Genomic DNA, 279,947 nt, shown 5'->3' on the forward strand with positions numbered 1-279,947 from the left:
ACATAATTTCATGTGCAATTAGTCTGAGCAAACCGAATTGAGTCTCTTTATTATGAGACACAAGACACTTTATTTCTTTATCAACTCCACGCCAGCCACTGGGGAAGACAATACTTCACATAGCTGCTGGTCCATTTGTCATGATAGTGTAATGTTAATGTTGATTTTTACAAGCCGCCTCTCAGTGCAGTGTGTTCGGAACAATTAACCTGTCCAACTTAGAGCCAGCATGTTGGCTAATTTATTAGCAGTCGTTTACTGGTGGAGTGGAACAGGACCAAAGACACTGAGACGGGTTCCGGTTGCAGCCAAGCCGTCACTGTCTGTCATGATGTGCCCATCTAAAGGCCTTGTTCCGCTGAGGGAGGCCACCCCTCTTTACCTGTCACTGTGTTACTCAAGTAGAAACAGGTGTCTTATTTGATGCTCTCCAGCTCTCCGCCAACCTACTTCTTTATTTATTTCAATCCCCCTGATGGTCCCCGTTTTCAAATTGAGTTGTTCCTACCACTGCTGGTTTATGGGAAGTGTTTGACAGCTCTTGAGGGGTCATTGGGATGCCTTGATGGGCATTAGACAAGGTTTCACATGCCCAGAGGATTGGAACACATGTAAGGACATCTGCTGGGTAGGTCTACTGTCTCTGCGTTAGTTATTGTAGTACGTTTTAAAGGGGTAGTGGGATAGTTACATTTTAAAGAGATTTGTTTTTGTATTACCTACAGCATTTCAAGTGTTACATTTTTTTCTTGTCAACATTTCCTTGACATTCCTGTCAGATCTGAGTCCATAGTCGATCTGTCATCCATCTTCCCTGGATTGATTTACAATCCAGCCAGCATCTGTCACTACACTCACTTCCTGTAATGGAGCCTTTCAGACCTTTCCCGTTTAGCCATTTTTTCTTTTGTTCCATTTTGCTGCTTTTCCCTTTGAGGACAAATCCCCCTGAAGAATCTTAGAATACAACAGTTTTATTATGGATGTTGACCTTTAATTACAAAACTTTCATGACCTGGACCCTTCCTTTTTACTTAAGTTGACATTTATAAATACCGAATGTCCCTTTGAATAGCTTTTTGTTGAAGTCACTGTATTGCAGGGCCAGATAGCATCAGTTCATTTGTTCCAGACTGTAAGTATAGGTTCGGTGGGAAGGCAGGGCGTGAGAGGTGGACAATGCTATCGGTCCATGTATGTAGAGGACAAAATAGTTAGCCCAGGGCTCCTCCGCAAACCTATCCGTCACAATAGCGATGGAAAGCGGAGATAAAGATGGTACTCTCCCCTGCTCCTCTGCTGGTGTACCCAGGACAAGAAATCGATACTGCCGGCTTCAGAGACTATTTTACAGTCAGGGCACCTCTCATCTTAAATGTTTGTCTGTTTTAGTCAATGACACTTCTCTGCAAACTATTACCCACAGGGAATGGAGAACAACTGTGAAACAAATAAACTAGACACCGACTCACCTTGGCATTGTTTGCGCTTACAGATGGAATCCTGATAGTGTGGAAATTGTCTTTGCACAGCGTCAAAGAAAAATCTATCACGGCCAAGATCCAAAGCCATTATATTACAGCCTCAGAGGAAATATTACTTCTCTCGCAGGCTTGTTTTATCCCTGATCTTTCTGTCCACCCATCATCAGAGGGATATGGAGAGGCGCTGGAGAACAGCACCTTCCTCTGCCCTCGTGATAAAGGAGGATTTCCGGCTGATATGCAATAAAGGTTATCTGGATCTTAGTGATGCCTCTTGTATGACATGCAAAGCCAGCCAAAACAGTTCTGCCCAAAAAACTCATTTCTGTTTTTGCTAGCTCGCCAGTAAAAAAACCCCAGTACTGATGTGATCATTATTCTTTCTCTCCACAGTGAATACTACTGTAGTGTTTGTTCCCCGTGCTTATATGGCTCTTACTGTGCTAGATCTCGTTCTGCCCTTTTAGATAAAAAAGGAACAGCAAATATTCAGTCAAATTTGAGGGATCAACCAGAAGTCAATATGCAATTTGAACACTATTTTTGTGTCATAAAATTACATCTCCGAGTACTCTTTGTATTGCCTCTCTATGTTTGACATTGGAAAATATGCTAATATTTGGGTTTCTTCAGGGATGCTTCAGAACTTTAGTGACACTTAGACTAGCTTCACAGACATTATCCAGTGAAAGTGACTATCGTAGCTGCAGAACAAGAAAAAATATCATTTTTAAGTATTTCTAATTTATTCCACCATACATTTCAAGACACTCATGTTCACTGGCTTTTAAGCACAGGATTTTCCGAAAGATTATTCAGTTGAACTTCAAAATGACCTGTTTCTGACAAAGGGCCCTATTTGACAGGTATTACTGTTACTGGGAAGAAAAGGAGAATGGAGACTGATGTTTCGTAGAGCAGACAAGCCATCCACAGCCTCGTATCGCTCACCTGGATCCAGGCAGGATGGAAATAGCACTAAAAGCACCCACTCTCACTTTGTAAATGTTCCTCTGTCTCTTGCATTACTGCTATGGCTGTAAACCCCATGTCTTAGCTTATCTCTCATGGGATTTCTCCACATCACTGCCTGGTGGTTCCCCCACCTAGACATTTTAACCCCTGAGATTCTGGTACAATGCCCCTATAGACCAAGGACTGTCACTTTGACTTCATGCAGAAATGGATGCTTTTTGGTGGTATAGCAACAAGATTCATGTCGCCTGCCACATAGCTTGTCAAATAGCAGAGGTAAAAATTTATATAGGCATGGTAATATAACTATGTACAGTAGGCTTTTCGAGTGGTTGAGCTTTTGTGGCTTTCTTAACCATCCTTATTGTTCAATCAAGCGGGGTTTCTACCATTCTCACTAAATATTCCCACTAAATAAAGAGTAACTCTCCTTGGTACTGTCATGTATTTTAAGGGTGAATATTATGGCTTCGAGAGTGTGATGTCTGTACTGCACTGCAATGACTCGTCCTGACAAGGATGGGGGCCCTCCCTCTAGCTGCTGGAGCCTGATTGATTGGGCAGTCACGACCATTGGAATGTCCTTCACAACGGCCAGGGAAGGACAGCAAGAAGACTTTGTCTGTAGTTACTTGCTCTGAACAAACACTGTTTGCAAAGGCTGTGCATGATACAAGACACGTATGGGCTGCAGCTACTCAGTGTACACAATAGGGATTTTACTTGGACAATAGTGTTGTTGGGCCGAAGTCAAGTTAGTATTAAAGATTGAAATATGTAATTCCATATTTTTTCCAGAACCTTTATGTAGAAATTGTCTTATACTGTAATTGATTATTGACAATATAGCAACCTCTCAGGTATATTCATAATTGTTTTATTTTTGGTGGCAAGGATTATACTTAAAATATATCAGGTTTTTTTTCATACCTCTCTTGCCTGTTGTTTTCCCTGGTTCTCTAGCAATAGTGACAGATTCTCTTTGGCCCAATCTATACCTCAGGGCTATCAAAAGTCAATTTCCTCAGAGTAATGTGGTCCAGGGAGCCTACATGGCGCTGTCAAGACTCTCCTCAGCTCCACAATATATCATGTTCTAGCATAGTAGAACTGTTTGATTACACCTAGTTAATGTAAACATCTAATTATGTCATAGGGATGGGCACAGTTATTTGAATATCCGAACGGACGTTAGTATTGGATTACTTGGCTGAGTATTCATTTTTGAGTAAAAAAACGATAGGCCAATATTTTTTTTAAGGCTTTGTCTCTAATGATCCTTGTGACATTGCTTCATAGTCTAAAAGGATAGACCATTAAATTCACATTTTTTATAAAACAACAGTTTTGTGACAGCTTTTGAGGGCGCCCCATTAAAAAGACGCACCGTAGCCTACACATAGCTTGTGTCATACATGTAGCTTGTGTCACACCCTGATCTGTTTCACCTGTCCTCGTTATTGTCTCCACCCCCTCCAGGTGTTGCTTGTTTTCCCCAGTGTATTTATCCCTGTGTTTCTGGTCTCTCTGTGCCAATTTGTCTTGTATGTCCAAGCCTACCAGTGGTTTTTCCCGGTTTCATGCTTTGCTGTTTCGCCTTTTTCGAGTCCTCCTGGTTTTGACCCTTGCCTGTTCTGGACTCATTACCTGCCTGCCCTGATCTCGAGCTCTCCTGCCATTACCTCCTGGACTCTGATCTGGTTAGGACCTTTTGCCTGTCCATGACCATTCTCTTGCCTATTCCCTTTGGATTTATTAAACATTTTAAACTCCAAACGTCTGCCTCCTGTGTCTGCATTAGGGTCTTGCCTAGTGTCATGATGGCTTGTCGTTGTCAGTGAATCTAAGCCGTGCTACAGTCAGAGGCTAGATGTGTAGCAAGTGAGGTGGGAGATTTCTAATCAATGCCAAAGGGAATTGTTGGCTAAATGAAAAGGAGTAGGCTACAATGATCAAACAAGAGGTAGGTTGTTTCATATGTTTGGAGATGTAGCCAACTAGCTTGTCTAACTTAGCTTGCTTAATTACAAAGATTTGATGCAGTGAAGAAGACTAGCACTACCAGATGGTATTATAACCTATGGCAGCAACAAGTTTGTCTAACTAGCGCAAGTCTTTTTAGCTATTTTCTCTCCCTCTGTGCCACACACACAGTGTCACACAGTTTCTTTAAAACACATGTATATCAACTAAAAATATCATGATTATTCAAATTTCCATCCTATTATCAAATCAAATCAAATGTATTTATATAGCCCTTCTTACATCAGCTGATATCTCAAAGTGCTGTACAGAAACCCAGCCTAAAACCCCAAACAGCAAGTAATGTAGAAGCACATTATGTCATAGGAAATTCCTCTCCTGCACGATAATGAAAACAGTTGTCATTAATTTATATTCCGGAAACAGGCTATGGTATAATCTACACCGAACAAAAATATAAACGCAACGTGCAACAATATCAAAGATTTTACTGAGTTACAGTTCATATAAGGAAATCAGTCAATTTAAATAAATTAATTTGCCCCTAATCTATGGATTTCACATGACCAGGAATACAGATATGCATCTGTTGGTCACAGATACCTTTAAAAAGAGGTAGGGGCGTGGATCAGAATAGCAGTTAGTATCTAATGTGACCACCATTTGCCTCAAGCAGCGCGACACATCTCCTTCGCAAAGAGTTGATCAGGCTGTTGATTGTGGCCTGTGGAATGTTGTCCCACTCCCCTTCAATGGCTATGCAAAGTTTCTGGATATTGGCAGGAACTGGAACACGCTGTCGTACACGTCGATCCAGAGCATACCAAACCTGCTCAATGGGCAACATGTCTGAGTATGCAGGCCATGGAAGAACTGGGACATTTTCAGCTTTTAGGAATTGTGTACAGATCCTTGCGACCTGGAGCCGTGCATTATCATGCTGAAACGTGATGGTGGTGCATGAATGACACGACAATGAGCCTCAGGATCTCGTCACGGTTTCTCTGGGCATTCAAACTGCCATCGATTACATGCAATTGTGTTAGTTGTACATGGCTTATGCCTGCCCATACCATAACCCCACCGCCCCCTGGGGCACTCTGTTAACAATTTGACATCAGAAAACCGCTCGCCCACAAGACGCCATACACACTGTCTGCCATCTGCCTGGTACAGTTGAAACCAGGATTCATCCGTGAAGAGCACACTTCTCCAGCGTGCCAGTGGCCATCGAAGATGAGCATTTGACCACTGATTTCGATTATGACGCCGAACTGCAGTCAGGTCAAGACCCTGGTTGTGAAAACCCACAGTTTCATCAACTGTCCGGGTGGCTGGTCTCAGACGATCCCCCAGATGAAGAAACTGGATGTTGAGTTCCTGGGTTGGCATGGTTACTTGTGGTATGTGGTTGTGAGGTCGCTTGGACGTACTGCTAAATTCTTTAAAATGACGTAGGTGGCTTATGGTAGAGAAATTAAGATTAAATTCTCTGGCAACAGCTCAAGTGGACATTCCTGCAGTCAGCATGCCAATTGCACACTCCCTCAACTTGAGACATCTGTGGCATTGTATTGTGTGGCAAAACTGCACATTGTAGAGTGGCCTTTTGTCCCCAGCACAAAGGTGCACCTGTGTAATGATCATTCCATTTAATCAGCTTCTTGATATACCACACCTGTCAGGTGGATGGATTCTTGGCAAAGGAGAAACGCTCACTAACAGGAATGTAAACAAATTTGTGCATAAAATTTGAGAGTTTTTGTGCGCATGGAACATTTCTGTGATCTTTTATTTCAGCTCATGAAACATGGGACCAACACTTTACATGTTGAGGTTATATTTTTGTTGTATAAAAATGAAATGACTCCCTTGCCTCCTTTCCCTTATAAATGCAGCTTTCATATGACAAGATGGGCATCCATTAGCTACTAACAAGCACAATACACAGTTTGGAATATAGACAGGCTGTTTCCTCACTCGTAGACATGAGATGTCAGTCTACCCCTTTACCTTCATCCATTTTAGTCAGGACCTTGTTAAACATTTCCAGAGTGCCAAGGCACACAGGAGCCATAGCATCATCCCCATTACGAATGAGCCGGGCCCCTCTTTTAAATGTTAATTGCCTCCCTCATGCTTTCTCATTACACCCATTCTAAATGATGTGCTCTAAGCTCCAGTGAAAGTGTTCTCATTCATTCTTCAGAAAGACATTAAAGATCACGTAGTTACGGTATATTCAAATCACAAATTTTGCAATAACTGAAAAGGAATCGCTCGCCACATTATGGTGTGTGCATTCACCACTGTTAGTGATCAGGGTTGGTTGACTAAATTGTTCAGCCAAGTTTGCATGAATTGAACAGAATGCACCAATGTCCAGAATGACCACATGCATTATGGAATGTAGTGTATGCTCTCATTAGGTTGGTGCAGAGATGCTGTCTATGCGCTGTATCTGCTCTGACCCACTCAGCTACTGCATAATGCATGGGACTAGCTACAGATCAGCATGCCATATAGAGCCAAATGAGTGTTAATGGTTTCAGAAATGGGCATTTTGGGGATATTTTCTTTTTGGTTTTAGAATGAGTAGACGTCTTGTTACCAGACCTACAGTACAATTGTTTGCCTTTTATGGGAAGTATGCAACATTTAGTGATTCATTTGGTACCGAAGTGATTCTCCATGATAGTATTTTAGATTTTTATACAATTAGTGTAGCTGAAAAGTACCCTATTGCATTTGTAACTACTCTTAATACAATGGCTATATCAATTATGAACAGTAATGTATCTATTCTCTCCCAGCATTGCCTTTCCTAAACCAAATCCCAAAATATATTGTCTTGTGGTACACAACAGTAATTACTTTAGTTTGATAATATTCAGCATGTTGCTCGAATTAAAAATGTCCCTCTAGTTTGTCATTGTGTTGTTCTTTTGTAAATCGCAACACATAGGCCTAAATTTAAACGATTTTGAAATTCCTTTTCAGACATTTCCCTCCAGCCCGTTCTTCGGGGATTGAAAGGGACCTCTGCAGTGCTCTTTATTACATAAGCATGTTTCTCTGCAGATCCATCGGGGGTGCTGGGTGTCAAACTCATTGCAGAGAGGAAGATGAGTATGCCAATAGTCAGGGCCTAGGGCTTTGCACCTCACGTCGTCAACATGGCTCCTGTCCTTTCCTACTGTAATGCCATCTGGCAGAAAAAAAAGGCTGATCCCGGCGCAAGACTTTGGGGTAAAAAGAAAAAAGAATTTCAGGGTTTACGTAATCCCCAAACTCTGGGATGTATTGAGTGTTCCAGACAATCTAGGCATCAAAGTGAGACAGGGAAGGTACACTATAAAAATACAAGTATGTGGACACCCCTTCAAAGTAGTGGATTCGGCTATTTCAGCAACACCCATTGCTTACAGGTGTATAAAATCCAGCACACAGCCATGCAATCTCCATAGCTCAACATTGGCAGTAGAATGGCTCGTACTGAAGAGCTCAGTGACTGCACACACTTGGCATTCTCTCAACCAGCTTCACCTGGAATGCTTTTCCAACAATCTTGAAAGAGTTCTCACATATGCTGAGCACTTGTTGGCTGCTTTTCCTTCGCTCTGTGGTCTAATTCATCCCAAACCATCTCAATTGGGTTGAGGTCAGGTGATTGTGGAGACTAGGTCATCTGATGCAGCATTCCATCATTATCCTTCTTGGTCAAATAGCCCTTACACAGCCAGGAGGTGTGTTGGGTCATTGTCCTGTTAAAAACAAATGATAGTCCCACTAAGCTCAAACCAGATGGATTGGCGTATCGCTGCAGAATGCTGTGGTAGCCATGCTAGTTAAGTGTGCCTTGAATTCTAAATAAATCACTGACAGTGTCACCAGTAAAGCACCATCACACCTCCTCCATGTTTCACTGTGGGAACCACACATGCGGAGATCATCTGTTCACCTACTCTGCGTTTCACAAAGACACAGCAGTTGGAAGCAAAAATCTCCAATTTGGACTCACCAGACCAAAGGACAGATTTCCACCAGTCTAATGTCTATTGCTTGTGTTTCTTGGCCCAAGCAAGTCTCTTCTTCTTATTGGTGTCCTTTAGTAGTGGTTTCTTTGCAGCAATTCGACCATGAAGGCCTGATTCATGCAGTCTCCTCTGAACAGTTGATGTTGAGATGTGTCTGTTACTTGAACTCTGTGAAGCATTTATTTGGGCTGCAATCTGAGGTGCAGTTAATTGTCGATTTCTGAGGCTGGTAACTCTAATGAACTTACCCTCTGCAGCAGAGGTAACTCTGGGTCTTCCTTTCCTGTGGCGGTCCTCATGAAAGGCAGTTTCATCATAGCGCTTGATGGTTTTTGCGACTGCACTTGAAGAAACTTTCAAAATTCTTGAAATGTTTCGTATTGACCGACATTCATGTCTTAGAGTAATGATGGACTGTCATTTCTCTTTGCTTATTTGAACTGTTCTTGCCATAATATGGACTTGGTCTTTTACCAAATAGAGCTATCTTCTGTATACCACCCCTACCAGTATCACATCTGGCCGTGATTGGGAGTCCCATAGGGCGGCGCACAATTGGCCTAGCATCGTCCGGGTTTTGCCGGGGTAGGCCGTCATTGTAAATAAGAATTTGTTCTTAACTGACTTGCCTAGTTAAATAAAGGTTAAATAAAAAAAATATATAATACTAATACCTTGTCACAGCACATCTGATTGGCTCAAACTCATTAAGAAGGAAATAAATTCCACAAATGAACTTTTAACAAGGCACACCTGTTAATTGAAATGCATTCCTGGTGACTACTGTACCTCATGAAGCTGGTTGAGAGAATGCCAAGAGTGTGCAAAGCTGTCATCAAGGCAAAGGGTGGCTACTTTGAAGAATCTCAAATATAAAATATATTTTGATTTGTTTTACAATTTCTTGCTTTCTATGTGATTCCATATGTGTTATTTCATAGTTTTGATGTCTTCACTATTATTCTACAGTGTAGAAACTAGTAAGAATTTAAAAAAACTTGGAATGAGTAGGTGTGTCCAAACTGTTGACTGGTACTGTATATCTGACATGGTACAGGTGTTTTATTTTTTAACCATATGTGTGAGGTGTATACTTTTGTTTCAAAGTAGATTTGTGTAAGACTACCACGATTCACTCTGTGTAGCGCCGATTTAGCCCACTGCATTACAATGTTTTAAAGCATTCATGTTAACGCCTTTGGTGCATAAATGTGCCCTGTATCAACTCTCCATATGCCCTCCCCCTCTCATAGCCCTGGCTGTGATGCAGATTAACCGATGTGTCTGGAAGAATGGACTTTCCCCCCCATTACAATAAAATGGAACGGATGCACCTTATATTTCTGGGAATTCCTTAGTGAAACTCAACTTGTGATAATTACGGGGACAGATTAAGTGTACAGGAAGGTGTTTGCTTGTCTGTCACTCTGTTCATCCGGTTTGCATCATCCCTCATTTCCACATGAGCTACTAGTTAGTCGAATCAAATGTTTAGAGCATGAATATGTATAAGTTGAACTCTTTTCTCACATTGTATCAAGATTCGGAGCACATAGCAAGGGAAGAATAATGAGCTTCATTATACGAATCCACCCATTTGTCACAACACGTCTTTACCATTATCGCGTCAGCTTTTTATCTCTATGTAATTAACCTGGCTGAAGAGATTCTAGTGGAATTATCCAAGATGGATAAAGCTGCAGCGTCTTGCGTGATGCCGGTTGCCTTGGAAACCTTGGATTTGAAGCACCAAGCGTTGGGCAAAGTTGGATGTTCAAAGGAGCATCAGCACAGGGCGAAAAAAAAAGTTAATTGGTTTTGGAGAATCAACCATAACTGTCCCAAGAGTTGGGGAAAATAAAACATCTAGAAAGTTTTATAATCTGAGGCCTCACTGAAAAAAAGAAGGATTCCATTTCTGACATGTACAGGAATATGCTGCTCTAGTCTAGGGACGGGGAATCAGGATTGGTCTCTGACACAATGCGGCTATACAAAAGATGGATCTGAAAGATGGATCTGCAATGGAATGCACAGAAGTAACAGAAATCCCCACTCCAAAGGGAAGGGGTGAAAGGGCAGTTATTTAACCAAATGCCCCACTCAGCAAAGAGGGGATTAAAATGTTGCTTATCTGACCTTCACTTTCAAATCACAGGTTCCCCTTAAAACGTGGTGCCAAGGTCAGCCTTTTATAGTGCTCCTTTGTGTGCAAATGAGAATGTGGAGGGATTAGGTGTTCTTTAGGTGTTCTTTCTTCAAGGTTTGTGTCTATAAAAGAAAGAAAAACGAGGGTAATGACACATGCATTCTGGCAGGGGAAGGTGGATACTCCCTAATGTGTCAGCATGTTCGAGTTGGACTGAGAGCAGATCTTTGGCAATTGTATCCAAAGGCATAGGAATTTGGCAAAGGTGTAATGTGAGATTAAGTGGGCATAGCCGCCTTGGTTTTGGGACTGGAGTACTGTATGCCCATGAAGGACAAGAGGTCTACCAACACACACAGTCACCGTGTTTTCTTTGATGCACTAGGCTACGTTTTCATTTTATTCCACTTCAAAATAGCAGGTCCAGTGAAGGCACAGCACAGTATTTCCTTGTAATGCTAGTGACCTGTGAAGCAAGAAGCAAATTACAGTACGTCTTCCCAAGGCACCCTAGTAGAGCTTCTGAATGATGAGAGGATCCTTTGGGTGAAGGGAAAATAACTTTCTACTCTACTGGATTATAGCATAAAGAAAATGCTGTTGATTGTAAGGTGCTACATTTTGAAGGTAGACAGGATTTACTGGTGTAATCAATTGGCATTATCACATCATTGTGAAACTACCTGCAATTTAGGAATGAAAGAACTGCCAAAACCTTAGTCAGCAATGTTGCACTGGTTGAAGTAGATGAGTCAAAATGTTAATATTACTGTATTTTGATGAAGATATGAGTCTTTTCTTTTCAAGAGATGAATATGCAAATGTCCTATAAAAAAATGTTTAATTCTGATCATAACTTCCTCTAGATTGTTCACTCAGGAGTGAGTGACCATAGACCATATATCAGTGTTGTTCTATGAGTGATGGTGTTGAACAATAAGCAAATCCATATAATTTTAGACTGCCAGAAAGACACACTTTGCACCATCTGTCAAAAATACAAAATAGTACTTTGCGCAGTGTCAGTTTTGTATTTTACCACCTGTTTATGTCCATTTAGGGAAGGGAGAAAATGTCAGCATATTTTTCTTAGCTCTAGAGCACACTTCAAAGCCATTAGGCCTTCTTGGTAGGATGAATATTCCCTTCACATGAACAATTGGCTGTGAACTTTGGAGGTTGAATTATGGGAGAGGTTTATGAGAACAAATGCATCTTCAATTTTACCTCAATACCGTGGCACAACAGTAAAGACAACTTAACATATAACAGCCCCAGTCAATACCATCAAGGCCACAACATGTAACAGGATAAAATGGCAAAACACTAATATCTCAAGGGAAATCAATTTCAGTTTGTGCTATCTATTTTACTGTGGCTTAATACATTCTCACAGTGAATAGAAGTTGACATTACAGTCACATGTATGATCTCTTTATCTACTTGTAACCCAAATGTCTTTACTTTATTTCTTGATTCATTTCTTGTCAATCCTTCTCCACAACCATTGAACTGAATGTGAAAAACATCTGCCTTTTATAGATGAGTCTCAGGTTATTATCAGCGAAGCAGTCAAATAATTGTATTTGATTTTTCAATGATTTGTTCAACGACAATATTTTGTTCATATTTGAATAACACAATTACATTTTCACTGAAAATACATTTAAGTCATAATGGTTTACATGAACATTTGCATAATACAAATAACATAGAATTTCCAATGGTCATTGGCAGCAGCCTTCCTGTATTAGTACTGTGTGGCCCCCATGTAAGGGGGATGTTGTGTTAAGAGGAAATTCACTCAGTGTGTTTTACAGTAAATGCCAGCTCAGCCCCAACCACTTAAACCCTGGACAGCAATTAATGTGGAGTTAATTTGGGAGTATTGAAACAAGGTAACCTCTGACCCCTCTTTCAGTCCCTATCAAGTTCCTTTACTCACAGGAATCACCATGAAGTGGGATTCTGCCCAAAGGTCAGCTTGGCTTGCAATTTATCAGAGAAAGCAGATAACGGAAGACCGCGCTAAAGGGAGCACCCACTGTAATCACGGCAGTTCTTATCGGTGTATGTTAACATATAATAAAGTGATGATGGTCAAATGGAAAACCCCCAGCTTGTTTAGTTCTTGACAACACAGTACTTGGGTGCTTTTGTTGTTGTGGTGGTGGTTGCACTACTGTCAAAGACGTCAGACATGTGTTTCATATTACTTAAAGTGTTTGTCCTTTGAGAGTTATCATACGCAGACTGCTGTCAATTCCATCACCTTAGGCCTGGGGGGATATGTCATTTATTCATAAGTATGTTGATATAACTTGCAGTCTGTGGTTAGTTATACTTCTCAGTGTTGAATGCCCTTAGGTTACTGAGGTGGATTTGCCTCCTCACCTTGCGAAGGTCTTTGAAAACATTGTCTGGGTAATTGTCTGGATATGACATCGTTCACTGACATCAATCTTGAGTTTTTTCAGTTGTTTTAAATTTTTTATCAATAGCAGAGTTTGGTCTACAACAGTATTCTCTCTCCATCTGGTCTGTAGATTAACCTATATGTAGATGAACCCTATACTGTAAATGTACTGTCCAGAACTAGGCTTGGTATATGATATAACTGGTATATTTTGAAATACCGATGGTGTGATTTTCAATACCGTAAAAAAATATATATACAGTTGAAGTCAGAATTTTACATACACTTAAGTTGGAGTCATTAAAACTCGTTTTTCAACCACTCCACAAATTTCTTGTTAACAAATTGTAGTTTTAGCAAGTCAGTTAAGACATCTACTTTGTGCATGACACAAGTCATTTTTCCAACAATTGTTTACAGACAGATTATATCACTTATAATTCACTGTATCACAATTCCAGTGGGTCAGAAGTTTACATACACTAAGATGACTGTGCCTTTAAACAGCTTGGAAAATTCCAGAAAATGATGTCACGGCTTTAGAAGCTTCTGATAGGCTAATTGACATAATTTGAGTCAATTGGAGGTGTACCTGTGGATGTATTTCAAGGCCTACCTTCAAACTCAGTGCCTCTTTGCTTGACATCATGGGAAAATTAAAAGAAATCAGCCAAGACCTCAGAAAAAAAGTTGTAGACCTCCACAAATCTGGTTAATCCTTGGGAGCAATTTCCAAATGCCTGAAGGTACCACATTCATCTGTGCAAACAATAGTACGCAAGTATAAACAACATGGGACCATGCAGCCGTCATACCGCTCAGGAAGGAGACGCGTTCTGTCTCCTAGAGATGAACGTACTTTGGTGCGAAAAGTGATAATCAATCTCAGAACAACAGCAAAGAACCTTGTGAAGATGCTGGAGGAAATAGGTACAAAAGTATCTATATCCACATTAAAAGGAGTCCTATATAGACATAACCTGAAAGGCCGCTCAGCAAGGAAGAAGCCACTGCTCCAAAACCGCCATAAAAAAGTCAGACTACGGTTTGCAACTGCACATGGGGACAAAGATCATACTTTTTGGAGAAATGTCCTCTGGTCTGATGAAACATAAATAGAACTGTTTGGCCATAATGACCATTGTTATGTTTGGAGGAAAAAGGGGGATGCTTGCAAGCTGAAGAACACCATCCCAACCGTGAAGCTCGGGGGTGGCAGCATCATGTTGTGGGGGTGCTTTGCTAAAGGAGGGACTGCTGCACTTCACAAAATAGATGGCATCATGAGGAGGAAAATTATGTGGATATATTGAAGCAACATCTCAAGACATCAGTCAGGAAGTTAAAGCTTGGTCGCAAATGGGTCTTCCAAATTGACAACGACCCCAAGCATACTTCCAAAGTTGTGGCAAATGGCTTAAGGACAACAAAGTCAAGGTATTAGAGTGGCCATCACAAAACCCTGACCTCAATCCTATAGGAAATGTGTGGGCAGAACTGAAAAAGCATGTGCGAGCAAGGAGGCCTATAAACCTGACTCAGTTACACCAGCTCTGTCAGGAGGAATGGGCCAAAATTCACCCAACGTATTGTGGGAAGCTTGTAGAAGGCTACCCGAAACGTTTGACCCAAGTTAAACAATTTAAAGGCAATGCTACCAAATAGTAATTGAGTGCATGTAAACTTCTGACCCACTGGGAATGTGATGAAAGAAATAAAAGCTGAAATAAATCTTTATCTCTACTATTATTCTGACAATTCACATTCTTAAAATAAAGTGGTGATCCTAACTGACCTAAGACAGGGAATTTTTACTAGGTTTAAATGTCAGGAATTGTGAAAAACTGAGTTTAAATGTATTTGGCTAAGGTGTATGTAAACTGTATATATTATTGTTATTATTTTATGGTGTGGTGGGGGTGAGTGCAACGCAAACTGATTATAACTTTAAGTTAAGTATAACTATAGGAAATCTAAGATGTCAAATAAATGATATCCAGCTCAGGGGTCCAGCTATGCATTTGGTTTGCTAACATGCTAGCAAAGTGGCTAGATGTCAAGATCAAGCTTCTTGGTTACAGCAGAGACATTCAATCCCCTCCTGGATCAAGATTCCTGTTGCCTACATTGTTTTGTTCTTAACATTTAAAAAAAATAAATAAATGTAAGCGAAAATGTCATCTACGTAATCCCCAAAATGAATTATTTATCGAGAGGGCCATAAATAATAACTAGCAATTCTGCATACTCAAAGAAAGGTTAAACGCTCTCCTTTCTGGTAAAAATAGTAATAAATTGCTGAGATGTAGTCACTTTTGAGAACACAAGCTCAAGTACACAGTACAAATAGGATAAAAATATGTATAAAAATAAAACTGTATGAATAAGGCTTGAAATGAGTTACAGTATATACTTTCTAAATATAGCATAATCAAATTATAAAATGACTATCTTTAAGATTTCAACTGCTTATTACTGTAAAATTCATATTTGTATGTTTAGTGTTTGAGAAAATGTGCATATTTTCGGAAGGTCTCTCTTGATCGAAATGTCTGCCCCCATTGCGGTAAATGGCTCACAGAGCTCTAGCTTGGCTTCCTGAACTTGTTAGGAATTCGCCTTTCATCTCATATTAATATTGTCCATCAACGACAGTGTTTTTTGTTTAAAATCAATTCATTATTTTAGATTAATGGCTATAAATCAATCTCTGAATGGGCTACCTTGATGAAACCACTCTCTCCTGCTGCACTATGATGTAACAATTGCAGGCATGTGTCAGTGGCTGTGATGTAGGGTTCAGCCAGGAGTTGATGGAGAGTCGGAAGAGCGAATGAAATGGTAGCAGGAACATCCCAGCTTGAAGTGGTTTCAGATTTCACATTCTATGTCACACAGGCTCAGAAATTATACTACTGTATCCATGGGTACCAGGGCTATCACTCAATACAAGCCATTTTGATTTACGGTGGCCACAGATCAATGTATAATTGAACCACGCAGATGTAAGGTCCCCTAAACAGGGAACCTTACATCTAAGAGGTTTTTAATAGTGCCCCTTGTGCGCCCTTCTCGTAATACCGTATACCCCGTTATGGTACAGAAACGGTATGACGGTATGAAAATCTGGATACAGCCCAACTCTATCCAGTACAAGAAAATACTTCTACAATGTCTCTCATGAGCGTACACAGCATATTCGACAGCAGTGGGTCTTATATGACCTAAGAGAAAATGGCCTATTTGTCTATCACATTCTGCCTCTTCTACCATTACCTGAGCAGAACCATTACAAGGAACTACCTTACCCAATACCCCAATAACTACATTACATTTACATTTTAGTAATTTAGCAGACGCTCTTTTCCAGAGCGACTTACAGTAGTGAATGCATACATTTCATACATTTCTTTTCATTTCATACATTTTTTTTTCCTGTGCTGGCCCCCCGTGGGAACTACTGATCAGCCATTACTTTGATGTTGCCATCCATTAAAATACATAAAAACAGTTAAGTATAGTTCTGATGGATGGGGGTAAAAATATATCCCATCTGGCTGGGGAATCTTTGTTTGTTACTACCAGAAAGTTTACTGAACAAAAATATAAACACAACATGGAACAATTTCAAACATTTTACTGAGTTGCAGTTCATATAAGGAAATCAGTCAATTAAAATGAATTCATTATGCCCTAATCTATGGAATCAATGAGTAGGAATACTGATACAGTGCATTCGGAAAGAATTCAGATCCCTTCCCTTTTTCCACATTTTGTTACGTTACAGCCTTATTCTAAAATGGATTACATAAAAACGTTCCTCATCAATCTACACCCAATACCCCATAATATCAAAGCGAAAACAGGTTTTTAGACATTTTTGCAAATGTATTAAATATAAAAAAACTGAAATACCTTATTTGTGTTTCACCAAAGTACTTAGGAAAGGGTCTAAAAACCAGTTTTTGCTTTGTCATTCGGGGGTATTGTGTGTAGATTGATGAGGGAAAAAAACTATGTAATCAATTTTAACATTAGGCTGTAACGTAACAAAATGTGGAAAAAGTCAAAGGGTCTGAATACTTTCCAAATGCTCTGTATGCATCTGTTGGTCACAGATACCAACAACAACAAAAAGTATCGGCATGGATCAGAAAACCAGTCAGTATCTGGTGTGACCACAATTTGCCTCATGTAGCGTGACACATCTCCTTAGCGTAGAGTTGATTAGGCTGTTGATTGTGGCCTGTGGAATGTTGTCCCACTCCTCTTCAATGTGCGAAGTTGCTGGATATTGGCGGGAACTGGAACACGCTGTTGTACACATCAATCCAGAACATCCCAAACATGCTCAATGGGTGACATATCTGGTGAATTTGCAGGCCATGGAAGACCTGGGACATTTTCAGCCTCCAGGATCCTTGCGACATGCATTATCATGCTGGAACCTGAGGTGATTGCGGCAGATGAATGGCACGACAGTGATCTCTTCACGGTATCTCTTCACGGTATCTCTGTGTGTTCAAATTGCCATAGATAAAATGCAATTGTGTTCATTGTCCATAGCTTATGCCTGCCCATACCATAACCCCACTGCCACCATGGGGCACTCTGTTCACAACGTTGACCGCTCAGCAAACCGCTCGCCCACACAGTGCCATACACGTGGTCTGCTGTTCTGAGGCCGGTTGGACGTACTGCCAAATTCTCTAAAATGACTTTGGCGGCAGTTTATGGCATTGAAATTAAGATTAAATTCTCTGGAAACCACTCTGATGGACATTCCTGCAGTCATAATGCCAATTGCAAGCTCCTTCAAAACTTGAGACATCTGTGGCATTGTGTTGTGTAACAAAACTGCACATTTTCGAGGGGCCTTTTATTGTCCCCAGCACAAGGTGCACCTGTGTAATGATCATGCTGTTTAATCAGCTTCTTGATATGCCACACCTGTCAGGTGGATGGATTATCTTGGCAAAGGAGAAATGCTCACTAACAGGGATGTAAACTAATTTGTGCACAAATGTGAGAAATAAGCTTTATGTATGCATGGAACATTTCTGGGATCTTTTATTTCAGCTCATGAAACATGTTTATATTTTTGTTCAATGTAGATCTGTCAAAGGGTTTACTTTTCCAAATAACTCACGATGCGTCCCACATGGCACCCTATTCTTTATATAGTGCAGTACTTTTAAACCGAGTATTCAAAAGTTAGTGCACTAGGGCAGTGGTTCCCAATCAGGGGTACTAGGACCCACCTGGAGGTACTTGAAGACTCATGAGACCATAGGTCTACTGGTAAGATGCACATGAGGGGGTACTTCAGGGGTACTCCGGGCAAAATTCAGTTGGTGGTACGGTAACTGAAAAACCACTGCACTAGGGAATAGGTTTCCAATTGAGACTCAGACTTGTAATTAAATGTCAAGGTTTACTCTACTCCACCACTTGAGAATAGGAAGCCAAATGACATGTTTAAATCACAGAACTCACTCATTTTGAACTAGTCCCCAGAGGGGAGCTCAAGCAGAAAGGATTTATGCTATCCAACCATTGTACCTGCAGTAAATTATAGATTTGAAGAGAAAAGTGGCAACAAACAAAAAAATCACAGACATAAGACATGAAAAGTGAGCAGGCATAATTTTTTTTTTTTAAAACAAGCTCAGAGTAAATTGTATTTTCGAGAATACCTTGTCTTGCAAAACACGACCAGTCAAAAGGTGTTGGTGAAGCAGACACGCTTTCATTAGTTCAGTCATTTAGCACTATTGAACCATGAAGATTGGTGATATTATATGTGATATTATGTTAACCTCCTGTTTTTACATCTAGAGTGCAGATTACATTTAATTAGGGAGCTTTTGTAACATTCTGCACAGTCTCCGGGTAATTGACGACTGACTGAAGCCATTTAGTGAGTTGAGTGTCTGTACAATTGTTCTGATTCCACGTCGTGGCATATGCCATTTTACAGTGATTGATCGCAACCATAGACATCCTCTATGTCACTCCCTCCTTTTTGCTCTGAATGTGGGCCCATATTGTCTCAATGTTTGACGAGGGCAGTTTGACGAGGGCAGCATCTTTCAAGCTAAACTGACCAAGATGCACCTCCAACAACACATAACACCTCACATTATTCTGCCCCAAAACAATGATAACTTCTCTCACTCAGCCTACAGTACAAAAAGTAGTAGCCTACGTGGTTTTTCTGTAACCCTAGACTGGAGACCAAATGTATTACAATGTCATGAGGCAGACACTGTTTTAAATCATTAACTTATTAATGAGAAGAGAGAGTGCAGGCAAGCGGGCAGACATCAGTTTTGGAGCGGCTGCAGCATAATCAAACAGAGGTAGACAGCAAATGGTGCTGAAAGTCATTAATTTCAACAATTGTCTTCATTTTAATTAGACTTCACTAAACTCTTTGTTGAAGCCTATTTCTTCTTATAATAAAATACAAGAGGTAGGCCTACCTGTTTGACAGACGCAATTATGCTATCCATAGATTTGTCGGCCTAGCCAAATCCTTCAATACTTTCACCCTGCACTCCTTACATGCTACAAACAAGCTTTAAAATGGCCACAAAATACTTTACTCTGATGCATATGGAGACATATTGATTAATCTCTATGACATTCTGAAAGTGATTTGACTAAAACATAATAATTTCAAACCTTGCTTACATTTGTATGCGATCACATACAATATCTCTCTCTATTATGCGTGGGAATACTTTGGAACAGATTTCCAAACTTAAAATAACTTGGAGCTGATTTTCTGGTGTTTTTAGTCATTTGGCCAACAATTAAAAATTACAAATATGTATATAATATTTTGCTCAAAATTTGGGGGTCCAAATAAAGTAACCCGGGGGCCAAACCCTGGTGTATACCATATGTATCCTGTACATACAACTAACACAACTTGATACTTGAGGCAGGAGATGGTTGACAAATGTGCTCAAGTGCCTATATCATATTGAAGCATATTTACCTTTAAAAAGCTATGTTTTCACATGACATTATGTTGTCACCCATTCCTCTGAACTTTGTTACTCCCCTTTACAATCAGGCCAACATTTTCTACTGAGTGCAGCTTTCTCAACCAGTCATGATATCTTTATTTGAGGCCTACTTGGGGATAGAAGCACAGATCTGGGCACTGTAGTGTCTCTCCAAGTACTTGGACAGAGTTGGGGTAGTGCATGTATAGATATGGGTTTGGAACACAATTAATCAAAGTATTTTCACTTGTATGATATTTTGGGCAACATTTAATTTTACCTTTATTTAACTAGGCAAGTCAGTTAAGAACAAATTCTTATTTTCAATGACAGCCTATGGTTAACTGCCTTATTCAGGGGCGAAATGACAGATTTGTACCTTGTCAGCTCGGGGATTTGAACTTGCAACCTTTCAGTTACTAGTCCAACGCTCTTACCACTAGGCTACGCTGCCACATAAGGGAAGAAGGCATTTAGTTATGCTCATCATGGACAGAATGGAATGGCCAAACAATATGGCAATATGCTTCAAGCAATGTTAACTACCATATGCAGTATGTAATAGTAAGCATTTTAAATGTTCAATTAATTTACTGCCAAGATGCAGAAAATCTATAGATCGAGATAAAATGGCATAATCCCCTAAAACCACGGTAACAATTTTCCCTTCCCTGATCATCTCACAGGTAGTGCATACTGTACATGCATCAGAGTTGTTGGAAGTCTCAGCGTTTCTCAGTACAGAACATACGGTATTTCAATAGTTTTTGGCAAAGCTTTTCCACCCATGTTAGGGGATGAGTGGATTTGGGTCTAGAGATGCAAGCTCTGTTTTGGTGGCCTCTGGTACATTCTAATGCTTTGATTCCATTCGAAATACACATCTAAATTATTCAATACTTTAACACCTTTACCTCCCAAATTGGTAAAATTTGTTGATTAGAAATGTGACTTTACATTTAAAATTACTGAAAATGTATGAATTCAGTGTGTTGGTTGTTTTGGATATCGCCAAGGACTATTTTCTAAGAACCTTTTTTAACATGAAAACAGTATTCTTTTGAGATTTAGTCATATTTATAGTTTTACTGCAAGATATGAATTGCCACAATGATGTTTGTTCTTCAAATTATGTGTTTGTGAGTCAGAGTTGGTAGGGTTTTTGACCTGTCAATCAATCACTGCGGGTGGGACTTTGAGGGAAGGCAGTAGATTAGTAATCTAGTCAGAAATACTAGTCTAGTCTACTCTTTCAATTTCATTTATTGTGGCAAAAACGAAATAAAATCTACTCTTTCAATTTAGTTTGTGACAAAAACTTAAGAAAAAGTTGTGTTCTGTCAAGTAAACAGGGATTCCCCGTTGAGAAACAAAGTAGAATTGGAGGAAAATGGTTCTAAAAATGTCCAGGGAATGACCCAGAGACCCCTGCCAGATTGTGCACCTCCTCTTTTATACAAGGTCAAACGCCCATGAATAGACCTACAGGTGTGATTGAAGAATGAATCAGGTGTTAACATGGGCTTTGCAACACAGAAAGCAACCATTGACTACTCCATTGTTGACACTTTAAATCTATAGGCCTATATCAATATCTTTAATAATACCATATAATTACCATGCCATTAGCTTTTATAACCTTCAATCTGCTTTCTTTTATCATATTTTGGACCAGATGATGAATGTTTTCATAATTTATCTACCGATAATTGGCAAAAAGCAGTAGCCTACCAGTAGGGCTGCACGATTAATCAAATTTGTATTGAAATTGCGATATTGAGATGCACAATATCCATATCGCAACAGGCTGCAATATTTTCAAACAGCACTCTTTTGGATGGTTCTCTATCACGCACACACACTAAGACCCACCCACTGTCAATCAAGCAGGCAGTTCCTCGTGCTCGAGATTCACCCTGCATGCATTGACCAAACAGCATGCAGTCAACAGATTTTTCTAAACAAGAACAATGCACCTTCCTGCTTTACTACTTAATATAGATCCATATGTTTTTGTGTAACTTGATTTCTGCAAAACGCTAGTTAGTTGGACTTAGGTAGCTGCAAATGTGGCAAAAAAATTGTTAGCCCCTAATGCTAATCGCCAGCTGGCTAGCAAACTTTTGATCTAATATAGGCCGGTTACCAGTGGTAGAGTGTATCAGCATTGTTTGTGCAACAGCTTGTTCTTAATTGGAGAGGAAAAGGTAAAGAATATTCTATAATCTTCATCTGATTGTACCTATCCAAATTTAATAAGGGTCCCATGGGAAACACTGACCAAAACTTTGGTTCCTACTGTCACTTTAATTTATTGTCATGCCAAACAAAACTGCATTCCAAGTGCCCACTGTATTCCAACCATAAAATTAGAATGATCATTCTACTTCTATAATTCCAGCATTTAACCAAGCGTTTTGATCTATAATCGCAACTAAAATCACAATTGCCACATATGGTAAAAAAAAAAAAATCGGCTGTATGAAAATGATGGAGCTAAATGAACGGCTATCTCCGATGCGATTCGGTTCCGTTCAAAAAGTGCCGAACAACCCATCACTAGGCTACACTGACGAGTCACTATAGCGGTCACTGGCAAGTCTTGACATGGACTTCGAATCCTAGGAGAAATGTATTGCTTGTCCAGATGCGATGCCATGGACATAAACAGTGCTTTGAGGAAGTATTCTTACCCCTTGACTTATTCCACATTTTATTGTTACAGCCTGAATTCAAAATGGATTAAATAAAACATTTTCTCACCCATCTACACCCAATACCCCAAAATGACAGTGAAAACATGTTTTTACAAATGTTTGCATATTTATTGAAAATGAAATACAGAATTGTCTCATTTACCAAAGTCTCTAAGAGCTTTGCACACCTGAAATGTACAACATTTGCCCATTATTCTTTTAAAAGTTCTTCAAACTCTGTCAAATTGGTTGTTGAGCATTGCTAGACAAACATTTTCAAGTCTTGACATAGAATAGATTTAAGTCAAAACTGTAACTAGGCCACTCAGGAACATTCACTGTCTTCTTGGTAAGCACCTCCAGTGTAGATTTGGTCTTGTGTTTCAGGTTATTGTCATGCTGAAAGGTGAATTCATCTCCCAGTGTCTGGTGGAAAGCAGACTGAAGCAGTGTTAATGCTAAATTGTAATTATTTTGCCTCTATAGCCTCTTTACTCCACACACAGAGACGTGTTTAAAGCTCTCCCTCGCCCTCCATTTGGCAAATCTGACCATAACTCTATTCTCCTGATTCCTGCTTACAAGCTCGGTCTCTAAAAATGTGGTCAGATAAAGCAGATGCTAAACTACAGGACTGTTTTTCTAGCACAGACTGGAATATGTTCTGGGATTCTTCCGATGGCAGTGAGGAGTACACCACATCAGACAGACTTTATCAATAAGTGCATCGAGGACGTCGTCCCCACAGTGACTGTACGAACATACCCCAACCAGAAGCCATGGATTTACAGGCAACATTCGCACTGAGCTAAAGGGTAGAGCTGCCGCTTTAAAGTAGAGGGACTCTAACCCGAAAGCTTATAAGACCCCGCTATGCCCTCCGATGAACCATCAAACAGGCAAAGCGTCAATACAGGATTAAGAATGAATTGTACTGCACCGGCTCCGACGCTCGTCGGATGTGGCAGGGCTTGCAAACTATTACAGACTACAGCTGAGAGCTGCCCAGTGACACAAGCCTACCAGACAAGCTAAATAACTTCTATGCTCACTTCGAGGCAAGTAACACTGAAACATGCATGAGAGCTTCAGCTTTTCCAGATGACGGTGTGATCACGCTCTCTGCAGCCGATGTGAGTAAGACCTTTAAACAGGAAAACATTCACAAGGCCGCAGGGCCTGATGGATTACCAGGACATGTACTCTGAGCATGCGCTGACTACCTGGCAAGTGTCTTCACTGACATTGTCAACCTCTCCCTGTCTGAGTCTGTAATACCAACATGTTTCAAGCAGACCACCATAGTCCAGGTGCCGAAGAACACTAAGGTAACCTGCCTAAATGACTACCGACCCGTAGCACTCACGCCTGTAGCCATGAAATGCTTAGAAAGGCTGCTCATGGCTCACATCAACACCATTATCCCAGAAACACTAGACCGACTCCAATTTGCATACCGCACCAACAGATCCACAGATGATGCAATCTCTATTGCCCTCCACACTACCCTTTCACACCTGGATAAAAGGAACACCTATGTAAGAATGCTATTCATTGACTACAGCTCAGAGTTCAACACCATAGTGCCCTCAAAGCTCATCACTAAGCTAAGGACGCTGGGACTAAACACCTCCCTCTGCAACTGGATCCTGGACTTCCTGATGGGCGGCCCCCAGGTGGTAAGAGTAGGTAACAACACATCCGCCACGCTGATCCTCAACACGGGGACCCCTCAAGGGTGTGTGCTCAGTCTCCTCCTGTACTCTCTGTTCACTCAGGACTGCATGGCCAGGCACGACTCCAACACTATCATTAAGTTTGCTGATGACACATCAGTGGTAGGCCTGATCACCGACAACGATGAGACATCCTATAGGGAGGAGGTCAGAGACCTGGCCGTGTTGTGCCAGGACAACAACCTCTCCCTCAACAAGATCAAGACAAAGGAGATGATTGTGGACTACAGGAAAAGTAGGACTGAGCACACCCCCATTCTCATCGTTGGGGCTGTAGTGGAGTAGGTTGAGAGCTTCAAGTTCCTTGGCGTCCACATCACCAACAAACTGACATGGTCCAAGCACACCAAGACAGTCATGAAGAGGGCACAACAAAACCTATTCCCCCTCAGGAGATTGAAAAGATTTGGCTTGGGTCCTCAGATCCTCCAAAGGTTTTACAGCTGCACCATCGAGAACATCCTGACGGGTTGCATCACTGCCTGGTATGGCAAGTGCTCGGCCTCCGACCGCAAGGCACTACAGTGGGTAATGCGTACGGCCCAGTATATCACCAGGGCCAAGCTTCCTGCCATCCAGGAACTCTACACCAGGCAGTAAAAATTGTTAAAGACTCCAGCCACCCTAGTCATAGACTGTTCTCACTGCTACCGCACGGCAAGCGATACCGGAGCACCAAGTCTAGGTCCAAGAGGCTTCTAAACAGCTTCTACTCCCAAGCCATAAGACTCCTGAACAGCTAATCAAACGGCTACCCAGACAATTTGCATTGCCCCCCTCTACGCTGCTGCTACTCTCTGTTATTATCTATGCATAGTCACTTTAATAACTCTACCTACATGTATATATTACCTCAATTACCTCGACACCAGTGCCCCCGCACATTGACTCTGTACCGGTACCCCCTGTATATAGCCCCGCTATTGTTATTTACTGCTGCTCTGTAATTATTTGTTATTCTTATCTCTTACTTTTTTTTTGTATTTTCTTAAAACATTGTTGGTTAAGGGCTTGTAAGTCAGCATTTCCCTGTAAGGTCTACACCTGTTGTATTCGGAGCATGTGACAAATACAATGTGATTTGATTTGAATTCCACTCATCGTAACCACTTATGGGACATGTAAAGTTACACAGGAGAAGATGAGAAGCATCATGTTTTCCCTCCTCCAGGAAAAAAAATGAGACTGCAGCCAACCACAGTATACGAAAATAACACCGGTACCGAGAGGTTGGACAGACAGCAGACTGACAAACCAGCAGTTTCCCTGTCATTGCTCGCTTTGTGACTGACAGGCGCCTGTCCTATCAATAGATCACTCGAAGAGTCATATTGTTCATTCTAGTGGGAGAAGGCTACACTGACTATTCTGACTAGTGAATTGAAACTTTTAAATGAAAAGAAGCCTCGTTAATTTATGAAGTGGAAAAGTAGCCTGCTTACAATAAGTCTGTTATGGGCTGTTTAGCCGACAGCCGGCCCTTATAGAAAACACTGCAGATGGGTCCCTTATAGTTCCCTCTTCGCTGATGGCCTGACCTCTGAATATCCTGAAAACTTGATACCACCGAGGGCTCTGATTAAGACCAGTGCAGCCTGCACATCCCACTGGGCAAGTATGAGAAGAGGCAATAGAGTGGACATGATTGACTACGTTGCACACCCTGGCCGAGTGCTGCAGTTCAAACAGATCGGGTCCTCCCAGTTTTTTCTGCTGTTTGGCTAATTAAGCATTATTATCCAACACAGCAGGAAGTACCTGAGAGGTAATTGTCCACAGCTACAGCTAAATGTCCCAAAGTCAGGAGCACTAGGAAAGGTCAAACACCATTTTGTTCCACTGCTGATCTAATTATTGCTACCATCCGTCACAACGACTCCATTAATTTATATTCCAAAATATTTATTGGATTTTTATTTAATTTTTTACTCTGTTGACAACCTTTTTTGTTGAGGTAAAAAAAAAGGCAGTGAGTTGAGGAGCGTTAGTGTCGCCTGAAAGCAGCTCTGAGGCTACCATTTATTTTTGTTGGTCTCTTTTTGAAAATGTATCTTTATCTATCCCCAGCCCTTGTTTACATGCTCTGTATCTTAATGTCTGTACATAATAAACAGCACTTTATTGCTTTATTGTAGAGCGATGGTATTTTGTCGTAGTTCTTTGAAAACATCAATTACATTGCATTACAATAGCACCACCATGCTGACTTCATTCAGCTCTTTTGTCCGTGCCAATGTTCTAATTCTCTGTTATGATTAGATGGAAAAGGTCATCTCGGAGCCACAAAGGTTACAGAATGTTCACAGCTTGACTATATTTATGCTGAAGCCTGATTCACATTGGACTAGTTTCATTTGCAACCTTAGTCATTTCTTTCCGATGTCTGTCAATATTGCCAGCATTCTACAATCCAGCAAATTTGCCCATTTAAGGGATCAAATGACAGATCATTGCAGTACATTTCACAAAGCAATAGATTCCGCCCCAATGATGATAGAGAATACATTCTGGATCTGAGTGGCCGGAACTGGACTTTCCTTGGTGAGAATGAAGGTCACGTTCCTATGTGAATTACAATAATCAACAAGTAGCTAGCTGCTGCACATTGAACTGCTATTCCATATTACATTTTTCTTTTGAACTACTCAAAAAGCCATTGATATACTTTTAAGACAGGGTTATAACTTTCTTGATCTATTTTCATTAAGAAGAAAGACAAATCCACTCCAGTCCATAGTGACTGAACAATATGACGTATCGGCTCATGTAAGATCACACCAGCATGTTCTGAGTGGCTTAAATGTAGTGTCAATCCAATTTAATTTCTGAACACATTTCTGAACACAACTGGAATGGTGTCTTGTGCCGAAAAGTAATAAACATATACAGCTTCCAACTGCAGTACATCAACACATTAGTGCCAAACAGCTATTTGGTGCAAGTGCTTTCCAAATTGTGTAAAATGTATATATCTTTCACTGCCTTTTTGAAGGTCCCATTGGCCGTGACCCCACTCTCCGGGAATGTTTAAGGGGGATTTGGGATATGCTAAAAATATATTTCCAATTCACACGTATATAATACGCACTTGTACATCTGTGAAATAGGACAAATATAAGCACCTGTCATGCCTGCTCCCGCTCTTGCCCCCTTGGTACTCGAGGGCACCAGGTTGCCCTGCATAACGCACTCCTGCCACCATCATTTACCTGCCTTCCCTCGTCACGCGCTACAGCGATATTGGACTCACTCAATCACCTGTTTATTACCTCCCCTATATTTGTCAGTTCCCCAGCTCTGTTCCCCGGTGCTGCATTGTTTGTCATATGTCCATGTTACCCATGTGCTGATGCTGTTCCTGTCTTGTTCTATGTCTGTTCCCGAATAAATGTCTGACTCCCCGTACCTGCTTCTCCTGTCCGGCGTCAGCCCTTACAGAATGCAGCAGCCATCACACGAAGCATCGGGGAGTACTGGTGTTCCGGTTGGTGGTGACGTCGGCCCTGGGTCGCCGCCGATGGAACCGGGGGTGCCTAGCCAGCTCGTCGGGCTTCCACGCTCTAGCTGGCTCGAGAGGTTTCCTTGCCCCGGTTGGCTCAGAAGGCGACCATCCCACGTCGGGCCTCAGCCGGATCGTCAGGTCTTGTTCGCCCAGCCGGCCCATGAGTTTTCTTGTTTTGTTGGTGACGTTGGACTTGGATTCCTCCGCTGATGGAACCGGGGGTGCCTAAGCCAGCTTGTCGGGCTTCCACGTCCTAGCTGGCTCAAGAAGTTTCCTTGCCTTGGTTGGCCCGGCAGGTTCTCATCCCACATCATGCTCCGCCGGATCATCGGGCTTCCACGCCGCAGAGGGATCGATAGGCGTTCATGCCTCAGCCGGATCATCAGGCTCCTATGCCTCAGCCCGCTCGCCAGGCTCCCACGCCCCTGCTGGTTCGTGGTGAGTTTACCCCCAGCCAGCTTGCCCAGTACCCATGTCTTGGCCGGCTCGCACTGGTGGGACGGGGTACTGTCAAGCCTGCTCCCGCCTGCTCCCGCTCTTCCCCCCTGGCGCTTAGGGGCGCCAGGCTGCCCTGCATTACGCACTCCTGCCACCATCATTTACGCACACCTGCCTTCCCTCGTCCCACGCTTCAGCGATATTGGACTTACCTGGACTCACTCAATCACCTGTTTATTACCTCCCCTATATTTGTCAGTTCCCCAGCTCTGTTCCCCGGTGCTGCATTGTTTGACATATGTACGTGTTACCCGTGTGCTGACGCTGTTCCTGTCTTGTTCTATGTCTGTTCCCGAATAAATGTCTGACTCCCCGTACCTACTTCTCCTGTCCGACATCAGCCCTTACACACCCACCCAAATTATTATTATAATTATCAGCATCGGGTGACTGTTCTAGAATATTTATGCAGTTCATCCCTCTCTGCCCCCTGGCTAGCCTGTTCATGCTCCCCTTCAACCTCATCTAGCTAGCCAATCACTCCTCCAATGCTAATGAGCAGCTTAGGTGCCTGCTCTCCTGTCCCTCGGATATCATGACTGGAGAAGGTTGGAGAAGGTTGATCAGGCAAGCGATGATACTGCAACATAACATTATTTATTCTGCCTCTAATATCCTGCGTCAGGGCCTTTCCCTAGGGACGCTGTTCTTCAGGCATGCTGTTCTTTCATCATCGGGAGGATCAGAACCTCTTTACTAAATGCAACCTCAACTTTTCTCGCACGAAGTGGCTGTGACGCTCTTCACTTAGTGGGGAGCCTGACTGTTTGGATAAATTCTTACACAGTCTCAAAATGTATATTTAATGTGTTATTGCTCTAAGACTGTTTTTTCCTTCTCCTCTTCCCTTACACCGAACAGCCGTTTGACTTGCATTCCGTAGTCGCTATGTTAAGACAGTTTCATTGGGTCCCCCCCTCCTTTGAAAGGTAAGATGACACAAACAAACAATGATTCTACCTCTCAAAATAACCGGATTAGAGATAAGATCCAGCCAGTCAGACACTTTTCAACCCTCTCCCCACTACCACCACCACCCTCCCTCAAAACATTGTCACTGACTCACTGGTTGAAATCCTCTAAGGGCTGGAGTGAGTTTTCAGACTTCACCGCGTCTGGGCGGCATGGCGTGCGTAGTGGTGATGTACACTGCTGGCGGCAGAACATGCCCTCTTTTAGTGGGGGCTGGAGGGCAGGTGAGGCTCTGTCAAAGCAGGGGGAGGATTGCGAGTGTGATTCCCGTCGTGTTTGTGCTGCTGATGGGGAGGGGAAGAGGGTCAGCAGTCCCTCCCAGGCTTTCATCCGCGTGCGTCCCATCTGTCCTGCACTGACAGCCTACGAGCCCAATAACAAGTTAGCATCTGTCCTCTAATGAGGCATCCTGCTCTGCATCAAGACATCAAACAAACAGGTATATCATCAAGGCAGGAGGAGAGGTGCCCCATGTGAAATATAGCCTTCTCAGTCCACTTAATCACAATGTCTCCATCTACAAAGTAAGCAATAATCGTTTGGAGCGCCTCGCTATTAATTATTCAACACACACAACTTGTATTTATCAGTGCAAACTTTGCTTCGTAAACCGGAAAAACATTTTATATGTAAAAGTATTTTTTCCCCACCCATTTCTGTTGTCTGAACCCCACTACTGTCTTCTGTCATCCATTGTTTTGAACTGGACTGTTATTCTGTGTGTCAGATGCAAACAGATGAGGTTCAGTCAGTCAATGTTCTCCCCTGGCGTTACAGGCCTTTGCTATTTCGGCCGGCCACAGAAAAACTGACACTCCCATGAACTCGTGAAGAGGTAGAGGAATTTATATTAAGAAGCTCTTAAAAAGAAAGTGCATTTATTATTTACAAGACACTATGTGTTGTAGAAATTGCGCATGAATGATTTTTGGCAAAGGAGATTCAGCCTGTGACATTTAGCTTTTGTTCCTTTGCTTATGGGAGAGAGTACCTTTCTTTCTTTTACTAGGGGGTGGGGGTCCGCACACGGGTGAGGGGATGAGGACAGAAATAATATCATACTGTTGGGAAGTTTGCACTATTTGGGGTATGTCCTTTATACTGTTCTGTAGATAAAGAGCTCTGCCAATTGTGGTTGTCAATACTTGGATACCCTACCCATTGTCAACAACCTCTGTTTTTTAATTTGACATTTTATCGATTAATGTTGCATTTGTTAGCCTTGGTTTCTATTCTTCCTGTCACGTTAGTATGAATGATTCGGGAGACAGGCGCAGGAATGCGTAATAGGGTTTTTTATTCAGCCCAAATTACGACGTGCCGTGTAAAGGCATCTGAATTCCCATTCATCTGAACTGTAGCTTAGAGGAGCTGATTGGCAGCAATCAGTGGTGTAAAGTACTTAAGTAAAAATACTTTGAAGTACTACTTAAGTAGTTTTTTGGGGTATCTGTACTTAACTTTACTATATATCTAAAAAAAAATTGTTTACTTTACTTCACTACATTCCTAAAGAAAATAATGTACTTTTTACTCCTTACATTTTCCATGTCTCCCAAAAGTACTCGTTACATTTTGAATGCTTAGCAGGACAGGAAAATGGTCCAACTCACACACTTATCAAGAGAACGTCCCTGCTCATCCCTAATGCATCTGATTTGGCGGACTCACTAAACACAAATGCTTCATTTCTAATTATGTCAGTGTTGGAGTGTGTGCCTGACTATTCATAAATAAATAAAAAATAAGAAAATTGTGGTGTCTGGTTTGCCTAATATAAGGTGTTAGATAGGATTTATACGTGTACTTTTACTTTTGATACTTAAGTATATTTAAAAACAAATACTTTTAGACTTTTACTCAAGTAGTATTTTACTGGGTGACTCACTTTTACTTGAGTCATTTTCTGTTAAGGTATCTTGACTTTTACTCAAGTATGACAATTGGGTACTTTTTCCTCCACTGGCAGCAATACACTGAAGGTAATGTACTGTGCTCCTTAATGTTCTCACATATGTAGAGCACTACTAGGGAGGTCAAGGGATGTGCACTTTCCTTAACTTCTCCCAATATTATTCTCATACTGAAACATTGAAGATATACATGGGTAAGACGTTGCATTTTTTAATTAGGCAGTGTACTGCATGTGTTCCTTATATAAATGATCCTCAGAGTTGTAACAAAAATCTGTGAACCTTGAGCTATCTGCTCATGTTTGCAAAGCATGTCAACTCCTCAGTCCACTGCACTGGCTACACTTCCTGTTTCCCCCAGGTCAATGGATTACATTCATACGTCAAAATGAGATATGGTCCATCCATATGGTCCTTCAGTAGATAGTCTAACCTTAATAATGAGAGCTCTCATTAGGCCCTGGCACTTTGGACTTTCCTTTCATGTAGTATTAAACCATGGTAGCAGAATTAAGTGACTGATCCAATCTCCGCATAAACGGGGGAGGGGGGGTCTGCCGAGTGGCTTTCAATGCCATACCAGTTATTTCAGCATTTTCAGAGGAATAAAAAGTAAAAAAGACTTAATCTATAATGAAACGGCAACTGGATGTAAAGCAGAAATTATATTTCTAGAGTTAACAGTAAGGTAGGTTGGTCTCAGTTATATTCTCAAGGCAATAAGTTAATACATTCACTGCCATGTATTACCTCATGTAATCTCCAAAGTAAATGTCTTTAAGCCATCCCTCAAAAAGAAAATGTCTCATTTATCATAAAGTAGGTATAGCATTGCTAACAATCACCAATGTTCGCCAGTGTTAGAATTGCTAATTGAGTAGTGGTTTTGGCCATAACTGTTCTGCCTGCGGCTATGGAACCCTTACCTGTTCACCGGACGTGCTACCTTGTCCCGCTGTTTTCGACTGCTTGCTGTTTGGGGTTTTAAGCTGGGTTTCTGTATAAGCACTTTGTGACATCTGCTGATGTAAAAAAGGGCTTTATAAATACATTTGATTGAAAATGTTATTGAATGGTATTGTCTAAAACTACTTTGTGACAGTTCTCAGTGATCCTCCCAAACTGGGATCTCTGCTACATGGTGAAAATTGTATTTTACTGGAATAAAAGTAGCCTAAATTACATTCGACTTTATTTAGACAATTCAGCTACAACATCAGCAAAGGTTTTGGTACTTTTGCTTGAAACAATCAGTATATATAGTAATGTTTTTATACTGAACAAAAATATAAACACAACATGTAAAGTGTTGGTCCCATGTTTCATGAGCTGAAATAATAATCCCAGAATTGTTCCATAGGCACAAAATGCTTATTTCTCTCAAATTTGCTTATATCCCTCTTAGAGGGCATTTCTCCTTTGCCAAGATACTCTATCCACCTGACAGGTGTGGCATATCAAGAAGCCAATTAAACAGCATGATCATTACACAGGTGCAACTTGCGCTGGGGACAATAAAAGGCCACTTTAAAATCTGCAGTTTTGTCACACAACACAATGCCACAGATGTCTCAACTTTTGTAGGAGCGTGCTTTTGGCATTCTGACTGCAGAAATGTCCACCAGAGCTGTTGCCAGAGAATTTAATGTTAATTTCTCTACCATTGTTTAAGAGAATTTGTCAGCACGTCCAACCGACCTCACAAAAGCATACCACGTGTAGCCAGTCCAGGACCTCCACATCCCACTTCTTCACCTGCGGGATCATCTGAGGGGGAGTGGTGGGGGTGCCGAGGAGCATTTCTGTCAGTAATAAAGCCCTTTTGTGGGGAAAAACTAATTCTGATTGGCTGGGCCTTGCTCCCCAGTGGGTGTGCAGGGGTGCCCTCCCAGGCCCACACATGGATGCACCCCTGCCCAGTCATGTGAAATACATAGATTAGGGCCTAATGAATGTATTTAAATTGACTGATAATTGACCTTATATGAACTGTAACTCGGTAACATTTTGGAAATTGTTACATGTTGCGTTTATATTGTTGTAAAAAACATTGTAAATCAGTTAATCCTCCCATTTCCCACAGTCCCCTATTCTCAGAGGAGAAACCAGGAAACAAGAAATACAATATTTTGTAGCTGTTATGCAAATCTGACATTTCCCTGGCCTGTTCCAGACAGTTGGATTGTCTGTTTGGTGCAGATACCCGCCTGTGTTACTGCTGAGGTAGCAGTCACCTCACCTGCATTCAAGGAGCATCTTTTAACAACTGTCAAAATGAAAACCTCTAACAACAATTACATAGCCTCAAAGTCTGAGTTCATTTGCTTGTGTAGCAGGGTTAGGCTAGGCTAGGGTCTGGCAGAATCTCAAACTCCATATCTCATAGTTGCACTCTTGGGAATGAATAGAAATGCCTGTGTGGAAAACGTTTACCCCCAGGAAACGTTTATTCAACAGAGATTGAAGAAAATGTATTTTCCTCCAAGATAAATAAAAAATATAATGAACTGCAAAACAGAAGTGCAACATCCTGGATTTATTATGTAGCACAAAACTGAAGCGTGAAGAGAATTCTCCAGTTCTACTTAGTTTCTGTTGATTTTGGTTGTTGCATACAGTATCAAGTCATACCTTCCATCCCAATCATTTTTAATTGAAAAATTGTTGGTAATTATGTGATATTTGGTCTTACAGCAAGCATCTTCACCATATCCTTTAATATGATTTTTTGAAACAATTGCACATTGCACTGTGTTATTTGAGTAACTGAAATGGAATAATTAGGCCTACTCCCCTACTGTTCCTAAAGGTTTACCAAAAGTAAAGTCAATTTTGACTTTTGATTAAAATTAGTGTATAGTGTGCTCAAAAGGTGTTGCATAGCCTTAAGCCATTGAAGTGACATTTGAAAGGCTATTAAATGTAATATATAAGGTGTCCATCCACTCTGGGCAGGTTTGGTGATACAATTTCACTTCCTTATATTATAAAATACATTTTACCAATACAAATATGATTCTTTATGTTCTGAATTGTTCAGTGGGGTCTTTCTCTAACGTATCATTAACATTATATGAAGAATGTTGGATTTCGTGACCTAATACCGACGATAATAAGCGCCGAGCTATGTTGACAGAGCGGTGCCACTTATTGCCACAACTTTTGAGGATTTTTGTGGTGGTCTTCTGCAAAGTGGTTTCTGTTGTCGCAAAAAAAACAAAATTAACATGACACAAATTCAATGAAATGTAAAAGACTTTGAAAATAGACAGTGTGCGGAATGATCAGTGACATTTCACAGAGATACACTTGTTTTTCTGAGAAATCTTCTAAAAATGACATGAATTTTGCATTAATATCAAAAGTGTATACTAAAATATGAAAATACATGTCATCAATATCTCGAAAAATTGATATCTATCTTACCTCTATAGTCTTTCATGTCCTCCGGATTCTAGAAGATGACAGGTTCAATGGTGAGCCTGTCAGTTTGTCTTAATTCTCGCACAGAATTCAGCCTAGCTGACGCAATGCTATTTTCCAGATTTCTTTTACAAATGTTATTGATTTAGTCACACTAATCTTGGCCTTCCTACAAGGGTAAAACAGATTATGGTAGAGACATGAGCTTTACCCATTGGTCAAAATATGTTTTTGATTGGACACCCTGTAATAATGATATTTACCATAGTCGGTAGGGCTCACCGATACAATTCATCGGAGGTCTATTGAATCCTATTTGTATTTATTATGGATCCCCATTAACTGCTGCCAAGGCACCAGCTACTCTTACTGGGGTCCGGCAAAATGAAGGCAGTTGTACAATTTTAAAAACATTACAATACATTCATTACAGAATTCACAACATACTAAGTGTGTGCCCTCAGGCCCATACTCCACTACCACATATCTACAATGCAAAATCCATGTGTACGCGTGTGTATAGTGCGTATGTTATCATGCGTGTGAATGCATGTGTCCTGTGCTTATGTTTGTGTTACGTCACAATCCCCGCTGTTCCAAAAGGTGTATTTTTACCTGCTTTTTACATCTGATTCTACTGCTTGCACCTGATGTGGATTAGAGTTCCTTGTAGTCATGGCTCTATGTAGTACTGTGGCCTCCAATAGTCTGTTCTGGACTTGGGGACTGTGAAGAGACCTCTGGTGGCATGTCTTGTGGGGTTTGCATGGGTGTCCGAGCTGTGTGCTAGTATTTTAAACAGACAGCTCGATACCTTTAGCTTGTCAACACCTCTTACAAAAACAAGTAATGAGGAAGTCAATCTCTCTTCCACTTTGAGCCATGAGAGATTGACATGCATGTCATTAATGTTAGCTCTCCGTGTACTTTTAAGGGCCAGCTGTGCTGCCCTGTTCTGAGCCAACTGCAATTTTCCCAAGTCCCTCTTTGTGGCACCTGACCACACGACTGAACAGTAGTCCAGGTGCACGTAGGACCTGCCTTGTTGATAGTGTTGTTAAGAATGCAGAGCAGCGCTTTATTATGGACAGACTTCTCCCCATCTTAGCTACTGTTGTATCAATATGTTTTGACCATGACAGTTTACAATCCAGGGTTACTCCAAGCAGTTTCCACATTATTCATTACTATCGTCACTATACCAAATTCTTTGGATTGTTGTGATGTTTGTATGTGTTACAAATACACCAATCAGAAAATACTCTCTATTCCATATGTGATTTGTGCATGAACAATGGATGCTGAAAGGTTCGTAGTGTTCGCATCTCAACATAAAGAAGGATCTGACAAACAGCACAAAGATCCTTCACTGAGGTACGACACATGGCAGGGAATTACCAGGCCGCTGGGAGTGGCAGTTGGTTCCTTTTACAGTTCATCAGTAGCATGGTTTTCCTTTTCACTGGGCCCCATAAAGACCTATAGATACAACTACTAGAGCTACAGTACTGCTGGATGTACCCATTCCTCCTTATTGACATTTTAAGTGACAGCTCTCAAAATATTTCAATAATGTGATAAAAACATTGGACACTTACCCAGCCCTCACCCCCACGTACCCTTCCCCCTCATTTATCATCGCTACAGTTGTAAATGTGCATATATTATTATTTTTATTGTCTCATTCATACAGGCCGTCATTGTAAATAAGAATTTGTTCTTAACTGACTTGCCTAGTTAAATAAAGGTTAAATATATATATATATTTTTTAAATAACGTATCTTTTTTTGACCTGCACAGTACCCTGCGATATATTTTTTTACGTGTCTTGTCTAAAGGCAAATATAATGATCTCCAATATGTGAAATTATTCCATTTGCCATAATGTGTCGTCTATATTTTTTTGTAGGCCGGAATGAGGGCTGTACCCCTCCCCCAGGATGATGATCAGCCCAGTCCTCCGTGTGGTTGCTGTAAATAACCTCAGCATTCTCAGGGTATCTCTATATAAAAGACTTCATGTCCAGCAGACCTCACTGCCAGAAGCAAGGTTAAACCATGTTCCTTAGATATCTCAATGTATCTATAAGGAATTACGATCAAGGGTCCTTTGGTTGACAAAGTAAAACCACTTGTAGGAGTGACTACCATGACAATGATCAAAGGAGAAATATACAGTGAGGAGTCAAGGTTAGGGCTTCAATAGTTACTTGGGGGCACCTTGTCAGTTCTCACTGTGAATAGGAATTTCCTTGGCTTGCACAAACTAAGGATATATTGTTGTCTTTGCAATCAACATCTCAATCTGTGATCATTAATTATTTCTATAATTTAACAAGATTTCATGCTAATTAGTTATACTGCCAAAAATAACTTTCCTGCTATTTCACAGTATGACTTACTCCCCCAGTCTATGTAGTGAGTAACTAAGACAGCGGAGGGTGAGCAAAAAATACTTCTAAAAAGCTTGTCCCCATAGTTCCTTGTTCAACCTGTAATAATCCTGTTTCTCTACACTGTCACCATCTCCACTTGAGGGGACTTGGCACATGTGTTTAAAGGTAAAGGGGTTCAATTCACCTTTTAAATATGCCTTTTCTTTAAAGGTTCCAGCCGTGTGATGTGACCAGCATGAGTAATCCCATTTAAAGGGGAATAACATGCATTACGGAGCCCAACTTTGTGCCCCCTATTTACATAATTTAGTTTGGCAATCTGGAAAAGAGCTATTAACAGCATGGGGGGGGGGGGTAGATCGATACTTTATTTCAACATCTCCAGCATCATCTTGGTCCCAGATAAGAAGGCATCCACTAATTCAAATTCGTGCTGGAGCCTGTGACGCTACCATTAATTCCTGATAAGAAAGGACCGTTGTACTGCCTTACTTAATCTCTGACAGATGCTTCAGCCGGATCGATAGTCTTTCACTTTTTTTTGTTCCAAAGAGAAGATTGATTGCTAGGAGTTACCTGCTGCTCTTTTCTACTTATCTCATTCCTCATTATTTTTCAAATTCGGCATTCTCTGGGGACCCGAGGGGGGATGGCATTAAAAACCAGTGACCCACTGAAATTCACATCAAGCACCGGATGTTTGGTAGAACAACCTTTGACACCAACTTATTATGGTCAAGGAGTAAAACAGCGTTACAAACAAGTGGATTAAGCAGGAGCAGGCTATGGGAAGATCAGGGACGTATGACGGGGGAAGTTGCGGCTCGCGCCAGTGAAGAGGAAATAATCACAATGCTGCCTTCTCATGAATCATTAAGTAGCCCCATGACTCTTAGCTCGACTCAAAACACTGCATTTTTATCTATGGGTCTGAAAGGGTGTTTTTTGACAGCAGTATTACTGCTGATAAGCAAGACTCTGCCAGCTGATCAAGTACTGAGACAAGCATCCCGAGCAGCAGCTACACAGCAGCACTAGTCACTATGAGCAGTGGCAGTCAGTAGCAGCAGCACTAACAGCAGAAGCAGCAGCAACAGCAACTCTCTCGTGCCTTTTTTTCTTCTTTGTGTAGTTATAATCTGTTCTGAGATCAACGGCCAGGGAAGACGGGACAAGTGGATCAGGGCTGATAGCTGTCATCAAAACAACCCCAAACGCAGACCTGGCTGCCCACATGCCGATCGAATTTGTTTGCAAAATCAAATTTGCAGAGGAGGATGAGAAGCAGAAAGGCAAACAGGATGGGGACAAGGAGAGCCTGATTGAGGAGAGCTGCACACCTCCAGCTAAGGACCTGGTTGGCTTCGCCAACTCCAGCTCTCTCCACGGGATTAACCACATCTTTGTCTCGGGGCGCCTGGGCATTCGGCAGACCCTCTGGGCACTTGCCCTTTTGGCTTCTCTGGCACTCTTTTTGTACCAGGCAGCAAAGTGTGCCATCTCTTACCTGGAGCACCCTCACGTCACGGCTTTGAATGAGGAAGCAAGCCCTGAGATGGTCTTTCCTGCTGTGACCATCTGCAACATCAACCGCTTCCGCTTCTCCGCTCTCACCGACGCCGACATCTACCACCTGGCTAACCTCACAGGTCTACCTCCAAAAAACCGGGATGGCCACAAGCCCACTGATTTGGACTATCCTGCGCCCGACATGCAGGACATCTTCAACCGGACGGGACATCAGCTGGACGAGATGCTGAAGAGCTGCAACTTCAGTGGACAGAACTGCTCTGCTGAGGACTTCTCTGTGGTAAGTTGAAAAGTTTCCCAAATTAGCCGACTTGCTTGTGTCTTGTTCTGAGAAAGAATTTCATTTCATTCAGTGTTCATCTAAACTAAAACATTTCAAATACTGAAAACACACGGCATTAGAAAAATAAATATACATGTTCTTATGTATTCTGAATTTTGTAAAACACAATTCCGTGGGGGCATGGCACTTGTCGTGTTTTCCCAAAACACCTGGAGGCCTGAAAGAAAGGGTTGAAGTCAGCTAAATACTTTCAAGTGTAATTAGTGTCATTTCAATTCTCGGTTCTAGTGTTACTCGAAGAGCCCTGTGCTTTTTACTGGGACAAGCTTATAAAAATAGGATTCAGAGCTCTGTGTCAGTTAGCTTTCATCATGCACAGGGCAGCAACAGTTCTCTCATAATTTCCTAGTGTTTGAGAATGTAACGGCATGGAACAACTGCTCCGGCTCCCCTAAAGGGAAAAAACTGTTTACTTTTTAAATACACCCTGTGGTTTTGTGCTACCTCTGATGCCAGCAGCTGAGAGAGTTCATGGCAACAAGATCATATTTTAAAAGCGAACTTCTCTTTCCCTCACTCCCTCTCTCTTTCTCTCTCTGGCATTGCAGAACCGCTGCCTAGCTCTCTCAGCTCTTGAACCTTTCAGGAGGGGAGGAGTAATGTTCCGCCAACGTTGTATTTCAATCTCACTGCTGTTAAGATTAAATATTTAGAGACAGACATACATGATTTTTGCATTAGCCAGATTGACTAAAAGGAATAAAAAAGAAATTCCATAACCTTCTCTCACATCCGGACAGGAAGGTAAGGTCCTCTGTCTGTCTGTCTCTGTCTGTCTGTCTGTCTGTCTGTCTGTCTGTCTGTCTGTCTGTCTGTCTGTCTGTCTGTCTGTCTGTCTGTCTGTCTGTCTGTCTGTCTGTCTGTCTGTCTGTCTGTCTGTCTGTCTGTCTGTCTGTCTGTGTGTGTGTGTGTGTGTGTGTGTGTGTGTGTGTTGTGCACTATTTATTAAAGCCACAGTCCTGATAGCAGATGGATGTTTTCCCTCTATCCAGGAGGAACAGGAATATGCAATGGCTTTAGTGATGATAAAGTAGTGGTGTCAAGTCTTAATAGGGTGTGTTGAACATTGATATGCTCACTTTCCTGAGACCCAAGGATTCTCTCTTTTCATTGTGATTAAACAGTAATGCCCTTTGATCTGCCATGTTACAGACCAAGGAAATAATGACGTATCCTTCCTTATTTCTGTGACTGTTGCAATGTATTGGCAGCTTGTTTTATATGTAGTACTTCTGATCTTCAAAAGAATCACTCACATAGTGACATGTTATTGCCCCTGACATATAGTAAGATCCCCGTAGATTTCTCATTTTTTTCATCATGCTAAAATAATAATAAAATGACGGGTAAAGATGGCAAAATACTGGCAGCTCTGGAGATGCGATTCCAAAAGTTTGCAAAGTGCTTGGGTTCAAGCTATTGCTACACCAGTTGATGAGAATGTCCTATGACACTTTGACAGTCCCTTCTCTCTAAGTACATCAATTAGGGGAAGATTGTGACATCCAGGAACGGGGCTGTCCTGTGTCAGCTGTTGAAACCTCACTAGTTCCCCGGGATGGGAAGTGACTTCAGCACAGATTAAGATCCCGTAGAAAGTTCCTTAAGTTGCTGTTTTCTCTCTGTCACCTATGGGATCTGCATTTCGGGGGCTGTCAGTTAGATTTGTTACAGGCTTCCTACCGCCTCCACGCATGACAAGTCATTTACTCCACCCCCAAGGGCAGCACAACTGGGAGGGAGCGTCTGTGTGAGGAGCCAGCCTTCCTGGGTTGGGAGCTCTGGGTAAGAGCAGGCAGGGAAAGGATGGGATGGATGTGCGCTAGCTAGCTAACGGATGTTAAACCCATCCACAGTCTCTCACACTGCATTTACTCCTCATTTCATGTGTGCGTGCCTCTGAGGAACGTGGAGCAACAGAAGTGTGCGCCACAGTATGCAGCTAAGGCTGAATGTTAAACTAACTCACTAGAAGCATTGTTATTACAGGCAAGATGCAATTAAACACACACACACACACACTCTCCCTCTCTCTCTCTCTCTCTGTTTACCTTTTATTATTTTTCCTCAGTGATTTGCATATATCAAGAAGGCCTTATGCACAGGGTTGTGAGTTTCAATGGATCATTCAGAGGTTTCCAGATATTTTGTTTAGGTAATGACTGAGATGCTGCTCTGGGAAAAATTGCCTTATGAATAGTCTCATTCCAAGCCATTTGTCATTTCATTATTTGTCCCTAAAGAAACATTGTCTGTCTTTATTACCTTGCAACTGATATTTCATTTTTATATTTTTCAACTGGTCTCTCACAGAACACTTCAGTGTTCTCAAGTTAGACACATCATTTAATTGAAAAATTACATGGTGTGACACACTGTGAGTCTGAATCGTGTGCTTTGAAATGCAATAATTTGTAGGGAAAAAGGAATTCAAAACCATACATTTGCGCTTGAAGCACTCAAGACCCCACTGAGATAACGATACATAACAATTTATTGTACATTCTGGTCCCTAAGAATGAAATGATTTTCAAAGAAAAAGAAGCTTTGTCATCCAAACATGGTAGCTCTGTTGGAAGCCTATCGTCAGAAACACCTTGGATAGACGTGGACTAACAAAGACCTGTTGGAAGCCTATCATCAGAAACACCTTGGATAGACGTGGACTATCAAAGACCTGTTGTCCTTTTTCACTAGATTGATTGGTGTATTTTTTGCTGTTATTTTGTATTGAAAAGAAAATGCTAAGAAAAATGCAGCTACTAGCATTGTCATATTTGACGTTTTACAGATGTAACGCAACATTAGCCATTACCAGTCCCTATTCAATTCAACAATCTGTTTTCCTAGTAGGTCTTGATGTTTATATTGAATTCAAGAATGTGTTGACTGGTCAACAAATAGGAAAACAAAATAGCTGATCTATTTTAGAACGTGGTCGTACATAATTACATATCAGAAGGATTTGTTTCCCTTCATTAGGCTAATAACTTTGCAGTTTGTCAGCATTGTTTGACTAGCATTTTATACCATTTGGTATAATTAAAAATCATATTGACTCTGATTATTTTAGCACCAGATAGAGCTGACCCAACATGCTATGAATAAATGTTTATTCCCAGTTTTTCTTTTTTACCTCCAGGATAATTGTTATTTCATTGTGTTGTGCTATCGTGTAGATCTGTCTCCCCAGCATGTGCAGAGAGCCCTTTGGCATTTTAAAGAGGATATTTTGGATTTGTTTGCTCTCTCGGTCGGCTCTGTTTGCAGCTGCATTATCAGATTTAGCTCGCAGTAAGGACAGATCCCCTCTGCATATATTCATGTGGTTAACTAAGTGGTGTTGGTATGATGTGCAGCAATCTATGTAACCTGGGTTAACGCAGTCACAATTAAAGGTCCCCCTCTGCAATTTGTCTTTTCTGCGTGTTAAGTCCTTGTTGAGAGGCTGGTGTGTTTTAATAGATAATTGAATATTTAACAACTTGATCCTGAATGGTTAACTGTTCTTGATCTCCTCTACCTCATCTATTTCAATCAAATCAGAAGTGTTGGAACAAGGATAATGAAATCAATAGTATGCAGAATGGTTAGGCAAGCATGTATGGTGATGCTGTTGTTGATCCTTAGCAAGGCAGACAACTGCCTGACTAGATATCTGGGGCTTTGTTCATACAGTATACGGGTTTGAGCCAGGTTGTATTAACCTACAACTTGTTATTGCTAAGCTCTAGTGAATTTCCTATACGCAAAAACTCCCAAGTCAACTACAAAAGTAGGCACTCTTTATATCTGATTTCTTTGTGTCGTCCTGTGAAATGATTTCCCATGAACCGGTGATCTTTGTTGACTCTGTCAACAAGTGGGCTGGCACCCACTCTCTCCCGGGGTGGCATGTCTCCCTTGTCTTGGTGTGTGTGCCGCACATGAGCATGACATCAGGTCCCCCCCCCATCCGTCCAGCACCCTGACAGAGGACTGGGGACCGTGAAAGTGACCGCCTTTCTGGAGCTTCATCTGAAACAACCTGTCAATTAGCCGTCCAGTTCCACTGCTATGGGCCTCTCTCTCTGAAGCTTACCATGCTACTCCACATCTGATGTACAGACTCAATCTGAATTCAGAGCCGTCTTTAGTTAGGATATGAGCAGCTAGGGAGACCACAAATTTGCAGTTGCTAGCTGTGCCAATAGAGATCTTGGTTCGAATGCAGGCTCTGTCGCAGCCGGCCGCGACCGGGAGACCCATGGGGCGGCACACAATTGGCCCAGCGTCGTGCGGGTTAGGGGAGGATTTGGCCGGCAGGGATGTCCTTGTCCCATCGCGCTCTAGCGACTCCTGTGGCGGCCCGGACGCTTGCACGCTGACACGGTCACCAGGTGTACGGTGTTTCCTCTGACACATTGGTGTTGCTGGCTTAAGCAGGCATTATGCCAAGAAGCAGTGCGGCTTGGTTGGGTCGTGATTCGGAGGACGCATGGCTCTCGACCTTCACCTCTCCCAAGTCCATACAGGAGTTGCAGCGATGAGACAAGACTGTAACTACCAATTGGATACCACGAAATTCGGGAGAAAAAGGGGTAAAAGTAAAAAAAGATATATTTTTAACCTCTACGGGATCGGTGTCCCCCTGCGGGATGGTTGAGCTAACGTAGGCTAATGTGATTAGCATGAGGTTGTAAGTAACAAGAACATTTCCCAGGACATAGACAAATCTGATATGGGCAGAAAGTTTAAATTCTTGTTAATCTAACCTCACTGTCCAAGTTACAGTAGCTATTACAGTGAAAGAATACCATGCTATTGTTTGAGAAGAGTGCACAATTATGAACTAGAAAATGTATTTAATAAACCAATCAGGCACATTTGGGCAGTCTTGATACAACATTTTGAACAGATATGGAATGGTTCATTGGATCAGTTTTAAACTTTGCACATACACTGCTGCCATCTAGTGGCCAAAATCTAAATTGAACCTGGGCTGGAATAATACATCATGGCCTTTCTCTTGCATTTCAAAGATGATGGTATTATCTTTTACCAGATCTAATGTGTTATATTCTCTGACATTAATTTCACATTTCCACAAACTTCAAAGTGTTTCCTTTCAAATGTTATCAAGAACATGCCTATCCTTGCTTCAGGTCCTGAGCTACGGGCAGTTAGATTTGGGTATGTCATTTTAGGCGAAAATTGAAAAAAAGGGTTGGATCCTTACAAAGAAATACTTCAGTTTATCCCGTATCAAGCAGCTCTCTGATGGAGGATACGCAAAGAGTACTGTAGGTGTAACCTATTCCAGGCCCTGTCCAACAAACACTGTCCTCCTCCACGCTGGAGATGAATTAGTCAAATTGGTCACTGCTTTACTCGATATGCATCATCAACATCTAATCAGATAAATCCATCCTGTGACCAGCTACTGTATAATCCAAAACCAAACAGTTTATTTTCTTAAAGGATTTGGCTTTTTTATCATTCCTGAGCAGATTTAAAAGATCTTACCTCTGCAAGGTTTGGAGCACTAGGCTGTATATGAGGAGAAGCTAGAGCTTAGGGATGGCTTCTAACTCCACGATAAAGGTTTCTAATGCTCCGGTGAAGTTAACCCCCTTCTAACCCCTGGGTGTCATCTACTCATACATTTGTCTCATTTTGAGAAGTAGTACACCAAGCTGTAAATTGTGTTAATGTGTGTGCGTGCGTGCTTGTGTGTACACACACGTTTCATCACAGGCTGAAGGACTTGGTTCAACAAGATTGATAATAACCCCCAACTGTCCCTCCCCCTTCCATGGATCGATATATCCTTCAGTCAGATTGCTTCCCAGGCCTTAAGCCTAGTCTGACTAATTACCTGGTTGCTGTGTTTTGGTCCGGGTCTCTGCTGCATTTGTTGATGCTGCCAGAGCCAGGTTGGAGTTTGATTTTAGTCTAGAGCAACATTTCTATTTGTAGAAACAGAGTTGTTGGTCGAACTCAGTCAATATGGCTGACTTTTCCTAATTTACATGTAAAGTGTGCTCCAATGGTCTATTACTATTAAGTAATGAACCATGAGTAGCCATTTCCACACCTCACACAATATTGGGCTGAAAATACATTTGTCATTCTCTATACAGTGGGGTCAGAAATGATTTACATCGTTGATAAAATCCTTGAGTAATAATGAGTGTGTAAAATAAATAAATAAAACACAGAGCTATATTGTACGCTAAAAAGAACAGGGGAATACTATTATTTTATACTAATAGAATTCTAAAACACTTCTACATTAATGTGGATGCTACCATAATGACGGATAATCCTGAATGAATCGTGAATAATGATGTGAGAAAGATAGAGTGTAAAAGATTATACCCCCAAGTCATGCTAACTTCTCACCATTACCAATAACAGGGGATGTTAGCATGTCTTGGGGGTATGATCGTTGACCCTCGCTAACTTTCTCACTCATCATTATTCACAATTCATCCAGGATTATCCGTAATCATGATAGCATCCACATTAATGTAGACGTGTTTAGAAACATTCTATTCTTATTTGCAATAAAAGTGACTCCAAAATGACACAATACATTATTTACCATTAATTTCTATTGGGGCACAAAATAATCTGAAATCTAACCAAAACGAACTGCAAATGCATGCAAGTTTGTAGAGTCACAAGCTTGATGTTATTGCATGCTAGGAATATGGGACCAAATACTAAACATTTGACTATTTATTTCTATGAATGTTTATGGGTGTCTTATTTTGACCCCTACCTTTTTGAGAAAAAAAGTATCACAGTACATATTAAATAATCTATTTTTCAGGAAAAAAGTACTACTTGTTAAGTAAACTCTTTCTCTGAGCAATTGTATTGCTATTAAATAATATAATCTCCCCATTGTTTGTAGCGTACAATATAGCTCAGTATTAGAATTATTTATTTTATACTGTCATTATTGCTCATCTTAATCAAGGGTGTCAATAATTTTGGACCCTACTATATGTTTTGAAAAAAGGTTTTGCACTCCATCTGAATACAGTAGGGCTGCATCTCAAATGGCACCCTATTCCCTATGTGTGAGCAGTAATGAACTGTACTGAACAAAAATATAAATGCAACATAAAACAATTTCAATGATTTTACTGAGTTACAGTTCATATAAGGAAATCAGTCAATTGAAATAAATTCATTATGCACTAAACTATGGATTTCACATGACTGGTCAGGGGCGCAACCATGGGTTGGCCTGGGAGTGCATAGGTCCACCCACTTGGGAGCCAAGCCCACCCACTGGGGAGCCAGGCCCAGCCAATCAGAATTTGTTTTTTCCACACAAAAGGCCTTTATTACAGACAGAAATACTGCTCAGTTTCATCAGCTGTCCGGGTGGCTGGTCTCAGACGATCCCGCAGGTGAAGAAGCCGGATGTGTAGGTCCTGGGTTGGCTTGGTTACACGTGGTCTGCAGAGGCCGGTTGGATGTACTGCCAAGTTCTCTAAAACAACGTTGGAGGGGGTTGCACGCTCCCTAAAACTTGAGACATCTGTGGCTTTGTGTTGGGTTACAAAACTGCACATTTTAGAATGGCCCTTTATTGTCCCCAGCACAAGGTGCCCCTGTGTAATGATCATGCTGTTTAATCAGCTTCTTGATATGCCACTGTCAGGTGGATGGATTATCTTGGCAAAGGAGAAATGCTCACTAACAGGGATGTAAACAAATTTGAGATAAATAATGTTTTTGTGCATTTGGAACATTTCTGGGATCTTTTATTTCAGCTCATGAAACATGGGACCAACATGTTGTGTTTTATATTTTTGTTCAGTATATTTATAGGGAATAGTGCACTAAGTAATGCGCTATATAGGCAATGCCATTTGGGACACAACCTAGGTGATGATGATGAAAGCTACTGACCAAAGATGCACTGTACAGTAAGTATTCTTTTCTTTCTTCAGTGGAGACAGCCGTGAGAGCTGTTTTTGCTTGGGTTTTCGAATCACCGAATACATTAGTGGAAATGTATCAAGCCTGCTTTTAGACCACACAAGATAATACATGCATGCCGGGTGTTTCTTTAACCAGTATCGCTTATATACTTTGAAAGAGACCGTATGTTTAAATTTCAAAGATATTTAAAATGTAGAAACCATTGTGGCTGCGATTTGCATGGAAATAGCGGTGATCACTTGGGCTTCCATTTAGCAGCAGGAAATGACAAGGAGCACAAATGTCACGGTGCATATCTACCCCCAGTGCTATCTGCATCTGCATGATGCACTGTCTGTGCCTGGTACTGTATATCTGCTTTGCTGGACAATTGGCCCATGTTCTGAATTATGTCTAATGTCACACACTTGGCTCGGCCCATTGCTGATCTTTTGAGAGTGACCTGGCCCCACATTTGCATAAATTATCGAGCGGAATTTCAAACATTGTATTTCATTTTCTGTGCCCATTTTTCACCTTTTTGCATATTTGCCACTATTGCTAAAAAATGTATGCAATCCAGGTAGGACCTATATGGATACGGTGGCATTACTGTCAGGTGTGAAGTTCTGTCTTGATCATTCAGAACACAAGTGTCATGAAGAGGACCAGTACTAGAATCCCTTTTCCTGTGAGAGAAGTTTGTTAAAGCCTGTGGTATGGTTCCCTATATTGGTATATATAGAAAACATTAGGCCTGATTTACTAAGCATTTAAACTAGTACAAAGTTTGCAGTTTTGAGTTTTAGAAGGGCATGCACCATAGTGGGATGATTTATCTCTGTCCCCCCCCTGACTTAGAATACCAGATGCAAACGTTGCACTGGTGTAAATGGACATCTGTTATGTTGAGTGGGGAAAAAAGTGGAAAAAATTATGAAAATAACCTTTGACAGTACTTTAGTTAATAAAGGAATTAATATATTCAAATAAAGTAAATAAATAATTTCTAAAGGTAGACTAGTTACTTGAACAAGGTTTTACAGTACCTTGAATAAATCACAAGTTATGCCAAAATATTCATGATCATTGATATTTATATATTTCTGTACATGGCCTAATCTTTTCAGACAGAACATTTCCCTGTGTGTCAGACCAGCAGGTTGTGTGGAGACATGATGTTGACAAACCACTCAACCTTCAGGTGCAGAGAAATGTCATCTGATTTTGTCTCCCAGTGCTTGATTTGCCACCTCTCATTTTGTCATTCTGCTAGTACATTTCACTTAAATCAAATCAAATCAAAATGTATTGGTCACATACACATGGTTGGCAGATGTTTTTGCGAGTGTAGCGAAATGCTTGTGCTTCTAGTTCTGACAGTGCAGCAATATCTAACATGTAATCAAACAATTCCACAACAACTACCTTATACACACAAATCTAAGTAAAGGAATGGAATAAGAATATATACATATAAATATATGGATGAGCAATGACAGAGCGGCATAGGTAAGATGCAATAGATGGTATAAAATGCAGTATATACATATGGGATGAGTAATACAAGATATGTAAACATTATTAAAGTGGCTTTACTAAAGTGACTAGTGATCCATTATTAAAGTGGCCAATGATTTCAAGTCTATATGTAGGCAGCAGCCTCTCTGTGTTAGTGATAGCTGTATGATGGCCTTGAGATAGAAGCTGTTTTTCAGTCTCTCGGTCCCAGTTTTGATGCACCTGTACTGACATCGCCTTCTGGATGGTAGCGGGGTGAACAGGCAGTGGCTCGGGTGGTTGTTGTTCTTGATAATCTTTTTGGCCTTCCTGTGACATCGGGTGCTGTAAGTGTCCTGGGGGGCAGGTAGTTTGCCCCCTGGTGATGCATTGTGCAGACCGCACCACCCTTTGGAGAGCCTTGCGGTTGAGGGTGGTGCATTTGCCATACCAGGCAGTGATACAGCCCGACAGGATGTGCATTTGTAAAAGTTTGTGAGGGTTTTAGGTTACAAGTCACATTTATTCAGCCTCCTGAGGTTGAAGAGGCGCTGTTGCACCTTCTTCACCACACTGACTGTGTGGGTGGACCATTTCAGTTTGTCCGTGATGTGTACGCCGCGGAACTTAAAACTTTCCACCTTCTCCACTGCTGTCCCATCGATGTCAAAGGGGGATGTTCCCTTAGCTGTTTCCTGAAGTTCACAATCGTCTCCTTTGATTTGTTGACGTTGACTGAGAGGTTGATCATCTCCTTTGTTTTGTTGACGTTGACCGAGAGGTTGTGAGGGCACACTCTGAGCGCCCTCACCTCCTCCCTGTAGGCTGTCCCGTCGTTGATGGTAATCAAGCCTACTACTGTTGTGTCGTCTGCAAACTTGACGATTGAGTTGGATGGGTTCATGGCCATGCAGTCATGGGTGAACAGGGAGAACAGGAGGGGGCTGAGCACACACCCTTGTGGGGCCCCAGTGTTGAGGATCAGCGAAGTGGAGATGTTGTTTCCTACCTTCACCACCTGGCGGCGGCCCGTCAGGAAGTCCAGGACCCAATTGCACAGGACGGGGTTGAGACCCAGAGCCTCAAGCTTAGTGATGAGCGTGGAGGGTACTATGGTGTTGAATGCTGAGCTATAGTCAATGAACAGCATTCTTACATACAGTTGAAGTCGGAAGTCTACATACACTTAGGTTGGAGTCATTAAAACTTGTTTGTCAACCACTCCACAAATTTCTTGTTAACAAACTATAGTTTTGGCAAGTCGGTTAGGACATCTCCTCTGTGCATGACACAAGTAATTTTTACAACAATTGTTTACAGACAGATTATTTCACTTATAATTCACTGTTATCACAAATCCAGTGGGTCAGAGGTTTACATACACTAAGTTGACTGTGCCTTTAAACAGCTTGGAAAACTCCAGAAAATGATGTCATGGCTTTAGAAGCTTGTGATAGGCTAACTGACATCATTTGAGTCAATTGGAGGTGTACCTGTGGATATATTTTAAGGCCTACCTTCAAACTCAGTACCGCTCAGGAAGGAGACGCGTTCTGTCTCCTAGCGATGAACATACTGTCACGTCCTGACCAGCAGATGGAGCTGTTGTTGTAGTTTTGGGGTCAGGACGTGGCAGTCTTGTGTGTGTGATTGTTCTGTGTTGGTCTTGTGACTCCTGATCAGGAACAGCTGGGGATCGTTGTTCCTGATTGGGAGTCATATATGTAGGAGTATGTTTGTCACTTGGTTTTGTGGGTAGTTGTTTTTGCACTGCGTGTTGTGTGCCTGCAAAACTGTTCCTGTCTTATATATTGTTTGTATTGTTAAGTGGATGCTCTACTCCTTTATTTTTATTAAAGATGAGTATTCACATACCTGCTGCGCCTTGGTCCATTTTTACAGAAGACAGCCGTTACAGAACTACCCACCACCAAAGGACCAAGCAGCAGAAGAGGAGGAAGCCACAGGAGAGAAAAAGGGAACAATGGACATGGGAGGACGTCCTGGACGGCAAGGGAGCCTACACCTGGGAAGAGATCCTGGCCGGAAGGGATCGCCTCCCATGGGAACAGGTGGAGGCACTCAGGAGAGTGGAGGCAGCTGGACAGAGGAACCATCGGGAAAGTTACGCTGGAACACGGTTGGCTAGGAAACCCGAGAGGCAGCCCCAATATCTTTTTTGGGGGGGGCACACGGGTAGCTTGGCCAGGCCAGGGAAGAGCCGTAAGCCAGCTACCCGTGACTACAGGGAGGTGCGTACGAGGTGGAGGGCGCCATGTTACGCTGAGGTGCGCACCATCTCGCCTATACGGACGCACAGCCCAGTGCGCCCAGTACCAGCGCCCCGCAGGTGCCAGGGCAAGGGGAGCATCGAGCCGGAAGGGGTGATGCCAACCCTGCACTCAAGACCGCCAGTGCGCCCTTTCGGTCCGGTGTTTCCCGCTAGACACACTAGCATGGAGGTGCGTGTCTCCAGGCTGGTACGTCCAATACCTGCCCCACGCATCAGGAGTCAACAGTCGTCACCAGAGCTGCCCGCCAGTCAACAGTCACCAGAGTTGCCCGCCAGTCAACAGTCGTCGGAGCTGCCCGCCAGTCAACAGTCGTCGGAGCTGCCCGCCAGTCAACAGTCGTCGGAGCTGCCCGCCAGTCAACAGTCGTCGGAGCTGCCCGCCAGTCAACAGTCGTCGGAGCTGCCCGCCAGTCAACAGTCGTCGGAGCTGCCCGCCAGTCAACAGTCGTCGGAGCTGCCCGCCAGTCAACAGTCGTCGGAGCTGCCCGCCAGTCAACAGTCGTCAGAGCTGCCCACCAGTCAACAGTCGCCGGAGTGGCCGGACTGCGCTGAACTGCCGGAGTGGCCGGACTGCGCTGAACTGCCGGAGTGGCCGGACTGCGCTGAACTGCCGGAGTGGCCGGACTGCGCTGAACTGCCGGAGTGGCCGGACTGCGCTGAACTGCCGGAGTGGCCGGACTGCGCTGAACTGCCGGAGTGGCCGGACTGCGCTGAACTGCCGGAGTGGCCGGACTGCCGGAGTGGCCGGACTGCCCTGAACTGCCGGAGTGGCCGGACTGCCCTGAACTGCCGGAGTGGCCGGACTGCCCTGAACTGCCAGAGTGGCCGGACTGCCCTGAACTGCCGGAGTGGCCGGACTGCCCTGAACTGCCGGAGTGGCCGGACTGCCCTGAACTGCCGGAGTGGCCGGACTGCCCGGTTCTGCCAGAGGTGCCCGCCTGCCCTGATCTGCCAGGGTGCCCGGCCTGTCAGGATCAGCCCGAGTGGTCCTCCTGCCCTCCGGTCCAGCCCGAGTGGTCCTCCTGCCCTCCGGTCCAGCCCGAGTGGTCCTCCTGCCCTCCGGTCCAGCCCGAGTGGTCCTCCTGCCCTCCGGTCCAGCCCGAGTGGTCCTCCTGCCCTCCGGCCCAGCCCGAGTGGCCCGCATGCCCTCCGGCCCAGCCCGAGTGGCCCGCATGCCCTCCGGCCCAGCCCGAGTGGCCCGCATGCCTTCCGGCCCAGCCCGAGTGGCCCGCATGCCTTCCGGCCCAGCCCGAGGGGCCCGCATGCCTTCCGGCCCAGCCCGAGGGGCCCTCCTGCTCTCCGGCCCAGCCCGAGGGGCCCTCCTGCTCTCCGGCCCAGCCCGAGGGGCCCTCCTGCTCCCCGGCCCAGCCCGAGGGGCCCTCCTGCCCCCGGCCCAGCCCGAGGGGCCCTCCTGTCCCCCGGCCCAGCCCGAGGGGCCCTCCTGTCCCCCGGCCCAGCCCGAGGGGCCCTCCTGTCCTCCGGCCCGGCTCGAGGGGTCCGTCTGCCTGGCGCAGCTATCGGCTCCACCGAAGTGGGCGACGCCGAGGGTGGAGCAGGGTCCACGTCCTGCACCGGAGCCACCTCCAGGATAGGTGGGTTGGGGAGGGAGGGTGTAGCACAGTGCCGTCGTTGACGGCAGCCACCCTCCCTTCCCTCCCTTATTGTTTAGGGGTTATTGTTTATGGGTTTTGTTGGGGATTTTGTTTGTTGGTGTTTTTCGTTGTTAGGTGCATTCCGGGGTCTGCACCTTGAGGGGGGGGGTACTGTCACCTCCTGACCAGCAGATGGAGCTGTTGTTGTAGTTTTGGGGTCAGGACGTGGCAGTCTTGTGTGTGTGATTGTTCTATGTTGGTCTTGTGACTCCTGATCAGGAACAGCTGGGGATCGTTGTTCCTGATTGGGAGTCATATATGTAGGAGTATGTTTGTCACTTGGTTTTGTGGGTAGTTGTTTTTGCACTGCGTGTTGTGTGCCTGCAAAACTGTTCCTGTCTTATATATTGTTTGTATTGTTAAGTGGATGCTCTACTCCTTTATTTTTATTAAAGATGAGTATTCACATACCTGCTGCGCCTTGGTCCATTTTTACAGAAGACAGCCGTTACACATACTTTGGTGCGAAAAGTGCAAATCAATCCCAGAAAAACATCAAAGGACCTTGTGAAGATGCTGGAGGAAACAGGTACAAAAATATCTAAATCCACAGTAAAACAAGTCCTATATTGACATAACCTGAAAGGCCGCTCAGCAAGGAAGAAGCCACTGCTCCAAAACCGGCATTAAAAAGCCAGACTACGGTTTGCAACTGCACATGGGGACAAAGATCGTACTTTTTGGAGAAATATCTTCTGGTCTGATGGAACAAAAATAGAACTGTTTGGCCATAATGACCATCGTTATGTTTGGAGGCAAAAGGGGAGCTTTGCAAGCCGAGGAACACCATCCCAACTGTGAAGCACGGGGTGACAGCATCATGTTGTGGGGGTGCTTTGCTGCAGGAGGGACTGGTGCACTTCACAAAATAGATGGCATCATGAGGGAGGAAAATGATGTGGATATATTGAAGCAACATCTCAAGACATCAGTCAGGAAGTTAAAGGTCACAAATGGGTCTTCCAAATTGACAATGACCCCAAGCACACTTCCAAAGTTGTGGCAAATGGCTTATGGACCACAAAGTCAAGGTATTGGAGTGGCCATCACAAAGCCCTGACCTCAATCCTAAAGAAAATGTGTGGGCAGAACTGAAAAAGCGAGTGCAAGCAAGGAGGCCTACAAACCTGACTCAGTTACACCAGGTCTGTCAGGAGGAATGGGCCAAAATTCACCCAACTTATAGTGGGAAGCTTGTGGAAGGCTACCCTAAATGTTTGACCAAAGTTAAACAATTTAAAGGCAATTCTACCAAATACTAATCACTGTGAATGTGAATGAAATAAATAAAAGCTGAAATAAATCATTCTCTCTACTATTATTCTGACATTTCACATTCTTAAAATAAAGTGGTGATCCTAACTGACCTAAGACAGGGAATTCTTATTAGGATTAAATGTCAGGAATTGTGAAAAGCTGAGTTTAAATGTATTTGGCGGTGTATGTAAACTGGTGTAAACCGGTTTATGTAAACTTCCGACTTCAGCTGTAGGTATTCCTCATTCCAGATGGGACAGGACAGTGTGATGGTGATTGCATCGTCTGTGGACCTATTGGGGCAGTAAGTAAATTGAAGTGTGTCTAGGGTGACAGGTAAGGTGGAGGTGATGTGATCCTTGAATAGTCTCTCAAATCACATCATGATGACAAATATGAGTGCTACTGGGCGATAGTCATTTAGTTCAGTTACCTTTGCCTTCTTGGGTACTGTCACATGGCAGAAGATGTCTGTGTATGTTTGTTCTGGGTTGCATGTTTCTATGTTTGTCTGTGTGGCTCCCGATCAGGGACAGCTGGTTATCGTTGTTCCTGATTGGGAGTCATATATTAGGTGTGTGCTTTTCACTTGGGTTTGTGGGTTGTTGCGCTAGCACTGCTATTATTTTGTATGTATAGCCTGTTAGCCTGTCGTGAGTCGTTCTTGTTTATTGTTTTCCGTGTTTGTTATTCTTTATCATTAAAGATGACTATCCACATCCCGCTTGCATTTTGGTCATCCATTCCCAACGACAGCCGTTACAGGTACAGGAACAATGGTGGCCATCTTGAAGCATGTGGGGACAACAGACTGGGATAGTGAGGGATTGAATATGTCTGTAAACACACCAGCCAGCTGGTCTGCGCAAGCTCTGTGGACGCAGCTAGGAATGTCGTCTGGGTCGGCAGCCCTGCGAGGGTTAACACATTTAAATGTCTTACTCACGTCGGCCATGTAGGAGAGCCCACAGTCCTTGGTAGCGGGCCGCGTCGGTGGCACTGTATTATCCTCAAAGCGGGCAAAGAAGGTGATTAGTTTGTCTGGAAGCAAGACATCAGTGTCTGTGATGTGGCTGGTTTTTCTTCTGTAGTCCGTGATTGTCTGTAGACCCTGCCACATACGTCTCGTGTCTGAACCGTTGAATTGCGACTCCACTTTGTCTCTATACTAACTTTTCGCTTGTTTGATTGCCTTGCGGAGGGAATAACTACACAGTTTGTATTCGGCCATATTCCCAGTCACCTTTCCATGGTTAAATGCGGTGGTTCGCCATTTCAGTTCTGTCGGTGGACCAGACAGGGCTGGACTGTCTCTCTTGGCTGTGGTCTGATCTACTCTTCATGTCTTTTGTCTTCTTCCTGACCTACAGCTTTCCCCTGAGAGCTGTCCCAAATGGCACAATATTCCCTATATACAGTGCACTACTTTGGGCCAAAAGCCGTGGGCCCTGGTCAAAAGGGAATATTGTGCCATTTGGGACAGCCTTAAGACAATTAAGTCATGGGTTGTGTATGTGTTCCATTCAGAGGGTGAATGGCAAGACAAAATATTTAAGTGCTTTTGAACGGGCTGTGGTAGTAGGTACCAGGCGCACCAGTTTGAGTGTGTCAAGAACTCCAACACTGCTGTGTTTTTCACACTCATCAGTTTCCTGTGTGTATCAAGAATGGTCCACCACCCAAATGACATCCAGCCAACGGCAGGACAGTGGTCGAAAACGGATCATTGATGAAAGAGGACAAAGGAGGCTGACACGAATTGTGCAGGGCAGCAGACAGGCTACAGTTAGTATATTGACAGTCCAGTACAACATTGTTGCCCAAAGACCCATAAAATAATGCACAACTCGTCGTACCTTGACACGAATGGGGTATGACAGCTGACGACCTTAGAGTTCCACTTCTTTCAGCAAAAAACAAGAAACTGCGGTTGCAGTGGGCTAAGGAACGAAAACACTGGAGAATTGGAAAAACATTGCCTGGTCTGATGAATCCCGGTTCCTACTGTTTCACACTGATGGGAGGACTAGGGTATGGAGAAGAGCACATGCATCCATCATGCCTCATGTCAACATTTCCGGCTGGCAGTGGTGGTGTGATGTTGTGGGCTGTGTTTTCATTGCACACATTGGGCCCCTTGATAAAAGTAGAGCAATGTTTGAATGCCACAGGATATCTGAACATCATTGCCAATCAGGTGTATCCCTTCACGGCAGCAGTGTATCCATCTGACAATAGATTTTTTCAGCAGGATAATGCCTCATGCCACAAGACTAGGATTGTCCAGGAATGGTTCCACGAACATGACAGTGAACTTAGCTTAATGCAGTGGCTTGCCCAGTCACCAGATATCAAACTAATTGAGCATCTGTGGGATGAGATCGAACGAGCTATTCGGAGTAGAGATCCACTACCAGCCAACTTGACACAACTGTGGGAAGCATTGGAGTCAACATGGGCCAGCATCCCTGTGGAACGCTTTTGACACCTTGTTGAGTCCATGCCCGAAGAGTTGAGGCTATTCTAAAGTCAAAAGGGGGTGCAACTCAATATTAGGAAGGTGTTTCTGTTTTGTACAGTCAGTGTAACTGTGCCATCCTTTCCTGACAATGTTGTCAAGATTAATTATGTTTATCCTAATGTAGGCTAATGAGAAAGCTGTGCGTTTCTTTGTCAATAATTTGAAACTCGGCCCTGCTCCCTAAATGCCTGCTCCACTCAATAACCTATTAAAGTTGAATCACAGATAACTTGGTGCGCATTAGGAGAGAAATCTGAAATGTGTGCTGACATTGATCCAGCAGGGAGAGCACCTAGTGGCTTTCTAAAATAGCGCCGGAGGGGATGGCTGCCATTTTACGGGCTCCTAACCAACTGTGTTATTTTGTTATTTTTTTTTTTTTTACACATAATGACCGAAAATAACTTCTGGACATCAGAACTGCGATTACTCACCTCGAAATGGACGAAGATGTTTTATTTAACGAGTCCAATGCGAAGGATAGACTGTTCTTTCTGCCACCGCACGGCAAGCGGTACCGGAGTGCCAAGTCTAGGACCAAAAGGCTCCTTAACAGCTTCTACCCCCAAGCCATAATACTGCTGAACAATTAATCAAATGGCCACCCGGACTATTTACATTGTTATTTTATTGTGTTACTTTTTATAATTTTTTACTTTAGTTTATTTGGTAAATATTTTCTTAACTCTTTCTTGAACTGCATTGTTGGTTAAAGGCTTGTAAGTAAGCACTTCACGGTAAGGTCTACACCTGTTGTATTCGGCGCATGTAACAAATAAAGTTTGATTTTGAATTGATTTGATTTAGCACTGTTGTCCCAAGAGGGAAGTCCCTTTGGCCATTAATGGCAACACTGTCCTCATGTCTTTGGTTCCCCTCATGACCATAGAAACAGGTTTATTTATGAGGACCATAGGTTGAGGTGTATAAGAGGGTTAAAAGCTACTTGGATGTGGGAGAGTCTTGCCCATCATCAAACATTGTTGCATAAAACAAAGCACCTATATTTTAATAAGAGAATTCACTGCACTTTTGATGGAGCGCTTGAATGTAAATACCTTAATTAGAGCTTCTCTGTTTTAGATTTTCTCATTTTAAGATAAGTTAAGAATATAGGCTAGAAAGCTTTTGTGGCACATTCTAAACACAATAATGTGAATAATTTAACAACTTTATCTGTCAAACCTGTCTCATTTGGTTGTGTTTTCTACATCACTATGAACGTTTTAAGATATTATTGGGCATACTACAATTGTATATCTCATGCAGCTATGGTCATGCGAAATAGTTCCAATAAGACCCCATTGAGTTGCTTGCCCCCATATTGAGAAAAAATTAAGAACTGAAAAAGTTAGAGGGTCAAAGATCATGCCCCCAAAGCATGCTCACCTCCCGGGTTATTGGTAATGGTAAGAGGTTAGTGAGAGGTTAGCATGATTTGGGCATATGATCTTTGACCTTATGTAAATTTCTCCCCCATAATTATTCACAATTCATTCAGGATTATCCATAATCATGGCAATTATATCAGTATGAAAATATATAGTTCCCCATTATTTTGAGCATACAATATAACTCAGTATTTTACTTATATTATACAGTAATTTTACTCATCTTTATCAAGGGTGTCATTCATTTCAGACCCAACTTTATCTACAAATATTTTTCTAGCTGTGTGTGAAATGTGGTGCCTCTATCACTAAAGCTACAATCAAAAAACATAGTTAACCCACTACATAGAATTCTATGACAAAATGTCCAACATTCTAATGTCAATGGCAGAATATGGTCTATTTTTAAACAATCGTTTGTAGCTGGTGCTTTCAAAGTTGGTTAAGTAAGGGATAATCAACGGGGGGCTATGCGTTCTATGTAAAAGAATGAACAATGTGGAAGGTGTGTTCCACGACGCGCTAGCAGAGTGGAACTGACCTTCTAAAGGAGTTGCATTATTTTCCAGAGAACATATAGAGCCCCGAGGTGATTATCCCTTTTATACCATGGCTATAATTGTTTTATTTTTTTATATATATATATATATATATATATATTTTTTTTATCCGATTTTCTCCGCAATTTCGTGGTATCCAATTGGTAGTTACAGTCTTGTCTCATCGCTGGAACTCCCATACGGACTCGGGTCGAGAGCCGTGTGTCCTCCGAAACCAATGTGTTGGAAGGAAACGTCGTACACCGAGCAACCGTGTCAGCATGCACTGCGTCCGGCCCGCCACAGGAGTCGCTAGTGCGCGATGGGACAAGGACATCCCTGCCGGCCAAACCCTTCCCTTACCCGGACGATGCTGGGACAATTGTGCGCCGCCCCATTGGTCTCCCGGTCACGGCCAGTTGCGACAGAGCCTGGACTCGAACCCAGAATCTCTAGTGGCACAGCTAGCACTGCGATGCAGTGTCTTAGACCACTGCACTGCTCTATAAGTTAACACATTTGAAATGTGTTCATTTGCCAGTAGAAATGTGTTCCACATCCATTGAAAAAGTCATCAAGTTTTCTAGATACAGTTGAAGTCGGAAGTTTACATACACTTAGGTTGGTGTCATTAAAACTTGTTTTTCAACCAGCCCACATATTTCTTGTTAACAAACTGTAGTTTTGGCAAGTCGGTTAGGACATCTACTTGGTACATGACACAAGTAATTTTTACAACAATTGTTTACAGACAGATTATTTCACTTATAATTCACTGTATCACAATTCCAGTGGGTCAGAAGTTTACATACATTAAGTTGACTGTGCCTTTAAACAGCTTGGAAAATTCCAGAAAATGATGTCATGGCTTTAGAAGTTTCTGTTTGGCTAATAGACATCATTTGAGTTAATTGGAGGTGTACCTGTGGATGTATTTAAATGCCTACCATCAAACTCATTGCTTCTTTGCTTGACATCATGGGAAAATCAAAAGAAATCAGCCAAGACCTCAGAAAAAAATGGTGACCTCCACAAGTCTGGTTCATCCTTGGGAGCAATTTCCAAACACCTGAAGGTACCATGTTCATCTGTACAAACAATAGTACACAAGTATAAACACCATGGGACCATGCAGCCATCATACCGCTCAGGAAGGAGATGCGTTCTGTCTCCTAGAGATGAACGTACTTTGGTGCAAAAAGTGCAAATCAATCCCAGAACAAAAATAGAACTGTTTGGCCATAATGACCATTGTTATGTTTGGAGGACAAAGGGGGAGGCTTGCAAGCCGAAGAACACCATCCCAACCGTGAAGCATGGGGGAGGCAGCATCATGTTGTGGGGGTGCTTTTCTGCATGAGGGACTGGTGCACTTCACAAAATAGATGGCATCATGAGGAAGTAAAATTATGTGGACATATTGAAGCAACATCTCAAGACATCAGTCAGGAAGTTAAAGCTTGGTCGCAAATGGGTCTTCCAAATGGACATTGACCCCAAGCATACTTCCGAAGTTGTGTCAAAATGGCTTAAGGACAACAAAGTCAAGATATTGGAGTGGCCATCACAAAGCCCTGACCTCAACCCTGTAGACAATTTGTGGGCAGAACTGAAAAAGTGTGTGCGAGCAAGGAGGCCTACAAACCTGACTCAGTTACACCAGCTCTGTCAGGAGGAATGGGCCAACATTCACCCAACATATTGTGGGAAGCTTGTGGAAGGATACCCAAAACATTTGACCCAAGATAAACAATTTAAAGGAAATGCTACCAAATACTAATTGAGTGTATGTACATTTCTGACCCACTGAGAATGTGATGAAAGAAATAAAAGCTGAAATAAATCATTCTCTCTACTATTATTCTGACATTTCACATTCTTAAAATAAAGTGGTGATCCTAACTGACCTACAACAGGGATTGTTTACTAGGATTAAATGTCAGGAATTGTGAAAAACTGAGTTTAAACGTATTTGGCTAAGGTGTATGTAAACTTCCGACTTCAAATGTAGCTACAGTAGCCTTGGTCAGGGTTTCCCAAAGTCGGTCCTGCTTTCCAGTGATATGATTAAAGGGTATACGTGAGTAATAACTTGTTGTATACTGACAATGTTTGTCATAGGGTTAAATCCACATGGGAAAAATGTATGGGATGAAGGGATGAAAGAAAGTGATAACACACAGAAAGCTAACATTGCTGCACTGTTATTACACATTTTCCAACTCTAGGGACATCACTGAGACATCGTCGTCCCAAGTGAACCCGACGGCCCAAATTTGGGGGTTCGGCTTATGGACTATATAGAGTGCAATACTTTCGGACAAGGCCCATAGCCTTATGAAGGGAATATGGTGCCATTTGGGACGTATTTTCAGAGTAAAGGAAGGAAGGGGGAATAGCATGCTTCAGAACAGATCTCCAAAGTCCAGGGAATAAATAAATATCACAGTGCTTTACTCACAAATCACCACCCTTTTTTCATTCCTCTTTGACCTTCACCGTCGACTCTGTTCTAAGGGGATGTTTCATTAGTATGTTCTACCATAATGAAAGTGCTCCCCTGAGACCTCTTGAATATTTTTCCATAATGGCTATAATGCCCCTTAACTGACAACTAATTAGTAAGTTGAGGTAATAGGCTAATATATAAATAACCACCACAACATTGAGGAACATCAGGGATGATAAAGTGCTCAAAATTGAGCTCAGGTGCATCCCGTTTCCATTGATCATCCTTGAGATGTTTCTACAACTTGATTGGAGTCCACCTGTGGTAAATTAAATTGATTAGACATGATTTGGAGAGGCACACACCTGTCTATTGTAAGAACCGACGCTGGAGTAGAGAAGCAGGTACGGAGTCAACATTTAATTTTGCACAGACATGGAACAGGACAGGAACAGCGTCAGAACCAGGTAACCCAACGACATACGGAAATTAATGCTGAAGTGGGGAACAGAGCTGGGGAATAGACAGATATAGGGGAGGTAATAAAACAGGTGATTGAGTCCAGGTGAGTCCAATGAATCGCTGATGTGCGTGACGAGGTAACAGGTGTGCGTAACGATGGTGGCAGGAGTGTGTAGTGCTGGGCAGCCTGGCACCCTTGAGCGCCAGAGAGGGAGGGCGGGAGCAGGCTTGACAGCGAATATAAGGTCCCACAATTGACAGTGCATGTCAGAGGAAAAACCCAATCATGAGGTCGGAGGAATTGTCTGTAAAGCTCAGAGACAGGATTGTGTCGAGGCACAGATCTGGGGAAGGGTACCGGAAAATTTCTGCAGCATTGAAGGTCACCAAGAACACAGTGGCCTCCATCATTCTTAAATGGAAGAAGTTTGGAACCACCAAGACTCTTCCTACAGTGAGGGGAAAAAGTATTTGATCCCCTGCTGATTTTGTACGTTTGCCCACTGACAAAGAAATGATCAGTCTATAAATTTAATGGTAGGTTTATTTGAAAAGTGAGACACAGAATAACAAAAAAAAATCCAGAAAAACGCATGGCAAAAATGTTATAAATTGATTTGCATTTTAATGAGGGAAATAAGTATTTGACCCCTCTGCAAAACATGACTTTGTACTTGATGGCAAAACCCTTGTTGACAATCACAGAGGTCAGACGTTTCTTGTAGTTGGCCACCAGGTTTGCACACATCTCAGGAGGGATTTTGTCCCACTCTTCTCAAAATCATTAAGGTTTCGAGACTGACGTTTGGCAACTCGAACCTTCAGCTTCCTCCACAGATTTTCTATGGGATTAAGGTCTGGAGACTGGCTAGGCCACTCCAGGACCTTAATGTGCTTCTTCTTGAGCCACTCCTTTGTTGCCTTGGCCGTGTGTTTTGGGTCATTGTCATGCTGGAATACCCATCCACGACCCATTTTCAATGCCCTGGCTGAGGGAAGGAGGTTCTCACCCAAGATTTGACGGTACATGGCCCCATCCATCGTCCCTTTGATGCGGTGAAGTTGTCCTGTCCACTTAGCAGAAAAACACCACCAAAGCCTAATGTTTCCACCTCCATGTTTGACGGTGGGGATGGTGTTCTTGGGGTCATAGGCAGCATTCATCCTCCTCCAAACACGGCGAGTTGAGTTGATGCCAAAGATCTCCATTTTGGTCTCATCTGACCACAACACTTTCACCCGGTTGTCCTCTGAATCATTCAGATGTTCATTGGCAAACTTCAGACGGGCATGTATATGTGCTTTCTTGAGCAGGGGGACCTTGCGGGCGCTGCAGGATTTCAGTCCTTCACGGCGTAGTGTGTTACCAATTGTTTTCTTGGTGACTATGGTCCCAGCTGCCTTGAGATCATTGACAAGATCTTCCCGTGTAGTTCTGGGCTGATTCCTCACCGTTCTCATGATCATTGCAACTACACGAGGTGAGATCTTGTACGGAGCCCCAGGCCGAGGGAGATTGACAGGTCTTTTGTGTTTCTTCCATTTGCGAATAATTGCACCAACTGTTGTCACCTTCTCACCAAGCTGCTTGGTGATGGTATTGTAGCCCATTCCAGCCTTGTGTAGGTCTACAATCTTGTCCCTGACATCCTTGGAGAGCTCTTTGGTCTTGGCCATGGTGGAGAGTTTGGAATCTGATTGATTGATTGCTTCTGTGGACAGGGGTCTTTTATACAGGTAACAAACTAAGATTAGGAGCACTCCCTTTAAGAGTGTGCTCCTAATCTCAGCTTGTTACCTGTATAAAAGACACCTGTGAGCCAGAAATCTTTCTGATTGAGAGGGGGTTAAATACTTATTTCCCTCATTTTGTTGTTATTCTGTCTCTCACTGTTCAAATAAACCTGCCATTACAATTATAGACTGATAATTTTTTTGTCAGTGGGCAAACGTACAAAATCAGCAGGGGATCAAATACTTTTTCCCCTCACTGTATATCTGACCACCCAGCCAAACTGAGCAATCGGGGGAGAAGGGCCTTGGTCAGAGAGGTGACCAATAATTTGATTATCACTCTGACAGAGCTCCAGAGTTCCTCTGTGGAGATGGGAAAACCTTCCAGAAGTACAACCATCTCTGCAGCACTCCACCTATCAGACCTTTATGGTAGAGTAGCCAGACGGAAGCTACTCATCAGTAAAAGGCACATGACAGCCCACTTGGAGTTTGCCAAAAAGGCACCTAAAGACTCTCGTACCACAAGAAACAAGATTCTCTGGTCTGATGAAACCAAAATGAATATCTTTGGCCTGAATGCCAAGCATTACGTCTGGAGGAAACCTGGCACCATCCCTACAGTGAAACATGGTGGTGGCAGCATCATGCTGTGGGGATGTTTTTCACCGGCAGGGACTGGGAGACTAGTCAGGATCGAAGGAAAGATTAACGGGGCAAAGTACAGAGCGATCTTTGATGAAAACCTGCTCCAGAGTGCTCAGGACCTCAGACTGGGGCAGCCAAGACAACGCAGAAGTGGCTTCGGGACAAGTCTCTGAATGTCCTTGAGTGGCCCAGTCAGAGCCCGAACATGAACCTGATAGAACATCTCTGGGGAGACCTGAAAATATCTTTGCAGCAACGCTCCCCATCCAACCTGACAGAGCTTGAGAGGATCTGCAGAGAAGAATGGGAGAAACTCCCCAAATACAGGTGTGCCAAGTTTGTAGCGTCATACCCAGGAAGACTTGAGGCTGTAATTGCTGCCAAAGGTGCTTCAACAAAGTCCTGAGTAAAAGGTCTGACATTTCTGTTTAGTTTTTTTTAATAAATTAGCAAAAATGTATAAAAACCTGTTTTTGCTTTGTCAGTATGGGGTATTGTGTGTAGATTGACGAGGGAAAAAAACGATTTAATACATTTTAGAATAAGGCTGTAACTCAACAAAATGTGGAAAAAGTCAAGGGGTCTGAATGCTTTCTGAAGGCACTGTATATAGAACAACACTTGTTATAGATCAAATAGTCTGCTCTTTGTGCCAAAAGTGGGCTGACAATACAATTGTTGCACTCTTAAAATCATTTTATTCTTGAATATTGACAATATAATCGGTGTTGTCATACTTTCTGAAAAGAAGAGTATTTGGCAGCTCCTGAGGAAGCGAAACAGCTACGGATCAATAACAGCAGAGTACTATACATGATTATAAACTGGGTGATTTGAGCCCTGAATGCTGATTGACGGCACCAGTGGTATATCAGACTGTTCACCACGCGCATGACAAAACATTTATTTTTTCTGCTCTAATTATGTTGGTAACCAGTTTATAATAGCAATACGGCACCTCTGGGGTTTGTGGTATATGGCCAATATACCACGGCTAAGGGCTGATCCATGCACTTCGCGTTTCGTTGTCCCTAAGAACAGCCCTTAGCCGTCGTATATTGGCCATATAACACACCCCTTGGGCTGTATTGCTTAATTAGACTCAACAAAAATATAAATGCAACATGCAACTATTTTACTGAGTTACAGTTCATATAAGGAAATCAGTGAATTGAAATGAATGAATTAGGCCCTAATCTATGTATTTCACAAGACTGGGCAGGGTCGTAGCCATGGGTGGGCCTGGGAGGGCATGCTGTTTGTCCACCCACTTGGGAGCCAGGCCCAGCCAATCAGAATGAGTATTTGTCTACAAAAGGGCTTTATTACAGACAGAAATACTCTTCAATTTCATCAGATGTCCCGGTGGCTGATCTCAGATGATCCTGCAGGTGAAGAAGCCAGATGTGGACGTCCTGGGCTGGCGTGGTTACAAGTGGTCTGCAGTTGTGATGCCAGTTGGACGGACTGCCAAATTCTCTAAAACAACTTTGGAGGCGGCTTATGGTAGAGAAATGAACATTACATTCCCTGGCAACAGCTCTGGTGGACATTCCTGCAGTTAGCATGCCAATTGCACGCTCCCTCAAAACGTGAGACATCTGTAGCATTGTGTTGTGTGACAAAACTGCAAATTTTAGAGTGGCCTTTTATTGTCCCCAGCAAGGTGCACCTGTGTAATGATCATGCTGTTTAATCAGCTTTTTGATATGGCACACCTGTCAGGTGGATGTATTATTTTGGCAAAGGAGAAATGCTCACTAACAGGGATGTAACACATTTGTGCACAGAATTTGAGAGAAATAAGCTTTTTCTGTGTATGGAACACTTCTGGGATCTTTTATTTAAGCTAATAGGACCAACATGGGACCAACACTTTACATGTGTTTATATTTTTGTTCAGTATATATTTTGGTTGTACACTATAGTATTTGAATGGAAGCGCCAAACCACTTGGCACAGCTCTTTACTCCCAAACTGCTCCTGAATGAGCACAGGGGGAGACAGAGTGGTGAAATGGCGGCTGTCCACTTCTGTGCTGGACCAGCTGTTTCGGGAAATAAATTGGAGCCACCCCATGTGCTGACCTGCCATATGCTATTGGAGTGTTCCAAATTGGGGAGTTATCAGCCTCCTTTCCTTCCCCTCTGATTCAGCTTGTAATAAAGTCAAGCAGCTCTCCTACTCAGAGAGCGCATTGCCACAATGGATTCACCTTTTAGAGGGGAAATCACAAGCCACCCACAGAACTGGACTGCCATTGCCTTTCATATCTATGTTAAGGTGCATAGCGTCTTCTCATGGCAATCCGGCACATTTGTGGAATGTACTGTTTGTTCATAAACAAATAAAAAAAACAATACATTTGGGAGCATAATATGTGCTTTACAATTGATTGAAAATGAACAATGTATCACTAATGAATTTTTCAGCCGTACACATGATGAATACCTGCTTTCATATACTTTTGTTTGAATAATTAAACTTCCTGCCCGGTAAAAAGTAGTTAAGATGCAAAGGTAAATATGTATAAAACCAACATCGCACCAGACAGGTCCAGGTGTAGGATCTTAATTTGATCACCCTGTTGTTGCAGGTAATGCAAACTTGTAGTTTATTCTAGGTTTAAAAAGGCTTCTAAAGTTTGTAATTTCCACTATAAAATGTGACTTGATTTGCCCTAACTAAAAATGTATCACCTTTACAAAAATGTCCATTAATTATAATCCACACAATAATGTGCATATCCTGTTGCTGCAGGATTATTTTCCTGCTGTGAGAAACTGGTCAATTTAACATCCTGCATCTGTATATTGATGCTCAGAAGAGGTCACCTTTAACCATGAGCCCCTATCAAATCCAGCTAATGTAGGAAAAGGAACATGATACAGATAAATACTGAATAAATAAAAGCCTTCCTTCTCCGAAATACTGGAATAAATTGCAGAGGATTAGCATCTCATTACAAAGGAGGGCTGGGGATTGTGGACAAAGCGGTGTGAAACAGGGAGCAAAAGAGGGACTGGGAGAGTTCCCTCACCTGAATATGAAAGAGGTCGAGACGCTGTATCCCTCCCGGGAGCTCTGGATAAACATGCATTGACTATGGATTGAACCGCTGGTGTTTTGCGGGTACTATTGCGGGTACTAATGAAGATGCCAGTTGAGGACTTGTGAGGCGTATGTTTCTCAAACTAGATACTCTAATGTACTTGTTCTCTTACTCAGTTGTGCACCGGGACCTCCCACTCCTCTTTCTATTCTGGTTAGAGCCAGTTTGCGCTGTTCTATGAAAGGAGTAGTACACAGCGTTGTATGAGATCTTCAGTTTCTTTGCAATTTCTCACATGGAATAGCCTTAATTTCTCAGAACACGACTGACGAGTTTCAGAAGAAAGTCTTTGTTTCTGGCCATTTTGAGCCTGTAATCGAACCCACAAATGCTGTTGCTCCAGATACTCAACTATTTTTTAACAATTTTAATTTCACCTTTATTTAACCAGGTAAGCTAGTTGAGAACAAGTTCTCATTTACAACTGCGACCTGGCCAAGACAAAGCAAAGCAGTGCGACACAAACAACAACACAGAGTTACACATGGAATAAACAAGCGTACATTCAATAACACAATAGAAAAAAAGAAAGTCTATATACAGTGGGTGCAAATGGCGTGAGGAGGTAGGCAATAAATAGGCCATGGTAGCGAAGTAATTACAATTTAGCAGATTAACACTGGAGTGCTAAATGAGCAGATGATGATGTGCAAGTAGAGATACTGGTGTGCAAAAGAGCAGAAAGTAAATAAAAACAGTATGGGGATGAGGTAGGTAGATTGGGTGGGTTATTTACAGATGGACTATGTACAGCTGCAGCGATCAGTTAGCTGCTCAGATAGCTGATGTTTAAAGTTAGTGAGGGAAATATAAGTCTCCAGCTTCAGCGATTTTTGCAATTCATTCCAGTCACTGGCAGCAGAGAACTGGAAGGAAAGGCGGCCAAAGGAGGTGTTGGCTTTGGGGATGACCAGTGAGATATACCTGCTGGAGCGCGTGCTGTGGGTGGGTGTTGTTATCGTGACCAGTGAGCTGAGATAAGGCGGAGCTTTACCTAGCATAGACTTATAGATGACCTGGAGCCAGTGGGTCATCTTCTAAAGAAGGCCAGTTTTTTATTGCTTCTTTAATCAGAACAGGTTTCAGCTGTGCTAACATAATTGCAAAAGGTTTTTCTAATGATCAATTAGCCTTTTAAAATGATAAACTTGAATTAGCTAACACAACATGCCATTGGAAAACAGGAGTGATAGTTTGTGTATAATGGGCCTCTGTACGCCTATGTAGATATTTCATTAAAAAATCTACCGTTTCCAGCTACAATAGTCATTTACAATATTAACAATGTCTACATTGTATTTCTTATCAATTTGATGTTATTTTAAATCGACAAAAAAATTGCTTTTCTTTCAAAAACAAGTACATTTCTAAATGACCCCAATCTTTTGAACAGTAGTGTATATTTTCCCGGACTCTGACATTGCTTGTTATGAAATGTATATATTTCTAAATTCCTTTTTATTTTTGGGATTTGCGTGTATTGTTAGATATTACGGCACTGTTGGAGCTAGGAACATAAGCATTTCACTACACTTGCGATAACCTCTTCAAAATATGTGTACGCGACCGATAACATTGTATTTGATTTGACAAGCATCAGACTACACAATCACAAAGGTCAAGCATGTGAAAAGAGTAGAAATAGCCTACACAGAGTAGGATAATTATTAAGTAGAATAATCATGCAAGGTCCGATAGTCCTGAAATTAACATTCAGGCTTTGTTTTAGGCAAGGTGTAACGGCTGTTGAAAGGAGTAGACCAAGGCACAGCGTGGTGAGTGCTCATCATTAACTTTTAATAGAACACTTTCAACAAAACAAGAAAACAAACGACAGCTAAACAGTTCTGTCAGGAACATGAACTAAACAGAAAGTAACCACCCACAAAACGCAAAGGAAAACAGGCTGCCTAAGTATGGATTCCAATCAGAGACAACGATATACAGCTGTCCCTGATTGAGAACCATACCCGGCCAAAACAAAGAAATACAAAACATAGAAAAAAGGACATAGAATGCCCACCCTAGACACACCCTGGCCTAACCAAAATAGAGAATAAAACCCTCTCTATGGCCAGGGCGTGACACAAGGTAGTTCATGAAGAGGTCCTACATCTTTAACAAAATCTAAGAGACAGCTCATCTCTAGTTCCCAGTATACAAAACTTTGCACACAGCTGGGGAGAGCATTCAAAAGCGTTATCTACAGTATCTGTAGAATCTCTGACCAGAATTTGTATTGTGTTAGGACAATCCCAGAAACATTGAATAAGAGAACCCTCCGCACCGTGACACTTATTACAAAGACTAGACACATTTGTGTTCATTCTGTCTAGACACAGAAGTGTTATGCAGTCGATCTTAAATTGCATTTCCCAGGCTGAACTGCAAGCTAGAAAATGGGATGGTTGTACACATTTCTTTGCTTTTCTGCAAGCTCATTGGGGAGCCTATATCAGTCTCATAACGCCTTAGTTTTGTCTGCCTTATCTCTTCAAATTGCACAGTAAGTTCTAAAAGCCTTGAGTAATACGTTTGAGTTGTGTATTCTTCAAGAGGTGGGTCAGACTGTTTACCACAGAGATAAATTGGTAAAACTACAAATCCTCTGCTGCTGGCTAGTCTGCATTATCTGTGCCATGAACATGCAATTAATCTTGATTCCCCACTGATGTGTAGATGCTCAGTCAAGCAGAAAACTACGGTAGACAAGGGGCTCGTTGACAGTAGCTACGCCGCATCTGATTCTGAAGGACCCAAATACGCTCTCTCTAATTTGAATAAGGACTTTTTAAAATTGAGATGCTGTACTGTTTTCATAGTTGGTTGGATAAGGCAGCCTGATGGTGCAGTTTTGTCTTGTTTTCAGGTTGCTCATGGGATAACTTCCAGTCTGTCTTCCTCTCAACGGTTTAGCAGAGCTGAAACTTGGAAGTGGTCTGCTCATACTCTGCTCGTTCACTCCCCCACTAAGTGCAACACTATATCCTAGAATGGGACGATAAACCAAAAATGATCGATACCAACCATTTGTCGAGGACATTTTACTGATATCGATAATATCGATAAGTAGCCTTTACTAGAGGAATGTTAAGTTAGAAATTAGAAAAGCCTGTTAATATGAACTATTGGTAACGGGACAATTGAGACCCACCTCATTCAAAGTTGTAGAAGTAGTTACATTTTTATAACTGCACATTAATGTCATAAACATATCGTTCAATTTATCGTTATCATGCTAATTCAGTCAATTTATTGTGAGATGGATTTTTGTCCATATCGCCCAGCTCTACTATATCCTGGTTGACTTTGTAGACAAATGTCTCAGGGCAGTGTTTGGGAAAGGTAGGAGTAAAATGATAGATGGGCTCAGCGACAGTGTTCCATTGCACCACTTTAATGGAAACTAACATGAACTTCACAAAGTGTGTTTATATTGGAGTGTCACGTGAGGTTACAACTGCATCACTTGCAGCAAAAAAAATACAATGTTTACCATTGTATAGTGAGTGAGTTGTCATTCACACAACTCATATTTGTGTTGGCCACTACACAAGGGAACCAGGGGCCATCCATCACTGTAATCCAATCATTCTAACTGATGTATAAGAATGCACTAGAGTAAGGGTGCGTTTTCTTCTACAAAGCTGCATAACTGGAGAATATCTCAGTATGTCTGTCTCCTCCCTATGATGGCTTACCTTGCTGTACGTATCTGCTGTTGTATACAACCTCAATTTCCTCCCCATAACAACTCCTATTCTAGCAACATGTTTACCTGCAGGGGTGGATAATTCCTTAATCCTCCGACAATCCGCTTGCATTTACTGTGTAGGATTACAGAGGAAATACAGAATATTGCTGATGACCTTGGTAAACATTAGACAGGATACACTTTTTATTAATATTGCTAAAGTCGTTCAAAATTAGTTCTTTTTTAATGGATATGTGACATTTAGTTTACAATTGACCAACATGTATTATTTATTTATGTGCAGAGATATAGGTTTAGTCTAAACTAGATTTAAAATTTTGACAATGGGATTTGTGAGGAATATTCCTCCAGCATTCTCCCCACGCTCTCGACTTGAAGCTCTTTTGATCACCCACCTAGAAAGCATCCACATCCGTGATTTACCCTCTGTTTTTTATTGCTCCGATCATCTGTCTTGCGCTAGCATTTGGAGTCTGGATTCTGCCTGTATATTCTATCTTCCTGATTACAAATTGTTCAGGAGCTGTCTGTTTTGCTGCTTGCTTGCAGTCAGCAGAAAGCTTTCTGTGGGTGGTTGGTTGTGGAGGGTGATTGGGTGGGTGGGTGGGTGGGTGGGGGGGTGATGCTGGTGCTGCTGGTTGAGTTGAGGGGTGGATTAATCCCCACACTGTGAGAAATTAGGTATTGTGTTCGCCCTCTCGCTCTTGGCACTTTGATCAAGCCCTTATGTGATTAGAGGCTGACCTTGACATGAGAGGCCCCAAAAACTTGTAAAAGATGCTAGAAAAAAACGTATTCTGATCTGACGGGTAAACCAGGAAAAGAAAGGAGTCTGAATTATTCTGAAGGTGTCTTTCCACCTCTCACACACAGTCTTGAGGGTAATAAAGATTTCATGTATTCATTTTACTCTGGCAAAAATTGCAATCTATAATGACCTGACATTTATTTTTTAAAACTAGCTGGAGGCCTCATGATTTGAATGTTAACCGGAGTCCTGCTTGACTCCAGGTAGAAACTGGTGGGAGAGGCATGTTTTGAATTGTACAGCTCTTACACACCTGTGAATGCAGAGATGCATGCCTTGGATAAATCTGTATTATTCACTTGTTTATATTTTGCGAACATGTTTTCCATATTGGTTTATTCCAGACCAGATTAGGCAGAAAATATTTTTGGTATCCGATTTTTCCTGGAAATTCTCATGTAGAAACTTCATTGGGAGGATGTTTGACATTCTTTTTACATTTGTATCACAAACAATTCATGATGAAAGTGGTGGTGATGTGCATCTTTCCCTTTCAATTAGATCGATACGTATCTAGGAACGATACGTTTTAGTTTGAAACAATTTGGCGCGATTTATCTTTAAATATTAGCTATGACATTGCCAATGAATATATAGCACAATTTTGGATTAGGCCATTTGGAAGTTGACAGACGCGGAAGGAGCTTCTCTTCTACTCACGATTTGACAATGCAGTGCGGGTAGCAAAAGTGATTGACGTCCTCGTTATGAAATGATTAACTTTACATTATAGCCTGTTTCAATTGACTGATTTCCTTATACGAACTGTAACTCAGTAAAATCTTTTAAATTGTTGCATGTTTTTAAATTGTTGCATATATAAACGTAACATGCAACAATTTCAAAGATTTCACTGAGTTACAGTTCATATAAGGAAATCAGTCATTTGAAATAAATTCATTAGCCCCTAATCTATGGATTTCACATGACTATGCAGGGGTGCACTGGGTCTGGGAGGGCATAGGCCCACCCACTTGGGAATCAAGCCCACCCACTGGAGATCCAGGATCAGCCAATCAGAATGAGTTTTCCCTACAAAAGGAATATATTACAGACAGAAATACAACCCCCCAGACGATCCCGCAGGTGAAGAAGCTGGATGTGGAGGTCCTGGGCTGCGGTTGTGAGGCCGGTTGACAACCGCTCTGGTGGACATTCCTGCAGTCAGCATGCCATTTGCATGCTCCCTCAAAAGTTGAGACATCTGTGGCATTGTGTTGTGTGACAAAACTGCACATTTTAGAGTGGCCTTTTATTATGCCCAACACAAGGTGCCCCTGTGTAATGATCATGCCGTTTAATCAGCTTTTTCATATGCCACACATGTCAGGTGGATGGATTGTCTTAGCAAAGGAGAAATGCTCACTAACAGGGATGTAAACAAATTTGTGTACAAAATTTGAGAGAAATACGTTTTGTGTACATTTGGATCATTTCTGGGATTTTTTGTTTTAGCTCATGAAACATGGGAACAGCCCATGTTGCATTTATATCTTTGTTCAGTTTAACAAATGTACTATATATACAGTACCAAGAGTTTGCAAAGCTGTCATCAAGACAAAGGGTAGCTACTTTGAAGATTCTCAAATATAACGTATTTTGATTTGTTTAATACTTATTTTGTTTACTATTCCATATTTGTAATTTCATAGGTTTGATGTCTTCACTATTATTCTTCGATGTAGAAAATAGTAAAAATAAAGAAAAACCCTGGAACTAGTAGGTGTGTCCAAACTTTGACTGGTACTATACTGTATATACTGATTGTTTCAAGCAAAACTACCAAAACTATTGCTGATGGGGAACCTGAACAATAAAAAATAAAATCTTATTTAGGCCATGCCCCGAACAGCATATATAGCAAGATGAGAGTTGTGTCTCATGCGATAATTTAGGCTACTTTTATTCCAGTAAAACACAATTTTCACCAGCGCATTTGTGACTTACCTCCTGGATTCGGTCCTATGTAGCAAAATTTTGAAATTGTGTTTTTTTACATTGGATATAAGTAGAGACTCCGAGCTAGTAAATGGTATATCATACACTGCCATTGAGGAACAATGGGAAAGTAATTCTGCTTTGAAAGTTGATAAACTTGTAAACCCACTTTTGAGAAATTGCACCTACTGAAGAGCTCTTCTTTGTCGAAACCCCTTCAGCATCGTTCACACACTCTTAGGCCTTAGTCCCACCCATCTCTTTAAGGATTCACAGTGTAGTAAACAACCAAAGATTTCAAGACTAAATGTGGTGAAAGTACAGTAGTAGCAAAAAGTAGTAGTAAAAATCCACTTTTTATCTAGTCCTTGGCCTATATCCTAATCTGACTTTGGTGCAGGTCATATTGCTCTTCACATTACCGTCTCTGGCAAACACATACTATATCAAATCAAATCTAAGTGTATTTGTCACATGCACAGGATACAGAAGGTGTAAACAGTACAGTGAAATGGTTACTTGCATAGTGGAGTCTTTTGTTTAGACATGAACCATGATCCCAACTCTAAGTTTTGCTATGAAAGACTTATGATATGACCCTGAACTACTCAATTTAACTCATTAACAGCTCTCCTCTACATCACAATTATGTTGTTCATACTGGTCTATAAAGCACATAAGAAGGGTCTATATATGATTTCTATGCAGTCAAAGTAAAGTAAAATATTTTATAGCTAAGCACTTCATAGTAATTAATAGATTCATATTCAAAGCATTGAAATTAAATTCCCAATTTTAGGCTCATAGCTAGCAGTAACTATTTAAGTGAGTAAAACATACTAACACAGTGCACATTATAAGGAGTATAATGACATCAAGATGTTGTCTTGGCTCCCTAGTAGCGCAGTGGTCTAAGACACTGCATCTCTAGTGCTTGAGGCGTCACTACAAACACCCTGGTTCAAATCTGGGATGTATCACAACCGGCTGTGATTGGGAGTCCCATAGGGCAGTGCACAATTGGCCCAGCATTGTCCGGGTTTGGCCGATGTTGGCCGTCATTGTAAATAAGAATTTGTGCTTAAATGACTTGCCTGGTTAAATATATATATCTTTTTATTGTCTGTATCATGTGCGGTTCATACCGGAGGTATGTATAAATCCAAAAAGTTGCCTGGCTATCCATCCACATCGCTTCGGCCAACTGCCATTTCTTCTCCACGATGTGTCTGGATTTGCCTCCCTGCCTGACTATTTCTAGAATGCAAACACATTCTCATCGTTCTGATTGGTCCCAGAAAGCAATGGGTTGGGCCAGAGCCTAGCTGGGGCAGCAGGTAGGCTAGTGGGTAGAGTGTTGGACTAATAACCAGCAGGTTGCAAGATCAAATCCCTGAGCTAACAAGGTAAACATCTGTCGTTCTGCCCCTGAACAAGGCGGTTAACCCACTGTTCCTAGGCCGTCATTGAAAATAAGAATTTGTTCTTAACTGACTTGCCTAGTTAAAAAAAAGAAACCATTATCAACTTTGATGCTCTGATTGGTTACATTTGTTAGAGACCATCAAATTGCTGAATGACTTCTAGGATGGCAGTTTCAGACTGAATCTTTGTAGCGATCGATAGAGTGGCGGAAATGAATTTAGGGTAAGTTGTCAAGCAACTAAAAAGGGCCTAAAATGGCCATTTTCATCATTAACCTTTATGACTGGAATCACCCTATTGCATTTGTATAGTACAAGGTCAGATGAACATTTTTGCTTTCCTGATATTTGGTATTATAACTCGTATAACTTCTTACATTTTTATAAATAATTAACAAGGGCAGAAATGAAGAGTGAATAGACTGAAGGTAGCCTCTTGATAGTTGAATGGATATTTCTTCATCTGAATGTCAAACAGTTTGTAAAATAGCTACCTGATTGTGTTCCCCTATCTATAGTGAGTCCAATTCCTCCTGTCACCTTAATCATGTTCTTTGGGGTAAACTGCTGTGCCTGAACTTGAGTCTACATGCTGGCTCTGCCTGGGCCAGGTCTCAATGTATTAAGTTCAGTCTAAAGCCATTTATCAGTTTTGGCCTAGAAAGTCATGGAGATTAGAAAGAGGGTGGATAGTTGATTATTTAGCATTCTGTTTGGTTCTCCCCACCATGCCTGGAGTTGCTTAGAAGACTTTAAATGCCTGTCGGAATGTCTTTAATGTAGCGTTCTACTCCATCCTAGGGTACCTCCATTGCTTTTAACCACACAAGCCTGGCCACAGTCCCATAATCTCCATTGGTAATGCGATCTAGAATTCAGGGCAATGTTTTCTCCACTGAGAGCCTCTCTGCTGATAGGAATACTTCTTTCTACGGGCTATTGCTGCATTTTGAGGGGTGTGGAGATAAAATACTGGTAAAAAAAATACATGTACTATTAAGCTTCATGGGATTTACACAAATATGTAACAATGATTCATACAGTATAATTCATACTATGTCGGGTCGATAGTGACCAATGCAGAACATAGAAAGTATCCTAAATGAACAATCAATATGTATTTAATATTCTATCCAACAACATTACAATCAGTTTCAGTTTTTGTGATTCATTAATGTTCAAATCTCATAGCACAATAAATATTAAATTCTGTCCAGACAACATAAGATTTTCCACATGACAAGACGTGTGTTCAGGGACCTATCTGGAGATCCACACACATTTGGAATGCTTGATTCAACACTTCACAAGGGACATCGACAAGACAGAATTGGCCAAAAGATGGAAAAGATATTCAACCACAAGGGATCCCCAAACATTAGCACAGAATGAGAAACGAGAAGTGTAGAAATTGGTTGGTTTGCGGTCGGACTTCTGGACGTGCAACTAAAGGCACTTGTCTATTTCCTCTGAAGTACGTCCAGTGGAATGGAAAAATGTATAAATTCGATTTTTAAACATTCGATTTTTATGTCCTTGATTACAGTCGCGGTTCATATCTCATTATCGATGTATTGCGTTAAAATGAACAAACACTTGTCTCTTATCTGTATCATTTCATAAGAGCATTCAATGGCATTGATTGCGTGAGTCTACTTAAAGAGATGGATGTAATTGCATGCATTAAGTATCCCATGGAGTTGGCTATCTGTTAATCCCTTAGATGTGTCTTTATGTGACCAGCTGTAACATAAGCCTGAATGCTGCCTCCTTGGGTGCTAGGTCTTGATCCAGCCTGGCCTCAGAGCCATATTTGTGGTGGCCTAGGGAAACCCTTCACATCATCAAATCTCGATTTTTCTTATAGTTCTGAAAACTACAAACTCTCCCAAATCCAGATATTTTTTTAAACCACTGAGATATCTTTTTAAAGTTGTCTTTTAAAGTTGTCTTCAACTAAAAACAGCATTAAAACCTTTTTCTAATTCCATTTAGAGGCATGAGAGAAAAACAGCAACACAGCCTGATTATTTCAAAAAAGATTGCCTGTATATTTCTTATTTTTAAAACGGCAATTGCTGGTATTGTTTGCATTAAATATCATTACTAGAACAAATGACTATGCAGTACAATAATAGATGCATACATTTGAATTAGATTCAAAATAATGTGTATTTCAGTGTGATTATGAACCGTCAACAACAAATCCTTACAAAGAAAAACAAAGAATGGTCTGTTTGATTTGAATATATACACAACACTGGATGGTATGAAAGATGGCAAACATAATTATAATAATTGAGGTACTGGAACGAATTGTCGACATCTCCATGGCCAGGAGGAACAATCTCATCTGCTGAGAGATTAAATTAGTTTGTCATACAGGCAAAGTAAGAACAATACAAATACTCACAAGACTACAAGACAATCATATGAAACATAAATATAACTGTAGAGTGGCAGGTAAAATTGTACAGTACTAGTGTGCAAATTCAAATAAAGATACTGGGTAGTGTCGTGTGTTGACTGCGACCTGGTGTTGCTGAAGGCCCGGATGGCAGTGGGCAAGAAGGATTTAATTCATGTTGGTATTGAAATGAATACTCAGGGAGAGAAAGGTGTAGATTCACGCGCAGAGTGCGGTAGATGTTAATTAACCTTTCCATGCATGAGTTCCAAATATCTCTAACGGTCGCCTCAGCGTGAGTTTTTTTTATGCACGTGATGTTAGAACGTTCTCTCCATTCCAGAATGTGAATGTTACGCAACAGTACATTTAATCCGAGCTGCCCTCAAACCAAGGCACGCAGACTTTTTATATATAGGCTGTTTTCAACTCGTCAATTTCAACAGATTTTCTAACAAGTTTTTATTTTCTAAGAACAGTTTGAATTGAGGCGTGTTCCGCCTCCTCATTCATTCATTCACATAAAAGTAGTAATTTTTACTTTTGCGGACAATTAATTTTTTGGACATTTCTGACCAAGACAAAATTCCCCTAGCACTTCACAATTGTTTGTGCAGTAGAAGTCTGCAGACATTCGCGCATGTCCCATAAGAACAGGATCTGCACACACGTGCTCACATTTGTGAACCTTTATGGTGTTATTTAATCGTACTTATATAGCTAGCTACATTCTTCTATTAACTCTGTAAAACAATGCTAATTGTGGCAGTGAAGTTTTAGCTTGTGTTTTATTTTGATGCTAACCTGGCCTTATGACTCCCAAATGGCGCAGCTGTCTAAGGCACAGCATCTCAGTGCCAGAGGCGTCACTAGACACCCTGGTTGAAATCCAGGCTGCGTTTCTATCAAAGTAAGTGCCTTATTACGTTATAATAGTTTCTGTATGTCATGTTATGCAGCTCACTGTATGTATGGAGCATAATATATTAGTGTATATTCCTTATAACCGCTGACACGCGAGGTAACGTTACTCATTTCATAACCTTCATGGTGTTATATTCAATCGTGCTTATGTAGCTAGCTACATTCTTCTATTAGCTCTGTAAAACAATGCTAATTGCATGAGAAGTATTAGCTTGTGTTGTATTTTGAAGCTACCCTGGCCTTATGACTCCCAAGTGGCGCAGTGTTCTAAGGCACAGCATCTCAGTGCTAGATGTGTCACTACAGACACCCTGGTTCAAATCCAGGCTGTGTTTCTATCAAAGTAAGTGCCTTATTATGTTAATAGTTTCTGTATATGATTTGCATGTGAACTGTATGTCCAATTACAAAAAATACCTTGTTCAGTAATCATCTCACCTGTTAGTTGGCGGAGAACTATGTGGCCGTTGAGGGCAGCGTCGATAAGATGGAAAAATATCTTCTTATACCACTTGGTCGTTTTCCGAGTGCATTCCACAAAGCTGTTTATCATGTCCGCCTTATCCACTGCCCCTATTTTGAGGTTATAGTCAAGCACGCAGTCTGGTTTGATTTTTCTCTTTCCCGTCAGGTGGTCCACCTTCCTTGTGGCCAACATGGTAGCTGTATGGACAGTGGAGAGGACATGGACGTCTCGTTTGTCATGCCACTTTACAGCCAGCTGTTGACCGTTCTCCTTGAACTCCACCTCCGCTCTCTGCATCTTCCTGCATCCGAACACCGACATCCCCTTCCTGTTCAACCTGACAGGCCCCTGTGCTGTTGGAGAGCAGATGCTGGAAGAGTGTGGGACTGCTGCAACAATTGTTCACATACAAAGTGTGTCCCTTGCTGAGATGAGGAGCCAGCATGGTCATCACCACGGACCCGGACACCCCAAGCCCCTCATAATGTTGGATGTCAGTGGTGGACCCTGTGTAAACTAGAATGTCCTGGACAAATCTTCACGTTGCACATGACAAAGAACTTGACCCCAAACCTGTGCCTTTTGGAGGGAATATATTGACGGAACGCCAGCCTACCTTTCCCATACATCAGGTACTCATCAATGCATAGGTCCTTGTATGGCACAAAGACCCGACCAAATGCTGATGTCAGGCTGGTAAGAACATTTCTTATTTTGTATAACGGATCAATTAGGATGACAGTAGCATTGTTGACGAAATGCAGGCATCGCAGCAGAACTAGGAAGCGGTCTTGGGAAAAGAGGGTGGCAAAGAAGGGATTTGCAAACATAATATCTGTGCTCCAGTATTCTCTTAGGGAGTTCTTCTTTACTATCCCCATGAGAAGGACTGTCACCAGGAAGGTATACATTTCACTAATTGTGTTTGTCACCCATTTAGCAAGTTTCCCCCTCACTCCTGGCTCTCTCTTCTCTTGCTCCAAGGCATAGCGTTTGGTCTCCTCTACTATGTCTCCCACCAGCTCCTCTGTTAGAAACAACTTGAAGCTCTCTGCCTCAGATGGAAATGGCAAGGGGCGTTGCGCTCCAGACTGGGACTCATCAAAGCAAACAGCAGGGCCAGGAGTGGTGAAATGGCTGGCGGCCTTCCAGCTACCACAGAACTCCTGTACCTCATCCACTGTCGGTCTGCCTCCATCACCACCAGCATCTCCAAAGGGACCTGGGATTCCTGTGTGCTGAGTCCTGAGATGCAGGGTTCTCAATGGCTACAATGTTGAGGGGCAGCTCCTCACTGTCAGAATCTGATTCCTGACTTTCGTACTCAGACTCATTGTCAGAATTTTAAAAAATCTCCAGAATTTCCACATTTGTGTGATGTCTCCTTTTGAAAGACATTGGTAATGTTACAGCTTAGCTCACTAGCTACATACATAAACAACAACACTGAATGGCTCAGAGTGGGAGTGAGAGGTTACGTGATTGACTGCCGGCACGTGCCACTTGTATCAATAAATCACTATCAGTAAATGTTTTGTGTGGTAATTATTGATATATTTACTGTTTTATTAACATATTTTCAATTACTGGTGACAAATCATGCATTCCGATTCTTGCATAGATTGTAATGGGCAAATATTTTGTGTGTAAAATACTTTTTTGAAGGTTGTACTGATTATGATGAGCTAAGCTAATTCCAGCTGTGTGTGGAGCCATGTTTGTTGACACACAATGCATTCTGGGTTTCACGTAATCGTCTGTCGGACCAAAGATGTTATAACAAAATGAGGTGAGTAAGGGTTCACAAATTTTTTGAGAACTTCCGGAAATGAATGGTTGAGTGTGAACGATGGTAGACGACACGCCCTTCAACATGCATACTATAAACAAACCAAACTCATCTCGTCTTCTCTTGTTATCTTTGGTTTCTGTGAGAAAAAAGCATGGCACCAGGCAGAAACTACGCACCATCAGATTACTTTCGATTTCTTTTGATTTTGATCAATGGTGAGCTCACCCGTGATGTGATTAATTATAAATAGTAATGTCTATTAGCTAATTCATTTTGTAGTTTATGTCAGCTGAGAGATACAAATACGACCGCTTGTGTTACATCAATCTTTCCTCAGTTAGCTCTAGGACAAATGTAGCCTAACTTTTTCCAGTTTGGATGATTGTGTTATGCTGTAGATACTTCTGTGAATGTCTGAACATTGCATCCACAAATAAACTGCTCCCATTCTGGACATAACTTTGTAAGGACTGTGTTTGTGCAAAATGTTTTTGAAAAAAAAAACAGTGTGGCCAGCTCAAATGCTGATTGTTGCATCAATCGAAACTGGCCGTTCTAAATAAGCTTTCTAATCACACCGTTTCCACTGTAGAATGATCACACCCGTGTGATGGTACGTGTGAAAAGGTTAACCTCTTACATCTAGACGTTCCGCTAGCGGAACACCTGCTCCAATATCCAATGATAGGCGTGGCGCGAATTACAAATTCCTCAAAAATACAAAAACTTCAATTTTTCAAACATATGACTATTTCACAGCATTTTAAAGAAAAGACTCTCCTTTATCTAACCACACTGTCCGATTTCAAAAAGGCTTTACAGCGAAAGCAAAACATTAGATTATGTCAGCAGAGTACCAAGCCAGAAATAATCAGACACCCATTTTTCAAGCTAGCATATAATGTCACAAAAAACAAAACCACAGCTAAATGCAGCACTAACCTTTGATGATCTTCAGCAGATGACAACCCTAGGACATTATGTTATACAATGCATGCATGTTTTGTTCAATCAAGTTCATATTTATATCAAAAACCAGCTTTTTACATTAGCATGTGACGTTCAGAACTAGCATACCCCCCGCAAACATCCGGTGAATTTACTAAATTACTCACGATAAACGTTCACAAAAAAACATAACAATTATTTTAAGAATTATAGATACAGAACTCCTCTATGCACTCGATATGTCCGATTTTAAAATAGCTTTTCGGTGAAAGCACATTTTGCAATATTCTCAGTAGATAGCCCAGCCATCACGGCTAGCCATTTAGACACCGACCAAGTTTAGCCCTGATCAAACTCCGATTTACTATTACAAAAGTTTCATTACCTTTGTCGTCTTCGTCAGAATGCACTCCCAGGACTGCTACTTCAATAACAAATGTTGGTTTGGTCCAAAATAATCCATCGTTATATCCGAATAGCGGCGTTTTGTTCGTGCGTTCCAGACACTATCCGAAATGGTAAAGAAGGGTCGTGCGCATGGCGCAATTCGTGACAAAAAATATCTAAATATTCCATTACCGTACTTCGAAGCATGTCAACCGCTGTTTAAAATCAATTTTTATGCCATTTTTCTCGTAGAAAAGCGATAATATTCCGACAGGGAATCTCCTTTTCGGCAAACAGAGGAAAAAATCACAGTGACGGGGGCGGCCAGGTCACGCGCCTAAGCCCACAGTCCCTTGATCGGCCACTTGAGAAAGGCGATAATGTGTTTCAGCCTGGGGCTGGGATGACGACATTCAGGTTTTTCCCGGGCTCTGAGCGCCTATGGACGACGTAGGAAGTGTCACGTTAGAGCAGAGATCCTTAGTAAAAGATAGAGATGGCAAAGAAGTTCCAGAAATGGTCAGACAGGCCACTTCCTGTAAAGGAATCTCTCAGGTTTTGACCTGCCATTTGAGTTCTGTTATACTCACAGACACCATTCAAACAGTTTTAGAAACTTTAGGGTGTTTTCTATCCATATATAATAAGTATATGCATATTCTAGTTACTGGGTAGGATTAGTAACCAGATTAAATCGGGTACGTTTTTTATCCAGACGTGAAAATACTGCCCCCTAGCCATAAGAGGTTAATCCTTTGCAGAAGGCAGGAATCGTGGTCACAGGTAGGCAATGGTCAAACACAGGTAGACAGTCAAAAACAAACAATACCTCACAACCATACAAACAGAAAGAACTGAACTAAATAGGGAGCTGATGAGACCAGGTAAGAAACGAACACAGGTGACCTCAATGAACAAAAAATTAAAGACAGGGCTATGTTCCAGAACACAAAGAAACAGGGCTACGTTCAAGAACACAAAGAAAAAGAACACAAGGTTGACTAAGAAAATAAAAGCAGAACCTTACAGATATGAATGAATTTGACTCTTTCTTTGACAAACAAACACAGAGATCTTTAACACACAAACACAAACTATTAAGTAATCTTTCTTACTGTAGCGGAGTGCTCCATGCTAACAACCACCTTGATCCATGAGCCTGTCCATTCCTTTCACCATCTTACCCTGAGGGGAAAAAAAGAGGTTTCAGTGCCTTATCAGTCTTATTTGGATCCACAATAAAGTCAATTGTCATGGAGACCCAAATGTATAGCTTACTTTGAACAAATGCAAAGAAGATGCAGGTAGTGAAGGCCTGAGTTTATATTGTGTACTTAACTAGCTAGCTAGCAAGCTAGCTTAACATACCTTGCTTGCTCCTCATTGAAGATGCTCTCTCATCTCTCCATCCATGACGAGGTGACGCTTTGGGACCACTCGTACCAGTAATTCAGAGCATACTGCAGCTTTGCTTAAAGTAATGACAACTAACTAGCTAAATCAAACAACAAGCAACATCGCTATTTATCTGAGAAGTCAGCTGTCAGCTTCAATGATGACTGATGACTAACTAGAAAATGGGAAGACTGCACGCGTGTGCATGCACCCTTTCTCGCCTGTGCACTCGTTCACACCCCCTCAAAGATTAAAAGCAGTGGATTGGTGTAATTGTATTGGTAGACAATTCATCTATACCTACCTAAGCTTTTACATCTTTGAGGGGAGTGAAGGCGAGTTGCCAGGGCTAGCAAGAAATGGGATGTGGCTCCAAATTACATAGCTAACGAATGACAGCAAGGTGCCTCTCGCTTCCAACAAGTTTAGGGTAGGATATCGATTGCTTTGCTATCTAAAATCAAAATTATTCTCAACTGCTGAAATTACTGCAATACTGTTAATACTGTAATACACTTCATGTCATTTTGGCCAGCTAAGTGGCCTACCCACTGATCAAGCAACATCGGAAAAGTGTAAACCTCTTTTATGAATGGTACTCGTTAGCTTCGGCATATGGCTACTTGTAGGCAAAATGAAAATCCGACCCAATTGTATTCATAACTACTTTGTTGATTGTGAGTCACTTCCTATTGAATGCGGAGTGAGGGAGAGCTTGATTTGTTGTTTTGAAAGTCTAAGTTTGGTTACTAGCTAGCTACCTTTTGAGTTTGGATCCCGTGACGCAGTTGGCATCAGTTGTTGGGATAGCTACTATCTGTCCAGTGATCCTGCCAACCAAGGCTGCCTATCAAGCTAGCAGTGTTTTCTTGAGGTCTTGAATGCAGCCTGTGACGCGGTTAGCTCTTGTGTCTGGGACCGCAGATTGTCCCGGGCTTGTGGCTGTCTAAATCCCTGCTGTTTGTTGTTTCCAATCTTCCCTGCAACCTGCCCTGTTTGGAACTGTGAGGAGTAACAGCCTATGATGCTACTGTACCATGACAAAGACAGTGGTGTCTCTATCACAATTGAAGGATTTTTTAACCTCTATGGGCTAGGTGGGACGCTTGCGTCCCACCTACGTAACAGCCACTGGCAGCCTGTGGCGCGATTTTCAAAACCTTAAAAATCCTATTACTTCAATTTCTCAAACATATGACTATTTTACAGCTATTTAAAGACAAGACTCTCGTTAATCTAACCACACTGTCCGATTTCAAAAAGGCTTTACAACGAAAGCAAAACATTAGATTATGTCAGCAGAGTACCAAGCCAGAAATAATCAGACACCCATTTTTCAAGCCAGCATATAATGTCACCAAAACCCAGAAGACAGCTAAATGCAGCACTCACCTTTGATGATCTTCATCAGATGACAACCCTAGGACATTATGTTATACAATACATGCATGTTTTGTTCAATCAAGTTCATATTTATATCAAAAACCAGCTTTTTACATTAGCATGTGACGTTCAGAACTAGCATACCCCCGCAAACTTCCGGGGAATTCGCTAACATTTTACTAAATTACTCACGATAAACGTTCACAAAAAGCATAACAATTATTTTAAGAATTATAGATACAGACCTCCTCTATGCACTCGATATGTCCGATTTTAAAATAGCTTTTGGTGAAAGCACATTTTGCAATATTCTAAGTACATAGCCCAGGCATCACGGGCTCGCTATTTAGACACCCGGCAAGTTTAGCACTCACCATAATCATATTTACTATTATAAAAGTTTGATTACCTTTTGTTGTCTTCGTCAGAATGCACACCCAGGACTGCTACTTCAATAACAAATGTTGGTTTGGTCCAAAATAATCCATCGTTATATCCGAATAGCGGCGTTTTGTTCGTATGCGTTCCAGACACTATCCGAAATAGTAAAGAAGTGTCGCGCGCATGGCGCAATTCGTGACAATAAAATTCTAAATATTCCATTACCGTACTTCGAAGCATGTCAACCGCTGTTTAAAATCAATTTTTACGACATTTTTCTCGTAGAAAAGCGATAATATTCCGACAGGGAATCTCCTTTTCGGCAAACAGAGGAAAAAAATCCCAAAGGCGGGGGCGGTCGGGTCACGCGCATAAGCCCAGTGTCCCTTGATCGGCCACTTGAGAAAGGCGATAATGTGTTTCAGCCTGGGGCTGGAATGACGACATTCTGTTTTTTCCCGGGCTCTGAGCGCCTATGGACGACGTGGGAAGTGTCACGTTAGAGCAGAGATCCTTAGTAAATGATAGAGATGGAAAAGAAGTTCAAGAAATGGTCAGACAGGCCACTTCCTGTAAAGGAATCTCTCAGGTTTTGACCTGCCATTTGAGTTCTGTTATACTCACAGACACCATTCAAACAGTTTTAGAAAATTTAGGGTGTTTTCTATCCATATGTAATAAGTATATGCATATTCTCGTTACTGGGTAGGAGTGGTAACCAGATTAAATCGGGTATGTTTTTTATCCAGCCGTGTCAATACTGCCCCCTAGCCCTAACAGGTTAAATGAACAAAAATAATTCTACAAGGAATTGCTACAACAACAACAAAAAGTGTTGTGTCCAAATACTGGTGGAGTCAACTAATAAAACAATGGACAACCTGACCAGAGAGTTCCAGGACCTGAAGAACAGTTTGCCGTTCTCACAGGGTCAGCTTGATCAGTTTAAACAGGAGAACGGCAAGATGACAGCAATCTGTAAGTCATTGAGAGAGGACATCAGTTTTGTATGTGAATCCATGATAACAATGACAGAGAAATCAGATTATCTCAAGGGACAATCAAGGCGGAACAACATTGTTGTATACTGAATTGCAGAATCTCCACGAGACCTGGATGGAGTCTGAGGACAAAGTGAGGGAAATTATCTCGGAGAAACTGAAAATGGACCACAGGAAGATTGAGGTGGAGCGTGCCCACAGGACTGGAAAACACACCACCGGCCCAGGTGACAGGCCCAGGCTGATATTGATCAAGTTCTTGAGGTTCAAGGACAAGGTAGCTGTTCTGGAAAGAGACAAGAACTTGAGAGGAACATACATCTTCCTCAATGAGGGCTATCCTGAAACTGTGCGCCGGAAGAGGAAATATCTTATCCCAGCCATGCAAGCTGCCAAAGCGTATGGGGACATTGCTTACATCTGCTATGACAGGCTCATTGTCCACCCTCCCAAAAGCCTGGAAGGGATGAGAGAGCCAAGCCTATGGGTTCGTAGCTTCAACCCCACAGCAAACACACACACTTACACACATCAACTGATTAACCTTTTGACGCGTACAATCACATATTTGTGATCATTGTTGAGTGGTCCCTGCAGCATACCATCGCAAATATGTGATTGGAACAGTAGCAACAGAATGTATGATGCAACAAAAGTGTCTAAACAGCATTGCTGTCTGAAAAGCATTTATGTTTTGTACTGATAAAGGTTTTTACAACTTTATTCCTCAATTTCACCTTTTATTTTAAAAGATAAATGTGAACTTCATCATCCAAACATCACACGGAACACATCCACAGCTGAACTCATTCCATTAACCAGTCTAAATAACAGGTTGCGCAGACAAAAAACAAAACATAAGTTAGCAACCTAACAGCTAGAATTGTTTACAGTATACCACATCTCTGGTGAGCACAAGGGAGAAATGTAATATTGTTTTGAAAAGAGATGTGTGTCAGCTAAGCTATCACGCATCTAAATTCTTTATGGCAGCCATGTTTGTTTGTTTGACAAGAGAAAGCTCCCTAATCCCAGAATGCAATTCACTATAAAGACAAATAAGCAAGTCAAAGATGGCTGCGCCCATTGCCTGAAAAATATTCACTTAGTTTGGCCACTTTTCAGCATACGGAGCACCTGACTTGACACGTTGTTTACCGTTTTTAACTAATCACAAAGCAAATAAAATGTTAGCATCTTACAGATCATCACCCCAAATACAAACCTACTGCCTAGCCTAAGAGTAGCACAAAAGCTAAAAAGGGATGAAACCATTTTAGGGGGGTTTGTGTGTGGGGGGGTTAATTTAATTTGTGTGGGGTTTTCAAAACCATGAGGGAAGTTATCGTGGGGAATATGATGCAGGAAATATTAATATGATGGGGGATTTATCAATAAAAGAGGGAAAACACAGGAGAACTTTGTACTCTAAATAAAAATAAAACCCCTGGAAAGGGGGATCTGAGCTGGCAACGCTGAGGTACCATAGTTACAATCTGATGCAGTGTTCTAAACAACTGGGAACTCAGAAATCTCTGACTTCAGTCCATTCAAGATAACTGGGAACTGAAAAAAAACGAGCTCCGACTGGGAATTTTTGAATAGTTATCCAACTCGTAATTCCAACTCAGGAACTCGGCCTCTTTCTAGAACTCCGACTTTCTGACCTGAAGATCACTGATGTCATCGTTTGACCTCGTATTTTTATGAGTTCCCAGTTGTCTTGAAAGCATCATAAGTCAGTCGAGTGAACTATCCCTTACCTCATTTTTTTATAACATATTTGGTCTGGCAGACACTTACGTGACAACCAGAATGCATTGTATGATGTCAACAAACCAAACATAGCTGGCAAATAGCTTAGCATTAGCTCATCATAATAAGTACAACCTTCAAAAAAGTATTTTACAGCATCATAGGTGTCCATTACAATCTGTGCAAGAATCGGAATGCATGATTTGTCACCAGTACTTGAAAACATGAATAAAACAGTAAATACATTATGCTCCATACATACAGTACCAGTCAAAAGTTTGGACACATTTACTCATTCCAGGGTTCAAGACTGTTGGAAAAGCATTCCCCGTGAAGCTGGTTGAGAGAATGACAAGAGTGTGCAAAGTTGTCATCAAGGCAAAGAGTGGCTACTTTGAAGAATCTGAAATATAAAATATATTTTGATTTGTTTAACACTTTGTTGGTTACTACATGATTCCATATGTGTTATTTCATAGTTTTGAGGTCTTCACTATTATTTTACAATGTAGAAAATAATCAAAATAAAGAATAACCCTTGAATGAGTAGTGTGTCCATACTTTTGACTGGTACTCTACATACGGTATGCTACAGTAGAAACGACAACACATTATACAGAAAATAAAGCACTTACTTTGATAGGAACGCACATATGTCCAAAGGTATTATTTGTAAGGAAAACAACAATGAAGATTGCCTGGCGGGTGCCAGCCAGAAAATATGCCGGGAAAAAAGAGAGAAGTTTGTTTGGCTCAGTAAAGACTCAAACATAAATTGTCCGCAACAATGAAATGGTCTACTTCTTATGTGAATTAATTAGGAGGCAGAACACACCTCAATTCAAACTGTTGTTACAAAATCCAACTTGTTTGAAAATAATTAGAAATTGACAAGATGAAACATAGCCTATAGATGATTAGCAGGCATCTGCTTTGGTTGAAGGGCAGCGCGGGTTAGCTGGCCTGATGCATAACAATCACATTTTGGAACAGTGAGTACATTCTGACATCACGAGATGTGTGGCTCAGTTGGTAGAGATGGTGTTTGCAACGCCAGGGTTGTGGGTTTGATTCCCATGGGGGACCAGTGCGGAGAATTTTTTTTAATGAAATGTATGCCTTCACTACTGTAAGTTGCTCTGGATAAGAGCGTCTGCTAAATGACGTAAATGTAAATATTTGGAACTCACATGTGAAAAGGTTAATGGACTGCTGAATGTATATTTTTCTCTTGCTTTGTTTGCTCTTTTCTATATTATGTCTGTCTCTGATAAGCTACCTAGGAAAGGGCTGAAAATAGACCATATTAATATATGTAGCCTTAGAAATAAGGTTCATGAAATCAATAACTTGCTAACATCAGATAACATTCATATATTAGCCATTTCTGAAACTCGTTAGACAATTAATTTGATGATACAGCAGTAGCAATACAAGGACATAACATCTATAGAAGAGACAGGAATGCTTATCGGCGAGGTGTTGCTGTATATATTCAGAGCCATATCCCTGTAATGCTTAGAGAAGACACATCTAAAGCCTTTTCTTTTGGGGTGTTGCTATAGGCCACCAAGTGCTAACAGTCAGTATCTAAATGTGTGAAATTCTTGATAGTGTATGTGATGTAAACAGAGAGATCTACATTCTTGGGGACCTGAATATTGACTGGTTTTCATCAAGCTGTCCGCTCAAGAAGAAGCTTCTCACTGTAACCAGTGCCTGTAATCTGGTTCAGGTTATTAACCCTTTCGACCCTAATCGAATTCTAGAAGGTTGCTGAAGATTACTGATCTTTTTCAAGATAAAGCTAATTTTCTCACACATTTCAAACTAGGGTTGACCCCATTTAGTCATCTGGTCCATAGGCTGTTGGTCGACTGAGATTTATTTAGTCGAGCAGTGTGCAAATATATAAATAAAAAATGTATGGAACAGAAGACACCTGTCTGATTCACGCCTGTCTGAGTGGACTAATCCATTGCGGAGGCCGTGGGGATTGGACACCAGTACATTTACTGTTAATTACCATCATTTCTAATCTACAATGTTTGTTTGCTTATGGTAATTTCTGTTAATGAATTCAATATATTATTATTACAGTTTTACCATTGTCATTTTAGGAGTGGACACGTTGATTGCAGAGTTCACAAACTAGGCTACACATGTGAGGAAAAAGTTTTGGTTTATTTCATTCCATTTTCAAGTTGTCAATTTATTAATTTGCTTTTGTTTGGAGGGTCCTGTCAATCTTGAGTAAGGACGCGCTCCTGATTACGCATAGAACTAGGTCTAGGCTACCTGGCCTGCACGCAAATGTAGTCTTATAAATGTGCCCATTTGAGGATCTGATACTATTTCTGATACTATAGCCTTTTACCGGCAACTTCAGGAGCTTAATGGCAGAATCTGTGGAGGCCAGCAGCAGTTGGAGGAGGAGGGTCTGGTCTTTAGTAATTTGTGTGTCTTACTTTTGAATTGCAGTGCTTAAAGCATCAGGCAAAGTAGCCTACATACAATTGATTTTATTGAAACATAGGGTGTGTCTATATATGGAAAAATACACGTTTAAACATTTCGACCAATCGATTGGTCAGAAGAACAAGTGAATCTCGGTCGACCAAGATTTATTTTAGTCGGGGACACCCCTACAAACAAACAGACATAGCTCAAAAACAAAGAACATATGACAATTACAAGTTAACTTAGTTAAAAAGAGCACAACCTCTTCTTTAATATGATACCATATTCATGTCAATAAGAATAACACACATTTTGTACTTCCTTGTGTAAAAATATTCACTATCAAAAAATGATTAACACTCAACACAACAAAGACTATTTCAAAATGTAGGTAACCTCTCTCAATAAGATTTGTAGTATACATTCATATTTCACACTGTCTCTTTAGTGTTTGCATTTAGCCTACAACATGTCATGGAACTTCTGGAAGCACGGCCCCATCCAGCAAAGTGGCACAGAACACGTAGAGCACCCAAAGGAGGTTTCCACATATCTCCCACTTTTTGCCCTGTGTCCACTCAGGATGCACACCACACACCCTCTCTTGCTCACTTCAAACTCCACCTGCTTTAAAATGAGTTACAACTCGATCCACGCGCCCTTGTGCCAAACTTTCCCCTCTTCCTGCCACTGTAGCCATATCACAAAGTGAATGCACAAGCTGCATTTTGAATGCCTTAAGGGACCAGCGCCTGCTGTTTCTGGGAAGGGGCCTTTGCAGGGTCGCCCACACAATGTACGCATTTATGATGGAAATGTTGAGCATCCCCCAAAACACATACTTCCACCATTTTCTGCCTGTGCGTCCAACATTGTAATAGCTCCTCAGTTGGTCAAGATGCTCAACCCCACCCATTTTCTTGTTGTAATCCATTACAAGCACTGGAACAGATATAAGGCCCTACCACTTTTAAAACAACTCCAAAACCCCTGCCACTGTCATTTTAGGCCCAGACTGTGTGGTACAAGGGTGAACGGTGGGACTTGGGGTAAACACACGCCATGGAAACGTAGTCTTCCACTCTGGTGTGCGCTCCCTCTTCCCCTCCCTCTTCCCCCCCATCTCCCTCTGCTTCGTCCTCTCCTTCCTTCTCTTCATCCTCCTTCCTCATGTTCCACTCCCTCCACCCTCCTCTCCTTCATGCTCCTCTTCCTCTTTCCCTCTACTCTCCCTCCTCTTCACTCTCCTCTTCCTCTCTCCCTCCACTCTCATCTCGCTCCACTCCTCCCTCCTCACTCCACATCTCTATCCTTCCAATCATCTCTAACTCCTCTTCCTCCCTGCCTTTTGCTGCTGAACCCTGAATCTCCACATCACTTCCTTCTCTTTCCCTGACCTAGAGTAACAGATGGAGAGGAGCAACAAATAGGATAAAATTGTAGTCATGAACATCATTTCTCTCTCACACACTCTCTTCCTTCCGCTCTTTCTTTTTTCTCAGATCTTGCTTTCTTGCCTGATTGCATCGGTAGAAACAAGACAAAACAAAACATCTACGATCCTAACATGACAGCTAAGGTGTCAAATAATAGGAATACGAGGCAATGTATAGCCTATGAATATCTGCCCCTAGCAAACATGACAAACCATAACCTAAACCCAACAGATAAACACAAATTGCTCTAGCCTTCATTTTGGTGGCTAGTTAGCTGGTTGTCTGTATGGCTAGCTAGTGAAAGTGACACCTGAGTTTGACGCTTTGTGAGCGCTACACACAACTTTTCTTGCCTGACAAACTTAATAGTTAGCTAGCTAGCTATAGCAAGCAGCTTGGGCCGTTTCCATATGAAGTACATCATTAGAAACAAGACAAAACAACCAACTAGTTAGCTGACTATATACAGCCAAACATTATTTCCATGAGATAGAGAGCAATCATTCGAGCTCCACCACTGATGTGCTCACCTGTACCAACCAAGTTATCATGACATGAGAGGACATGCTAATCTTTGAGCTATTCCCTAAGTTTCACAGCATCAGCCATCGACAATACCAAACATATCTGCTGTTGACTTATTTCACTCACCTTGACAACATCGCTTTTCAAAGTGCAAGGACGTGTGCGAATCTGTAACACCAACCAACATAGATAAAGCCTCTTTCACAGTCAGAAGTCGTGTCTGGTTTGGCGCTGTGATTTTAAGTAATGAAGATTAAAAAAACGTAGGAAAGTAAAATGACTGCACACCCCTTTTCCAGTTTCTGGCTGCTCACAACAGTCACGCGAATTGACACAGGTATTATTGTTAGAAAAACAAGGCCGTTCTCAGTCGCTATTGTAATTTAAAGAAAGGTCGTCGACGGCCGCTATTGGTTCTAAAGGGTTAACTTCTTTGGGATAGGGGGCGGTATTTTGACGTCCGGATGAAAAGCGTGCCCAAAGTAAACTGCCTACTACTCAGGCCCAAAAGCTAGGATATGCATATAATTGGTAGATGTGGATAGAAAACACTCTACAGTTTCTAAAACTGTTAAAATAATGTCTGTGAGTATAACAGAACTGAAATGGCAGGTGAAATCATGGTTCAAACCATCCCCCCCAAAAAAATCATCCTACCACTGATTTCAATGGCTGACACTTTTATAATAAGGTGAAATCGTGCCCGATTGCAGTTCCTAGGGCTTCCATTAGATGTCAACAGTCTTTAGAAAGAGTTTCAGGCTGGTTTTTGGAAAAATGAGCCAGAAATTGTCATTTTTATAGGTGGCTCCCATTTTGGCTGTAGTGTTTCCAAGTGTGTGAATGAGAGCGCGTTCTTTGGTATTTTTCTCCAGTAAAGACAACGATTCTCCGTCTTAAATTGTATAATTTATTTGCGTATTAGGGTACCTATTGTTTGATTATAAATGTTAATTGACTTGTTTGGATGAGTAACGTTTGGGTAATGTTTGGGATTAATTTTGGATGCATTTTGAAGGTGGGAAACCGAGTGGATTATTGATTGAAGAGCGCCAGCTAAACTGAGTTTTTATGGATATAAAGAAGGACATTATCGAACAAAAGGACCATTTGTAATGTAACTGGGACTTTTGGAGTGCCAACAAAAGAAGGTAAGGCATATATTATATCGCTATTTCTGACTTTCGTGTCGCAAATCCCTGGTTGAAAATGATTTGTTATGCATTTGTGTGCTAGGCGCTGTCCTCAGATAATCACATGGTTTGCTTTCGCCGTAAAGCCTTTTTGAAATCTGACACTGGATTAACCTGTTGGGTCTAGGGGGCAGCATTTGCACGTCTGGATAAAAAAAATGTACCCGATTTAATCTAGTTACTAATCCTACCCAGTAACTAGAATATGCATATACTTATTATATATGGATAGAAAACACTCTAAAGTTTCCAAAACTGTTTGAATGGTGTCTGTGAGTATAACAGAACTCATTTGGCAGGCAAAACCCTGAGACATTTTCTGACAGGAAGTGGATACCTGATGTGTTGTATTGACTTTAAACCTATCCCATTGAAAAACACAGGGGTTTAGGAATATTTTGGCACTTCCTATTGCTTCCACTAGATGTCACCAGCCTTTACAAAGTGTTTTGAGTCTTCTGGAGGGAGATCTGACCGAACAAGAGCCATGGAACGGTGATGTCCCATTAGACACCTGGCGCGCTACTTCATGTTGGGTACCCTCGTTCCAATACGTTATAAAAGACTATGCATTCGTCCACCTTGAATATTATTCATGTTCTGGTTAAAAAGGCCCTAATGATTTATGCTATACAACGTTTGACATGTTTGAACGAACGGAAATATATTTTTTCCCCTCGTTCATGACGAGAAGTCCGGCTGGCTTACATCATGTGCTAACGAGACGGAGATTTTTGGACATAAATGATGAGCTTTTTTGAACAAAACTACATTCGTTATGGACCTGTGATACCTGGAAGTGACATCTGATGAAGAGAATCAAAGGTAATGGATTATTTACATAGTATTTTCGATTTTAGATCTCCCCAACATGACGTCTAGTCTGTATCGCAACGCCGTATTTTTCTGGGCACAGTGCTCAGATTATTGCAAAGTGTGATTTCCCAGTAAGGTTATTTTTAAATCTGGCAAGTTGATTGCGTTCAAAAGATGTAAATCTATAATTCTTTAAATGACAATATAATATTTTACCAATGTTTTCTAATTTTAATTATTTAATTTGTGACGCTGACTTGACTGCCGGTTATTGGAGGGAAACGATTTCCTCAACATCAATGCCATAGTAAAACGCTGTTTTTGTATATAAATATCAACTTGATAGAACTAAAAATGCATGCATTGTCTAACATAATGTCCTAGGAGTGTCATCTGATGGAGATTGTAAAAGGTTAGTGCATCATTTTAGCTGGTTTTATGGTTTTGGTGACCCTGTCTTTGACTTGACAAAACATTACACACAACTCTTGTAAATGTACTGTCCTAACATACTCTAAATTTATGCTTTCGCCGTAAAACCTTTTTGAAATCGTAAAACGTGGTTAGATTAAGGAGATGTTTATCTTTCAAATGGTGTAACATAGTTGTATTTTTGAAAAATTTGAATTTTGACATTTATTTGGATTCAAATTTGCCGCTCTTGAAATGCACCTGCTGTTGATGGAGTGCACCACGGGTGGCACGCTAGCGTCCCACCTAGCCCCAAGAGGTTAACAACAAGTTAAGCTTTATTTTGATGTATTGCACTTGTGATTTCATGAAAGTTTAATATTTATAGTAATTTAATTAGAATTTGGCGCTCTGCAATTTCACCGGAAATTGTCAAAATAGCGTCCCACTAATCCGCAAGAAGTTAAATTCATCAACCTACCAGGGTGATTACAAACACTACAGGAACAAGATCATCCACATGTATTGATCACATTTTTACTAATACTGTAGAACATTGTTTTAAAGCTGTATCCGTACCCATTTGATGCAGTGATCACAATATAGTGGCTATATCCAGGAAAGCCAAAGTTCCAAAAGCTGGGCCTAAAATACTGTATAAGAGAGATATTTCGGGACTCTTGTGTGGATGATGTTAAAAATATTTGTTGGTCTGATGTGATTAATAAGGAGCATCCAGATGCTGCACTTGATGAATTTATGGAATTGCTTCTTCCAATAATTGACAAACATGCACCTGTTAAGAAACTGACTGTTAGAACTGTTAAGGCTCCATGGATTGATGAGGAATTGAAAAACTACAGTTGAAGTGGGAAGTTTACATACAGTTAGGTTGGAGTCATTAAAACTCATTTTTCAACCACTCCACAAAATTCTTGTTAACAAACTGTAGTTTTGGCAAGTCGGTTAGGACATCTACTTTGTGCATGACACAAGTCATTTTTCCAACAATTGTTTAAAGAAAGATTATTTCACTTATAACTCACTGTATCACAATTCCACTGGGTCAGAAGTTTACATACACTAGGTTGACTGTTCCTTTAAACAGCTTGGAAAATTCCTGAAAATGAAGTCATGGCTTTAGAAGCTTCTGATAGGCTAATTGACATAATTTGAGTCAATTGGAGGTGTACCTGTGGATGTATTTCAAGGCCTACCTTCAAACTCAGTGCCTCTTTGCTTGACATCATGGGAAAATCAAAGGAAATCAGCCAAGACCTCAGAAAAAAATTGTAGACCTCCACATGTCTGGTTCATCCATGGGAGCAATTTCCAAACGCCTGAAGGTACCACGTTCATCTGTACAAACAATAGTACACAAGTATAAACACCATGGGACCACGCAGTCATCATACCACTCAGGAAAGAGACGCCTCAATCCTATTGAAAATTTGTGGGCAGAACTGAAAAAGTGTGTGCGAGCAAGGAGGCCTACAAACCTGACTCAGTTACACCAGCTCTGTCTGGAGGAATGGGACAAAATTCACCCAACTTATTGTGGGAAGCTTGTGGAAGGCTACCCGAAACGTTTGACCCAAGTTAAACAATTTAAAGGCAATGCTACCAAATACTAATTGAGTGTATGTAAACTTCTGACCCACTGGGAATGTGATTAAATAAATAAAAGCTGAAATAAATAATTCGCTCTACTATTAAAGAGAGAGCGCGAGAGTTGCAGAGAGCAACAACTACAGACCAGTATCCCTTCTTTCTTTTCTCTCCAAAACTCTTGAACATGCCGTCCTTGGCCAGCTCTCCTGCTATCTCTCTCAGAATGACCTTCTCGATCCAAATCAGTCAGGTTTCAAGGCTGGTCATTCAACTGAGACTGCTCTTCTCTGTGTCACGGAGGCTCTCCGCACTGCTAAAGCTAACTCTCTCTCCTCTGCTCTCATCCTTCTAGACCTATCAGCTGCCTTTGATACTGTGAACCATCAGATCCTCCTCTCCACCCTCTCCGAGTTGGGTATCTCCGGCGCGGCTCACTCTTGGATTGCGTCCTACCTGACAGGTCGCTCCTACCAGGTGGCGTGGCGAGAATCCATCTCCGCACCACGTGCTCTCACCACTGGTGTCCCCCAGGGCTCAGTTCTAGGCCCTCTCCTATTCTCGCTATACACCAAGTCACTTGGCTCTGTCATATCCTCACATGGTCTCTCCTATCATTGCTACGCAGATGACACACAATTAATCTTCTCCTTTCCCCCTTCTGATAACCAGGTGGCGAATCGCATCTCTGCATGTCTGGCAGACATATCAGTGTGGATGACGGATCACCACCTCAAGCTGAACCTCGGCAAGACGGAGCTGCTCTTCCTCCCGGGGAAGGACTGCCCTTTCCATGATCTCGCCATCACGGTGGACAACTCCATTGTGTCCTCCTCCCAGAGTGCTAAGAGCCTCGGCGTGACCCTGGACAACACCCTGTCGTTCTCCGCCAACATCAAGGCGGTGACCCGATCCTGTAGGTTCATGCTATACAACATACGCAGAGTACGACCCTGCCTTACACAGGAAGCGGCGCAGGTCCTAATCCAGGCACTTGTCATCTCCCGTCTGGATTACTGCAACTCCCTGTTGGCGGGGCTCCCTGCCTGTGCCATTAAACCCCTACAACTCACCCAGAACCCCGCAGCCCGTCTGGTGTTCAACCTTCCCAAGTTCTCTCACATCACCCCGCTCCACGCACACTCCACTGGCTTCCAGTTGAAGCTCGCATCTGCTACAAGACCATGGTGCTTGCCTACGGAGCTGTGAGGGGAACGGCACCTCCGTACCTTCAGGCTCTGATCAGGCCCTACACCCAAACAAGGGCACTGTGTTCATCCACCTCTGGCCTGCTGGCCCCCCTACCTCTGCGGAAGCACAGTTCCCGCTCAGCCCAGTCAAAACTGTTCGCTGCTCTGGCACCCCAATGGTGGAACAAGCTCCCTCACGACGCCAGGACAGCGGAGTCAATCACCACCTTCCGTAGACACCTGAAACCCCACCTCTTTAAGGAATACCTGGGATAGGATATAGTAATCCTTCTAACCCCCCCCCCCAAAAAAATATATAGATGTACTATTGTAAAGTGGTTGTTCCACTGGATATCTTAAGGTGAATGCACCAATTTGTAAGTCGCTCTGGATAAGAGCGTCTGCTAAATGACGCAAATGTAAATGTAATTCTGACATTTCACATTCTTAAAATAAAGTGGTGATCCTAACTGACCTAAAACAGGGATTTTTTTACTAGGATTAAATGTCAGGAATTGTGAAAAACTGAGTTTAAATGTATTTGGCTAATGTGTATGTAAACTTCCGACTGTATGTGGTTGAAAAAGATGGGACAAAAAGAGTGGCTAATAAGTCTGGCTGCACATCTGAGTGGCTGACTTACTGCAAATTGAGAAATGGTGACTAAACTCAACAAAAAGAAGAAACTGTATTATGAAGCCAAGATCATTTATATAAATACTAATTAATGGAAACTACTTCATGGGTAGAAAGACCAATTCAATCAGATGGCTTATTCATCACAAAACCATTTGATGTTGCCAACTATTTTAATGAATACTTCATTGGCAAAGTGGGCAAACTTATGCAGGGAATGCCAACAACAAACAGTGAGCCATTGTACTCATGCATAAAAAAATAATGAAAGAAAAGCATTGTAATTTTGTAAAGTAAGTGTGAAAGAGGTGGATTTTTTTTTTATCGATCAATAATGACTAATCTCCTAGCATTGACAACTTAGATGGAAAGCTACTGAGGATGGTAGCTGACTTTATAGCCACTCCTATCTGTCAAATCTTTAATCTGAGCCTATAGGAAAGTCTTTGTCCACAAGCCTGGAGGGAAGCCAAAATCATTCCGCTACCTAAGAGTGGTAAAGTGGCCTTTACTGGTTCTAACAGCAGACCTATCAGCTTGCTGCCAGCTCAGCAAACTGTTGGAAACAATTGTGTTTACCAAACACAATGCTATTTCTATGTAAACAAATTAACAACAGACGTTCAGCATGCTTATAAAGGGCACTCAACATGTACTGACACAAATGACTGATGATTGGCTGAAATAAATTGATAATAAGAAGATAGTGGGAGCTGTACTCTTAGATTTCAATGCAGCCTTGGATATTATTGACCATAACCAGTTGTTGAGAAAACGTTTGTGTTATGGCTTTTCAACCTCTGCCATATCGTGGATTCAGAGCAATCTATCTAATAGAACTCAGAGGGTTTTCTTTAATGGAGCTTCTCTAATGTCAAATATGTAAAGTGTGGTGTACCACAGGTCAGCTCTCTAGGCCCTCTACTCATTTTTATTTTTACCAATGACCTGCCACTGGCATTAAACAAAGCATATGTGTCCATGTATGCCGATGATTCAACCATATGTGACTCGTTTCTGGAAACTAGGCGTATGTCACGTGTCACTACTTCACAGGAGCACCATTTGAAAGTAAACTTTTTTTTTTAAATCAAAATGTGATTTTTGGCAGAAAAGCCTTCTGGAACATGTGAACTTTAATGTGCCTTAATAATAAACATGTATGCCATCTGTAAATATGAATACAATTGTTAAATTAAGAGCCTCGTCAAAAAGTTATTCTCATTTCAAGTTAAAGTGTACTGTTAGCTAGCTAGCTAACATTAGATGGCTGGCTAGCTAGCTGACATTATGTGTATGATCTGTGTAGTAATATTATTTGTATCTCAGAGCCATTTGCATTGCTAATTATAGCCTAATGTTAGCTAGCTAACATTTAACCTGGTTGGTTAGCTTCCTACTGACTCATGCAGGGTAGTAATGTTATGAGTTGGGATTATGATTCATTGTTTAGCTAGCTAGCTACCTGTCTAAATAAAAAACTCTACTATGAAAGTAACTATTTCAATAGAATGTTTATGATGTCACTGCGACAACTGTCGATAGACGTAGCAGAATAACTGACAAATTTACAAATGCCCAACACCCGTTGAATATGGCCGGTGTCAGTAAACGTTGGCAAAAAAAGCGTAATTCAATTTTTTCCAGCAGCACATTTGCAGTCACCAACGCTCTGCATAAAAACAGCTTAACCAGCTCTGATAGGGTGAGTAAAATGGTCTGTGAGCTGTTCTGGAAATTGCTAGCAAGCTAGCCAACATTAGCCAGTTAGCTTGGGTGCTTGACTGCTGTTGTTAGGTCAGAATGCTCGGGTCAACCCTACTCCTCGGCCAGAGCGTCCAGTGTGCGCTCTGAACGCTCCGAGAGCGAAACGCTCTGAATTTATGAACGGCCAATCTGACAACACTCTTAGTTTACGAATGCCCAGAGCACACTCTGGCACTCCAGATTAAATTCACGAACACACCTGTAATGTAAACCAGCCTTGCTACATAAGAGTGAATCGAGCCGGTCGGTCACATATACTACGCATGATCAACCACAGCTAATGAAGTGACTGAAACGGGTCCTGAACATCTCTAAAACAAGGAACATTGCATTTGGTACAAATCATTCCCTAAATTCTAGACCTCAGCTGAATCTGGTAATGAATGGTGTGGCTGTTGAACAAGTTGAGGAGACTAAATTACTTGGGTTACATCAGATTGTCATGGTCAAAACAAATAGATTAAATTGTTGTAAAAATGGGGAGAGGTCTGTTGGTAATAAAGAGATGCTCTGCTTTTTTGACACCACACTCCACAAAGCAAGTCCTGCAGGCTCTAGTTTTATCTTATTGTGATTACTGTCCAGTCATATGGTCAAGTGCTGCAAAGAAAGACCTAGTTAAGCTGCAGCTTGCGCAGAACAGACAATGTGAGCCAGTGCCAGTCTTTCTTGGCTAAGAGTTGAGGAGACTGACTGTGTTACTTCTTGTTTTTATAAGAAACAATGTGTTGGAAATTCCTAATTGTTTGCATAGTTAACTTACACACAGCACTGACACACACACTTTTACAGTCCCCAGGTTCAGAATAAATTCAAGGAAATGTACAGTCTTATTCAGGACCGTGAATGCATGGAACGCCCTTCCATCTTATATAGCACAAGTGAACAGCAAACCTGGTTTCAGGAAACAGATAAAGCAACACCTCACGGCACAATGCGTCTCCCCATGTAACCTACTTGTTGTGTGTATGTACTGACATGTATGTATGTTTGATAGATGCACCCACACACGATGCACACACACACTACATGTAAATGCTTTTAAGTGTATGTAAATTGTAATGTCTTTTGTCTGTAATGTATTTTAAATTATATATTGGACCTCAGTAAGACTAGCTGTCGCGATTGGCCTTATGATGAAATCCCTGAGAGGTTTCCTTCCTATCCAGCAACTGAGTTAGGAAGGATGCCTGTATCTTTGTAGTGACTGGGTGTATTGATACACCATCCAAAGTGTAACTAATAACTTCACCATGCTCAAAGGGATATTCAGTGTCTGCTTTTTCAATATTTATCCAATCTACCAATAGGTGCCCTTCTTTGCAAGGCTTTTGTGGTTGAATCTGTGTTTTAAATTCACTGCTCAACTGGAGGACTTTAAAGATAATTGTATGTGTGGGGTACAGAGATAAGGTAGTCATAAAAAATCCTGTTAAACACTATTATTGCACACAGTGTGCTTAACAAGTCACATAATAAGTTGCATGGACTCACTCTGTGTGCAATAGTGTTTAACATGATTCTTTTTACGACTACCTCATCGCTGTATCCCACACATACAATTATCTGTAAGGTCCCCCAGTTGAGCAGTGAATTTAAAACACAGTTTCAATCACAAATGCCTTGCAAAGAAGGGCACCTATTGGTAGATTGGATAAACTTTGAAAAAGTATAGTGAAAGTATAGTGAAGTTATAAATGCCACAATGGATGGTGTGTCAATACACCTAGACACTACAAAGATACAGGCGTCCTTCCTAACTCAGTTGCCGGATAGGAAGGAAACCGCTCAGGGATTTCACCATAAAGCCAATGGTGACTTTAAACAGTTAGAGTTTAATGGCTGTGATAGGAGAAAACTGAGGATGGATCAACAACATTGTAGTTACTCCACAATACTAACCTAAATGAGAGTGAAAAAAAGGAAACCTGTACCGAATACAAATATTCCAAAACCTTTGCAATAAGGCACTAAAGTAAAACTGGCAACAACAAAAAATGTTATGTTTGGTGCAAATCCAACAACACATTACTGAGTACCACTCTTCATATATTCAAGCATGGCGGTTGCTGAATCATGTTATGGGTATGTTTGTCATTGACAAAGACTAGGGAGTTCTCCCAACTAGGTTGTTTTCCCAACACACCGGGAGATAAATTCACCTTTCAGCAGGACAATAACCTAAAACACAAGGCCAAACACTGGAGTTGCTAACCAAGACTACATTGAACATTACCCTGTAAGACTCACATCTGTAATCCCTGCGAAAGGTGATTCTAACATGTATTGACTTAGAGGTGTAAATACTTATGTAAATTAGATTTCTGTATTTTATTTTCAATACATTTGTATATTGTGCTTGAGGCTATTTGACAGCAGCCTTTTGAGCCGAAAGTGTGGAGATTTAAATTTCTCTCCTTCAAAACCGCTCCGACAGACATTGTGTGATTGACTCTTCCGTAGTGAATCGCTAGAACGCGATATCCCATAGTGAGACATCTCACTCATTCTCAGAGAACCGGGGTAACCTTGAGTTTCTTTACACTTTGACTTCCCTCAGGGGAGACTTCATTAGGTTTCCATTGGGGTGTGTGGATGTGGTGGTGAGAGGACAGCAGTAGAGTGGAAGTGTAGAGGGATGTTGTTGAAAAGAAAGTGATGATACAAAAGAGAGTAAAAAAACGACACAGCCAAAGAGGGAAAGGTGTAGATACAGTGCCTTCACAAAGTATTCATTCCACTTGACTTATTCCACATTTTGTTGTGTTACAGCCTGAATTCAAAATGGATTAAATATTTTTTTTCTCACCCATCTACACACAATACACCATAATGACAAAGTGAAAACATGTTTTTAGACATTTTTGCAAATGTATTGAAAATGAAATACAGAAATATCTAATTTACATAAATATTCATGTATGTGTTTAACACCAGTCCCCTGTTGGCACATCATTAGGCAAAGTAGAAATGGCAACATTAAAATCAAGCCTTTAAGGCCCTACACTATCACTGCTTGCAAATAAAGCACAATTCTTCTAACTGCATTGCCTTTTTAACAAAAAACGAGGAAAAATCTGTTGGATTATGACCAAATAATTGCCAGTGCAAAATAAGTTAAATTATATAAAAGATAAGTTATAGACAAGAAATACAGTATACAGTATATATGATAAATTATAGAGAAGATGTGTTATATACATTAGGTAACAAAAACTTAAAGATAGCATGTTTTCACGTCTTCCTAAAGACCACAGTGGATGCTGCTGATGCACAGCAGAAGAAGCAGCGGAAAGCATTGGGATAGTGCTGAATTTACATGTCCCTAGGAGACTCAGGAGCCTTCCTTAGCAAGTTGCAGGGCGAGATTTACTGTAGCATTATTAAGACACTTCAAACGGCCAATTGATCATTAAGGTTGAAAATATAATCTCAAAATCTGATGACTACTTTGGGTTGCTTTAGATTTGCTAATTAGGATTATTGATCCCATGTCATAATGTCACAGTTTAAGATGATGAAATCTCATAATCTACTAAGAGTGCAAAGTGTGCAACCTCACAACTTTCACGAAGGGCACTTCTAAAGTAATTTTTCCCTTAACTCTTTCTCTGATAAATGTATTTCAATGGGAGGAGTGGAAACTATGAGAGAAAAATACTCTCATGATTGGATAACCTTATGTTATTTATTCTTTAAGGAGATTATGTGTTGCTGGCCACTGTAGAAGTCTGAGGTTAAAAATGATTGCTGCCTCCTTACTCCAGTGCCAAGTGAGTGACAGAGAAGTGACAGGATACAAATGTGAACCCTCATCACACTGGGCATCCACATAAAAATCTCGCAATCCCTCGGCCGCACTTTGAATTGCTAATTCAGTTGTGATGAGGCTGACGGGAACATGTTTTGAGGGAGAACCATGGGTTATACGAGCCTTCCTGTCTCACTTTACAAAGTCATTCATTTAGTATGTTTTTCACTTCCCCACAGCTCCCAGAGAGAATGGACAGTCAACTATTTTCAACAACATTGATCAGCCAGTGTGAAGCCAGGCCTAGGATATTAGAGGGAAAATGATCAGTTAGGGCTGGAGAAATGGCTTACTGTAGGGAGACTGATTGACTTCCCTCAGGGGAGACTTCATTAGGTTTCCATTGGGGTGTGTGGATGTGGTGGTTTACCGGCTGATGAGAGGACAGCAGTAGAGTGGAAGTGTAGATGGATGTTGTTGTTGAAAAGAAAGTGATGATACAAAAGAGTAACAAAGAGCACAACCAAAGAGGGAAAGGTGTAGATGCAGAGCCTTCACAAAGTATTAATTCCCCTTGACTTATTCCACATTTTGTTGTGTTACAGCCTGAATTCAAAATGGATTAAATATTTTCTTCTCACCCATCTACACACAATACCCCATAATGACAAAGTGAAAACATGTTTTTTGCAAATGTATTGAAAATGAAATACAGAAATATTTAATTTACATAAATATTCATATTCCTAATTCTATACTTTGTAGAATCACCTTTGGCAGCGATTACAGCTGTGAGTCTTTTTGGGTAAGTCTCTAAGAGCTTTCCACACCTAGATTGTGCAACATTTGTCCATTATTATTTTCAAAAATGTTCAAGCTCTTTCAAATTGGTTATTGATCATTGCTAGACTACCATTTTCATGTCTTGCCATAGATTTTCAAGTAGATTTGAGTCAAAACTGTAACTTGGCCGCTAAGGAACATTCACAGTCTTATTGGTAAGCAACGCCAGTGTAGATTTGGCCTTGTGTTTTAGGATATTGTCCTGCTGAAAGGTGAATTCGTCTCCCAGTGTCTGGTGAAAACAGACTGAACCAGGTTTTGCTCTAGGATTTTGCCTGTGATTAGCTCCATTCCGTTTATTTTTTATCTAAAAAAAACTCCCCAGTCCTTAATGATTATAAGCATACCATAACATGATACAGCCACCACTATGCTTGAAAATATGGAGAGTGTTGGATTGGATTTGCCCCAAACATAACACTTTGTATTCAGGACAAAAAGAGGCTGCATGTTTTGGAATATTTTTATTCTGTACAAGCTTCCTTCTTTTCATTCTGTCAATTAGGTTAGTATTGTGCTTTAAACAGTTACAGAGTTTAATGGCTGTGATAGGAGAAAACTGAGGATTTTAAATTCAGGCAAGAACACAACAAAATGTGGAAAAAGTCAAAATCGCGTTCTAGCGATTCACTTTGGAAGAACCAATCACACAGCGTCTGTCACAGACCGACCGATACAGTGCCGAATGAGGTGAGCCCTCCCTCCTTATAAGGCGCCACTCGCCCCACCCTCTTCTTTGCGAAGATCACTACGCTGCTTGGAGCTCTCCTCAGCATGACTTGATCCGTGTCTTCCTGCTTAACTGCTCTCAGGTGAACCGCAAGGTTAACGTGGCCAAACGTACTTTCTCAGCCCTTGTCTTTTTGTGTTGAACAACTGACCGAAAGTTTCAGCTTCCAGTAGAACTGGTTTTCTACTCTTAAGTCTCCGGGGGTAGTTATCGTCACACGGCTAGCTGTCCAGACTTGGTTAGCTAATGCTGCAAAGCCTAAGCTAACTCAGCTAGCTCCCTACTTGCCCAGATGGTAGCATAAGCATTGCTAGCAAACTCAGAATGAGTTCCCTACCTGCCCAGATGGAAGTATTGCCAGCTCCCTTGTTTATTACAACCTCATTCACGCATTTGAGTTGCTAGACTGACTGGTTTAAATTCTCTGCATTATGGTCCTGGGAGATTTTGAAGACAAATACCCACACGCTTCACTTCGGCTAGTACTGTGCTAGCTATAACAAACTTAGCCCATGACCTGGTTGCTAGCTAACTAACGCCTACACTAGCCCCATGGCTATAGTGTTTATAAATAGTGCTCATTTCAGTTAGCCGCGAGGCATGTAATAAGCTAGCTGAAGCCTGTCATGGCAAATGTTCTGCAGGCACTACTGGGTATAAAGACATCCTTTTTTCCACAAATTAGGGATGTAGGAAGGGTAACAGTGGCTTGACCGCGGCCCAACGTGACTCCCCGTTTCAACAAATTATGGCCACTGCTACACCGTCTGAGGGCCAACGAGGTCATGTATTTAAACCCCCACTCTCTTGCGCTGGCAGCTCGATGATGCTGGGAAGCCAGCTGCTACTGGCCCTTCCACCTCATTTAGTACGTATAACGGGCACTCGTTTCGTTGGCTAAACCGACCGGTTACACCTCAACGTGCTATGGTCAAAAGAGACTTACATGTGTCACGGCTGTCGTAGGGATTGGACCAAAACGCAGCGGGAATATGTATACTCATCTTTTTTTATTGAAGAAGGAAAACAAAAATATACAAAAACAACGACAAAACAGTCCTGTAAGGCTACTAGGCTATACAAAGAACAACTACCCAGAAAACACCCCTACTAAATAGGACCTTCAATTAGAGGCAACAAGGAACAGCTGCCTCCAATTGAAGGTCAAAACAATAAACTAGACATAGAAATAGAAAAAATAGAAAATAGAACATAGAAATACAAAACATAGAACACAACACAAAAACCCCAACAAAACAAACATACCCCTGCCACGTCCTGACCAAACTACAATAACAAATAACCCCTTATACTGGTCAGGACGTGACAATAAGACCGAAGAAGCAAAGCTATTTACACAGTTTTCTTCTGCAAACGTGGTGTGAGCTATAGCTAGGCTATTATCCCACTAGGTGAAAACTAGCTAGCTAACACAAAAGCCTCACGGCTAAGTGTCGACTAGTACATGCATAACCCAGTTAGCTATACTTTTCTCCCGGAGCCATTATGGGCCCCTGTATCCCATGGGAAACAAACATGCGCAGGCAGCTCTCATACGAGTCCTGCGAGTTTTGTAAGGTTTTAACAAGTAGCAGCCCGTGCTAGCTTAAGCTATGCTATTAGCACTCACGACAAACGCTAGGTAGCTAACCATGGTCTAGGGATTACTAGCTTAGCTCTCGTATTTAGTTCACCTAGCATTAAGTTGCTTTGTGCCTACTAACGGAATCAGTCCCACCATGCGGGGATCTGAGCCATGAGACGGCCTATAACAGGTTAACTCATACAGCAAGGCTAACTGTACCACTGCTAACCTAGGTGAAATGCTCATGCGGTTACGGACACATATTTTGCAGGAGCAGTGAAATTCTTATGTTCATATCTCCAGTAATACCTAACAATACACACAAATACCAAAAGAATTTAAGAAATTAATTAAGAAATATCAGAATGATTAATGTCTGAGTCGGGAATATAAATATATATATGTACAGTGCCTTCAGAAAGTATTCACACCCCTTGACTTTTTCCACATTTTGTTTTATCTGTGTGCAATAATAGTGTTTAACATGATTTTTTAATGACAACCTAAACTCTGTACAACACATATACAATTATCTGTAAGGTCCCTCAGTCCAGTAGTGAATTTCAATCACAGATTCAACCACAAAGACCAGGGAGGTTTTCAAATACCTCGCAAAGAAGGGCAGCTATTGGTAGATGGGTAAAACAAAAGCAGCCATTGAATATCCCTATGAGTATATTGAAGTTATAAATTACACAATGGATGGTGTATCAATACACCTAGACAATACAAAGTTACAGGCATCCTTCCTAAATCAGTTGCTGGAGAGGAAGGAAACCGTTCAGAGATTTCTGAGGATGGATCAACAACATTGTAATTACTCCACAATGCTAACCTAAATGACAGTGAAAATGACAGAAAACATTATTCCAAGACATGCATCCTGTTTGCAATAACGCACTAAAATAAAATACCACTCTTGATATTTTCAAGCATGGTGGTGGCTGCATCATGTTATGGGTATGCTTGTCATCGGCAAGGACTAGGGAGTTTTTTTTATATAAAAAGGAACAGAATAGAGCTAAGCACACGCACAATCCTAGAGGAAAACCTGGTTTAGTCTGCTTTCCATCAGACACTGGGAGAGAAATTCACATTTCAGCAGGACAATGACCTAAAACACAAGGTCAATATGTACACTGGAGTTACTTCCCAAGACGACATTGAATGTTGCTGAGTGGCCTAGTTACAGTTTTGACTGAAATAGGCTTGAAAATCTATTGCAAGACTTGAAAATGGCTGTCTCACAATGAGCAACAACCAACTTGACAGATCTTGAAGAATTCGTAAAAGAATAATGTGCAAATATTGTACAATCCAGGTGTGCAAAGCTCTTAGAGACTTACCCAGAAAGACTCACAGCTGTAATCTCTGCCAAAGTTGATTCTAACATGTATTGACTCAGGGGTGTGAATACTTACACTACCAGTCAAAAGTTTGGACACACCCACTCATTCAAGGGTTTTTCTTTATTTTCACTATTTTCTACATTGTAGAATAATAGTGAATCAAATAAAATAAAATTGTATTTGTCACATGCGCCAAATACAACAGGTGTGGACCTTACAGTGAAATGCTTACTTACAAGCCCTTAACCAACAATGCTTTAAGAAGTTAAGATAAAAAAATAAAAAAAGTGTTAAGTAAAAAATAGATAAGTAAAAAATAGAAATTAAAAGTAACAAATAATTCAACAGCAGCAGTAAAATAATAAGCAAGGCTTTATACAGGGGGTACCAGTACAGAGTCAATGTGCGGGGGCACCGGTTAGTTGAGGTAATTGAGGTAATATGTACATGTAGGTAGAGTTAAAGTGACTATGCATAGATTATAAACAGAGTAACAGCAGCGTAAAAGAGTGGTCTGAGTAGTGTTAAAGTTGCGACAGTTCGTTTCTGGTAATAGAACAAAATAGTCAGCAAATAGTGACTTCTGATTTAGCTGTATTTTAATTAATGCAAACACGTGTATGGTAAATGTGTCGTTCGTATACGGTCTCTCTGTGACACCTCGCAGGGCAAAACAGAAGAAGAGAACGACACATCCTATTGTTCTCTCTTTTATACTCTAACAGAGTTAGTTCCTGCTCAATGCTGGCCTGTCCGAGGGAGGAGGAGCGTGGTTTAAACTTGCTCCTCCTGTCGTCGGCGTGTAGGCTGATCCCAGCGTCGTGACGCACTTCCTGTTGCCGGTTGTATTTCTTGTCTTCAACAGATGATTTACTCGTAGTTTATGTACTTAGCATAGCTTCCCCAGTATATTATATAAGTTATGCAGACAAATAGTCAGTTCAACCCTAACAGTAGCCCTTTGATTAGCTGTTCAGGAGTCTTATGGTTTTGGGGTAGAAGCTGTTAAGAAGCCTTTTGGACCTCGACTTGGCGCTCCGGTACCGCTTGTCGTGGTAGCAGAGAGAAAAGTCTATGACTAGGGTGGCTGGAGTCTTTGACAATTTTTAGGGCCTTCCTCTGACACAGCCTGATATAGAGGGCCTGGATGGCAGAAAGCTTTGCCCCAGTGATGTATTGGGCCGTACGCACTACCCTCTGTAGTGCCTCGCGGTCAGAGGCCGAGCAGTTGCCATAACGGGCAGTGACGCAACCAGTCAGGATGCTCTCAATGGTGCAGCTGTAGAACCTTTTGAGGATCTGAGGAACCATGACAAATCTTTTCAGTCTCCTGAGAGGGAATATTCTTTGTCGTGCCCTCTTCACCACTATCTTAGAAGACATAACACATAAATAACACATATGGAATCATGTAGTAACCAAAAAAGTGTAAAACAAAGATTTTAGATTCTTCAAAGTAGCCACCCTTTGCCTTGATGACAGCTTTGCACACTCTTGGCATTCTCTCAACTAGCTTCATGAGTGTGTCTTGTTAAAAGTTCATATGTGGAATTTCTTTCCTTCCTAATGCTTTTGAGCCAATCAGTTGTGTTGTGACAAGGTAGGGGTGCTATACAGAAGGCAGCCCTATTTGGTCATTTAAATGTTGCATCATTCCATTACATCATTAGTTTACCGTTCTTTCCTCTGTCATGTTTGTGTGATTGTTCCCGAGGATCACTAGCAATAGTGGATCATATTAGGCTAACGTATTACAAGTTGTCATCACAGTTCTATGATTAGTGAGGATTATTAGGGTACATTTATAGGACTACTATTCAACCCCTATCGTACACTTTTCTCACCTTCCAATATTTTATGGATTGAGCTTTTGAATATGGCAACTTTCAGGAAGAATCAAACCACTGTATTTTTTATTCAGCAATATATTTAGTGCTTAAAGGCTCTGTATTTACATGGCTTTCTTTCATTGATCCCTAATATTCTGAACCGTTCTCTCCATATATTCTAGTGAGTCTGTCGAGAAAATTAAAGGTACACCAAATTTAAAGGGTTGGCTATAAATAAATGTACTGAAAGCCCTAAACTTCACGAGAAAATCTGTCTTCCAGCAAGTGGTAGGGTTTTCAGCAGTTTAATTTAATTAGTTCAGTGTGCACAAGAGAATCTTGACTGCAAATATGCACTTGCAAAATGTAAGTCTGAAAACCAACTACTGAGTAGTATGTAGGAAAGGCGTGCATAGGAAAGGTGTACATTTTCTGAGTGAATCGGGCCCCAAAAGTACAAACATTTAGTATGCATGGAAAGGGTACACCCTGATGGTCATTGTGAAGCAATGCATTTCCTTCTCCATCCACACTACCTTGTATGCATCCTCCATATGCACCGTTTCTCTAGCTCATAGTTTACAATAGGAAAAGTGAATTGGAAAATAAGCTTCCACCTTGCTGGGTCTTATTTCAAACTCCACAACTTGAAAGACCTGATTGCTAAGGTCATTTTGTGATGTTCCATTTTTGGCACAGTGACTCCCTACCCAAACCAGACGCAACTGGTTTATAGTGGCAAAGAGATGTCATGTGATCTCCTATTGCAATCTATTCGACAAACTGGGAATCATACAAGGGATATACACTGAGTGTACAAAACATTAAGAACACCTGTTCTTTCTATGACATACTGACCAGGTGAATCCAGGTGAAAGCTAGGATCCCTAATTGATGTCACTTGTTAAATCCACTTCAATTATTTTAGATGAAGGGGAGGAGATTAAAGGATGTTTAACCTGTTAGGGCTAGGGGGCAGTATTTGCACGGCTGGATAAAAAAAATGTACCCGATTTAATCTGGTTACTAATCCTACCCAGTAACTAGAATATGCATATACTTATTATATATGGATAGAAAACACTCTAAAGTTTCTAAAACTGTTTGAATGGTGTCTGTGAGTATAACAGAACTCATTTGGCAGGCAAAACCCTGAGACATTTTCTGACAGGAAGTGGATACCTGATGTGTTGTATTACCTTTAAACCTATGCCATTGAAAAACACAGGGGCTGAGGAATATTTTGGCACTTCCTATTGCTTCCACTAGATGTCACCAGCCTTTACAAAGTGTTTTGAGTCTTCTGGAGGGAAATCTGACCGAACAAGAGCCATGGAACGATGATGGCCCATTAGACACCTGGCGCGAGTTCATGTTGGGTACCCTCGTTCCAATACGGTATAAAAGAGAATGCATTCGTCCACCTTGAATATTATTCATGTTCTGGTTAAAAAAGGCCCTAATGATTTATGCTATACAACGTTTGACATGTTTGAACGAACGTAAATATATTTTTTCCCCTCGTTCATGACGAGAAGTCCGGCTGGCTTAGATCATGTGCTAACAAGACGGAGATTTTTGGACATAAATGATGAGCTTTTTTGAACAAAACTACATTCGTTATGGACCTGTGATACCTGGAAGTGACATCTGATGAAGAGAATCAAAGGTAATGGATTATTTACATAGTATTTTCGATTTTAGATCTCCCCAACATGACGTCTAGTCTGTATCGCAACGCGTATTTTTCTGGGCGCAGTGCTCAGATTATTGCAAAGTGTGATTTCCCAGTAAGGTTATTTTTAAATCTGGCAAGTTGATTGCGTTCAAGAGATGTACATCTATAATTCTTTAAATGACAATATAATATTTTACCAATGTTTTCTAATTTTAATTATTTAATTTGTGGTACTGACTTGACTGCCGGTTATTGGAGGGAAACGATTTCCTCAACATCAATGCCATAGTAAAACGCTGTTTTTGGATATAAATATGAACTTGATAGAACTAAAAATGCATGCATTGTCTAACATAATGTCCTAGGAGTGTCATCTGATGGAGATTGTAAAAGGTTAATGCATCATTTTAGCTGGTTTTATGGTTTTGGTGACCCTGTCTTTGAATTGACAAAACATTACACACAACTCTTGTAAATGTACTGTCCTAACATACTCTAAATTTATGCTTTCGCCGTAAAACCTTTTTGAAATCGTAAAACGTGGTTAGATTAAGGAGATGTTTATCTTTCAAAGGGTGTAAAATAGTTGTATGTTTGAAAAATTTGAATTTTGACATTTATTTGGATTCAAATTTGCCGCTCTTGAAATGCACCTGCTGTTGATGGAGTGCACCACGGGTGGGACGCTTGCGTCCCACCTAGCCCATAGAGGTTTTAAGCCTTGAGACAATAGAGACATGGATTGTGTATGTGTGCTATTCAGAGGGTGAATGGGCAAGGCAAAAGATGTATGTGCCTTTTAACGGGGTATGGTAGTAGGTGCCAGGGGGGAAAATCTATATTAGGAAGGTGTTCTTAATGTTTTATACACATTGTATTTACATCAATGGATAGATAGGTAGAGACTTCAGCTTTATCCGAATATATGAAACCGAAATGAGGGTAGTATACAATATTATGTGTTGTTTACAAAATACCACCAGAGGGGGTCAGAGTTTTAAAGGTTAATGTAAAAACAATGGACATGTAGGCTAATTAAATCATTATGGAGTGCAGACCAAACCATAACAGTTCAAACCTGATGCATTGCGCAATGGCCTGGTCGTCGCACAGGTCCATGCCAGTGCGGGCAATAGGCCATATCAGGTATCAAGGTAAGACCCAAGTGCAGACTGTGTGAAGTAACAATGTTTATTGTAACAACAGGGGCAGGCAAACAACAGGTCAAGTCAGGCAGGGGTCGATAATCCAGAGTAGGAGCAAAGGTACAGGAGTGCAGGCAGGGTCAGGGACAGGCAGTGTTCAGTAGTCCAGAGGTGGACCAAAGGTACAGGACGGCAGGGTCAGGGACAGGCAGAGTGGTCAGGTGGGCGAGTACAGGGTCAAGACAGGCAAGGGTCAAAAACTAGGAGGACGAGAAACAAGAGAGGCTAGGAAAAGACAGAAGAAACGCTGGTAATCTTGACAAAGAAGACGAACTGGCCAGGCAGACAGAAAACACAGGTATAAATATCCAGAGGATAAGTGGGGAAGATGGGTGACAACTGGAGGGGGTGGAGACAAGCACAAGGACAGGTGAAACAGATCAGGGCGTGACAAGGGTATAGTATTATACACTATTCTCCCTATTATAATTCTATGTACACTAATCTTCCAACGTTACCATGGCTTGAAGAACTGAATGTGGCTATTTTCAAACCAAAGTTTTTTTTATTTAGTTTATAAAGGCTCTCCAAACCGTATTTTTCCCTGAGGTAGCCTAGGGTTCATGAAAACTTCCCTAAACATACATATTGTGAAATATCAGTGTTTTTAAATCTACACATGGGTTCTGAAACAGAGATAAATATGGATATGTTTTGATGGCTGTCTTTCATTGATCTCCATTCTGAACGCATTCATAGGCTACATTCCAATGTGCCGATCAAATTCAAATTAAAGGTACACAGTATTTATTAAAGGAATTAGTTTAGATAAATTAACAGAAAAATTAATTGAAGATAAACTCCTTGATCAAATTGGTAGGCCACCCTCCAAGGGAGCCACATCAGTAAGGCCTTTATGTGCATAGGGTAAGTCTGAATACCAAATACTGAGAAGTGCTGAAATCAAAATGCATAAAAAAGGTATACATTTCATAAGTCAGAATTAGCCCCTTGGTGCATTGGTTTTAGGATAGAGGAAATTAGGAGTTTTGGGTTTAGATTAGATGATTAGATGAGTTTATTAGTCACAAGCACAGGGTGTAAATTGCAGGATACAGTGAAATTCTTAATCTCCGACCTCCAACAGTGCAGGTCATTGCTAACTGGGTTGTGCAACTTGCTCTGCTGCACCCTCTCCCAATAGCTGTTTATGGTCCACCTATTTTCAAGAACCAACCCAGTTAGCAATGAGCACTGGAGAGATCTGCGTTCTTCCAGAATGGTTGCTTTTTTGCTCACATCGGCCTCATTCACGGGGCGCCCGCAATGGGTTGCTTTATCAAGCGGCAGCCTTGCGCCTGACATTCATGTGCTGTTTTCTTCACATAGCCCACGCGCCCTTCTCCCGACCGGCAACACTACCAGCCAGCTACAGCTGCCAGTAGGAGGCAAGACACTTTTTTCAGCATTAAGACAGTGGCATGTCTACTCCCTGTCACCACCAATATATATTCATTCATTTTTGTTATTTAAGATACATTGGATGCCATTTGAAAGGTTTGTGGAAAAGTACTGTAAATGATTGTGTGTGCAAAATATATCAGAAAAGGAGGGCCAGTCCTGGTCACCTGAATCCACTGGTGAGGACAAATCAAATCCAGTCAAATTAAATGTTATTGTCATGTACTTGCAGGCTTCTCACACAATGCAATGGTGACAAAAGTGACATAGTAATCAAATAAGTAACACAGGAAAGCAATGAAATAAGTCACATTGTAAATATATAACATAGTAATAAAAATACTAAATAGACTAAATCAAGTACAAGAGGCTTGCAGATAAAATAAAATAAGATTTACACTGAACATAAATATAAACTGAACATGTAAAGTGTTGGTCCCATTTTTAATGAGTTGAAATAAAATATTCCAGAAACTTTCCATATGCACAAAAAGCTTATTTCTCTCAAAAGTTTTGCACAAATTTGTTTACATCCCTGTTAGTGAGCCTTTCTAAATTGCCAAGATAATCCATCCACCTGACAGGTGTGGCATATCAAGAAGCTGATTAAACAGCATGGACATTACATAGGTGCACCTTGTGCTGGGGACAATAAAAGGCCATTCTAAAATGTGCAGTTTTGTCACACAACACAATGCCACAGATGTCTCAAGTGTTGTGTTAGCGTGTAATTGGCATGCTGACTGCAGGAATGTCCACCACTACTTGTTAAAACCTTACAAAACTTGTGGGACTCATTCGAGAGCTGCCTGAGCATGTTTGTTTCCCATGGGGTACAGGGGCCCATAATTACACCGGGAGAAATGTATTGCTAACCAGGTTATGCATGTGTTAGTTGATGCTTAGCTGTGAGGCTTTTGTATTAGCTAGATAGTGTTCACCCAGTGGGCTAATAGCCTAGCTATAGCTAGCACCACTTTAGCAGACGAAAACCGTGTGGGGTTAGTGTAGTCATTAGCTAGCTAGAAACCATGTCATGGGCTAAGGTTGCACAGTGCTAGCCGAAGAGAACCGCATGGGTATTCATCTTCGGGCAGAAAATCTCCCACAACCATAATGCAAAGAGGCTAAACCAGTCAGTCTAGTCAACACAAACGTGTGAATAGAGTACCGTAGTATGAGTCATAATACCCATAAAACTTAGCAGTCGAACAGGGGAATGGTTCCAATCGTTTTTAGAAACAATTAAAATAAGGGCTATGTTTCGGGTAGGCTTACCCTGGCGTGACATTTTGATAACTGTAAATCTCTATCGGACAAGGTGACTTTTATCATTATATTCGCCTGTATTTACCCCCAACAAATGAAATGCTAATTAGCTGCTAATTTGGCTATCATAAAGAACTACAAATGCCATAATGATCTGGACGAGACTGCCGAATCAAGGCAAAGGTAAGAATCTCTGGATGAACTATTTGTTAGCTAAATGTACTAATGAATACATAGGAAAAATGTATTAAAATGTACCTGTTAGCAAAGGGGCCAGATAGAGATCATGTGCAGGAGCTTGCAGGGATTTGTAGTCTTGCATGTCTACTTGGATGATAATTAGCATTTTCGAATCTGAGAGGATATAGGGCCGAATATATTGATAAGTCATCTTCTCTGAGATGTACATGATTATCAAAACTTAATGCCAGGGTAAGCCTCTACAAAACACAGCCATTAATTTAAGTGTTTTTGAAATTTATGGTGGAACATTTTTTGGAACCATTTCCCTGTTTGACCACTAGGTTTTATGGGTACTATGACACCTCCACTGTGGGACTCTATGTAGGTTGTACTAAGCGAAGGAGCTGAAAATGCTACCGTCTGGGCAGGTAGGGAGCTAGTTGAGTTGGTTTTGCAGAGTTAACTAACCAAGTCTCGATAGCTAGCCGTGTGAGGATAACTACCACCGAAGTCTTGGGGTAGAAAATTAATTCTACTCTAAGCTAAAACTTTCCTTTCAGTCAGTTGTTGAACACTAAAAGACGAAAGGTGAGGAACTACACTCGGCTGCGTTAACCTTGCGGTTCGTCTGAGAACAGTTGAAGACAGGGATCAAGTTGTGCTGAGGAGAGCTTCAAGGAGCGTAGTGCTCTTCGCAAGGAAGAGGGTGGGGCGAGTGGCACCTTATAAGGAGGGAGGGGCTCAGCTCATGCGCAACTGGACCTGTATGTCTCCGACACGTTGTGTGATTGGTTCTTCCCTAGTGAATCGCTAGACAGTGATATCCCATAGTGAGACATCAAAACACGTTTTTGAAAGAGAACACCACAGGTGCTGTCATTTCACATTCAAAATAAGAGTTGGTGCAAGTAAATCTAACAGGGGACTTTTGGCCATTATCCAGTTTAAATGCCTTATTTTTTTGTATTAGTCTTGCACTCCCTTTGTTACAGTAAGAATTCTATACACTTATGCAAAGCACCGTTTATCACAATTTTATCAAAATTACATTGCGTGTTTTATTTCGACATCATCTCATGTGGCTCTCTACATAATCAATAGTGTCGTCTGCTTATTGTGGTTATCACATTTGTTAAACACCAGCTTCATAATATGATGGCAGCTTATTGTAGTGGGAGACTTCTATTAAGTTCAATGAGGATCATGTCAACCAAGTTGGTATTTATACGCTGTTTGTCCGTCCCTGACCATAATTATGTAAATGTAGTGTTAATCCCCCAGAATTTCCGGCATTGTGGATCTGAATTAGGGTCATCAAGAGGTTAATGATGGTCGGAATTGTCTGGGTGGTTATCAGCATACACTGATAACTTCTAGGAGTCGCATTGGCTTTGTCTGCTGCTGTAACTGCACTATGTAATTGGTGTTTATACACTGTGTGCATATGATTAGCTCTCTGTGGCCCTGGCCACCTTTTGTGTGTGTCAAGTGCATATTTTCTTTCTCTTGCCCAGGTATGATACCTTGTTAAGAATAGACACACACAAAATATAATGCCACAGCATGAGACAAATGTTTAGTTATTGTAAACCTGCCACCCATGAATGATACATCATGTGGCAATTCTTAGACATTTTTTTCGTCAGAGCTTCATAATAAAATTTCATGGAATGTATTGCTGCTATTTTCTATCAAAAGCTTTGAGCTGCCTGATCTTTTGTTGATTTAGAATCAATGATACCTTGGGTGGCCACTTACACTACATGTTCAGTGAGAAAACAGGGCTCTGCTTTGGCACATTTTCTTGTAGAGCTGAACATTGAAGGAAATTACTCAGATTGATGCAGGCAATAACCAATTCAGACTGATTTAACAGTGTTCTGGATCATTCCACCACACTCTCTATGGTATGTGGCTTGTGAAATACATAGGCCTACATCTAATTAATAGTATGTTTTTATATAATTGGAATAAGGAACACTACATATTTTTGTTCAACATTTTTTGTCATACTTGTCATATGTATTTGTAAAAAACTTTTTTAATCTCCTTACCAGGGCAACTACCATGAACAAAATATAAACGCAACCTGTAAAGTGTTGGTCCCATGTTTCATGAGCTGAAATAAAAGATCCCAGAAATGTTCCATATGCACAAAAAGCTTATTTCTCTCAAATTTTGTGCACAACTTTGTTTACATCCCTGTTAGTGAGCATTTCTCCTTTACCAAGATAATCCAAATTTACCTTCAGGGGTCATTCAATTCAATATTCATCAATAATTTAAAAAAAAAGCAGTTTCCGGCTAAAGAGACAAGACTAACAAGGGAAATCCATGAACTAATAGTACAGGTAGATAGCAAAAAAACGATACTAGAGAGATGCAAAATAAGTTAGAGGAAAAACAAAAAGAACTTGAGGAACTTATTCAAGAACGATCTAATGTTATCTATTACAAAAATAAAGCAAACTGGATGGAATATGGAGAAAAATGCACAGAATTCTTCCTGAATCTCCAATACAGGAACGCTAACAAAAATAAGTTGCAGAAACTTGTTACTGAAGGCGGAGTTATCTATGATTCTGCGAATGATATTTTAAAAGAGGAAGCTAATTATTGTAGGCAGATGTTCTCTTTTCCGTCTCATCCTTTCCCACTGAATGAAGATTAGATTAGAATTCTTTCCAAATAATATAAAAAATGGAAAATTAACAAATGTACAGAAAGATCAGTGCAAAGGCCAAATTACAGAGGAAGAACTTTTTGAGGCTATTAAATCCTTTCAGTCTGGAAAAACCCCAGGGCTTGATGGCATACCGGTAGAGGTATATCAATACTTTTTTGATATACTAAAAGCTCCATTGTTAGATTGTTTTAACTACTCCTATAGAAATTGTAGTCTGTCAGGTACTCAGCAGGAAGGTCTGATTGCTCTATTATTAAAACAAGACCCAGATGGCAAATATAAAGACCCAGTCTGTCTAAAAAAACTGGAGGCCCCTTACACTTCATTGTTGTGATGCAAAAATACTAACAAAATGCATAGCACTCAGAAGGGTTTTACCAGGTATTGTTCATCCTGATCAGACAGGTTTTTTACATGGACGATACATTGGAGATAATATACGACAACTAGAAATAATAGAACATCATGAAACATAAGAATTTATAGCGGATTTTGAAAAGGCATTTGATAAAGTAAGACGGGATTTTACTTATAAATATCTGGATTTTTTCAATTTCGGTAATTCTCTTATAAAATGGGTAAAACTAATGTATAGCAACCCCAGGTGTAAAATAGTAAATAACGGCTACTTCTCAGAGAGTTTTGAACTGTCAAGAGGAGTTAAACAAGGGTGTCCGCTGTCACCATATCTATTCGTTATGGCCATCGAAATGCTAGCTATTAAAATCAGATCCAATAACAACATTAGAGGATTAGAAATCCAAGGCTTAAAAACAAAGGTGTATGCCGATGACTCAAGTTTTATATTAAGTTCGCAAGCTAGATCCCTGCAATGTCTCATTGAAGATCTAGATAACTTTTCTGTACTCTCTGGACTAAAACCTAATTATGATAAGTGTACAATATTATGTATTGGATCCTTAAAAAAATACAACTTTTACATTACCCTGCAGTTTACCTATGAAATGGGCTGATGGTGAAGTAGACATATTCAGTATTCATATCACAAAAGATATAAATAAGATCGCCACAATGAATTTGAATAGAAAACTTAGACATGATCCTGCAACCATGGAGAGGTAAATACCTGTCTATTTATGGAAAAATTGCCCTGATTAACTCCTTAGTCATATCTCAGTTTACTCACTTACTTATGACACTGCCTACTCCTGATGATTTGTTCTTCAAATCATATGAGCAAAAACATATTTTGCTTTATCTGGGACGCTAAACCAGACAAAATAAAACGTGCCTATCTATATAATGAATATGAATTGGGTGGGTTGAGATTGTTATATATAAAAGCACTAAACCTCTCTCTAAAAGCTTCACTCATTCAAAAGTTTTATTTGAACCCTAAATGGTTCTCAAGTAGATTACTAAGAAAAGCTCATCCATTGTTTCTAAATGGCCTTTCTGCCTTTGTGCAGATTGCCATATCTCATTTTCGATTAATTGAAAATGATACTTTTTTCAAAGTTTCTCTCTTTTTCAAGCAAGCATTGCAGAGCTGGCTACAATTTCAATTTCATCCCCCGAAAAGATAGAACAAATATTATGGCTGAACTCAAATGTGCTGGTTGATAAAATACCTGTATTTATGGGAAAGATGTTTGAAAAGGGTATTTTGTTCTTAAATAATATTGTAAATTGGAATGGTAGAGTTATGTCCTTCATGGAGTTATCAGAATTGTACAGAAAGGTCTGCTCAATCCAAGAGTACAACCAATTGATTACAACATTGCCCCAAATATGGAGGAGGCGGGTGGCAGCGGGAGGAGGTAGGGAACTGGTCCATCTGCCCAATATAAAGGATCAAAACTGGAGGAGGAATAAAAATAGCATAAATAGGAAAGTATACCAGTTTCATTTGAGGACCAGGATGTTGACAACAGTGCCATACAGATTGCAAAATAGCTGGGAGGAGATTTTTGATGTACCGATTCCATGGTACGAGTTGAGTTGATATATAAAACAACGCAAGACTCAAGACTTCATGCTTTTCAGCTAAAATTATTATATAGAATTCTTGCCACCAACAAAATGTTGAATATTTGGGGCATAAAATCATCGAAGCTCTGCAGATTTTGTTGTGAGGATACATAATCAATAGACCATTTATTTTGGTATTGCCCTCAGGTAGCCTGTTTCTGGTCTCAGGTTCAGGAATGGCTGAAAATGCATAGCATTGAACTAAAATTGACCCTAGCAATAGTACTGTTAGGAGATCTGGAGAGACCGGGTCAGTCAATTACTAATATACCAATACGCTTAGTAAAAGTATTTATCTTCAACTCGCAATCTGTGGATTCTATTCAATTAGATAGATTGAAATTGTACGTTAAACATCACAGCAAAGTTGAAAGATATGTGTTGTGTAGAAACCCGAAGTGGGTGGCCAGCAGAGATAGATGGGATGGGCTGAGGGAAGCTGAGGGTTGGTATGTGGAATTGGAGACAAGTGGGAGTGGAGTTGCTGTGTGAGAGATAGAATGATGGTCAAAGATAAAACATTTTTTTTAAATTACGTCAAAATAAAACATAATAAAAAGTACATTTGAATGACACTAAGTGGCAGTGTTTTTACAACTAATGAGGTTTCCCTGAGGCTGATGCCGTGCAGGTGTTTGTACACATGCATATACACACATTCCCATTCAGATAAACACATACAAGAACACACGCATACATGTAATAGTGCCAGACATGCACACAAACATATACAGTTGGCATTGCTGTTAGGATTTTAGTTGTCCTTGATGTCCTTTGTTTTAAATGTATTATTTTGTAAAAAAAAAAGAAAAAAGGTGCATTTTTCTTTGCTGTTTTCCTCTGTCTTTTCCTTTTCTCTCTTTAGTTCATTCTCTTGGTTGTTGGTGCATTGGGGGGTTCTTGGGGTGGGGAATGGAATGGAATTAATTATATTTTTTATTTTTCTTCCTGGGGGAGACTGTGGGATTGGTCTCGAATGGTTGAGGGACAGCGATTAGGGAACTGTGTGGGGGATCTTGGAGGGTTCGGGTTCATGTTTTTTGGCCTGGTGGTAGATCGGTCAACATGCCCTTGAGCAGGGCATTGACCCTGGATATTTCTGTGTGTCGCTCTGAATGGGAATCTGTTGGATGACTGGTATGATGTAGTTATTGAGTGGCTTCACTACAAGTATATTGTATGTTTCGAATATTCAATAAAAATAATTATATATATATATATATATTTTTTTTTAAACGGCTTCACAACCGCAGACCCCGTGTATAGCGTCGTGTGCGCGAGTGGTTTGCTGATGTCAACGTTGTAAACACAGTGCCCCATGGTAGCGGTGGGGATCTGGTATGGGCAGGCATAAACTACGGACAACGAACACAATTGCATTTTGTCGATGGCAATTTGAATGCACAGATACCGTGACAAGATCCTGAGGCCCCTTCTCATGCCATTCTCATGCCATTCTAGTTTCAGCATGATAATGCACAGCCCTATGTTGCAAGGATCTGTACACAATTCCTGGAAGCTGAAAATGTCCCAATTCTTCCATGGCCTGCATACTCACCAGACATGTCACCCATTGAGCATGTTTGGGATGCTCTAGATCGATGTGTACGACAGCGTGTTCCAGTTCCCACCAATATCCAGCAACTTCGCACAGCAATTGAAGAGCGGAACAACATTCCACAGGCCACAATGAACAGCCTGATCAACTCCATGCAAAGATGTGTCCCGCTGCATGAGGAAAATGGTTGTCACACCAGCAACTCTCAGGTTTTCTGGTCCATGCCCCTACCTTTTTTTAAAAAGATGTCTGTGACCAACAGATGCATATCTGTATTCCCAGACATGTGAAATCCATAGATTAGGGACAAATTAATGTATTTGTGTCACGGGTGTCGTAGTAATTAGACCAAGGCGCAGCGGGTTGCGTGCTCATCATAATTTATTTATATTAAAACACGGGAAAAAACAAGAAAACAAAGAACGACAGGAACAGTTTTGCAGGCTAACTAAAAGCAGTGCAAAAACAAGTACCCACAATACAACAGGTGAAAACAAGCTCCCTAAATATGACTCTCAATCAGGAACAACGATGTTGATTGAGAGCCACACCAGGCCAACAAAGAATTACAAAAACTAGAACAGCCCCTAGAAATACAAAACACAAGAACATACCCAACACTCCGGAACACATAAATCAAATAACCCCTCTACAATCCACACACACAAATAATCCCCAAAAACACTCTACACAAAATATCCCTCTTATCTAAACATATACACAAACCCATGAAAACAAATGCCCTCTGCCACGTCCTGACCAAGCTACAATAACAAATAGACCCTATACTGGTCAGGACGTGACAATTTGAATTGACTGATTTCTTTAAATGGCCTGTAACTCAGTAAAATCTTTTAAATTGTTACATGTTGCATTTTATATTTATGTTCAGTAATCATGGGTAATCTACAGTGGGGGAAAAAAGTATTTGATCCCCTGCTGATTTTGTACGTTTGCCCACTGACAAAGAAAGGATCAGTCTATAATTTTAACGGTAGGTTTATTTGAACAGTGAGAGACAGAATAACAACAAAAATATCCAGAAAAACGCATGTCAGAAATGTTATAAATTGATTTGCATTTTAATGAGGGAAATAAGTATTTGACCCCCTCTCAATCAGAAAGATTTCTGGCTCCCAGGTGTCTTTTATACAGGTAACGAGCTGAGATTAGGAGCACACTCTTAAAGGGAGTGCTCCTAACCGCAGCTTGTTACCTGTAAAAAAAGACACCTGTCCACAGAAGCAATCAATCAATCAGATTCCAAACTCTCCACCATGGCCAAGACCAAAGAGCTCTCCAAGGATGTCAGGGACAAGATTGTAGACCTACACAAGGCTACAAGACCATCGCCAAGCAGCTTGGTGAGAAGGTGACAACATTTGGTGTGATTATTCGCAAATGGAAGAAACACAAAAGAACTGTCAATATCCCTCGGCCTGGGGCTCCATGCAAGATCTCACCTCGTGGAGTTGCAATGATCATGAGAACGGTGAGGAATCAGCCCAGAACTACACGGGAGGATCTTGTCAATGATCTCAAGGCAGCTGGGACCATAGTCACCAAGAAAACAATTGGTAACACACTACGCCGTGAAGGACTGAAATCCTGCAGCGCCCGCAAGGTCCCCCTGCTCAAGAATACATATACATGCCCGTCTGAAGTTTGCCAATGAACATCTGAATGATTCAGAGGACAACTGGTGAAAGTGTTGTGGTCAGATGAGACCAAAATGGAGCTCTTTGACATCAACTCAACTCGCCGTGTTTGGAGGAGGAGGAATGCTGCCTATGACCCCAAGAACACCATCTCCACCGTCAAACATGGAGGTGGAAACATTATGCTTTGGGGGTGTTTTTCTGCTAAGGGGACAGGACAACTTCACCGCATCAAAGGGACGATGGACGGGGCCATGTACCGTCAAATCTTGGGTGAGAACCTCCTTCCCTCAGCCAGGGCATTGAAAATGGGTCGTGGATGGGTATTCCAGCATGACAATGACCCAAAAAACATGGCCAAGGCAACAAAGGAGTGGCTTAAGAAGAAGCACATTAAGGTCCTGGAGTGGCCTAGCCAGTCTCCAGACCTTAATCCCATAGAAAATCTGTGGAGGGAGCTGAAGGTTTGAGTTGCCAAACGTCAGCCTCGAAACCTTAATGACTTTTTTATTGATTTATTTCACCTTTATTTGAAGAAGATCTGCAAAGAGGAGTGGGACAAAATCCCTCCTGCGATGTGTGCAAACCTGGTGGCCAACTACAAGAAACGTCTGACCTCTGTGATTGCCAACAGGGGTTTTGCCACCAAGTACTAAGTCATGTTTTGCAGAGGGGGTCAAATACTTATTTTCCTCATTAAAATGCAAATCATTTTCTAACATTTTTGATATGTGTTTTTCTGGATTTTTTTGTTGTTATTCTGTCTCTCACTGTTCAAATAAACCTACTATTAAAATTATAGACTGATCATTTCTTTGTAAGTGGGCAAACGTACAAAATCAGCAGGGGATCAAATACTTTTTTCCCCCACTGTATATGCCTTGAGGCTCAGACATCTTGTTGGATTTCACTTATTACGCAACTTCATAATCTCAGCACATCCAACGTGTCTGTATGAACCAATATGAGGAACTCTCAATGTAGAACTAGCCTATTTCACTACATCCACCATGGCTAGCTCTTTCGCTGTGGAGACCTTGTATGACCTATAACCTGTTGTCAACATGGAAATGGTGGACCTGGAGATGGTTGAGATTAATTAAGAAGCTGTCTATCAGGGCTAAGCTCCAGTGTTCTGTGACCTATGTCTTGCATCTGATCTAACACACCTAGCAGTGGACAACTGTAACTCTGCATAAGCAGGGTGCTCACACAATTTTTTATTTTTTATTTCACCATTATTTAACCAGGTAGGCCAGTTGAGAACAAGTTCTCATTTACAACTGTGACCTGGCCAAGATAAAGCATGGCAAGGCGACAAAAACAACACAGTTACACATGGGATAAACAAACGTGCAGTCAATAACACAATAGAAAAATCTGTATTCATTGTGTGCAAATGAAGTAAGGAGGTAAGGCAATAAATAAGTCAATAGTGGCAATTTACACATGGTCTGTGGACAGCTGCAGCGATCGGTAAGCTGCTCTGACAGCTGATGGTTAAAGTTAGTGAAGGAGATATGTCTCCAACTTCAGTGATTTTTGCAATTCATTCCGGTCATTGGTAGCAAAGAACTGGAAGGAAAGGCGGCCAAAGGAAGTGTTGGCTTTGGGGATGACCAGTGAAATATACCTGCTGGAGTGTGTGCTATGGGTGGGTGTTGCTATGGTGACCAGGGAGCTGAGATAAGGCAGCGCTTTACCTAGCAAAGACTTATAGATGACCTGGAGCCAGTGGGTTTGGCGACGAATATGTCGCGAGGACCAGCCAATGAGAGCATACAGGTCGCAGTAGTGGGTAGTATATGGGGCTTTGGTGACAAAACGGATGGCACTGTGATAGACTGCATCCAACTTGCTGAGTAGAGTGTTGGAGGCGATTTGGTAAATGACATCGCCGAAGTCAAGGATCGGTAGGATAGTCAGTTTTACGGTGGTATTTTTGGCAGCATGAGTGAAGGAGGCTTTGTTGCGAAATAGGAAGCCGACTTAATTTTGGATTGGAGATGTTTAATATGAGTCTGGAAGGAGAGTTAACAGTCTAGCCAGACACCTAGGTATTTATAATTGTCCACATATTCTAAGTCAGAACCGTCCAGAGTAGTGATGCTAGTCGGGTGGGCAGGTGTGGGCAGCGATCGGTTGAAGAGCATGCATTTCGTTTTACTAGCATTTAAGAGCAGTTGGAGGCCATGGAAGGAGTGTTGTATGGCCGATGAAGCTCGTTTGGAGGTTTGTTAAAAGTGTCCAAAGAAGGGCCAGATGTATACAGAATGTTGTCGTCTGCGTAGAGGTGGATCAAAGAATCACCCGCACGAAGATCGACATCATTTATATATATAGAGAAAAGAGTCGGCCCAAGAATTGAACCCTGTGGCACCCCCATAGAGACTGCCAGAGGTCCGGACAGCAGGCCCTCCGAATTGACATACTGAACTCTATCTGAGAAATAGTTAGTGAACCAGGCGAGGCAGTCATTAGAGAAACCAAGGCTGTTGAGTCTGCCGATAAGAATACGGTGATTGACAGAGTCGAAAGCCTTGGCCAGGTCGATGATGAGTGTGACAGGGATGAGGTCAATATCCTTCCAGGATACCCAGGCCAGGTCAATTAGAAAGGCCTGCTCACAGAAGTGTTTTAGGGACAGTTTGACAGTGATGAGGGGTGGTCGTTTGACTGCGGACCCATAACGGACGCAGGCAATGAGGCAGTGATTGCTGAGATCCTGGTTGAAAACAGCAGAGGTGTATTTAGAGGGCAAGTTGGTAAGGATGATATTGATGAGGATGCCCATGTTTACAGATGTGGGGTTGTACCTGGTAGGTACAACCCCACATCCAGAGGAGAGGAGCACCGGCTCAGGGCCGCACTTTGCAACATTTGAAAACAAAGCAAATACTGTATTTTCCTCTTGGAGGAGGCATTTTTGTACTCTTGGAAGAGTTCTCAATAAGAGGTCAATAAGAGCGCTAATAGTAGCTAGTTTTTAGAAGTAAATTATATATTGTTTGGTCATTCAGGATGAAGTCATTGAGATTGTGCTATGGGACAAGATCACAAAGGATTCGAAGGAGAGATGTGGTTTGTGTGTGTGGTCTTGCCAATGTGGTATAGATTGAGGTGTGGTAGTGAATGACTTTCATGTTAAGCCCTCAGGGATTTTTACTTTGATTCTTCTGTCTCCCTTTGTGTTTGAGAACATGAGGTTCCGTCAACCTTGTTACTCATATTTTGAGAACCGCATCGGCACATCATGTAAGGACAAAAACGCTCCCTCTCTGCACTGACAAGCTGTTTAAAATCAGAATTCAATCTTTACAGAAAGTGTTTTTTCCACCCTGCAGAAATCAAATGCACTTCTGAGAGATAATCAACGATTATACGTCATTATTTTTCCCAGTCTGGAAAAAGAAATATGAACAACTAATTTGGTCATCATGCTTTGTTGTTTTTGCTATTAGCATCCCTAAGTCTGCATTGCACATATAATTGTTTTAGACAACTACTCTGTAAGAGAACTTGTCTGTGGAGAAATGTATTTTCGACTGTCCATCTATGCACATCCGTAATAATTCAACTAAGCCGTGCACGGCTGATTAAACAATTTAGTTTGATTGAAATAAAGGAATACGCTTTGAAAGTCTGCAGAGATCTGGAGAGAACAGAATACTTATGTAGCTATTTTTGACAGACCCTTCCAATTTTTTTTCTCTCTTCCTAACAGCTGTGCAATTCTATGATTGAACCAAAGTGAATTACGACCAGTGGCCTGACTAATGTTGTTAATTTAAAGTGAGCTCTAAAAGTATTGGAACAGTAACAATTGTGTTGTTCTTTTGGGCTCTGTACTCCAACATGTTGGATTTGAAATGATACAACAACTAGCAGGTTAAAGTGCTGACTGTCAGCTATAATTTGAGGGTATTTTCATCCATATTTTCACCCATTTTAGGGGACCAAATTTATTGGGACAAATTCACTTGCGTTTTAAAGTAGTCAAAAGTTTAGTATTTGGTCCCCTATTCCTAGCATGCAATGATTACATCAAGTTTGGGACCTGATGGTAGAGTGGCCAGACAGAAAGTTACAGACACACAAATATCAAACACCCAAGGTTTGCATTTTTTGGGGGTATGATATTTATGCTTCTAACTTTCTCACTCATCATTATTCACCATTCTTCAGGAATATCCGTAATCATGGTAGCATCCACATTCATGTTGAAGTGTTTAGAAAAATATTCTATTCTAATTTACAATAAAAGTGATTCCAAAATGACAATACATTATTTACCATTAAACTTCTATTGGGCACAAAATAATCTGAAACACAACCAAAACAAACCGAAAACTCATCCAAAAAGTTTGCAGTCACAACCGTGATCTAATCGTTGTGTGTTAGGTATATGGGACCAAATACTAACCTTTTCCCTACTTTAATACACATTCAGTGCATTCAGACCACTTCACTTTTATAAAGCCTTATTCAAAAATGTATGGAAAAAAAAAACAAGAAAATCCTTTTTATTTTTTACGGAAATATCACATTGACATAAGGATTCAGACCCTTTACTCAGTACTTTGTTGGAGCACCTTTAGCATCGATTACAGCCTCAAGTCTTCTTGGGTATGACGCTACAAGCTTGGCACACCTATGGTTAGAGAGCTTCTCTCCTTCTCAAGCTATGTCAAGTTGGATGGGGAGCATCGCTGCACAGCTATTTTTGGGTCTCTCCAGAGATGTTGGATCGGGTTCAAGTCCGGGCTCTGGCTGGTCCACTCAAGAACATTCAGAGACTTGTCCCGAAGCCACTCCTGCTCTGTCTTGGCTGTGTGCTGAGGGTCATTGTCCTGTTGGAAGGTGAACCTTCGCCCCCAGTCTGAGGTCCTGAGCGCTGTGGAGCAGGTTTTCATCAAGGATCTCTCTGTACTTTGCTCCGTTCATCTATCCCTCGATCCTGACTAGTCTCCCAGTCCCTGCCGCTGAAAAACATCCCCACAGCATGATGCTACTACCATCATGCTTCACCCTAGGGATGGTGCCAGGTTTCCTCCAGACGTGATGCTTGGCATTCAGGCAAAAGAGTTCAATCTTGGTTTCATCAGACTAGACAATCTTGTTTCTCATGGTCAGAGAGTCTTTAGGTGCCTTTTGGCAAACTCCAAGCGGGCTGTCATGTGCTCTTTACTGAGGAGTGGCTTCCATTTCGCAACTCTACCATAAAGTTCTGATTGGTGGAGTGCTGCAGAGATGGTTGTCCTTCTGGAAGGTTCTCCCATCTCCACAGAGGAACTCTGGAGCTCTGTCAGAGTTCTTGGTCACCTCCCTGACCAAGGCCGTTTTTCCCCGATTGATGAGTTTGGCCGAGCGGCCAGCTCGAGGAAGAGTCTTGGTGGTTCCAAACTTCTTCCATTTAAGAATGGTGGAGTCCACTGTGTTCTTGGGGACCTTTCTTTTTCTTGGGGACACATTTTTTTGCACCCTTCCCCAGATCTGTGCCTCGACCCAATCCTGTCTCGGAGCACTACAGACAATTCCTTCAACCTCATGGCTTGTTTTTTGCCCTGACATGAACTGTCAACTGTGGGACCTTGTATAGACAGGTGTGTGCTTTTCCAAATCATATCCAATCAATTGAATTTACCACAGGTGGACTCCACTCAAGTTGTAGAAACATGTCAAGGATGATCAATGGAAACAGGGTGCACCTGATCTCAATTTCAAGTTTCATAGCCATGGGTCTGAATAGTTATATAAACAAGGTATTTCAGTTTTTTTTATTTGCAATACATTTGCAAAAATGTCTACATCTGTTTTCGCTTTATCATTATGAGGTATTGTGTGTAGATTGATGAAGAATAACATTAATGTAATACATTTTAGAATAAGGCTGTAACGTAACAAAATGTGGGAAAAGTCAAGGGGTCTGAATACTTTTCGAAGGCATTGTATAAGTGAATTTGTCCCAATACTTTTAGTCCCCCCATTTTAGGAGACCATGTAAGAAATGTGCTGTAATTTCTAAACGATTCACCCGATATGGATGAAAAACCCTCAAGTTAAAGTTGTCAGTCTGTATTTTAACCTCACTTTCCAATCGAAAGTGCTGGAGTACAGAACCAAGAAACACATGTGTCACTGTCCCAATACTTTTGGAGTTAATTCAAGAAAGTATTCACATCCCTTGATTTTTTTCTCCACATTTTGTTGTCTTACGGCCTGAATTTAAAATGGATTACATTTAGATTTTGTGTCACTGGCCTACACACAATTCCCCATAATGTCAAAGTAGAATTATGGTTTTAGACATTTTTACAAATTAATAAAAAGCTGAAATCTCTTGAATCAATAAGTATTTAACCCCTTTGTTATGGCAATCCTAAATAAATTCAGGAGTAAAAGTTTGCTTAACAAGTCAAATAAGTTGCATTGGACTCACTATGTGTGCAATAAGAGTTTAGCATGATTTTTTTAATCTCTGTATCCCACACATACAATTAATTATCTGTCAGGTCCCTCAGTCGAGCAGTGAATTTCAAACACAGATTCAACCACAAAGACCTGGGAGATTTTCCAATGCCTCGCAAAGAAGGGCACCTATTGGTAGATGGGTAAAAATTAAAAAAGCAGACATTGAATATCCCATTGAGCAGGAAGTTATTAATTACACTTTGGATGGTGTATCAATACATCCAGTCACCACAAAGATACAGGCATCCTTCCTTCCTCAGTTGCCGGAGAGGAAGGACACCGCTCAGGGACTTTAAAACAGTTAAAACATAGAAATTAAACTATGATAGGAGAAAACTGAGGATGGATCAACATTGTACAATGGAAAAAATTAAAACAACATGTAAAGTGTTCCATGAGCTGAAATTTAAGATCACAGAAATGTTCCATATGCACAAAAAGCCTGTTAGTTAGCATTTCTCCTTTGCCAAGATAATCCATCCACCTGACAGGTGTTGCATTTCAAGAAGCTGATTAAACAGCATGATCATCACATAGGTGCACCTTGTGCTTGGGACAGTAAAAGGCCACTCTAAAATGTGCAGTTTTGTCATATAACACAATGCCACAGATGTCTCAAGTTTTGATGGAGCGTGCAATTAGCATGCTGGCTGCAGGAATGTCCACCAGAGCGGTTGCCAGACAATTGAATGTTCATAAGCCGCCTCCAACATCATTTCAGAGAATTTGGTAGTAGGTACAACCGGCCGTTCAACAACGCAGATCACTTGTAACCACGTCAGCCCAGGACCTCCACATCCGGCTTCTTCACCTGCGGGATCATCTGAGACCAGCCACCCAGACAGCTGATGAAACTGTGGGTTTGCACAAACTGTCAGAAACCGTCTCAGGGAAGCTCATCTGCGTGCTCATTGTCTTCACCAGGGTCTTGACCTGACTGTAGTTCTGTGTTGTAACTGACTTTGGTGGGTAAATGCTCACCTTCGATGGCCACTGGCATGATGGAGATGTGTGCTCTTCACGGATGAATCCCGGTTTCAACTGTAACATGCAAATGGCAGATATTGCGTCGTGTGGGCGAGCAGTTTTCTGATGTCAACATTGTGAACAGAGTGCCCCATGGTGGCGGTGGGGTTATGGTATGGGCAGGCATAAGCTACAGATAACGAACACAATTGTATTTTATTGATGACAATTTGAAATCACAGAGATACCGTGATGATATCCTGAGGCCCACTGTCGTGCCAATCATCTGTCACCATAACCTCTTGTTTCAGCATGATAATGCACGGCCCAATGTCACAGGTATCTATACACAAATCCTGTAAGCTGAAAATGTCCCACTTCTTCCATGGCCTGCATACTTACTAGACATATCATACGTACTAACCTAAATGACAAAGTGAAAAGAAGGAAGCCTGTACAGAATAAAAAATATTTAAAAAACAAGCCTGTTTGCAATCAGGCACTAAAGTAAAACTGCCCCAAAAAATTGCTAAGAAATTAACTTCATGTCCTGAATACAAAGTGTTATGTTTGTACACAACACATCACTGAGTACCACTATTCATATTTTCAAGCATGGTGTTTGCTTCATGTTATGGGTATGCTTTTCTTTGGCAAGGACAAGGGAGTTTTTAAGGATAAAAATGAATGGAATAAAGCTAAGCACAGGCAAAATCCTAGAAAACCTGGTTCAGTCTCCTTTCCAACAGACACTGGGTGACTAATTCACCTTTCAGCAGAATAATAGCCTAAAACACAAGACCAAATATACACTGGAGTTGCTTACCAAGACGACATTGAATGTTCCTTACGTGGCTGAGTTACAGTTTTGACTTAAATCGACTTGAAAATGTATAGCAAGCCTTTAAAATGGCTGTCCAGCAATGATCAACTACTAACTTGACAGAGCTTTCAGAATTTAAAAAAGAATAATGTGCAGATATTGTACAATCCAGGTGTGTAAGCTCTTAGACTTACTTACCCAGAAATGCTCTCAGCTGTAATCGCTGCCAAAGGCGATTCTAACATGTATTGACTAAGGTGTGTGAATACTTAAGTAAATTACATTTCTGTATTTCATTTTTAATAAATGTGCAAACATTTCTAAAAATATATTTTCACTTTGTCATTATTGGGTGATTAATTAAGTCTGTAACAAATCAAAATGTGGAAAATGTCAAGTGGTATGAATACTTTCTGAAGGCACTGTACAGTAACTTTGAATTCAACTTCCACATTGATATTTGTGTTGTAAATTGTCACCAAGCGGTAATGAGTTATCAGGAATTCATTATTGGTTTCAAGGGAAAGAGATACAAATCTATCTAGTGTAGTGATGCTATGTAAAATAGGTCAGATTTATGGGTGTTATCTTAGTCGTTGGTGACAGTACTGTAAATCACATCATGGGCCACGGACTGCAGATAAAAAAATGTTTCACGATATACGACCCATGATTGGGGATCTGAGCTGGGCTCTGTTGTCGCTGAAAGACTATCCTCTTGGATGATGTAGTGTAAAGTCTGCATACCAAATGGCACCCTATTCACCTTGTAGTACACTACTTCTGACCAGGGCCTATAGGGCTCTGCTCAAAAGTAGCACACTAAATAGGGAATAGGGTGCCATTTGGGACGCAGATTCAGTAGTGGTACATGTAAATAGAAGGCAGGACTGTTTTGTTTTCTGTTGACCTGCCAATACACTATCATCTCCTAAATTCATATTCCCCCATTCCCATGTCATTTCAGCAAACCACATCACCCATCCTCTCAGATTGTTCTGAAATAATTTATGTAGTTCGCAAACAGATAAGATTAGCATTCCTTAAACATTATTTTGTTTAATCTCTGAGAAATTAAGCTAATTGATTGGACCCAAAATTTGCCCTTTTAATAAAGGATTCACATAACATTCAACGATTGTAGTACCCAACATCCGATTTGGACCAAAGGTCTTCCTACCTTTGAGTTAGACATAAGGAATCCAATAAAACTGTCAAAAGCCACCCACGGACCCCCCACACCCTACGCCAGTCCCACCCAAACAACCAGTATACAGTATCAGTTCTCTGTCTGTCTTACAAGTAGTATGGAGCTGCGGCTTGGAGTATTTCTTTTCCCCCCTTTGTAATGTCATATGTTTTTAAATAAAATTCTTAGAAAACATCTCATGTGTAGTGTAATTAGTGACATTTACCATTAAACCCAACCCAATAACATTACCGGTGAAAAACACTATACTGTGTGTGCTAGAGACCATAACATTGAAACCATTAGAACTGCTGTAGGCTAATGGTTTGCTTGTTCACCAGGAATGGTCTAAGTAATCCAGACCTTTTTTAAGGGAACAAACCATACACAGAGGGGCTGTTTCCTGGACACAAATTAAGCCTAAGAGAAGGACAAACTGTGTGGGGTGTGGGAGGTCCGTGGATGACCTTGGGTCATTTGATTGGATTCCTCATGTCTTACCCATTGTTAGGAATAATTATTGTCCAAATCGAATGTTAGGCACTATATTTATTGAAGAATATATTAATCCTCTAAATTAAAATGGCCAATTTGGGTGCAATCTTAATTTCTCAGAGATCAAATTATATTTCAACAAAATAATGTTTCGGGAATAATTTCTGAACAATCTGAGATGGTGGGTGCCAAAATCCTCGTGTGCTTTTTGAGGTGGAATGACTCCTCTGTGTCTTTTTCAGAGTAATGCCCCCTTCACTCTGATCCTGAACCACTCTGGCCTTTGACTCATTTACACATTTTACAGACGTGGTGTTGAAACATGGGCTGGATCAGCCACCTTCGCTCTCTGAGGTGTAACAAAATGTCCCGATGGTGGTGAGGACACTACTGCTTTATTATCTCTGGCCTATTGTTTAGCAGATCTGCAGCAGATGGGATGAATGTCCTGCAGTGGGACAAACATCCTGCCCTATCTCTAACTGTCTGTGGGGGCTTACCCGAGAGAAAAAAAAGAGAAAGCTGTGGTTCATGTGGTTACAGTAGAAGGGATGTTTGATCGGAGACTGGGCGGATGGCGTGTGGCGGATGCACTCGCGTCGCTCTGTGTTTGCCCTCTGGAGAGTTCTCTGCCACTACAGGGGAAGATGGAGTAGATCAGGGGGAGTACACACCATGAGAAGGTCAATACAGTGACAGGCAGGTGTGGGCCACTAGAGTGTGTGGGCCACAGCAGCCTCCACAGCCACTGCATGCACCACTGCTGTCATACAGTATACCTTGAACAGACATGGCAATACACAATATACCCGGCTGTCATATACCTATCTCAAAGAATGTAGGCTTTGAGAATTACCTTTGAGAATGGTCTCAAGTGGGATTTGGTCCCTAGAGGAACATCTCTATTAAATTGTGTGATTTGAAAACCATCAACTTTAATGTATTTAACTCTTCTGGGCCTAGCATTGCATTATTGGAATTGCATTATACATATATCTGAGAGAGTATGTATAATACAGAGATGGATTTCAGTAACAGTGCACTGATGGCAGAGAGAAAAAGGGGAATATCAGATCAGTTACCAAATCAAATTTTTTGGGTCACATACACGTGTTTAGCAGATGTTATTGCGGGTTTAGCGAAATGCTTGAAAAATGCTTGTACCAGACAATTTTTAATTGAAGATCTTGTTCCAACTCGTAAGGTAATTATAATGTAACATGTTGACCTTTCGGCATGACTTGTTTTAAAGGAGTGCTCTGCTGACAAGCGCTAATTAACGTTAGCCTGCAGCAGCAGGGGACTTGTGTCTTCTAGGAGGCGGTGTACTATGCTAAAGGACGTGGTGGAGGTCCTGTAGAACACAGCAAAGGCCATGAGTTCATCTGTTCACACATCGGTTTCTACCCTCTCCCACTCCTGTGAAAAATAAACAGACCAGCTGCTCATACATATGACTAAATATGGAGAATAGCTCAGCTCTCTATTTCTTAATTTAACTGTTATAGTACCAGTGGTGGTCACCACACCTCTCCATTTCAGTATCTTTTTGGTGTTTTTAACAAGCATCTATGCTAACATATGTATTGTACACGATAGGGTTGTTGGCTCATTACACATGATGTAGGATCCGGTGCATAGAGGAAAAACCTATATTTGGAAAAGCAATTACCTGGTAAGAGCGCCTTGGTACTTGATTTTGTTAGTCACTCAGATATCATATTAACAACTGCAAACATTTCTCTCCACCCTATGACAACATGTGTTGAATTGCAGCAAACTTGCTTTAAGACTTATATTTTTTCTCTATGCCCCATTGTATAATGTGTAGAATTGCAGGAAATGAACTCTAAAACGTATATTTGTTTCTCTCCGCTGTCAAGAGGGGGGACTCTAAAATGTTTTGCTCGCAAGGTAGGGTGGGCCACCTCTCACAATTTCACTTAGGGGCCCCCAAAAGGCTAGGGCCAGCTCTGACTGCATGTATGGATATGGCCCCTAATGATGAGTTCAGATTTTTTGTGTCCCCCACCCCCATCAAAGTTACCTGTCCTTGGTCTATAATATCCTTCAAGTTTAGCCTCCATTTTTTCCTCATTCTCCACAATCTGGATCCATATAGACCTTTATCAGAATACCAGTGCACCAGAATTTCTTTTTCAAAATATACTGTATGATATCAGACCTTAAAACTGAATTAGGTTTTCCTATAGTTGGAAATATGGGAATCTGCCTGGCCCATACCTGAAACAGTTTCTCACGCAGGTATCTTTTTCCCTCTGTCTGCCATTTCTCATGGTCAAATCAATAGCAGTTTATCAGCTGCAGCAGGTGGGGGCTCATTTTCATCATCGGCTCATAGACCTTCTCCCTCACGACAGGCCAGATTCTCCCAATAACAATATCTACTGATAGACCTTGAAGTATGCAGAAGGGCTGGGAGATGATACTTGAACACAGCACACCTTATTGATCTTGTTTTGAGATAGTGCGTGCCCATTCAAAACAGCTTGGTTAGCTAACATTTTGTAAAGATGGCCTGCGTCCCAAATGGCACGCTGGTCTATTCCCTATCTAATGCACTACTTTTAACCAGAGGGTCCTAGTCAAAAGTAGTGCACTATTGAATGAATAGGGTACCATTTGGGACGTACTTGTTGCTGACAGAATGTGCACGTGTAGCTGTAATATGGCTGCTGTGTAAGGCAAGGCAGTACAGCAAAGGCAAGGTTTCCCTTGATCTGAGGCATCATCAACATGGCTGTCACCTGAGCGGTCAGTCGGAAACTCGCAGATGAGATAAAGGCATCCAGCAGGGAGTTGGATTTTATGTTGACATAGCATGTTTTTTAAAACCACTTTGATAACGTTGCTTGGCGGGGGGCTGAGTGAGACCTAAGGTATATGTCAACGCTTGCTTTCTCCTGTCTACATTAATATAAGAAAATGGAGCATGAATCTATTTATTCTACTATGGTCAACTCCTAACTTCAAGATTAGGATTCGGAAATGTTCAGACGTACAAGTAACTACCAAAATAAAGGAAACACTTGGGTAAATGGATACAAAGTATACTGCTCAAAAAAATAAAGGGAACACTTAAACAACACAATGTAACTCCTAGTCAATCACACTTCTGTGAAATCAAACTGTCCACTTAGGAAGCAACACTGATTGACAATACATTTCATATGCTGTTGTGCAAATGGAATAGACCACAGGTGGAAATTATAGGCAATAAGCAAGACACCCCCAATAAAGGAGTGGTTCTGCAGGTGGAGACCACAGACCACTTCTCAGTTCCTATGCTTCCTGGCTGATGTTTTGGTCACTTTTGAATGCTGGCGGTGCTTTCACTCTAGTGGTAGCATGAGACGGAGTCTACAACCCACACAAGTGGCTCAGGTAGTGCAGCTCATCCAGGATGGCACATCAATGCGAGCTGTGCCAAGAAGGTTTGCTGTGTCTGTCAACGTAGTGTCCAGAGCATGGAGGCGCTACCAGGAGACAGGCCAGTACATCAGGAGACGTGGAGGAGGCCGTAGGAGGGCAACAACCCAGCAGCAGGACCGCTACCTCCGCCTTTGTGCAAGGAGGAGCAGGAGGAGCACTGCCAGAGCCCTGCAAAATGACCTCCAGCAGGCCACAAATGTGCATGTGTCTGCTCAAACGGTCAGAAACAGACTCCATGAGGGTGTTATGAGGGCCCGACGTCCACAGGTGGGGGTTGTGCTTACAGCCCAACACCGTGCAGGACGTTTGGCATTTGCCAGAGAACACCAAGATTGGCAAATTCGCCACTGGCGCCCTGTGCTCTTCACAGATGAAAGCAGGTTCACACTGAGCACATGTGACAGACGTGACAGAGTCTGGAGATGCCGTGGAGAACGTTCTGCTGCCTGCAACATCCTCCAGCATGACCGGTTTGGCGGTGGGTCAGTCATGGTGTGGGGTGGCATTTCTTTGGGGGGCCGCACAGCCCTCCATGTGCTTGCCAGAGGTAGCCTGACTGCCATTAGGTACCGAGATGAGATCCTCAGACCCCTTGTGAGACCATATGCTGGTGCGGTTGGCCCTGGGTTCCTCCTAATGCAAGACAATGCTAGACCTCATGTGGCTGGAGTGTGTCAGCAGTTCCTGCAAGAGGAAGGCATTGATGCTATGGACTGGCCCGCCCGTTCCCCAAACCTGAATCCAATTGAGCACATCTGGAACATCATGTCTTGCTCCATCCACCAACGCCACGTTGCACCACAGACTGTCCAGGAGTTGGCGGATGCTTTAGTCCAGGTCTGGGAGGAGATCCCTCAGGAGACCGCCACCTCATCAGGAGCATGCCCAGGCGTTGTAGGGAGGTCATACAGGCACGTGGAGGCCACACACACTACTGAGCCTCATTTTGACTTGTTTTAAGGACATTACATCCAAGTTGGATCAGCCTGTAGTGTGGTTTTCCACTTTAATTTTGAGTGTGACTCCAAATCCAGACCTCCGTGGGTTGATAAATTGGATTTCCATTGATTATTTTTGTGTGATTTTGTTGTCAGCACATTCAACTATGTAAAGAAAAAGTGTTTAATAAGATTATTTCTTTCATTCAGATCTAGGATGTGTTGTTTAAGTGTTCCCTTTATTTTTTTTAGCAGTGTATATTGATAGCAGGTTCTTCCACACATGTGTGGTTCCTGAGTTAATTAAGAAATTAACATCCCATCATCCTTAGGGTCATGTAGAAAAATGATAATTTGCCCGTTATTTTGGCTACCATGGCTATTTTATTTTTTCAAATCAAATCAAATGTTATTTATCACATAAACAGAATACAACCTTACATTGAAATGCTTACTTACAAGCCCTTTACCAACAATGCAGTTAAGAAAAATAAGTTAAAAAAATTGATGAATAAAAAATAAAAGTATCAAATAATTCAAGAGCAGCAGTAAAATAACAGTAGCGAGGCTATATACAGGGGGTACCGGTACAGAGTCAATGTGTGGGGGAACTGATTAGTCGAGGTAATTGAGGTAATATGTACATGTAAGTAGAGTTATAGTGACTATGCATAGATAATCATCAGAGAGTAGCAGCAGCGTAAAATAGGGGGGCGGGGCAATGAAATAGTCTGAGTAGCCTTTTAATTAGCTGTTCAAGGAGTCTTATGGCTTAGGGGTAGAAGCTGTTATGAAGCCTTTTGGATCTAGACTTGGCGCTCTGGTACCACTTGCTGTGCAGTAGCAGAGAGAACAGTCTATGACTAAGGTGGCTGGAGTTTGACAATTTTTACGGCCTTCCTCTGACGCCGCCTGGTATAGAGGTCCTGGATGGCAGGAAGTCTGGCCCCAGTGATGTGCTGGGCCGTACGCACAACTCTCTGTAGTGCCTTGCAGTCGGAGGCCGAGCAGCTGCCATACCCGGCAGTGATGCAACCAGTCAGGATGCTCTCGATGGTGCAGCTGTATAACTTTTTGAGGATCTGAAGACCTATGCTAAATCTTTTCAGTGTCCTGAGGGGGAATAGGCTTTGTCGTGCCCTCATCATGACTGTTTTCGTGTGTTTGGACCATGATAGTTTGTTGGTGATGTGGACACCAAGGAACTTGAAGCTCTCAACCTGCTCCACTACAGCCCCGTCAATGAGAATGGGGGCGTGCTCGGTCCTCCTTTTCCTGTAGTCCACAATTATATCCTTTGTCTTGATCACGTTGAGAGAGAAGTTGTTATTCTGGCAGCACACGGCCAGGTCTCTGACCGCCTCCCTATTGGCTGTCTCATCGTTGTCGGTGATCAGGCCTACCACTATTGTGTCGTCGGCAAACTCAATTATGGTGTTGAAGTCGTACCTGGCCATGCAGTCATGAGTGAACAGGGAGTACAGGAGGGGACTGAGCACACATCCCTGAGGGGCCCACCTGTTGAGGATCAGCGTGGCGGATGTGTTGTTACCTACCCTTACCACCTGGGGGCGGCCCGTCAGGTAGTCCACGATCCAGTTTCAGAGGGATGTGTTTAGTTCCAGGGTCCTTAGCTTAGTAATGAGCTTTGATTGCACTATGGTGTTGAACGCTGAGCTGTAGTCAATGAATAGCATTCTCACATTGGTGTTTTTTTGTCCAGGTGGGAAAGGGCAGTGCGGAGTGCAATAGAGATTGCATCATCTGTGGATCTGTTGGGGTGGTATGCAAATTGGAGTGGGTCTAGGGTTTCTGGGATGATGGTGTTGATGTGAGCCATGACCAGCCTTTCAAGGTACTTCATGGTTACAGACGTGAGTGCTACGGGTCGGTAGTCATTTAGGCAGGTTACCTTAGTGTTCTTGGGCACAGGGACTATGGTGGTCTGCTTAAAACATGTTGGTATTACAGACTTGAACAGTGAGAGGTTGAAAATGTCAGCGAAGACACTTGCCAGTTGGTCAGCGCATGCTCGCCGTACACGTCCTGGTAATCCATCTGGCCCTGCGGCCTTGTGAATGTTGACCTTTTTAAAGGTCTTACTCACATCGGCTGTGGAGAGCGTGATCACACAGTCTTCTGGAACAGCTGGTGCTCTCATGCATGTTTCAGTGTTATTGGCCTCGAAGCGAGCATAGATAGTAGTTTAGCTCGTCTGGTAGGCTCGTGTCACTGGGCAGCTCACGGCTGTGCTTCCCCTTGTAGTCTGTAATTTTTTGGAAGCCCTGCCACATCCGACGAGCATCAGAGTTGGTGTAGTACGATTAGATCTGAGACCTGTATTGACGCTTTGCCTGTTTTATGGTTCGTCGGAGGGCATATTGGGATTTCTTATAAGCTTCCGGGTTAGTGTCCTGCTCCTTGAAAGTGGTGGCTCTAGCCTTTAGCTCAGTGCAGATGCTGCCTGTAATCCATGGCTTCTGGATGGGGTATATACGTACAGTCACTGTGGGGACAATGTCATCGATGCACTTATTGATGAAGCCAATAACTGATGTGGTGTACTCCTTAATGGCATCGGAGGAATCCCGGAACATATTCCAGTCTGTGCTAGCAAAACAGTCCTGTACCTTAGCATCTGCTTCATCTGACCACTTTTTTATTGATCTAGTCACTGCTTCCTTCTTTAAGTTTTGCATGTAAGCAGGAATCAGGAGAATAGAATTATGGTCAGATTTGCCAAATGGAGGGCGAGGGACAGCTTTGTATGCGTCTCTGTGTGTGGAGTATACAGTAGGGGGTCCAGAGTTCTTTTTCCTCTGGTTGCACATTTAACATGCTGATATAAATTTGGTAAAATGGATTTGTTTCCCTGCATTAAAGTCCCCAGCTACTAGGAGTGCCGCCTCTGGGTGAGCGTTTTCTTGTTTGCTTATGGCGGAAAACAGCTCATTCAATGCTGTCTTAGTGCCAGCCTCTGACTGTAATGGTATGTAAACAGCTACAAAGAAAACAGATGAAAACTCTCTCGGTAGTTAGTGTGGTCTACAGCTTATCATGAAAAACTCTACCTCAGGCGAGCAATAGCTCGAGACTTCCTTAAATATCGTGCACCAGCTGTTGTTAACAAAAATACATAGACCGCCGCCCTTGTCTTACCAGACGCCACTGTTCTTTCCTGCCGGTACATTGCATAACCAGCCAGCTGTATGTTGATGTTGTCATCGTTCAGCCACGACTCCGTGAAGCATAAGATGTTACAGTTTTTAATGTCCCGTTGGTAGTTTAATCTTCCGCGTAACTTTTTGGTAGCAGAATGGAGGGAAGTGGGGGTTTATTCGATCGCCTGCAAATTCTCAGAAGGCAGCCGGACCTTCGGCCCCTCTTTCTCCGCCTCCTCTTCACACAGATTACGGTGATCGGGGCCTGTACCTGAAGAAGCAGTGTAATCCTTCTCGTCGGGCTCAACAATTCTGCTAGTCTGTGTTGAGTCCTGATGTCCAGAAGTTATTTTCGGTCATAAGAGATGGTAGTGGCAACATTATGTACAAAATAAGTTTAAAAAATGAGTTAGAAACAATGCAAATAGGCGAACTGTCACGACTTCCGCCGAAGTTGGTCCCTCTCCTTGTTCGGGCGGTGTTCGGCGGTCGACGTCACCAGCCTTCTAGCCATCGCTGATCCATTTTTCATTTTCCATTGGTTTTGTCTTGTCTTACTTCACACCTGGTTTCAATCCCATCAATTACATGTTGTGTATTTAACTCTCTGTTTCCCCTCAGGTCTTTGTCGGTAATTGTTTGTTGTATGTTTTGTGCAAGTCATGTTCTGGTGTGCGACGGGTTTTGTATCCTTTTATATTATTTTTGTATATATTGTTTTTCAGAGTTTTTCAGCATTTATTAAACTGCTCCGTTTATACCAAGTTCACTCTCCTCCGCCTGACTTCCCTGCCACCAGCACGTACCCATTTTACGAACAAAAAACACAATCGGCTGGGGGCACGTAAAATGTCTGCAACTTCTCCAGCGCCATCAAATGGTGCGACTCGGTGAAACATAAGATATTACAGTTTTAATGTCCAATTGGTAGGATATACATGATCATAGTTTGTCTATTTTATTATCCAATGATTTTACATTGGCTAATAGGACCGATGGTAAAGGCAGATTTCCCACTCGCCGTCGGATTCTTACAAGGCACCCCGACCTATGTCCCCGATATCTCCGTCTCTTTCTCCTGCGAATGACGGGGATGAGGGCCTTGTCGGGTGTCTGAAGTAAATCCTTTGCGTCCGACTGGTTAAAGAAAAAAAATCTTCTTTCAGTATGAGGTGAGTAATTACTGTTCTTATATGTAGAATCTCTTTTTGGTCATAAGAGACGGTGGCAGAAGCATTATGTACAGAAGGGTGTGTGTGTGTGTGTATGTGTCTCAATCACCAGATCTCAACCCAATTGTGAAAGAAGGATGTCGCATTCCTCCAATAGAGATCCAGATACACTACATTACCAAAAGTGTGTGGACACCTGCTCGTTAAATATCTCATTCCAAAATCAAGGGCATTAGTATCAAGTTGGGAATGCTTTCCACTTAATGTTGGAACATTGCTGCGGGGACTTGCTTGCATTGAGTCATGAGCGTTAGTGAGGTCAGGCACTGATGGGGGGTGATTAGGTACGGCTCACAGCTGGTGTTCCAATTCATCCCAAAGGTGTTCGATGGGGTTGAGGTTAGGGCTCTGTGCAGGCCAGTCAAGTTCTTCTACACTGATCTCAACAAAGCATTTCTGTATGCTTTGTGCACGGGGGCATTGTCATGCGGAAACAAGAAAGTGCCTTCCCCAAACTGTTGCCACAAAGTTGGAAGCACAGAATCATCTAGAATGTCATTATATAATGTAGCATCAAGATTTCCCTTCACTGGAACTAAGGGGCCTTCCCTGAAACATGAAAAAAAGTCCCAGACCATTATTCCTCCTCCACCAAACTTTACAGTTGGGACTATGCATTGGGGCAGGTAGCACTCTCCTGGCATCCGCCAAACCAAGATTCGTCCGTCGGACTGCCAGATGGTGAAGCGTAATTCATCACTCCAGAGAACAGGTTTCCACTGCTCCAGAGTCCAATGAAAAATAAATACTCAACAGTGAAGCGGCAACTCCAGGATGCTGGCCTTCTAGGCAGAGTTGCAAAGAAAAAGCCATATCTCAGACAGGCCAATAAAAATTAAGAATTAAGAAGGGCAAAATAACACAGACACTGGACAGAGGAACTCTGCCTAGAAGGCCAGCATCCCGGAGTCGCCTCTTAACTGTTGATGTTGAGACTGGTGTTTTGCGGGTACTATTTAATGAAGCTGCCAGTTGAGGACTCGTGAGGTGTCTGTTTCTCAAACTAGACACTCTAATGTACTTGTCCTCTTGTTCAGTTGTGCGCCAGGGTCTCCCACTCCTCTTTCTATTCTGGTTGGAGCCAGTTTGCCCTGTTCTGTTCTGTGAGTAGTTAATAACGTTGTATAAGATCTTCAGTTTCTTGTCAATTTCTCGCATGGAATAGCCTTCATTTCTCAGAACAAGAATAGACTGACAAGTTTCAGAAGAAAGTGCTTTTTTTCTTGCCATTTTGAGCCTGTAATCGAACCCACAAATGCTGATGCTCCAGATACTCAACTAGTATAAAAAAGGCCAGTTTTATTGCTTTTTTAATCAACACACCGTTTTCAGCTGTGCTAACATAATTGCGAAAGGGTTTTCTAATGATCAATTAGCCTTTTAAATTATAAACTTGGATTAGCTAACACAACGTGCCATTGGAACACAGGAGTGAAGGTTGCTGATAATGGGCCTCTGTACGCCTATGTAGATATTCCATTAAAAATCTACCGTTTCCAGCTACAATAGTAATTTACAATATTAACAGTGTCTACACTGTATTTATGATCAATTTGATGTTATTTTTATGGACAAAAAAAAAATCTTTAAAAAACAAGGACATTTCTAAGTGATCCCAAACTTTTGAACGGTAGTGTATATTGTACATGTAGAATCTATGCCAAGGCACATTGAAGGTGTTCTGGCGGCTCGTGGTGGCCCAACGCCCTATTAAGAGGAAGAGGCGAAGCCAGAGGGATAACTGAGCACATTTGGTTAACAATCATGTTATGGCTTATTTGCTACATGTCACTTGTAACAAAAAAAGCCATTACATTTTTTGTTAACCAAATTCGTCACTCATTGACCTCCATACAAAACTCCTCCTTGCTGAGCAAAAAAATAAATACAAATGTTTGCTGCTGGAGCAGACAGATTTTGGTCCCAGTTATCCCTCCAGCTTTGCCTCTTCTTCTTAATAGGGCATTGTTTGATCGCATAGAAGTTATGTAATGCTTAGGTTGTTACGAGTGTACTGATATAAGTAGGACATGTTACATCCCGGCCACTTTGAGAAAAACACTATCAGAGTTGTACCTGTTGTTCACCTGATCTTGCCTCCTCCCGACTGCGTTCCATTTTTGAACACATTTCTTTTCATTGTTTGAGCTACCACTAGAGTATCAGGTCAATACAATGGATAATCTTTGTTAAGACGCAGGTTGACATTTGTCATGCACTGGAGTCAGAACTGAGCGATTTCCAGAAGATGGGCCAGCTACAAAGTCAAAATTGGCAATGTTGTAAAAATTCATGAAAACAAAATGTTGCTTTTTGGTCAGAATTTAAGGTTAGTGTTAGCCATTAGGTTTAGCAGTGTGTTTAAGGTTAGCGTTATCTTTAAAATAAGATTTTATCACTTTGTGGCTGTGCCAGCTAGTGTCCACTCTGCAGAGCTGCTTCCAGAACAAGATTCATGACGAAAAAGACTAACCGGCTATTAAGACGTTTTATGTTGATGTTTCCTTTATTTTGGCAGTTACCTGTAGATCTGGAATAGACATTGATTGGGAAAGTATAATATATGTATTTTCTGTGTGAGAAAACATTTTCTTCTTCACTTTGTTCATGTTCTCATCAGGCCAACGCTACGAGCAATTATTTGTCAAATTCAGGGCCATGCTATATCCCATTAAAACCAGACTCGTGAGGCTGGCCACTATCACCCTGTTTTCTCAGTTGCCATGGAGATGGTGTTGCGTCGGAGAGTATTTCGATCACTCATGGCGGAGGGAGACATTTGACCATGCCATGTTAATCACCAGTTCGGATTTACTTTTTTGTTTTGTTATTAGTGCCTAGGCCAATTATGGTAAAGCCCTCACAGACAATTACACTAATGGCACAGGCTGAGCTCGCCTCTCCTTGGGTGGCCTCTGTAGTCAAGTACACACATTTCCCTCCCTGCAAAGCAGACTGGAACCAATGGGATGGCTCTGTCACTGGCTGCGTCCCAAATGGCAACCTATTCTCTACATAGTGCCCTATGTGCCCTGGTCAAAAGTAGTGGACTAAATAGTGAATAGGATGCCATTTGGGACATATCCTGTGTTCCTAATTCACCCCCATGTTATTTCCAGCTCTGCTTGTATGGTACTGGATTCTCAATAATAGCTCATGGTTGCTGACCTTTTCTGCTGATTTTTGTGATGGGATCTAAGGTGACATTCAAGTATGTCCCCTGGACCGAAGGCCTGCTCTTAGTGCCTGTTTGGGAGCAGAAATGCTTCTTTCTGTGGTCTGTGCTACAGCCTGTCGAACAGGGGATTGAACCAGTGGTCTGCTGGTCTCAGGGGGTGAGCCCTGAGGCAAGACAGAGGGACTGAGTACTGCTAGAATCTCAACTGAGTGCACTGAAAGGTGCGTGTTCGATTTTTTTTTTACCCCTACCCTTTTTCATGCAATTCAAACCTTTTCAGATGTTCAATTAAACACAACATACACTGTTCAGTAAGGTGGAGGAGAAGGCTGTGGCAAATAATATCCAGAGACAGCGGACTGTGTTAAAGCGGAATGCTAAAATATCCCTGCCGTGGCCTCAGCAAAGAGATTTGAGCTGCTCTAATGGGAATCAATGAAACCGCTGGCATTTAAGTGTGGCTTGGCGAAATGTGTGAAGTGGCCAAGAGAAAAGGAAATAAATTGATCTGGGGAGTTAGCACATTGACGGCTGAAAGTCACAGTGTACCCCTGCTTATCGGGCTTCTCTGTGGGACTCCTGGTGCCCAGCACTGATTCTGTGACCCAGGCTTCACCTCACTGCTGTCCAAAGAAACCTGGGATGCATCCCAAATGGCACTATATAGTGCAGTACTTTTTCCCAGGGCATACCCTATAAAAGTAGGTCTAAATAAAGAGAATAGGGTAACATTTGAGACACAGCCCTGCTGCCCTAGGGTGCCTGGCCAAAACCTTAGGATGGATGAACTATACTAAAACTAATCACAGTCACATAATACTGTCTGCCAGTGGAGCAGTGCAATACATAATGAGTGCCAAGTTGTTACTGTGAGACATTCATCTATGATATTATATTTTTCTGGGGCCACAGGAAAAGAGAGCTAGACGAGCTACACACAATTGAACTCTGTTCTCTCAAACAATTCAATGTTAATGATTTCCCCCAAATCTAGCTAACTGCATGTGGCAGAACACTATAGTTTCAGGGTATTAAACTGTGTCCCTTTTGAGACTTTTCGAGAGATCCCCTTTGACTGTGGTAACAGCATTAGTCGAGGGAAGATGGTTTGCCTGAGGTGCATTTGTTTTTGCAAATGGTATAACTAGTTGCAGTTTTAGAAGTCTCCAAATGACACTAATTCAGTCTACTCTATAGTGACTTGCTCCAGTAGGGTGATTCCTCACAAAACTAAAACAAATGAAAGACCATGAGTTGGGGATTTACATGAATTGTAATCCATAGAAGGATCTATCGGAGGAAGGATTGTTGACACATGTTTAACATTTGTATCTTAAAGCATGAATGACAAACAATGAATTGAAGTTGGAATATTAATATTTGTGACATTTTGGCCTTACCAAGGCCTCCTTTAAGACTCCATAATGTTCTATCAGTATGTGCTACAATGCAAAAGATCGTGTCATGTAAAGCTTTACCGCTGGCACTGTAATATTTTGATTTCAATTAATAAAAAAACAACATTAGTTTATGAATTTAACAATATAATTGATTTTATTTGGCAAAAAAAATGTATATATTGTTGAACGTAATATACTCTACGGGCATATGAAAGTTCCAGAGTGGGATCCCTGCTACTTTTAGAGTTACAGTGAGCTCCAAATGTATTGGGACAGTGACAATTACAGCACTTCTTATACATTTGCCCCCCCCCCCCCATTTTAGGGGATCAAAAAGTATTGGGACAAATGCACTTATGTGTATCAAAGTAGTCAAAAGTTTAGTATTTGGGCCGATATTCCTAGCACGCAATGATTACATCAAGCTTGTGACTACAAAATTGTTGGATGCATTTACTGTTTGTTTTGGTTGCGTTTCAGATTATTTTGTGCCCAATAGAAATAAATGGTAAATAATGTATTGTCATTTTGGAGGCACTTTTATTGTAATAAGAATAGAATATGTTTCTAAACACTTCTACATTAATGTGGATTTAATCATGATTATGGGTAGTCCTGAATGAATCGTGAATAATGATGAGTGAGAAAGTTGCAGACGCACAAACTTCCAAGACATGCTAACCTCTCACCATTACAATAACAGGGGAGGTTAGCAGTTTTTGGTGGGTATGATATTTGTGTGTCCAACTTTCTCACTCATCATTATTCACGATTCATTCAGGATTATCTGTAATCATGGTAGCATCCACATTAATGTAGAAGGGTTTAGAAACATGTTATATTCTTATTTACAATAAAACTGACTCCAAATTACACAATACATTATTTACCATTCATTTCTATTGGGCACAAAATAATCTGAAACAACCTAAACAAACAGCAAATGCATCCAACAAGATGCCATGTATTGGCCATTGAAGCTACCAGATGGCCATATGTGACCGACCAGCTCGATTCGGTTTTATGTATCAAAATTTGAAATTGTGTTTTTTACATTGGATAAAAGTAGAGACTCAGCACTAGAAAATGGTATATCATGCACTACAGTTGAGGAACAATTGGAAAGTAATTCCGCTTTGAAACTTGTAACCTCACTTTTGAGAACATGGCCCTTGAATGTTTTGGTACATACTGGAGAGCTCTTTTTTGTCTACACCGATTCAGCATAGGTTACACCCTTTTAAGCTTTAGACACACCCATCTTTTTAAGGATTCACATGTGAGGCTATGTACTAAACACCAAAGATGTCAAGACTAAAGGGTGGTTTATATTACGGGTGTGTTCGTAAATTGAATCTTGTGTGCCAGAGTGTGCTTTGGCCTTTCAGAGCGCACACTGGACGCTCGGGCTGAAAAGTAGGCTTGATCCGAGCGTTCTGACCTAACAACAGCAGTCAAGCACCCAAGCTAACTGGCTAACATTGGCTAGCTTGCGAGCTACTTCCAGACACAAATGAGAGAACAGCTCACTCTGACCATTTTACTCACCCTCGCAGAGTTGTTAGGCTGTTTTTATGTTATCCAGTGTTGGTGACTGCAACTGTGCTGCTGGCAACAATTTAATTATGCTTTTTATGCCTACGTTTACTGACACCGGCCATATTCAACGGGTGTTGAGTGTTCCTAAATTTGTCAGTTATTCTGCGCTCTGGCACACTCAGATGAGAGTGCTCTTAAATCGGAGTAGATAGCCAGAGCGAATTTACCAGCTACGTCTATCGACAGTTGTCGCAGTGACATCATAAACATTCCATTGAAATAGTTACTTCCATAGTGTAGTCTTTTTTTAGACATGTGAGCTAGCTAGCTAAACAATGAACCATAATCCCAACTCATATAACGTTACTACCCTGCATGAATCTGCAGGTAGCTAACCAACCAGGTTCAATGTTAGCTAGCTAACATTAGGCTATAACTAGCAATGCAAATTGCTCTGAGATACGAATAATATTATTGCACAGATCATACACCTAACGTTAGCTACCTAACAGTACACTTTAACTTAAAATGAAAACAAATTTCAGACAAAATTAGAAATGTGTAATATCTGAAAATGTAGCTAGCTAGACTCTTACCCGTATGCATGGATGGACGCTTCTCCCTCTCTGTCACAGATGTCGTGGTTGCCCTTAGTTCAAAGATGTAATCCGGAGCCTTCTGTGTGTTCTCTTTTCGACTCCGTCTGAATATTTGCAATCAAATGCCAGAAGTTTCTCCATCTCCTTAGCTATCATACTCTAAATCCACTGATTTTCAAAGCTCGGTCCTCCAGAAAGTGGAGAGCAATACTTATGCAGTTCTACTACGTGATATTTTTCCAAAAAGCTGTGTTATAAAGGGTTACCTACACATACTTACCAGCTCATATTATAGACAGAAGCGTGCTAATTGGCAGACCAATCCAAACTCATCTCTCGGTATGTCCAGCCCACTCATTATCTCAGCCAATCATGTCTAGCGGGAAGGCTGCTGCCTTTTTCCTTGGCTAAACCAACTAGGCTCGTAATTGAACAATTTTATTCATATTTACAGATGGTATACACGTTTGTTATTAAGGCACATTAAATTTCACATGTTCCAGATGGCATTTCTGCCCAAAAAAAACACATTTTGATTAAAAAAGTAAGTTTAATTTCAAATGGCGCTCCTGTGAAGTAGTGACGCACAACATACGTCTAGTTTCCTGAAATGAGTCACATATTGGCACTCCCCAATACGAGCAGTCCTCCATAGGAATAATTGGAAATCTACAATATTTCAATTAAATGTTTAAATTACAAAATTGCATTATAATAATAATGAATAATTTATTATGTTTGTAAAGTGCTTTTCATTATACAGAATAATCTCAGTGCATAAAATTAAAAATATAAATAAAATAGAAAAAAATAGAAACAACTAGACATGGGAACTGACTCAAAGAACATAGCTGACGCTACAAGGATGAGCATGTACAGGACGAATAGGGTGGGGCTAAGAACAGATCCTTGTGGGACACGGGAGGTGATGTGGTGGGTCTGGGACTTGGGCCCACCTAGTGACAGTCCTGTCTGAGAGGTAGGAGTGGAACCAGCTCAGAGCTGGTCCAGACAGTCCGATGGTGTCCCGGAGGCATTCCAGGAGAATGGGTTGGACGACGGTGTCTAACGCAGCGCTTAAGTCCAGGAGGATCAGGAGACATGGGGAGCCTGCATCAGATACCATCAACAGGTTGTTGGTGACCCTGAATAGGGCCGTTATTTGCTGTGTGCTGGCCGGAATCCTGACTGGAATTTCTGGTAGGAGCTCCTAACGATCACGGATTAAAAAAAGAAAGCCAGCCACGTTGCGGACACCAACGCCACCCTACCGGACGAGTTAAACACCTTTTCTCACGCTTCAAGCACAACGATGACTTTGAGCAGCCGAAGAGATCCCGAGGACAACAATTGCTATGTACTTACGGTCTCTACGGAGGACGTGTGTAAGTCATTCAAACGTGTTAACCCTCTCAAGGCTGGCATCTCTAGCTGCACCCTCAGAGCATGTGCAGGCCAGCTGGCTGTTGTATTTTCAATCTCTCTCTAGCTCAGGCCGCTATCCTCACCTGCTTTAAAATGTCCAGTATCAGCCCCATGCCCAAGAAAGGAAAAATAACTGAACTGAATGACTACCGACCCATAGCACTCACTTCCATCATCATACATTTCTTCGGAAGGCTAGTCAAAGACCACATCACCTCCTCCTTCCCCAGCACACTCGACCCTCTCCAATTCGCCTACCTCCCTGACAGATCCACAGATGACGCAATCTCCATGCACTGCATTCTGCTCTCACCCACCTGGACAAAAGGAATGCATATGTGAGTATGATATTCGACTACAGCTTGGCCTTTGATACTGTAGTGCCCCCTAAGCGCACCACAAAGCTCAAGGCCCTGTGACTGAACTCCCCCCTATGCAACTGGGTCCTGGACTTCCTGACGGGCCTCCCCCAGGTGGTGAAGGTAGGCAACATTACCTCCTCTACACTGATTCTCAACATGGGGACCCCACAAGTGTGTGTCCTCGGTCCCCTCCTGTAGTCCTTGTATACTCACGACTGCGTGGCCACACATAGTTCTAGTTCGTTGACGACACGACAGTAGTAAGCATGATTGCCAACAATGACAGGACGGCCTACAGGGAGGAGGTAGGCACTTTGACATTGTGGTGCCAGGTAAACAACCTGTCCCTGCAAAACAAAGGAGCTGATTGTGTACTTCAGGAGGAACCAGGCTGGCTACGCCCCAATCCTCATCAACGGGGCCGCAGTGAAGACGGTCAAAAACATAAAGTTCTCAGAGGAGCTGAAATGCTCAAACCATACGGACACCGTGGTGAAGAAGGCATGACAGCGACTCTTCAGCCTGTCCCCAAGGGCCTTCACAGTTTTCTAGAGGAGCATACTGTCAGGCTGCATTACAGCCTGGTATGGCAACTCCACCGCCACAGACCTCAAGGCACTACAAAGGGTAACATGTTCAACCGAACACAACCTGCCCTCCAGGACACCTAGAACACCTGGTGTCACAGTAAGGCCAAGAGGTTCATCAGAGACCCCATGGCCTGTTCTACCTGTTTCCATTACTCAGGCAGTATAGGAGTATCATGGCAAAAACTGTAAGACTGGCCAATAGCTTCTACCCCCAGACCTTACCTTAAATAGCCACCACAAGTCAACCCCCTTAACGGATGTTTTTTACCCTGCCCCCACCCCAATGGAATTTTACCCTGCCCACCCCTGCCCACATTTATCTTTGCCAGAGTTGATAATATGTATATATTATTATTTAGATTTGTATCAATTTTTATATTTTTATATTTTAGTCTTATTTCACTTATTTCTCTCGGAGCTCAAGAATTTCACTGTACCCTGTAATTACATCTGCAACCTAAACTAAACTCTCTCTCTAATCTAATCAAATAGGTTGTTCTAATTGAGATGATCCTGCAGCTGTACAGCAACCACTTTGTCCTTGGAGAGGAAGGGGAGGTTGGATATTGGCCTGTAATTGGCCAGAACTTCTGGGTCCAGGGTGGGCTTCTTCAGAAGTGGGCTGATGACAGCGGTCTTAAATGTAGGTGGGACACTGCCAGATTGGAGGGAGTGGTTAACAATCTGGGTAATCAGAGGGTTGAGTGCAGAGGTGCATGATTTAAGCAGAGCTGTTGGAATAGGATCCAAGGTACAAGAGGAGATTTTCATTATGGAGATAGTTTTCTCAATACCTCCCTGGGTGACTTAAAGAAAGCAGGAGAGAGGCTAAGGTGGCGTTGGTGGAGGGTCGAGGGCGGGAAGAGATGGATTAGTAGAGCTGGAGATGAGAGATCTGATGTTGCCGACCTTTGTTTTTGTTTTAAGTCAATGAAGCTGTTACGATACTATTCCGTTGTCTCGATGGGGGACTTTTACTGGGGTTTCAAAGGAAAGTCTTGAGTTTCCAGACTTTTTATTGATGAGGTTGGAATAGAACGCCGACCGTGCTTCTTTCAGGGCCTTGTAATATGCCCTTTGGTGCTCTTGAAAGGCCAGTTTGTGGACGCAGTTTCTGAGATGCTGCTCCAAGATGCGTCCAGTGGATTTCATGTTTCTCAGTTCTGGAGTGTACCAGGAAGCTGAGCGAGCAAATGCAACATCCCATGTTTTTATGGGGCATGGAGGTCAAGCACTATGCTCAGGGATTGGTTGTAAAACTCCACAGTTTCATCCACTAATGAAAAGGATGTTCAAGATGTCATCTGACAGGCTGGCTGGGTCGATGTTTTCCCAGTTCCGGAAACATTTGTGGTCAGACACACAGAGGTCATAGACCTGCATGTTGTTGATGGGCGGAGTCAGTGATTACCAGGTCAAGTATGTACCCACGGGGGTGCATGGAGGCATCAACAGCTTGCTTCAGGTGAAGACACTCAATCAAACTCAGAAATTCAGCAGCAGAGTGACATGAGGGAGAATCAATGTGAATATTGAAATCTCCTAAAATCACAATGTTTGTTGAGGTGGAGGGAGCAGAGTGAGCAGATCAGAGATTTCAGGATGAAGGAGGCCAATAAACTAGAAGCACAGTCATGGAGTAGGGGATATGAATTTTACGGCGAGACATTCAAAAGAGCACAGTTCAGGCAGGGGCGGTGTGGACAGTTTCAGTTCAGCTTGGTGTATGATGTCTAAGCCACTGCCGCGACCAGTGCTACAGGCATTTTCCATGTATCTGTAACCAGGTGGACAGGCCTCATTTAGGGCTGAGTAGACCACAGACTGATCCCAGGATTCAGTTAGGGACATGATGTCAAGCTTCTTTTCCACTATGTGGTCATGCAGCAGGAGGGTGTATTATTGAGAGACTGGGCATTAATTAGTTCCATGCTGTTAGGCAAGGAAGCTGTAGATGGAATAGGATCCACCTAGGGAGGATTCTCCCTCCTGTCACACTGCTGCTGAATTTCTGAGTTAGATTGACTGTCTTGACCTGAACCAAGTTGTTGATGTCCCCACGCACACCCTTGGGCACATATAGTTGAAGTCGGAAGTTTACATACACCTTAGCCAAATACATTTCAACTCGGTTTTTCACAATTCCTGACATTTAATCCTGGTAAGAATTCCCTGTCTTAGGTCAGTTAGGATCACCACTTTTATTTTAAGAATGTGAAATGTCAGAATAATAGTAGAGAGAATGATTTATTTCAGCTTTTATTTCTTTCATCACATTCCCAGTATGTCAGAAGTTTACATACACTCAATTAGTATTTGGTAGCATTGCCTTTAAATTGTTTAACTTGGGTCAAGCGTTTCAGGTAGCCTTCCACAAGCTTCCCACAATAAGTTGGGTGAATTTTGGCCCATTCCTCCTGACAGAGCTGGTGTAACTGAGTCAGGTTTGTAGGCCTCCTTGCTTGCACACGCTTTTTCAGTTCTGCCCACAAATTTTCTATAGGATCGAGATCAGGGCTTTGTGATGGCCACTCCAATACCTTGACTTTGTTGTCCTTAAGCCATTTTGCCACAACTTTGGAAGTATGCATGGGGTCGTTGTCAATTTGGAAGACCCATTTGCGACCAAACTTTAACTTTCTGTGATGTCTTGAGATGTTGCTTCAATATATCCACATCATTTTCCTTCCTCGTGATGCCATCTATTTTGTGAAGTGCACCAGTCCCTCCTGCAGCAAGGCACCCCCACAACATGATGCTGTCACCCCTTGCATCACGGTTGGGATGGTGTTCTTCAGCTTGCAAACCTCCCCCTTTTTCCTCCAAACATAACAATGGTCATTATGGCCAAACAGTTCTATTTTTGTTTCATCAGACAGAGGACATTTCTCCAAAAAGTACTATCTTTTTCCCCATGTGCAGTTGCAAACCGTAGTCTGTTTTTTTATGGCAGTTTTGGAGCAGTGGCATCTTCCTTGCTGAGCAGCCTTTCAGGTGTCATGACGTTGGCCTGTTGGGGGAGGTTTATGACCCCATCAATACCTTTCCACTTTTCTCTCTCTCTACTTTATAGAGTTGACTATTGTAAAGCCTTTGTAACATAGAGAGTCTGGTAACATCAAAAGGGGGGAAACGGAACCATATTTTGTTGAAAATATGCATTGGTACTTAAGGAATATGATCTCAGATCAGTTGTTGTCTAAGACATTACTACTAATGACAGGATGACATAAACTGTATCTTGGAAAGTAGACACATTCTAGTTATCAGATTCACATGGAATTTTTGTGCAATTTAAATGTTTAAATATGAAACTATTTGTGAAAGGATAAAATGTAATTTTAGCTTCTTAAATGAGAGAACGGCTTGTCATAGAGAAACTCTGCTCACTCAGAGGCCCCGCCCAAGTGAACAGACTTTGGTTGTAAACTATGAAACACTCCCTTCTCAAATTCAACTTTCTGTTCCGAGGACGTGAGGACGACGGTCCTACGTTAAAAGGGCTCAGATAATAACCTAACGAACTTAGCATTGTGGTCAATGTGAAGGTGACGATCGACACGCCGAAAGGATGAATTTGGACTATACCAGCCAGAATATAGCACGAGCTTAAAAGTATGGCAACTTGGTATGAACTTTGAACTCTTATTCACTCCAGAAGTGATACCTCCTAGCCGTTGAGTTAGCAGCAGCTGCTATAAACGTGGGCTAGGAAAGGACAGACGTATCCAGTCTAACACACACAACGATACTACACCGTATCCAGTTTACCACCAGAGACATTCTTCAGAGGATAAGAGATCTCTGCTGTGCAACCCGGCCTTCTATCTACGACCAACCTATTGAAGCGCAGCTCAGAGTAAATATTCCTTGCATTTTTCTTTTCCAAATGGGCGGTTATTTAGAATGCATAAGATTCTGTATTTACGATAGCATAGCTTCTCCCTTTGTTCGTCAGTCTTCCCGCTCTTTCATTCAAAACTCAACCCCCTTTCTTTGTGTAACCAGCCGTCATATCTGTTCCGTCCGCTAGGGACGTTTTCCTTTGACATAATTTGTAATCAATGTATGATCCATTCTGTGTAGATGTAATTCTGTGTGATTATTTAGGTATTTAGTAAATAAATAATTAAACCAAATGTTGTATCGCTGATTCAACTTGTTAGCCAGGGTTCGTGAAAATAACCAAGAATTTACAACTTTCAGATGAGACTGAATAAAGTGACCATTAAATATTGACTGCTACTGATGTAAAAGATTACTAGGTCTTTAAGAGTTTATTCGGAAGATAACAGCTCCATAAACATTCTTTCGTGCTGCCCCGACTTTCTAGTTAATTACATTTACCTGATTACCTTAATCAGGTAATATTAATTACAGAGAAATTATTTTATAGAATAGCATCTCATATCACTTAATCCGGCATAACCTGTGTCGTGTCTTTGGCTATGTCGATATAGGACTCGTTTTACTGTGGCTATAGATACTTTTGTACCTGTTTCCTCCTGCATCTTCACAAGGTCCTTTGCTTTTGTTCTGGGATTGATTTGCACTTTTCGCACCAAAGTACGCTCATCTCTAGGAGACAGAACTCCTTCCTGAGCGGTATGATGGCTGCGTGGTCCCATGGTGTTTATACTTGCGTACTATTGTTTGTACAGATGAACGTGGTACCTTCAGGCGTTTGGAAATTGCTCCAAAGGATTAACCAGACTTGTGGAGGTCTACAATTTTTTTCTTGGCTGATTTCATTTGATTTTCCCATGATGTCAAGCAAAGAGGCACTGAGTTTGAAGGTAGGCCTTGAAATACATCCACAGGTACACCTCCAATTGACTCAAATGATGTCAATTAGCCTATCAGAAGCTTCTAAAGCCATGACATCATTTTCTGGAATTTTACAAGCTGTTTAAAGGCACAGTCAACTTAGTATGTATGTATGTATGTAAACTTCTGACCCACTGGAATGTTGATACAGTGAATTATAAGTAAAATAATCTGTCTGTAAACAATTGTTGGAAAAATGACTTGTGTCATGCACAAAGTAGATGTCCTAACCGACTTGCCAAAACTATAGTTTGTTAACAAGAAATTTGTGGAGTGGTTGAAAAACGAGTTCAACTGTACTTGACCTGATCATCATGTCTCTATAGAGGTCTCAGATCACTGAAATCCACTCTGCGTGCCATGTGTGCAGAGGTCTCGTGGTGTTTCCAACAGCCTGCAGCCCTGGCCAGGGGGCATGATGTACTGCTTTCATTGGGAGTGCCCACAAAATGCTTCAGATTGTGAAAAAAAAACGAAAAGTTGATAATAACCTATACACATGAAAACACTTAAAACAAATATTTAAAATAAATAAATAAAATATATAACTTAAGGCGTAAACTACCAAGGCAGCTACTAGGCACCATGGCAACTATGGAACCATATTAGTGTAGCGGGGACAGTAACATTAGTCAAATAAAAAAAATGTGTCTTCATGTCACATAATATAATTAAAAATTATGCATTAAGTGTACAGTATGTACAGTATGTAGTAAAATAAACATGGCAAAAATGTAGACATAAATGCATTTCTATAGCTTCCAAAATATATTTTACAATGATGGGGAAGTGCCAAGATGGAGGCACGGTGGCTTCACCACAGTGCCTCGTATTAGTCATCTTATGTATATTTAAATAATTGGTTTAAATGCCTAATATGCCAATTTGTCTGTATTAAATGGGCCATAATTTTAAAACAAGCAGAGATCTCACTCTGGAACTTTGATATGCCCGTAGAGAATATTATGTTCAACAATATATTTAAAATGGAATATTTTCAATATTTATGTTTATCTTTTTCAATATTCGTAAAATAATGTAAGAAAAAAAATGAAATCAAAATACTACCCATAATACAGAGCAAGTGGTAAAGCTTTATATGAAAGCAATATTTGCTTTGTAGCACCTAGAGATGAAACATCAAGTCTTAAAGGAGGCCTGGGTAAGGCCAAAATGTAAAATGTTCCAAATTCAATTAATTATTTCTCTGTAGAGGTTAAGATACAAATGTTGAATATATGTCAACAGTCCTTCCTCCATAGGACCCTTCTAAGGATTACATTTTTTGAAAATCCCCCAAATCATGGTAATTTTTTGTTCTATTTTCATGAGGAATCACCCAGTAAAGACTTAAAACATGTGCTGTCTCCAGTATTTAGCTGAACCACTCATAGGAGTTGAGTTGAAATTTCAATTAAAAAATCATAAATGAACATAGCAAACGATGTCTACCTCAGGTTTGTGCATTTTTATCAACACCAAAATGCCCCTGGTAACTTAGGGTAGATTGCCTAGAGAGTGTTTTTCCAGAGAATGTATTCATCATCATGTTTCAATACATGTGTGAGTGCTCAATCAATAGAGGATATAAGGTTTACTGTGAACCTGTGTTCCTGCCTCATTTCAGACATCTCCTTTTTTTGTGTGCGCCCAAATGACTTTAAAAATCAACTTCACCGCATCAAAGGGACGATGGACGGGGCCATGTACCGTCAAATCTTGGGTGAGAACCTCCTTCCCTCAGCCAGGGCATTGAAAATGGGTCGTGGATGGGTATTCCAGCATGACAATGACCCAAAACACACGGCCAAGGCAACAAAGGAGTGGCTCAAGAAGAAGCACATTAAGGTCCTGGAGTGGCCTAGCCAGTCTTCAGACCTTAATCCCATAGAAAATCTGGGGAGGGAGCTGAAGGTTCGAGTTGCCAAACGTCAGGCTCAAAACCTTAATCTGCAAAGAGGAGTGGGACAAAATCCCTCCTGAGATGTGTGCAAACCTGGTGGCCAACTACAAGAAACGTCTGACCTCTGTGATTGCCAACAAGGGTTTTGCCACCAAGTACTAAGTCATGTTTTGCAGAGGGGTCAAATACTTATTTCCCTCATTAAAATGCAAATCAATTTATAACATTTTTGACATGCGTTTTTTTGGATTTTTTGTTGTTGTTATTCTGTCTCTCAGTGTTCAAATAAACCTACTATTAAAATTCTAGACTGATCATTTCTGTGGGCAAACGTACAAAATCAGCAGGGGATCAAATACTTTTTTCCCCCACTGTAACTTCATTCTGTTCCAGACAACTCAGGGTATAATGCATGTCATCCTTAAAACTGTGGATCAAACATAGCGATCATAAATGTAGATATTGTAAAATGACATGAGTTTTAAAATATGGAAATGTAAAGTGCACGTGTCTGGTATGCGTGTACGACATCAAAATGGTTTTTATTATAATACTCAACGTTTCATCTTTCAGAACACATCGACTGCTCTTGATTTACAGCATTTCCCTCACTCAGACAACAACAAATGTGCATAAGTAGGCCAAATAGCGGGAGGGATGGGGGCAGGGGCTGTGAGTGAAAAGGGATACCTATGTGACTGCATCATGTGCATCACACATCAATACAATTTCATTTTGGAACTTGAATTGTCATTGGCTTCATCATGGACACAGCACAATTCGAGGTTGGGAGTAATATGGTTTGTTTTGACTACTGGGGTCTATCAAAAGTCCAAAAAGGTAATGGATCTACATTTACCGTTTTTTCCTTCACAATCTCGCTCCTTCAGTTTTTCCATATTTCAAATCAAACTGAGAACATGTTGTGTCCAAATATGAATTCCAATGTTATGTTTCTCACAACCAATCACTCACAGCCCCTGTCATCCAGATTTTGTCATTGATAAGCACCTAAATTGGAATGTAGTCTACAAGGTGTCAAGTGTTCCACAGGGATGCTGGTCCATGTTGACTCCAATGCTTCCCACAGTTGTCAAGTTGGCTGGATGTCTTTGGGTGGTGGGCCATTCTTAATACACATGAGCGTTTATAAACCCAGCAGCTTTGCAGTTCTTGACACAAACCGGTGCGCCTGGCACCTACTACCATAACCTATTCAAAGGCACTTAAATATTTTGTCTTGCCCACACACACAATCATGTCTCCTCCCCTTCATCCACACTGATTGAAGTGGATTTAACAAATTACGTCAATAAGGGATCATAGTCTTCACCTGATCCGTCTATGTCATGGAAAGTGCAGGCGTTCTTAATGTTTAGTATACTCAGTGTACATGACGTCAGAGCTCAGTTTCTTTGCTTCACAGCGCTGTATGGGTTTTGACTGACAGCTGCTATAAACTCGAGCACGGTGGCGCGACAAGATGCCTCCATCCCTCCCGCTAATTGGCCTACTTATGCACGTTTGTTGTTGTCTGAGTGAGAGAAATGCTGTAAATCAAGAGCAGTCGATGTGAGATGAGACGTTGAGTATTATAATAAAAACCATTTTGATGTCATACACGCATACCAGACACATGCACTTTACATTTCCATATTTTAAAACTACGGCGTAGTGTGTTACCAATTGTTTTCTTGTGACTATGGTCCCAGCTGCCTTGAGACCATTGACAAGGTCCTCCCGTGTAGTTCTGGGCTGATTCCTCACCGTTCTCATGATCATTGCAACTCCACGAGGTGAGATCTTGCATGGAGCCCCAGGCCGAGGGATATTGACAGTTCTTTTGTGTTTATTCCATTTGCGAATAATCGCACCAAATGTTGTCACCTTCTCACCAAGCTGCTTGGAGATGGTCTTGTAACCCATTCCAGCCTTGTGTAGGTCTACAATCTTGTCCCTGACATCCTTGGAGAGCTCTTTGGTCTTGGTCATGGTGGAGAGTTTGGAATCTGATTGATTGATTGCTTCTGTGGAAGCCTTCCCTGTGGCTCAGTTGGTAGAGCATGGTGTGTGCAACGCCAGGATTGTGGGTTTGATTCCCACAGGGGGCCAGTACAAAAAAAAGAAAATGGAAAAAAAACTGCATTGTATGAAATGTATGTATTCACTACTGTAAGTTGCTCTGGATAAGAGTGTCTACTAAAATGTAAAAATGTTTCTTTTTTACAGGTAACAAGAGTGTGCTCCTAATCTCAGCTCGTTACCTGTATAAAAGACACCTGGGAGCCAGAAATCTTTCTGATTGAGAGGGGATCAAATACTTATTTCCCTCATTACAATGCAAATAAATTTAAAACATTTTTGACATGCGTTTTTCTGGATATTTTTGTTGTTATTCTGTCTCTCACTGTTCAAATAAACCTACCATTAAAATTATAGACTGATCCTTTCTTTGTCAGTGGGCAAACGTACAAAATCAGCAGGGGATCAAATACTTTTTTCCCCCACTGTATGTATGTCGTATTGTGAAGAAAATGTTCCGCAGAACACGCACTTTAAACCATCTGGACTCCATTCTATGAGCACCAAAATTACAATCTGTTTGTCTGAAGTGCCTTTTGAAGCCTAACACTGGAAGATCGTATTTTATAACGTAACCATATATACCCATGTTGGCAATAGAATAAGACCCAGATTGCGATTTATGATGGAACATTTTGGGGTTGCGGAAACAACAACAGTAATTGCGTGATGGTGGGGACGCAGGGCAGTATTCCAAACAAACAACTACAAGTGTGCTTGCTTCAGTTCCTCAATGGCAAAGCTAGGAGAGCTCAATAAAGCACCTTATACTGTAGTTGAAGACTTTCCTTGAGTCATAAAATTGCACTGAAATTACTTAGGAGGTGTGCACAGTTCAGAGAGATGTGTGGACACTTGGAGACACCAGTTAGACCTCTCACTCAAACCCTTTCAATCGTTTTTACTTATCTTGCACCTACTCCAGTATTTCAATTAATATTCTTATGTTACTGAATGTATCAGAGTATTTTCAAATGCTATGAAAAAGACAGAACATTTAAAATGCACATAACATCAGCAGTATAATGTTTGGATTCAGTCTTGTCAGGTGAACTGTTGTGTCTTCTAACTCTTTCAATTGCTACCATGGTCATGCATATACTTTTTATAATTCTTCTGTTAGAAACATTTCAATTTGGCCCTATCCATATACGTGTAAGGGGATAAATGCCAAATGTTTTATTTTTTTCGTACCATGTTGAAAGTATTCAAAACTAGAGATATGGTCTGTTGCCAACTGCATTTTGCATTGTCACCCAATGAGAGTGTGTGGTGAAGACTGGAGAGAAAAGAGTTCAACAGGAAACTAGATCATTTGAGTGGGCTCCCTCTGTTTGGCAGAGCGACCGCTGCTCCAGTGATTCTCAGCATCTCTGTGTTGACTGTCTTCAAGGATCGCGGCTAAGTGGCCAATAAAATCCTATGATCACTTAATAAACCTGTCATTAGCCCTCTGCTGTGCATTTAAAGACATGCTCTGGAACTGTGGTGACTAGTAAGTCTTTTTTAAACCTCACGCTTTGAGCTGGATATGATAACGTGTAGTTCATGCATGCATAATCTATGAGCATACCTCAATTAGCCAAGAAATCTCTAGTTTGAAAGCAACTGTTTTCTGGAAGCAGTGCTGCGCCATTTTCCCTACATTTTCACCCACCTGGGCCAGCCCCCTAGCAATTCGTGTTTCAGCCAATGAACTTCAGCCCCTCACCATGTGAGTGACAGCTTGCAAGAGAGAGAGAGCAATGACGTGGCGTACATATCTGCACATGAGTGGAGGCTCCTCAGAGGAGGAATGGGAGGACAAGACTATACTGAATATATTTGCATGTCACCGAATAATTGATTAAAACACACTGTTTCGCAATGAAGGTCTAGCCTCAGCAGCACTACAGAGCATTTGGAAAGTATTCACACCGTCACCTGCTGGAGCGGACAGATTTTGGGACCAGTTATCCCTCTCGCTTTGCCTCTTCCTCGTAATAAGGTGTTGGGCCACCACGAGCCGCCGAGAACAGCTTCAGTGTGCCTTGAAATAGATTCTACATGTACACTATAGAGTGCATTCGGAAAGTATTCAGACCCCTTGACTTTTTCCACATTTTGTTACGTTACACCCTTATTCTAAAATGGATTAAATAATATTTCTTCCTCATCAATCGACACACAATACCTCATAATGGCAAGCGAACACAGGTTTTTAGACATTTTAGCAAATGTATTACAAATAAAAAACAGAAATACCTAATTTACATAAGTATTCAGACCCTTCACTATGAGACTCGAAATTGAGCTCAAGTGCATCCTGTTTCCATTGAACAACCTTGAGATGTTTCTACAACTTGATTGGAGTCCACCTATGGTAAATTCAATTGAATGGACATGATTTGGAAAAGCACACACCTTTCTATATAAAAACCAAGCCATGAGGTCGAAGGAATTGTGCATTGAGCTCCGAGACAGGATTGTGTTGAGGCACAGATCTGGGGAAGGTTACCAAAAACATTTCTGCAGCATTGAAGGTCCCCAAGAAAACAGTGGCCTCCATCATTCTTAAATGGAAGAAGTTTGGAACCACCAAGACTCTTCCTAGAGCTGGCCGCCCAGCCAAACTGAGCAATTGGGGGAGAAGGGCCTTGGTCAAGGAGGTGACCAAGAAGCCGATAGTCACTCTGACAGAGCTCCAGAGTTCCTCTGTGAACCATCTCTGCAGCACTCCACCAATCAGGGCTTTATGGTAGAGTGGCCAGATGGAAGCCACTCCTGAGTAAAAGGCACATGACAGCCCGTTTGGAGTTTGCCAAAAGACACCCAAAGGACTCTCAGACCATGAGAAACAAGATTCCCTGGTCTGGAGGAAACCTAGCATCATCCCTACGGTAAAGCATGGTGGTGGCAGCATCACGCTGTGGGCATGTTTTTCAGTGGCAGGGACTGGGAGACTAGTCAGGATCGAGGGAAAGATGAACGGAGCAAAGTACTGAGAGATCCTTGATGAAAACCTGCTCCAGAGGTTCAGGACCTCAGACTGGGGCGAAGGTTCACCTTCCAACAGGTCAACGACCCTAAGCACACAGCCAAGACAACGCAGGAGTGGCTTCGGGACAAGTCTCTGAATGTCCTTGAGTGGCCCAGTCATTGCCCGGACTTGAACTCGATCAAACATATCTGGAGAGACTTGAAAATAGATGTGCAGCGACGTTCCCCATCCAACCTGACAGAGCTTGAGAAGATCAGCAGTGACGAATGGGAGAAAGTCTCTAAATACGGGTATGCCAAGCTTGTAGCGTCATACCCAAGAAGACTCGAGGCTGTAATCGCTGCCAAAGGTGCTTCAACAAAGTACTGAGTAAATGGTCTGAATACTTATGTAAATGTCTTATTTTCATTTTTTATTTGTAATACATTTGCAAAAAAATCTAAAACCCTGTTTTTGCTTTGTCATTATGGGGTATTGTGTGTAGATTGATGAGGGGAAAATGAATTTAATACATTTTAGAATAAGGCTGTAACGTAAAAGTTTTGGGAAAAAGTCAAGGGGTCTGTATACTTTCCAAATGCTTTGTATGTAGGGTAGCACTATGGTGTAGCCAGAGGACAACTACAGTAGTTTCCGTCCTCCTCTGACTTCAATACAAAACCTAGGAGGCTCATGGTTCTCACCCCCTTCCATAGACTTACACTGTTATTATTACAACTTCCGGAGGACGTCCTCCAACCTATCAGAGCTCTTGCAACATGAACTGACATGTTTTCCAACCAATTTAAACTATCAGAGAATGAATCTAGTACTGAAGAATAAGCTACAGCTAGCTAGCACTGCAGTCAATAAAATGTGGTGAGTAGTTGACTCAAAGAAAGACAATAATTGAACAGTTTTGAACATATTAATTTCTTCAAAAATTAAGGAGATGCGAGAGAGAGCTATATTTTAAAAAGTTTGGCTTGAAAAGGTTTTTACGTCTGTTCACAGACAGCTGATTTTATTGCACTGAAGTCCACAAGCAGTAAGGGAAAAGGTAAGAGGAGGAGAGCACGTAGATGCGAGAAGGAATTATACAACAAGCAAAGTGATAATGTTGTTTGTATGTGGCTGCTATGAAAGTGCACTATGTTTGCATGTGATCAAAGGTGTATTCATTCCATTGATTGTGTTAAAAAAAACGTTTCTTAACCGGAAGGAAACAGGGATAAACATACCTGAATTTGTCCAATAGAAACTCTTGTTTGCAACTGGACTAATGGTTACACCCTAGATCAGCTAGATGCAGGCAAGAGTGTGCAGTGGTGGAAAAAGTACCCAATTGTAATACTTGAGTAAAAGTGAAGATACCTTAATAGAAAAGTGAAAGTCTCCCAGTAAAATATTTGATTTTAAATATACTTAAGTTTCAAAAGTAAAAGTAAAAATAATTTTAAAATCCTTAATATTAAGTAAGCCAGACGGCACCATTTTATTTTTTAATTTATTTACTGATAGCCAGGGGCATACTCCAACATTCAGACATAATTTACAAATGAAGCAAGTGTGTTTAGTGAGTCCGCCAGATCAGAGTCAGTAGGGATGACCACAGATAAGTGTGTGAATTTTACCATTTTCCTGTCCTGCTAAGCATTCAAAAGGTACTTTTGCGTGTCAGGGAAAATGTATGGAGTAAAAAGTACATAATCTTTTTAGGAATGTAGTGAAGTAAAAGTCAAAGTTGTCAAAATATAAATAGTAAAGTACAGATAGCCCCAAAAACGACTTAAGTTGTACTTTGAATTATTTTTACCTAAGTGCTTTACGCCACTGAGAGTGTGCAAGGCAGAACAGGATGTGTCACTGTCTCACCTTGATTACAGAAAAATATCTCAACCTGCGCACCTACGTTGTAAACTTATATTCATAGGCTAGGTTGTAGCAACCTCATGATAGGTATAGGGAAACTTAGGTTTAGGCTACATGATAGTCTATCGATGTTACATTGAGCTGGCTAAATGGAATATGAATGACAGTCACCCAATATGCTGTAAATAAGGCTATGCTCATAAAATAAATAATCGCCCTTCCTCATCTTAAACAGCACCTACTGCCACTATTGCACATATATGACATAGTACGCAATAGCTAGCTAGCTGTATGGAGACATTTTCTGGTAGGCCTAATTGTTTTTGTAGCTAGAGGCCAGAGATGCGGAATCATTAAGTAGGACTGTTTTATTTCTCTGAATATCAAAGTGAACGTTAGCTTATTTCCTACATTAATATAGTGTTTGAATAGACTGGTTCCTTCTGCCATTTAATTAGACTGAACTGAAAAGTGAAGTCACTCTTTGGAAGATGGAGCACCTGTCAATCATTCTGTCACCTTTTCTCTGCTCTGCTGGGTCAGGCAAAATGCATCTTCAAAACAGCACACACATTTTCCAAGCCTTTCAAATACTAATAACATATTTCAAATATGTATATTGAATTGGAACTTGGCCCATCCCTGTGCTATGTCATGCTCAGTGATTTCTATGGTAGATCACTTTGCCTTTGGTTGTTGTAATACTTTAGTGAACAATTGTGATACAGCTCATAAAACAGACCCTAGCTAGTAAATAACCACACTATTGATATTAGAATTAAAGAATAAATATAAATTTCAGCCTAAATAGACATAGTCAAAATAAATGATTTTTCATGAGCGGGCCATAAACAGTATCTAGCAATGCTTATACTGCTAGAATGTTTATTTATTTAATCTTTCTGGTAAAAATAGTTAAATTGCTGATGTGTAGTCCCTTTTGCTGATAAATTGCTGATGTGTAGTCACTTTGTAGGACATAAACTCAAGTACACAGTACAAATATGAAAATATAAAAAATCACATGATTTTTTTCCCCTATTTAACAAATGTAGGGGAATAGGGCTTGAAATGATTGAAGTGCTTTCTGACTTTAGTAACACTCAAACTATAAACTACATACTATAATATTTCACCTTATAACTATGAAATAAACATGATCATACTTAGTGACAGTACAAAATTGGCACCATTTCATATACAGTGACTGATGTCAGAGCATTTTGTGCTTAGCGTCCTCTGAGTGAGCACAGACATGATTCAAATGCCTGCTGACTCATTTCAACTCCAGCTTTAAGTACAAGATGACTTCGTCCCTCTGACTAAGTGAAAGTGGTCTTGTTTCAATTCTACACAATTATTTTGTATTTTTTTAATGTTGAGAGCTCTAAATCCATCTGAGAACCTCAGTGAGATGAGACTGTGTTTTCTGCAATCTCTAGAGTCTCCTGAGTCATTACTCCTTGATCATGACTCTCAGTTCCATTACATTACACATAAGAGTCATTGGACAAAGGCTTCTTTGGTTAAGAGCCCACCGACGCTCAATCTGAACATTGTTTCATTAGTCCATTGTTGATATAGTCCCAAAATGTTTTGCATGTCAGCAATCAAGATGTATAAGTTTCAAAATACAGGAATACAGCCGATATGATGCATTTTGCTTTTCTCTGTAGTTTTTGTCTAAAAGCAACAGTGAAAGCGGAGTCTAATTTTCGCCATGATAGAACTGGTTCTGTTACAATACGTTTGTATGGTGAGTTTTGCATTGAGCTGTGTCAGGTCTTCTGGAAACTCTGTTAGCTGCACACCTGTAAATAGAGGTGGCAGGTAGCCTAGTGGTTAGAGTGTTGTGCCAGTAACCGAAAGGTTGTTGGATCAAATCCCCGAGCTGACAAGGTAAAAATCTGTTATTCTGCCCCTGAACAAGACAATTAACCCACTGTTCCCTGGTAGTCTGTCATTGTAAATAAGAATTTGTTCTTAACTGACTTGCCTAGTTAAATAAAGGAATTTGACGTGGGAAAATAGCATACCAATGTCAGGGCAGACCAGAGTGCTAAATGCACAGCAGTCAGTTATAAACACTACATTCCAAAGTTTTTTGTTTTATTAAATTATCTATTCCAAATGTCATGGTACAGTATATCCTTGTACATAAAAATGTCACAAGGATAATCTAATTTAATTGAAAACAAAGCTTTTTTAGTGTCAAAATAGGCCTAAAAATATATTTATCCAAAAATTAAAACTCGCTCAAGTAATTGAGTACTAACATTCGTTTGGATATTCAATTAACTTTGCCTATCCCTTGTGAATGGAGTAAAGTCTCAAACTGTGCTTCCCCATTCAGTGCTATATTGAGCATTTTAACATGACACTTAGCAAAACTAGAAAGACCCATTTGATCAAAGGCAAAAACAAAGTGCTCATGGTAAGGTCAAGTGAGGGACGACAACAAAATACGCTTTTGAAATCATATAGTCATTACTTCTGCTGCTGGGTCGATGGCCTGGGCTTTTTCTAGGATACATCTCAAATGACACCCTATTCCCCACATAGTGCTCTACTTTTGACCAGAGCCCTATGTGGCCTGGTCAAAAGTAGTGCACTGCATAGGGAATAGGTTTCCATTTGTGACACACTCTGGGCTTGGTTTTACATGCTCTTAATGACTCATGAGCTCAGTCTTCCACACTACTCAATGCCCTGCCTTCTGGCATATGTTATGTTCATCTACTGATCTGAGCCATACATAAATTACATTATTAGGTCTGCTTACAGAATTGTTTTGATTGAAACCAGAATGCTGCTGACATTATTCACATGGAATGGTTTTGTTTATTTTACTAAATGTTCACTCACTGAATCTTGTTTGTGACAATGTAACCATTTACATAAGTCCAAATGCTTGACAAATTAATCCTTTGAGCCTGTCTGTAAAAAAAAGAAAGGAGCATATTGTAAACGTTTAGATGTGTCTTTTAGTGATATTTATGTTTGTGGGATTTCCCCACATTCTACTAAGCCTTGTGGAAGTTGACAGTACGGTACTCTCCGCTTTCTCTCCAAGGCCCTTACAATGCTGGATAGCGGGACTATCAGGGGAATGTATAACCTGGGTTGGGGTGGGATGGCAGTACCCCAGCCACGTCCCTGGTTCCCCCGCTAGTCCCCCCACCCGCCCCTCAGTACTGAGTGATTTCAGACAATCAGACTGCCTGGGTGCTGGAGGAGTGTGCAGAGGCAGCAGGAGGCAGAGATAAGGCCTCCACAGATTAAACAGGTGGATGAACCTCTCTCCTCCAACACCATTGCTTTTTTTCACCCCTTATCTGGCCCCCTTCTTCCTCCAACATTTGCCAGCATACATCTGTACAGATGTCATGATGGGGTAAATTGCTTTTTAACCCCTTGCAGCATTCCCTCTCTGGTAATTGAAACAAAATGAAATGGAACCAACACTGGATAAACAAAAAAGTAACATTGTGCATTAGTCTTGTTAGAATGGAGAGTTTCTGTAATTTTTATAACTTAACCTTTATTTAACTAGTCAAGTCAGTTAAGAACAAATTCTTATTTACAATGACGGCCTACCCCAGCCAAACCTGGACAAAGCTGGGCCAATTGTGCGCCGCCCTATGGGACTCCCAATCACGGCTGGATGTGATACAGCCTGGAATCAAACCAGGGACTGTAGTGACACCTCTTGCACTGAGATGCAGTGCCTTAGACCGCTGCGCCACTGGGGAGTTCAAAGTATCTTTCGTCGTTTTCTTTTGCCTGTTTTCCCTCCCGTTGTCCCAGACTTGACATGAGAAACCTAGGTGTCTGGTTAGACTGTAAACTCTCCTTCCAGACTCATATTAAGCATCTCCAATCCAAAATTAAATCTAGAATCGGCTTCCTATATCGCAACAAAGCATCCTTCACTCATGCTGCCAAACATACTCTCGTAAAACTGACTATCCTACCGATCCTTGACTTCGGCGATGTCATTTACAAAATAGCCTCCAACACTACTCAGCAAATTGGATGCAGTATCACAGTGCCATCCATTTTGTTACCAAAGCCCCATATACTATCCATCACTGCGACCTGTATGCTCTCGTTGGCTGCCCCTCGCCTCATATTCGTCGCCAAACCCACTGGCTCAGCTCACTGGTCACCATAGCAGCATCCAACCGTAGCACGTGCTCCAGGAGGTATATTTCACTGGTCACCCCCAAAGACAATTCCTCCTTTGGCCGTCTTTCCTTCCATTTCTCTGCTGCCAATGACTGGAATGAATTGCAAAAATCACTGAAGCTGGAGGCTCATATCGCCCTCACTAACTTTATGCATCAGCTATCAGAGGAGCCTACAGATCATTGCACCTGTACATAGCCCATCTGTAAATAGCCCATCCAATTACCTCATCCCCATATTGTTATTTATTTTATAATATATATATATTTTCTCCTTTGCACACCAGTATCTCTACTTCCACATTCATCTTCTGCACATCTATCACTCCAGTGTTTATTTGCTAAATTGTAATTATTTCGCCACTATGGCCTATTTATTGCCTTACCTCCCTAATCTTACTTCATTTGCCCACACGTTATATAAACTTTTCTATTGTGTTATTGACTGTACGTTTGTTTATTCCATGTGTAACTCTGTGTTGTTGTTTCTGTCGCACTGCTTTGCTTTATCTTGGCCAGGTCGCAGTTGTAAATGAGAACTTGTTCTCAACTGGCCTACCTGGTTTAATAAAGGTGAAATAAAAATAATTAAAATAAAGCATGTCAATATTGGAAAAGTGGAAGCACTGCAGAGCAGATTACAATGGAATGATCTTTGTTGATTTTTTCCCCCCCAGATGTAATAACTTTGAAGATTCAGTCGCACATTTGAGTTATTCGTGTTCAAAGGAATAGGGGCGCTAACAGCACCAATATATAATGGCTGTGATAATACTGTCCTCAGCTGTGCCACCCTGAAGCCACACTACATAAATGATCTGTAAATACTTATTTATTGCCCCCATTGAAAAAATGTTAAATGCGTTCAGTAAATGGAATGGTTTTTAGTTACAGAATTTATATTCAGATATGGCCCAGGGAGGCTTTAACCAATACCCATTTAAGTGTCTGGCTCAAGGATGGAAAGGCTATACTACACTATTGATTTTAAAAGGATGTTAGGTAGTGGTAGCTGTATTATTCTCATTAAGTCAAATTTTTTTAACAAAATAACAAATTCACACCTTTTTTGTTGAAAATATCACAAAGCAGCTTCTAAATTTAATTCATGTTTGATAAATGTTTCCCTTTCTGTCCCTAAAGGCCACAGTAACTTTACATTAAATTGTGTCTATTACTATGTAACTACACAGTAATAACTGTAATAGCATAGCAGTAACATAGGTATGTAATTACATGGTAATAGGGTTGTAGTGGTATCAATTATTCTACAATTGGAACAAGGACTCTAATTAAACATCCACTTTCTGAAGGTTATTCTACATGTGTAGTTACTAATGTAATTTTTTTTTGTTCCCATGGCCAGCTTCATACATAATTGTCACTCACTAAGGTGTTTTAGATTGTCAAATTAGTTCCAGCCAGTAGCCAGCGATCTAATCATTGCCAGACCCGTGCCCAGGGCCCTGACCTCCAGGGGCCCCCCATTCATTTTGTTAGCCACTCTCACTCAGAAATAATTTTAACATGCCATAAGTCATGGAAAAATGTGTAGAATTTCAAGAATTTAGCTTTAAAACTGCAAAAATGTCTCTTCACCCTATGGCAAAATGTGTAGAATTGCAGGACATTTGCTACAACTGCACATTTTTCTCTACGCCTTTTGAAAAATAAGTAGAATTGCATGAAATTAGTAATAACATTGCAACATTTCCCCAACTTGTTCCACTATGTAACTAACATTTTATAATTACATGTTTGAAAGTCACCTGTGAATTACCATGTTAATAACACAAATCAAAATCTGACCATGTTATATGTGACTACGGCCACTACAATCGAACCCACAGGAGTGGTAGATAGCCTAGTGGTTAAGAGCATTGGGCCAGTAACCGAAAGGTCGCTGGTTTGAATCTCTGAGCCGACTAGGTAAAAAAAATGTGTCGATGTGCCATTGAGTAAGGCACGTAAACCCAATTGCTCCTGTAATTTGCTCTGGATAAGAGTGTCTGCTAAATGACCAGGGTATATTTATACCAGAGCTCTGTCAGTGACTATTGGGTTCTTGGTCATCTCCTTGACCAAGGCCCTTCTCCCCCAATTGCTCAGTTTGGCCGGGCGGCCAGCTCTAGCAAGAGTCTTGGTGCTTCCATACTTCTACCAATTAAGAATGATTGAGGCCACTGTGTTCTTGGGGACCTTCAATGCTGTAGAAATGTGTTGGTATCCTTCCTCAGATCTGTGCCTCGACACAATCCTGCCTCGGAGCTCTACAAACAATTCCTTCGACCTCATGGTTTGATTTTTGCTCTGACATGCACTGTCACCTGACCTTATATAACCATGAATTTAGCGCCGATAGAGATGGCAGCTGTGCTTCTAGCCCCTAGGCAACTTTGCAGTTTTAGTTTTTTTACGTGTTATTTCTTACATTATTGGGCCGCCCCCAGGTGGTGAAGGTAGGAAACAACACCTCCACTTCGCCCTATCCCATCTGGACAAAAGGAATACCTATGTAAGAATGCTGTTCATTGACTACAGCTCAGCGTTCAACACCATAGTACCCTCTGAGCTCATCATCAAGCTGGAGGCCTTGGTTCTCAACCCTGCCCTGTGCAATTGGGTCCTGGACTTTCTGACGGGCCGCCCCGAGGTGGTGAAGGTAGGAAACAACATCTCCACTTAGCTGACCCTCAACATTGGGGCCCCACAAGGGTGCGTGCTCAGCCCCCTCCTGTACTTCCTGTTCACCCACGACTGCGTGGCCATGCATGCCTCCAACTCAATCATCAAGTTTGCAGACGACACAACAGTAGTGGGCTTTTATTACCAACAGCGACGAGACAGCCTACAGGGAGGAGGTGAGGGCACTCGGGGTGTGGTGTCAGGAAAACATTCTCTCACTCAACGTCAACAAATCAAAGGAGATGATCGTGGACTTCAGGAAACAGCAGAGGGAGCACCCCCCTATCCACATCGAAGTGACAGCAGTGGAGAAGGTGTTAAGTTTTAAGTTCCTTGGTGTACACTGGTGTACACAGACAAACTGAAATGGACCACTCTCACAGACAGTGTGGTGAAGAAGGCGCAACAGTGCCTCTTCAACCTCAGGAGGCTGAAGAAATTTGGCTTGTCACCCAAAATCCTGACAAACTTTTACAGATGCACAATCGAGAGCATCCTGTTGGTCTATATCGCAGCCTCGTATGGCAGCTGCACCGCCCTCAACAGCAAGGCTCTCCAGAGGGTGGTGCGGTCTGCACAACGCATCACTGGGGGCAAACTACCTGCCCTCCATGACACCTACAGCACCCAATGTCACAGGAAGCCCCAAAAAATCATCAAAGACATCAACCACCCGAGCCACTGCCTGTTCACACCGCTACCATCCAGAAGGCGAGGTCAGTACAAGAGAGACTGAAAAACAGCTTCTATCTCAAGGCCATCAGACTGCTAAATAGCAATCACTAACTCAGAGAGGCTGATGCCTACATTGAGACCCAATCACTGGCCACTTTAATAAATGGATCACTAGTCACTTTATACAATGCCACTCTAAATAATGGCACTTTAATAATGTTTATATATCTTACATTACTCATATCACATGTATACACTGTATTTTATTTTTAATGTTTACATATCTTACATTACTCATATCACATGTACTGTATATACTGTATTTTATACCATCTATTGCACCTTGCCTATGCCGCTCGACCATTGCTCATTCATATACTTACATGTACATATTCTCATTCACCCCTTTAGATTCATGTGTATGAGGTAGTTGTTGGGGATTGTAAGATTACTTGTTAGATATTGCTGCACTGTCGGAACTAGAAGCACAAGCATTTCGCTACACTCGCATTAACATCTGATTACCATGTATATGTGACAAATACAATTTGATATGATTCGATTTTTGATTCAAGTTTGCAGACAACAGAACAGTAGTAGGCTTGATTACCAACAATGACAAGACAGCCTACAGGGAGGAGGTGAGGGCTTTGGGAGTGTGGTGCCAGGAAATGAACCTCTCACTCAACATCAACAAAACAAAGGAAGCTCGTTGAGAGAATGCCAAGAGTGTGCAAAACTGTCATAAAGGCAAAGGGTGTTTACTTTGAATAATTTTTTATTTTAAAATATTTTTTGACTTTGTTTAACACTTGATTCCATATGTGTTATTTCATAGTTTTGATGCCTTAAATATTATCCTACAATGTAGAAAATAGTAAAAATAAATTAAAAAAACCTTGAGTAGGTGTGTCCAAACTTTTGACTGGTACTGTATATACCTTGTAACAACATTGTCATTACAAAGTTGGTTGTTAAAGATCGTTATAGTGTACAAATAATGTAACTAAACGGGTTATACCTTATGTTTGCCTCTCGTAATTTATCTTTGTTAGCCTATTGTCGGCAAAGTTTGTTACACTGTAACTACATAGTAATTATGAAAATTATACCATACTGGGTTTCACTTTATATTAGGTTGCTTGCTTCTGAGTGCATACATGACAATTACCAGTATATCCTATTTATCTACATTGTTCTTACATTGTACTTGAATTTGGTATAGCCTTTGAGCAAGGTCATAACATAGAAATAAACGCGTTGAAAATAACCAGTAGTTGATGACAGGGTGTGCCTTGTTATAATTGTTGTTACCAGGTCCTAGCCTATTTATCAACCTTGGTATTACATGTGGACTTGATGGTAGTGGCACCTTGTAACAAGGTGAGCTTTTGGTTTGAATTATTAACATGGAAATTCACGGGTAACTTTCAAACATGTAATTACAAAACGTTAGTTACATAAAGGAACAAGAAATGTGTAATATCATCAGTAATTACGCATGTGGAATAATCTTCAGCAAGTGAATGTGTATTTACAGTCCTTGTTCCAATTGTGTAGGCCTAGTAACTGATACCACTACAACCCTATTACCATGTAATTACGTAGTAACACCTATGTAACTACTATGTTACTATAGTTATTACTGTGTAGTTACATAGTAATAGCAGCAACTTAATGTAAAGCATAACTAATGGCACTTTTTAGGATAAACTCTCTTAAGTCCTCTGAATTCCAGAAAAAAATCTAATTTGTTTAGGATTTTTGCCTGGCAGGAAAGGGACAGAGATGCCTGTTATAGGAACATGCCAACTTCACCCCTCCAGGCTCAGTTTCTAGCATAGGCCCCCCTACACCCCGTTGCTGAAGGTACGATAAGAGGGCTAGTGACCAAGTGAGCTATGACGTTCCATTGATCCAGAAAATTGCTGCGGAGCCAGCCTTGAAATTAGTTTAAATTGCTGAATCAAAAAATGGTATCCACTATTCTGGTAAGGCCAGTGTAAACCCCTCTGCCTCTAATCCCTGGCTGATGTGAAAAGTTGCCAGGGATCGTTTCCTCCGCTGCCCAATTGATGGGGGAATTTGGACTGCTTGTGACAGAGACACACATGCAACCAACTGGGATTTGACTTGGATGGCACTTATGGCGACCAGGGTCGTGACTTGGTTTTGAATTTGAGGGCTTGAGGAATTTTGTGTGATCTACAATGGCTTTGTGCTTTTCAATTCAATTACACGCCAACACATTCCACTGTGCCAATTTCAGATTCTCTTAGTTGTGAGTTGAGTCATAACTCCATGCCTTGCTATACAGTTCAAGGATTGGGGAATTTAACATCAACCATGTTTCTTATTTTACCCGGTTTGCTTGGTCCTAAAAATAGCAACAAACACCAGCGTTTGAGCTGGAGATTGATGTGGACTTGTGAAGAGGGAGCAGGCAGGGACGTCTTGACACAAAATCAGCTTTAATTTGGAGTAAATTGAGCTCAAATGATCACTCAGGCATACACAGTAGTGGATTATACCACACATATTCTGTCATTATTGCTATATTATCATTCCGTTAAAGACCAGAGAGAAGGTCTCAGCATATGATAATATAAAACAATTTACCCACTATTTGGTGGAAAGTGGGAAGACATTTGAACTGTTATCGTAATACAATTATAATGTCATGGAAAGTTATGATTTCTACATAAAGCCACACTCCTACACTTACCTCCCTATAGCTTGCACTCTGCAATTGTCCAAATTGACTGGGCATTCTAAATTCATTCCAGTTCATAACCTGCATGCAGAACCTTGATATTAGCAAGGTGTGATGGGGACTAAAGGTATTTTTCATATGTAGATTGTTGTGAATCCTGATACAGGAGAATGAGCTTCTTCTCTATTGAGTGCAGTTTTATATTTTCACGAATGATGTTGAAAAATGTCCGCGGCAAAGGATAACCGATGGCTTGTCACCTGCCACTTTTTTTTCTCACCCGTTTTTGTTTTTCTGGACGCCACGCACCGGGGTGTCTGCACTCAAAATGTAGACTCATTCCTCCTTTGTTTCTTTTTCCACCTTTCCTGGCAAAAGTTGGAGGAAGAAGCTTTTAAATCTTACCCCTAATCCCTCCCATCATTGACAGGAATACGAATTCTATCCTGAAGACCACTCAACAGATTTTACGTTAGTGTGTGAAAATCCTTAAAGCTTACAATCCTTAGTCGCTACATCAGTTTTGACTTATATATTCATGATATACAGTGAGCTCCAAAAGTATTGGGTCTGTGACACATTTTTTTGTTGTTTTGGCTCTGTACTCCAGCACTTTTAATGAAATTATACAATGACTGTGAGGTTAAAGTGACAGACTGTCAGCTTTAATTTTAGGGTATTTTCATCCATATCGGGTGAACCGTTTAGAAATTACAGCACTTTTTGTACATTGTCCCCCCATTTTAGGGGACCAAAAGTACTGGGACAAATTCACTCGTGTATTAAAGTAGTATAAAGTTGTCATCATTATTCACGATTCATTCAGGATTATCCATAACCATTGTAGAATCCACATTCATGTAGAAGTGTTTAGAAACATTATATTCTTATTTACAATAAACGTGACTGCAAAATTACACAATACATTATTATCCATTCATTTCCATTGGGCACAAAATAATCTGATACACAACCAAAACAAACTGCAAATGCAACAAAAAAATCGGAGCGTACTGTGCAATTTACCTCACGATTTGAATTATGTATTTTACACAGTCCTTATTGCTAATCTTTAATAAGGGTGTCAATAATTTCGGACCCCACTGTACATGCATTATATTACAGACAGATTAGGAAGACAGTATCTGCCAACATTTAAATTAAAGGCAAAGAGGGTGGTCAAGGACTTGCACATCTCTCATACAAACAGCTGCTTCAAACAGGATGCTTCTTGGAAGTCAGGGTAGATTTACCCCCACCTGCACTTTGAACTATAGGAAAAAACAAGGTTTAAATCCAGGCCATAGCTTAATGTCTTCCTCTCTGAGATTGCTTGCCTCTGTTATTTCAGTTTCATGAAGGTGGATCTCAAATTGTTTCTTTATAAATACGATCTGATATTAAAAGGTGTCTTGTTGGTAAACATTTAGATCAATTTCACAGATCTCTAATAGGCTCTGTGAGTTAGCCTACAAAATCCAATTGACTTTCCCACTTAGTTTTGTATGCAAAGATAAAATTCAGTCTCATCCATGACACTACATTTTGAAAGGCAGTCTGTCTTTTCCTCATAAGCTGGTTTGACACGTACAAGCTCTTTGAATGATGAAATGCATGACATTAATTGTCAAGGTTATTTGACTTCAAATGGAGTCCCACCTGTCCTGGTGACCTCAGCCGACCGTGGGTTCTGTGTGTCCTTTCCATGGCCCCGTAGGGGAGTGGAAATCATGAGGCCTGACAATGTGCTGACAACGTGTCCCACGCTGGCCAGCCATGGCATTCTCAGGAGTTCAAGGCCTGTCTGTCTCTCTCTCTCTCTCTGTCTCGCTCTCTCTCTCTCTCTCTTTGTCTCTCGGTCTCCCTGTTTCTCGGTCTCCCTGTCTCTCGGTCTCCCTGTCTCTCGGTCTCCCTGTCTCTCGGTCTCCCTGTCTCCCTGTCTGTCTCTGTCGGTCTCCATGAAACAAAATACAGATGCCACACATGCCAAACAGAATCAAAGGACTTCCTTGGTGCAGTTGGTCCCTCTATGCCTCACCCCTCCAGTAATTTTACTACGTGCTAAACTTCAATAGAACTTTTTTCTTGCCCCGCAAGAAGAGCAATTAATGGATTATTTCTGGAGAAATGGCCAATTATGCATTTTTTAGACAAATGTCTCTGGTTACAGATAAGGTTTGTCCATTTGATGTTCGAGGTAAAGGCCTACGGTGCCAAACCCAGTGACCCCCTGCTGTACACTATATCAGAGTTAGTTGATGAATGAAATTAGGTCCAGGTTGGAGTTGAATGATAATTAAAGGGCAAATGAGTGTCAGCTAAATCAGTCAAACATTTCATGAACTGAACACACTTGATGGCACTTTTTTGTTTCATTCAGTGGAGCCGCACCTCCCATCGTTAAATAGTTACCGTGCTGTGGTCTCCTGGGAAATTAAAAGCATATTGTGCACAGTTTCCCGGTGACTCTGAGACTCTGGGGAGGAGACTTTTTACATTTTCTAATAAAGGAGACTTCAAATGACTAAACAGGGGACTTGTCTTTAATTAAACTGGGAGTTTGGACGTATTTATCTGTTTATGTTCTTTGTAATAACTCCTAAGGCATGTTCAGACTATTAGGGTCACTACTTTGGGGACTAGTCACCCCCCATTTTGATGGAATGTGCAATAAGAGATTTGTGCATTGTAATATCTTCAGATAATAAGGTGAAAAAGATGGTACAGTAAAAAAGAAATCACACAAGGTTCAGACAAATACATTTTTTCCTCGTCACTTTTGCACATTGTCCTTACTGTATCTTGCATCACAAAGGATTGCCAGCAAATTGAATATTTTGCTCCCTGGCACATCGATGTGGGATTTCATCACCTCATTTCACAGGTACCTCTTCCTTTTGATGCCGAGCGTAAATGTTTGGAGCATAAGTTAGACTATAAGCTTGTGGGTAATTTTATAGCAAGAAGTGGAAGAAAGTTCAGAATAATACCTGATTAATAGTGGGATGAAAGTGTGTGTGGAATAATTCCATAGTGTATAATAAAGTTTCGTCATATCCTCTTGATCTTTACAGTATGTTGGCTGAGGTATGACATCCGTGTGCAGCTGGTGGCCGTCCTACCGCCTCTGACCAAAGAACATTGGCCCTCATTTTATGTTAATTTACTGACTATTCTACGTATTCGTCGACACCCAGCAGGTGATCTACTATGCATGGCCGGCATTCGTGTTGGTTTGTCTTGTCCTTAATGTTGATTCATTGATTTATTAAGCATTTTGACCTCTAAATAATGAATATCTGTTTTAACCCTCTATTAACCAGTAATAATAATTTATTAACCAAACATCTGTTAATCAGCCATTACACAGCACTTATGGTAATTTAATGGAGGAAATAAGTCATCATTCAAACACATGCCTTTAAATGCATCAAATCAGTTGTACTGAAGCGAATCTCTGTTTTGCAAATCAGTCCTTGTATCTGCATTTTGAAGTTGTGGATTTCCATTTCTTAAGCCTTTTGATATGGCTATTTTCTCCTTCAATTATATTGGTCGTTTTTTTTTGTTATGTACAAGATAGATGGATAGACAGCCAGACAAAGAAGTGTGGGTTTGATGGATGGTCATTCACAGCTCTTCCGCTTGTTTGTTCATCCCTTGCTGTATTTAAAAATGACCCTTCAAACAAGGCCAACGGAGAAAGCCAAAGTGTTTCACTGAGCAGAGGGAGGACATGGTTGCTTGAGTAATCTGTTACCATTGCTTTTACAAGGGTCTTTCTTGACACCAGACACCCTTCAAACATCAATATCAAATGTCTGCTATTCCCCTTGGGTGAGTTCAGCTGATGACTTTCCATCCCTGTATGAAGCCTTGCTGGCAGGCATGGAGGCGTTATGGGAATCCACTGACATTGAGTTCTTTATCCCTATACACACACACACATAGATGGATGCATTGGATCCAATCCTGATCTGTTGTAGATGCTTAATTTACATTGAGAGTAGGTAAGAGAGCAGCGCTGTACAGGCTGTAGGCCCAACACTAAGTAATTTGTCTGTCTTCAGGCGTATTCATTCAATCTTTAAGATGATCTTGAACAACATTTTATGGAAGAGTAAGGCCACTGGAAATGGGGGATTGCACATTTCCTCAGACTAAAGGAATGTGTTTTGGCCATTTTCTAGGTGGCTGAGAGGACCCAAATTAGTCATAGTGTCAGCAACGAATAGTATTTTGACTTTGCTTTTCAGTCTATCGTGAGTAGCAATATGATTATTGTCAAGGGAGGGGGAGGGAGAGGGTGAACAGTGTGAGGTCTCTTTCATATCAAGAGGCCTGCTCATCTCTGTTACAGTAGCTGTCATTCACTTGTAGTCAGTCACACATGCTAAAAATGCGATATGAACCCTCAAGGCTCCAGGGAGAGGAATGTATGCTATGTTGAGCCTGTGTTCCCCGATTAATTCTGTTCCATCATCTAGCATCTCTCCCTCTCTCTCTCTCTCCCTCTCTCTCTCTCCATGACCTTGTGGTTTACTGAAGAAGTAATCAAATGGTTCGTTATCAAAATAAAGGGCCAAATGATGGATGACATTTTCCCATTCATGTCCCTCAAACCTATTAAATCCATAAAATCCACATCTGATTATCACATAGATCCCTGCATTCCACTGTGGTGATGAAATTGCAGATATGTAAAGTATGTGTGAGATCATCTCTCCACATGCCACACAAACGGCTGTCGCAGCGAGACCAGGTGAGTCAAGATTTTGTCTGCATCCCAAATTCCACCCCATTCTCTATATAGTGCCCTTTTTTGACTATGGCTATGGTCCAAAGTAGTTTACTGTATAGGAAATAGGGTGCCATTTGGGACACAGACTTTGACCCGCCTCTGTGTCGATATTGCAGGGATTTTGTGTACTCCCATTTCCTAAGGTATTGGACAAAGTCAGAGGCTAACAGCTTACAAATGGATTTGTCAATGACATAATACAGGCACCTTTATGGAACACATTTGTTTTGAATGTTCATTCTAAGACTCTTTTGTTTTATGCCCTGTATGGGATTTGATAGCAACTCCATTGCTCATCAAAAATGTTCTACCCTAATATTCAGTTTACAATGGATTTGACAGAAAATTGCACAACCATTTACCTTAAGGGAAGTATCCAACGATAATGTCACACTCTGACCTAAGAGAGCTGTTTTTTTCTCTGTTTAGTTAGGTCAGGGTGTGATATGGGTGGGCATTCTATGTTTTTTGTTTCTATGTTTAGTTCTTGTTTTTCAATTTCTATGTTGGCATTTTGGGATGATCTCCAATTAGAGGCAGCTGGTTCGCGTTGTCTCTAATTGGAGATCATATTTAAGTTTTTTTTTTTCTATTGTGTTTTGTGGGTAGTTGTTTTCCGTTTTGTTGTCTTGCCTGACGGAACTGTTTGCTGTCGTTTTGTTTCTTTGTAAAAGTGTTTAGTTTTCATTAAAGAATAATTATGCGCACTCAACACGCCGCGCCTGGGTCCCCTCTATATGACGCACATTACAGATAAGGAGAAAAAAAGTGTAAAAAGAATGGCTGCTTGTATGCCATGCCTCACTGCTTATGTGTGTACTAGTCAAATTCAACTTGAAATTGAATTCATTTTGATCATCCTCTTTGGTGTTGGTACAACAGTGGATCCTTTTTACTCATAAATAATCCCCCCTCACTTGACCCATGCACTGGCAATGATCAGTTTGACCTCCAACTCTTCTTCACCAAGAGCAGAATTACATCAGCGCTAGCTCCGAGAGGTTTGGTTGTGTGTCAAATGTGTCATTGTTGCACACCAGCGAGATCAAATCCACATTTATAATGGTGTCGGAGGCGATGGCTGCCGTTTTACGGTCTCCTATGCAATTGTGCTATTGTGTGAGGTTTTTTTCGCGTTATTTGTACATAATGTTTTGTACATAATTTTGTACATAATGTTTCTGCCACCTCTTATGACCGAAAAGAGCTTCTCGATATCAGGACAGCGAATACTCACCTCGTACTGGACAAAGGTTTTTCTTTAACGAGTCGAACGCGAAGGATTAACTTCAGACACCCGACAAGGCCCAAATCCCCATGATTCGTATGAGAAACAGACGGAGATATCGGGGACGTAGTTCGGGGTGCCTTGTAAGGATCCGACGGTGATTGGGTAATCTGCCCCTACCATCAGTACTATTAGCCAACGTACAATCATTGGACATCTAAATAGACAAACAACGATCACGAATATCCTACCAATAGGACATTAAAAACAGTAATATCTTATGTTTCACCAAGTCGTGGCTGAACGACGACATGAATAACATACAGCTGGTGGGGTTCACGCTGCATCGGTAAGATAGAACAGCCGCCTCCGGTAAGACAAGGGGTGGCGGTCTGTGTATATTTGTAAACAACAGCTGGTCCGCAAAATCTAATAGTAAGGAAATCTCTAGGTATTGCTCACATTATTTACCAAGAGAGTTTTCATCTATATACTTCGTAGCTGTGTATTTACCACCACAAACCGATGCTGGCACTAAGACCGCACTCAATGAGCTGTATACAGCCATAAGCAAACAGGAAAATGCTCATCCAGAGGCGGCACTCTTAGTGGCCGGGGACTTTAATGCAGGGAAACTTAAATCCATTTGACCTAATTTCTACCAGCATGTTAAATGTGCAACCAGAGGGGGAAAAAAATGTAACTCCACACACAGAGACGCGTACAAAGCTCACCCTCGCCCTCCAGTCGGCAAATCTGACCATAATTCTATCCTCCTGATTCCTGCTTACCAGCAAAAACGAAAGCAGGACGCACCAGTGACTCGATCAATAAAGAAGTGGTCAGATGACGCAGATGCTAAGGTACAGGACTCTTTTGCTAGCACAGACTGGAATATGTTCCGGGATTCTTCCAATGGCTTTGAGGAGTGCACCACATCAGTCAATTGCATAATCAATAAGTTGCATCGATGACGTCGTCCCCACAGTGACTGTACGTTCATACCCCAACCAGAAGCCATGGATTACAGGCAACATCCACACTGAGCTAAATGGTAGAGCTGACGCTTTCAAGGAGCGGTACTCTAACCCGGAAGCTAATGAGAAATCCAGCTATGCCTTCCGACGAACCATCAAACAGGCAAAGAGTAAATACAGGACTAAGATTGAATCGTACAACACCGGCTTCGACGCTCATCGGATGTGGTAGGGCTTGCAAACTATTACAGACTATAAAGGGAAGAACAGCCGCGAGCTGCCCAGTGACACGAGCCTACCAGACGAGCTAAATTACTTCTATGCTTGCTTCGAGGCAATGAACACTGAAGCATACATGAGGGCATCAGCTGTTCTGGACAACTGTGTGATCACGCTCTTCGTAGCCGATGTGAGTAAGACCTTTAAACAGGTCAACATTCACAAGGCCACAGGGCCAGACAGATTACCAGGACGTGTACTCCGAGCATGCGCTGACCAAATGGCAAGTGTCTTCACTGACATTTTCAACCTGTCTCTAACTGAGTCTGTAATACCAACATGTTTCAAGCAGACCACCATAGTCCCTGTGCCCAAGAACACTAAGGTAACCTGCCTAAAAGACTACCGACCTGTAGCACGCAAGTCTGTAGCCATGAAGTGCTTTGAAAGGCTGGTCATGGCTCACATCAACACCATTATCCCAGAAACCTTAGACCCACTCCAATTTGCATACCGCCCCAACAGATCCACAGATGATATAATCAATATTGTACTCCACGCTGCCCTTTCCCACCTGGACAAAAGGAACACCTATGTGAGAATGCTATCAATTGACTACAGCTTAGCGTTCAACGCCATAGTGCCCTCAAAGCTCATCACTAAGCTAAGGACCCTGGGAGCAAACACCTCCCTCTGCAACTGGATCCTGGACTTCCTGACGGGCCGCCCCCAGGTGGCAAGGGTAACAACACGTCTGCCACGCTGATCCACAACACGGGGGCCCTTCAGGGGTGTGTGCTCAGTCCCCTCCTGTACTCCCTGTTCAGTCATGACTGCATGGCCAGGCACCACTCCAACGCCGTCGACACAACAGCGGTAGGCCTGATCACAGACAACGATGAGACAGCCTATAGGGAGGAGGTCAGGGACCTGGCTGTGTGGTGCTAACAACCTATCTCTCAACGTTATCAAGACAAAGGATATGATTGTGGACTACAGGAAAAGGAGGACCGAGCACACCCCCATTCTCATCAACCGGGCTGTAGTGGAGCAGGTTGAGAGCTTCAAGTTCCTTGAAGCCAACAAGCTAACATGGTCCAAACACACCAAGACAGTCGTGAAGAGGGCACGACAAAGCCTATTCCCCCTCAGGAGTCTGAAAAGATTTGGCATAGGTCCTCAGATCCTCAAAAAGTCCTACAGCTGCACCATCGAGAGCATCCTGACTGGTTGCATCACTTCCTGGTATGGCAACTGCTCAGCCTCTGACCGCAAGGTACTACAGAGGGTAGTGCATATGGCCCAGTACATCACTGGGGCCAAGCTTCCTACCTCTATACCAGGCAGTGTCATAGGAAGGCCCTAAAAATTGTCAAAGACCCTAGTAATAGACTGTTCTCTCTGCTACCGCACGGCAAGTGGTACCTCAGCGCCAAGTCTAGGTCCAAGAGACTTCTTAACAGCTTCTATCACCAAGCTATAAGACTCCTGAACAGCTAATTAAATGGCTACCCAAACTATTTGCATTGTCCCCCCCTCTTTATGCTACTCTCTGTTCATTATCTATGCATAGTCACTTTAACTCTACCTATGTGTACATATTACCTCAATTACCTTGACTAACCTGTGCCCCCACACATTGGCTCTGTACCGGTACCCCCTGTATATAGCCTCACTACTGTTATTTTACTGTTGCTCTTTAATAATTTTTTATTTTTGTTTTTATTTTATGCTTATCTATTTTTTACTTAACACTTGTTTTTCTTAAAACTGCATTGTTGGTGAAGGGCTTGTAAGTAAGCCAATTTCACTGTAAGGTCTACACCTGTTGTGTTCGGCGCATGTGACAAATAAAGTTTGATTTGATTTGGTTGACAGTTAGCGCTGTAACTGCATGAGCCCTTCCAATATGTGTAGACCAACGTACTGTAGGTCTACACATATTAGTAGACTGACAGTACTAGTCTACTCACATGTGGCAACATTCATACCAGTATGGGGTTGCCGCTGCAACAAAATATAAAGAGAGTTCACATATTTACCGTACTAATCCTCTCAGAACAGTCTGACTTGAACAGTAAAAAGTAGTAAACTTGTTAGCAGAATGTTAGGCTCCTTGGGGTGTTGCCTGACCACAGACTTACCCTTGATGTTTTGGGAGCTTCATACTGTAGGCCTCTTGGGGAAGATCCTGGTGTCTCCTGGTCCCAATTTGGCAGCTCCAAAGTCTGCATGTCAAACATCTGTGAGGATGGCACCCAGTCATGCTGCCAGTAGCTGAGCATATATCTGGATCTTGCTGGATTGGAAGGCTACTCCACCACTCTTTGATTTGTTGAGCATAGAGTTGGATAGAGGGCCCATCTTTGCATATTTTGTGTAATGACTTAACCCAGAGGAAGTCCCACCCAGCTGTCTACTTCAGAATGGTGAAATTCATCAATGACGCTGGCCATGCTAAAACAGGGACCCAATCCCAAATGGATCCCTACACCCTTCACCCTATAATCTGAGAGGATTTCACCGTTGTAATCAATATGGTAATAGCTCCACCTTGTCATCTGATAGGCTAGGTTGAAGTTTAACCATTGCTTATACCAATCAAATCTTCTCATATCTCCACAAGTGCAGAGGGCGTAGGGTCTAGAGGTTCATTTGGGATTGGGCCAGGGTCTAATTTAGAGTCTAATGGCTGTGATAGAACTGAGGATGCTCACAACATTGTAGTTACTCCACAATACTAACTTAAATGACAGAGTGAAAAGAAGAAAGCCTGTACAGAATAAAAATATTCCAAATCATGCATCCTGTATATAATAAGGCACTAAAGTAATACTGCAAAAATTGTGGCAAAGAAATGAACTTTTTGTCTTGAATACAAAGCGTTAGGTTTGGGGCAAATCCAACACAACACATCACAGAGTACCACTCTTCATATTTCAAGCATGCGTGGTGGCTGCATCATGTTATGGGTATACTTGTCACCGGCAAGGACTAGGGACGTATTTAGGATAAAAAATAAACAGAATAGAGCTAAGCACAGGAATCCTAGATGAAAACTTTGTATGCTTTCCAACAGACACTGGAAGACAAATTCACATTTCAGCAGGACAATAACCTAAAACACAAGGCCAAATATACACTGTTGTTGCTTATCAAGACAACATTGAATGTTCTTGAGTGGCCGAGTTACAGTTTGGACGTAAATGTCTTGAAAATCTATGGCAAGACTTGAAAATGGCTGTCTAGCAATGATCAACAACCAACTTGACAGAGCTTGAAGAATTTTAAAAAGAATAATGTGCAAATATTATTCAATCCAGATTTGCAAAGCTCTTAGATACTTAGAAAATAATTGCCTCAGGTGTAGTCGCTGCCAAAGTTAATTCTAACATGTATTAACTCCGGGGGTTGAATACTTACCTAATAGAAATATATTAGATATATTGCAAAATTTTTCTTCCTCTTTGAAAAGATAGAGTATTGTGTGTAGATTGTTGACAAAAAAAATGAATTAAGTCCATTTCAATCCCACTTTGTAACAACAAAATGTGTAAAGTTGAGGGTGTGAATTCTTCCTGAAGGCACTTATTGCAGCACCTTGTGAATAAAGCTAGGGTCGCATGTCTCTTTAGAGATCACATCATGGTGCTAAGGGATCTATACGTATTCTATGTATAACATATTTAATAACATTTGTAATAAATGTGTAATAATGCTGGGTGAGGAAATGTGCCCAAATTACCATAATCCATAGATGTTGAATGAATGTGTTCAATCAAGGTCCAGATTCTAAAAGGCCCATTGACTGATGACCAGAGAAAGACCTGTGCTAAACCCTTGAACACCATATATTGTGCACTGATGATTTACATGGCAATGTAGTAGTTGCTGTTCTTCCAATATAGAATTGTCAATTTTCGGCATTTGGCTTTGCCTCAATAGATATTGTTTCCCCAGACTTTCCCAGAGGTGTTTCACATCGGATTAATAGCAAATAAAAAGTTTGCCAGGCAAAAGTGGCACCCGGGTACGCCGGTGGCAGGAGTAGTTTGGAGCGATAGAACGAGGGAGGAGTCTGGAGGACAGAGAGCAAGGGAGGTGGAAGATTGAGAGCTGGAGAAGTGAAGGTCTATGTTAATGAGAGGTGCCTTAATTAAAATAGAAAAATTAAACGGCAGCAGAAAAACAGTCGACAGACAAATGCCTCAGGCAGGGCTTTTAGCTTCATACTCTGCCCATGGCAGATTTCTCCTCTTTCCTCCAGGCTCTATTAGCTATTATCAAACCAAATCACAAATAAGAACAGAGAGCAAATCGACCCAAAAGGAAATAGCCTGGTACATTGATAAACGTGGATTATATAAGTATAGTGAGGGACCCTTGTGACCTATGATAACATTCAATCAGCACTGCTGTAGTAGTAACATTAATCTGCTCCACTCTTTTCATCAGTGCTATGATGCTGACCATCCAAGTGGAAAAAAAGAGCGAAGGATTGTATCTAGGGGTCCATTTGCGTTCACCACCTCTACAAGAAAGGGCACATAAGTCAACTGTCACAAATGGTTAGTGTAGTTTAGACACATGTATGATGCACAATCCAGTAAACTAATTTGAATGCAGATCTGAAAATATGACATGACTACAATAGTACATACAAATGAACAAGCCTTTGGGTGTTTAAAAAATGAGAAGATTTAATCATTTGATTTATAGAGGAAATTATGGGGGCATCGTTTCTGTGCCCAATCGGTTGTTTCAGTCCTCCAAGACATTTAACAAAGCTTTACAAGCAAGAGAGGACTCATTTCCATTACTGACAAAGACTGCTTGGAGAACAGTGTGCCACTGGTGATAGAAATTAATTGATCTCCGTTATATTACTGGTATCTAATCACATTTCCAAAATGGCTCATTTATGTGTCCGTGTAGGCTGCTTGATGTTGGCACACTGTCAAGGTAGATTCCCCCCCATCTGTCTGAGCTGTTGGGTCAGTCCCAAATACCACCCTGTTGCCTTCATAGGGCACTCCTTTTTGTATGGGCCGTGGTCAAAAGTGGTGCACTATATGGGGAATAGGGTGCAATTTGGGACAGAGACTCTGTCGAGTGCACATGTGCTGCTTCATTAGCCTGCTATAATCCAACATGAGGATAGGAAGGAAGGCTACAGCCTCCTAGTTTCTGCAGATGAACAACGTGTGTATTTTCTAGGAAGTATAGCGTCCATGTTTTTCTTTATTCCTATGTTTGATTGAAGATGAGAAACAGAATAAAAGTCGCAGAATATGGGGATAGAGTGATTGATCTATCAGCATAGGGATGCTTCATTTTTGGAGCTTAGACAAAGTACTCTTTATGCTGAACTACCTTGCTCATTTTTGACATTTCTTGGTATCCACTTTGGCGTTCACATTCCTTTCAGCACGTGCTCTCTATATGTCTTAAAATAAAATATAACTGAAGGTGTGCAAATACTGATGGTTCTTAGTGTACCGAGTCATACATTCAACAGTGATTAGAGACTCAATAGTTTAAGGATAATTTCACCCCTGTTGCGTGTGTCCGTTAACTATATAATTTACTACATATCTCCAATTAAAGGGATGAGATAAAATCATTTTGTTATCCGTTCAGATTTTTTTGTCGTAATCCGCTCTATTTGCCATGCATACAAGTCCTTGATGACACGTCTTGCTTACTGTGCTGTATGCTAGAGGGACAGGCCACCACTCAAGTGATGCTTCCAGTCAGTTGTTTAATGAAGTTAGGAATTGATATACAATAAGTGTAATGCGTCTGATTGTGTGCCAAAGTGGTGCCCTAGACGCCGAGTTGAGTAGCTTACCCGTGAGACAGGAGCAAATGGTGCAGAACCTTGCGTGCCTCACATTCTTATCCACACTGTTTAGACGTTACGCTTCAATGTCTAATCCGTTTACCCAAACCACGTTGTCGTTGTCTTTAAACATCTGGAGTGGAGTGTCTGTCAGCGTCCCATTTGGCACCCTATTCCCTATGTAGCTAGTGCTCTACTTTTGACCAGAGCGTTATGGGCCCTGTTCAAAAGTAGTGCACTCTATAGGGAATAGGGGGCCATTTGGTCCACCACCTCTGTTCCCTCAATTAGAGCGCTTCCTTCTTGTCAGTATGTTAGGATCTTAAATGCATTGACCCATGACAAATCTAATTTGTTTCATGTTGCCTCTGATAGACTCTAATGGCATATTTCGATTGCAAGATATTTGAGAATTAAATGACTAAACTGCCGTCTAGCAGTGAGGGCACCTTGAGCAGTGAGGTAGAACCTCTCCCCTTAGTTCCTGCATTACTCTGGCACCTAGCTAATGTATGTGCAATTCAGGTGGTGGTGAGACTCCTTCATAGATGTCCCTACTCAATCAGTCCTGCCTTGCAACTTAACACAAGAGCAACCAACCAAGACATGTCTCCAAATAGGTTTGCAAAATTCTGGTAACTTTCCCAAAATTCTCAGGTTATCCAGAAATCCTGATCGGAGGATTCAGAATTTCCTGCTTAATTCCCTCCTGATTCTGGGAATCTTCCGACGGGGATTTCTAGAAAACCTGTGCATTTGGGGAAAGTTACCAGAGTTTTCTAACCCTACTTGCAATTAACACGAGGAACCAACCAAGAGACAAGATTAGGCAGCTCATGTAGATATTCCATACATGTATGCTACTGTGTGATCCCTAGCACTCTGCCAGAGGGCTGTAATGAAGCCATTAAACCAGGGAACGTTCTCTCACCTTTAAACCTGCATGAGCCGCCCTTAATGGGACTCAACTGCCAATCTGCCATGCAGCGTGTTCCACCACCATCTGAAATTAATTATAATCTTCCTCCTCATCCATACACAAAGAGCCCTGGCCGCTGACACACGGCCACATGCTAAGAAAATGGATGTCCTCTGGAGAAGCGCTCAAGTGATTCTTGTGGGTTATTTAAAAGGAAAACACCCGGGAACTGTCAGATGACTGCCATAAAGAGGATGTTTTAGGGTATACCACACAAGGGCTCAGGAGGTACATGTAGCAAGTGATGAGCCTCTTAATGTATTTCAAATGGAGAGACCAGGGGAGAAACAAGGCAATTTGAGGAGAAAATGCAGCCAAAAGACTGTTAATGGACTGACATTAAGCTCAATTAAGTTGGGTGCTAGCCGCTAGAACAAGAGAGACTTATGCAAATTAGAGTAGTTGGGCATCTTTCCAAAGCAAAGTTACTGCTACGGACTTGGGTTGCATTTTAATGTAGATAGCATGTAACTATCTAGCTGTTCGTACCAGTGTTGGCGTATACATTTTTGGAAATAATTTTTGTTTCTAACCTTTGTTGTGAATGTAGCTATCTATTACATTCATTAAAAGTTTACCAAGAACACTGGTCCAAAACACGATTTATCGTAAAGGTGTATATTACTGTAGATACATTTGAGGGATTATTTTTGAATAAACTGTTAGTGTGATTTGAAAATACTATGGTACAGGATGTTTGGTTTTTCAGAAACGATGCCATGTTCCTCCTTGGAATTGATAGTCAGTCCTGTTGCCTTTGCTAAATTTGGTGCAAGATGTAGCAAGGGGAAAATGCTCCATCAATCACACAGGCTATTGGAGAGACGAGGAGAGGCTAAAGCTGAGAAATGAATCAGTGGAGGCTCTGTCAACAAACATTTCCAGGCTAAGATGATGGAAAAACTTCCCCTGCTCTCTGTCGACATAATTTGCCAATACCCCGGCGTTATCACAAGTTTTAGAGCAGAACTCAGGACTATCCTCTGTAAGTGTGTTTTTTCTTTCTTTTATTCCTCTGTAAATCGAGTGCAGCAGTGGAGGCTTAAGTATGTCAATAAAGCAGGCTAAATCAATGATGGGGTGCAGCTTACCTCCTCTGCTGCTCTGTGCCCGCCTTCCACAGATTAAACCAACGCACACTAATAGCACGTCAGTCAAAGAGGGCAGGTTGCACACTATTGTCCTCTTCGCACACCATTGGCTTAGCCACAACTACACAGTAGGGCTTTAAATAATTTGATGACATATTTTTCTTCCTACATACTAGGCTACATATTCTATATGTACCCATTTCTTGAAGGATCATAGAGTAGATTTTTTGGGGTTAGAAGGATTACTTTATCCTATCCCAGGTATTCCTTAAAGAGGTGGGGTTTCAGGTGTCTCCGGAAGGTGGTGATGACTCCGCTGTCCTGGCGTCATGAGGGAGCTTGTTCCACCATTGGGGTGCCAGAGCAGCGAACAGTTTTGACTGGGCTGAGCGGGAACTGTGCTTCCGCAGAGGTAGGGAGGTGAGCAGGCCAGAGGTGGATGAACGCAGTGCCCTTCTTTGGGTGTAGGGACTGATCAGAGCCTGAAGGTACGGAGGTGCCGTTCCACTCACAGCTCCGTAGGCAAGCACCATGGTCTTGTAGCAGATGCGAGCTTCAACTGGAAGCCAGTGGAGTGTGCAGAGGAGCGGGGTGACGTGAGAGTATTTGGGAAGGTTGAACACCAGACGGGCTGCGGCGTTCTGGATGAGTTGTAGGGGTTTAATGGCACAGGCAGGGAGCAGTGAGTTGCAGTAATCCAGACGGGAGATGACAAGTGCCTGGATTAGGACCTGCGCCGCTTCCTGTGTAAGGCAGGGTCGTACTCTGCGAATGTTGTAGAACATGAACCTACAGGATCGGGTCACCGCCTTGATGTTAGCGGAGAACGACAGGGTGTTGTCCAGGGTCACGCCAAGGCTCTTAGCACTCTGGGAGGAGGACACAATGGAGTTGTCAACTGTGATGGCGAGATCATGGAAAGGGCAGTCCTTCCCCGGGAGGAAGAGCAGCTCCGTCTTGCCGAGGTTCAGCTTGAGGTAGTGATCCGTCATCCACACTGATATGTCTGCCAGACATGCAGAGATGCGATTCGCCACCTGGTTATCAGAAGGAGGAAAGGAGAAGATTAATTGTGTGTCGTCTGCGTAGCAATGATAGGAGAGACCATGTGAGGATATGACAGAGCCAAGTGACTTGGTGTATAGCGAGAATAGGAGAGGGCCTAGAACTGAGCCCTGGGGGACACCAGTGGTGAGAGCACGTGGTGCGGAGACGGATTCTCGCCACGCCACCTGGTAGGAGCGACCTGTCAGGTAGGACGCAATCCAAGAGTGATGCCTGTGTTTTAGTAAACATCACAGTTTGGTAAACAGTGGCTTAAAGGGGAAATCTGGGGTTCAAACAACACCAAAACCAGTCTTAGTGAATGTTGTTTATGGCGTACAACAGCTGGCTGCAGAGCCATATGACAGTGTGTAGGTTTGGTCTGTGTGTAACTATCCGAGATCAGAGCACACCCTGTGGTCTGTAAATTAGTACTTGTGTGTTGTCTAATGTTCAACCCTAATTTAGTCATCACACCACTCATTGTAAAGTTTGAGCTTAGGGTTGAAAAGTTCTGAAATTCCAAGGTTTTTCAGAAATCCCTGTTGGAGGATATTCTGGATTTCCTGCTTATTCCTTCCTATTCCGGGAATCTTCCAATCAGAATTTCTGAAAAACCTTGGCATTTTGAGAAAATTACTGGAATTGTGAAACCCTACGTGTGCTGATATTGAAGTAAAAACAGGCTTGTTACAGAAACATACTGGATTGACACCATTGTTATTTTACTGTCAACCCCACTGTCTCATCTGCTGATTTTGTTTGTCATGTGATTTCCTCATCTTTCATTCTAGTGCTCCACAAGGTTCATGGTGTCAAATCAAAATAGTATAATTGTGTCACTTTGGCTTGTACTGTAAAGAGATGAGGCCCATAAACAAAGGAATACTATTTCCATAAAAGGCTGCTGTCAAGCTTTCAACAGATATTCTACCTCAATTTTAAATGCTTCTTTCTTTTATCTTCTCTTATCAACGTAGAGAAAAAGGAACACTTAACTTTGTGTGATCAGTTTGTGGAATCCTTAATGGATCGTTAGTGGGTGTTTGCTCTGTAAATTTGAAGCGCAAACTACATTTTTATCATAGTCATAAGTATGTAAAGTATATAGGTATACATTTTTAATTAGTTCTATTTTGTATGCTTTTATAGTATAATAAAGATCAAGACTGTTGGTATATTACTCTCCCTTCAACACACATCTCCTAGGTTTATTAAATAAAATAAAATCAGATTTTATTAATCACATGTGCCGAATACAACACCTTACAGTGAAATGCTTACTTACAAGCCCCTAACCAACAATGCAGTTTAAAAAAATACGAATAACAAGAAGAAATAAAATACTAAAATGAATTAAAGAGCTGCAGTAAAATAACAATAGTGAGACTATATACAGGGTGTACCGGTACAGTCAATGTGCTGGTTAGTCGAGGTAATTGAGGTAATATGTACATGTAGGTAGAGTTATTAAAATGCATTGAAAATATTCTGGGTAGCCATTACAGACAGAGAATGTAGACCACGTAGACCATCTTTATTTTCCGGTCCATACCTCCAACTTCATTGCTACACCGTACAAGTACTGTATGAGTCTGTTACATCAAATCAAATGTATTTGTCACATACACATGGTTAGCAGATGTTAATGCGAGTGTAGCGAAATGCTTGTGCTTCTAGTTTCGAACATGCAGTAATATCTAACAAGGAATATAACCTAACAATTCACAACAACTACCTTATACACACAAGTGTAAAGGAATGAATATGAATATGTACATACAAATATATGAATGAGTGATGCCTGAACGGCATAGGCAAGATGCAGTAGATGGTATAGCGTACAGTATATACATATGAGATGAGTAATGTAGGGTATGAAAACATTATATAAAGTGGCATTGTTTAAAGTGGCTAGTGATATATTACATCAAGATGGCAAGATGCAGTAGATGGTATAGAGTACAATATATACATATGAGATGAGTAATGTAGGGTATGAAAACATTATATGAAGTGGCATTGTTTAAAGTGGCTAGTAATACATTTAATTACCTTAAGATGGCAAGATACAGTAGATGGTATAGTGTACAGTATATACATATGAGATGAGTAATGTAGGGTATGTACGCATTATATAAAGTGGCTAGTGATAAATTGATTACATCCATTTTTCCATTATTAAAGTGGCTAGAGTTGAGTCAGTATGTTGGCAGCAGCCACTCAATGTTAGTGATGGCTGTTTAACAGTCTGATGGCCTTGAGATAGAAGCCTTCTGGATTAAAGTGGGGTGAACAGGCAGTGGCTTGGGTGGTTGTCCTTGATGATCTTTTTGGCCTTCCTGTGACATCGGGTGGTGTAGGTGCCCTGGAGGGCAGGTAGTTTGCACCCAGTGATGCGTTGTGCCGACCTCACTACCCTCTGGAGAGCCTTACAGTTATGGGAGGAGCAGCTGCCGTACCAAGTGGTGATACAGCCCGACAGGATGCTCTCGATTGTGCATCTGTAAAAGTTTGTGAGTGTTTTTGGTGACAAGCCGAATTTCTTCAGCCTCCTGAGGTTGAAGAGGCACTGCTGCGCCTTCTTCACCACACTGTCTGTGTGGGTGGACCATTTCAGTTTGTCCGTGATGTGTATGCCGAGGAACTTACAACTTTCCACCCTCTCCACTGCTGTCCCGTCAATGTAGATAGGGGGCTGCTCCCTCTGCTGTTTCCTGTTGTCCACGATCATCTCCTTTGTTTTGTTGACATTGAGTGTGAGGTTATTTTCCTGACACCACACTCCGAGGGCCCTCACCTCCCTGTAGGCCGTCTCGTCGTTGTTGGTAATCAAGCCTACCGCTGTAGTGTCGTCTGCAAACTTGATGATTGAGTTGGAGGCGTGCATGGCCACGCAGTCGTGGGTGAACAGGGAGTACAGGAGAGCCCTGAGAATGCACCCTTGTGGGAACCCAGTGTTGAGGATCAGCGGGGTGGAGATGTTGTTACCTACCCTCACCACCTGGAGGCGGCCCATCCGGAAGTCCAGGACCCAGTTGCACAGGGCGGGGTCGAGACCCAGGGTCTCGATGAACAGCATTCTTACATAGGTATTCCTCTTGTCCAGATGGGTTAGGGCAGTGTAATGGCGATTGCGTCGTCTGTGGACCAATTGGGGCGGTAAGCAAATTGGAGTGGGTCTAGGGTGTCAGGTAGGGTGGAGGTGATATGGTCCTTGACTAGTCTCTCAAAGCACTTCATGATGACGGAAGTGAGTGCTACAGGGGGGTAGTCATTTAGCTCAGTTACCTTAGCTTTCTTGGGAACAGGAACAATGGTGGCCCTCTTGAATCAAATCAAATCAAATTTATTTATATAGCCCTTCGTACATCAGCTGATATTCTCAAAGTGCTGTACAGAAACCCAGCCTAAAACCCCAAACAGCAAGCAAAGCATGTGAAAGAAGCACGGTGGCTAGGAAAAACTCCCTAGGAGTGGGAACAGCAGATTGAGATAAGCATTGATTGAATATGTCTGTAAATACACCAGCCAGCTGGTCTGCGCATGCTCTGAGGATGCGGCCGGGGATGCCGTCTGGGACTGCAGCCTTGCGAGGGTTAACACGTTTAAATGTTTTACTCACATTGGCTACAGTGAAGGAGAGCCCGCAGGTTTTGGTAGCAGGCCGTGTCAGTGGCACTGTATTGTCCTCAAAGAGATGGGTATTGTCATGTTTATTATGACATTTCTGATATTAATATATTCTCCCATAGGTCTATACAAGATATGGAAAATGCTACACTTTCAATGGGAACAAGTCGACGTCCAGGAAAACCAAGCAAGGTGGAATGGGAAATGGGCTGGAGATTATGTTGGATATTCAACAGGACGAGTATCTCCCCATCTGGAAAGAGACAAGTAAGTCATAAACCTTACATGTTGTTACGGGATCTGTTTCTGTTGTCATAAATCAACAGTATTCTACCCCATCTCTGAATCATGTTTGTATAGGACACTAGTGATACATTTCTGCAATGTCGCCACTATCCTGGATGCTTTCTTAAAATTATTATTGTAAGGGATAAATCTGTTGACAGTGCTGTAAGTCATATACACTGAACAAAAATATAAATGCAACATGCAACAATTTTGACGATTTTACTGAGTTACATTTCATATAAGGAAATCAGTCAATTGAAATAAATTCATTAGGCCCTAATCTATGGATTTCACATGACAGGGCATAGGCCCACCCACTTGGGAGCCAGGCCCACCCACTGGAGAGCCAGGCCCAGGCAATTAGAATGATTTTTTTCCCTACAAAAAGGCTTTATTACAGACAGAAATACTCCTCAGTTTCATCAGCTGTCCAGGTGGCTGGTCTCAGACGATCCCGCAGGTGAAGAAACCGGTCTGCAGTTGTGAGGCTGGTTGGACGTACTGCTAAATTCTCAAAAATTATGTTGGAGCTGGCTTATGGTAGAGAAATTAACGTTAAATTATCTGGCAACAGCTCTGGTGGACATTTCTGCAGTCAACATGCCAATTGCACACTCCATCAAAACTTGAGACATCTGTGGCATTGTTGTGTGACAAAACTGCACATTTTAGAGTGGCATTTTATTGCCCCCAGCACAAGGTGCACCTGTGTAATGAGCATGCTGTTTAATCAGCTTCTTGATATGCCACACCTGTCAGGTGGATGGATTATCTTGGCAAAGGAGAAATGCTCACTAACATGGATGTAAACAAATGTGTGCACATTTTAGAGAAATAAACTTTTTGTGCATATACATTTCTGGGTTATTTTATTTCAACTAATGAAACATGGGACCAACACTTTACATGTTGTGTTTATATTTTTGTTCAGTATATGTAGATGTGATCATTGTCAGTGTCTTGTTTTTCTCAAATGACTGAGATCGGCCTTGTCACAATTAGCCTTCCCCTAGGATTGATGGATGAAAGGCTGAATGAATCCACTCTGTACGTGTGTCTTTGTACTGCCTACACGTGCCTCTTTTATCCCGGAAGATGAGACGTCGTTAGAGGCAGGGATCCGCGTGCAGATCCACAGCCAGGATGAGCCTCCCTACATCCACCAGCTGGGCTTCGGAGTCTCCCCGGGATTCCAGACCTTTGTTTCATGTCAGGAACAAAGGGTAGGCCCCGGCACCGCTTTCACCCAGATTACCACTCTCTCAGTACTCACTTATCCTCACCCCCGAGCCGTGTGGCTCAGACATGGCTCTAATCAATCACTCTGTGCTTAGCTGACCTACCTGCCCCAGCCCTGGGGGAACTGCCGCTCCACCAGCGACCAGATGATCCCGGGATACGACACCTACAGCGTCAGTGCCTGCCGCCTGCGCTGCGAGACCAGGGAGGTGCTCCGGGAGTGCAACTGCAGGATGGTACACATGCCTGGTAAGTAGACTACTGTAGCCATCACTCACTACTCACTATTCACCTGGTTTTATATATGATTCCCTGTTACCCATTTAATGTACCGTACATACACTGTCAATATACAGTTGAAGTCGGAAGATTACATACACTTAGGTTGGAGTCATTAAAACTCGTTTTTCAACCACTCCACAAATTTCTTGTTAACAAACTATAGTTTTGGCAAGTCGGTTAGGACATCTACTTTGTGCATGACACAAGTTATTTTTCCAGCAATTGTTTAAAGAAAGATTATTTCACTTATAATTCACTGTATCACAATTCCAGTGGGTCAGAAGTTTACATACACTAACTTGACTGTGCCTTTAAACAGCTTGGAAAATTTCAGAAAATGAAGTCATGGCTTTAGAAGCTTCTGATAGGCTAATTGAAATAATTTGAGTCAATTGGAGGTGTACCTGTGGATGTATTTCAAGGCCTACCTTCAAACTCAGTGCCTCTTTGCTTGACATCATGGGAATATCAAAAGAAATCAGCCAAGACCTCAGAAAAAAATGGTAGACCTCCACATGTCTGGTTCATCCTTGGGAGCAATTTCCAAATGCCTGAAGGTACCACGTTCATCTGTACAAACAATAGTATGCAAGTATAAACACCATGGGACCATGCAGCCGTCATACCGCTCAGGAAGGAGTTCTGTCTCCTAGAGATGAACGTACTTTGGTGCGAAAAGTGCAAATCAATTCCAGAACAACAGCAAAGGACCTTGTGAAGATGCTGGAGAAAACAGGTACAAAAGTATCTATATCCACAGTAAAATGAATCCTATATCGACATAACCTGAAAGGCCGCTCAGCAAGGAAGAAGCCACTGCTCCAAAACCACCATAAAAAAGCCAGACTACGGTTTGCAACTGCACATAGGGACAAAGATCGTACTTTTTGGAGAAATGTCCTCTGGTCTGATGAAACAAACAAAGAACAGTTTGGCCATAATGACCATCGTTATGTTTGGAGGACAAAGGGGGAGGCTTGCAAGCTGAAGAACACCATCCCAACCATGAAGCACGGGTGTGGCAGCATCATGTTGTGGGGGTGGTTTGTTGCAGGAGGGACTGGTGCACTTCACAAAATAGATGACTGGTGCACTTCACAAAATAGATGGCATCATGAGGAAGTAAAATTATGTGGATATATTGAAGCAACATCTCAAGACATCAGGTCAGGAAGTTAAAGCTTGGTTGCAAATGGGTCTTCCAAATGGACAATGACCCCAAGCATACTTCCAAAGTTGTGGCAAAATGGCTTAAGGACAACAAAGTCAAGGTATTGGAGTGGCCATCACAAAGCCCTGCCCTCAATCCTAGACGAAATTTGTGGTCAGAACTGAAAAAGCATGTGCGAGCAAGGAGGCCCACAAACCTGACTCAGTTACACCAGCTCTGTAAGGAGGAATGGGACAAAATTCATCCAACGTATTGTGGGAAGCTTGTGGAAGGCTACCCAAAATGTTTGACCCAAGTTAAACAATTTAAAGGCAATGCTACCAAATACTAATTGAGTGTATGTAAACTTCTGACCCACTGGGAATGAGATGAAAGAAATAAAAGCTGAAATAAATCATTCTCTACTATTATTCTGACATTTCAAATTCTTAAAATAAAGTGGTGATCCTAACTGACCTAAGACAGGGAATTTTTACTAGGATTAAATGTCAGGAATTGTGAAAAACTGAGTTTAAATGTATTTGGCTAAGGTGTATGTAAACTTCCGACTTCAGCTGTATGTGTAGTCATGGCAGAAGTCTTATTTAGTATACAAATCTACTTATTTTCATTCCTGAATGGAGGGCCTTGATGTAACATCCCCTTTAGAGAGACACCTGACCTCTCTCCATTGAGAGTAGGGTGAAAGATTTCCTGTGCAGTCATGCTACTCTGATCATAAGGATGCCTCTGCTCCTCAGTGCCCCCGACGTTAATGTCCCTAAATCAATCTTCCCTAACGCAAATTGAAAAGATGACTGTTCCTAAAACATTAACTCAAAGAACATTTTGTTGTCTGCTCGCCACACATATTTCCCACGATGAATTGTGCTCCTGATGAATTCCTATCATTAGTGGCCCCTGTGCTGTGTTTGTCACTGTGATGAGATGAATCATTGATTGTTTTTTAAAGACTTTCTAAATATGCCTTTGGGGTTGGGCCCCGGTGCTCCATTTCTCAATGCAAACAGAGGAGGATGCCCAACGTGGCCGAAAAATTGTGAATGTAACTCATCTTCCCACATCTACTTGCGCTTGTAGATGAATGATAATCAAGTGTTCTGTTCTCAATGAGAGTTTTTCATGTTGGCAGCAATATGGATGGTGGCCATTTTGTTTTTTCTTGATCAAACTCATTTCATGTTTTGTACTCCAGGAACTGCTGATATCTGCACTCCCAGTAACATCAAGTGTGTTGACAAGGCGCTTGGTAAGACATGTTTTTCTTTTTTATTATAATAAATGGTCCCTGAGTGAAATGCAGAATAATTATTTACATTATAAGGAGAAATTGGGTTTCAATGTACTGGTAGGGATTGCCTAGGTAAAGATTGCAAAATGACATTGCCTCCATGTTGATATGACAATTGTTGGGGTAGAAAATGCACAAATTGTGAGTGACAACGATGCTACCTAACTGCTTACTCACCTTCATTCTCTGAGCTTTCACGATACATTTGATATTCCTTCACTGAGCCAACTCCATGTGGTGTGGCTGACTCCCCACAGGCTGGCTCTGGGTTATCTCTGTGCAGAGGTGCCTTGTCTCAAAGATATTATGGTGGTCATAAAAGAGACGCTTTATTATGTGATGAGATGTATCAGTACAATTATGATCTTCGAGCCTAATAAGCCAGAAATGTAATTATCTTCCTCTTCAAAAGGATTTCAAGCCCATTTAATGGGTGGGTGCTCTAAATCTAGATATATATCTTACAAGAATGGCTCATATTTATATCTAGCTGTATTCTCGACTCAATCAGAATAAATTCAAGGTAATAACTTAAAACATTATTTATATATTTATATTATATACAGTAGGTGACTTTTTGTGTGCCTCAGTCTAAGAATAGATTATGTGTTGCCCCTGCATACAAATAACCTCATTATAAGAGTTATAAAACACACAACTCACCAAATTTGGATAACAGTTTTTTCTAACTGAATTGAATTTTGGCGTGAAAAGAGGGATGAGTTGAGTAGTATTGTTGTCCATGTTGATGCAGTATATTCTTTTGTTTTCTTTTAGTGCCATGAATGAGCAATTATTTATGCATGTTTGTGTTAGTCTGTGTGTATGGGCGTGTGGGCCAAAAGAAATATCGAGACTAGCCATGATCTCAGTATGCATACTAAGCATGTAGTAAATAAACATTGATAAAGGTATGGTGCTGGAGATAATGAATATGAGGTTAAAAAGTGGTGGAATTTCCCTTTAACTTGCTAACTGAAATACGCTTGCATCCCATTTGTAGACAAGTGCCCAGGAGAACAAGGGCCTCGCTTTGTGCATGGCAGGTGTTCTATCATCACTGGAGTCTCTAGCTCATTAACAATCACCTGGCTTTAGACTGGCCTATTGGCCCAGGCTATGTCCCAGACCCAGGCCTTAACACTCTGCTCTGTGTTCCAGAGCCCCCAACAGTCTGCTCTGTATTCTAGGTAATCTCTCGTGGACAGGCTACGTAAACATAAATGGTAGATCTGTCATGATACAACGGGATGCGTAAGATAACGAGCAGCATTAGCTCCGGTTCTTTGGAAAATCCAGATGTTGTAGGTGTTAGCATCTTTTGAATTTCGGAAGGGGAGCGGACATTTGGTCCATAGACTTCCCCGTAACATGCATAGACAGAGGGTGGAGCTCTTCATTCCGATTCTCGTTCTATCTCTTCTCTTAACATGTATGCACCCAGAACTTAATCAAGCATCTCACCAATTACGCAAGACTTTAGTTCTGGTTTAACCGAGATTATGTTCTAGGCTATGTCCCAGACCCAGTCTATTACATTCTGCTATGTGTTCCAAGCTATGTCCCAGACCCAGGCTAAAACACTTTGCTCTGTGTCCCAGCCCTTCTCCAGAAGAGCACTGGGGACACCTGTCCCTGTGAGACACCATGTAACCTGACTCGCTACGGCAAGGAGCTCTCCATGGTCAAGATCCCCAGCAAGGGCTCCGCTCGCTACCTGTCCAGGAAATACGACAAGTCTGAGGAGTATATCAGGTAGAACTGACGTGATTACTTACATTACTGTGACCTGGAAAAGATCAGTGCTGGAAAATTGAGACACCCTCAGGGGTTGGCTACACATCATGTGTGTCTCAAATGGCAACCTATTCATAGATACTATATAATATAGTGCACTACTTTTGACCTGAACCCTATGGGCCCTGGTCAGAAGAAGTGCATTAGGGTTCCATTAGAGACTGAGCCCATGCTTCTCATGTTCCCTGCCAGTGCTGTTAAAATCTTAAAGTCCCCATAATCTGTGAATTATTAACTTGATTCATTTGAATTTTAATTGAAAGTGCCATCATGACAATTTATAACAACCACAAAAATGACATGGTACAGTATATATATTTTTTATATTATCCTGGTAATATTATAGTGCTGTGGTTGAGGTAAAAAGGAAAGTGCAATTTTGTATTTTCCATAATAACACTTTACTATTGGTTATAACAACGTAGACTAAACATATGCAGTTATCTTTTAATATTGTTCTCATTTTCTCCATCTCTAGAGACAACTTTCTGGTGTTGGATATCTTCTTTGAGGCTCTTAACTATGAAACAATTGAACAAAAGAAAGCGTATGATGTTGCAGGTTTACTAGGTGAGTTTCTCTTTTCTACTATGACCCCTTTCTCTCGTGCTCTTGTTTTATACAAAGATAACAATAATTGGGGTTTCATGTGGTTTAAGATACGTCTTAATATGGAAACTGCCTGACACTGGTTCTTTGGCTCTAGTAATAAATTGAATTTTCAGACAATGGTTTTCAAATATGAGTGAATGAGTAATTATTGGCATCACCTGGAATCCTTAATATTACATTTCTTCCTATTTAGGTGACATTGGAGGCCAGATGGGCTTGTTCATTGGAGCCAGTATTTTGTCCATCTTAGAAATATTGGATTATGTTTACGAGGTACATTGTCTATCCTTTTAATATGTGTATGTGCATGAAGCGCACAAAAGGTGACACAAATTTGGGGTTGCAAAATTCCCAAGTTTTCCAGAAATTCTGGTTGGAGAATTCCAGATTTTCTGCCTATTCCCACCTGATTCCAACCGGGATTTCTGGAATAACTGGATATTTTGGGAAAGTCATTTTACAACCCTACACACATTTCAGCTGGTCTTGCTCTATAAACACCAAGGACTTTGTTCTAAAATGTCTGCCTCAATCAGTGTTAGTGGCACTTTGACATTTTAAACTGTTACGCGTGGACTAGCACTACTATCACTGCTAATGTGTCAGTTATGAGTGTGAAGGATTTCACTTGTGTTATATGAGGCTAATGATATGGAAAATCTCCGCTCTCTGAGCTCTGGGGTATGCCAGATGTGCTGATGGAGTGAACTCCTGACTCTGCTTGCACTCGTCCATCCCTCCCTCCATCCTGCCTCCATCCAGGTGATAAAGCACAGGCTGCAGCGTCTGCTGAGGCCACAGAAGGATGAGAAGAAACAACAAACGACCACTGTTGCCACTGTGGACCTGCAAGATATGAAAGCCAATAAGGTGAGTTGTTTGCTTGTGGAGGGCAGGCATGTTGCATCAGGCAGGTTGTAGGCCTACGCCTCTCTGTGCATGCAGGGAGAGCCCAAAGGGGAATGAGCCTCCTGAAATGGGGTTGTTCAGTTCTCTCTGGCCTCATACACACTCAATTTGTATAACTGATGTACAACGCATTTGGCACAATGGTTGTAAATCTAAATATTTATCACTATAAATCTTTATATCACTACAAGCTATATCACTATACATCTTTCAGGGAGATCAGTTTAATCTCTTGTTAAAAATATTGTTTTATCCCATTGTACAGGATTACATCCCCCCAGAGGCAACTTCAATTCCCAGGTCCCTCTCTCATGAGGAACAAATTTACTCCTTGAGTCCATATAAAATCATCCAAAATCATCAATTTTCCATAGACGTAAAAAAATTATCTACATGAAATATCTACCATTACATCAAAGGTATTATCATTTTGGTTTATTCAAAAGCAATATCGTTTTGGTTTATTGAGCCAACACTGTACATCATTTAGGGTTGGTTTCCCGGACACAGATTAAACCTAGCCAAGACTAAAAAGCTTGCTCAATGGAGAATCTCCATTGAACGTGCTTCTTCGTCCAAGACAAATCTTAATCTGTGTCTGGGAAACTGACCCATTTAGTATATCTTATTACATTGTGGTCTTTGTGGCAACCAGGAGTCCAGTGACATGACCAGAAGTCACCCTGAAGGAGCCTACGCCAATACGATTCTACCGAATCACCATCTCCCCCACCACCAAGGACAGCCACATGGAGTGTTTGAGGACTTTGCCTGCTAGACCCAGTGACCATCTTTCCATCCTGATGACAATAAAATATGTCCTCTCTGGGCTGGATTGGGCATCAAAACAGACCCTGGGACCTCAGTTCTATACCTTTCTTGCTGTCACCAGTGGAAAAAGCTACAGCCAAAGTCGAACACCAAACCTGTGCTGCTAATAGACCACTTGTATGTAAGCACAGATTGGATCCCACAGTACTGTCCGGCTGGAGACGCCCACCTTCGATCCCTATTCTGGTTATTTTGGTACATGGTCACCACATGGGAACAAGACAAGGTCTGCATGTCATCTTGAGCCATCTTGATATACTCACCTCCAATATCTTGATTTATGTACCACTCTTAACCATGTTTCCACCAAACTATTTGTCAATAAGTTCTCACTTACTATTTTGAATCATATCATTGTAAATGATGTAATTATTTACTGAGATATTATAATTTCCCCTTTACATTGTATACAAGATGAGACTAGATAAGACAAGTGGTCATATTCAATCTAACCATTATATAGAGATTTCAGCAAACAAAATCAGAGGAAATATTACACTGATCTTTTAGCGCGTTAAACCCCTACTACACTTGCTTTGATGATAGGGCCAGTAATATATACACACACCGTGTCTGGTTTATAGTAAAGGTGTGTTAGAGAGTAGTATTATATATGTACTGTACATGGTTCCAACCTGAGTACAAAGAGAAAGCACTGTTTTAAATGGATAATGATTCATTTAACATATAACTCTAATACAAATGTTGGTAATTTATTGATATGTTTTAGAGAATATTATTTTTAAATAATATCAATGTAGCTTCTTCTTGTTTATTAGTGAAACCAGTCGGAAAGGTGATGATTGGAATTGCATTGCTCCAAGCAATGAATATATTTTTCAGATTTACTGACTTGGGTAAAGGTGAAGTTCTACAGCAATGACGGTGTCCAAATTAGGACAGCACTCAAAGGTAATGAATAACAACAAGCTTGACATGGATGAATCATTTCACATTTGGGCCCTTCTGCAAATGCTGTGGTCATTTTAATGACAAAGTCCCCATTAAGGTTGCTTAAGGTTATATACTTTCTAACAGATGTGTGACACAAGTTAATGCCCCCCACAGCTTAAAGCCAAAGCAACAAATGAGAGGGTGAATTTTTTGGAACCAAACCAACAACCATTCCCTTTCACTATATGCCAGTCCTGTGGGAAACAGTTTGTAGTTCTTCACAAATCAGGCACACATTTGCGTGTGGGCACTATAACACACATCATTCAACAGACTGTAGTACCTGATCTCCTCGATTTAAAGAAAGGGCCAGAAGATTATTTTCTCAAAATCCCTGTTGGAAGTAAACTGACTTCCAAAATAATTGTTTTACGTCTCCTGCACACTCTCTTGGCTTAAATAGTGAATTTGATATAGAAAAGGCTGATCTAGGACTAAACTGCTGTCAACTCTCCTAAGTGAAACGGTCTCCGTGAAAGACCTATCAAAGACCTTTGAGTACTATCTGACAATCCACTGTGGGTTTAAGACCTCCACCATTTTGTTGGATTTTTCTGGGTTATTTTTACCTCGCATTACAGCGTATATGATCACATAAATATATATCAAGATGTTATCAACTATTTCTTAATCATTTGGTTTGTGATCTTAATATTGGTAACCATACTGTAGTCGAGTGCTCCGAGCTGTGCTTTGTTAGACAAGTCCACAATGAAATTACACATTCATCAGCGTAGAGAATCCACTGTTGTCCATGTCAAGTAATCATGGGTTTTAAACATGGCTTTTAAATATTCATAATCATGTGTCACTATGACATTTTCAAAGGTTCCCAATCATAGTCTCTGATGGCATCCTGTACTGGCTCTGCATACAAAGTTTCTCTTCTGTCATCACTAACACTATCCTCTCCACTAATGACAGGCCACACACACAGATGAGATGCTGTACGAGGGTGAATGTGGGGTCAAAACGCAATCTTGACGTCACTTGTTACAGTTATCTATAGGTGGTCAAGTATTTATAGATCCAGAAAAGCCTCACCAGTCTGTCTCTACAGCGAAATGTATTTGCTATGTGTATAGCAGACATGTACGGCCCGTCTGAGAATGTGTCCATGGAATTTAGAAATAATTTTGTATGTAATATTACAACTAGTATGTGCAAATTACAACAACACCTGTGCATATTACTGTGGAACTAAATGGTTGCTGTAGAGCTGACCTTGCCTGATTCCCCCCTTGACAACAATCTGAACATTTTACAATTTCTAAATTTGCCAATCTGCTCGTTCTTTCACTTCATTTCTCTACTCTGCTTGTTCAGTTTCACAAATTTCAGTTTCGCAATACTGTTTGCATATTGTATATTCACACAATCAAAATCAAGTTCTCAGTAATAAGTTTGTGTTTTGCGACTTTGTCTCATCATGATCTGAATGTTCCACATATGACAGAAATCGGTCATAGAGTGAGATGGCAATGAAGCATGCACCGTTAGACTGTTGAGGGTTCAAGAAAGGATCAGAGCAATTCTATTAAACAGTATGGCATCAATGGAAATTCACTAAGATTCACAGGAAAACGCTGAATACATTTTGTACAGAAGTCTGCTATTGTGACTGTTTCTTCTGTTAGAACACATTTTATAAATGTTATGGTAAGTACAAATATTAAAGTTTAGATTGGTAAATGAAATGCCTCCTATATGATCTATTGTTAATTCACTTATTTTGTTCTTGCTTTGTTCTTGAGCTCTAAGGAGCTTGGCTGTCAGGTATTTTTATTTACACCCCCCTTGACCTTTGTCAAACTAATTGCAGGAAAGCGATCAACAGACATTGCTCATACATTTACGACAAGTTGACTGTGACTGAAACGTTTGTCTCCAAAGCATAAACAGGAACAAACAAAACAACAAGACCTTCTTTGATAAGTTGGTGTAACTGTGAAAGTTTTGAGTAGTCAAAGTTTTCTAGGAATGCAGCTCACTCAAGGTTTGCATCCCAAATGGCACCCTACAGTATTCCCTATGTATTTCATTACTTTTGATCAGGGCCCATGGGGCTCTGGTCAAAGGTAACGTACTATATGGGGAACAGAGTGCCATTTGCGACGCAAACCTTGAGTTTGAATTTTTCAGATGAACTGTTCCCTGTGATAGGAGAAAGTCCAAGGATCTATGTAAAATGGAGTGCAAAATAATTACATACAATTTGCACCCAGGTGCACTATATTTAGGTGGTTTCACAGCATGCCTGAGGGTAGTATGTATGAGGCCCTTACATCGTCTATACATATAATTTAGCATTTTTCACTGTTTCTTCCCAAACAAACTTAAAAGAACACTTTTGTCCTATAGACAAAGTATTCTGAACAAAAATACTGTATACATGCAACGTGCAACAATTTCAACCATTTTACTGATTTACAGTTCATATAAGGAAATTGGTCAATTTAAATAAATTAATCAGGCCCTAATCTATGAATTTCACATGACTGGGCAGGGGCACAACCATGGGTGGGCATAAGGCCACCTACTGGGGAGCCAGGCCAAGCCAATCAGAATCAGTTTTTCATCAGATGCCTGGGTGGCTGGTCTCAGACGACCCTGCAGGTGAAGAAGCCAGATGTGGAGGTCCTGGGCTGGTGTGGTTACATGTGGTGTGTGGTGAGTTGGATTTGCTGCAGAATTCTCTAAAATTACGTTGGAGGCGGCTTATGGTAGAGAAATGAACATTAAATTATCTGACAATAGCTCTGGTGGATATTCCTGCAGTCAGCATGCCAATTGCACACTCCCTCAAAACTTGAGACATATGTGGCATTGTGTTGGGACAAAACTGCACATTTTAGTGGCCTTTCATTGTCCCCAGCGCAAGGTGCACCTGTGCAATGATCATGCTGTTTAATCATCTTCTTGATATGCCACATCTGTCAAGTGGATGGATTATCTTGGCAAAGGAGAAATGCACACTAACATGGATGTAAACAAATTTGTGCACAACATTTGAGAGAAATAACCTTTTTGTGCGTATGGAAAATTTCAGGGATCTTCAGCTCATGAAACATGGGACTAACACTTTACATGTTGCATTTATAATTTTGTTCAGTATAAATAGGAAGGATAAGATATACAGAATATGCTAATATATACAGAATATACCAAATATAATATATAGTGTATTGGCTTTGAAACTTGTGCAGTTTAAAACATATCATAAGTAACTTGGTCTTTCACATGTTTGATAAACATCTGACATTTGGCCATGGCTGAATGATTGTGCTCTTTTGCTGACACCTAATGGACAACATTAGCTTTGCTGACTCCACTGCCTCCCAAATGTAATGCTCCGCTCACCATTTATACTGTACATGCTAGTTCATTACCAAACCACACATTTAAAAAAAGGAACTAAGACAAAATGTTCAGACTTAAGTTGTTTATTTCATCATTACATTAATTCACAGTTCATTGAGGATTTCAGTATACCATTGAGTCTTGTATCTACACAATAACGATGTACTCAGTAATATGACATGCAAAATGTTTGTAACAGAAGATTTACCAATGATTATTTCATTTTCCATTTGTAGGTAGGAAATGTTCTGCGGTTGTTTGTTTTGTAACGGATATCCTATAGACGGGGTAAAAACATAATTTACAGTTTGTGCTGAACACCGGACCTTTTAATATAGGTCTGGACAGACTTGGGTCAGCTGCTTTTTGGGGAGGATATGGATTGAATTTCCAAGTGGTCACTGTTTCTCGATTAGATTAATAATGAGTTAGATTAACACTACCATTAGAAACATACTACAGTACACTGGACACTTCAAATGACTGAATCCAATACTTACACTGGTAGTAAACAGAGAATAGTCAACAGTGTAAAATGCAAAGCAGGAAATGTCGATTACGCCATCGTCTCACCTAAACAAAGCTAATAACTGAAGAATTGTCATAACAATTAGAAGACCTACCATGGCATTGTTGAATACTCCTTCCAGATTGACTCAAAGGGCATTCTAGAGTGGGCATTATTTTCCTTTATAAACTGGGTGGTTCGAGCCCTAAATGCCGATTGGCTGACAGCCGTGGTATATCACGGTTATGACAAAACATGTATTTTTAATGCTCTAATGACGTTGGTAACCAGTTTATAATAGCAATAAGGCACCTCGGGTGTTTGTGGTATATGGCCAATATACCACAGCTAAGGGCTGTATCCAGGCACTCCACAAGCCGTGGTATATTGGCCATTTACCACACCCCCTCATGACTTACTGCTTAAATTACACATGCTATGTTTGCACGGTAGAATTCAATGGCTATAGTTCATTTGTACGTTTTTTTAGTTGCTTTTGAAAGCAAAAGTCAAATTGAAGACAGTATTGGCATTGTTGAATTCGATTTTCATAATAGCAAGCTAGGACTGATTGGTTTGGTTAGCTAAACTAGCAAGTCTGTTTGGTGACCATGGCAACTAGCTATCTAGTAAACTTTCTAGCTACTTCAGTAGATGTTGAACACATTTCTACAGGCAAATTAACACATTTCTAGTGGCAAATATGTTAAATTATAGCCATGGTATAAAAGGGACAATCAACTCAGGGCTCTATGCATTCTCTGGAAAATAATGCAACTCCGTGGTAGGTCACAGACCTTCCACGTTGTTCATTATTTTTCATAGAACGCATAGCCCTTTGTGGATTATCCCTTACATATTATATTTACACATATCAGATACAAGGGAAACAATGGAAATCTCTATTTGAGCTTCATCATTCTGAATTTGCATAATGTATTATAATCTCAAATGTTCTCTAGCAAAATAGACATGCATATCAAGCATTTGTGGATGCAATTACAAAACCTCTTAGAAAATCATATACGGTGCTTTCAGAAAGTATTCATACCCCTTAAATTATTCCACATTTTCTTGTGTTAGACTGAATTCAAAATTGAATAATTTATTTGAAATGAAATACAGAAATATCTCAATTACATTAGTATTTACACCCCTGAGTCAATACTTTATAGAAGCGCCTTTGGCAGTGATTACAGCTGTGAGTCTTTCTGGATAAATCTCTAAGAGCTTTCCACACCTGGATTTTGCAACATCTTTCCATTATTCTTTTCAAAATTCTTCAAGATCTGTCAAATTGGTTGTTAATCATTGCTAGACAACAATTTTCATTGTTAAATCTACTTTTTTTGGTTGTCTAAGTAAATAAACTGTAACTCGGCAACTAAGGAACATACCCTGTCTTCTTGGTAAGCAACTCCAGTGTAAATTTGGCCTTGTGTTTTAGGTTATTGTCCTGTGTCTGGTGGAAAGCAGACTGAACCAGGTTTTCCTCTAGAATTTTGCCTGTACTTAGCTCCATTCTGTTTCTTTTTTATCCAGAAAAACTCCCCAGTCCTTAACAATTACAAGCATACCCATAACATGATGCAGCTACCACTATGCTTGAAAATATGGATGGTGGTACTCAGTAATGTGTTTTAATGCAATTGCCCCAAACATAACACTTTGTATTCAGGACAAAAAGTGAATTGCTTTGCCACATTTTTTGCAGTATTACTTTAGTGCCTTATTACAAACCGGATGCCTGTTTTGGAATAGTTTTTTTCTGTACAGGGTTCATTTTCACTCAATTAGGCTAATATTCTGGAGTAACTACATTGTTGGTCCATCCTCAGTTTTTTCCTATCACAGCCATTTTAAAGTCACCATTGGCTTCATGGTTAAATCCCTTAGCAGTTTCCTTCCTCTCCAGCAACTGAGTTAGGAAGAACGGCTGTATCTTTCGAGTGACTGGCTATATTTATACACCATCCAAAGTGTAATTAGCGAGGCATTGGAAAACCTCCCACATCTTTGTGGTTGAATCTGTGTTTAAAATTCACTACTCGACTGAGGGAAGTTACATATAATTATGGGGTACAGAGATGAGGTAGCATTAAAAAAATATGTTAAACACTATTATTGCACACAGAATGAGTCCATGCAACTTATGTGATTCGTTAAGCACATTTTTACTCCTGAACTTATTTAGGCTTGCCATAACAAAGGGGTTGAATACTTATTGACTTTTCATTTTTTATTCCTTTCTAAAATGTTCTACAAACCAAATTCCACGTTGACATTATGGGGTATTGTGTGTAGATCAGTTACACAAAAGTAAAAGGGTGTGAATACTTTCTGAAGGCACTGTACATGTGAAATCTAGATTTTCTTTTTAGTATGCATTTATTTCATGATAGATTCAGTGTCCATAGTGTTTCTTTCAGTATAATACAATACAAATCTTAAAAATGTAGTGTATTACTGTATACACAAAACAGTAATGTCAGTTAAGTCTTAAAAGGTACTGTAGACTCAGCGAAAGGACATAGGTGCACAAAGTCAACAATATAGTGGGTCAATTTCCGCAACAAATAAGAGCGTTGAAGGGCGAGGCTAAACTCCTCAGCAATTTCGGTTCCGTACGAACCCATACACATGCGCAGATACTGTGTGAGAACAAAGTCTTGCGTCTCATCACAACATCTGCGCTGCTGCTCGTTGCAACGTCATTTCACTGTCTACCTTTAATCTAGGCCATGTCACATTCAGTGTTACAAAGGATATTGGCTTGGTATAAGCTTTATAAATATCATTTTAGAACATATTCTCAATTTGCAACACATGTCAAACAAATAAAATCCCTGTCCTTGAATGGACAGTTATAATTTGTTTATATATATATATATATATATATATATATAATCTATACAGTATTGCACATATTTTACTTCTCAGGTTACTGGTACCTGCTGCACCCACTCAAAAGGCCTCTGTTTGCACAATACTGAGTGGAAATTGCAGTGTACAGCTATTTGCTTGATGCCAACTATTACATTTTGAGGGCTACAATGTGGTACCATGTAAATGTATATATACAATAATTATAATAATAATTGTGATTATTATTATAACTTGGCAGAAATGCTGCAGGGAAATGTCAATATCAATGGGATTTCAAACGATGTACAGTTGAAGTCGGAAGTTTACATACAACTTAGGTTGGAGTCATTAAAACTCATTTTACAGCCGCTCCACAAATTTCTTAACAAACTATAGTTTTGGCAAGTTGGCTAGGACATCTAATTTGCGCATGCAATTGTTTACAGGCAGATTATTTCACTTATAATTCACTGTATCACAATTCCAGTGGGTCAGAAGTTTACATACACTAAGTTGACTGTGCCTTTAAACAGCTTGTAAAATCCCAGAAAATGATGTCATGGCTTTAGAAGCTTCTGACAGGCTAATTGACATAATTTGAGTCAATTGGAGGTGTGCCTGTGGATGTATTTCAAGGCCTACCTTCAAACTCAGTGCATCTTTGCTTGACATCATGGGAAAATCAAAAGAAATCAGCCAAGACCTCAAATATTTGTAGACCTCCACAAGTCTGGTTGTGCTCCAAAACTGCCATACAACCACCAGACTACGGTTTGCAACTGCACATGGGGACAAAGATTGTACTTTTTGGAGAAATGTCCTCTGGTCCGATTAAACAAAAATAGAACTGTTTGGCCATAATGACCATCATTATGTTTGGAGAAAAAATGGGGAGGCTTGCAAGCCAAAGAACACCATCCCAACCGTGAAGCATGTTGTGGGGGTGCTTTGCTGCAGGAGGGTCTGGTGCACTTCACAAAATAGAGTGCATCATGAGCAAAGAAAATTATGTGGATATATTGAAGCAACATCTCAAGACATCAGTCAGGAAGTTAAAGCTTGGTCGCAAATGGGTCTTCCAAATGGACAATGACCCCAAGCATACTTACAAAGTTGTGGCAAAATAGCTTAAGGACAACAAAGTCAAGGTATTGGAGTGGCCATCACAAAGCCTTGACCTCAACCCTATAAAAAAATTCCGGGCAGAGCTGAAAAAGTGTGTGCGAGCAAGGAGGCCTACAAACCTGACTCAGTTACACCAGCTCTGTAAGGAGGAATGGGCCAAAATTCACCCAACTTATTGTGGGAAGCTTGTGGAAGGCTACCTGAAACGTTTGACCCAAGTTAAACAATTTATAGGCAATGCTACCAAATACTAATTGAATGTATGTAAACTTCTGACCCACTGGGAATGTGATGAAAGAAATAAAAGCTGAAATAAATAATTCTCTACTATTATTCTGACATTTCACATTATTAAAATAAAGTGGTAACCCTAACTGACCTAAGACTGGGAATTTTTTACTAGGATTAAATGTCAGGAATTGTGAAAAACTGAGTTTAAATGTATTTGGCTAAGGTGTATGTAAACTTCCGACTTCAACTGTATATCTTCAGGTATATTCTGATGCAATAGAAATGTAATAACATTCATGTTACAACGTTGACTACCAACGTATACATTACATACCACAATCCTGATTGCCCTCAATAACTACATTCTTAAATTCAACTGATTTCAATTTGCTACTTTAATATATTGAGATTACATTTTAGTGTGTAACATGCTGAAACCAGCAACTTATGTGAACTAGTCCAGTCACAAAGTTGGCTTCTCAGTTATTTTCAAGGACTCTCCAGCAATATGGTCAGAGAAATAAACAGTATCTAACTGTGTATTCAGAGGGGTGAAATGTTCAGTGTTGCAGATAGAAATATAACAGATAAAGACATGATTTCCTATTCTAAATAACAGACAATCGTATGCTTTCTTTTTTTTAAGAATGTGTAATGCCGCAACCTCCTAAACAGACCCTACAGGCCAGTTTTCTACCTCACCTATGGGGACCTACAGTACCGACACATACTGTCCAATCCTCTTAGTTTAACAGTAATCTCATGCTGCATCTGATTACGTCAGTGCCATAAAGCTTTCTTCCGTTTAACATCTTTGAGTAGAGTGAATCTATATTTCAGATGCCAGCTTACACATTAAAATATGAAATGTGTAGTGTGGAAATATGAGGCCTCAAATATTGATAAATGTATACATGTAAATCTACTTATTTTGCTTGATATGACAATGGACATGAAAATACAAGAGGACCGACAGACATTAAAAGGCACACATATTGAGATGTGCTTTAGTAGTGATTACTAAACTGCAAAGGACCAAGTATCTAAAGCTATGCAGGTTTAAAGCCATACCCTAGAGAGCAACATCAAATGTATGTAGAACTGTTCTAATATATAAAAAAATATTGATATAGGCATCCCTGCATGATCACCAAATCAAAGGTTTAAAATACTTTCAATGTTCAAAACAAACCCATTTGGTTCCAGCATAGTTTTTTGTATTCAGTAAAAAAAAAAATATTTTAGGAATGTACTGCATTAGTTTTAAAACAGACACACAATCACACGCACGCAAACATACAAACATGCATACACACGATCACATACACCCAATCACACACACATTCTAGGTGAAGTTTCTAAGGGGGGTGTGATCAAGTGCTATTTCCTTGCTCTTGTTCAAATAACAGCATGGCGAGCTGGGAACGGGCTCCCAGGCCATCCAGGTTGCTTTGGACACACCTGTGGTAGATGTCCTCACTTAGCCGAGGGTTACAGGCCTGGTAGCGGTACTTCTGGTGCAAGGCTGGCTCCACAGCCCTGAACACATGCAGGGTTGAGTACCTGACAAACATATCGTAGATATCCAAGGTCTCCAGGATCTCCTCGTTCTCCTGCACGTCGGAGGCCATGCGTGTGCGCGTCGCCATGTAGTCAGTGTTGTAGAAGCACGCCTCCTCGAACGAACTGCGGTCAAAGTGTCCGGCATCCTTGACCAGGTCTACTGCGGGTGGGGGCTCCTGGTTGTGGAAGGCAATGTCTGGGTTGTAGTCCTGGAAGTGGATTGGGAAGAACACCTGCCAGTTGTTGATGGAGTTCATGCGGCAACGGTTGAGGAACTCTGAGTTGACGTTGGTGTTGACGTTAGTGATGAAGAACAGAGTGTCTACTGGGTGCTTCTTCGAGATGATGTCCATGAATTTGATTTGAGAGGGGGTTTCGGTCTTGACACTTATCCACGGGATCTTCACTGTTGGATACTTGCGCTCATAGGCATTGATCTGGGTTTTAACACTGGCGAAGATGTCATTCTGGTTGACCTGCCTTGCCTCGAATGGGTCGTAGATGAACAGGAAAGTCAAGATGGCGTTTTCACTGGTCTCAAACGAATTTGCGGCAAACACTTCAAGAAAATGGTTGACGTAATCTCGATCCTGAACGTTCAGCGGTAAGATAATGTGAACTCTGGTGGCCTCTGTGACATAAGGCATGGGGATGATCTCGATGCGACTCAGGGGACGCACCAGGTGGACCCTCTTGGTGATGGAGCGACTGTGGCCTTTCTGGTTGACTACCTCCAGCTGCAGGTCCAGGGTGTACTCCATGCCCCGAGTGGGGTCGAAGCGCCGGTAGCCGTTGATCAGCTGCTGCTTCTTCAAGTGGAGGACAGGCTTGTATTTCTTGTTCAGCTCCCCCATAGCTATCTCGATGACATCGTCCACGTCCAAACGATCAATACCGCGCAGTTCACACTTGGGGAAGCCGTCGATGCACGAGTACACTTGTTCCTCTGTGAAGTAGTCCCATCGAAGGACCTCGAAGCGAGACTTGGGCTCAAAGGGAGGATTGATCCCAATGGGCCACTGGGCGCTCCGGTTGCCATCATAAGCCACTTCACTCACATTCTTTATCTCTGCCTGTGGATACAGATGTAAAGAAATAAAATACCTCTGTAAAGTCAAAAGCTGACAGTGAGTATGTTTACATGCACACTAATAACCTGATATTAAACTGATTATGGCAATAGGCCGAGTATGGCATTAGTCATGTAAACACCTTACTCTGCTTATCCTAATCGGCGTAAGGTCATAATCGAAGTAAGCATACACCGATTAAAACACCTGGGTTACAGCTGTGTATTTGATCTGTGCATGTGCATAAACAATGCAAGCTTCCTTCTTTCACGCGAGTGAAGTGAGTTCGGAAAAACTGAAAGTATGCATCTTAGAAATAGTTTTCACATACAAACGATATATATCCAAACTCGGAATCAAATAGGCTTCACAAAATGAACATGGTCGCTTGATTTTGATTGGTGATTTTCTGCATTTTATCAAATGATTTCAGATGTGCCCTTGTAAACAGGATTATTAGAGAAATAGTTATTCTTGCAAAGCATGTAAATGATTAAAATCAAACTATTATATTAATCTGACTATTCACAATATTCTATTATCACAATAATTGTGTGCATGTAACCGTACTCAGTGATATTGTATGGCTACAATTAAAAGCTGCTTATGTTCAACCAAGACCGCTGAGTCATTCACAAAACAAACATTGTACTGAAATAAATAAGCCTTCAGCGCTTGATGTTCAACTAAAACGGACAGGGAGACAGACTACAGTCAGTGTTCACTGAACAGAAGATGTTTTGTGGTGTTCAGGTTTAGACTGGTTTTACCTGCAGCTTCTCAATCTCATCGTATGTCCTCTGCAGTTCGATCTCAGTGAAGTGCTTGTGTAGTCTGTACATCTGCTCAGGGTCAGACACCGGGTGGACAGTCAAGGCATTTTTAAACTGCATATTGTACTCCTTACTCGGATCTGAGTTCTTTCCCATCTCGTAATGGTAGTACTGCAGCCCCTGAAAACAAAGATCGACATACATTTAGCAAAGTGGGAATTGGGTGAAAACAAAAAGACTGAGTTATACATTTTAGGGCTGTATTTCAACAAACCTAATGCAATGTAAATCTTAGTGCTGGCGGTAGCACTAAAGGTCTAGGGGTGTGTCAGAAATATTTGAGCTATTTTCAGTTGGAAATGGGCGCAGTAGCTGGCGGTGGCGAGAAAAGGCTGGGTTTTGATGAATAAATAAGATGTAGGTGTGTTGAGGCCAATCAGAACATGCTCCAGGGCTAAATATGTGGTTGCTTCAAGTTGTATATATTTCCAGTCTTTTATGTCTTGCATTGTCATCAACTCCAATTTGAATGTTAGTCCGTTATAGCCTAGTTTGTTAGATAGCCTACAGAATTTTTTTTAAATGTAGGCCTATCCTATCTTTGCTAAATATCTTGAACATGTTTGCAGTCCACATTGTTCTATGTAATTGCAAGAGTTCAACATTGTTTAACATAGCATTCACACCGATATAGGGGCTAGGCCTACTGTAAATTGCATTATTTCTGCCATGTCTGAGCCATGGACATGCCAAACGCTGTATATAGATTAAAGTCACTATTGATAGAGCTGAAAAAAAATAACAAATTATAATCAAAACTAAACAACTTGTTTTAAATAGGCTATGTTGAAATATAGTACATACACCAGACATTGTAGACTATGGTAGGTTTTACACACATCCAAACTTTTCACAGGAGCCAATATAAAGAGAAAGGGGGAATGTCCACTCCGTTATAGGCTACTGCTCCTAAATATAATGTTTTAGAAAAATCATGGAAGGATCACACAGATCGCATTTGCACTTCTCCAGGAATAGCAGACAGTTTCTAAATTGCATTGCATGTGAGCCATGGATGTTCTCAACCATAAAGCCAAGGATGGTGAATCATTCTAAAAAAGTTTAGGGTTTAATCAAATGAAATGGAAAACAAGCAATTGTTACAGGAAAATAACGTAAATGTTTCTAAATACGAGGGTCACCGGCATCATCTCATCTCTTGTTTCTGATGGGCATATAGACACATGTACATGGAGGGGGTTTACCGCACAATCAAAATAATAATGGGAGCTGGCTGAAATAATGATCAAAAGGTGATGTCTGCTCACTCTTTTGCTGCTCCCAAACTTGATCTTTTAGTAATGCTTTGGGGATTCATATTTATTTCAAAACAGTCTCACGAGCCAAATCCTTTTTTCATAGGCTGCTACTTGGCGAATGCATTGGGCAGGACAAAAAAACAAAAAAAAACAGCCTTCATTGGGGGAGTGGACGCTATGTTTGGTTTTGAATCAAATTAAACTAAATGGGAAAGAACATTTTAATAATTTTAACCCCCTTTATCTCCCACATTTCGTGATTACGATCTTGTCTCATCACTGCGACTCCCCAACGGGCTCAGGAGAGGCAAAGGTCGAGTCATACATCCTATGAAACAAGACCCACCAAGCTTCTTAACAACCACTCGCTTAACCCGGAAGCCAGCTGCACCAATGTGTCGGAGTACACACTATTCAACTGACGACTGAAGTCAGCCTGCTGGCGCCCGGCCCCCCCCACAAGGAGTCGCTAGAGTTTGATGAGACAAGTAAAGCCCCCCCCCAGCCAAACCCTCCCCTAACCCAGACGACGCTGGGCCAATTGTGCACCGCCCTATGGGACTCCAACACTGCGATGCAGTACCTTAGACCGCTGCGCCACTCGGGAGGCCAGTTTTTTTTTTAATGTTTTAACCTTAGCAAGGGCCCCAGGACCAGTGGAAGCAAAATACCCCCATAACAGCAAAGATCCACCACCATATTTTACAGTAGGTGTGGGGTTCTTTTCTGCTCATGCATTCTCATTTCACGTAACAAAATAGTGTTGTCACGATACCAGAATTTTGACTTACTCTTTACCATCATGATACTTGATACCAAAACAATACCACGTCAAAAAAAGGCAAATTAGCCAAAGTCACAGAATGGCACATGTTCCAGACAAATAAAATCAGCTACTGCTCTGTTCAATCGTTAGGCATCTTTTGAGTTCAATATCATTACATTTGAAATATGTAAAATAATCTGAGATTGCCATGTCTGCATTAATGAATCAATTATACATTAAAACTATTAATTTGACTTTATTTTGACCAATCTAACTACATAATAACATAACGGTAATCATTTATTTGAATGGTAAATCTCTATTGATAAACTGGGTGAATCAAGATGTAGCCTAGGCCTGTTCACAATACAGATGAATGCATATTCAATAGGAGTGTGTGTATGCATTGAGTTTTTGAGCTTGTTTGCACTGATTTCACGGGGCTATAGATTACAAACAAACAATCTGTTTCCCTTCCATTTGGGACTTATTTTATTGTACTGATTAACGACATTTGCATAGAAGTAGAAATGTATTACTTTATAAAAAGTGCCCTCTCTCTCTCTCTGAAAGACCTAGTAATGACGTCATTCACAAGGAACATTCCCACAGTCAGTTGAGATCGGTGAGGGGACGGATGTGACACAGACAAAAGTAGGCCATCTTTAGACGTGAGGGAGAAACGATTAACTGAATTAAAAGTGTTTGGTGTCAATCAGCTTTGAAATCAGCATATTTTGATTATGGCTCGCATTACCATAAACAAAGTACTAGGGTAGTGAATTGATGTTCACTTCTGCTGTAAGCTAGCAAGGAAAGTTAGCCTAAAAAAGCTGGAAGCTACTGGTATCTTCTTTCATTGTAAAGTGTTCTAGCCTGCATGGACATTGTTTTGCGAATAGTAAATGCGTTTCTACATATTGCATTATTCAAGTGTGTTAACTTCTATGCAGCATGAGTGGGGAGCTAAAATAATGTAGCCTAGACTCCCAGTGCTCACACTATACGGGCACATTGGCTGTGCTGCTAGACAGACAGACCTGATCCTCTCAATCAGTATACGACATAATTGTAGAGTGCACAGATGAAGGATATCAAGTATCTGGAAGGATTTTAGAAAAAGGCTGTGTCGTTATCTTCGCAAGGTGAGGTATTGAAAACAAGGGTGTGAATCTTGACCCCTACCTTTTTGATAAAAAAGTATATGTTTTTAAACAAAACCTTTCTCTGAGCAATTGTATTAGTATAAAATAATATAATTTCCCAATTTGTTTAGCATACAATACAGCTCAGTATTTGAATTATTTCTTTTATACAGTCATTTTTTCTAACCTTTATCAAGGGTGTCAATAATTTTGGACCCCGCTGTATTTCTAATCATTTAAGAATATATCTGGTAGATTTTTTCAAAGATCCCTTTTCCATCTGTTTGACCAGAAATCAAAATCCTTGCCTGTTCCTAATATTTAGGATAGAAAATGGTTGAAAAAAAGAATATGCCTTAATTAAAAAATATATGTATAGACTTAGCCGACACCAGATTTGACATGGACGTCTATGAACTTTACATGTTGGTTCTCATGGGTCCTTTAACCAGGACATGCCCTTATTAAAAAAAATAATATTTGAAATGGCTTCATAGGATATGGAGTCAACAACTTAAGAGGAATCAGTGTACGAATAACCCCTAAATGACCATAATAAGTAATAAGACTCCACTTAATCTAAAGCGACGACTATTTAGGATAAACACAGTACGCACCTTAAGAAGTTAACCAATTAGGAAGGGGTCGGAAGAAAAAGTGAATCCGATCTGATCAAGCTATTAAAAGAACAGAGAATTAAGTCACATGAGCAGAGGTCACCGACCATCGGAGCGGAAAATGTGTTAACTAAACATCTCAAGAATTGCAAAGATCTAAAGAATATGGCACTGCTACACATAACTGAGTAACCTTTTTTTTTATGTGCTCTACGAGTGTTACAAACGCAGTTCTTCGGAATGTGAGTCACACTTCCAAATAACACTCTCCCGTGTTTTTTCTTCTGACCTTTCCCCTACTTCTCCCTTCATAGATAGGTCGGTCCCTGCTGGAGTTGTGCTGGCCCTGAGGCATGATGACCAACCATGCAGCAGTGAAACAGGCCCTCTGTTTCTGTTCCTTACAGACTCTCAAACAACATGTTTTCCTGCTCAAATGCCAGACCCACAGGAGAGAAAATGGTATAGAAGTTAACATACCACAGAAAAAGTTTTAGGCACACTCAAACTGTCTTGAATTAACTACTCATTATGTAAAAAGGTTCTAAAATAGTATTGTTATAGAATGGTGTATTGTTGGAACAAATGCAGGTGTAATGTGAAAGGGCCACACTATGAGCCAAAAGGGGTAACATATACAAATAAATGAAATCAGTGTAGTTAGTTTAAAGGTACGCAGTCTTTAAACTGTCACTTGGACAAGCGGTGTGACTGTGACAGGGCTCCACTGGGGCACTGACTGTCAGTGCAGAACAGGAGAAGCAAAGCTCCCTTTCACAGCAGAGAGGACAAGTACCACCAGGGGCCACAGTGTGAAGAGAAAGACAGCCAGCCAGACAACTCTCTGTCTCTATAGAAAATGCAGTGTTAAAACACCGATGGATGTTATAATTATGTTATAGCACTACTATGGTGCAACATGCCTTATTCTATAGATATCACTATTATAATTTGTATTTATTTATTTCAAGACAAATGTGGTTTGGAAATAAAGTGTTTGAACATGAGGCTGGTGGATCTTGAAAGATGGATCTTATGTTGATGTTGTAGTATACCGTCTTCAATGTTTACTATATTGTGTGTGTGTGTGTGTGTGTGTGTGTGTGTGTGTGTGTGTGTGTGTGTCTCAAGCTTTCACTGAGCAGGAACCAGCCTATTACACTAACGGATTGAGTTACATGTTCGGAGGCAGTGTAAAGTTTATGAGGCCTCATAAAGTCAGGCTCTCTTTCATCTTTTTTGGGGGAGATGCCAGTGAAAGACAATTGACTTCGGGTTTCAATTCAGAGCACATCTGAGCCAAATGCATATGCAAAATACTTAAATGTCCACTGTTGTGATTATTCCGTTTGTTCTATTGTACTGGACGAACTAAATCAAGTGCCGCTCAAGTATTTAACATATGTATTCAACCCAGGTCTGGTATGTTGACACAAGAAACATTCACTTCCTGACAAACACTTGGGGCTGCTTTCTCGGACACAGATTAAGCCTAGTCATGGACTAAAAAACACTTTGAATAGAGAATCTCTATTAAGAATGCATCTTAGTCTAGGACTAGGCCTAATCTCTTGGACAAAGGAATCATAAACCCATACAACAGAACTCTCGCCATGGAACTTAATTGTGCAAGACCATAATACAAAGCCTACCTCATGCTCATCCACACAGTTGGTGTTGGCATAATCAATGATGCATCTGCCCAGCCACTCATCAGGCCTGGCACTCAGGATGTCATTCCTACAGTTCTCCAGGAAGGGTTTGAGCCGGAGTAACAGGGCACGGGACAGAATGTATCCGAACCCACCGTAGCAGTACCTCCCCTCCATCTCCCCACCTATAAACTCCTCAGGGCTGCCCATGTATAGCTCCCGGTCCATGCTCAGGTGAGCCACCAGCTGTTTGATCCGGTCTGCCTCTGTGTAGGTGTCGTCCTGGGCCAGATAGAACCAGTCATACTCATGGATATTGTGCTCCAAGATGTACTTGATGGTCTGGAACATGTTCCATATGAGCCTCTCGTCCCCGTGGGTGACCAAGAACATGCCGTGGGGCACTTTGCGGTTGCGCATGCCGGTGAAGAAGACCACAGTGTCCAGGTGGTGGCTGATGGTGCGGTTCACGGCCACTCCCAATGTGTTGATGGTGCTTTTGGACGTCAGGATCCCTACGAAGAGGCGCTCCCGGATCCCCAGCTCTGTACTGATGTACTTAGCCCTGGAAAACATATACATTCTCATGAAGTGATTTGTGCTATGTTCAATGTGAAAAGTTAAAGCTAGAGAAACAAGTATACAAAAACATAATATACAGAGTTATTGTCCATATACTTATACATAGTACTGCAAAGATACTAGTACTTCAATTGCAGCTCAGCATTTCAATTATGTAAGATTGAACTTTTAAAGTCTTCGTTCATCATGCGAAAGCAACCCTTTCATGCATGTTCTTACACTCAACACTTGCAATCATTCACACAGTAGATAAGCCCATCAGTAATTGTTTTTGCTATGGTTAATTGAAGTCAATTTCCAGTGTTCTTCTGGGATATGATTAAGGATTGTCTGTCTTTGATACCTGGTCATTGGACAGAGTCCAAGATTTAAGAGTGCGTACCAGAGTGGGGGCCCAGCCCAGCAGCTCAAAGCTCTATCTCATGCAACGGAGCAACCCGTCTGTGTGATAAGGGAAATACACAAACACATCTACCCAGTACATCTCTTTTACTGGCTAGCTGTCCATGAGGAGTAGGGGCAAAATTTCCTAGAAACCCCATGAAATGAATGAAAACAAAAAATACCTGTTTTTATGTTTTTTTTATTTTTTATTCAGATCAAACCAAATAATGTTACACAGACACTGTTGTGAAGGTCATGATGAGAAAACATCCTTGCATATTTTGTCTAATAACATTTAGGCAGTTCTTCATGTTACAGGCTGAGCTAGTAGATATGGGTCTATTCAAGCTGTAGCCAAAGATAGAATCCACTACAATAACATTGTATAGTTATAGTTACTCCTAAGCCATCATTATTTGCACAAATACTGCTGAAAATAAATTATAGGTCGAGGGTAATACACCACAACAATTTGGCTGTGCTTGCTACACAGGGTTAGTCAAGCACATGGTACAATGTTCAACGCAAGCCATTCTCAGAATATTCTTCCACATACAGTAGGTTGACCAGATCAAATAAACTTAATAATTTGTTATGGCCAAAAATACTGTATGTACTCTGGTAGCTGGAGACTGAATGCCACAGATAAGGTGAAGGATGTAAAATTCGTGCAAACCTTTCAGGAATGTTGGCCTTTCAAAGATATTTTTGTTTTTGTGGGCACAATAACAGCCTACTCCAATACTGACTGATTTCCAATGTAATGTTACACGTCATTGTGCTAATTGCCTACATAAAAAAAAGCATATTGTTCATAAATTGCTATCTGATGTTGTTTAAGTGTGCTTGACATCTGATAGGTGTAGGAGTTAAAGACACTGCAAACCAATTGAAAAACTGATAAAGAAAGATGGGGAAACAACCATGCCTAATTAACCCAGGCTCACATACTGCTGAAGGACAATTGGCAACATTGTAACGAGTTTCCTGGGAAAAACAGGCAACATAGCCTAATATCCATTCTGAAGATATCGGGGGCAATAATGGCACAGACATCACAGTCAACTGGAAAAACAAGATCTAGGCTACACTGTTGTAGCATGTTTATAATAATACATTTCACATATTCCGGTTTCAACCATGATTTTTTAAATCCTTACCGAAAAAGTTTATTTGGTTTGCTTTGTTGGACTGGTTTATATGGCACTATTCTTGGCTCAAAATCTTCCTCGGCGTCCCCATCTTTGACCGTCGATATCGAATTGGGTCTCCTTGCTCCTTTTGAATTCCCATCTTGGGACAAACTTATTTCTTCACTCGCTTTCCCGTTGAGGGAACAAGACTCCTCCACCCAATTCACACTAAGTAAACTTAAGGTAAATCCCAAAGAAATACCGATAATAACCGGCCCGATCGGCCTCAGCAGAGAAATAAACATTGAGAATCTCATTCTCAACGTTGACTATGTAGGCCCTTTCTACAGCCTAATTTAGTCGCTTTGGATAATTATGTACATCAAACCAAATACAAAATATTAGTAGCTGACTATATTTAAAAATACCATCCTTCGCTACTAAAAAGATGTAGGTCTATGTAGCCTCTTCCTTAAAATTAAAGCAGGATTCTTACGTGTCAATGGTCTCTAGCTCCACCCATATGAAACACAACCGTCAGAAATGCATAAGCGCAGGCGTTTCCAGGACCCTTTCAATATGCTACTGAATCACATAATTTGTTAAATAAAACCCATCAACCTCGCCCATGGCTAAATAGATGACAATACTGCGGCCTACATAAATGTTGGTTTAAATAAAGAGCTATAGAAAAGAAAATCCTCTCTTCAGCTGAAAAGCCTATTAGAGGCGTGTTGTCACACTAGAGGGCAACCTAGAGTCAGATTCAATCAACCACAAGTCCAGATTTGCGGGTTAAGACCAAACATATATTTTTACTATAAAGTCATGATACATGGTTAATGTGTGAAATAAATCAAATATTTCGCTCCAAGACTGTTCATAAAAGAAGAAAAGTTGTTTTTGACTTGACCTGGAAACCTTGGCCTGGTTTTAAGTAGGGCCTCAGGTGTCACAGAAATAAATATACAGTGCCTTCAGAAAGTATTCATACTCCTTGACTTATTCCACATTTTGTTGTGTTACAGCCTCAATTCAAAATATATATATATATTTTTACACCTGTCTACACACAATACCTCACAATGACAAAGTGAAAACATGCCCTACACCCAAACAAGGGCACTGCGTTCATCCACCACTGGCCTGCTGGCCCCCCTACCTCTGAGGAAGCACAGTTCCCGCTCAGCCCAGTCAAAACTGTTCGCTGCTCTGGCACCCCAATGGTGGAACAAGCTCCCTCACGACGCCAGGACAGCGGAGTCAATCACCACCTTCCGGAGACACCTGAAACCCCACCTCTTTAAGGAATACCTAGGATAGGATAAAGTAATCCTTCTAACCCCCCCCCTTAAAATATTTAGATGCACTATTGTAAAGTGGTTGTTCCACTGGATATCATAAGGTGAATGCACCATTTTGTAAGTCGCTCTGGATAAGAGCGTCTGCTAAATGACTTAAATGTAATGTAATGTAATATATGTTTTTAAAGATTTTTTCAGACTTATTGAAAAATAAATACAGAAAGATCTCATTTAGATAAGTATTCGCAGTTTGCTATGACACTCCAAATTGAGCTCAGGTGCATCTTATTTATTTTGGATCGTCTTTGAGAGGCTGGTGGAAGGAGCTATAGGAGGACGGGCTCATTGTAATGGCTGGAATGGAATAAATGGAACGTATCAAACACATCAAACATATGGAAACCCCATGTTTGACTCCGTTATTATCTATTCCATTCCAGCCATTACAATGAGCCTGTACTCCCATAGCTCCTCCCACCAGCCTCCACTGCTTGAGATGTCACTACAACATGATTGGAGTCCGTCCACCTGTGGCAAATTCAATTGTTTGGACATGTACATGTGCACACTTGACAGTTCATGTCACGGCAAAAAACAAGCCATGAGGTTGAAGGAATTGTCTGTACAGCTCTGAGACAGGATTGTGTCGGGGCACAGATCTGGGGAAGGGTACCAAAAAATGTCTGCAGCATTGAAGGTCCCCAAGAACACAGTGGCCTCCATCGTTCTTAAATTAAAAGGTTTGGAACCACCAAGATTCTTCTCAGAGCTGGCCGCCTGGCCAAACGGAACAATCAGGTGAGAAGGGCCTTGGTCAGGGAGGTGACCAAGAACCCGATGGTCACTCTGACAGAGCTCCATAGTTCCTCTGTGGAGATGGGAGAACCTTCCAGAAGGACAACCATCTCTGCAGCACTCCACCAATCATGCCTTTATGGAAGAGTGGTCAGACGGAAGCAACTCCTCAGTAAAAGGCACATGACAGCCCACTTTGCCAAAAGACACCTAAAGGACTCTCAGACCATGAGAAAGAAGATTATCTGGTCTGATGAAACTACTTGATTGAACTATTAGTCAGGATCGAGGGAAAGCAAAGTAGAGAGAGATCCTTGATGAAAACCTGCTCCAGAGCGCTCAGGTCCTCAGACTGGGGCGAAGGTTCACCTTCCAACAGGACAACGACCCTAAGCACACAGACAACACAGAAATGGCTTCGAGACAAGTCTCTGAATATCCTTGAGTGGCCCAGACAGAGCCTGGACTTGATCTAACATCTCTAGAGAGACCTGAAAATAGCTGTGCAGCAACGCTCCCCATCCAACCTGACAGAGCTTGAGAGGATCTGCAGAGATGAACGAGAGAAACTCCAAATACAGGTGTGCCAAGTTGTAGCATCATACTCAAGAAGACTCGAGGCTGTAATCGCTGCCAAAGGTGCTTCAACAAAGTACTGAATAAAGGGTCTGAATACTTATTTAATGTGATATTTCAGTTTTTTTTATATACATTTGCCAAAAAATCTAAAAACCTGTTCTTTCATTGTCATTATGGGGTATTGTGTGTAGATTGATGAGGGGAAAAAAAAGATTTATTTCATTTTAGAATAAGATTGTAACGTAACAAAATGTGGAAAAAGTCAAGGGGTCTGAATACTTTCCAAATGCACTGTATATCTGGGGAAGGGTATAAAACAATTTCTTGATTGTTGAAAGTTTCCAAGAACATAGTGGTCTCCATCATTGGGAAATTGAAAAAATATGGAACTACCCAGACTCTGCCTAGATCTGGTGGTCCGATACAGACATATCCAAGATCATTTAACGCTGTAATCACCGCCAAAGGTGCTTCTACAAAGTATTGACTCAGGGGTGTGAATACTTATGTCAATATATTTCTGTATTTCATTTTCAATAAATTTGCTAAATATTTTAAAACATGTTTTCACTTTGTCATTATGGGTTATTGTTCACAGTTGGGCGAGAAAAAAAATATGTTTAATACATTTTTAATTCAGGCCGTAACGCAACAAAATGTGGAGCAAGTCAAGGGGTTTGAATACTTTCTGAAGGCCTACAAATACTGACAAAAAAATGAAATATTGATTATATATTTCTGTATCTTAATCTGTGTCTGAGAAACTGGCCCCAAGAGGCTAAATAGAGGCAGTGGCAGAGACCCAACATTTCTTGCAAATAATAAAATTATTTTTTTTAGGGGGTGGTGCATGTTTTGCATGTTATTTTTGCATTAATGTGTCACATATCAGTTTGCAAGCAAAATAGCCGCATACAAACATGGTCTCTTTTTTGTTCCAAAATGCAGGGGTTTCAGCCTAGCTCAGTGCTTTCTGTGGTGGTGGGGCAGCCAGCGGATAATACAGAGTGCAGGGGTTGGTAATGTTCTCTAGTTGCGCCGTGATTGGCTCAGGGTTCTGTCACTCATGGGGACACTACGCCACTGCCAAATCTAAGGCTAGAAAACTCAAGCCCCTTGGGTCCTGCCATAGAGTTATATTAGAAGTGCCCAACCAAGAAGGCTCAAGTTCATTGGCCACAGATAAAATGATGTCAAATCACATTATATTTAGAGTAGCTTTGATTGGACTGATACTTTCAAAATCTTAGCTAGCAGTCATCATCATGAATAAAGTTGACAGTCTACTGGCAAATCCTTTTTAATCCTTTTCATATGAAGATAAATAATTAAGAGAAATTATAGATAAAACGTATCGGTGCTCATTGGCCATTGGACATAAACATTTCACAATAAATTGGAAATCGCAAATTCAACAATGAGTGGTTTGCAAGGAATCAGTGGTTAACTGCAAGCATTGCAAAGCAATCACTAGCCTGCTATTCAGTGGAGGCTGTGTGGTCCCAAGTCTGGGTTCTATTTTCAAATCAAATCAAACTTTATTTGTCATATGCGTCATATACAACTTATAGACCTTACTGTGAAACGCTTACTTACAAGCCCTTAACCAACAGTGCAGTTCAAGAAAGAGTTAAGAAAATATTTACCAAATAAACTAAAGTAAAAAATAATAAAAAGTAACACAATAAAATAACAATAACGAGGCTATATACAGGGGGTACCGGTATCAAGTCAATGTGCGGGGGTACAGGTTAGTTAGGTAATTTGTACATGTACAGTCGTGGCCAAAAGTTTTGAGAATGACACCAATATTAATTTCCACAAAGTTTGCTGCTTCAGTGTCTTTAGATATTTTTGTCAGATGTTACTATGGAATAATGAAGTATAATTACAAGCATTTCATAAGTGTCAAAGGCTTTTATTGATAATTACATGAAGTTGATGCAAAGAGTCAATATTTGCAGTGTTGGTCCTTCTTTTTCAAGACCTCTGCAATCCGCCCTGGTATGCTGTCAATTAACTTCTGGGCCACATCCTGACTGATGGCAGCCCATTCTTGCATAATCGATTTGTTTGTCAGAATTTGTGGGTTTTTGTTTGTCCACCCGCCTCTTGATGATTGACCACAAGTTCTCAATGAGATTAAGGTCTGGGGAGTTTCCTGGCCATGGACCCAAAATATAAATGTTTTGTTCCCCGAGCCACTTAGTTATCACTTTGCCTTATGGCAAAGTACTCCATCATGCTGGAAAAGGCATTGTTCGTCACCAAACTGTTCCTGGATGGTTGGGAGAAGTTGCTCTCGGAGGATGTGTTGGTACCATTCTTTATTCATGGCTTTGTTCTTAGGCAAAATTGTGAGTGAGCCCACTCCCTTGGCTGAGAAGCAACCCGACACATGAATGGTCTCAGGATGCTTTACTGTTGGCATGACACAGGACTGATGGTAGCGCTCACCTTGTCTTCTCCAGACAAGCTTTTTTCCGGATGCCCCAAACAATCGGAAAGGGGATTCATCAGAGAATATGACTTTACCCCAGTCCTCAGCAGTCCAATCCCTGTACCTTTTGCAGAATATCAGTCTGTCCCTGAAGTTTTTCCTGGAGAGAAGTGGCTTCTTTGCTGCCCTTCTTGACACCAGGCCATCCTCAAAAAGTATTCGCCTCATTGTGCGTGCAGATGCACTCACACCTGCCTGCTGCCATTCCTGAGCAAGCTCTGTACTGGTGGTACCCCGATCCCGCAGCTGAATCAACTTTAGGAGACGGTCCTGGCGCTTTCTGGACTTTCTTGGGCACGCTGAAGCCTTCTTCACCAACAATTGAACCACTCTCCTTGAAGTTCTTGATGATCCGATAAATGGTTGATTTAGGTGCAATCTTACTGGTAGCAATATCCTTGCCTGTGAAGCCCTTTTTGTGCAAAGCAATGATGACGGCACGTGTTTCCTTGCAGGTAACCATGGCTGACAGTGGAAGAACAATGATTCCAAGCACCACCCTCCTTTTGAAGCTTCCAGTCTGTTATTCTAACTCAATCAGCATGACAGAGTGATCTCCAGCCTTGTCCTCGTCAACACTCACACCTGTGTTAATGAGAGAATCACTGACATGATGTCAGCTGGTCCTTTTGTGGCAGGGCTGAAATACAGTGGAAATGTTTTTGGGGGATTCAGTTCATTTGCATGGCAAAGAGGGACTTTGCAATTAATTGCAATTCATCTGATCACTCTTCATAACATTCTGGAGTATATGCAAATTGCCATCATACAAACTGAGGCAGCAGACTTTGTGAAAAATAATATTTGTGTCATTCTCAAAACTTTTGGCCACGACTGTTGGTAAGTAACAATTCAGAGTAATAAACAGCGAGTAGCAGCAATGTAATAAATCATATGGGGGGGGGGTCAATGTGCGGGTGGTACAGGTTAATCGAGGTAATTTGAACATGTAGGTAAGTGACTATGCAGAGCTAATAAACATTGAGTAGCAGCAGTGTAAAAAACATATGGGGGGGTGTCAATTTCGGCGGCATTTTCCAAGCATAAAATGAAAAACATTCAACATTGCCCATGCTGTCATCCAGCATGATTTCTACCACTCAAAACAACTGTTGACTTGGAACTGGGAAATCTGACTTCATTGAGTTCAAGACAACTGGGAACTTGGGAAAAAACTAGCTCCGACTGGGAAATTCTTTTTAAAAGGTCATCCAACTCAGAATTGTAATTCGGGAACTCAGGCCTCTTTCTAGAGCTATGACCTGAAGATCACTGACGTCATGATTCAACCTTGTTTTTTACAGAGTTCCCAGTTGTCTTGAAAGCACCATAAATCCAGAGAATGCCAGACTTTGATGAAAAAGTTTGATGATAAAATTTGCCCATGAAGGACCTGTTCAAGTGAGCGCAGTTCAAGGTGAGTCCAAAAATATATTGTATGCTGCTGCATAAATGATGTAATACGCCAGGGAGATATGTATACTGTAGCTAAGAAAGTAATATTAGGTGTAAATTGTGTAGTAAGCTGTTAGTAGCCCATGTGCCTCAACCCAATAATTTGGACTATTTTCCCCTCTTAATTTCGCCTGCTGTTCTGACATGGTGGTGCACTTGTAGCCTATAACCTGTTTTACAGAAATTGAATAATTGAATATTATAAGAGCTTTCATTGTCTGCTTATATGCCCTCTTTATTTATCCTACGGTTCTGACTTGGTGTACAGGGAGAACACTGTAAGAATGGCCCATGTTCTGAAATCTGTCACTGTACATTTCAAAAGTGCTGAACAAATAGTTATATTGACTACGTCCGTCCTAGCTCACTCATTAATGTCTTAATCGAAATTATGGATTGCCTCTTATCCTTGTCGTCCCCTTATTCCATAGTTTGTACATCTCAATTGTCAGTAGAAAGCACATTTGTTTAAGCAAGTCAGCCATTTCAGTTATGTTTTTTTAAAAGGCAGTAAATGATGCTGAATGAACTGTTTCTCTGCCAGACAAGGCTCAGCTGATAGTCAGGTGTAGCAGTGGTAAGGTGCTGGGTTGTTGGGACTCTGCTGTTGTAACAGATTTATGTAGGCCCTAACAGTTTGTGGGCACTGTTTGTCAAGGTTATAGTGCAATCAATGTATTGTTTAGTGGTGTGTTGTGTAGTGGCTTTGCTGGCATGCATCCCCCCCAATTTATTTTGGTTTACCCCACCAAGATTTACATGCTGAACTCACCACTGAATAGAGGACTATGAGGAAAAGTGCAATTTTTGAGGATAATGCTCTCTGTCACTTATTTTTACCTGGCAAAACAGGCCCTAAATTAGAAAAGGGGAGGAGACAGGTTAAGGATTTTTAAGCCTATAGACAATTGAGACATGGATTGTGTATGGGTGCCATTCAGACTTTACACCATAACCACACTGATATCCTTATGCCTAACCCTAACCTTAAATTACGACCAAAAGGATAGAACAGCGGCGTCTGGTAAGACAAGCGGCGGCAGACTATGTATTTTTGTTAAAACAGTTGGTGCACGATATCAAAGGAAGTCTCAAGCTTTTGCTCGCCTGAGGTAGAGTATCTCATGATAAGCTGTATACCACAATGTCTACCTAGAGAGTTTTGATCTGTATTTTTCGTAGCTGTTTACATACCACCACAGTCAGAGGCTGGCACTAAGACAGCATTGAATGAGCTGTATTCCGCCATAAGCAAACATGGAAGACGCTCACCCAGAGGCGGCGCTCCTAGTAGCTGGGGACTTTAATGCAGGGAAACTTAAATCCATTTTACCAAATTTCTATCAGCATATTAAATGTGCAACCAGAGGAAAAAAACTCCGGACCACCTCCAATCCACACAGAGAGGTGCATACAAAGCTCTTCCTCGCCCTCCATTTGGCAAATCTGACCATAATTCTATCCTGATTACTGCTTACAAGCAAAAATTAAAGCAGGAAGCACCAGTGACTAGATCAATAAAAAAGTGGTCAGATGAAGCAGATGCTAAGCTATAGGACTGTTTCGCTAGCACAGACTGGAATATGTTCCAGGATTCCTCCGATGGCATTGAGGAATACACCACATCAGTCATTGGCTTCATCAATAAGTGCATCGATGACGTCGTCCCCACAGTGACTGTACTTACATACCCCAACAAGAAGTCATACATTACAGGCAACATCTGCACTGAGCTAAAGGCTAGAGCTCCCACTTTCAAGGAGCAGGACTCTAACCCGGAAGCTTATAAGAAATCCCACTATGCCCCCCGACAAACCATCAAACAGGCAAAGCATCAATACATGACTAAGATCGAATCGTACTACACCGGCTCTGACGCTCGTCGGATGTGGCAGGGCTTGCAAAACAGACTACAAAGGGAAGCACAGCCGAGAGCTGCCCAGTGACACGAGCCTACCAGACGAGCTAAACTACTTCTATGCTCACTTCGAGGAAAATAACACTGAAACATGCATGAGAGCACCAGATGTTCTGGAAGAATGTGTGATCACGCTCTCCACAGCCAATGTGAGTAAGACCTTTGAACCGGTCAACATTCACAAGGCCGCAGGGCCAGATGGATTACCAGGACATGTACTGCGAGTATGCGCTGACCAACTGGAAAGTGTCTTCACTAACATTTTCAACCTCTCCCTGTCCAAGTCTGTAATACCAACATGTTTTAAGAAGACCACCATAGTGCCTGTACCCAAGAACACTAAGGTAACCTGCCTAATTCACTACCGACCTGTAGCACTCACGTCTGTAGCCATGAAGGGCTTTGAAAGGCTGGTGTCATGGCTCACATGAACACCATTATCCCAGAAACCCTAGACCCACTCCAAATTGCATACCACCCCAACAGATCCACAGATGATGCAATCTCTATTGCACTCCACACTGCCCTTTCACACCTGGAGAAAAGGAACACCTATGTGAGAATGCTATTCATTGACTAATGCTCAGCGTTCAACACCATAGTACCCTCAAAGCTTATCAATAAGCTAAGGACCCTAGGACTAAACACATCCATCTGCAACTGGATCCTGGACTTCCTGACGGGCCGTCCCCAGGTGGTAAGGGTAGGTAACAACACATCCGCCATACTGATCCTCAACATAAGGGCCCCTCAGTGGTGTGTGCTCAGTCCCCTCCTGTACTCCCTGTTCACCCATGACTGCACGGCCAGGCATGTCTCCAACACCATCATTAAGTTTGCCGATGACACAGCAGTGGTAGGCTTGATCACCGACAACGACGAGACAGCCCAAAGGGAGGAGGTCAGAGACCTGGCTGTGTGGTGCCATGACAAAAACCTCTCCCTCAACGTGATCATGACAAAGGAGATGATTGTGAACTACAGGAAAAAGAGGACAGAGCACGCCACCATTCTCATCGACAGGGCTGCAGTGGAGCAAGTTGAGAGCTTCAAGTTCCTTGATGTACACATCACCAACAAACTAACATGGTCCAAGCACACCAAGACAGTCGTGAAGAGGGCACGACAAAACCTATTCCCCCTCAGGAGACTGAAAAGATTTGGCATGGGTCCTCAGATCCTCAAAAGGTTCTACAGCTGCACCATCGAGAGCATCCTGACTGGTTGCATCACTGCCAGGTATGGCAACTGCTCGACCTCCAAGGCATTACAGAGGGTAGTGCGAACGGCCCAGTACATCAGTGGGGCCAAACTTCCAGCCATCCAGGACCTCTATACCAGGCGGTGTCAGAGGAAGGCCCAAAAAATTGTCAAAGACATCAGCCACGCTAGTCATAGACTGTTCTCTCTGCTACCGCACGGCAAGCGGCACCAGAGCACCAAGTCTAGGTCCAAGAGGCTTCTAAACAGATTCAACCACCAAGCCATAAGACTCCGGAACACCCATAAGACTGCTCCTCCCCCCCTCTTTTACACCGTTGCTACTCTCTGTTGTTATCATCTATGCATAGTCACTTTAATAACTCTACCTACATGTACATATTACCTCAACTAACCGGTGCCCCCGCACATTGACTTTGTACCGGTACCCCCTGCATATAGTCTCGCTGTTGTTATTTTACTGCTGCTATTTAATTACTTGTTACTTTTATTTCTTATTCGTATTTTTTTAACTGCATTGTTGGTTAGGGGCTCATAAGTAAGTATTTCACTGTAAGGTCTGTTGTATTCAGGGGATGTGACTAATAATATTTGATTTGATTTGATTTGAAAAGGCACATTTTTATAGCCAATTTTGACTTTGTGACTGTGGTATCTATGCATGTGGTATCTAGTGAACTCAGTCGGGTCTCAATTTACCGTTGAGAGTTATAATAGTAGATTCTAAAACGGGTTGTTTGGATTCTGGATACTGATTGGTTGATATTCGGGCGTTGTGGGACAAAATGCCATGATGTGTTAAAGTCATCATTTCATTGTCCACAGCCCAGGCAGGAAGTTCATCCCTCAGGAAGAAATCGTCTACACATTACTTTTCCATGCTACTGTGTGGTTTGCAACATCGGGGGTTGTATAAACCTACGTGTCTACCTCTAATACCTGTGCAACAATGTATAATTTTACAAATGCGATCTATTTTCACCTCCTAATGAAAAGCTTGCCCAAAGTAAACTGTCTGCTACTCAGGCCCAGAAGCTAGGATATGCATATAATTAGTAGATTTGGATAGGAAACACTCCGAAGTTTCTAAAACTGTTAAAAATTATGTCTGTGAGTATAACAGAACTGAAACGGCAGGCGGAAACCTGAGGAAAATCCATCCAGGAAGTGCCATTACATTGAAATGGCTGTTTTTCTAATGAAAGCCTATCCACCATTTAAAGGGATGGGCCCAGATTCCGTTCCCTATGGTTTCCACTAGTTGTGAACAGTCTTTAGACAGTGTTTCAGGCTTTTATTCTGAAAAATGAGGGAGAATGACAACATTGAGTGAGTGGACCCTGGGATGTCCTCAGAGCTGGTTACTGCGTGCGACCGAGAGCACGCCTTTCTTGTTTTCCTTTTATATTGACAAAGCTTTTGTCCGGTTGAAATATTATCGATTATTTAGGCTAAAAACAACCTGAGGATTGATTATGTTTCTACCAACTTTACCGATACTATTTGGAATTTTCGTCTGCTTCTTGTGACCGCATTTGAGCCATTGGATTACTGAACAAAACGCGCCAACAAAATTGAGGTTTTTGGATATTAAGAGGGACTTTATCGAACAAACGAACATTTATTGTGTACCATGGAGTCTTGTGAGTGCAACCATATGAAGATCATCAAAGGTAAGTGATTCATTTTATTGCTATTTCTGACTTTCGTGACTAATCTACTTGGCTGGTAACTGTACGTAATGTTTTGTGTGCTGAGCGCTGTCCTCAGATAATCGCATGGTTTGCTTTCGCCGTAAAGCCTTTTTGAAATCTGACATGGCGGCTGGATTAACAAGAAGTTAAGCTTTATTTTGATGTATAACACATATATTTTCAAGAATGTTAAATATTTGAATTGAGTGTCTTTGAATTTCGCGCTCTGCAATTTCACTGGATGTTGGCCAGGTGGGACGCTACCGTCCCACACCCCCTAGAGAGTCATCACCAACTAGCTTTGTTAGCTTAGACTCGCCAACCATGACAGTTGTTGCCTATGTACGCCTACTGGATATTTATTAAATCATTATTTATTGAAGTTATTGCCTCTCATCATCATTGAATCTCTGCTCACTAGCTACATGCCAATAATTTGTTTAGCATAACAACATCAAATTAATAGAACGATTGTGTCACAGAAGTTGTAGTGGAGAGAAGACCAAGGCGCAGCGGGAATGTGAATACTCATACTTTTAATAAACTCAAGTAAGGCATCCACAGGAAAAACAATAAACACGACAGCAACAGTTTTGCAGGCTAACAAACGCAGTGCAAAAACAACTACCCACAACCCCAAAGAAAAACACACACTACTATATAGGACTCCCAATCAAAGGCAACTCAACACACCTGCCTTCAATTGGGAGTCCAATCACCAACACAACACTTACCACACAAAAACCCTGCCACATCCTGACCAAAACTAATACAATTGCTCCCTCTGCTGGTCAGGACGTGACAGTACCCCCCCCCCTCAAGGTGCAGACCCCGGAATGCACCTTAAAAAAGAAAACACAAAAAAAATACCCAATACCCCAACAAAACCCATAAACAATAACCCCTAAACAATAAGGGAGGGAAGGGAGGGTGGCTGCCGTCAACGACGGCACTGTGCTACACCTTCCCTCCCCAACCCACCTATCCTGGAGGTGGCTCAGGTGCGGGACGTGGACCTCGCTCCACCTTCGGGGTCGCCGATAGCTGCGCCTGGCAGACGGACCACTCTGGCTGGACCGGAGGACAGGCAGGCCACTCGGGCTGGGCCGGAGGACATGCGGGCCACTCGGACTGGGCCGGAGGACAGGCGGGCCACTCGGGCTGGGCCGGAGGACAGGCGGGCCACTCGGGCTGGGCCGGAGGACAGGCGGGCCACTCGGGCTGGGCCGGAGGACAGGCGGGGCACCCTGGCAGATCCGGGCAGGCGGGCCACTCTGGCAGATCCGGGCAGTCGGGCCACTCTGGCAGCTCCGGGCAGTCGGGCCACTCTGGCAGCTCCGGGCAGTCGGGCCACTCTGGCAGCTCCGGGCAGTCGGGCCACTCTGGCAGCTCCGGGCAGTCGGGCCACTCTGGCAGCTCCGGGCAGTCGGGCCACTCTGGCAGCTCCGGGCAGTCGGGCCACTCTGGCATCTGCGGGCAAACGGGCCACTCTGGCAGCTCCTGACTAGCGGGCAGCTCTGGCGACTCCTGACTGGCGGGCGGCTCTGGTGACTCCTGACTGGCGGGCGGCTCTGGCGACTCCTGACTGGCGGGCAGCTCTGGCGACTCATGACTGGCGGGCTGCTCTGGCGACTCATGACTGGCGGGCAGCTCTGGCGACTCATGACTGGCGGGCAGCTCTGGCGACTTATGACTGGCGGGCAGCTCTGGCGACTCATGACTGGCGGGCAGCTCTGGCGACTCATGACTGGCGGGCAGCTCTGGCGACTCATGACTGGCGGGCAGCTCTGGCGACTCATGACTGGCGGGCAGCTCTGGCGACTCTTGACTGGCGAGGCTGGGCTGACGCACTATACGCCTGATGCGTGGGGCTGGTACTGAACGTGCCAGCCTGGAGACACGCACCTCCATGCTAGTGCGTATAGCGGGAAACACCGGACCGTAGAGGCGTACTGGCGGTCTTGAGCGCAGGGTTGGCATCACCCCTTCAGGCTCGATGCTTACTTCGCCCTGGCACATGCGGGGCGCTGGTACGGTGCCTACCGGCCTGAAAATCCCAGGCCTCACCACAGCCCCAAAGCACGGGACCTGTCCAGTCTGTTTCAGCCTAAACAGGGTACGGGGAGCTGGCCTGGGGCTCCCTTCTTGCCCCGTCAAACATCCCTTGTGCCCCCCCAAAGAAATTTATTGGGGCTGCCTCTCGAGTTTACTAAACTCTTCCATAGCCCTGGAAATGCTCATCCTTATCTCCGCCCACGTCCATCCTTCTTCCTCGTTCTTCCTCGGTGGTGGGTAGTTCTGTCACAGAAGTTGTAGTGGAGAGAAGACCAAGGCGCAGCGGGAATGTGAATACTCATACTTTTAATAAACTCAAGTAAGGCATCCACAGGAAAAACAATAAACACGACAGCAACAGTTTTGCAGGCTAACAAACGCAGTGCTAAAACAACTACCCACAACCCCAAAGAAAAACGCACACTACTATATAGGACTCCCAATCAAAGGCAACTCAACACACCTGCCTTCAATTGGGAGTCCAATCACCAACACAACACTTAACACACAAAAACGCTGCCACGTCCTGACCAAAACGAATACAATTGCTCCCTCTGCTGGTCAGGACGTGACAGATTGGAATTAATGACTGGGTCATAACATGAGAAAATAACGACCAGCCCGCTTGGGTAGCAACTTCAGAATACGAAAACTAATTTCCTTGTTAAAATAATGTTTTTAATTAATACATTTAATTAATATATTTATAAATAAGTTGGCATCAGTTTTATAAAAGCAACAATGCCCTTGAACACGGGAATTATCGAACCTCCAAACAACCCTTATTGCTTAAATACACAAGGTGCAATTTCAATATTTGATTGTGCATCATCAGTTTTTCTTTTGTTATGTCAGTCACTCAATTAGCCATGTCAGCAAACAATTTTTAGATTGGTAAGTTAGTCTAGCCAGCTATTTAAACTTGTAGTAATCATGGCCGAATACCGACCTGGCACGCAGGCCATGTGCTCAGGGGCCCTGACCTCCAGGGGGCCCCCGTAGATTTTGTTAGTCACTCTCGCTCAGATATCATTAACATGACATAAGTATTGGCAAAATGTGTAGAATTGCAGGAAATTGGCTTTAAAACTGCTAAAACGTCTCTCCGCTCCATGGCAAAATAGGTCAAATGTAAGGAAATTGGCTGTAAAACTCAATACAATTAACTTCTTTGGGATAGGGGGCAGTTTTTTCATGGCCGGATAAAAAACGTACCCGATTTAATCTGGTTACTACTCCTGCCCAGAAACTAGAATATGCATATAATTAGTAGATTTGGATAGAAAACACTCTAAAGTTTCTAAAACTGTTTGAATGGTGTCTGTGAGTAAAACAGAACTCATATGGCAGGCCAAAACCTGAGAAGATTCCATGCAGGAAGTGCCCTGTCTGACAATTTGTTGTCCTTCTGTTACATCTCTATCGAAATTACAGCATCTGTGCTGTAACGTGACACTTTCTAAGGCTTCCATTGGCTCTCTAAAGCCGCCAGAAAGTGGAATGGGGTGTCTGCGGTCTCTGGGCAAAGTATAGGAGCAGAGTTTGTAAGTGGTCAGCCTGGGGACAGTGAGACTGGAGAACTCGCCATGTTTTTCTTTCAGTCTTTGAATGAATACAACGTTGTCCGGTTAGAATATTATCGCTATTTTACGAGAAAAATAGCATAAAAATAGATTTTAAACAGCGTTTGACATGCTTCTAAGTACGGTAATGGAATATTTTGACATTTTTTTGTCACGAAATGCGCTCACGCGTTACAGTTCGGATAGTGACCTGAACACACGAACAAAACGGAGGTATTTGGATATAACTATGGATTATTTGGAACCAAAACAACATTTGTTGTTGAAGTAGAAGTCCTGGGAGTGCATTCTGACGAAGAACAGCAAAGGTAATCCAATTTTTCTAAAGTAATTCAGAATTTAGGTGACCCCGAAGTTGGCGGATGTCAAAATAGCTAGCCGTGATGGCCGAGCCATGTACTCAGAATATTGCAAAATGTGCTTTCGCCGAAAAGCTATTTTAAAATCGGACATAGCGATTGCATAAAGGAGTTCTGTATCTAAAATTCTTATGTATTTTGTCAACATTTATCATGAGTAATTTAGTAAATTCACCGGAAGTTTTCCGTGGGTATGCTAGTTCTGAACATCACATGCTAATGTAAAAAGCTGTTTTTTGATATAAATATGAACTTGATTGAACAAAACATGCATGTATTGTGTAACATAATGTCCTAGGAGTGTCATCTGATGAAGATCATCAAAGGTTAGTGCTGCATTTAGCTGGGGTTTGGGTTTATGTGACATATATGTTTGCTTGGAAAATGGCTGTGTGATTATTTGTGTCTATGTACTCTCCTAACATAATCTAATGTTTTGCTTTCGCTGTAAAGCCTTTTTGAAATCGGACAATGTGGTTCGATTAACGAGAGTCTTATCTTTAAAATGGTGTAAAATAGTTGATTGTTTGAGAAAATTGAATTGTTGTATTTTAGTTGGTTTTGTATTTCGCACCGTGCAATGCCATTGGCTGTTGGCTAGGGGTTCCGCAGGCGGAACGGGGTTCCGCTAGCGGAACGTCTAGATGCAAGAGGTTAATCTCTGCCCCATGGCAAAATGAGTAGATTTGTATGACATTTGTAATAAATATTAATTTTATTATAATTTTGTTAAATTGCTAAACTTCTCTCTGCCCCATGGAATAATGTGTAGAATTGCAGAAAGCTTGCTTTAAAACTGCAACACTTTCTATACTCCCCATAGCAAAACGTGTAGAAAAGCAGGAAATTAACTTGGAAATGTTTTGCCTCCAAGGTGGGGCAAATCTCAACCAAATGTCGTTTAGGTCCTTCAAAAGGCTAGGGCTGGCCCTGCACACAGTTCAAAGAGAGTTTGAGAGGCTGGTTTATGGTACTCCTAGACTCTCAGACTCTGATCATGGGGGTTGGGAAGTGGAGTGTGCAGCAAAGGGCTCTGAGGTGCTGATACGAGTCAGAATTCGTAACACTACCTATAGGCATACTTTATACACTGCGTGAAAATACTTTGTTAGTGTCAGGGATTCCTAGGAGTGGTGGTTGGAGTCAGGCGCAGAGAGCAGAGGGTACGTATAACGTCTTTTATTTCTCCGGCACAAAACGGTCACGCCAAAAACAGAGGGCGTGTAAAAGGTAGACCAGCCCAAAAACACAGGGCAAAACAGTCCGGAGACAAAATAAGGCGCCAGCCAGCACATCCAACAATAAACAGTGAAATAATCCTGCACAAACCTGGGCGGGCCTAACAGGCTTAAATAAACACAAATCAAGAAACAAAACAGGGAACAGATGCAACCAATAAGACCGAACAAACAGAAAAGGAAAAAGGGATCAGCGGCGGCTAGTAGACCGGCGACGACGACCACCGAGCGCCGCCCGAACAGGCAGGGGAGCCACCTTTGGTGGGATTCGTGACAGTTAGCTGCTTGGAGGGGAATTCAGACTTGGGTTAGGTGCGCATATATGGAACTTAATTCCCTTTAATATACTTTTCGCTCTAAATGTATTCTGACCTTGAATTTAGCATGCGGAACCGCATGTGCCAGCCAGGTATTCATTTTGGGTGGATATCACAGAAATTGAGGTGTGGCAGAGGTGTCTACAGACATGCTATATTCGGAGTTTGACTTTATTCCTTCATAATTCCACCACCTTTATGCACAAGGAAACCATGAATAAGGTTGGGCAAACCTATCGGTTCCAAGTGGAAAAACATCTAGTTTCTGATGGAAATATATTTCTAAATTGATAAGTGCTAGGTAAATTAGTAATTTGTTTGGAGAACGAGATTCTATATACAAATAGCAATTGTTTTAGATAATTTTTCCTTCTGATCACTGGAGACTAATGTGAAACCAGTCATGGCAGCAAACTGAAAAGCATATCTGTCACGCCTGCTCCCGCTCTCCCTCTCTGGCACTCGAGGGCGCCAGACAGCCTATCATTACGCACACCTGTCACCATCGTTATGCGCAACTGCGCATCATTGGACCCACCTGGACTCCATCACTATCTGTCTGTTTCCTCTGTTTGTTCCCTGTGTCTGCATTGATGTCGTTTTTTGTCCCCTGTCCAGACGCTGTTCCTGTCCTGTTTTATGTCCATTATTCATTAAATGATCTCCCTGTACCTGCTTCCTGTCTCCAGCGTCTATCCTCACAATATCAACATGACAGGCATTTCCACCGCGCTCCCACAGTGAAGTATAAAACTATGTGACATTATGCATACATTCATTTGTATGGCCTTTCAACTTGCAGTGATGAAATTGGAGACACAAGCCAAATGGCTGGGCTACTGCAGCCTGGAGCATGTGATGACAATGCAAAGGCTTGAGCAAAGTCCGACGCAGGAGTCTATGCTAAGTAAGGAACTGTCTTTCTTCACCACTCAAAACATGTATGCCTTCAAATTGAAAGTGGATACCTCCAAATGCATGCGACAACTGCACCTGAATTCTTTATTTTCGCCCTCTGAACAGATCAAGTACAAACTACAGTACTAGTCAAACGTTTGGACACACCTACTCATTCGAGGGTTTTTCTTAATTTTTTACTATTTTCTGCATTGCAGAATAATAGTGAAGACATCAAAACTATGAAATAACACAGATGGAATCATGTAGCAACCCAAAAGTATTAAACAAATCAAAACATATTTTATATTTTATATTCTTCAAAGTAACCATTCATTGCCTTGATGACAGCTTTCCACACTCTTGGCATTCTCTCAACCAGCTTCATGAGGAAGTCACCTGGAATGCATTTCAATTAACAGGTGTGCCTTGTTCAACATTAATTTGTGGAATTTCTTTCCTTCTTAACGCCAATCAGTTGTGTTGTGACAAAGTAGGGGTGGTATACAGAAGATAGCCCTATTTGGTAAAAGACCAAGTCCATATTATGGCAGGAACAGCTCAAATATGCAAAGAGAAATCACAATCCATCATTACTTTAAGACATGAAGGTCAATCTGATAAATTTCAAGAACTTTGAGAGTTTCTTCAAGTGCAGTCGCAAAAACCATAAAGCGCTATGATGAAAATGGCTCTCATGAGGACAGGAAAGGAAGACCCAGATTTACCTCTGATGCAGAGGATAAGTTCATTAGAGTTACCAGCCTCAGAAAATGCAGCCCAAATAAATGCTTCACAGAGTTCTAGTAACAGACACATCTCAACATCAGCTGTTCAGAGGAGACTGCGTGAATCAGGCCTTCATGGTCGAATTGCTGCAAAGAAACCACTACTAAAGGACACCAAAAAGAAGAAGAGACTTGCTTGGGCCAAGAAACACAAGCAATGGACATTAGACTGGTGGAAATTTGTGCTTTGGTCTGATGAGTCCAAATTTTAGATTTTTGGTTCCAACCTCTGTGTCTTTGTGAGATGCGGAATAGGATGATCTCCACATGTGTGGTTCCCACTGTGAAGCATGGAGGCTGAGGGGTGATGGTGTAGGGGTGCTTTGCTGGTGACACTGTTGGTGATTTATTTAGAATTCAAGGCACACCAGCATGGCTACCACAGCAGTTGTTTTTTAACAGGACAATGACCCAACACACCTCAAGGCTGTGTAAGGGCTGTTTGACCAATTGAGATGGTTTGAGATGAGTTGGACCGCAGAATGAAGGAAAAGCAGCAACAAGTGCTCAGCATATGTGGGAACTCCTTCAAGACTGTTGGAAAAGCATTCCAGGTGAAGCTGGTTGAGAGAATTCCAAGAGTGTGCAAAGCTGTCATCAAGGCAAAGGGTGGCTACTTTGAACAATCTAAAATATTTTTTTTATTTGTTTAACACTTTTTTGGTTACTACATGATTACATATGTGTTATTTCATAGTTTTGATGTCTACACTATTATTCTACAATGTAGAAAATAGAAAATATAAAGAAAAACCCTTGAATGAGTAGGTGTGTCCAAACTTTTGCCTGGTACTGTATATAAATGGCCTGGCGAAGCGGTTTTACACTCTGAATGAATGGAAGCTGATAATTATGAGTTTTTTTACTCTGATGGTCTCGACTGGTCTCGGGAAAGTCAAGACCAAGTACAAAAATGTATCCGACACCAAGACACTCAATATGTGGTCTCGAGACCGGACCCGAGACAGAGAATGGTCTCTGGTAGTAATATAAACTCAGCAAAAAAATAAACGCTCTCTCACTGTCAACTGCCTTTATTTTCAGCCAACTTAACATGTGTAAATATCTTTATGAACATAACAAGATTCAACAACTGAGATTGTGCATTCCTGTTGTAACTTGGGCAGTTGTTATTGCCATCCTGTACCTGTCCCGCACGTGTGATGTTCGGATGTACCGATCCTGTGCAGGTGTTGTTACACGTGGTCTGCCACTGTAGCGCTATCTTAGGCGTCTCACAGTACGGACATTGCAATTTATTTTCCTGGCAACATCTGCAGTCCTCATGCCTCCTTGCATCATGCCTAAGGCACGTTCACGCAGATGAGCAGGGACCCTTGGCATCTTTCTTTTGGTGTTTTTCAGAGTCAGTAGAAAGGCCTCTTTAGTGTCCTACGTTTTCATAACTGTGACCTTAATTGCCTACCGTCTGTAAACTGTTAGTGTCTTAACGACCATTCCACAGGTGCATGTTCCTTAATTGTTTATGCTTCATTGAACAAGCATGGGAAACAGTATTTAAACCCTTTACAATGAAGATCTGTGAAGTTATTTGGATTATTATGAATTATCTTTGAAAGACAGGGTCTTGCTAGATATAAAGTGAAATGTTGCTTCAGTTGTAAATATGTATGCGAGTTTTATATTTTGGATTACTTGTTGTGACTGTTTTCTAGCCACGCATAGTTCTATTAGCTAGCTAACGTTAGCTAGTAGCTTGTTAGCTGACTGCAACATTGGTTTGTTTAATTTGAAAATAAAATGTTGCTTCACTAGATAGTCGTAACTAGCTAACTTATGTGTATACTTGACTTTGTGTTATATGTATGTCTGTGGTCTGAAAACCACACCGGCAAAGTTGCTCTCCGGTTTTGTTATGAAACAAAGGTTTGGTTGAATTTATTCTGCCACTGTGTCTTCTTATTGTCTTGGGCTTCAGGCCTATATTACTAGCACGGTCTCAAGGCATATGATTTAATTGTAGAGCAAACAACGCACTTATCACAATACATAGGTTGGAATATGGTATTTTTGGCTTGGCTTCCCCAGTGATTTTACCCACGCACCACTACTGAAGATGAGACATGACAATAGTTTGTTTGATCTGAACGGTCCAGTTCTGGAACGTCTCAAATGGTTGAATGGCACTATTTTTTAAATGGATCCATTTACCCAATCAGTGAACAATGCACTACTATTCGGTGTACAGCTAGATAGCTAGCCATGCAGAAAGCTACCTCGTTATTTTGCTAGATCGTACCCTGTTTGTTGCATGTATTTCATGACACTCCAATTGCACGTCTGGTGTTCCTGATCTGAATGCCCGTCTTTAGTCAGCTGTCGTACAACACAACATTCTAAAACTAGCTAGTTGTATCTTGTCTCTTCACATGTCTGCTGTTATTTTGGAACTGGGCTTCATTACTTGAATTCAAAGCTCTAGAAAATATATTTGAATATACAATTTTATTTTTCAGTTATGAAAGGAATACATCAACGCCCGGCAAGCCTGTGTTTCCAGCCCCACCATTGTCAAGTATTGGAGAAGAATCAGATCGGTAAGCACATAGTCTAGTTAAGCAAGCAAGCAATGTATTTTTTCCCATGTTCACCATGCCATCATTGTATTTCCCGTCACTAGCCAAAAACAATTGTTTTACCTAATAATAAACTAGTCATCTTCAATTGCCAGGCATGTATGTATGCTGTTTAGGAAAATGAACTACTTGGGATTTACTTTGAATATTGATGACCTAGCTACTACCACAATATATTACCCTACTCCACAGAGATATTATGACTATGTTTTTTCCCCATTTGGCTTAGATGTTGACAGCCTTAGGCCAAACGCTACACATGTATCAGACTGTAACAGGACATTATGTTGAATGACTGGAAATCTCCAACTGAAATGAAAGCTTTTTTAAACTCCCCTCTCCCCCTACAGAGAAGATGGGTTCCTGGTGCCTGGAGTCCAAGTGTTGGATGAGAAATGCATTGAAGTTGAAGCTTTAGAAAAAATATTTGAATAGTTTTATGGGTTTACTTTGGGTGTTGTTTTTTTTTACTTCAAACTTCAGTGATAACACAGTGGAACATAAATATGTTCATCTTGAGCATTTCTTGTGAGTGACTTTACTTTTTCATTTTTAGAGTGACAAACATGAGCATTTGTGAGATTACTCTGTCATTGTAGATGACGATGAGGTCAATGATCTAATGATCAGTGTGTATGCATGAGCTGTTCTTGCTTGAGCTGATATAGTACATGTCCTTGCATATAGATGGATGAGCAAAATCTAGATATTGCTGAAGTTTGTCATATGTTTTCCAGTATAGACTCAGTGACTTCTGATGAGTAGTGGGAGACAACTGATGAGGATTGGGAACCAGAGGACGACCGCTCCGATGATGGTTATGGAGTCTCCAGAACTGGATGTGCTGTCTTTTCCAGGGCACCAGCAAGTAATGGGTGAAGATAATGTTGTAGGCCAGCATATGTCTATCACCTACGACGAGAACATGAGGCGGCTTGCTACTTTTCTTCAGCTTCCTATACAAGTGCACATACAAAGACTATTCGAGCTCAAAGGGAACAGCAGCCATTTTGGAATTGTGAGATGTTCTTCCAGCCCAAATTTTCCTTAGAAATTATAATTGTTCTGTTTAGATGTTTAGCCTATGTTGCACTAACATGTCAGTGGAATGCCTCTATTGCTTTGTGCTTGATTTGAATTGTGCAAATGGTTTTTGTCATGACTACATTTTAGGTTTATTGAGTATTTCTTTCCTGTCCACTTTGTCTCCTGCTCAGTTATGCCCGCACGGTCACAAACTTTAGAAGTGGAACTCACTCTTCAGTAATGGCGCCGAAAGAGATGGTCGCCTCCCATCAGGTCCTTAGAAAACTTTACAGTTATTCGTTTTTTTATGTATTATTTCTTACATTGTTAGCCCAGAAAGTCTCAAGTGTTATTACATACAGCCAGGAAGAACTATTGGATATAATAGCGATGTCAACTTACCATCTTTACGACCAGGAATGCATCTTTCCCGAAGCAGATGCTTTGTTCGGACCTCCACCCTGGACATGCGATCTTATCTCAGAGGCCGACCCAAAACAAGGCGGTCGCTGCAAGAGAGGCAGACGGAGTGGCCTACTAGTCAGACTCAGAAGGCGAGCACACCATCCAACGCTTCCGAGCATATTACTCGCCATTGTCCAATCTCTAGATAACAAGGTGGACGAAATTAGGGCACGAGTTGCCTTCCAGAGAGACATCAGAGATTGTAACATTCTCTGTTTCAAGGAAACATGGCTCACTCGGGATATGTTGTCAGAGTCGGTACAGCCACCCGGTTTCTTCACGCATTGCACCAACAGAAACAAACATCTCTCTGGTAAGAAGAAGAAGGGGGTGTATGCCTTATGATTAACGACTCATGGTGTAATCACAACAAAATACAGGAACTCAAGTCCTTTTGTTCACCTGACCTAGAATTCCTTACAATCAAATGCAGACCGCATTATCTTCCAAGAGAATTCTCTTCGTTTATAGTCACAGCCGTGTATACCCCCCCCCCCAAGCAGATCCCTCGTCGGCCCTAAAAGAACTTCACTGGACTCCATGTAAATTGGAAACCATATATCCTGAGGCTGCATTTATTGTAGCTGGGGATTTTAACAAAGCTAACCTAAGAACAATACCTAAATTCTATCAGCATATCGAATGCGCGACATGAGCTGGTAGCATTCTGGATCATTGCTACTCGAACTTTCGCGATGCATACAAAGCCCTCCCCGGCCCTGCCTTCGGCAAGTCTGACCATGACTCCATTTTGTTGCTCCCAGCCTATAGACAGAAACTAAAACAGGAAACGCCGGTGCTCAGGTCAATACAACGCTGGTCTGACCAATCGGATTGTCATGCTTCAAGATTGCTTAGATCACGTGGACTGGGATATGTTCCGGATAGCCTCAGACAACAACATTGATGTATACGCTGACTCAGTGAGCGAGTTTATTAGCAAGTGCATTGGTGATGTCGTACCCTCTGTGACTATTACAACCTTCTCTAACCAGAAACCTTTGATTGATGGCAATATTCGCGCAAAACTGAAAGCGCGAACCACCGCTTTAAATCATGGGTTCTTTCCTGTGAATTCAGAGGTAGATCTAATTTTCCACAACAATGTGTTGATTGTAACTACAAATTTCATGCTCTAATGATAATAACAATTGTTGATATTGGTCCATAAACACAAAAGTGCATTCGAAATGTGTTATTTTTGACATATCCCAATTCCCAAAGTGCTTGGGTAGGCAACCATGGAGCAATTGGTGGCTAAGTGCCTTGCTGAAGGACACAACAACTTTTTCTATATCGCAGTCTCTGGTATTTCAACCAGCAAACTTTCAGGTACTGGCCCATCTATCCTTGAACCTGACGCTGTCTTTGTTCAGTGGTGCTCTGATATACCACGGTATACCACGGCTTTCAGCCAATCAGCATTCAGAGCTTGAACCAAGTTTATAATTGTAAATAAATCCCCTTTGAGCATGTGCATAGCTATGGATAAATTTGACAGGAGAGTTTGAGTGATGAAAGTTGGACAGGGGATCTCAATCTCTGAGTATGAAAAACTTGGACAAACATTAAAAAAAACTGTTAGGCTATTTTCTGACAATTGTGCTGTTATTATGAGATGTTAAGACTAAAAACCGTTATAAATGGCCCATTTGCGGGATTGACTTGTCATTACAATAGGCCCTGATAGGCCTACATCTAGACAAGATGTAGGCAAGATGTAAACTGAACGATTTAGCAGCTTGCTTAGTTCAAATTAACAGACACATTTATTCAACATGAATAGCGAAGTATTTCGAGGTAAGAATTGCTTGTGTTAAACAACTATTAAATTGGTTTTCCACCTCCAGGTAAGCTACACAATGGTAATTTCAACATATTTAGTATCAAATGGTAGCTTACAATGGCATATAAATGAATAGGCAACTTGATGGCCAACAGAGGCAAATGTTTCATTCTCCACATTTAATGTCCCCATAAAAAGAACCACGTGAGGGAATTCTCAGACCCCAAAAACAATAGCTCTAGTGCTCTCTACACAGACACAGCCCGTCTGCCCTCCCCACCACTCACTCAGCAACAGCCTGCCGCACTGCCTGACAGTCAGCAGCAGGTCACAGTGAAATATATACAGTACCAGTCAAAAGTTTGGACACACCTACTCATTCAAGGGTTTTTCTTTATTTGTGCTATTTTCTACATTGTAGAATAATAGTGAAGGCATTACAACGATGGAATAACACAAATGTAACTATGTAGTAAGCAAAAAAGCATTAAACAAATCAAAATATATTTAATAGTTTAGATTCTTCAAAGTAGCCACCCTCTGCCATGATGACAGCTTTGCACACTCTTGGCATTCTCTCAACCAGCTTCACCTGGAATGCTTTTCCAACAGTCTTGCTGAGCAATTGTTGGCTGCTTTTCCTTCACTTTGTGGTCCAACTCATCCCAAACCATCTCAATTGGGTTGAGGTCGGGTGATTGTGGAGGCCAGGTCATCTGATGCAGCACTCAATCACTCTCCTTCTTGGTCAAACAGCCTGGAGGTTTGTTGGGTCATTGTCCTGTTGAAAACAAATGATAGTCTCACTAAGCGCAAACCAGATGTGATGGCATATCGCTGCAGAATGTTGTGGTAGCCATGCTGGTTAAGTGTATCTTGAATTCGAAATAAATCACAGACAGTGTCACCAGCAAAGCACTCCCGCACCATCACACCTCCTCCTCCATGCTTCACGGTGGGAACTACACATGTACAGATCATCCATTCACCTACTCTGCATCTCACAAAGACACAACTGTTGGAACCAAAAATCTCAAATTTGGACTCATCAGACCGAAGAACAGATTTCCGCTGGTCTAATTGTCCATTGCTCCTGTTTCTTGGCCCAAACAAGACTCTTCTTCTTATTGCTGTCCTTTAGTAGTGGTTTCTTTGCAGCAATTCGACCATGAAGGCCTGATTCACGCAGTCTCATCTAAACAGTTGATGTTGAGGTGTGTCTGTTACTTGAACTCTGTTAAAAACAAAGGTGTCCATGTATGCCGATGACTCAAGTTTTATATTAAGTCCGCAAGCTAGATCCCTGCAATGTCTCATTTAAGATCTAGATAACTTTTCTGTACTCTCTGGACTAAAACTAAGTGGACTAAGACTAAGTGTACAATATTCCGTATTGGATCTTTAAAAAAATACAACTTTTACATTACCCTGCAGTTTACCTGTGAAATGGGCTGATGGTGAAGTAGACATACTTGGTATTCATATCACAAAATATATACTTAAGCTCTCCACAATGAATTTCAATAGAAAACTTGTAAAAATAGACAAGATCCTGCAACCATGGAGAGGTAAATACATGTGTATTTATGGAAAAATTGCCTTGATTAACTCCTTAGTCATATCTCAGTTTACTAACTTACTTATGGCGCTGCCTGATGATTCGTTTTTCAAATCATATGAGCAAAACATATTTTGCTTTATCTGGGATGCTAAACCAAACAAAATAAAACGTGCCTATCTATATAATGAATATGAATTGGGTAGGTTGAGATTATTAAATACAAAAGCACTAAACTTTTTTCTAAAAGCTTTACTTATTCAAAAGTTTTACTTGAACCCTAAATGGTTCTCAAGTAGATTACTAAGAAAAGCTCATCCATTGTTTAAAAATGGCCTTTCTGTCACGTCCTGGCCAGTATAAGGGTTAATTGGTATTGTAGTTTGGTCAGGACGTGGCAGAGGGTATTTGTTTTATGTGGTTCAGGGTGGTGTTTTGGGAGAAGGGCGTTTGATTTAGTGTTTTTGGGTTATGATCTATGTTTAGGTAATTCTATGTCTAGTCTAGGTAGTCTGTGTTTCTATGTTTGATTAATTGGGGTTGGGACTCTCAATTGAAGGCAGGTGTTTTCTCTTTGCCTTTGATTGAGAGTCCCATATATTAGGGTGTGTTTGTGTTTGGGATTTGTGGGAGATTGTTTTTGCATTGCGTGTTTTGTAGCCTGTAAAACTGTTGCACTATCGTTGTTTATTGTTTTTGTATCGTGTTCACGTAGAGATTTATTAAATTCAAAGATGAACACGACCTCCGCTGCGTATTGGTCTACCTTTTCTGACGATGACTTTTCTATTTCCTCTGAAGACGATGAATGCTGTGACACTTTCTGCCTTTGTGCAGATTGATTCGATTAATTGAAAATGATACTTTTTTCAAAGTATCTCTCTTTTTCAAACAAGCATTGCAGAGCTGGCTACAATTTCAATTTCATCCCCCTGAAAAGATAGAACAAATATTGCAACAAATATTATGGCTGAACTCAAATGTGCTGGTTGATAAAATACCTGTATTTATGGGAAAGATGTTTGAAAAGGGTATTTTGTTCTTAAACGATATTGTAAATTGGAATGGTAGAGTTATGTCATTCATTGAGTTATCAGAATTGTACAGAAAGGTCTGCTCAATAAAAGAGTACAACCAATTTATTCCAGCATTACTCCAAAAATGGAGGAGGCAGGTGGCAGTGGGAGGAGGTAGGGAACTGGTCTATCCGCCCAAAATAAAGGATCAAAACTGGCAGAAGAATAAAAATTGCATACATAGGAAAGTATACCAGTTTCATTTGAGGGCCAGGATGTTGACAACTGTGCCATACAGATTGCAAAATAGTTGGGAAGAGATTTTTGATGTACCGATTCCATTGTCCAGGGTGTATGAGATGATATATAAAACAATGCAAGATTCAAGACTTCGTGCTTTTCAGCTAAAATTACTATATCCTGTTAGGGCTAGGGGGCAGCATTTGCACATCTGGATAAAAAAAATGTACCCGATTTAATCTGGTTACTAATCCTACCCAGTAACTAGAATATGCATATACTTATTATATATGGATAGAAAACACTCTAAAGTTTCTAAAACTGTTTGAATGGTGTCTGTGAGTATAACAGAACTCATTTGGCAGGCAAAACCCTGAGACATTTTCTGACAGGAAGTGCATACCTGATGTGTTGTATTGACTTTAAACCTATCCCATTGAAAAACACAGGGGCTGAGGAATATTTTGGCACTTCCTATTGCTTCCACTAGATGTCACCAGCCTTTACAAAGTGTTTTGAGTCTTCTGGAGGGAGATCTGACCGAACAAGAGCCATGGAACGATGATGTCCCATTAGACACCTGGCGCGCGAGTTCATGTTGGGTACCCTCGTTCCAATACGTTATAAAAGAGTATGCATTCGTCCACCTTGAATATTATTCATGTTCTGGTTAAAAAGGCCCTAATGATTTATGCTATACAACGTTTGACATGTTTGAACGAACGTAAATATATTTTTTTCCCCTCGTTCATGACGAGAAGTCCGGCTGGCTTAGATCATGTGCTAACAAGACGGAGATTTTTGGACATAAATGATGAGCTTTTTTGAACAAAACTACATTCGTTATGGACCTGTGATACCTGGAAGTGACATCTGATGAAGACAATCAATGGTAACAGATTATTTACATAGTATTTTCGATTTTAGATCTCCCCAACATGACGTCTAGTCTGTATCGCAACGCGTATTTTTCTGGGCGCAGTGCTCAGATTATTGCAAAGTGTGATTTCCCAGTAAGGTTATTTTTAAATCTGGCAAGTTGATTGCGTTCAAGAGATGTAAATCTATAATTCTTTAAATGACAATATAATATTTTACCAATGTTTTCTAATTTTAATTATTTAATTTGTGACGCTGACTTGACTGCCGGTTATTGGAGGGAAACGATTTCCTCAACATCAATGCCATAGTAAAACGCTGTTTTTGGATATAAATATGAACTTGATAGAACTAAAAATGCATGCATTGTCTAACATAATGTCCTAGGAGTGTCATCTGATGGAGATTGTAAAAGGTTAGTGCATCATTTTAGCTGGTTTTATGGTTTTGGTGACCCTGTCTTTGACTTGACAAAACATTACACACAACTCTTGTAAATGTACTGTCCTAACATACTCAAAATTTATGCTTTCGCCGTAAAACCTTTTTGAAATCGTAAAACGTGGTTAGATTAAGGAGATGTTTATCTTTCAAATGGTGTAAAATAGTTGTATTTTTGAAAAATTTGAATTTTGACATTTATTTGGATTCAAATTTGCCGCTCTTGAAATGCACCTGCTGTTGATGGAGTGCACCACGGGTGGCACGCTAGCGTCCCACCTAGCCCATAGAGGATATCAAATTCTTGCCATCAGCAAAACGTTGAATATTTGGGGCATAAAATAACCGAAGCTCTGCAGATTTTGTTGTGAGGATACAGAATCAATGGACCATTTATTTAGGTATTGGCCCCAGGGAGCCTGTTTCTGGTCTCAGGTTCAGGAATGACTGAAAATGCATAGCATTGATCTAAAATGTACCCTAGAAATAGTATTATTAGGAGATCTGGAGAGACCAGGTCAGTCAATTACTAATATACTAATACTCTTAGTAAAAGTATTTATCTTCAACTCGCAATCTGTGGATTCTATTCGATTAGATAGATTGAAATTGTACGTTTAACATCACAGCATATTTTAAAGATATGTGTTGCATAGAAATCCGAAGAGGGTGCCCAACAGAGACAGGTGAGATGGGCTGAGGGAAGCTGAGGGTTGGGATGTGGAATTGGAGACAAGTGGGAGTGGAGTTGCTGTGCAGGAGATAGAACGATGGTCAAAGATAAAAGTAAAAAATTAAGAATAATAAAAGTAAGTTTAAATGACACTGAGGGGCAGTGTTTTTACAACTAATGCCAGTTTTCCTGAGGCTGATGCCGTGCAGGTGTTTGTACACATGCATATACACACAATCATTCCAATAAACGCATACAAGAACACACACATACATACATGTAATAGTGCCAGACATGCACACAAACGTATACAGTTGGCTTTGCTGATATGATTTTAGTTGCCCTTGATGTCCTTTGTTTTTTATTTTATTTAAAAAATATTTTGCATTGTTGTTTGCTGTTTTCTTCTGTCTTTTTCTTTTTTCTCTTTAGTTGATTTTCTTGGTTGTTGGCACATTGGGGGTTCTTGGGGGTGGGAAATGGAATAACATTTTATTTTATTTTTTTCTTGGGAGGGGACTGTGGGAAGGGTCTCGAATGGTTGAGGGACAGCTATTGGGGAACTGTGGGTAGGATCTTGGAGGGTTCAGGTTCTCGTTTTTTGACCTAGTGGGAGATCTGTCATTGTGCCTTTGAGCAGGGCATTGAACCTGGATGCTTCTGTGTGTCGCTCTGAATGGGAGTCTGTTGGTTGACTGGTGTGGTTTAGTTGTTGAGCGGCTTCACTGCAAGTATATTGTATGTTTCAGATATTCAATAAAAATCATTTAAAAAGACTGCCCATATATGTGTAAATTGTTTATTATAACTTTTCATGTTCAAAATTGTACACTCTCCTCAAAAAATAGAATGGTATTCTTTCACTTTAATAGCTACTGTAAATTGGAAAGTGCGGTTAGATTAACCAGAATTTAAGCTTTCTGCCAATATCAGATATGTCTGTCCTGGGAAATGTTCTTGTTACTTACAACCTCATGCTAATCGCAGTAGCCTACATTAGCTTAACCATCCCGTGGAAGGGACACCGATCCCGAAGTTATGTTATGCTGGCACAGTTCAACTCAATTTGAAACTGTACAATAGCGTATAATATATTAACTTTTTTTGTCTTACAGACAACACTGTGTGGTGCCTGGGCTTCTTCTCGGAGTGGATTCTAGATGGAGAGAAAAATAATTAATTTGCCTACGTGTGTCATCTTGATGGATTGGACATTATGCTGGATTTCAAGCAGTAGATTACTCAAGAGGAGATAAATGGCAGTTTGAGCGTGACAACAACCCTCCCAAAATGTTGCTGATCAACAGATGTCTGCACTTGACACCTCAGACACACTCACACAATGCAGCAGCTGCTGCTACAGTGCCTTCAGAAAGTATCCATACAGAAAAGTAATATATCATACATTTAAAAATATATGTTCATATATTTGAATAACATATATAAATCTCACACCCCCATACAAAAAATTATAATATGGACATATTTACATTTATAATTTGTGATGTACAAGTTTTGAAAATGCACAGAAACCTATCTAAGTATGAATGTTTATTTTTGTACAATATTGTTGTGGCTGCCCATAAGGTTATGGAAACACATTGTATTTATTTATTTATTTATAAAACATATTGTTACTGTAATCAATGACTGTACATGTATGGTTGTAATCCACTATTATTTTGGGCTGAGTCCTCCAATGATTTCCTTTGGGAATTGTTTATGTCTATTGCCACCAGGAAATGTTTAAATGGTTATCTGAATGATACTTACCTTTTAAAGTGAAATTGTTTTGAAAAACTGTAAACTCTAACGCTAAGCTAACTGCGCTAACGGTAGCCTGTCAAGCCTATAGGGTTGCTATTAGCTTAGTGGCTACCGTTAGCTGGCTCAGTTTTGCAATGGCTGTACTGGTTTATAGATCATTTAGCTATTTAAGGTTTAAACAGGCTTCCTTGGATGTGTACAGTGGTGTGTACTCATGGATGCCAAGAGAAGCCAGACTTCCTCATAAAATTTACCAAGAAAAAAAGAAACAATATATAAAATAATTTATCTTTCATCCCTCTGTTTTTCATAATTTGCCTACAATTTGCAAGAGGCTGAATGTATCTCACCGGAGAATACATCCTTGCGAGCGAAATAGCACCCCTCTGTCTCTGTATGTGTAGGCCATCTATCTGATGCTGTCTGGTCCAAAAGAGTATGACTTTGTTATCAATTGTAGCATTGAATGCAGGGGAAGCCAGCGAGCATTTTGCCTCCCTTTAAAAATATTTTTATAAAATAATAGCCAATCAGCATTGAGACTAACAGAGTGAGCTCAACTGTGACTGGTCCTTCCGCACTTAATTCTCCGTACTGGCCAATGATTATAATGGCGATTTTGATCAAAACATAAATTCATACTTTGTGCTCCTGGCCTGAGAGGGTTGAAGTTCAATATGTAGCTAGATGTAGAAGGCTAATGTTAACTAGCTAACTTTGCCCATGAAAGGAAGTTAGGCTAGCAGGCAAGCATTTTATCCAGGTAGTCTGTCATAAAGCATTTACTTTATGACAGAGTGATAGACTGTTTTGTCAACATGAAAGAGAGGAGCATGGCAATGGTGTTTCTTTACAAATAGGGTAGGTCAACTTGTTTTTTCTACTTGCACGAAGGTGCACGCACACACACATGCACACACAGAAATCAGAACCCTGGAGAGCCACATGATATTTAGCATACGTTGGCAGTGGTGGAAAAAGTAAAGCTACCTTAATAGAAAATGACTCAAGTAAAAGTAAAACTCACCCAGTAAAATATTACTTAAGTGCAAATCTAAAAGTATTTGGTTTTAAATACACTTAAGTTTCAAAGGTAAATGTAATTGTTAAAATAGACTTAATAATCAAAAGAAAAAGTATAAGTATAAATAAGTACAAGTTTAAGTACAAACCAGACAACACAATTTTCATTTTTTTATTCATTTACAGATAGCCAGGGCCACACTCCAACACTCAGACATAATTTACAAACAAAGCATTTGTGCTTAGTGAGTCTGCCAGATCAGAGGCAGTAGGGATTACCAGGGATGTTCTCTTGATAAGTGTAAGTATTGGACTATTTTCCTGTCCTAATAAGCATTAAAAATGTAACAAGTACACCATATATAAATAGTTGGGTCTCCTGAGTGGCGCAGCGGTCAAAGGCACTGCATCACAGTGCTAGTGGCGTCAATACAGACCCAGGTTTGATCCCGGGCTGTATCACAACCGGCCGTGTTTGGGAGACCCATAGGGCGGCACACAATTGGCCCAGCGTCGTTCGGGTTAGGGGAAGGTTTGGCCGGGGGTGCTTTACTTGGCTCATCGCACTCTAGCGACTCCTTGTTGCGGGCTGGGCGCCTGCAGGCTGACCTCGGTCGTCAATTGAACAGTGTTTCCTCCTACACATTGGTGCGGCTGGCTTCCGGGTTAAGTGGGCAGGTGTTAAAGGTTTGGCGGGCCATGTTTTGGAGGACACAAGACTAGCCCTTCGCCTCCCGAGCCCATTGGAGAGTTGCAGCGATGAGACGAAATCGAAATTGTGATGGACATTTTTATGTTTGTGGTTTTCTGATAACCAGTTTCTGTGTTCTGTTTGTGCTTCTCTATAAACCAATTTCTGTGTTCATGCAAGTGACTGATTGAATGCCTGGGAGAAATCTTCATTGTAGTATCTGCAATTTGGCAGTATGCCCAGACCCTTGTTTTTAGAATGATAACTCAGTTTCAAGATCTTAGCTTGGCGAGAAGAAGCTTTGTGAGGTATTGGTCTGTCACATGCATGAACCAGTATTGGTCGATCACATGAATGAACCAAACGTGAATTAATTATGAATGATGAAAAAGCTAAATCATGCAAATATGACTTGTCTGCAGTATATAAGAGAACTAACAGGACTGCCCCGTTGGAGCTGCTATTTGACATGTGTACTTGGTGCATTGATTTGGTTGGAACCTCTCCAGCATGCTGATAATAAACAATGATTCATTTAATATTGACTTTGAGTGTCCGTGTGTAGTATTTCCATGACAATATATACAGTACTAGTCAAAAATTTTGACACACCTACTCATTCAAGGGTTTTTCTTAATTTTTACTATTTTCTACATTGTAGAATTATAGTGAAGACATCAAAACCATTAAATAATACATATGTCATGCCCTGACCGTAGAGAGCCTTTTTATTTCTCTATTTGTTTAGGTCAGGGTGTAATTTGGATGGGTATTCTAGATTATGTATATCTATGTCTTTTTATTTCTATGTTGGCCTGATATGGTTCCCAATCAGAGGCAGCTGTCTTTCGTTGTCTCTGATTGGGAATCATATTTAGGCAGCCTTTTCCCACTGGGTTTTTGTGGGATCTTGTTTTTGTATAGCTGCTTTGAAGCCTGCAGAACTTTACGTGCGTTTTTTGTATTTCGTTGTTTTGACGGTGTTCATTTAAATAAAGAGAAAATGTTCACCTGCCACGCTGCACCTTGGTCTCCCGCTCCAGACGAACGTAACAGAAGATCCCACCAAAACCAGACCAAGCAGCGTGGCCAGGATAGTTGGACATGGGAGGAGATCCTGGACGGCAAAGGGCCCTGGACGCAGATTAGGGAATATCAGCGTCCAAGGGAGGAGATAGAGGCAGCAAAGGAGGAACGTGTTGTTCCTGCTCCACGCACCCAGCCTCCAGTGATGATCCATGGTCCGAAGCCTCAAGTGATGATCCATGGCCCGGAGCCTGTAGTGATGATCCATGGCACGAAGCCTCCAGTGATAATCCATGGCCCGGAGCCTCCAGTGATAATCCATGGCACGAAGCCTCCAGTGATAATCCATGGCACAAAGCCTCCAGTGATGATCCACGGCACGAAGCCTCCACTGACGATCAAGAGCACGGTGCCTGTAGGGACGATCCATGGCGCGGAGCCTGCAGCGACGGTCCTCGGTCCAGAGTCTCCAGTGGCAGTCGGCAGTCTGGAGCCTCCAACGACGGTCCCCGGTCCGGAACCTCCAGCGGCGATCAGCAGTTCGGAGCCTCCAGGGGGGGTTCCCAGTTTAGAGCCTCAGTGCTCCTGGTCTCCGGTGCGTCTCTAAGGGCCCAGGATATCCTGCGCCAGCTCTACGCACGGTATCCCCAGTTCGCCAGCACAACCCAGTGCGGCCTGTGCCAGCTCCCCGCACTTGCCGTGCGACAGGGGGTATTCAACCAGGACACGTTGTGCCAGCTCTACACTCCAGACCTCCAGTCCGCCTCCACGGTACAGGGTATCCTGCGTCAGCTCTACGCACTATGCCTCCAGTGCGCCTTCACAGCCCAGTGCGTCCTGTGCCAGCTCTCCACACTTACCGAGCTAAAGTGGGTATCCAACCAGGACGTGTTGTTCCTGCTCCACGCACCCAGCCTCCAGTGATGATCCATGGTCCGAAGCCTCAAGTGATGATCCATGGCCCGGAGCCTGTAGTGATGATCCATGGCACGAAGCCTCCAGTGATAATCCATGGCACGAAGCCTCCAGTGATAATCCATGGCACAAAGCCTCCAGTGATGATCCACGGCACGAAGCCTCCACTGACGATCGAGAGCACGGTGCCTGTAGGGACGATCCATGGCGCGGAGCCTGCAGCGACGGTCCTCGGTCCAGAGTCTCCAGTGGCAGTCGGCAGTCTGGAGCCTCCAACGACGGTCCCCGGTCCGGAACCTCCAGCGGCGATCAGCAGTTCGGAGCCTCCAGGGGGGGTTCCCAGTTTAGAGCCTCCAGCGACGATCTACGGTCCGGTCCCTCCGGCGACGATCCACGGTCTGGTTCCTCCGGCGACGATCCACGGTCCAGCGCTTCCGGCGACGATCCACGGTCCGGGTCCTCCAGCGACGACCCACGGTCTGGAGCTTTCGGCTACGACCCCCGAAAGAGAGTCACCACCGAAGAAGGCGGATCCGCGAGCAGAGCGGGGTCTACGTCCCGCACCGGAGCCGCCACCGAGGCTAGATGCCCACCCTGACCCTCCCCTATTGAGTCAGGTTTTGCGGCCGGAGTCCGCACCTTTGGGGGGGGTACTGTCACACCCTGACCGTAGAGAGCCTTTTTATTTCTCTATTTGGTTACGTCAGGGTGTGATTTGGGTTGGTATTCTAGATTATGTATATCTATGTCTTTTTATTTCTATGTTGGCCTGATATGGTTCCCAATCAGAGGCAGCTTTCTTTCGTTGTCTCTGATTGGGGATCATATTTAGGCAGCCTTTTCCCACTGGGTTTTTGTGGGATCTTGTATTTGTATAGCTGCTTTGAAGCCTGCAGAACTTTACGTTCGTTTTTTTGTATTTCGTTGTTTTGACGGTGTTAATTTAAATAAAAAGAAAATGTTCACCTGCCACGCTGCACCTTGGTCTCCTCCTTCAGACGAACGTAACAACATATGGAATCATGTTGTAACCAAAAAAGTGTTACACAAATCAAAATATATTTTATATTTGACGTTCTTCAAAGTAGCCACCCTTTGCCTTGATGACAGCTTTGCACACTCTTGGCATTCTCTCAACCAGTTTCATGAGGTCACCTGGAATGCATTTCAATTAACAGATGTGCCTTCTTAAAAATGTATGCGTTTGAGCCAATCCGTTTTGTTGTGACAAGGTGGGTGGGTATACAGAAGATAGCCCTATTTGGTAAAAGACCAAGTCCAAATTATGGCAAGAACAGCTCAAATAAGCAAAGAGAAACGACAGTCCATCATTACTTTAAGAAATTAAGGTCAGTCAATCTATAAACTTTCAAGGATTTTGAAAGTTTCTTCAAGTGCAGTCGTAAAAACCATCAAGTGCTATGATGAAACTGGCTCTCATGAGGACCGCCATAAGAAAGGAAGACCCAGAGTTATCTCTGCTGCAGAGGACAAGTTCATTAGAGTTACCAGCCTCAGAAATTGCATCCCAAATAAATGCTTCACGGAGTTAAAGTAACAGACACATCTCAACATCAACTGTTCAGAGGAGACTGCGTGAATCAGGCATTCATGGCATTCTTTGCTGCAAAGAAACCACTACTAAAGGAAACCAATAAGAAGAAGAGACTTGCTTGAGCCATGAAACACAAGCAATGGACATTAGACCAGTGGAAATCTGTCCTTTGGTCTGATGAGTCCAAATTTGAGATTTTTGGTTCCAACCGCTGTGTCTTTGTGAGATGCAGAGTAGGTGAACGGATGATCTCTACATGTGTGGTTCCCACCGTTAACCATGGAGGAGGAGGTGTGATGGTGTGGGGGTGCTTTGCTGGTTACACTGTCTGTGATTTATTTAGAATTCAAGGCACACTTAACCACCATGGCTACCACTTCATTCTGTAGCGATACACCATCGCATCTGACTATCAATTGTTTTTCAACAGGACAATGACCCAAAACACCTCCAGACTGTGTAAGTGCTATTTGACCAAGAATGAGATTGATGGAGTGCTGCAGCAGATGACCAGGCCTCCACAATCACCTGACCTCAACCCAATTGAGATGGTTTGGGCCATTTGGATCGCAGAGAAGGAAAAGCACCCAACAAGTGCTCAGCAAGAATGTTGGAAAAGCATTCCAGGTGAAGCTGGTTGAGAGAATGCCAAGAGTCTGCAAAACTGTCATCAAGGCAAAGGGTGGCTATTTTTGAAGAATCTAAAATGTAAAATATAATTTGATCACTTTTTTGGTTACTACATGATTCCATATGTGTTGTCTTCACTGTTATTCTACAGTGTAGACAATAGGTAAATAAAGAAAAACCCTTGAATGAGTAGGTGTGTCCAAACTATTGACTGGTACTGTATGTTAACACATATTGTTAACATGTGTTGTGACATATAAGGGACATACATGTAATAAACATTTGAATGCTATGTGTCACACATACAGTGCCTTGCGAAAGTATTCGGCCCCCTTGAACTTTTCGACCTTTTGCCACATTTCAGGCTTCAAACATAAAGACATAAAACTGTAATTTTTTTGTGAAGAATCAACAACAAGTGGGACACAATCATGAAGTGGAACGAAATTTATTGGATTTATTGGATAAATAAAAAACTGAAAAATTGGGCGTGCAAAATTATTCAGCCCCCTTAAGTTAATACTTTGTAGCGCCACCTTTTGCTGCGATTACAGCTGTAAGTCGCTTGGGGTATGTCTCTATCAGTTTTGCACATCGAGAGACTGACATTTTTGCCCATTCCTCCTTGCAAAACAGCTCGAGCTCAGTGAGGTTGGATGGAGAGCGTTTGTGAACAGCAGTTTTCAGTTCTTTCCACAGATTCTCGATTGGATTCAGGTCTGGACTTTGACTTGGCCATTCTAACACCTGGATATGTTTATTTGTGAACCATTCCATTGTAGATTTTGCTTTATGTTTTGGATCATTGTCTTGTTGGAAGACAAATCTCCGTCCCAGTCTCAGGTCTTTTGAAGACTACATCAGGTTTTCTTCCAGAATGGTCCTGTATTTGGCTCCATCCATCTTCCCATCAATTTTAACCATCTTCCCTGCCCCTGCTGAAGAAAAGCAGGGCCAAACCATGATGCTGCCACCACCATGTTTGACAGTGGGGATGGTGTGTTCAGGGTGATGAGCTGTGTTGCTTTTACGCCAAACATAACGTTTTGCATTGTTGCCAAAAAGTTTGATTTTGGTTTCATCTGACCAGAGCACCTTCTTCCACATGTTTGGTGTGTCTCCCAGGTGGCTAGTGGCAAACTTTAAACTACACTTTTTATGGATATCTTTAAGAAATGGCTTTCTTCTTGCCACTCTTACATAAAGGCCAGATTTGTGCAGTATACAACTGATTGTTGTCCTATGGACAGAGTCTCCCACCTCAGCTGTAGATCTCTGCAGTTCATCCAGAGTGATCATGGGCCTCTTGGCTGCATCTCTGATCAGTCTTCTCCTTGTATGAGCTGAAAGTTTAGAGGGACGGCCGGGTCTTCGTAGATTTGCAGTGGTCTGATACTCCTTCCATTTCAATATTATCGCTTGCACAGTGCTCCTTGGGATGTTTAAAGCTTGGGAAATCTTTTTGTATCCAAATCCGGCTTTAAACTTCTCCACAACAGTATCTCGGACCTGCCTGGTGTGTTCCTTGTTCTTCATGATGCTCTCTGCACTTTAAACGGACCTCTGAGACTATCACAGAGCAGGTGCATTTATACGGAGACTTGATTACACACAGGTGGATTCTATTTATCATCATTAGTCATTTAGGTCAACATTGGATCATTCAGAGATCCTCACTGAACTTCTGGAGAGAGTTTGCTGCACTGAAAGTAAAGGGGCTGAATAATTTTGCACGGCCAATTTTTCCGTTTTTTTTTTGTTAAAAAAGTTTGAAATATCCAATAAATTTCGTTCCACTTCATAATTGTGTCCCACTTGTTGTTGATTCTTCACAAAAAATTACAGTTTTATATCTTTTTGTTTGAAGCCTGAAATGTGGCAAAAGGTCGAAAAGTTAAAGGGGGCCGAATACTTTCGCAAGGCACTGTATATGAGCATATAAGGTATGCTCACAATATATACAGTACCATATAACATGACATACACTGAGTATACCAAAAAATGGGAACACCTTCCTGATATGTTGCAACATCCGTGGCATGCTTACAATGCAACTTCTGGAGATGTGTGAATGCGATCTTATCTGTAAGATGGTTACAATTATGTTCATTAAAACATAGCCCTTATTTGGGAGCAGTATAAAGGTGAATGGACATTCTCCCTTTCTATTGATATTGGATCTTCGTCCAGCTACTGTGAAACATTTGAATGTGGGTAAAACCCTCCATAGTCTGTGTTATAATAGCAATTATGGTGCCTGTAAGTGTATTTAGCCATAGCGTATTTAAAACAAGTTGTTGTTTTGTTTAGAATTTGATTTTAATTCTTCGCTCTCTTTTTAGTGAATTGAATCTTGCTTAATGACAACATTTGGCATGTCCATGCTCAGCCATAAAGCAATTTACATTAGGCTTGACCCCTATATCCTGTTGGGGATAGGTGGCAGTATTGACATGGCTGGATAAAAAACGTACCCGATTTAATCTGGTTACTACTCCTGCCCAGTAACTAGAATATGCATATAATTATTGGCTTTGGATAGAAAACACCCTAAAGTTTCTAAAACTGTTTGAATGGTGTCTGTGAGTATAACAGAACTTGTATGGCAGGCAAAAACCTGAGAAGATTCCATGCAGGAAGTGGCCTGTCTGACAAGGTGTCGTTCTTCTTGTCTCTGTTTATTGAAGAGTGAGGATCTTAGCTGTCCCGTGACACTTCCTACGGCTGCCATAGGGTCTCAGAAGGCGGCAAAAAGCTGAATCGAGGCTTTGCAGGCTCTGGCTGAAACAAAGTAGCGCGTTTGGGTAGTGGCTGGTTACAGTACTGTGAGACTCAGGCTCGTGCCCGCGTCGACCGAAAGCTTTGTTTTCTTTCCTCTGTTTAGCTAAATGGACATTCCCGGTCGGAATATTATCGCTTTTACGAGAAAAATGGCATAAAAATGGATTTTAAACAGCGGTTGACATGCTTCGAAGTACGGTAATGGAATATTTAGATTTTTTTTGTCACGAATTGCGCCATGCGCGCGACCCTTATTTACCCTTTCAGATAGTGTCTTGAACGCACAAACAAAACGCCGCTATTCGGATATAACGATGGATTATTTTGGACCAAACCAACATTTGTTATTGAAGTAGCAGTCCTGGGAGTGCATTCTGACGAAGACAACAAAAGGTAATCAAACTTTTATAATAGTAAATCTGATATTGGTGAGTGCTAAACTTGCCGGGTGTCTAAATAGCTAGCCCGTGATGCCTGGGCTATGTACTTAGAATATTGCAAAATGTGCTTTCACCAAAAAGCTATTTTAAAATCGGACATATCGAGTGCATAGAGGAGTTCTGTATCTATAATTCTTAAAATAATTGTTATGCTTTTTGTGAACGTTTATCGTGAGTAATTTAGTAAATTGTTAGCGAATTCCCCGGAAGTTTGCGGGGGTATGCTAGTTCTGAACGTCACATGCTAATGTAAAAAGCTGGTTTTTGATATAAATATGAACTTGATTGAACAAAACATGCATGTATTGTATAACATAATGTCCTAGGGTTGTCATCTGATGAAGATCATCAAAGGTTAGTGCTGCATTTAGCTGTCTTCTGGGTTTTTGTGACATTATATGCTAGCTTGAAAAATGGGTGTCTGATTATTTCTGGCTTGGTACTCTGCTGACATAATCTAATGTTTTGCTTTCGTTGTAAAGCCTTTTTGAAATCGGACAGTGTGGTTAGATAAAGGAGAGTCTTGTCTTTAAATAGCTGTAAAATAGTCATATGTTTGAGAAATTGAAGTAATAGGATTTTTAAGGTATTTGAAAATCGGGCCACTGGATTAGACTGGCTGTTGCGTAGGTGGGACGAATTCGTCCCGCCTAGCCCAGAGAGGATATAAGTGTGAATTTTATGTTTATATTTCCACATTGAAGCCATGCAATTTCTTAGAACAATGTGGACTGCAAACAGGTTCAAGTTAACATATTTAGCAAAGATGGGAAAGGTCTACATTTTGTTATTGTAACGAGTGCACTAAGAGTCGGGAAGCAAGTTCAGGGAGTGAGTGTTTTAATAAATAAACACAATACAAAATAAGAAACACGAATAACGCGCAAACATGACACAGGAAGAGAAACAATAACGCCTGCGGAAGGAACCAAAGGGCGTGACATGTATAGGGCAGGTAATCAAGGAGGTGATGGAGTCCAGGTGAGTCTGATGACACGCAGGTGCGCGTAACGACGGTGACAGGTGTGCACCATAACGGGCAGCCTGGTGACCTAGAGGCCGGAGAGGGAGCACACGTGACAGTTATTTTGATACTGTAAACTGTTTAACAAACTATAACCGACTAACATTGGAATTGGTGTTGATTCCAAGGCAATACATAAAAGACTGTAAATATACAACTTTAAACAACTACATATTTAGCCATGGAGCATGTTCTGATTGGCCAGTGAGGGGCCAAGCCTCGACACATCCACAAGTTGTTTATTCATCAAAACCAAGCCCTTTCGCAGCAACACCAGGATCTGCGCCGATAATTGTGCTTGTGAAAATAGCTAAAATATTTCTGATTCAACCCCCGAACCTATAGCATTACCGCCCAGGGCTTAGATTGGCCATTGCGCTAGGTTTGTTAAAAATGATGCCCATGTATTGTGAATGTATGCCATTCAGATGATGAATGGGCAAGACAAAAAATGTAAGTGGCTTTGAACGTGGTATGGTTGTAGGCCCCTGGCGCTGTCACGCCCTGACCTGAGAGAGCCTTTTTATGTCTCTATTTAGGTTTGGTCAGGCTGTGATTTGGGTGGGCATTCTATGTCTGTATTTCTATGTTGGGGATTGCTTTGTTTCGGCCGGGCATGGCTCCCAATCAAGAACAGCTGTACATCGTTGTTGCTGATTGGGAGTCATACTTAGGCAGCATGTTTTTCCTTTGGGTTTGTGGGTAGATGTTTTCTGTTTAGTGTGTTAGGATACCTGACAGGACTGTTTGGCTGTCGTCTGTGTTTCTTTGTGAAGTGCCCTTTTTCATCTAAAATAAAAGATGAACAAATTCCACGCTGCACCTTGGTCTACTACTTCAGACAGCCGTTACAGATCTACCCACCAAAAACGGACCAAGCAGCATGGAGGGGAGCAGCACCAGGAGTGGAGGAAGCAGCATGCTCGGGAGGTGATGGAATCCTGGTCGCTGGAGGAATTGGAGGGAAGAATAGACTGGACTTGGGAACAGCTATTTGACCATTGCAACAACCTGCCGGGGAAGCAGGTGGAGGTGAAGAGGCAGCCCCAAAAATTCTTTGGGGGGGGCACACGGGGAGATTGGCGGAGTCAGGCATTAGACCTGAGCCAACTCCCCGTGCTTACCGGAAGCGGCGTGGTACTGGTCAGGCACTGTGTTATGCGGTAGAGCGCACGGTGTCTCCAGTGCGCGCTCATAGCCCGGTGCGCTACATCCCAGCCCCCCGCAAGTGCCATGCTAGAGTGGGCATTGAGCCAGGACGGGTTGTGCAGGCCGTGCGCTCTAGACCTCCAGTGCGTCTTCAGGACCCGGTCTATCCTGTGCCTGCGCCCAGAACCAGGCCTCCTGCATGTCTTCCCAGCCTGTTGAGTCCTGTGCCTGCGCCCAGAGCCAGGCCTCCTGCATGTCTCCCCAGCCTGGTGAGTCCTGTGCCTACGCCCAGAGCCAGGCCTCCTGCATGTCTTCCCAGCCTGGTGAGTCCTGTGCCTGCGCCCAGAGCCAGGCCTCCTGCATGTCTCCCCAGCCTGGTGAGTCCTGTGCCTACGCCCAGAGCCAGGCCTCCTGCATGTCTCCCCGGTCGGGGGAATCCTGTGCCTGCGCCCAGAACCAGGCCTCCTGCATGTCTTCCCAGCCTGGTGAATCCTGTGCCTGCGCCCAGAGCCAGGCCTCCTGCATGTCTCCCCAGCCTGGTGAGTCCTGTGCCTGCGTCCAGAGCCAGGCCTCCTGCATGTCTCCCCAGCCTGGTGAATCCTGTGCCTGCACCCAGAGCCAGTCCGGAGCCGCCAGAGCCGCCCAGAGCCAGTCCGGAGCCGCCAGAGTCGCCCGCCTGTCCGGAGCCGCCAGAGTCGCCCTCCAGTCCGGGGCCCGCTGCGAGGGTCCCCAGTCCGTGGTCGGCGGCAGGAGATCACGCTCTAGGGGAGCCAGTGAAGTGGGGTGAGCCAGTGGTGGAGCGGGGTCTGCGTCCCGCTCCAGAGCCTCCACCGCGGAGAAATGCCCACCCAGACCCTCCCCTATAGGTTCAGGTTTTGCGACCGGAGTCCGCACCTTTGGGGGGGGGGTACTGTCACGCCCTGACCTGAGAGAGCCTTTTTATGTCTCTATTTAGGTTTGGTCAGGGTGTGATTTGGGTGGGCATTCTATGTCTGTATTTCTATGTTGGGGATTGCTTTGTTTCAGCTGGGTATGGCTCCCAATCAGGAACAGCTGTACATCGTTGTTGCTGATTGGTAGTCATACTTAGGCAGCATGTTTTTCCTTTGGGTTTTGTGGGTAGATGTTTTCTGTTTAGTGTGTTAGGATACCTGACAGGACTGTTTGGCTGTCGTCTGTGTTTCTTTGTGAAGTGCCCTTTTCATCTAAAATAAAAGATGAACAAATTCCACGCTGCACCTTGGTCTACTACTTCAGACAGCCGTTACAGGCGCACCTGTTTAATAAAGTTAATGCTGCTGGCTTTTTCATGCTCAACAGTTTCCAGTGTTTGTCAAGAATGATCCACCACCTAAAGGACACACAGCCAACTTGACACAACTATGAAAAGCATTTGAGTCAATACGGGCCAGCATCCCTGTGGAACGCTTTTGATACCTTGTAGAGTCCATGCCCTAACAAATTTAGGCTGTTCTGAGGGCAAAACGGAGGGAGGGGTGCAACTCATTATTAGGAAGGTGTTCTTAATGTTTTGTACACTCAGTGTATTTACATCAATGGATTGATAGGTAGAGACTTCAGCTTTCTCCTCATATGTATATGATTCCTATAAGACGTGAAATTATTTGTATTTAATTTTTATCCTTTTGGCATAGTAATTGGTGACATCTGCTAAAAAAATAAAGGGAACACTTAAACAACACAATGTAACTCCAAGTCAATCACGCTTCTGTGAAATCAAACTGTCCACTTAGGAAGCAACACTGATTGACAATAAATTTCACATGCTGTTGTGCAAATGGAATAGACAACAGGTGGAAATTATAGGCAATTAGCAAGACACCCCCAATAAAGGAGTGGTTCTGCAGGTGGGGACCACAGACCACTTCTCAGTTTCTATGCTTCCTGGCTGATGTTTTGGTCACTTTTGAATGCTGGCAGTGCTTTCACTCTAGTGGTAGCATGAGACGGAGTCTACAACCCACACAAGTGGCTCAGGTAGTGCAGCTCATCCAGGATGGCACATCAATGCGAGCTGTGGCAAGAAGGTTTGCTGTGTCTGTCAGCGTAGTGTCCAGAGCATGGAGGCGCTACCAGGAGACAGGCCAGTACATCAGGAGACGTGGAGGAGGTCGTAGGAGGGCAACAACCCAGCAGCAGGACTGCTACCTCCGCCTTTGTGCAAGGAGGAGCAGGAGGAGCACTGCCAGAGGCCTGCAAAATGACCTCCAGCAGGCCACAAGGGTGGACTCCATGAGGGTGGTATGAGGGCCCGACGTCCACAGGTGGAAGTTGTGCTTACAGCCCAACACCGTGCAGGATGTTTGGCATTTGCCAGAGAACACCAAGATTGGCAAATTCGCCACTGGCGCCCTGTGCTCTTCACAGATGAAAGCAGGTTCACACTGAGCACATGTGACAGACGTGACGGAGTCTGGAGACGCCGTGGAGAACGTTCTGCTGCCTGCAACATCCTCCAGCATGACCGGTTTGGCGGTGGGTCAGTCATGGTGTGGGGTGGCATTTCTTTGGGCGGCGCACAGCCCTCCATGTGCTCGCCAGAGGTAGCCTGACTGCCATTAGATACCGAGATGAGATCCTCAGACCCCTTGTGAGACCATATGCTGGTGTGGTTGGCCCTGGGTTCCTCCTAATGCAAGACAATACTAGACCTCATGTGGCTGGAGTGTGTCAGCAGTTCCTGCAAGAGGAAGGCATTGATGCTATGGACTGGCCCGCCCGTTCCCCAGACCTGAATCCAATTGAGCACATCTGGGACATCATGTCTCGCTCCATCCACCAACGCCACGTTGCACCACAGACTGTCCAGGAGTTGGCGGATGCTTTAGTCCAGGTCTGGGAGGAGATCCCTCAGGAGACCATCCGCCACCTCATTAGGAGCATGCCCAGGCGTTGTAGGGAGGTCATACAGGCACGTGGAGGCCACACACACTACTGAGCCTCATTTTGACTTGTTTTAAGGACATTACATCAAAGTTGGATCAGCCTGTAGTGTGGTTTTCCACTTTAATTTTGAGTGTGACTCCAAATCCAGACTTCCATGGGTTGATAAATTGGATTTCCATTGATTATTTTTGTGTGATTTTGTTGTCAGCACATTCAACTATGTAAAGAAAAAAGTATTTAATAAGATTATTTATTTCATTCAGATCTAGGATGTGTTGTTTAAGTGTTCCCTTTATTTTTTTGAGCAGTATATTTTATCTCAAACCTAGACTTTCAAATCTCGTTTGTATTTCTGAAACCGAAATGAGGGTAGTATACAATATTGTGCATCGTTTAGAAAATGCCACGAGAGGGGTTAATTTAAAAACAATGGTCAAGTAGGCTTCATTAAATCATTATGGAGTTTTTTTTACCCCCTTTTTCTTGATATCCAATTGGATGTTACGATCTTGTCTCATCGCTGCAACTCCCCAACGGACTCGGGAGAGGCAAAGGTCGAGAGCCATGCTTTCATCCGAAACATGACCTGCCAAGCCGTACTACTTCTTGACACACTGCTCCCTTAATCCGAAAGCCAGCCGCAACAATGTATTTGAGGAAACACATCCAACTGACGACCGCAGTTAGCTTGCAGGCGCCCGGCCCGCCACAAGGTGTCGCTAGAGAATGATTAGCCAAGGAAATCTGCCCGGACCAAACCCTTCCCTAATCCGGACGACGCTGGGCCAATTGTGCACCCGGGATCTATTTTTCCCTGAGGTTGCATAGGGTTCATGAAAACTTATCTAAAACATACATATTGTGGAATTTCTGAGTTTTTTTATCTACACATGAGTTCAAAAACAGAGATAAATATGCATATGTTTTGATGGCTGTCTTTCATTGAGCTCCGTTCTGAACGCATTCATAGGCTACATTATAATGTGCCTATCAAATTCAAATTAACGGTAGACAGTATTAATCTTTGTAAAAATATATTTAACATTTAACCTAAGCAAAGGGATTGGTTTTGATAAATTAACAGAAAAATAAATTGAATAAAAACTCCTTGATCAAATTGGAAGGCCACCCTCCAAGAGAGCCACATCAGTAAGGCCTTTATGTGCATAGGGTAAGTCTGAATACCAAATACTGAGAAGTGCTGAAATCAAAATGCATAAAAAAGGCATACATTTCATAAGTCAGAATCAGCCCCTTGTAATGGCTGTCGTAGAGAGGGGACCAAAGCGTAGCGTGTTGAGTGCTCATGATGAATATTTATTTGAATCTAACAAACACTCGAACAAAAACAACAAATGGGAAAGTGCACAGTTCTGTCAGGTACAGAAAACTAAACAGAAGACAACTACCCACAAACACAGGTGGAAAAACCCCTACTTAAGTATGATCTCCAATTAGAGACATCGAGGACCAGCTGCCTCTAATTGGAGATCATCCCCCCCAAAAAAACATAGAAATTGTAAACTACAACCTAAACATCGAAATACAAAACATCGAAAAACACAAAACACCCCCTGTCACGCCCTGACCTACTCTACCATAGAAAATAACATTTTACTATGGTCAGGACGTGACACCCCTTGGTGCATTGGTTTTAGGATAGAGGAAATAAGGAGTTTTGGGTTTAGATTAGATGATTAGATGAGTTTATTAGTCACAAGCACAGGGTGTAAATTGCAGGATACAGTGAAATTCTTAATCTCCGACCTCCAACAGTGCAGGTCATTGCTAACTGGGTTGTGCAACTTGCTCTGCTGCACCCTCTCCCAATAGCTGTTTATGGTCCACCTCTTTTCAAGAACCAACCCAGATAGCAATAAGCATTGGAAAGGCCGGTGTCCTTCCAGAATGGTCACTTTTTTGCCCATCGGCCTATGCTTTAGTAAGTGGCAGCCGTGCTCCTGACATTCCCGTGCTGTTTTCTTCACAGCCCACGCGTTCTGATCACCTGTGTCCACTGGTGAGGACAAATCAAATCCAGTCAAATTAAATGTTAATCATGTACTTGCAGGCTTCTCACACAGTGCAATGGCGACAAAAGTAACATAGTAATAAGTAACACAGGAAAGCAATGAAATATGTCACATTGTAAATATATAACATAGTAATAAAAATATTAAATAGACTAAATCAAGTACAAGAGGCATGCAGATCAGATAAAATAAGATTTACACTGAACAAAAATATCAACGCAACATGTAAAGTGTTGGTCCCATGTTTCATGAGCTGAAATAAAAGATCCCAGAAATGTTTCTAAAAAAGTTGGTGCACAAATTTCTTTACATCCCTGTTAGTGAGCATTTCTCCTTTGCCAAGATAATCCATCCAACTGACAGGTGTGGCATATCAAGAAGCTGATTAAATGGCACGATCATTACACAGGTGCACCTTGTGCTGGGGAAAATAAAAGGCCACTCTAAAATGTGCAGTTTTGTCACACAACACAATGCCACAGATGTCTTAAGTGTTTAGGGAGTGTGCAATTGGCAGGAATGCAATTGGCATGCTGACTGCAGAAATGTCCACGAGGGCTGTTGCCAGAGAATTTAATGTTAGTTGCTCTACCGTAAGCGGCCTTCAAAGTCATTTTAGAGAATTTGTCAGTACCTCCATCCGGCCTCACAACCACAGAACACGTGTAACCACACCAGCCCAGGACCTCCACATCCGGCTTCTTCACCTTTGGTACATCCGTTGATATGTGTGTTCCAGCGCTGGGTGATTGCTACGCGTCTGGACGCATCTCGCCACTGCCATTGGTTGCTCAAGGTACTGTATCCCCATTGTGCCTAAGTGCATTGACTCCTCGGAGAGACCCACGATTGCTGTTGCAGGGGGTTCTCATGGGCCGGGGTAAATGCATCCTTACTGGGATGGGGGAGCACTGTGTGTGGGCTACTCAGAAAGAGGGATTTGGTCAACAGCACAAAGGGCACTGCATATCAATTACCTAGAGCTACTGACTGTTTTGCTGAGGCGTTTCCTTCTGATGTTGGAGGGCCAGCATGTGTTGGTAAGGTCTTACAACAGGACGGTGGGGGTGTACATTAACATGCAGGGATGGACGCGGTCTCTCTTTCTTCTAAACCTGGCCCTTATCTGCGCCTATGGCACAAACCTGGGACCTGGCTTTGGTCCTGGACGCTCTGTGTTTTTGTTTGAACCATTAGAGTTTGTGGACAGCTGGCGGGTTATACACTCTATCGGCAGGACAGAACAGCAGCCTCTGCTAAGACACTCGGCAGGGGCCTATGCATATTTGTAAACAATAGCTGGTGCACGATTTTTAAGGAAGCCTCAAGGTTTGCTCGCCTGAGGTAGAGTCTCTCATGATAAGCTGTAGACCACACTATCTACCTAGAGCATTTTCATCTGTATTTTCGTAGCTGACTACATACCAACACAGAACGAGGCTGGCACTAAAACCGCTCTCAATGAGCTGTATTCCGCCATAAGTGAACAGGAAAATGCTCATCCAGAGGCAGGGGACTTTAACACAGGGAAACTTAAATCACTTTTACCTCATTTCTATTAGCATGTTAAATGTGCAACCAGAAGGAAAGAAATTGTAGACCACCTTCACTCCACACACAGAGACGCGTACAAAGCTCTCCCTCGCCCTCCATTTGGCAAATCTGACTATAACTGTATGCTCCTGATTCCTGCTTACAAGCAAAAAGTAAAGTAGGAAGCACCACTTTATCAATAAGTGCATTGAGGACGTCGTCCCCACAGTGACTGTATGTACATACCCCAACCAGAAGCCATGGATTACAGGCAACATTCGCACTGAGCTAAAGGGTAGAGCTTCCACTTTCAAGGAGCGGGACTCTAACCCGGAAGCTTATAAGAAATCCTGCTATGCCCTCCGACGAACCATCAAACAGGCAAAGTGTCAATACAGGATTACGATTGAATCGTACTACACCGGCCCCGACGCTCTTCGGATGTGACAGGGCTTGCAAACTATTACAGACAACAAAGGGAAGCACAACCAAGAGCTGCCCAGTGACACGAGCCTACCAGATGAGCTAAATTGTCACTCTCTGACCTAGGAGAGCTGTGTTTTCTCAGTTTAGTTAGGTCAGGGTGTGATAGGTGGGTGGGCATTCTATGTTTTGTTTTCTATGTCTTGGTTTCCAATCAGAGGCAGCTGTCTATCGTTGTCTCTGATTGGAAGCCATACTTAGGCAGCCTGTTTTTCCCTTTGTTTTTGTGTGTAGTTGCATTCTGTTTAGTCTCTGTACCTGACAGAACTGTAAGTTGATCGTTTCCGTTAGTTATTTTGTATTTATGGGTTTTTTGAGTTAATAAATATCATAATGAGCACTCAACACGCTGTGCTTTGGTCCCCTCTATACGACGAACGTAACAGAACTACCCACCACCAATGGAGCAAGCAGCGTGCACTCACCAGGAGGATGAGCGGGACCAAGCAGTGTGGTTCAGAGGACTGGACCTGGGAGGAGATCCTAGATGGGGCAGGACCGTGGACAAGGCCGGGAGAGTATCGCCGCCCGCCGGAGGAGATAGAGGCAGCGAAGGCGGAACGGCGATACTGGGAGGAACAGCTAGGAAGGCAACAGGAGGCCGAGAGGGAGCGCCCAAAAAAAATTGGGGGGGGCACACGGGTAGATTGGCTAAGGCATTTTTAAGACCTGAGCCAACTCCCCGTGCTTACCGTGGGGTGCGAGTGACTGAACAAGCACCGTGTTATGCGGTGATGCGCACTGTGTCGTCCATGCGCACTCACAACCCGGTGCGCTCGGTACAAGCTCCTCACCGTTGCCGTGCTAGAGTTGGCCGTCAGCCAGGAAGAAGTGCGCCGGCTCAGCGTATTTGGTCTCCAGTGCGTCTCTTCGGCCCAGGTTATCCTGCGCCTGCTCTACGCACGGTACCCCCCGTTCACCAGCGCAGCACAGTTTGTCCTATACCAGCGCTCTGCCCTTGCTGGGCGAGAATAACCATCCAGCCAGGACGGGGTGTGCCAGCCCTAAGCTCCAGACCTCCAGTGCGCCTCCATAGCCCTGTACGTCCTGTGCCTGCTCCTTGCACTCTTCCTCCAGTACGCCTCCATAGCCCAGTACGGCCGGTGCCTGCTTTGAGCAATCGGTCCTCAGTGCGTCTCCCCAGTCCGGAGCCTCAGGCGACGCTCCCCAGTCCGGAGCCTCCGGCAACGCTCCTCAGCCCGGAGCCTCCGGCGACGCTCCTCAGTCCGGAGCCTCCGGCGACGCTCCCCAGCCCGGAGTCTTCAACGGCTGTCTGCAGCCCGGAGTCTTCAGCGGCGGCCTTCAGCCCAGAGTCTTCAGCGGCAGTTGGCGTTCCAAAGCCTCCGGCAATGATCCACGGTCTGGTTCCTCCAGACAAACAGAAGCGGGGGGATCAGCGGGCGGTGGGGGTCCTACGCCCTGAACCAGAGCCGCCGCCAATTATAGATGCCCACCCGGACCCTCCCCAATAGGTTCAGGTTTGCGGTCGGGAGTCCGCACCTTTGGGGGGGGGGTACTGTCATGCTCTGACCTAGGAGAGCTGTGTTTTCTCTGTTTAGTTAGGTCAGGGTGTGATAGGTGGGTGGGCATTCTATGTTTCGTTTTCTATGTTTCTATGTATGGTTTCCAATCAGAGGCAGCTGTCTATCGTTGTCTCTGATTGGAAGCCATACTTAGGCAGCCTTTTTTTTCCTTTGTTTTTGTGGGTAGTTGCATTCTGTTTAGTCTCTGTACCTGACAGAACTGTAAGTTGATCGTTTCTGTTTGTTATTTGGTCTTTAGGCTTTTTTGAGTTAATAAATATCATAATGAGCACTCAACACGCTGCGCTTTGGTCCCCTCTATACGACGAACATTACATAAATAACTTCTATGCTTGCTTCGAGGCAAGTAACACTAAAACATGCATGAGAACACCAGCTGTTCCAGCCAACTGTGTGATCATGCTCTCCACAGCCGATGTGAGTAAGACCTTTAAAAAGGTCAACATTCAGACGGATTACCAGGACATGTATTCTGAGCATGCGCTGACCAACTGGCAAGTGTCTTTACTGACATTTTCAACCTCTCCCTGTCTGAGTCTGTAATACCAACATGTTTCAAGCAGACCACCATAGTCCCTGTGCCCAAGAATACTAAGGTTACCTGCCAAAATGACTACCGATCCGTAGCACTCACATCTGTAGCCATGAAATTCTTTGAAAGGCAGGTCATGGCTCACATCAACACCATTATCCCAGAAACCCTAGACCCACTCCAATTTGCATACTGCACCAACAGATCCACAGATGATACAATCTCTATTGCACTCCACACTGCCCTTTCCCACCTGGCCAAAAGAAACACCTATGTGAGAATGATATTAATTGACTTCAGCTCAGCGTTCAACACCATAGTGCCCTCAAAGCTCATCACTAAGCTAAGGACCTTGGGACTAAACACCTCCCTCTGCAACTGCATCCTGGACTTCCTGACGGGCCGCCCCCAGGTGGTAAGGGTAGGTAACAACACATCCGCAACGCTGATCCTCAATACGGGGGCCCCTCAGGGGTGCGTGCTCAGTCCCGTCCTCTACTCCCTGTTCACTCATGACTGCATGGCCAGACACGACTCCAACACCATCATTAAGTTTGCTGATGACACAACAGTGGTAGGCCTGATCACCGACAACAACGAGACAGCCTATAGCGAGGAGGTCAGAGACCTGACCGTGTGGTCACTCAACGTGATCAAGACAAAGGAGATGATTGTGGACTACAGGAAGAGGAGGACCGAGCACGCCCCCATTTTTGTCGACGGGGCTGTAGTGGAGCAAGTTGAGAGCTTCATGAGTTCCTTGTATGATTTGTGACATTTCAGGCTCGTATGGTAAGTACTGTTCTTTGAACCGTGGGGTTTATGGACTTGGGCTGCAGGGGCAGCATGTCAGTGCGCAAAACCAAGTTGCAGCAGGTTCTGGTTCCCAATATGGGGCTCTGACAGTTCAGGCCTCGTGAGGCTTCTGTAACATCCTATTTTGGAGCCGGTGGAACCTGTGTGTGCTTGGATTGCCTTTGGTCTCCTAGTTTGGTAACTCTGAGCCTGATTGTATGTTCCCATAGTATGTTATACCGAGTGACTGAAAAAGAATGTACAATTACGAATATAACTACTGTTCGCTGCACGAGGGAACGAGGTATAACATATTTTGGCCCTGCGCCGTCAGGGAATTTGGGCTCGCTGAAGAGCGTTACTGAATTGAGGAAATGGATGCGAGCCCTGGTATTAGAGCCAGGAAGGCGGGGCTTCCGAGGGCGGGCTTCGCATCCATTGGCCCTTTCGCCGTGATTGCAATTTGCTTCAGTTAAATAGGATTGGTCGTTGACTCCTCCATAGTGTGGTAAACCAAGTAGTTATATTCATAACTTCAAATTTTCCTTCTTCAGGGACTGATTCAGGCCTGTGACACCAGAGACCGGTTCAGGAGGGTGCAGAATGTTCAAAGAGATTCAATTTAGCCTATTGAAAATTATTGGAGCATCCACATTATTATTAATGTAGAATACTGTAATCTGGAATACAATTAAATATAATTAATTAAAGGTATTAGCCTACATAACATCTGGAAGCTTAACAAACAAAATGATAAGACAGCAGTAGCCAAGGCTACTAATTAGTCATACTGAATTTATAAGTAGACCTATAGAATTACACATTGCATAGAATCATATTGTATTTTTATAAGATCTCTGTTTATAAGTTATTCTTCAAAAGTCAATAAGTTAGCCTATCCCACTGAGCACACACTGATTGAATCAACGTTGTTTCCACATAATTTCAATGAAATTACGTTGACCCAACATGGAATAGACTTTGAATTGACGTCTGTGCCCAGTGGGATGTCATTAATTAAAATGACCATTAAAGATCAGGAATTATTTCTATACATTTAATCCTATCCGAATTCAAGGCCTGGTTATTTCATGTTCATGAATGTTGCATTTAATCAAATGAAATCCATTGTGGGTGGTAACTGTATCACAAGACCTACAATTTTCAGAGATTAGCCTACATGTTACCCCAGAAAAGCCATTGCCGGAGTTAGTTTAACTGTAAAAAGTCTATACTTACTCCAGGTTACCCGTTATGGACTGTAACTATAGAAACAAGGTAACCTTACTCACATCAGGCGAATTTAGCAAAACAAGGTTGATTTTCACTTCAGGGGAATTTAGCGAGAAAGTGGCAGCTTATTTTCAAGGCACCTCCTTGTTATTGCATTACCATTTTTGTTTTTGTGTGTTGCACTTGCATTCAGTAGCATCTATGAATCACATGATTATGAAGGCATAATCGATGAAAGCATGTATACATTATTTTACATTATGTAGTTCTGTTCTTGATATAGTCTAGCCTACTTGTCTATTAATGTTAGGCCAATGTATTGTCATGTTTTATGTTTCGTGTGGACTGAAGGAAGAGTAGCTGCTGCTTTAGCAGTAGCTAATGGGGATCCTAAAAAAAATACTAAATATCCTACTAAATTATTCCAGGTTGTGCCTTCTCATAAAAAAAATGGATGACATTAAAGCTCACACCACATACAGAGTAGCCTAGGCTAGGCTAGGTCATTAATACTTTCCTCTGTTCTCTCTGAAGCGTCCTTTACATAGATTTCCACAAGATGGCGCTATATACTAATAAACCATATCAACGATTTACATACAGGAACACATTTCATCTCAAATTGTTCTTCATTCAATAGGCTATGATACAGTATGTAAAAATCAAACAAAACGAATTAAGCAATATTTCTAAAGTAGCAAGGCTTGATTATGTAGTGTACCTACTGCATCATGATGAATAATCATATAGTGAGGGAGGGTAACGAAAAGAAAAGAAAGGTAATAAAGCAAAGATTTTAAAAAGTAAAGAAAATCATATCTTCAATGTTGTTGTACATACTCACGATAATGCATTTCTCCCTTGGTTGCACACTGTCGCGGACAATGTTTTGCAACATCTCATTGTGAGCACTGTTAATGAACTGGGTTTATCATTCCGTTGATCAGTGTGAAGCCTGTTATCTTCGGAGACCATCTCCTCCAGGAGAGATCCACTACTACATAAAACATAAATATTTCCTTTGTTAGACACAGAGGATGTGTGTACTGCTGCACATGGAGACTCAATGAAAGAACATGTAGAAGTAGCTCCACTCATCTCCTTTTGTCTCTGTCTTTTAAACACAACCTAAGATAAGAACACACATTACGTCTATTACCTCGACTAACCCGTAATCCTGCACGTTGACTCGTTACCGGTACCCCTTGTATATAGCCTCGCTATTGTTATATTATTGTGTTACTATTTTTCCTTTATATGCGCAAATTGTTCATACTTTTTTTGAACCTCTGCATTGTTGGTTAAGGGCACATAAGTAAGCATTTCACAGTAAGGTCTACACCTGTTGTATATGGCACATGTGACAAATAAAATTGGATTTGATTTAGTTCCATGGCAGATATACATATAACTCATAGACACACAGTGGGTCTCGCTTTCACACAACACCATGGGTAACACAATCGATTGGGCCAAACCTCATCTAATAAACAAAAGTTCAACAGTGATGTTATTAAGGAGTATTACATGTGACGGACTTGGAAGATGCGACCACTGCTGGAATTAATTAGGTTTCCAATAGGCTGGCCCGATTCTGAGGGGACTATTTGATGCTGAGGGGGTGATCTCATGATCAGTAAAAATGTTAACACGTTTTTACAGTCAGAATGTGTAATCTGCACAGGAATTAGGTTTTCGTTGAGGAAGCATGCAGTCTGGACTCACTGAAAAGGGTCATAAAAAGGGTCATAGCTGACAGGGAAGATTGATTTGTGGCTGACATTGATTTGTGGGTGTTTTTTTCCCTCTGGGCAATTTAAAATTTTCCTAATAACATTTACACAATTCTGATAAAAACATTGCGTCCGTATCCCTAATTTGCTTTAGTCAGGGTATCATATGACATAACTCCATTTATTTTTCCAAACATACTTAGTGTTTAAATTACAGATATGTGAAATCATGCGGCGTTATCGATGTTTTATAACACAATTCCCTTGCCAGTTGCAAAAGGAATTTCACAAACTTGACTTCTCAAGGGAATTCCAGAAATGACTGTGGTTTGTTTTAAAAAGGTTAAGGAACATAGCCGTCATGTGTTTCTGATTTAGCCTTCATTTAACCCGGCATATAAAATATGATGTGTGATGGAATTTCTAATCGTTTTGGATGATAATCCGAGGGGAATGTATTGACTGACTTTTTGCCAAAGCAAGGGGATTGAAAGATTTAGAAACAAAGGGCTAATGTGTGGTAGAAAGATAAAGCTCTGGTAACCAGAGATAGAAGGTGCAATCCCCTGGCAGACAGTAGGTAGCCATTTCATGGTTGGATGAAAGCAGTTTGAAAGGGGGAGTGTGCTGGGCAAGGGTGGAGGGCAAAGTTTGGAGCACATACTAGCAGTAAAAAGGTATTGTTGAAGCATTGTCAGCTAAAGACAAACTCTGGGTCTGCTTAGGGCTGTTCTCAGGCACACTCAGCCAATACCCCAGGCTCAACACCCTGCTGTACTTTGAAATAGGATCTTTATTGTCCATAAAGTTTAAACCAAGTATGAAGAATCAGTCCTCCCTAACAAAAACACTCACCCAGAGAGAGAGCGAGAGAGCGAGAGAGAGAGACTACAAGTGGAGTAGTCATGCTTGACATTATGCCTCAGTTAAATATAGACAAGGAGTGATAATGTCATTTTCATAACTTTCTTATTTCATTAGGAGTGCAAGTCACATATTGATATAAATAGCAGGGAATGTATTGCAGGAATTCCAAAAATGTAAGGATAAATTTATGTAGGCATATTTATTGGATTAGGTCAAATGTAATGTATTGCACTCAAAGCTGGGACATGAACTTTCTGCATGTGGTTAATAAAGAGACACTTCAAACTTGATACAAAATTGCATAAAAAAAATAAAAAATACACACATCAGTCTACTTTGAATGTTGTCCTACATCTGATCATGAGTTTACTGTAGGTCACACACCAATTTTTTTTTAAACATAATATTTGATTGAATGTCTGCTTTGTCACATGACCCAAGGATGCTCTGCTACTTTTTGATGCACTTCAACCTACCATACATTGAGGCTAAGCCAGATATCACTTCTAATGATAAACGGAACTATCGCTACCGTGACACACCTGCGGTTTAGACAAAACTCTTCCGTACCTCACCTTTGAAGTTGGAGATAAAAACAAAAAGGTAAGAATCAAAGAGACCTGGTCATGAGACAGACAAACGGCTCCTCTTCTTTACATCGAGAGAGAGACATGAGCAATGTAAATGAGACTAGTGCTGTTACCTGTTTGCTTGTGTCTGTATTGTGATTGATTGCTTCACTGTATTGGAATGCAGAGGTGAATCTTTGATGGGCTACAAGAGAGCGGAGATCTTGAATTTCAATTGGGATGCCATTGGCCACTCTAAAGGGAGATATAAACATGGCAATGATACCTATGTAA

The 279,947-nt window shown here is 41.8% G+C and overlaps 2 protein-coding genes across 3 annotated transcripts; one reads left to right on the plus strand and one right to left on the minus strand.

Moving 5' to 3' along the window:
- The first annotated feature begins 37,995 nt into the window (after window positions 1-37,995).
- Window positions 37,996-205,638, plus strand: LOC106581714 (acid-sensing ion channel 4-A). Of its 2 annotated transcripts, XM_045704728.1 has the most exons (11): window positions 37,996-39,007; window positions 194,695-194,839; window positions 195,956-196,083; window positions 196,195-196,348; window positions 198,748-198,801; window positions 200,445-200,598; window positions 201,119-201,210; window positions 201,446-201,525; window positions 202,015-202,122; window positions 202,427-202,580; window positions 202,817-205,638. In XM_045704728.1, the coding sequence occupies exons 1-10, from the start codon at window positions 38,432-38,434 to the stop codon at window positions 202,556-202,558; spliced, it is 1,623 nt and encodes a 540-aa protein (XP_045560684.1). In that variant the 5' UTR covers window positions 37,996-38,431; the 3' UTR covers window positions 202,559-202,580; window positions 202,817-205,638. The 2 variants fall into 2 exon arrangements, with proteins under 2 accessions (XP_045560684.1, XP_045560685.1); XM_045704729.1 differs by lacking the exon at window positions 202,427-202,580.
- Window positions 205,639-212,085: 6,447 nt separating this feature from the next.
- LOC106581838 (chondroitin sulfate synthase 2-like) lies at window positions 212,086-223,769 on the minus strand. The gene is made up of 4 exons (XM_014164244.2): window positions 223,067-223,769; window positions 220,941-221,505; window positions 215,439-215,621; window positions 212,086-214,671 (listed from the first exon to the last, which is right to left on the minus strand). The coding sequence occupies exons 1-4, from the start codon at window positions 223,354-223,356 to the stop codon at window positions 213,409-213,411; spliced, it is 2,301 nt and encodes a 766-aa protein (XP_014019719.2). The 5' UTR covers window positions 223,357-223,769; the 3' UTR covers window positions 212,086-213,408.
- Between the last annotated feature and the right edge of the window lie 56,178 nt (window positions 223,770-279,947).

The sequence above is a fragment of the Salmo salar genome, chromosome ssa21, assembly GCF_905237065.1.
Source record: "Salmo salar chromosome ssa21, Ssal_v3.1, whole genome shotgun sequence".
Lineage (NCBI taxonomy): Eukaryota > Metazoa > Chordata > Actinopteri > Salmoniformes > Salmonidae > Salmo > Salmo salar.

What these genes read in the sequence shown, in the direction of transcription:
- LOC106581714 (XM_045704728.1), top strand. Translation starts at nt 38,432, where the DNA reads ATGCCGATCGAATTTGTTTGCAAAATCAAATTTGCAGAGGAGGATGAG. An exon ending in CTGCTGAGGACTTCTCTGTG is followed by an intron (nt 39,008 to 194,694) that starts GTAAGTTGAAAA and finishes ATTCTCCCATAG; the next exon opens with GTCTATACAAGATATGGAAA. An exon ending in AAGTCTGAGGAGTATATCAG is followed by an intron (nt 200,599 to 201,118) that starts GTAGAACTGACG and finishes CTCCATCTCTAG; the next exon opens with AGACAACTTTCTGGTGTTGG.
- LOC106581838 (XM_014164244.2), bottom strand. Translation starts at nt 223,356, where the DNA reads ATGAGATTCTCAATGTTTATTTCTCTGCTGAGGCCGATCGGGCCGGTT. An exon ending in AAACCAAATAAACTTTTTCG is followed by an intron (nt 221,506 to 223,066) that starts GTAAGGATTTAA and finishes TATGTTTTCCAG; the next exon opens with GGCTAAGTACATCAGTACAG. An exon ending in ATGAGATTGAGAAGCTGCAG is followed by an intron (nt 214,672 to 215,438) that starts GTAAAACCAGTC and finishes CTGTATCCACAG; the next exon opens with GCAGAGATAAAGAATGTGAG.